General features: G+C 41.1%; 2 protein-coding genes and 1 long non-coding RNA gene across 4 annotated transcripts; 2 read left to right on the top strand and 1 right to left on the bottom strand.

Moving 5' to 3' along the window:
- Positions 1-33,104: 33,104 nt before the first annotated feature.
- On the top strand, positions 33,105-34,736 carry LOC311525735. Its single transcript, XR_014712849.1, has 2 exons — positions 33,105-33,225; positions 34,547-34,736. It is a non-coding gene; the product is annotated as an uncharacterized lncRNA (long non-coding RNA).
- Positions 34,737-49,010: 14,274 nt separating this feature from the next.
- PLPPR5 (phospholipid phosphatase related 5) lies at positions 49,011-185,839 on the bottom strand. Of its 2 annotated transcripts, XM_084635680.1 has the most exons (8): positions 185,817-185,839; positions 121,918-121,992; positions 103,356-103,544; positions 76,741-76,873; positions 73,465-73,715; positions 61,004-61,180; positions 58,176-58,295; positions 49,011-49,449 (listed from the first exon to the last, which is right to left on the bottom strand). In XM_084635680.1, the coding sequence occupies exons 2-8, from the start codon at positions 121,984-121,986 to the stop codon at positions 49,417-49,419; spliced, it is 972 nt and encodes a 323-aa protein (XP_084491806.1). In that variant the 5' UTR covers positions 121,987-121,992; positions 185,817-185,839; the 3' UTR covers positions 49,011-49,416. The 2 variants fall into 2 exon arrangements, with proteins under 2 accessions (XP_084491806.1, XP_084491807.1); XM_084635681.1 differs by lacking the exons at positions 121,918-121,992; positions 185,817-185,839 and having other exon boundaries at positions 103,356-104,833.
- Positions 185,840-213,600: 27,761 nt separating this feature from the next.
- Positions 213,601-260,788, top strand: PLPPR4 (phospholipid phosphatase related 4). Its single transcript, XM_084636301.1, has 7 exons — positions 213,601-213,774; positions 230,193-230,378; positions 239,168-239,297; positions 243,030-243,225; positions 249,857-249,914; positions 251,549-251,722; positions 256,155-260,788. Exons 1-7 carry the CDS (start codon positions 213,697-213,699, stop codon positions 257,490-257,492), a joined length of 2,160 nt encoding a protein of 719 aa, XP_084492427.1. The 5' UTR covers positions 213,601-213,696; the 3' UTR covers positions 257,493-260,788.
- Positions 260,789-269,785: the final 8,997 nt, after the last annotated feature.

Raw genomic sequence — 269,785 nt, 5'->3', positions numbered from 1 at the left:
TTTCCATTATGATCTTATGCTGGAGTAGAATTTTTATGGAAGTTTTGAGCCAAGTTGACAATACATCAAAAACTACTTGATTTAGAAATACTTTCCTTTTTTTAATATGGAGTGGTGGTGATTTCTGGTAGCCTCAAAAAACTGGTGCCTGACCTTTTTTAGAGGTGAAAGTAGTGAATTTAGTTAAGAGCAGTTTATGCATATGTTAGGGATTTTGGTGTATACAGAATTTAGTCTATACCAGCTGGATGTGAACTTCTTAAAGTATAAATTGGATCTGTCTTGACATTAAAATCTGCATAGACCTTACAGTAAGTAGAGAGGTGTGAATGGCTTGTCAAATATCATCTTTTGACACTGTAAATTAATTTGAGACCTATTGTCTGATGTCCACCAAAAATAAGATCTCAGGGCAATGAAATAGTACATGACCCAATGCAATTGCATTCCACAATGCTTTGTGTGGGACAGAGGAGCAATTCACATCAACATGTAGTGTGAAAAGTTAAACAGATGCTCTATTAAATGAATACAACATTTAAAGAATTTAGATGCAGTTGAAATTTACTAAGGAGTAAACTTGATGAGTTTATAAACCTGCATAACAATTTTACTTACTATCTGTCATTCTCAGTATTTACGTGTCTGTTAAGCACCTCTCTGTGGCCCTAGGTGATTTTACAAGATTAAAAAATATAATACAAAATGAAAAAGTCACTGCATGTGTAATGAACTAACCATATAATATTATAGCACTTGCTCACCACGTTACCCAATCCTGCAGACATAATGAACTTGGTGAGACTGCAGGATCAGGGCCCATCATGATGTATATTTATAATCCCATATTTGCCCATCCCGTAGTCCTTAACCCACTCCCTCCAAGAACACCTGAGGGGAAACATGAAAGATTAACAAATACCAGGCTCTGGTGATCAAGAGGTAGACAGTGAGCACTACAAATGAGGGCTCCTAATGGAGAATAAAATACCAGCACACTGTCTTCCTCTCCTCTTTCCTCTTGCCCCTTCCCCCCAGCCCCAACTAAGGGATTTCTAGGGCAAACAGCTCTCTGATTACCACTGTCAGGATGCCTGTTCTTAAGTCCCTTGAGTTCAGCTGAAAACTTGCAGACAAGCAGTGAGTTTCAGAAGTCTAAGGAGCACTGGTATGGGCTGTCACACTAATAAAAGGTCAGCTGCATTCTGCACTAGCTTCAGTTTCTGGACTGACTCAAGGTATGCCTCGTGGAGCAGCCCACATTAAGCTAATTATTGCTAGTCAACTGCTTAAGCTGTTGATTTAAGTGCTTTATAAAATATTATGAGGACCAACAGTGGTGGTGTTTTTAGGCATCTTTTGGGAAAGGCATGAGCATTGTCTGACCTCAAACACACACACAATAGTGGGATTCCTAAAAGATAAACTATATCAGTGCTCAATATGGCAGTCAGAGCACAGCTCAAGAAAGAGGTCTTTAACACATCTTGGCCCTATATAACACCGATGAAAGATTCAAATAAATGAACATGTAAGCAAACAATTAAATAGAATGTCAGTAATTTAAGCTCGAAAGAGAAGAGGTAAGATGTGTGATCTCTGATTGACAGAAGTGGATGAAGGTACAGAACCTTTTTGTGTTTTCAGCAATGAATTCTGCAAGTTCTGTTAGAATAACATTCAGGAAGCTTCTTTATTGGGCATTGCACAGCCACAAGCCCAGATGAAGGATGAAGATCACTACATCTGAAACTTGAAGATCTGTGGCTATTTGTGTCTCTGACCTCCATAATACAGAGAGGACACTGGCAGCTGTACATCAAGAAAGACATCAGAGACACTTAGTATGTTAACAGATTTTTGGCTTTGGTATATTTTCATAATTTACTTTTCACTTGATATTTAACAAAGCTGTGAATTGTGATAGGAAAGTCATCAGGTACATGATGCATCTTCATAGCAATATATTGCTTGTTCTAAAAGGTTTTTTTTAAGTTGAATAATTTATAGCAAAATTGGTTTTTATGATTTGTTAATAGCATTATTGTAAAGTAGAGACAAGATCTATTCATTATTAAAATATCACTACCATTGTTGTAGGATGTAACACTATTTTGAATACAATTTGAAATCCTTCTCAAGTGACTTTTCAGACAACTCATTGGGTGTTTGGCCCTATTTCTGGACACTTTTAGCTCTCTCTTATTTTTCTTAGTCTATAACATACAAAATGTTTCAACTACTCTATTAACACTCTGGCTTATTCCCTTATATTTTCAGATTTTCCTTGCTGGCTTTGCATAGAGTCCAACAATTTAGTGTGTGGTCATCTTTCTAAGGTACACAGGGTGTGCCTGAGCAAAACCCCAAACTTGTAGATGCTTAGAGCTAGCACCCTCTATTTTGGGGGATTCTGCACTCCTTGCAATAGAATTGTATTGCAGAATCTAAGTGGTCATTTTGAACAAAAATTGGTTTCTAGCCTTATCATAACCCTGAAAATCTAAACAGAGTCTAGAGAGACAAGGTGAGTGAGGTGATAGCTTTTATTGGACCAACTTCTGTTGGTAAGTCTCTGTCTCTCACCAACAGAAGTTGGTTCAGTAAAAGATATTACCTCACCTTCCTTGTCTCTGTCTAGTAGCTGTGTCAGTCTGAGGATACAACTACACTTCATGAACAGAGAACAGACAGATGAATGTTGTATAACTGAGTCTGAGAAGAACCTTAAATGATAGCTCTGAGTGGTATAAAGCTCTCATCTCTGAGAGTTCAACTCTGAAAGTTAAATGAGAATTTTATATCAATATTAACTATTTTATTGCTGATTTTTAACATAAATAACCAGCTAATGTGTTCATAGCACAATCTTCCTGGTACCAAATCTCAGCTATCCCCTACCTCGCTTCCACAATCGTGAGCTTTGCCTGACATCTGACTATAGTGCCAGTGATATTTCTGACAACTATGTTAAAAACTTCCGGTTTCATGCTTTTTTATCATTGTGTCTTCTGCCATCTACGAAAATTGATGATTTGGGTATGGATCAAGACAAATGGTTCCTATTCATTTTTGCCGGAATCATTTTGCCTTTTGTGATTTTCTTTTCTCTATGTTGGCACATAAAAGAGAGTATACTATGTAAAATGTAGGTCATCCATCCAAGATGTGCCAGCTACATTTTTAGGATTGGCTCCTATCAGCACAGGAGTTGCTTTCGTCACAGCAATGCCATTTCCTGCCAACCTAAGAATGGGGAATAAGTGATCTTTGATATGGTGTTAGCACCTGAGTGCCAGACCAGTTATTCACTAATAAATAGTGCCCATTAAGCCACTGTGAGTATACGGACAAATGCTTCAAAAACACAAGTCCATATGACAGCAAAAGCCTTCCACTTCCGAGAGGTCAGCTTGGAATTCTCTGTGTATATATAAAGCCTGCTGCAGTTTCCACGATATGCATCTGAGGAAGTGAGCTGTAGCTCACGAAAGCTTATGCTCTAATAAATTGGTTAGTCTCTAAGGTGCCACAAGTCCTCCTTTTCTTCTTGGAAATCTTAACTATCTTCAATCCTCTCAGGCAATATTCTGATTAAATAGAGGAGCTTTACAGGATGGGAGATCAACAGACAGACTTTGTTAGACCAACAGGGGAATACCAAAGCCAATGGTCTTTTGTCAACAGTGCCCTGCCTCCATTCCTTCGTGGTTTATATCTAGGACCTATAAACAAAAGCACTGTCCTGTGCTCTGAGCTGTTCTGAAAGTCCATATGGAAACCAGCTGTTTCTCAGGTAGCTAATTCTCCCACCCCCAAAACAGTCATAGCCATGGCAGATTTTAGGGAACAAGTATCCTCCTCTTCTATGCAGACGACAGAGCTCAATATCCCGGCTCTGTAATCAGAGGACAGTCTCTGAAGGGAGACTAGGATTGTAAACCACTCTCTGCAAATGTCAAGTTGAGGACTCTTCCACCACCTGAGTTATTGTCTGTAATGCTGCTCCACAGTCACAAAAAGGAGAGGAAACAAGCCCAAACGGGTGCATCAATTCTGGATGAGCAGTAGTCTGTTGAGCCTAGTCCAGTATGTACAATCACATGGACAAATGCAGGAGCAGCAATGGACACCTGAATTTTCCTAGTGTGTTAGACTCTCCCTTTCCCACTGATGCTTCCACTCTATCAAAATGTAGCTTGCAGGGAACAGATATAACATGCTCCCTGTATAGGGCAACACTAAGTATGTCAGTAGTAGCTGTAGTTACTGATTGGTCTTTAACAATAGCTTAGGGCAGAGTGTGTTGCAACAGTCCAATCTTAGAGGTGACAAAGACATGGATGCCTATGGTGAGATGCATGTCTAGAGAAAAAAATATGTTTATCGGGCTTTTGACCACTGCTGCTATCTGAGAATCCAGATGTATCTCTGCCTTAATAATCAGCACATTCATCTTGCCTTAGTTCAAAGTGGGTTGTGAATCAGCAGGATAATGGGCTAAAATGCAGCCTAGCCAGTTTAGAAATTGTGAAATATAACATCAAAGTCAGGTCCCCCACCTCCCCCCCCCCGCCTTTTTTTCCAAACTACCCATGGCATTATTGGAGAAGACAATTTATTGTAAATGTTATTACCTGATTTTAGTGGCAGAATTTCAGAAAGAATATCACTAAATAAAGATAGTACAGCATATCTAAGCATAAAAGTAACATTTATCATTGCATGTTCTGGCCAGTGGATTACTAATTTTTATCGTTAATACCCCTCACTTGTATTTTAAAAAATTATATACTACTGTGTAGTATCAGCACATTGATGATTATTGAAGGACTGATGAGAGTAAAATTCAATGTAATAACTTAAGGTCATGTTTGAGGATCCTTATCTTTAAACAAAACACAAACTTTCCTGTCAAACAGCAGAGTGCCTATAACTGGCGAGGGTGATGCTCTAATAGCTGTAATAGAGCATGTGCAGCACTGGTAGTGGGAAGCAACTAGTAAGCCAAGTGTATATAAAGCACTGCTCAGCTTTCTAGTTTTGATTATGTGAACAAGTTATGAACTGTCCATTTGACCACATTTGCCTAGACTTTAACTGTAGCATTATATCCCTGGAAGGGAGGCCTTATCAGTGCAGGAGCCACAGAGGTAGTTCAGGGAGTGCAGGAGAAAGTGACAAATCGGTATTAATGATTTATTATTGTTTCAGTCGTAGAAATTCTGGCCGAAGTTTAAACTCAGCCCTGGCAGCCTGCTAGAATGCTTTTCCAAACAGAGCGTCACACTCCCTTGGCTGAGCCTTGTTGTCCGTTGGAGGGAACAAAGGTATGGTGGCAGTGCTTTTACATCACCAAAAGATATACAACACATCACTGAACCTGAAAGAGAGATGGCCACAAACTTTCAGTGAGTCAATTTAGGAAAGTATTTCTTCACACAATGCACAGTCAACCTGTGGACCTCATTGCCCGGGGATGTTGTGAAGGCCAAATGTATACCTGGGTTCAAAAAAGAATTAGAGAAGTTCATGGAGGATAGGTCCATCAATGGCTATTAGCCAAGATGATCAGGGATGGAACCCCATGCTTCAGGTATCCCTAATCTCCAATCGTCAGGTGGTGAGACTGGACGGATGGATCACTCAAAATTGTCCTGTTCTATTTATTCTCTCTGAAGCATCTGGTCAGAGGACAGGATACTGGGCTAGATGGATCTGTCCCAGTATAGCCATTCTTACTTTATTTCTCCTTCAATTCACTAATCAGGAGGTATCAAAATCTTAGAAGACTGGAAAGTCTTGCAACTGTATTCTGTTTCAAATGCAGGGTGATAGAATATGTACAGCTAAGGAAATGCACAACTGAAAAACCACCTTTATTTAAAAACGAATGGAAATAACTTTCTCCACTTTCTCTTATTCTGTGCTCAGGCAAAAAGATATGATTCTGTTTTAAAAGTTTTGATCTCGTCCACAGTGTGTTAAACTCAGGTATTAAATCTTTGACCGGAGTAATTTTCTTTAATAATTCTATCACCTCTAGTAGATGGTTAAATATTAATGCAAACATAGTAAAGCTTAATTCTTAAACAAAGAGTGTCAAGTAAACTACCACGTGTCAAATTCCAGGTTTAGAACCTTGAATCTATTGTTTGCATTCAACAAAAACAGTTGTCATTCTGATTATGCAATATATCATGTTCACTGTTCAACCAGCAAACCATTTTTAGGCAGATATAATAGTTTCGTAGGAAATATAAGTAAGCTTATTGAATTAAAAGTTAAACATATTGAAACTGCTATGTTTTCTAAGTGTAATGTATGTTTGAGTCCTAAGGTCAATTTTAATATCAGTAAAATAATACGCATATTACTTTTGTAATTGGAAAGAAATGACTTGATTACTTATTTTTTAGTCTCTGAGAGCATGTTTGTTTAAATTGTAAATTAACATTTTTTAATAGTGAGAATAACCATCTATACCTGAGCAGGAGCTCCATATGCACTGAACTACCACAGAGCATGTTACTCTTGCAAGGAAAATTGTATATTCAATTAATGTTTTACATTATTTGGAGGCTGGGTCAGAAAGTTGAAATCCAACCACATCCTGACAAGTGCTGAGCATCTGATCTTGCACAAAAGCCCACAGAAGTTGCATGTGCCTAGCACACCTTTGGATATGACCCTTAAAAAGACAAGGGACATTAAGGGACATTTATCATGCACATCGTAGGGAGAGTGGTCACTTTGGATGAACTATTACCAGCAGGAGAGTGAGTTTGTGTGTGTATGAGGGTGGGGGGTGAGAAAACCTGGATTTGTGCTGGAAATGGCCCACCTTGATTATCATGCACATTGTAGGGAGAGTGGTCACTTTGGATAAGCTATTACCAGCAGGAGAGTGAGTTTGTGTGTGTGTGTTTTTGGAAAAGGGGGAGGGGGGTGAGAAAACCTGGATTTGTGCTGGAAATGGCCCACCTTGATTATCATACACATTGTAAGGAGAGTGATCACTTTAGATAAGCTATTACCAGCAGGAGAGTGGGGTGGGAGGAGGTATTGTTTCATGGTCTCTGTGTATATAATGTCTTCTGCAGTTTCCACAGTATGCATCTGATGAAGTGAGCTGTAGCTCACGAAAGCTTATGCTCAAATAAATTGGTTAGTCTCTAAGGTGCCACAAGTACTCCTTTTCTTTTTGCGAATACAGACTAACACGGCTGTTACTCTGAAACCTGTCATAAGGGACATTTGTTAGAGATACTCCCAGGATTTTCCATTTTGAAAGCGTATTATGCTCTTAACATTCACAGATGCAATTTTTTTCAGCTCCTTTTATTTCTTTTTTTTTTTTCTAGTGCTACGCTGTGCTTCCAACTCAATCAGCTTAAGGAGCCATTGCAGTAGAAATTATAAGTCTGCAAGCTTCAGTAAGTCTATTTTTCAAAGTGTTAAGTGAAGGAGGAAATTTGTAAATCAGGATCTAAACAGAAAATCCACTTTGTCATACTTTCTTTCTTAATAAGAAAAATTATGCACCCAGATTCTGTAGATTGGGTCTCAGCATCTCTGGAAGCAGCCTTGACATACATAATTCTATTAGAGAAACAAAGGAGAACAAATCTTAAATCAACATTAAAAAAAACTGAATGCTTTATCTGATGTAAACAAAAATCATCTCTCTTTATTTCTGGAAGTCCCTATGAAAATGACAAGGGCAGACAACTATAGGAATGCAAAGAAAAAGTAAATTGGAACCAGCTTGTTTAGAATGGTGCTCTAAATTTGGGTACCTAAAATTGGAAATTACTTTTGATTAATTTGGGCCTACATCTTCCAGTTCAGTTTCTCCATTTGCAAAATGGAACAATACAAATCTAAGGGGTGAACTGTGGGCTAATTAGTTAATCTTCGAAGATGAAAAGTTTATATAAAAACTTGCTGTGTTTTGCCACCTATCCCTCTCCAAGTTTTGTCCACAGGTCATAGAATCATAGGACTGTAAGGGACCTCGAGAGGTCATCCAGACCAGTCCCCTGCACTCATGGCAGGACTAAGTATTATCTAGATCATTCCTACCAGGCGTTTGTCTAACCTGATCTTAAAAATCTCTGATGAATGTCATACCTTTCGCATGGGTGATAGAATTCTCATTTGCATAAAAGGAAAAACATCATCAGTGTATTTGAAATAGATATTCTATTTGAGAGCGTAAGGAAATCTGTTTTTTCCTTTATTTTATTTTGAGGGGGGCTAAAGGAAGATTAAAAGGGGGTTAACTTGTAAAGCTATAGCAAACTGGGGCTGAAAGGAAATAGTTAATTGGGAATAGCTCTTAACAGACTATGGGTTAGGTTCAGTGACAGCCCACTGGGAGAAATCTCAACTTTATAAGCCAAATTAATTGTGGCAGCTTGTCCTATTAAAGTAAGCTGTTCAATATATATTGGTGACTCCCAGAACGTTAGTTTATTGCCTTGAGCTGCAGATGTTTTGTTACCATCTCATGGAGTGGAAGAATAAAAAAAAACTTCAGACAAGAAATATAACGGGGCAGTTACAGAAAGGTTCATGTTTATTAGATTAACATTGAAGTTTTGAGGTATTTTTTGGTTCATGTTCTCTTTACTATTTCATTGTAGAGTTTTCTTTGCTGCTGCTATCTGCTACCCTATCCTGATGTTTTAAATTCACAGTATCCACCTTTGTCCCCTGTTTCTGCAGAGAATGAGATCTCTATGTTGCTTGGTAGGTGTGTGTTCTTCATGATTGTCATAGAGGATCAAAAGGCTTTAACTGGCATCTCAGTCAGGGATTTTACAAGGCAACCACTTCACTACTTCCAGTGAACAGGGACCTTTTTCAAACACATATGTTGCAAATAGATATGTTTAATATCATAATACAGTACCTTTTAATAGACTACAGTGTGACTCACTAATGTTAAATTGTACAATATCCCAAGGGTTTTTTTGTAAATTCCTATACATCTTTTCTACTGCCCTAGGCATTCTGTAGCAGACTCATCTGTTAGGAAGATGCGTAGGCCTCATTTCTGCAGTCATATTTTGTGCTGGTGAGATTTGTCTTGTAAAGGTTATTTTTCATCTTCCTTTCATCTTCCTCTTTCACCTTTTTTCTCTACTCCTCCTTGCCTCATTTTCTCTTCCTAGTCTTCTCCTCCAACAATATTTGTTAGTATATTTGCTGTTTTTCTAGGCACCCAGAAAGCTCTGGTTTTTATTCCCAAAGGTCTCTGGAATTTGGGGCTTGATCCTGCACCATTGTAGTCTGAGTGTTTTGCCATTGAATTCAATGAGAACAGGATAAAATCTGTAATGGGCATGTGGGCTGATATACTGATTTCCTAGCCCCCCAATAACCAGTCAGATAACTGTCAGTCAGTTGTGGTCCCTTTTTTCCAGGGATGCCTTTATGGGAACTTATAAAGAGTCCGAACAGAACAAAAACATCAGTAGCAAAACACAGAAAGCAAACGCAGTCAGTACCATAATCATACAGACCTGGGGGCAGGGTTCCAGTTTACACCCAGCTGTTTCCCCTCTCCCTGTCTCCCAAGTAGCCCTTTATATTTCCCCTGCTCCCTCTGGTAGGTGAGGGTAATCGGCTGCTGCATTAAGCCTTCAGGGCCTGGGCTAGGGAATGTCCTTGTATCCTGTCAAAGGGCCCTTTTTTGGTTCCCAAGGTGGTCAAAGGGTCGTAACAGGTACATGGGAACACACGCATGCTCCCTGTACAACTAACCTGTAGGAGAAGATGCAGACATGGTGAACAGGAAGAGGAGGATTCCAGGCATAGGTGAGGTTACCAGAGATGAGCGTGAGAAGGGAAATGGAAACATCAATTAGCTGATAAGAGGTGATGATCAAGTGCTATGAATGAGATAGTCTAGAGATCCATAGAAGAGCTTAACTCTTAACTGTAAGAGTTTTTTCCTAATTTAGATGAATTACTTCACAAGTTTGTATCTCAGAGGTTGCATTTGGGTCATATAATGTAAGGGTTGCTATGGGAATTCCTCTTTCCATTACTCAGCCATATTTTGCAAGTTGGCAAAGATGATCAAAATGATTGCTGTATATACATTCATTCGCCCTTAGTAGCATTTATTTACTATGCTGACCTTTTTGGAAAACAAGGGCACAGAAATCAGAAGAAGTGTTTTCCTTATTTTATGTCAAGCCCTTGAAATATGTATTTGCATTTTGATTTAGTTATACTGTTTATTTAGAATGTGTACATTGCGAGATTGTGCATATTTTCTTTGGAAATCTCTCTACAGCAAAATAGACCAAAATAATATAAATAATTAGCACTGTACAGTTGTATTGTTTCATGAAAAATTAGTGTTGGATAGCAAGTAACTCCAATAGGAGAAGAAAAACAAAGATTCCCTCTAGCTAAGCTATGAAGAGCTGTGCTAGCTTTTTTGGTGGGAACTTTTAGCCAGTGTGTTTCATTTGCATTATCTCTACGTACAAACTCTACCTATATTTCAGGGAGCAGTGAGTATTTAATATTTAAATTAAGTTCTGGCTACCTCAGAAATTGACTCTCTCCCAATGTGCTACTTTAGTAGTTGAGAACACACAAAACATTTGTCCTAACCATCCCAAGGTTTAATAGGGAGAGGAGAGGTTTTCAGAGATGGGCCCTCAACTGTGAATCTTATTTTACCCTGTAGGTTTTCCAGAGCCTGAATATAGGTCATATTACAAAGCTCATCTTTTCTCTCAAGCTATTTTTGAAAATGTGAGCTGAATTGGCTGTATGTTGTTATAAGAGAGTTCTAAGAGAGGCTTGTTTGGGAGGATATTGTATTTGGATGTGGTATCATTGTGTATATTGTATCATTTACTTGGTACCCAGAGGTTCAGATGGGTGCAGTTTTAAATAAATAATATAGTTTTGAGTATACAGGTAGGTGTGGGAAAGTAAAAGAATGTGCACTCTCCTCTTGTGTTGTGTATGAATAAATATGATGTAGTATAGAATAAAGTCTTTCTAGACGCTTCTCTGAAACGGCTGCCTTAGCCATGAGTGGCAAAATCATGAATGAGTTTTGTAGGTCACCACAAATGAGTATCAATAAAGATTTTTAAATCACTCTATAATGTATTCTGTGTATAGCCCAATATAGTACATAAACAATCTCCAATCATTTTCAAAAATTGGATTTGGATCCCTCCACATATAAACCAGTATCCCATATCTATATTAACACCAACTTTGAGAACTCAAGAGGAGAGGGAAAATTATAACTAAACAAAGGAAAAAAACACTAACATTTGTAGAGGGTTAGAAACAAATGTTGTATAACCCACTGGAAAACTGGGATTATCCCCTTTTCATTGGTTCCATTTCTACCTACATGTGTCTTGAGAACAGCTAGTTCTGATGGAGTGCTGAGATCCCTGCCTAGGAATATTTTCTCATTGTTTCTTTGTATTACTTCTCCATCTGTCTGTATCCATCTGTTGTCCCTTATACTTAGATTGTAAGCTCCTTGGGACGGGACCATCCTTTTGTTCATATTTGTATAGCGCGTAGCACAATGGGTCCTGCTCCATGATTAGGCTTGAAGGTCCTACAGTAATACAAATAATAATCAATAATCAAGATAGCCAAGCCAAAGCCAATCACTGGCCTAAGAGTCAATTGTGCTGCTCTGGGCATTTTTTTCTGGGGAAATTCCACATTTTTGTTGGGGGGGGGCACGGGGGGGAGGAAACATTTGTGGCTCACATTTATCTTAGAATTGTTAAATGGTGGTCTGAAACTGCTGAGGGGTTTTAAATGTTAGAATAAGTCCTCTGGGGGTGGATTAGTGGTCAGAGTTCAGGCGAGATGGTCAAAAGTGTTTTATAAATGCAGCTCACCACATGACTCTGCTATTTATCACATGGATTTCCAACTCAGCATGTATGGCACATATATTTGTGGCATGTGTATGTGTAAAATTGGCACCTGAATATTTCATTTCTGTGTTCCCACGGACCTAACTCTTGACATTTGATACCGCTATCCATTTTGAGCTGCTCAGAGCATGAAACATTCCAGATTTGAACTTTGACCATTCTATCAGCAATCAATCACCTAAAAGTCCCAATTTCTTATGGGATATTAATTGTTGAAATTTCTTTTTAATCTAGAATTTTGATATTCATTTTCACACCCATTCATTTTGGGATGCATGGAAATCCCAAAGTTGAATTTTCAACTTTCCATCAAAGGCCATCAAAAAATTGTTATAAAATATGTATTTCTTTGAATCTGGCTCTAAAAGTCCCTTGACTTCAGTTGGATTTGCATCATATCTCTTAATAAGCAGTGTTTTAAACAGGTCATGCATTCTAATTAATACATTGTGTAGGGAAAATTATTCATTAAAGGAGTCAAGACTCCAGACAATTCAGTATTGATCAGAATATTTCTGGAGTTAATTTCTAAAAGTTTGGGAAGGTGATTTCTGTGTAGCATTTTCCATTGTATCTCAGCTGTTTTCCATCAGTAGCAACATGTGTTGAATTGGGGAAGCAATGACGTTTCAATTATAGGGCAGCTCAACAGCTACAAATGCATGTTCTGCTGCTTGATGTTCTCCAGAAGGATGTAATCAATTCACCCTCTTTTTGAATGATGTTTCAGATTGTGGTCTTGTAAACAGATCTTTAAATATCTATTTTATAAAGAAAGCTAAATTCCTATAATTAGGAGGATTTTTTTTCAAAATTAACCCTAAAAAGGAAAAGGGGGAGGGTGAAGGTACAGCAGCTTTGATTATGAATCCGTAGTGAAAGAAGAGAATGTTAATAATTTGAAAAAAAAATTTAGAAAAGAAGAATACAGTTATTAAACAGCAACAACTAAATGCAATGTGTCAGAGATGAAATGAAAATGGTGTTTCTTTAATACTGAATACCCCTGTAATTAGTTTGGATAGTGATCACTGGCACTTATTGTTTTCGAAATCAGAAAGGAAACAGGAAAACAAAACCCATGAAGTTCATATTCAACACTTGCAGAATTCACTTTGGCCAGCACACTTCTTAAAAGTGTTGAATGGCTACTCCATGGCCACGGTACTCCCGCTCAGTCCACACAATGTTATGCTTCTGTTGTTATGCTGTAGATGCTGTGGACATGGCCAGAAATGTCTGATGTTTGCCATGTCTTCAAACAAATTCATTCACTAGCTTTTGCTTTGCACTGTCCATGTCTGAACACTTGACTGCATAGCAACAAAATTGCAGACCATATAGCAAGAGGTATAGATTCCAGTCCTACCACTTGTTCCACAGCCACACGTTGCAACACGTTGCAAAACTGGGGATTCAAATTATTCTTTTTTGAGGTGTTGCTGTTTTTAACAGTTATATGGTTGTGTATTATGCTGCTATGACTGCGACTATAGTTGAGGTTGGGAACAAATTCCCCTAGTAAATCCAGTTTTAGCTGCTCCTTCACTTGCTAGTTTTCTGCTAGCTTTCCCATTGAAAGTTGTTCCAAATTCCTGCCCTTTGCCTTTAAGTGGAGAACATTCTACAACTTTTGGGAAAGTTGGAATTCTTCCAGGAATCACTCCAGTGCACAGACCTATTCCAACACCTTCATCACAGAACTACAATGTTACTGACAGGAACAGTTAATGTGAGCATAATGAAAATAAATCCCAGATGCTTAATGGGACTCTAACTCTATTGGAAAGCCAATCTCAGTCCTTTTAGTCCCAGATTCCCTTCCCAGAGTCTTTCTCTGTGGACAGTGATGGATTCTTACATGCAGTGCACTACATGATGTTCTTGCTCCCAAAAAGTACTGGATAGTTTGAGGGAAATTGGGCAAGCCAGTCTGACTTACCGGATTTTGAAATACAGACTTCTTTCTCTCTTTGTAAAATATTAACTTTTAAATGACTGGGTCTAAATTCTTAGAGTCAGATCTTTAGTTTTGATGATGCTTCCTTGCAACACTTTAGCAACACAAAGCAGCCTTAAAAGTTAGCATAACTGAGCATACCTCCAGTGTAGGGAAATATCCAGGTACTGTATAATCAGAATAACTAGCCCATGCCAGGCCCTTCCTGGTCCTGCTGGAGGACCTTGGCCAATGGGAAGGGTGCACACCAATAATTGCTGGTTGAAGAATAGCCCCTTGGAGGCCATCAAACCAAGATGTAATTTAGAGCAGACGTGGATGATGAGAAGGCACACACTCCCCGTGTTGTGTGGCTCCTACAAAATGTGCAAGAGGGAAAAGGGGCAAATTTGTTGAGCTTAATAGTCTCTTCTGGTTCTTTAGATGTAGCATGTGCTTCTGTAACATAAGGTTATAACTAATTGCTTTTCTGAGCAGACATGCAAAAGAAGAATTTGCATGCCAACACTGGGAACTGTCCAATGAAGAGGAGATGGGTGAGTCTATGACAGCTTTTGTAAATGAGACGTTTATTGAGCTAACAAACATCATAAACTTATTTAACTTTGTTTTTTATTTATCATTCTTCAGATTAGAGGAACTATTTCAAAACATTATTAAGTCACCCTTTTCATAAACATTCCATTGCACCAAATTCAGAGATGATACTTAGGGGAGTGTATGTTACACTTCCTTCTGACTGGCCATCTTATCAGTGACACTGACTTAGACTCATTCATACATAAAGCAGATTGACAAATGGGCGGAAAAAACAACAAGAAGATTTCTCTGCAATGAACTGTACTTGCAAAAAAGAAATGCAGGTTCATTGTGTTAGATGCAGACTGGTTTCACCAATGCAAGGCTGGCCCACTGAAATTTTGATCTATATATTTTTTAAAACTGCTTGCAAAACACTGTCTGATGAGACTTAGGTCTCAGTAACATTTCTCCCATACATCTGATGGTTGCTTTTAATTTAGTTGCTTATTTAGAGCTCAATCATATGGTGCTTAGTGCTCCCAATTTAGCTCTCATTGAATGTTACATGGCAAGATTGCTATTGAAACCCATGACAGAGTGGGAAAGGGGTGGGGGAGCCAGTTTTCCAAGTGAAAGTACTGGCTTGGCAGCAGCCTGCAGTGCTTGTGCTAGGGCCAACTTTTCACCTTCTCTTCATGCTACAGATGGTAAACTGGAAAGTATTTGCCTTTAGATTGAGCTTTTCCTAAATAAAAAGGAAAGTTAAATACAGTGCAGTCATATGTGAAGGCATCTGAATATTGGCAACCATACCAATCCTGGGGAAAGCAATTAATAGAATCATAGAAGAGTAGGGTTGGAAGAGACCTCAGGAGGTCATCTAGTCCAACCTCCTGCTCAAAGCTGGACCAACCCCCACTAAATCATCCCAGCCAAGGCTTTGTCAAGCCAGGCCTTAAAAACCTCAAAGGATGGAGATTCCACCACCTCCCTAGGTAACGCACTCCAGTGCTTCACCACCCTCCTAGTGAAATAGTGTTTCCTAATATCCAACCTAGACCTCCTCCAGTGCAACTTGAGACAATTGCTTCTTGTTCTGTCATCTGCTACCACTGATAACAGCCTAGCCCCATCCTCTTTTGAACCCCCCTTCAGGTAGTTGAAGGCTGCCATCAAATTCCCCCTCACTCTTTTCTTCTGCAGACTAAATAAGCCCAGTTCCCGCATCTTCTCCTCGTAAGTCATGTGCTCCAGCCCCTTTATCATTTTCATTGCCCTCCACGGACTCTCTCCAATTTGTCCACATCCTTTCTGTAGTGGGGGGCCCAAAACTGGACACCATACTGAAGATGTGGCCTCACCTGAGCCGAATAGAGAGGAATAATCACTTCCCTTGGTCTGCTGGCAATGCTCCTACTAATCAGCCCAATATGCCATAAGCCATCTTGGCAACAAGGGCACACTGTTGCCCTTGGACAACTGTTTTCAATCTGCTGGGTTAGTTCCCTCCCTAATCCTTTCTTCCAAGAAATGAGGCCTTCCCCCATGTTTAATGACATATCAAGCCAGGCCTACATTAATAAGCAATGCTGTCATCAAGCCCATTGGTGACATTAGCACATATGTGTGTAATTAATAATTACCTATTTTTTTCCTGTTTGACCCAAAGAAACAATATCAGATTTATATTAAATGCAACTATCAGAATCTGATTCTCCTTCAGTACTGATGACAATGGGAATGATCATAAGAATTCACTTAACAAATATAGATGATAAAATGAAATGTCACATTTCATTACATACTTTTGTTCCATCTGTCTGAGCAATTTTAAATGCCAGGTTTAAAACAGAAAGTGCCAGGAGGCCATGTCTTTCAGTGGTTGCTGCACACGGCTCCACTGGCTGTTAGCATTTGCTTTTCATTAAAGAGATAATTCAGTAGCACTATAAACTCCTGGAAGGGGGTGAGGGCAGTTGGGTTTGCAGTATGGCACTAATCCATTCTCCATCTGTGTCCCTTTTCCTGCTAGGGATAGTGTCAGTTGCTGCCTGTCATCCTCTGACTTGCTGGCTCAGATATGATGCTTTCTGTTGGTATATCCTCCTAATAGACCATTAAGGGAAGCTGCATCCTTGTCTCGGAGCTGCTGAAGGCCATCGTTGCTTTCCCTTGTCGTGACTGTTAGTGTGTCAGTGATGAGCACTTTGAGTTTTTTTACTGGCTGCAGTAGTTCTTTTGCTCATTATAAAACAATGGTGCTTCTGCGTGGGAGTAACTCCAGAGAATCCTTGGAGGATGTTTTTTTAGTGTTCCCACCCAATCAGACAGGTATGGGGTCGATTATGTGGTCTTCTGGGACCACTGATGACATTAGTTTGAAAAAGTTGCATTATCTTCACAGTCTCAGATGAGCAGTCTGGAATATTAGTCCTTTCTACCAGACTGCTGCTGTTACTACGACTAAATGTTCTTGGGATTGTTATACAGCACCATCTTTGTATGTTGCTTAACTGTTCTCCTCCAGTCACCCATGTACGTGTTCACCTTTCTGCTGACAGAAATCACCAGCACCTCTCTGTCTCCTTTCCTCAAACAGGAGGAAGGAGTTGTGCTTGGGGATGGTTAAACTTTTCTCACCTAGATGCTGAACGCCCCTCAAACAGAGAATCATAGAAAGGCTATAGTAGTGCTGGAAGGGACCTCAAAAAGTCATGAAGTCCAGCCCTTTGTGCTGAGGCAGGACCAGGAAAACCTAGATGATCCCTGACTGGAGTTTGTCCAACCCATTTTTAAAAACTTCCAATGATGGGGAATCCACAACCTCCCTTGGAAGCCTGTTCCAGAGCTTAACTACCTTTATTGTTAGAAAGTTTTCCTAATACCTAACCTATATCTCCCTTGCTGACATCCTCCTTGTCCTAACCTCAGTGAACAGGGAGAACAATTGATCACTATCTTCTTTATAACAGCTCTTAACACATTTGAAGACTATTATCAGGTCCCCCTCAGTCTTCTTTTCTCAAGACTACACATGGGCAATTGTTATAACCTTTCTTCATAGATCAGGTTTTATAAACCTTTTATCATTTTTGTTGCTCTCCTGTAAGAGCATAAGAACATACGAACAGCCATACTGGGTCAGACCATGGTCCAGTATCCCATCTCCAACAGTGGCCAGTATCAGAGCTTCAGGAGGAGTGAAGAGAACAGGGCAATTTTGGAGAGATTGACCTTTGTCTTCCCCTCCCAGCTTCTGGCAGTCAGTGTTAAGGGTTGCACCTCACATGGGGTTACCTCCCTAACCATCATGGCCAACAGGCATTGGTGGATTTATCCTCCATGAACTTCTCTAGTTCTTTATTGAATCCAGTTATATTTTGGTCATAACATCCATGGCAATGAGTTCCACAGGTTAACTGTGCATTTTGTGAAAAAAAGTATTTCCTCTTTTTTTGTACTTACCTGCTGCCTATTAATTTCATTGGGTAATCCCTGCTCTTGTATTGTATGAAAGAGTAAATAACACTTCTCTATTCATTTTTTCAACACATTCGTGATTTTATAGACTCATTCATATCCTCCCTTAGTTGTCTCTTTTCTAAGCTGAACATCCTAATCTTTTTCTTGTTCACCCCCTTTTCCAGCTCATTAATGAATATGTTCAACAACACAGGTCCCAGTAACAATCCTAAGGGGACCCTGCTGTTTACATCTCTCCATTGTGAAAACTGACCATTTATTCCTAATCTTTGTTTCCTATCTTTTAACCAGTTACTATCTATGAGAGGACCTTCCTTCATATGCCATGACTATTTAGTGCCCTTAAGAGACTTTGGTGAGGGTCGTTGTCAAGGCTGTCTGAAAATCCACTTACACTATATCGACTGGATCACCCTCATCCACATGCTTGTTGATACCCTCAGTGAATTCTAATAGATTGGTGAGGGATGACTTCCCATTACAAAGGCTGTGTTGGCTCTTCCCCAACAAATCATGTTCATCTATGCGTCTGATAATTCTGTTCTTTACTATAGTTTCTACCAATTTTCCCAGTACTGAAGTTAGGCTCACTGGCTTTTAATTGCCAGGACGGCATCTGTAGCCCTTTTTAAAAATCGGTGTTACATTACCACCTTCCAGTCATCTTCTACAGAGCCTGATTTAAGTGATATAGGTTACATACTATAGTTAGTAGTTACATATAGTTATATACTATAGTTACTAGTTCTGAAATATCATAGTTGAGTTCGTTCAGAACTCCATGGTGAATACCATCTGGTCCTGGTCCTTATTACTGTTTAATTTATTGATTTACTCTAAAACCTTTTCTATTGACTCTGGACTCTCCCCAGTTTGTCCGCTTCTTTCCTGAAGTGTGGCTCCTGGAACTGGACAGAGCACTCCAGCTGAGGCCTCACCAGTGCCCAGTAGGGCTGAACAATTACCTTCCGTGTCTTATGTATTACACTTCTGTTAAAACACCCCAGGATGATCTTAACCTTTTTTTTGCATGTGTATCACATTGTTGACTCATTTTCAATTTGTGACCCACCAAAGCTCCAGAACCTTTTCAACAATACTACCACTTAGCCAGCTATTCCGCTTATTCTAGTTGGGCATTTGTATTTTCCTTCCTAAGTGTAGCGCTTTGCACTTGTCTTTAGTGAATTTCATCTGGTAGATTTCAGACCAATTTTCCAATTAGTCAATGCCATTTGGAATTCTAACCCTGTCCTCCAAAGTGCTTGTAACCCCCTTCCCCAGCTTGGTGTCATCTGCATACTCTCCACACCATTATCCAAGTCATTAATGAAAATATTGAATAGTACCAGACCCAGGACGGACTCCTGTGGGCCCCGACTAGATACGCCTTCCCAGTTTCACAGTGAACTATTGATAACTATTCTTTGTGTATGGTCTTTCAACCAATTGTACACCCAATTTATAATAATTTCATCTAGACCACAGTTCTCTAGTTTGCTTATAAGAATGTCATGTGGGACTATGTCAAAAGTCTTTCTAAAATCAAGATATAGCACGTCTACTGCTCTCCTCCCATCCAGTAGGCCAGTAAGCCTGTCAAAGAGGGAAATTAGAACTGGAAATTGGAATGATTTGATCTTGACAAATTCAGGCTGACCTTATAACCCTATTTGCCTCTAGGTGCTAACAAATTGATTGTTTAATAGCATTGTGGGGTTGAAAGTTCATCTTAGACTTGAGGCTTCTTTGGCAAGTGTTCTGCTTAGAAATACTGTGGAAAAAGGAGCAGAGAAAGGGCCAGGAGGAAACTATCCAATGAGGAAAAATAGGGAGAGAGGAGAATGGAGCAAAAAGGGCAGAATGAAAAATGTAGAGGGACTGTGATTATTATATGCTTGTTTTGTATTTCATGCGCCGGGCACCCATCTATGCCAGCTAGGAGGTGTTCTTCTAATAGTAATGCATCACACAAAGTCTAGCCCTCTAGCTAAGAAACATGTTTGATTTCTTAAATAAAATTGAACTGGCTGTGGAGGGGGAAAATGGGTTTAAAATGTCAAGAAAAAAGATAGAGACAAAGTGGGTAAGGTAATATCTTTTTATTGGACCAACTTCTACAGTGAAAGAGACAAGCTTTCAAGCTTACACAGATCTTCTTACCTGAAAAAGAGCTCTGTGTAAATTCAAAAGCTTAAGAACATCAGAACGTAAGAATGGCCACACTGGGTCAGACCAATTTTTGTCTAGCCCAGTATCCTGTCTTCTGACAGTGGCTGGTGACAGATGCTTCAGAGGGAATGGACAGAACAGGACAATTATTGAGTGATCAATGCCCTGTCATCCAGTCCCAGCTTCTGGCAGTCACTGGTTTAGGGACACCCAGAGCATGGGGTTCCATCCCTGACAATCTTGGCTAATAGCCATTTATGGACCTATCCTCCATGAATGTATCTAATTTTTTTCTAACCTAGCTATACTTTTGGCCTTCACAACATTCACATGCAATGAGTTTCACAGGTTGACTGTGTGCTGCATGAAGAAATACTTATGTTTATTTTTAACCTGCTGCCTATTAATTTCATTGGGTGACCATTGGTTCTTGAGTTATGTGAAGGGGTAAATAACACTTTCACTTTCTCCTCCCCAGTCATGAGGCTATAGAACGCTGTCCTATTCCCCTTGTAGTTTTGTCTTTTGTAAACGGAACACTCCCAGTCTTTTTAATCTCTCCTCCTATGGAAGCTGCTCCACACCATTAATCACTTTTGTTGCCCTTCTCTGAACCTTTTCCATTTCCAATATATCTTTTTTGAGATGGGGTGACCAGAACTGCACACACTATTCAAGGTGTGGGTTTACCATGGATTTATATAGTGGCATTGTGAAATTTTCTGTCTTATGTTCTATGCCTTTCCTAATGGTTCCTTACATTCTGTTAGCCTTTTTGAATGCCAGTGCACCTTGACCAGCTGTTTTCAGAGAATCATCCACAATGACTCCAAGATCTCTTTCTTAAGTGATAACAGCTAATTTAGATCCCATCATTTTATAGGTTTAGTTCGGATTATGTTTTCCGAATGTGTATAACTTTGCACTTATTGATGTTGAATTTCATCTGCCATTTTGTTGCCAGTCACCCAGTTTAGTGAGATTCCTTTGTACCTGTACATAGTCATATTTTGACTTAACTCTCTTGAGTAATTTTGTATCATCTTCAAATTTTGCCACCTCACTTTTCATCCTTTTTTCCGCATCATTTATGAATATGTTGAACAGCACAGGTTCCCCTTTGGGGGACCACACTGTTTACCTCTCTCCATTGTGGAAATGGATCCTATAATAAACGGTGAAAATAAAGTTGGTAAAACTTGCCTCTTCCATCAACAGAAGTTGATCCAATAAAAGATATTATCTCACCCACCCGGTCTCTCTAATATCCTGGGGCTAACGCAGCTAAAACAACACTGCAAACAAGAAAAAAGATGTTATCTGACTCACCAGTAGTGTGTGAGATTTGTAAAATCGGCTCCAAGAAGTTTGATCACCCTATTTCTCCCCAAGAAAATGTCCTCTTATGCAGGGCTGGATCCCTGTTCGAATTTTCCACTGGTGGCTGCCATCCCATTTCTTCACCTCTAAAGAGTCAGAACTGGATCTTTAACCTTGAAGAACTGCCAAATTTCCTAAGATTTAAAAATAAATAAGCTGTTAAAGGAGTGAGAGGCAGAGAAAAGACAGCATTTAGTTGAACAATAATTGGTATCTCCCCCTTTCTCTCACACACTCATGCTATATTGACACATCTTAATGGTGTCAGAGTGTTCAGAGTAGAGATGCCCAGGACTTTCTGAAAATCAGGCCCTCTTATGGTATCTCAGGTTGGGTGGCCTACTACTCTCTTTTGAGAACCTCGGCTTTCGATTTTTATATACCTTTTCATGGAAATTCTGGTTGCATTAGAAGCTTTGAAATGGCGTTTGAATGCATATGGTATGTTTTCTCAAAGCAAGAGAAACTTTTCTTCATTTCAGTTAGTTTTCGTGTGTGAGTGGGTATAAAGCACCTAAATGTCCAACCTAAGGTAGTTCCTCCTCCCTTATCTTCAAGATTACTCACCAGATGCAGAAACTTGTATTATTTATTCATTTTTGTTCATGGTAATTTAGCAAAGACATTGGTGTATGGTGACTAACACTAACCAGATATGAAAATTTCCAAAGGTCACTAATTTAGAAGAAAGAACTGTGAGTGTAGGCACTGTTGACAATTATGGAAAAGGTATTGATTTCTGTTGACAAGGTAGAAGAAGCCCTGAAAAAGCTGAAGAATGTAAAACATCTGGCAAAGGTGAGCCAACTGTTGATATGATCAAGGCTGTTGGAGATACTGTAGTAAAGTGGCTTTACAGATTATGCTATGCTTTCTTGGACAAGCTAGGATATCAGATGACTGGAGAACTGGACTGATTGTGCCTCTCTGGAAGGGTCAAGGTGATACAAATGATCCAAACACCTATCAGGCATCACCCTCTTACGTAAGCTTCTCAAAATGCTTGAGAGAGTTCTGAAGGCAAGGTTAAAGTCCAAGATAGAGGAAAATATAACAGGAGTAGTATGGCTTTAGGAAGGGAAGGAGTAATATAGATGCAATATTTGCAATGAGAGAGAAGTTTGAAAGAATGATAAATGGAGGGAATAAGTGCTATGTACCATTTATTGATCTTGAGAAAGCATACGACTTGGTTCCATAGGAGCTGGTGTACGGGGTTTTGAGATCGGTGGGAGGAGGACTTCAAAAAGTGGAGATGATAGCTGTACCCTTCTGAAAACTAAGGTGGTAACAATACATGGAATTTTGAGTGCTGATTCCACTTCATCCTGATTATAAAGTTAATTAATAGAACCACCAAGCCTCCGGAGCCACAGAGAAACATCATGTAAGCTGATGATCTGGCCCTTTTGGCTGCTAGCAAAGAGGAATTGGTAAATATGGTATCAGAGTGGGCATCTGTGTTTGAAGACCATAGTTTTAAGGTAAATATAAAGAAAATTGAAGTTTTTCAAGTTGGGAAGGTGGAAGAGGAGTTATTGATTGAAGTTTCAGGAGAGAAGCTGAATTAGAAGAATGAATTTGTGTACTTGGGAAGTACACTTAGTGCCATCAGACAGAAATCTGGAGAACTGAAAAGAAGAACCCAACATGCATGGTCAGCAGTGAAAAAGGTGGCAGGAGTACTGTGAGACCAACAATTAAGTAACCAACTGAAAATAAAAGTGTGTGCTACCTGCTGTATGGTTTGGAAATGGTGGGTCTTATGGAGATGGAAGAAAAGAAGATCCAGATAGTAGAAAATTATATACTGAGGAGAATGGCAGGCAGGCAAAGGGTACACAGTGTGTGCATGGAAGAAAATAGGAGGAAGATTTACTTGGGCCTCAGTGACAGATCGGCTGGAGAGCACACATTTGAGGTGACAGGATATGTGATAAGAATGAGAGAAAAACAACCAGCAAAGAAAGCATGGGAGAAGGAGGGAACAAGAAAGGACATGGAAGACCAACAATATGATGGAAAGAGACAGTCAAGAGAAGTTTGAAGAGAAAAGGACTGGAAGTCCAAGACCTACAAACCCATACCATGGACCAGAAGGAGATGCATAGAACTGTGGATGCCACCCACCCCATGTAATTGGGAAAAGGAGTCAATAAGTGAAATGGAATTAAGCAAAGACAAACATTCCAATGGTTAGGAAATGCCCCTATTAAAAATGTCATGCCTTTACCACCTCTGAACTAGAAAGCAAGCAGCTGAATCTCATAGACCGAGCCAATCCTGCAGTCCTTCATGGTTGGTCCCAATATGCAGCTATTACACGCGTAGTCCTATTGAGTCCAGTGGAACTTGGCACATGAGCAAGAGCTGCAAAATCAGGCCCAAAATGCTTACTTTAACTACTACTGTAAACAGTAATTGTCATAGGACAAAACTGCAAGGTTAGGTTAGTTTCTGGCAGAATTTCAGCAGTTAAGATAATTCTAAAGGCACAACGGGAAATATGTATGCCATGGTCAAGTATGAAACGTTCAAAGGGCTTGTGAACATAGTTTGATTGTGGTATAGGAAGCTGAACATAATATATACATTCAGGGCAATGTTTTATTGTGAGCATCACTGGGTATTAAATATAGACCTTTTTATTGTTCTTGACTGGATTTATGGACTTAATTCTCAGAATACCATACTGATAATATATCCTTTTCGTGAAAGATTAGCTTGTACTTCTATCCCATTCCAGAGTCGTTGACTGTAAGATTTATTGCCATGTAGCAAACCCAACAAAAGGACTTTTGTTGTGCATTCCTGAATGCGGTCCACTATACATAGCCTTTGTTCATCACATGTGTTCAAGAATATGCCAAATCCGTGAGCCAGATTAGAATCTCACTTCCATTGACTTCAGTCAAATTACACTTGATTTACACTAGTGAAAATGAGACCAAACTCTGACGCTTTGTTCTGGAAATAAAACAGGATACAGGAGGATGTTAACTGCATTTTAGAACTGTACTAGTCGGCATTTAAAGATGAAAACTTCTACTTAGAGCCAGGGTGCAAAGCTAATCGTAGCCTAGAGTTTCCAAAATACAGATTAGACAAACAGAAGTACCCCCAACTGTGCACTTGCCTCAGGGAGGATTTAGATCAGACTGATTGTTCTGTGCTCCCAATCTGGTGAGAAGTCACACTAGTAATTTGCATCCTTATAAAAGAATTAACTGAGCTTTTGCTTTGAAGTTCAATTATCCATGTGCATGTTTAAAACAGAATGTCTTAAATGTATTGTTCTGTTTACACAGCTGCTAAGGAATTTTGATGTTTGTATGTTTGCTATGGTACATTGGACACTCAGCCAATAAGAAAGAGATTTGAACTTAAAGCAGAGATGCACCTTTATTATTTATGAGGAATACATTGTATTCTCCCCAACTTTACAGTACTTGCTCTTTGAGCCCAGAATAGATTTTCTGATAATTTACAAGTAAATGGGTTAGCTTTAAAATTTAATTTTAAAATAGATCCTTGAAGAAATGCAGCACTCAGATATTTTTGTCCTGAAAGATCATAAGAGAATAATACAGATTCTTCAAACTTTCCATTACAGTTCAAATTAATTGAAATCTCATGCACAGGCTGTGTTTCGGGAAATTAAGTTATAATTAAGCTAAAATAATTGATATGATTAACGGCTCATTTAGTCTTACTTGAATAAGTAAGTGGGGTTATGTCAGAGGTACCTCAACCAATCCTCACCCTCCCTCTACAGCTAATTTGCATGCTACAATTTTATTGGCTGTAATGAATCAGTAGTATGAAGGTTTCAGAGTAGCAGCCGTGTTAGTCTGTATCCACAAAAAGAAAAGGAGTACTTGTGGCACCTTAGAGACTAACAAATTTATTTGAGCATAAGCTTTCGTGAGCTACAGCTCACTTCATCAGATGGTATGAAGGAGACTGGACACGTCCAAAACTGAACTCAGAGAACCGTCCTGGGTCTGGTTATGTTCAATATCTTCATCAATGATTTAGATAATGTCATAGAGAGTACATTTATAAAGTTTACAGACGATACTAAACTGGGAGGGGTTGCAAATGCTTTGGAGGATAGGATTAAAATTCAAAATGATCTGGACAAATGGTCTGAAGTAAATAGGATGAGTACTTTGCATTTGTCCTTATTTAATTTCCACTTAGGAAGGAAAAATCAATTGCACACACATAAAATGGGAAATGACTGCCTAGGAAGAAGTACTGCAGAAAGGGATCTGGAGGTTATAGTGGATCACATGCTAAATATGAATCAAAAGTTTCACACTGCTGGGAAAAAAAAGCAAATATCATTTTGGGATATATTAGCATGAGTGTTGTAAGCAAGATATTAGAAGTAATTCTTCTACTCTACTCTGCACTGATAAAGACTCACCTGGAGTATTATGCTCAGTTCTGGATGCCACATTTCAGGAAAGATGTGGACAAATTGGAGAAAGTCCAGAGGAGAGCAACAAAAATTATAAAAGGTCTAGAAAACATGACCTGTGAGGAAAGATTGAAAAAATTGGATTTAGTCTGGAGAAGAGAAGACTGAGAGGGGACATAATAGTTTTCAAGTACATAAAAGGTTGTTACAAGGAGGAGGGAGGAAAATTGTTCTCTCTAACCTGTGAGGATAGAACAAGAAGCAATGGGCTTAAATTGCAGCAAGGGTAGTTTAGACTGGACAACAGAAAAAACTTCCTAACTGTCATGGTAGTTAAGCACTGGAATAAATTGCCTAGGGAGGTTGTGGAATCTCCATCATTGGAGGTTTTTAAGAGCAGGTTAGACAAATACCTGTCAGGCATGGTCTAGATAATACTTAGTCCTGCCTTGAGAGCAGGGGACTGGACTAGATGACCTCTCGAGGTCCCTTCCAGTCCTACACTATGATTCTATGTGCCAAGAGTTCTCTTGATAGCTTGCTTGTCCCCAGCTGTCACTGCTCTTTTAAGGTTTGGTGGTCGCATGCTAGTGTGGGCATTGAAAGACTCCTCACTGCCTCAGTTCCACAGTGTGCCTGTGTAACCCACACACATCCTTTGTTGTGGTGTTCTGTCCCATCTAGTGGCACTGAGACCACTTAAAGAGAGAATTAAATGAGTCTGCTCTACAGCCTTAGCTAAGAGGCAGTTGGCTTTTAGCTCATCCTGTAGAAGCTCATGCACTAAGCTCCAGAGGTCCCTAGTTTGATCCCGCCCTCTGCGTTACAAGTGGGGTCTCATTTGGGATTTAACTGGGAAGACTCTGAAACTCAGGATGCGCTTCCTCAGCTAGGGGAAGTCTGTAACCCACACTCCTTCTGGGTGTGGTGTTCTGTCCCACCTAGAGAGAGAGAGAGAGAGTTAAATGAGTCTGCTTTATAGCCTTAGCTAAAAGCCAGTTGGCTTTTAGCTCATTCACTAAGCTCCAGAGGTCCCTGGTTCGATCCCGCTTGCTGATGACCGGGGTCTGTCGGCGTTACACCAGGACAGCTGAGGAAAGAGTACAGAAGTTCTGAAAGCACAGAAACCTCAGTGTTCAGGGACCGGTCTCCCTCCCACTCATCTTTCACTAAGCACCAGTCTTCCTAACATAACCACTTTTATCACACAACCCTCATGCACATCTCTGCTTTCCCCATAAGCCTCTGCATTGCTCACTCTGCATTGCTTTCCTCCAACTACCATAAAGCAGTACATCATAGAGCAAATGGAGTGAGTGGGAGAGTGGTAATCTCTGAGGAAGGCATGGGATGAGTGGTGAGTGAGGGTGCCAGGTGGGCGGAATGGGGCTAAGGTGAGGAGCAGAAGAAAGGATGGATGTACATGGGCCTGGGGGAGAAAATGTGTTTGAGGTAGGGGGCTATGTTAGAGACGCCAACATTATGCTTTGTGGCTCTGGTGCAATGAGGCAAGCCAAGAACCCTAGTCCAAGTGTTTCTGTGCTTTGAGGGCTCCCCCTGTTGTGATGTCTTAAAGCACAGTACAGCTCAGGCAGCATGCTATCAGGCGCCTGATACCTTGGCACAGAGGAACTGGGCTCCTCAGCCACACACATACTCAGACCAACCATGTGTGACAGTGATGTCCATGTGAGCAGTTACATTTCTCTCATATACCCTCATATTAACTGTAACTGATTAGCAGGGATCCTAGAAATCCATTTCTGACAGAAAAACACAGAATTTGCATTTTTTCCAGAGAATCTTTAGTTTTTGCATTTTGTGAAAAAATTAAAACATCTATTAACTAAATTTTTACTGACAGTACCAGTATCATGTATTCAATGCATGCAACCTCCCCCCTTGTGGTCGATTTTTGAATGCACTTTAAATTTACCTGTCTAAACTTATGCCAATAAACTGCTTCCAGCATATAGAGATTACTCAACGGCATATGGGGTTCAGAAGAAATAGCAGAGATAAAGGTAAATTAAAAATTTGTCCCCTGCACAACAGGCATCTCAATAAACCCCCAACCAGAATTGCCCCAAATAACAGAGAGAAAAAGATGGGCTTTGCAGTATATCCAGAGTCAACAGAACAAGCTGGATACCAGATTTCATAGACATTCAGAATCAGGACCTCTACCATTTGCAATGGTGGCAGTAGAGCAGAGAGAGCTGGATGAATACTACATAAATGTTTGCAAGCATTAGCTAGAATTTTTAAATAAATGTCCTTTGACTTTGCTCATCCCCTTTTGTTGTTGGCTTTCCGTGACATTGACATTGTTCCAATCAGGTTTTTTTGGCATGACTATTTGAGAAAGTGAATTTCAAAGTCACATGCACAAGTATTCATGGAAACTGAATTTGAAACATTCATGCACCTGAGTGTACTCATATCCAGTCATAGAGCAGAAACAATACCATGTCACTGAGCTGCCCTGTTGCAGCTAACCAGCACAGCTCTAGTCATGAATATGGAATACATGCAGTTCACAATCAATTCCGAGAAGTAAAACATTCACACTGAAAAACGGAAATTGTCAGACTGGTCAGGCCAGTGGTCCATTTACTCCAGTATCCTCTCTCAAAGCAGTCAGTACCATATTCTTCACATGAAGTTGGATAGTAGACAATGATGGAATAATCTTCCCATAAGGGAAATCTCTTCCTCATTCTGTCAGATAGTGGGTGGATTATGCCTTGAAGTATCTTTTAAAAGCCATATCTAGTATAATTGTGGATGTTTGTATACATGTATCTAATCCTTTTTTTAATCCTACTAATCTCTTAGCCCCAATGATACCTTATGGCACTGGGTGCCCTAGGTTAATTAGAAAAGTAATCTCTTTGAAATTTACCTTCCAGAACAGTTCCCTTGTTCTTGTATCACAAATATATAGGAGTGAATTATCTACTTTTTCAAATGCAATGTATTATTTTCTCTACCTGTATCAAGTCCTCCATTTATTTGTCTCCTCTCTAAACTATACTGCTTCAATCTTTTCAGTTTTTTCTCATAAGGAAATTTCCCTAGGCCTCAATTTACAAAATAATTAATTAAATAATGGATACATTCAAGTAAATCCATAAATAAGGTTGAATTCACTGGACAAATTATTCATTTCAAATTGTACACTCAGCTTAATGATATAATGCATTTGTTATGCTAGTGAATATAAATTGCTGATACATAACTTTATTTAATCTTTTCACTATGAAATGTTTATTGGTATTATTACTAGGCAGCATTGCTGTAGGGATTTCTGTATTAGTACAGTGCCACTGTTTATTTTCCAGAGTCATTTTCCCTTTTCTTTATAAAGGTGTGTTTGATTTTCCAGAAGAAATATTCAGTTTCCCTTTACTCAAAGCAAAATGCAAACATCTTAATGAAAGTGATATTTTCATATCTTCTCATTTGGTGAGCAAGGCACATTCATTGAAAAACAAGGCAATATCACATGAAACAGACGACAGCTTTGTTAAATGTCTCCTTTTACCACTGAGGCTGACAAAGAACACTGAAAGACAAAGTGAGTGAGGTAATATCTCTTACAAGACCAATTTCTGTTGAGGAAGAAGAACTTCTCTGAGGAAGAGCTCTGTGTAAACTCAAAAACTTGTCTCTCTCACCAACAGAAGTTGGTCCAATAAAAGCTATTACTTCATCCACTTGTCTCTCTAATATTCTGGAACCAACCTGGCTAAAACACACTGCATACAAAGAATCCTGTGGGACTTGCCCACAAGCTCAGGGTCAGATGGGCAGACACCCTGGGGAGGTTTGCCTTCCTCTGCAGCATGGGGCATGGGTCACTTGCATGTTTTAACTAGTGTAAATGGTGAATTCTCTGTAACTTGAAGTCTTTAAACTATTATTTGAGAACTTCAGTAACTCAGCCAGATGTTATAGGTCTATTACTGGAATGGGTGAGGTTCTGTAGCCTGCAATGTGCAGGAGGTCAGACTAGATGATCATGATGGTCCCTTCTGACCTTAAAGTCTATGAGAACTACAAACATTACTCTATCAAAGTACTGTGCTTTCGCATTTCTGTATAGGCAAAGTTCCCTAGACACTCTGCGTAGTGCTGAGAGAGCCAGAGAACTAAAATGTCTGACACATGACTGCTCATCTCTCAGAAATCAGGAACTCAGAAGATGTGCTGTTCGTGAGGAAAAATCTGATCAAATTGGATCACACAATCTGTCCAAAGGAAATGTTCCTATTGAAAAATACACAGTAGTGCCACCAAGCCCCCTGTTGTGTGCTAAGCATCAAAATACAATTCTGGTGATAAAAGCCATAGAAAGAAAAGGCACTTGCCCTGTCATGTGCCAGAAGGCAAAGGACCTAGTTCTGAATTCAGAGATAAAAAAGAAAAGAAAAACAGACGTTGCAGTTCCATCAAGAAACTGAAGCGTACTCTTCATGACAGAATTGAGCAATGTACTTTAGATCTTCCTAACAGAAAGTCTAATGAGTCCTGTGGAAGCCACAAAGCTGCCAAGAAAATATTTAATCGAAAATCACCAATGACAAGACTCCACCAAGTTCAGAGAAATTGCCGGTTGGCTGTCATTCTCGGCACTAGCTACAACTCTTCCTTGAAGTTCCAGGAAAGCATCTAAAGGGTGAAAATTTGAGTCATAGCTCAGAATTACTTCCAAATATAGGACAGAAAATTAGCTATCAGTTGTCAAAAATGGCCATCCTGGAACATTTCTCAAAGGTGTTACAGCAGCCTTTGTCCAAAGAAAATGCACCATAGCCACAACTATAAATAGTTTGGAATGACATATTGTATCTAGTTGTTTTCTAAATAAACATTAAAATAATTACGAAGAAATCTGTTGCAAAGAATTATGAATCTCACGTGAGACGATAAGTGAGGTTAATTTCCCCCCTTTTCCCTGCCCACACATGCCTTCCCTCCACCCTGGGGGAGGGGAGAGTGAATTGCGTTTTCTAACTCCTCTAAAATGATGAATTCTTCATTTGGCAGCAGTTTGGTACAAGAGGGAATCTGACACTGAATCAATAAAAACAAAAAGTTCCACATGGTCTAATTGGCTCACCACCCACCCTGCTGTTTCAAGGAGGTAGTGTGTGGAACAAAACTATATAGTTGAATTATCTATAAACTACTAGGTAGGCCCAGAGGTGATCTGAATACCTCTAAAGGGAAAAGCATCGGCAATAAAGAGCATGATGAACATCATTCTTTGCTTATTTACTGCTTAGAAGTATTTGAAATCTGATTTTTATTTCTAAGTGATATCTTAGCTTGTAAACACACAATGCACCATTAGAAATGCTGCAGATCATAGATTATCCTATTAAGAGAACTGAACTACAAGTAGGCTTTGGAATACTGCCCCGAATTATTTATAGTGTTGGGACATTGCATTAAAATGCTGCCAGAACACACCTATTGCCTATACAATAAGAATACACTATTAGTGTCAGTATTAAACTTCTATACAGCAGGTATGTCTGATGGAAGCAGGAGTTGCATGCTGCAGAAAAAATGCTATAAACTTTTATCAAAGTTAATTTGTTACATAAAAATTATCTAGAGCCTACATAGATTCAGGGCTAATTCCTGATTTTAATGAGAGCTGGGGTTCTTAATTGCATCCAAGAAGGATGTTCTGTACCTTCCAGAATCAGGGCCTTTATAGGTCACTTTAATTAAGATAGAAAAGCTGGTGTAGTTTAAAATAAGACAAAGTGTAAAACTCAGATGTACTGAACAGTGAGGCATAATTTATGGTAAGTATGTTAAATAAGCAGACATGAATTAAGACACATCAATAGGATTTACAAATGAATGGTTGTGGAATATAAAATAATGTAGTCTTAAAAATAATTTATGTCCTGATCCTGAACACACAGGGAATATTCATGTTCTTAAAATTAAGTATATGCCTCAGTCTTTGCAGGAGTGAAGCCTTCTTCTGGGATGGTGATGGTATAATGTGTCAAAATAGCATTAAGAAAATTTACCCATGAGGAGAATGCTTATAGGCACAAAGATACAATTGCTACAGCAGAACCATTTGTGCAACTATAGTTAACTGATAGAATTTCTATTTAAAATCCAGTTTTTCATTGGTTTAAAACAGTCATGCAAACTTGCTCTGGTCTGAATTATGGTATCCAATAACTCAGAGCGAGGACATAATTTAACCAAATTTGTTTTAAATGTAATTGTTTTGAAATTATAGTAAAACAGATTATTAGTGACTGAACACTACTATCTGACAGCTGTTCCACACATGAAACATTATAAAGCTGGTCTACATCCAGTTCCTGAAGGACAGGTAGCTCTTTTTGGGCTCTTTCAAAAGAGAGACCAAGGACTGACTGGGCTTGGAAATTGTCCTTTCACTTCTAGCAATGATCGTTCCTTTTCACTGCTGAAACAAATTGGTGAAAGCTTGAATACCTGTTCTGTGTATATATAAAGAACTTAAAACTGCAGGGCTGTTGGTTTTTTCACGTTTACCACTGAACGGCCATCAGATGGCACTAACTTTAACTTCCTGCTGACCTATCTGCTCCATTCCCATTTCTAACCCTATCACTGAAAAACTTTTTTTTTTGTGGAGAAAATTGTTCACAAAGCTCTCTGACTAAAGTAATTAATAATAATACTTTGCATTTCTATAATAACTTCCATCTCATGAACTCAAAGTACATCACAGGCATTAACAAAATAAAAATCACAGCACCTCTGTATGAGCTAAGTATTAAACTCATTTTATAGACAGAGAAACAGACGGAGAAATTAAGTGACTTGCTCAATGTCTCGCATGAAGTCTGCAGCAGAGAGGGGAATAGAACCCAGGTCTCCTAGCTTTATAGTGGAATGTTGCATGGGCTACTGCTTTCATAAGAGAGAAATATATCTCTGTTGTTTATTGGTAGAAGAAAGTTTTTGGTTTGGGGAGCTCCTGACCCCAAAGTAAACAATTTAAGGGGGCATCCTAGAATCCTAGACAGCTATTATATATAAGGGGACATGAGAGTTTTAAGTTAATAATATAGGCTGGGCTTTTCAAAGGAGCCCAAGGGAGTTAGCTGGCCCACTCCTATAGAAATGCAATGGGATTTGGGCACTTAATTCCCTTAGTCTCTGACAAATCCGAACCATGGTATATAATTTTGTTTATTATATTGTCGTTTGTTTGCCTAGGGAAAATATCTCTGGCAGAACTGTATTTAAGAGTCCCAGAAGATTGAGGAACATGCATGCTCAATAAAGCCACAGAACTTCTCTTGAAGGTTAGTGTTAGCAAGCTGCAGTTACTGTCCTTCTAAAGCCCCTTTACCTTGCACCTGAAAATACTTCCCCCTGTTTCTCTAAAAGTAACTTATCAATTATGATACTTTCTAGTATAAACCCTACAATACTATGAATAAAACTGGGATCTAATTATCCTATTTGTTTTATCCAGAAGATCCTCAACAACTATAATTAGAGAACTTAAATTCCATCAAAGGAGAACAAAAAAATATTGAAGTCAGTAATATTTTGCTATTGCCAAGGTAGTAAATCAAGCTGCCTGGTTGTAATAATAGAATCATAGAACTGGAAGGGACCTCGAGCGATTATCTCGTCCATTCCCCTGCACTAAGGCAGGACTAAGTATTATCTAGTAATCTGTATCTACTGTAGTGTGTTTGTTTACTAAGGGTTTCCTTCACTTGTTGTTCATCTCCCTGCACCTCCTACCCCCAAATTCTTTCTTTTAAATAAAACCAGGACTTCCTGATTTTAGTCCGTATCAAATGAAAATTCCATTTGATTGTGCTTTGCATTCATTAAGGGTTCAGTCCAGGAAAGAGCTGCTGAGAAAACAAATCCATGTTTTGTAAATATATTCTGACAATTTATTCTTTTGTTCAGTTTACATAAATTGGAAATTTTTCACTAGAGAAAAGCTGAGTCACAGAAAAATGAGAGAAATCCATTTGCCCTTCTGGAAACTAACATGGTGTCTTTAATAAAAAGATTCAAAAAGTTATAAAGAATTTGGTTGGAATAAATATGAATTTGTGGTGTTGTTAGTTGGTACAGTTTCTGGTTAATAGCTTTAATAAGCAACTGTTCTTAAAAAGAAATTCATAGCAGTGGTTTAGTATTTTCCTAACTTTTATCTTGGTTTTTTCTTATTTCTTCCCCCACTCAGACTAAGTTCCTTCCAAAGCCATAAACAATATTGTTGATTAGCTTTTAAAAGATGCTTATACATCCAATCTTATTGCTTTCATATTTATAGACTGTGTGCTGCAGCTCAAGGAATGCTAGCATCAGCTCCTGAATTGTGGCCAAATATATTGCACAGGGGTGGGATACCAAAATTGGCTTAGCTAGATAAAGGTACATTATTATATTATTAGGGTATCCAAAGGTCTCAAATAGGATGAGAGCTTCTCTGTGCTAGACATTGTACAAACATAGTTATAGACAGTTCCTGCCCCACAGATCTTACAATTTAAAAGATAAAAACAGAAGAAGAGTTGCAGACAGGGGATATAGCATGCAAGCAAATAAATATGGTTATGAATTGGTGCCGTTTTGTTATTTATATTTTTTCATTAGGATGGAAGGAGGGTGAGAGAATGGCATAGCAGGAGTTGGGGAATTACTAAGAAGAAGGAAATAGGAACAGGCAAGGGAAAGAAGGAGAAGAAAGACTGTCACATCTTGTCACCTGTCCATGATCAGCAAGCTGGATTTTACCTGTTTTAAGGAAGAATTTGAAGGAAAATAAAGGTGATGGCTATATGGATTTTGCTGTGTAACAAAGTGCAAAAGTGTTGGAAAGTTGAGGTATTTTGAGTATTACCTAACTTTCCCTATCTGGAATACATAGAAATGTGCTGAGAAAGTTAGGTAGTTGTTTATGATATAGAATCATAGACTCATAGAATATTAGGGTTGGAAGAGACCTCAGGAGGTCATCTAGTCCAACCCCCTGCTCAAAGCAGGACCAACACCAACTAAATCATCCCAGCCAAGGCTTTGTCAAGCCAGGCCTTAAAAACCATAAAGGATGGAGATTCCACCACCTCCCTAGGTAACCCATTCCAGTGCTTCACCACCCTCCTAGTGAAATAGTGTTTCCTAATATCCAACCTAGACCTCCCCCACTGCAACTTGAGACAAGTGCTTCTTGTTCTGTCATCTGCTACCACTGAGAACAGCCTAGCCCCATCCTCTTTTGAACCCCCTTTCAGCTAGTTGAAGGCTGCTATCAAATCCCCCCTCACTCTTCTCTTCTGCAGACCAAATAACCCCAGTTCACTCAGCCTCTCCTTGTAAGTCATGTGCCACAGCCCCTAATCATTTTAGTTGCCCTCTGCTGGACTCTCTCCAATTTGTCCACATCCCTTCTGTAGTCAGGGGACCAACACTAGACGCAATACTCCAGGTGTGGCCTCACCAGTGCCGAATAGAGGGGAATAATCACTTTCCTCGATCTGCTGGCAATGCTCCTACTAATACAGCCCAATATGCCATTGGCCTTCTTGGCAATGAGGGCACACTGCTGACTCATATCCAGCTTCTCGTCCACTGCAATCCCCAGGTCCTTTTGTGCAGAACTGCTGCTTAACCAGCCAGTCCCCAGCTTGTAGAGGTGCATGGGATTCTTCCTTCCTAAGTGCAGAACTCTGCACTTGTCCTTGTTGAACCTCATCAGATTTCTTTTGGCCCGATCCTCCAATTTGTCTAGGTCACTCTGGACCGTATCCCTACCCTCCAATGTATCTACCTCTCCTCCCAGCTTAGTGTCATCTGCAAACTTGCTGAGGGTGCAATTAATCCCATCATCTGGATCATTGATAAAGATGTTGAACAAAACTGGCCCCAGGACTGACCCTTGGGGCACTCCCCTTGATACCAGCTGCCAACTAGACATCGAACCTTTGATCACTACCCATTGAGCCCGACAATCTAGCCAGCTTTCTATCCACTTTATAATCCATTCATCCAATCCCTACTTTTTTAACTTGCTGGCAAGAATACTAAGGGAGGCCGTATGAAAAGCTTTGCTAAAGTCAAGATATATCACATCCACCGCTTCCCCCATATCCACAGAACCAGTTATCTCATCATAGAAGGCAATCAGTTTGGTGAGGCATGACTTGCCCTGGTGAATCCATGTTGACTGTTCCTGATCACTTTCCTCTCCTCCAAGTGCTTCAAAATGGATTCCTTGAGGACCTGCTCCATGATTTTGCCGGGGACTGAAGTGAGGCTGACTGGTCTGTAGTTCCCTGGGTTCTCTTTTTTTCCTTTTTAAAATATGGGCACTATATTGGACTTTTTCCAGTCGCCCGGGACCTCCCCCAATCATCACGAATTTTCAAAGATAACGGCCAATGGCTCTGCAATCACATCAGCCAACTCCCTCAGCACCCTCCAATGCATTAGATCTGGACCCATGGACTGGTGCATGTCCAGCTTTTCTAAATAGTCCTTAACCTGTTCTTTCACCACTGGGGGCTGCTCACCACCTCCTCCCCATGCTGTGTTGCCCAGTGCCGCAGTCTGAAAGCTGCCCTTGTCTATGAAGACTGAGGCAAAAAAAGCATTGAGTACTTCAGCTTTTTCCACATCATCTGTCACTAGGTTGCCTCCCCCATTCAGTAAGTGTCCCACACTTTCCCTGACCTTCTTGTTGCTAACATACCTGTAGAAACCCTTCTTGTTACTCTTAACATCCCTTGCTAGCTGCAACTCCAATTGTGCCTTGGCCTTCCTGATTACACCCCTGCATGCTCTAGCAATATTTTTATACTCCTCCCTTGTCATCTGTCCAAATTTCCACTTCTTGTAATATATTCTAAAACAAATGACAAGTTGTTAAGGAAAATGGTAGAGGGCAATACATGTAAGTAATGCTAACTGAAGTAGAATGTAAAGTGTAAACTGAGTGGAATGAAGCAATGGAGAGGAATGACACCGAGAGGAAATGGAAATTTTTTAAAGCTAGATTAACGTGTGCTGCAAGGCTCTTTGTGCCATCTGGCAATAAGAGCAATAAAAGGCCAATATGGAAAAATGAGTAAGTTTGAAAAGTAATCAAGAATAAGGACTAGACATATGAAAGAAAAAAGCATCTGTTATGGAGAGTGAATGGAAATTGCATCCATCTACTACTCCAAGATTTAGAAATGACAGGCACAAAAGCATGCTCTCACTGATAATGTGCTGTACTGTAAATGGACTAGGCCAGGATGTCTTGAAGTTTCTAGAAAGCATAATTTCTGTGTTTGCATGATGATTATACTTGCTAAGTGAAAGAACATTCCTATGCTGTAGCAGTAACCACTGATTGCACTGACATATTGTATCAGCTCTAGCTTCTTGTCACAATAAGGTCTATCAGAAGAGACAATACTATCATAGCAAAATGAATATGCAAATCCTCTCTGAGGCTTAGGACCATAAACAATGGTCTGCAACACCCTATTTAAAACGTCTGGCATAGTTTTATTTAACTAAAAGGGAAAGATGTGGGACAGTTGTCACATCATCCAGCACTGAATCATAGGCTGTCTGTCTGATGGCAGTGTATACTTCAACTGTCTCATGACTTCCCAAATGGGCTACAGCTAATGCACCTGAGAAGCAATACTAATAGCCACTGCAAATGCAGGTGTGTGCTTGTATAAAACAGATTCTGTTTAGGGCTCAGATATAGCTAAGGAATCGTATTTTTATTTGGTGGTCCATGTTTGAGGCTTAGCTAAAATCCCCAGGTTTGGTCAATGTGGAGGTGGCACACGGTAGCAAAAAGTGGATTTCTCAAAGCAGAGCGTGCAAATTGTGTTAAGTTTAATTCTACTCTGTTTCTGACAGTCTAGTAAATCTTTAATTACACTCTCAAGTGGGAATCCTGCTTATGCAATGGCTGTTTGATATGGTCTTCTTCTTTCTTGGCACTTCTCTATTCTGGGTCAGTGACTTTTATAGCCATTGTATGCATAGCTGTCATGCAAACAGGGCTCTCTAAGGTCTGCTGATATCTGGTCCAAATACCGAGTCTTAGTTGTTCCACCCATGATCATTGCAAAACCACCCTACAAATATAGCTCTTGGCTTTTTGATATGGTATGAGCTGCAAATATCACAAGTAGGTAAAGAGGTCTGTAACATAGAACAGACCTGAAACACTAAAGAAATCTCCCATGTAAACTTGGAATGAATCCATTGAAGTAAATGGAGTTACACCAGTGTAAAACCTGGGTGAAATAAAAATCAAGCCATAAAATCCACTCTGAACTATTGTCTTGACCAGTTTCCTTTTTTGCCATACTCCATAAAGGTTAAAGCCCACAGCCTTGCGCAACTCTGTCTTCCTCTTCTTTGTAGCTGTCTTTTACACAAACCCAGTCCATATTTGTGCCTGTCGCACAAATGTCATATCCAAAAATCTAGGATCTGCTTAAGGTACTTTGATGATATTTATTTATGTATTTTTCTGTTGACAAAGATATGAGCCCCAGGTACATTTGCTGGTCCTTACATAATGTGACACAGCAATATGTAATATCTGATGAGAAAGGCATGCAGCTATCAGAAGCAAAGGGTGGGGGAGGGGAACCATGAATACAAAGTACAGTTCAAAGGTGTTGATATATTAAAAGGGGAGAGAGGAAGATGAAAGTTCTGTAAGTGTTTCCTTTTTTATTGGTATGTATATTCCTCTAAAATGTTGTTTATACTGAAACTACAGACTTGGTAGGGTGAACATATTAGGTGAAAATCACCCCAGTTCAGATGGCCAGCATAGAGCCTTAAGGACCACTGAAACCTTGTCTTACGTAACCTCGTACAAACATAAGAACGGCCATACTGAGTCAGCCCAATGGTTCATCTAGCCCAGTATCCTGTCTTCCAACACTGGTCAGTGGCAGATGCTTCAAAGGGAATGAAGACAACAGGGCAATTTATCAAGTGATCCACCTCCTGTTGTCTAGTCCCAGCATCTGGCAATCACTGGTTAAGAGAAAACCAGAGCATGAAGTTGCGTCCCTGACCATCTTGTCCAAGAGCCATTGATGGACCTATCCTCCATGAATGTAGCTAAGTCTTCTCTGAACCCAGTTATGCTTTTGGCCTTCACAACATCCCCAGGCAATGAGTTCCACAGGTTGACTATGCATTGTGTGAAGAAGTAGTTCTTTGTTTGTTTTAAACCTGCTGCCTATTAATTTCATTGGGTGACCTGTGGTTCTTGTGTTCTGTGAAGGGGTAAATAACACTTCCCATGCTTTGTTTCCTTGTAGTAGCTTGTCCAGAGAGGTTTGAGTCTCTAAGTTCATGGAGATGGCCCTTTTAGCTTAAGCTGTTGAGGCTCATGATTTTTTATCCTGAGATCCTTGCAAACAATCTGGCCAGCTGCATTATTACAAGTACATAGCAGTTCACATCCCCACATAGAGCACCCCTTGTAATGAAGTCCATGGTTGGAATTGAACTTTGGCTCTAAAAGCATGAGCATCTGCTGCTTGGAGACCGTAGCAGTTTCTTCAGCTTCTATCCATGGCTTGGTCACTGGAAGGCAACAAAGGACCACACTGGGTTAGAATGGGTACACTTTACATTAAAGTTTAAGTGTAGCTTTTGGGACTTGTTCAGGTCCTGTGCACTGGGCTCAATTTCACCCATTGACCATAACAAGTAAGTGAGTTCAGCTTGAGTTCCCCTGGTGATCATACTGCTTTCCTTTCTCGTGAGTCACGCAGAGAGAGTATTGTAATAGGACTTCAGCTGTGCTTGACTATAGCAGCAGATATGGAGTCTGCATCCGGCCAAGGCCCAAACGTGAGACACAATGAGTGACACAGACCTAAAATGAGGGAAATACCAAAAAATCCCCGTTGAGTAGACTTAAAATGCTGTTGGATTCCTCCTGCTAGTGTAAATAACTCTAACCGTATCTTCTTTATTTAAATAGTGTACAGTGAAAGAAAGAGGTCCCCAAATTTTGTGGGAATGTAGGTAACTCGGACTAAAATGAGTGACATCCCTCAAAATGAGCTTTACTTAAGAGAATGTTTTTCATCTCTTCATATGAAAAGCCCTTGGTCTTCATGAACAGACTGAAGTAATAATTAATAGTAAAATTATGCAGATTTTAGCTTTCAGCATTGCTTAAGAAGTTATACAATTAAAATGTTGGGTGTTTACCTGTTATTACAATGTGCGCAGCTAACAGCAATCTTATTAATGCCAGATTCCTGGATAGGAAGGTTACCTCCAATTTTGGAGTACATAAATAAATAATGCTAGCAGACTACAGTGTCCAATCCCAATGGCATATATATCTGACAAGCTGACAAGGAATTATAGATCAAACATATTGTTTGTCTTTTTTCCCCCCAAGTAAAATGTGAAATGCCTGAAATGTATTTATTGTAAGTAAAACAACCTGTCATCCCCAGGTTTGCTGTGGGAGTGTTGTCAGAAAGACAGTTACAGAACCTTCTAATACAAAGTACTTGTACTGATTCCCAAAACAAGACCTACAATCCTTGCCCTTCTCCCTAAAACAGTGCAAAATGAGAAAGCTCTTACATAGTTCTCTCCACTGGCAGAGTACGAGTAGTCTAGGGTCTTAAAATTCTCTCTCTCCTGTGAGAATAAAACTGTATATCTATTTTAAAAGGACACACTATTACTGCAAGAAGAGAAGAACAGCATATCTCCAAGCCTGTATACTTCTGTTTTTGCTAATTGCCCCCCCAAAAAATTGGCTAGTCACCAACACGATCTGTAAAGATCCATCACATCCTACTTACAGCAGTACAGCAGACTGACAAATTGTGAAGTCTTGTTTTATACGTAGTGTTTCCCAGCAGGATTATAGTCAAGCCTTCTGTCTCAAATAGGAGCAAAAGGCATTTGTGGTTTTGTTTTGCTAAAATGAGCATGTTGCTCTCATCACACCAGGCCTATTTTTAGAAGGTTTGAGTCTGAAATCTTTAAGTTGTCAGCTGGCAGTGTGCAGATACAGTGCTAAGAAAGCAACTGTCACTGCTTCTTTAAGCAACAGTAGCGGCATAGGATGTAACAGCAGACAATTTAGCAGCAGAACAGCTTGCTAATAGAAGCAATTCTCTTCTTCTGATGCAATTTCAAGACTAAAGAAATGTTTTCTGCCAAACTATTGGCTTTCTATGCTGTATTAGATAAAGTACATCAAAGTCTCTCTGAAGTTACAGAGTAACAGCCGTGTTAGTCTGTATTCGCAAAAAGAAAAGGAGTACTTGTGGCACCTTACAGACTAACCAATTTATTTGAGCATAAGCTTTCGTGAGCTACAGCTCACTTCATCGGATGCATACCGTGGAAACTGCCGAACAGTTTCCACGGTATGCATCCGATGAAGTGAGCTGTAGCTCACGAAAGCTTATGCTCAAATAAATTGGTTAGTCTCTAAGGTGCCACAAGAACTCCTTTTCTTTTCTCTGAAGTTAGTGCATTTAGTTCTCGCAGTTCCTATGGTCTTGTGAATGTTGTGAATTTCTCCTCATCTCTCACTCTCATTTTGATAATGTCTCTTCATGGCTTCAGTTTTCCTTTTATAATAAAATCACAGAAATGCCTGCTTTCATTTTCAGGATATCTGTTTCCCTGCGTCACTTCTAAGGTGCCTGGCATCTGGGTATCTCAATGGAAACACAGTTATGTTAAAAGTAACCAACAATACACTAGGTGTTGTTCTTCCCTCTCCCTCTCTGTCTCTCCATAATTGTTATTTGGGGAGGCTTTATCAAAGAACAAGGTTATATATTTAGAGCTGAACATTGTCAGGTTAGGGATCAGTCTGAATCTCCTCTTACAAAGAGTCCCACCATCAGGATGATGCCTCTGAGAACTCTCTGACCCTGGACTCAAAAGTTTTAATTTGGTCCTCCTCTACTTCCTCATCTATCTCAATGGATCATAGATGGTGAAGGCCGTTGGAGGCAACCAGCTCCCTGCCAGTGGTGTAGATTGAGACAAATTCTTTGAATTCAGACCAGTTGGAGTCATTAGAGTTTGTTAGAACTTGAGTGTGATTATTTTGTTGACTTGGTTGCTTAGGAGGCAGGCTGCTAGGTGCTGCCAGAAAGAAGTGACTCTGTGCAACAAACATTTTGCAGTTGTCCAACTCCATTCAGGAGGTGATGAAAGCATGGATCGATTAATAGTTTCTCATTTGGGACTACCCATGGGCAACCCTAAATCGTATCTGCACAAACCATGGCAGATGCGGATACTTGCTGCACAAATGGAAAATTAAAGACCCTCCATTATGAGACTGTGGTCACTGAGAACAGACCATGGAACTAGGGCTGTTGATTAATCGCAGTTAACTCACGCAATTAACTTTAAAAAATTAATCACGATTAAAAAACTTAATATCGATTAATCACACTGTTAAACAATCGAATATCATTTGAAATTTATTAAATATTTTTGGATGTTTTTCTACATTTTCAAGTAATTGATTTCAGTTACAACACAGAATAAAAAGTGTACAGTGCTCACTTTATATTTTTATTACAAATATTTGCACTGTAAAAATGTTAAAAGAAATAGTATTTTTCAATTCACCTCATATACGTACTGTAGTGCAATCTCTTTATCGGTAAAGCGTAACTTACAAATGTAGATTTTTTTGTCTCATAACTACACTCAAAAACAAAACAATGTAAAACTTTGGAGGCTATAAGTCCACACAGTCCTACTTCTTGTTCAGCCAAACACTAAGAGAAAAAGTTTATTTACATTTATGGGAGATAATGCTGCCTGCTTCTTATTTACAATGTCACCTGAAAGTGTAAACAAGTGTTCGCATGGCACTTTTGTAGCTGGTGTTGCAAGGTATTTACATGCCAGATATGGTAAACATTTGTATGCCTTCATGCTTTGGCTACCATTCCAGAGGACATGCTTCCATGCTCGTTAAAAAAACAATGCATTAATTAGATTTGTGACTGAACTCCTTGTGGCAGAATTGTATGTCTCCTGTTCTGTTTTACCCACATTCTGCCATATAGTTCATGTTATAGCAGTCTCGGATGATGACCCAGCACATTTGTTTTAAGAACACTTTCACTGCAGATTTTACAAAACGCAAAAGAAGGTACCAATGTGAGATTTCTAAAAATAGCTACAGCACTTGACCCAAGGTTTAAGAATCTGAAGTGCCTTCCAAAATCTGAGACAGACAAGGTGTGGAACATGCTTTCAGAAGTCTTAAAAGAGCAAAACTCTGATGCGGAAACTACAGAACCTGAACCACCAAAAAACCACTTCTGCTGGTGGCATCCGAATTGGAAGATGAAAGTGAACATGTCAGTACACACTGCTTTTGATAGTTATCGAGCAGAACCCATCATCAACATGGACACCTGTCCATGGCATGGTGGTTGAAGATGAAGGGACATATAAATCTTTAGCGCATCTTGCACGTAAATATGTTGTGACACCGGTTACAACAGTGCCATACGAATGCCTGTTCTCACTTTCAGGTGACATTGTAAAGAAGACATGGGCAGCATTATCTCCTGCAAATTATAACCAAACTTGTTTGTCTGAGCAATTGGCTGAAGTAGGACTGAGTGGACTTATAGGCTCTAAAGTTTTACATTGTTTTATTCTTGAATGCAGTTTTTTTGTACATCATTCTACATTTGTAAGTTCAACTTTTATGATGAAGAGATAGCACTACAATACTTGTATGAGGTGAATTGAAAACTACTATTTCTTTTGTTTTTTACAGTGCAAATATTTGTAATCAAAAATAAATATAAAGTTAGCACTGTACACTTTGTATTCTGTGTTGTAACTGAAATCAATATATTTGAAAATGTAGAAAACATCCAAAAATTTTAAGTAAATGGTATTCTATTATTGTTTAACAGTGCGATTAATCGTGATTCATTTTTTTGATCGCTTGACAGCCCTACATATAACAACTCAATGCCCGATTCACAAATAAAAAGGAGGCATCACAGAAATACAGTCTGCTATTCCAGAAGCAATTATCTGGCTTAACCATTCAAATGTAAAATTATAGTTGTTGCACTACAGTTACATCGGCCATATGAAAAAGAAAATGATTTGGGAGTAGAGGGCTTTGCTTCTGGCCAACCAAAGATGAAAAGCAGCATTCCTTATTACTGATGTAGTGTGTGTCTGTGAGTAATGGGACATGATGCCACACTGAGGCTTTGCTCTGCTTTCACTATCCACGGTCCAACACCTTCAGTCAATGGAGGTGATAGATTATTGGCAATGTCTTTAAAATATTTGTTCTCTTCCCAAAAGCATCACTTCTGCTTTTTCTGGAGCATGTTTCAGCTGGCTGCTGTTCTGCATCTACTTAGCTATTCCAGGCTGTGGAACATTTTAGTGATAGTAAAGGTTTCACGGGACGAGTAAGACTTACACTTGAGCATCAGCCACATACTGATGGCAATGGAATCTCTAGCTGCTCACCGTTTGTCCCAGGAGGTCGGTGAAAGACTATTGAAGTGGAGGATTGACAGTAATAACCTCAGGAGACGCCACATGTGTGGGGCCTGGGTAAGGATGTTCAGGTGCCATCATGAACCTCTGGTGACCTGTATGGCAGAAAGAGTGGCTGTCTGTGGTGTCATCGGCGCCACATAGCCGACAGTATCAAAGGCCGCTGAGTGATCTAGCAGTATGGCCCTAGAGGTTGTCTCTGTGCCATGTCTTGGTCTGAAAACTGAATGGCAGAGATCCAAGTAATGGAATGTGATATCTAAACTCCAATAACAACCATCATATCACCACTGTCTCAGGGACCTGGCTGAGAAAAAAAGAAGTTGGAAACTGGGCACTAGTTGACAACTTTGTTAGCACCTAGTGTGGTCTCCTTCAAATCTGTCTGGACTATTGCATTCTTTGAAAGCATTGATGATTTCAGCTGCTGTTGGGGCCAAGTACTCGGGATTAGTTGACCCCAGCTAAGACACTGATTTCAAAAGTGGTATGCTGGAGTGTTCTAGGGCAGGGGTCCCGACCCCCAGTTTGAGAACCTCTCAGGGGGTCGCGAGGTGTCAGCCTCCACCCCAAGCCCGCCTTCGATTCCATCATTTATAATGGTGTTAAATATATTAAAAAAGCATCTTTAATTTATAGGGGGGGGTTGCACTCAGAGGCTTGCTATGAGAAAGGGGTACACAAGTTTGAGAACCACTGATCTAGGGCTTCCAGGCAGGTGCTTGGCCCAAGCTCTGATAAGGCAATAGTGAGGTATGCATTGAATCCTGTGTACTGGAACCTGGATATTACTATATATGAAAGCTTGATGATGTGGGGATCATAAGGAGTTTGGTGTCAAAGGCAAAAGAAAAGGAGGCACTGGCCTGAAAAAAAAATTATGAGAATCATGATAAATTATTTTATTTCCTAAAAAATACAGTACACAGCAGTGTGTCTCTTTTCATTATTGTTTTTCCACTGAAGAGAGCCAGGGAATGAAGCAGACTGCAGCTGTAATAGTGGGCCAACTTGGGCTCCTCCCACCAGGCTCGGGTGCTGGTATAAGTGTTTATCATATGCCTAAATAAATCCATCTGTACCTTTAAGTAGTAAGTCTGATTTTCCTTTCCTCCATCTTCACTGGTGCCTCCCACAGCATCTAGGTCAACAGTTTCTCATTCCTCTTGATTATACTGATGGAGGTGGGCATTATCTGTCCATAAAATGTATTGCCCCTGCTTTCCGCTGACAGGCCACAGGAATACCAAAATCAAATACTTTCTAGATTGCAGAAAGCTCCCTGCTAGCAGAACATGACAATAGACTGCCAAATGCATTGCGGCCCTTGCAAGGATCCAAGAAAGCAGTAGAATTAGGAAGAAGTAACAAATAGCAAAGCAAATTGCAGCTGAAAAATAGTAACATTATTCCCTTTTAATATATATTGTTAAAAATGAACATTTTTACAAGCTGAATAGATGAGAGTCCAGATGCTGTCTCCGTATGTCTTATGCATTTCATGATTACAAACAAAGTGCAGAATCCATATCAAGCCATCTAAAATGGTCTGGATATGAGCCCAGATGGTGTCCCCATATGCCTTATGAATTGCACTGTGTAGGGACACAGCAGAGCATATATAAGCTTGGCGGAATTTGATTTTTTTAAATATAATTTTGAAAGATGTTTATTTTTAAGCATTTTTTACATTTTGATTTATTTAAGTTTCCATATTTGGGGAAAATTGAGGGGTGGGGATGTTACCAGACAATTATTTAATGATAGATGTTGAGATTCAAAAAGTTTAGGTTTATAACTACTCAAGCACAAAATTATCACATATGAGAACATACAAATAATGTTCCTTAAATTAAACGCTAAGTTCTCCAGCGGTGTCTTTCTTCCTTTGCATAGCTGTAAATTTTGATTATGGATTGAGACATTTTTCCATTGGTTTGTATGTGTTTGGTGAAATCAATGTTTGCTGACATTTTCTGATAAAAATCTAATTAAGTATAGTATCAGAGCTGGTTTCTGCATCGTAGGCGTCTTCTTTAAAGCATACAAGTTGGGTTGTTGCACTGAAGTTTTCTGCACCATGATCAAAACAGGCCCATCAAGAGTTCATGAAAATAGTTGCATTTGAAAATAATTGACATTTTACAGTCATCCAGTATATTTTAGTAGGAACAACACTGCCCTAGCTAATAGATTTTCCAGGAGGGTCATGACGGCTACTCAGAATGGAATCGTCAATCCTGCATGGTACCATGTACGTCTAAAAACAGCCCTCAGGGTAAACAAACAGATAAATGACAGGGTAAAAGTGGTTAGTGGGCAAGTTTACCGACTGCTACCTGAAGTGCAATAAGACCAGCCCCTCTGCTGTACACAGTAGATGAAGACTAGTTAAATACTGTAGAGGTACATCATGGAATTCTAGTGCATCCTATAATAATGAAGACAGTCAGTCAGCATCAACTTTTAAATTACTCAGTCTACAAGTAAATAAGATAAACAATCAACTGACTACTGGCCCTGATCACTTGTCTAAAAAAATACTGTACCTATAAATGAAAAAAAAGTTATTTAAAAATACAGTACACAGGAAAGTGTCGCTTTTTGTTTATCCACTGTCAGTTCACAACAAAAACATCTGATCAATTTAACCCAAATGCTTGACTGGCCTAGATCCCTGAGAGGGGGAGAGAGAGACCAGTTACAAGCTGAATGTACACAGTATGCTGAAAAAAATCTCAACATAAAAGAGCCTCTTGATAATAATATATAAAATCTGCAGGATCACCGCCATGCAAAAAAAAAAAAGTGAAGATTTCACTTTAAGCTGCACATAGAGCAATTTGTAGTGGGTTGGTTCCTAAACAGCTAGAGGAAGAAGGGTAAATGTATTTAGCAGGGTGGCACACACATTTGAAAAATACTACAATTTTTTAAACAATTGATATTTTAATGAACATTGTTGTCAATTGTTTAAGTAGCATTGTGGTGGTGAAGGGCTCTATTCTTGCTTTTTTCACATACATGCATCTTTATTCTGGATTTTCAGTTTAGTTGGATAAGTGTATGATCCGTTCTCTGTTCTACTCAAACAATGTTCACACTGGTGATCCTGCTCTGTCCTCTAGGCAGTGTTTAGGTTATTAGAGATTAAATGGGCATTCCCTTTATTGACCAAATGAAGGGAAAGTATAGAGTTAAACATTTCATATACACTTGACATCACAGGGTCTTGTTTTTTTATATTGGTTGGGCAGCCTCCACCACTGGTTAGTGCATGGAAAACGTGAGGCTTGGCATGCTCTGCTTGTCTCAACAGATCTACCACCACTGCTGTTCTTGATGTGTGACGAGCTGTAGCATTAGATCTGCAGTTGCCAAAGCTAAGTCTCCAGAGATAGGTCAGACATTCACTCTATCAAACAGTTGCAAACTCTTTTGGGCTCTCCACTTCTATAAAATTACTCTATATGGGCCAACTTCAGCATTAATGGAGAGCTGGATTGCCTTTCCAATGGGTAGGTTTGATCGTGAACAATGAGTGAAAAAGAAGATATGAATGCATGAAGTTAAAGACAAGTCAGGTTCTCGCTTACACGCTACAAAAATGGTTGGAAAATGCATTAATTTGAAATATGTCCCCCATTATGCTCCCAAGGTCAGTAAGACCCCCTTGTGCTTGATTATATAAGTTCTGGTCATGTTAGCCAAAGAGACCGGATGTTTACAAGGTATTTAGGTGCTACACTCAGCATTGTAACACCTAACTAATTTAGGAGCCTAAATCTCATTTTCAAAAGGGATTTAGGCACATAGGAGCCAAAAGGTTACTGACCACCCTGAACTCAGCAGTGCCTAAATATCTTTAGCAATTTGGGCCAAGATATCTGTGATACCTCTTACATTTACACAGCCACGTTTCCCACAAATTCCCTGAAACAAAAACATAGGGTATAGAAATATGTAAATTGCTTGTTAGGCTAGTTCCCTCCTCTAACCCCCATTCACCTTGACACACGCACTTCCAGCATGTCAGTTGGGTGCCCTGAGATGCATAAAACATATTCAGAAGGAGAATATAGACTCCATGTAGTTTCAGTGATCTGCAATAGCTGTACTTCTGATGTTAGTTACAGAAAGAAGATATCCTGGGACTAAGAATGGAGCCCTTAACTCAGAGTGAGAAATCATTACTAAAAAAGGATATATACCAATGGCCAGAATTTCTATATTTTATCATGTCCTTTATCCTAGCTACAATGTACATCATCCAAGACATTCAGGAACTACATATCAACCACTTGACTACACTTAAGTCAGGAAAATATCCAAATAAACTTTTAATTATGATACAATACTTATTACAGTAAAAATTGGCATTTTTTCTCTTCAAAAGCAGAAGCACCAGTCTTACATGTAACATATGGTATGAATGATATCTTAAGTGAAATACAGCATAATATAATGAGCAAATAGAATTTTAGTACAGAACATAATTTTTAAAAAAAATTTCATACACTGAAATCTGCTCAAATGGAAACAATGTCATGCTGAATTAAAAACTCAGATTTTAAAAATCCAAATCAATCAGAAAATGATGTACTGCTGAATAGATATATGAATAATTAAAATGATAAATAGCCAAAAAAAGGCTAGAGAGGGCATTGTCATACAAACATGACTAGTTCAGATTCCCTCCCACCCCCACCCCCATAAATAAATACATAAATAATGGTGCAATGCTTTTGTTGGAAAGTAAAGTGACCTTTTAATATTTAAGAAGTATTTTTCAAATGTTGATGTAGTTTTAATGTTGTAAAAATCAAGTTATAAATCAGACAATTTTTACTGTCTTATTTTCAACACACTTCCGTTAGTATGAGTGGACTGTGAAAAGAGATGATGTCCAGTGTAGTGAATATACATCAGCTTCATCATCATGTGATTTCTGCAAAGGCCGTGATGTGGTTCTAGAAATTAAAAAAAAAAAAAAAAAAAAAAGAAAAGCACACAGTTAGCTATGTATAATCATCATAACAAAGTTTATTCCTATTTTTGGCTTTTGAAACATTCTTATGCTTGGAGAGTTTTGTAGTATAATGTAAATAAAAATGTTCCTAATTGCAGTGCTATCCATCCCCTGCCATAGCAAATCTTTTTTTAAATATTGCAAAAATTGCATACATAAGTACAGTGACCAAAGTAACTCAGTGATATAGTTCTACAACATTTTAGCTTGTAATGTATTTTTCATTTAATAATTTGAATACTTAAATTAGTAGTTTTATCGCTGTCTTATTTATAACTAAAAGCTAAATTTCTGGAAATGCAAACTGCTACCTGACAGCTGATAGTATTCTGTTTTAGTGTTAATTACAATTTTAATGTTTTGTTTCTTTTTAAGTTTAATTGCTCCCTGTGAGCCAGATGGCATGGAATGAAGTAGTGAAATGCTAGAATTCACTAGTTGATAGAACATATTAAAAATTGCATCATTTGCAATGTTCTTCTGTTGCTTCCTTCAACAAGTGTATTCTTTAAGCGTGTGTGTATGTATATGTAACAAGTTTTACTTCACTTTTTACTTAAAACACAACACAGTAAAAAACTGTAGTGTCTAGCATAATTATGTGGTCCATTGTCATGCTCCAGTCTGAAACTACTTATGCAGGTGGGTAACTTGACTACACTTTCCACAGCATACATCCGATGAAGTGAGCTGTAGCTCACGAAAGCTTATGATCAGATAAATTGGTTAGTCTCTAAGGTGCCACAAGTACTCCTTTTCTTTTTAACTCACATGAGTCTCATTCACATACCTGCTGAAGTGTTTGCATTGGTCCCTAGTGGTGGGATTCTGCAAGGCACTGACAGCCTATTCTGTGGTACCACCTGTTCTCAACTCCTATTGTCTTCAACATACAATCTCTTTTCTAAGGAATTGTTTAAGCCACCACCATGAAACATGTTTTAAACAGACAAAATGAAACACAGTCCTATTGATATAGGTCCCTATGCATCTCCTCCCATGTGAAAATGCATGGAGGAAAATTTAATCTGGAAGTACTGCAGATTTTGGTGTACTGCTGTAGGATCACATCTTTTCTCTTGCCACCTTCTCATATTCCACAGCAGTAGGACCCCAAGTAACGTGGAGACAGTGCAAGGCAAGAAAAATGGGTAAAGGATATGAAAGAAACTCTGTACATGCCTTATCCTACTGTCACTTAGTTTGACTCTCCTAGGTGCTCCTTCCATCATCATCTCTCTTTGCCAGTAACACTCCTAACTGTGTTCTCAATTTCTCTCAGGCTGTGGGCTGGTTTTGTGACTCATGTGATGGGTTTCAGAGCTCACATATGGGTCATTCATATTGCACCATCCTTACTTTTTAGGAGGAATTTAATCTGTGCAGGAGAGGAAAGGTGCTGTTTAAAGTGCAAATTTCTTAGCTCTTCCTTTAGACCAGTCTCCTATGGGGATAGGGGCATTTTATGGAAGGGAATGTAGTAGTTACCCATCGGAGGTGGAGAGATGGAACATCCTACCATTACACCCTAGGTCCCTCTACCTCTAACCCCAGTCATGCTGGTGACTTTGTTCCTGGCCTCGCAGCAAAGGGACATAACTATGTTTTATTTAGTGAGGTAGAGGGAGGGGAAATAACCCATGTTTTCTATTATGGATTTTTAAAAAAATACTGGAATAAAAAAGAAAAGCTTTTGGATTTCTGTAAAGTCTCTGTTTTAATGTTACTCAAAAAGATAACAAAAATGCTTTAAACAAATGACAGTTGATTAAATGGCTAGCAAATTACTTTCTCTAATGATCATTTTGGATTATGACAGAACTTGATGTGAAGAAGTTTTCAGAGTTTAACAGTGTTAATACTTGGCAGAGGTTTCTGGACTGTCGTCAATAAAACAGAAATAAAATTAGATTTCTGAAATGGAAAACAACATATTCAGATGAAGCTCAGGGAACTATTTACGTACTGGGCCAAATTCTGCTCTCAGTTATGCTTGTGCCACCCCACTGAACCCAAAGCAGTTGTAGGGAATTATGACATTTGGCCCAATGTATTTATATTTGACACCTATTTAGACCTGAAAAATGATACTGTCAACTTAATCTGATTATTATAACAATAGATAAACTATGTTTAGACAGCAAACGCCTCATTGAAAGAGATTAGAGAAAAAAATTTTACTCTTTTTTCTTTAGGTAACATTTTCAGAAAATGGGACTTAGGTAATTTTGAACATTTTACCCTTTGCGTACTTGATGATACTTTACATTAATATTCAGTTTCTCCTGTTGTTTTATGTGGATTTTTCACATCGCAACAGAGAAAAGGAAACATATGCTGGCAGGTAACCCTGGTGTAGAAGGTGTAGAACTGAAACTGCTTAGTTCATTGTTTTGAAATGGGCTAGATTTTCACTCTAGAGATACAGTGCTCTTCCACAGAAGTATCCAATGGAGGGGTTAGTGGAACCCAGACTGGTGGACAACACTGAGTTTCATGGACATCTTTTCCCTTGGGGGTGTGAAGGAAGCAGGAGTTATGGCCTTCCAAAACCACAGATCCTTGGGATCCCCATGAAAGGGAACACAGTCCTGCAGATAACTGAGCCACCTGCACTTCTCTGGTAGCACACCTACTGTGCATAATCCCCCTGAGGGAGTGAGAGAGAGGGAGAGAGAATGCACAGAATCCAAGTTTAATGCTGTTTCAGTTGACATTACTTTAGGAGTGGATACCTACTGCTTAAGGAAAAGAATGCCAATGACAGTAGCTTCATCCTCCTACCTCTAAAAACGAGCTGGTCACCAAACCCCTAGCTCACACACACAGGTGCCTCTGTGTAGGCTCAGGGCAAAGAGTATCCTACTGAAGAGGAATTCCTGCACAAGATCCTCAGCAAGATCTGCTAACTTAGGATCCCTTCCAGTTATGGAGAGGTTGATCGTGTGAACATCCTTAAAACTTGCCCAGTTATCTTTAATGGATTTTGCAAGATGCCATTTTAAATAGATCAAAAGTAATGACTTTCTTGTGCCAAGACTGATTAGTACTGATGCATGCAAGTGTGGCACTGTTCGTGCTTTCAGATATAGCCCTCTCAGACATAGATTCTGAGGAAGGATGATATTTAGAGAAAAAATAGACTCCCTCTAGAATAAGTGACTCTTCAGTTGCTTGACCATGCCCTTTTACTTCAGTTTAGCTTTATTATGACAGAGAATTCAGTGTATGAAATTTGCAACAATACCAGCAGTTAAGGCGCACACAGATGCAACAGACAAACAAAAACACATGCATGAGAGCTCAAATCCTCAAACTCCATGGGAAACAGTTATACCACTCAGTGCTCAAAAGAATTAGGATACAGTTGGGTTCTGTTAAATTTTAGCAGTTTTACACATTGGTACACTGTTTTGTGTTATTTTAAACTGACAGTGTGAAGTTTGTGGAAGCAGAAAGAGAAGATTTTAAACACTTCATGCTTTGTAATTATTCCTTCAAACCAATAAAAACTAGAAAAGTGAAATGCTAAAAGTTAAACCTTGAGTGCAGGTTTCTGGGGAAAAATCCCACGTTTTATGTATTTAATTTTGATTTATAACCTGCTACAGACTGTAAAGTGCATGTTGTACATGAAAAATTCCACATCCTCTTACTTATGTTTTGTATTTTCCTTTACACAGATTTCACATTTTTAGAGTAGGACATACTCTTTTCTGTTCTATAAAAACAGTCTTTACTATAGCTGGGAATTTTAAAAATAGCCATTTATGCAACAAAATTTCTTTTTGCAAGACACTTTAAAAAAAAGTTCCCACGCTGCCTAGAATGGTGGAGTTTAATTTAAAGTTAATAGAAAAATTAAAAAGAAGCAATTCAGAAAAATTCTGTAGTCGCAGAAAATTAGCTCTCTCATATTTAAGTCCCAACACACAAGAATATCTCCTGGTTCTACAGGAAAGAGATGCATTTTTAGAGAACACAGCAAGTAATCCTTCAGTGAAATGTCACTTCTTGCGAAGTTCTCAACCTGCACAGAAGGCTAACATACGTTATATCTGCCTTTGCTTTAAAGCCACACTTCAACACACTAGTGCGCTTCTGCGCACATACGTTTATTGCCTTATGTGAAGATGTTTGAAACGGTTCATTCGTGTTATCCAGGAGAAGAACCTAATGAGGTGTGCTTTGAAGGAGTTTTGTTGTAAAGGATCTTCTTGTTTGTTATCAATATCTGGATTCTGTAATACCTACAATATGTATTTTTATAGAAATCACATTAAACATATTTTCAAATTTCTTTTGTTCAACTGCTATTTCACTGTACTACTTACTGAAACTCAGATGCTGTGATCACGTAATTTGCATTTGAAATAAAACTTTCACATAAACATCTACTTCGAGGCAACTGTAGTGTAACAATGGGAAAGGGATGATGAGAACATACATTCAGATGCTTGATTTCAGTAAAATTTGGAGCTAAACTGCTTTCTATCCTTTTTTGAATGTGCTCTCTCCTGTGTTTACTATACATATTGTTGACATACTGAGTGATCAAGATATAGCCATATGGCCACAAAAGGTCAGCAAAATTTCTCATAAGAAATTTAAACCCATGGATACTGGTTAGATGGCATGCAAGTGAGAGCAGATCAACCCACAGATTCAAATATGCATGTATGGCTACCTCAATACTTACCTGGACCTCATCTCCATAGCAATTGAGCACCTCCGAATTAAATAATAATAAAAACACTCCATCTTAGCATTCTAAGGATAAATGTACTCAGCCCTAAAACAGCAGTTTTGCATTGCTGAGCCAGTACTGGCAATGATCCTTCGTGGGGAGACACAGCACCCACAGCTCACACTCACAAAGACCGGATATCTTTCTTTCAGCACTACTTAATCACCTCCATGCATCCCAATTAAACAGACTTTCTCGCTAATTAATAACCACTCCTTGCCATTAAGTGGCATTAGGCTCAATTCAGCTTGCTAAGAAAAATTCCAGTTAAGTGTATAATGTCTCCAATAGGTGCACACACAAGGAAGCTTGCTCGTTGTTAAGTCATATAAGGGAGCAATACAAGTTCCCCTGTGCAGCTGGCCATCTCTGCCAGCTGGCATGGAGCTGTGGGGAGTGGCAGAGATATGGTTCTCCTTTCTCTCATTCCCCTTTCTGTGCCCCTGGTGATGGCAATCGGGAGCATTCACTGTGGTCACGAGAGCGCATGGGCTGGAAGCGTACTGGTCCTAGCACAAGTGGTTGCAGTGGAGAAGGCTCTGTGCACTCACCTCCATTGGCCACCCAGGAATGTGCTGGGTGCCATCTAGCCTTATGTGAAGAGTATTGCACCACAGATATAGGTATTGGGCCTGGTAGCAGAACATCGGGGAGTTTCCAGGCATAGGAAGTGACAGTATATTGTCTTCATTTATGGGAAGAGATTAATATACAATTCTAGGATGGATGAGCAAACACCCCTTCCACTGGGGCAACAAGTGAAGTCAGTTTTAAGCAAGAGAGTGGCTCCATTTTAGGGTTTTGTTTTGTTTTTTTTATTGACGAGAAACAGAATAATTGAAATGTTTCTCCCCAGCACTGCCTTGGTCCATGGCAACATGATCCTGTCAGAGTTCTAGTCATGCACAGTAGTGATTTGCTGTCATTAAGTTATCCTGACTACTGCTACAGCAGCATGTAAACTGATAATAAGGAAAAGAGATACTGCAATATTCCAATACACGCAAAGTCAGGATTTCGATTTAGGATAGTCACATTTGGTATATGCTTATCAACAGGTGAGGGAAGGAAAAAGCGTCGTGCATGCCAGCTTTCAAGCTTGCCTTTGTCTCCAGAGAAGACCATATTATAAGAGGTTAGCTAGAAAACAAAAAAATGAGTCGATAATAAAAGCATCTAGCAAGAGATTGGAGTTTGAACTAATTTAGCCATAAATTAGATTAATTTTACACATCTCTCTACTATTTATTATTAATTTTACTATTTGACTGTTTCTCTGGATCCTATCCAGAACTGTAGGGTGCTCCAAAAATTTAAATCACACCACTGAAAATTTAAAAAATTTCAATACAAGACTTTAGTTCATCAATTATTTTCCAATGATAAATCTTCCAGTTAACTTATTTTCTGAAAAAAAGAAAGATGATTTTCCCACTGCTTAAATCATCCTTCAGTCTTCAGCCTCTCTACCTCGGGACCCCTAACGTGCCTAAGAATCTGAAAGACAAGGTGGACTTTGCAGCAAACCCTGGGCTTGGGCTGAGCCGGGAGGAAATGAATTACAGTGCTGAGGACTCTCATGGAAAACACCTGCTGCTATCCCCCAAACTGAGAATGCACCACAGATCTCAGCTGAGGGAATATGAGTTGGAGAGACAGGCACTCTCCAAACCACTCACAAATGGTGGACACATTCTCTCAGGCAGAATGAAGGTATTACGCTCGCAAACTCATCCAGTGGCTTCACCCAATCCACCATTACATAAATCTTGCCTGAATTAAGCCTCAGACAGATATTATTGGATGAGATGGAAGAGGGACAGCAAGGAAGAAAACAGTAGCTTCTATGAAATCTTCACCCCAGAACAGCCAGGAGAGAAAGGTTTTAGTGGCCTGACTGGATTTCTGATTAATAGGTCAGCTCTGTGCAGAGTTAAAATGTGTGACCTATGATGGGTCCTGCCCTGCCTCACTGGCTTTTAGCCTAGGATAACACAGCACAAAAATAAGGGATGTTTTCTTTTACTAATACAGTCTGTTTTAGGCCAGCTAACATCTTGTTTTGTTTTGACACCTTATAGAGAATTTACTGAATGGAGTATTTTGAAGGTATATATTCATCAACTAAATGCAAATGAGACTGTGACCTCCTTATAACAAAAACTCAACACAACTGACCTAGACGTATGTGGTTATAAAAGGCATGTTACATAATTCTGAAAAGATATCTGCTTTCTCTTCCAAGGAAATGAACCAGAAACTAGGGTCTCATTCAGCAATCCTTACTGGGGGGGAAAAAATCTCATTTTCAAGTGATGGGCATGTGATGTGAATTGGTTTAAAAAAATGCACTTTTTTTCTTATGCTTAATACAAAGAAGTACATTAATACTAATTTGTACTAAAGTGAACTCCAATGTTTGTAAATGTAAAACTTTGTTTAAGTGTCCTGCAGGATATGAATTTGTTTACCATCTTCAAATGAGAAGAGAAAATATTTTAACAAGTAATGACAGAAAAGCTCATTATAAAAATTAGATTTACTTTAAAATTTGCATTAGTAGTTCAAACTTTCCTTTAGGTAAATATGTCTGGAGTATTGTCGTTCCTTAGTTATGTTATCTGTTTCAATGCCTGCTCGCTAACAGAATTGTTCTGGCATAGCCATACCTAACATTTATATAACAGAACAGCATCTTTGCAAAAGCAAAATTTTTAGTACAGCAAGATAACATTAATTTTAAATACAATGCAATAGTTAATCATGCCAAGCATTCTGATTTACGCAAGGATCCTGTCACTAGTACGTGCTAATCTAAAATCTGATTTGTTTTGGCAAGAGACCACAGCTTTTCTCCAGTTACTGTGCCACTGGTGTATAATGCATTTTATCCTACATCATCATCACTCTCATTCAGGAGGTATACCTAATCCTGCAGTCCTTCCTGAAGCAAAGATATCATTGAACCTGGTCTGCAAAGTTAACATACCCAGAACTTTCACTTACTTGAATGGGAGTTCTGTACATGGGGTGAAAGTTGTCCAAGTATACAAGACCAGTGCTACACCCCCTTGCACCTTTTCAGCCCTACACAGGGATCCATTGGCTGCGCACTCCTATATGTCACAGAAAAGGTCACTGCACTGACCCCACTTAGACTTGTGCTTTTATGTATATAAGTAGCCCCCGTACAGTATGCAGCTGGCTTGGAGCAACTGCATAGCAACCCTACATGTAACCTGGGGCTTGGGTCACAGATTTCATGACTCCAGCTGCTCCATGTTCCACACAATCTCAGCCTGAATACTCAGTGCCGGTGTCTATTAAAAGATCAATTAGCATAGTTAAGGAAGTCACTGAAATCTTCACCCTCAAATCTCCTTACCTGAAAGTCTTTCGCTGTCAGCATCCTAACACCAGCACTCAGCCCTAAATCTGTGGGATGTTAATTCAACACCCAGTTGACCTGAACTGATGAGATGGAACATGAGAAGTGGATTGGTTTCCGATGTAACCAAACCATAAAGGGCATGAATGGAAAATGCAAGTAGCACGTGCTCCCGCCTTTACCCATTTACTCAGGGGTGTTTCACAGTCACATTGTACATGACCTGATGTGTCTGCAGCATTACTAGGCATGGCTGTGAGAAGGGCACATTGCCGTAATCGTGTCTAGGGGCTGGCAGACTTCGCATCATTCCCAAAACACAATTGCTAGAAGGGTCTCACAGGGGAAGCCTCATGTTCTTTTCCCTGCTTCTAAAACAAACACTCCTTAATGGTAGCATTTCCTGCTACCACTCTACTGAGGCAGTTTGGGATACAGGATACAAGTATCAATGTTCAGTCAATCCAGAAAAGTTAGCAAAATCACCACCACATTTTGGTATTTAAAATGAAACCGTCTGGATAGACGTTACCTTTTCTAAAGGACTTTCTACTCGTGGGATGCTGATCATTGGCATCTGGGCCAGATTATCCATATGAGAATTTTCATGTTCTGGTTGTCTTCCTCTAAAATTATTTACCACACATACAACCTAAAAAGGTCAGAAGGTAGTTAGAATAATGAACAAGCGTTTTACTTATTTGAGCCTGATCCTGAACTCCTTACTCAGGAAAAACTCCTACTGACTTCAGTAAGAGATTACTGTAGGAAAACAGAAATATCAATGAAATAAAATAAAGATACCCACTTTGTCCTCCTGTACCTAACCCTCTAAATACCAATTATTTTTAAACTATCCTGAGTTCAATGAACATTTTACCACAGTGGAAAAGTCAGGAGTGGACCCACTCTCATCAGAAGCAACGGCACAGTAATTCTCGTGAAGGTAACATCGTAAATGTGACTAAATGAACGAGATTGACTGAAAGAATCATGTGAGCGTGTTAGTCAGATTCATGTTGACAAAAAGTCTTTAATATTTCAAGAGGATATTATTTTAAACAATATATTGTCCCATGCATTATCATAGTACAAGCGACCTTCCTCAAAGAAGATCTGTTGCTGATGTGGAAAAATAATAGTAATTTAAATCTCAAACTAAGTATATGTTTAAATCAAGTTTTATCAAATAAATGCACAGAAAGCACAGCAACAACACTGAACTCCTATAAAGATTAATAAATATTGAAGTCCATGATAGTGTTTCTCACACAGTATAATTTAAATGCTTATCATTTGGCACTATCCTGACACCAAGATGAGCATTCACAAACACTTCCTCTAGAAATGGGTATAAAAATCAGTTGTTTTATTTTATTAATTGTTTGTATAGTATGTTCTCAACTTGTTCACTCACTAGGCTTTTCAAAATGGATGGCTGGACTTCTGCAGAGTGGAAATTGATTTTAGTGACAATGGACTAGTTTGAAAGACATTTTTCAAAATGTTAAACAATTTGTCCTGCAGTTATTGGAGTATAAATTAAATGTCTTGATCAAAATTTATTTATATTCCCTTTCCAAAAGCTAATTAATAAAAATGCACTGCACTTTTTTCACGTTTATTGTAGAGTGTCATTTATTTCTTTAAATAAATACTTAATCAAATGGAGGGATTTCTACCATGAATGTCTGAATAGAAGGATGATATTCACACAAGTTTGTATGGCTTGTTTTCCCTTCCCCGAAACAGCTAATGAATAGTCAAACATTTAAACATCACAATTTTTTATTGTTCCTTCTAAGATGTCATTGTAGGCTGGGGGTTTTACCACTGAACCTCCTCCAAAATCTAATTAAATCTAATGTCCCTACCAGTTTTATAAGGACTCATGCTGTATGGCAATAGCAATGAAATATGTAAAACAAGTACATGTTCCTTGTGGTGCTCCAGTGGTGCTAGCTGGATAGAGAGCTAGCTTAAACAGCAGGCAAGGAATTCTCTTAGAGTAGAGGATTTCCCATGTGATAGCTCAAAGCCACCTGTTCCTGACTCTCTTGGGTAGGAGGTATATGTGGCCAAGTGTCTTACACTCCCTCCCTTGATCCTGAGCCAACAGGACCACCTCTGAAATGGTTGGAAGTGAGGGGGAACAACATTTTAGAGATGCCCTAAGGCTGCTCTCAAATGTATCTCCAGGATCAGGAAGGTTGAAGGTGGGGTGATGGCTTTACACTCTTTGGGTTCTGAGCCCAGCGTAGCTTGGTCATACCCAAGGATTACATCCAGAGTGTTTCTTAGGGGAAAATATATATAAACTTTTGGGAGGATGAATTTAGTATGAGTGAAAGGTGTCAGAGAGACAGACCTATAGGGAATTTGAGTGTAGATCAGCATCTGTGCTCTTTCACAAACTTCAATTCTCTATTGCGATTGTCAATAAAAGTGTTCAAGAGTGGTGGTGGTGTTGTGATATGGACATTTGTCCACATTAACTGAGACCGGAGATCTGGGTACCATAATAAAGTTGCATCCAATTCCAAAAATCTCTCCAAAAGATAAAGGGCACCTTTTTATATGCAATATACAAACCAGATACCAATTGCAGCATCACTAATGGCTACACTTGCAACAACAGAAAACCATACATTAAATCACTCTGTCGGCTTCTATAGGATTTAAAGCTAAATTAAGTCTTTTATTCTGGTAAACCACATAATTTTCAATTAAATATAAATGAATACAAAGTAAATTTACCAGATTGTTGTTTTGTTTCATTTAGCCACGAAGAGCAGCATTATCAATCAGTTAATACAGCACTTTAATGTTGTATAATGAAAATCAAGATTGGATGTCATTCTAAAAGAAATGCCCTAGCTCAACAAGTCACGGGCTTGATGTATGAACTATGGCATGAAATTGTATGCCCTCTGTTCTAAAATCTATGCATCTATGAAAACTGGCATTTTAGTTAGAAAACTGAGACCCGCCTCGAAGTCTGGCATTTTAGTTTTCTGTAAAAGACTCTAAGGCATCAATACTCCCATTAACAGCATAAAATTACACATGGAATTCTTTAATGTGATGTAGACATTTGTTCATGTGAACTGAGGCCATGGATCTGGGTCTCAGAATATAGGGGCATCCAGTCCCACAAGAAAAATGGCATCTTTTTATATGCAATATACAAACCAGACACCTGAACTGCAACATCACTAAGGTAAGAAATCAGGGACCCAATGAAGTAGAGGAGAGTTTTGCCATTGACTTCAATGGGGCTAAGATTTTACCTTTTGTCTCTCTCTCACCCACATCCAAACACACACACACACACACACATATATATATATGTGCACTTACCAAAAACACTGCTATTGATATTCCAATTATAAATCCTGCTATCACATCTGACCAGTGATTTCGATACTCGGCTACTCTGTTGATACCAGTAAGAAATGCCAAACACATTAAGCCTAAGCACAGAACAGGTTTTGCAAGCCTTGTTCCTCTGGCTTTTATTGTGTTGGTAATATACATCTGAAAATTAGAAAAAATGAAGCATAAGACTATAACCTCTAAGGGAAATCTTTGTAGTTTGGTTGGAAAAGACAACTATGCATACTTTGATTTTTGTATAGAAAAAAAAGTAGGGCTCATTATGCAGTACATACCAGTTTCATTCTCTTTGTACCCAGAGATTAGATGGGTGCATTCTTTACATAGGATTCCGCATTACAGACATTAAAAATAAGAGTGGCACATGATATGGCTATTAAAAATCGTACATAGCTGTCAAATGTACATTTTCCTTATTGGTTTCCCTATGTAGTTTACATTCTCATTGCTTTACATTCTCTCTCTCTCTTTTTATTTTATTTTGATAACTCTTAAAATACAGTTAAATGGAAATGTACCAATCTCCAGTTATTTTAAAAACAAAAACTGGTCTTGCAGTGTTATAGCAAAATCTTCAGATTTCATATTGTGAAATAGGGTGGCAGCATTTTAACAATATGCAAGTCCCCTCCCATACCGTGCCGCATATTAAATATACAATATATAGCAAAACCTCAGGGATTATGATTCAAGGCCCAGTACAAGTGCAAAATCCTACCCACAAGACACCTGATGTTCAGAGTTTAGCCTTGCCCAGCAAAGAAATCCCCTTCCAGCTACTGGCATGAACTAGCTCTAAACTCTGTGCATAGCAATAGTGAGGAGGAAGAGAGGGTCTCCTGAGAGTCTGGCCTGGGTGTTAAGAAGACTGGGAATGAGGCTCTGGCTGCAGGGTTGTTAAAGCTAAAGCTGAGCAGGTGAGAGCTCAGGGATTTTGCAGGTCACTCACATCTCCAGAGCTCCAATGCTATATGAGGAGGACCCGGCTTTCCCACCCCAAGAGACAGCCCTAGCTCTACTTTAGTGAAGCTTCAAAAGCATGCAAAAGAGAACCATTCTCTTGTGCATCTTAGGAGTCAGCGTAGCCAAGTCATGTGATTTTATTGCAAGTCTTGTGATACATGGTGTTCATGGGGTCCTAGGATTATGCTAGACTCTCAACCTCCATTAAAAATAATGGCAAGTATTTAGCTCTCATGACTGTGGAAACAATCTTGAAAACATGACTCTTTAAAGGCTGAAAACCCAGAAGGCAAATAAAAAAAAAAGAACCCCAAATGTATCATTTTTAAATCTCATGATTTTATGCCAGTCTCATGCTTTTTCTTGGGCAGCTGACTCATGATTTTTGAACGCTTGGTGTTGCCAGTACTGGAGACAATGCTTGTCCTGCAAAGCTCCTGACCTCTCAAGGCAATTGCCTGTCCCTCACACACCTGCATGTGAGCAGCTTTAAAGAGGGAGACTTGTCCATTTGCCTGTTGCATAATCTGACGGTACATGGGGATTTACCAATATCGAGAATTATACCACCACCACGACTACATTTTGAAAAAAGAAAGTGTGGCAATTTCTGAAATCCTGGCTGGACAGTATACCTGCACTCCTCAGATGTACACTGAAGGCAATTAGTGACAATAAATCTCATTGGGTGAATAGACCTAGAAGCTGAAGCTTTTGTATTTAACAGCAACTTTGCATGGCAAATTCTCCTAAACTATTTCCACCTCCGATCACCTAATTATCTCTATATAACATTATCAGTGCAGTCACCATTGCAGTGATTTCTGAGGGTGCAGCATGTCTGCACTAGTGGTTTGCAATGATGCAGCTACATCTGTGTAGCTACACTGCTTACAATCCTGATATATACAAGGTTTCAGGCTCCAATAGACCCACAGAAGTAAATTCCAGAGCTGTAAGCTCTCCGCTGAGAAGGCCATGTTTTCAGTCCTCCCCCAGCTGTTTAATGTAGGTTCTATGACTGATTGAAAGCTTTTCATCCATGCTATTCATTGGAAAATTGGGGTTTTGACAAAACAATTTTTTTCAATAAAAGTATTTGCTTTCTGAAGAAAATGTTGATTTTTTGTCTAAAATCTGAAAAACTCCAAACCACAAAACTTTTTCATTTTTGACAAAAAGGTTTTTTTTTCCTGTGTAGAATTAAAAATAAAATAAACATTTCTAGAGATCTAAGCCATATAAAGCTTCATGGATGAAAGCCAAAACCTTGAATTACACAAGGAAACAGGTAGGCAGAACTGGAGAACTGATGCTTTATATTTCCTATGAATGACAAATGGCTAGCCCCATTCTGTACTACCTGACGCTTCCAACTGATTTTCAGGCGTAGCCTATCACACAGCACTGCAAGAGTCTAGTCAGAAGATAAGACAAGTATTTTATGAGTCTATCATTATGGGAGCAATGGTGAGCCATGACTTCTAAGCATAGGAGATAATAGTCAGACTGTGCCAAAGGCACATCCCCACTCCCATTATCTTGAATCCCAGCCCCAAACCAAGAGCTAGAATGTGCTCACTAAAGACAGAAATCACCAGACACAAAGGACATGTGAGTTTGCCACTATAGATCCATAGAACATGATAAATGCCAAGTACTTTGCTTAGAACATGAGAGGGAGAAACATAATATAGAGAAAAAAACCCACCAAATTAGGAAACTTAAAATCATGGCAGTACACACACAACATACTTTACATGCTGCTTAAACTTGCTCATCACTGACCTGTAGCACAAACTGTATGATGTACAGCAAGAAATCATCATACATATAGTTATTGCAGGCATAGAACTGACCATGAGAATAAGCATTTTAGGCTGTATTCCCAACCCCCATTCCTCCTCCCTCTCTCCCTCACTCATTTTAGGAAACTTGTTTTTCCCTTTACTTAATCTTGTTTTATCTTCACTTCTCATATTTCTGTGTGCTACGGTACTGAAGTCAAATATCGATGAGACAATAATGATTTAAACTTCCAGCAGTCTTTTGTCAGCTATTTTTTTCAGGTACTGAATATCCAAACCCACTTCAAGTACAATGTAGTCTGGGTTACCCAGTGACCCTCTATTTTAGTTCCCCAGACTAACAGGGCATTTTAGTATTTTACAGTCACTGCGAGGCACACCATGTAACACAGGACTCCATTCACCCTGGGATCAGGGAAAATATAGCAATATCTTAAGTGCACAGCAGGACCACAAGAATTCAAACATAGTTTAGATAGTTTTGACAAGAGAGCTGGCAGCAGGTTACCCTGGTTCAACTCTGCACCATGGGGTATTAAGTCAAAATTACTACTTCTAAGCAAATATCAACTAAATAAAAGACTTTTCCAAAGGCAAGTGACGGTGATGCAGATCAATTGTCGATGCTCTATTCTCATCGCTCCAGAAAACAATCTTAACTTTAACTCAGGTGTCAAGAACATTACAATCTAAGGGGCCAATTCTGTTGTGGGCCAAGGCCCCTTAAATCCTTTCTGGATTCAACACTTTGCAGGAGGTGTTCAGCAGCACTTTGCACTCCTGAACTCCTTAGTTAGGCAAAACACTCACTTGAACAAAACGAGAGTGTTGCCTGAGTCAGAAAGTGCTGCAGGATCAGGCCCTATAGGCATCCTTGTCCTCCTTGGATAACTAATGATAAGTTCCACCTTCCGGGTCCACTGATAATTACAGTCAAAATGGTAATGCCCCTGGCATTCTTCAAAATGGTAACCTGAGAATTTTGCCAATACGGTCACCATTTTTACCTTATCTTTATATCACAGGCACAACTGATTTTACAGAGGATGAATCGGGGGAAATAGGAACCTGTCTTTAGACACTCCCTTCTGCCATTGGGCATTTCACATTTGCAATGTTCTCTGTAGACATTACAAACTAGGAATCACAGCCATCCGTTTCTAACATTGATTTCCTACAATTTTGGAGGAATATAGTCTGATATTTAACTTAGTCAAAAATTAGCTTTGCAATATATTTATATATAATTAAATATGTTTTCTATTCCTTGTCCTGAAGCAAAGTAGCATTAAACAGAGTAAACAAATCGTTTACACGATAAACATGCTGCGTTATTTTGCTATGGTGAATAAAAATGTTAATTTTCATAAATATTAAATTCATCTCAACAAAGGGAAAACAGCTCAGTGAATTAAACCCATGCTCTCATTAGTGAGGCTGAATGATGTCGGATGAATAAAGCTACTTACTGAAAATGTTTTTCAGTTTATTTCAAGGACCAAAAGTGTGGGAAAATTAAAAACAACAAAACCAAACTTTGTAAAGTAATCAGCTTAGCAAAAGGGCCAATAAACAAATTAGTTTATACTTGTAATATCAAGGATAAGTGTCCTGAGATGACCCACGAAAGAACTATCACAGACCGCACTCTTCTCTCTCTCTTTCTGTATCAGTTCCTTGTTAAATCCTGATCAGCAGTACTGCTATTGGTAATCTTGCTTTTTCCTGAACATGGGTCTAGCTGTGTCAGGATAAGACGTTACTTTGCACACGGGGACATGGAGTCTGTAAGAAAGTGACTAGTCATGTGGTGATTTTGTAGACAACCGTTTACTAGACATTCAGTAAAACACTCATGTTGCTTTCGGTCCTCAAGGTATTGGAATTCAGGTTGCCAAAGCCGCTTCATAAACTGAAAGAACTATCTAGAGCCAAGTGTTTCCAAAAATAAATATTTGCTAGTTCATTTTCTTTTGAGTACATTGAAACAAAATGCTGGCATCATAAGCTGTATGGGAGATTGTACTTTTGATACCTATATTCTCAAAACCTGCCAATAGTGTACTATATTGGTAACCTCTCTCCAGAAAAAAAAAAAACTCCACTTACTTTCAATGAACCAGATTTTTAAAGGTATGTAGGCACCGAAAGATATGGGCCTTAGGTATCTAGGAACTTCTGAAAATCCCAATCCCAAAAATGAAAATGTAGGCGCCTTGTTTTTAATCAAGATTCTACCAAGAAAGCTATTTTGCCTTGCATGCTTATATTTTCCAATGGTTATGTCAAAACCTATCAAGTGTTTTGTGACAACCTAAGTATAGCATATTCGTTACTTTTCCCTTGGTCTCATGGGACTGTAATGGTTTTGAGACACACTGGCAAGTTATAGAATGAAGACCTGCCTCTTATAAATCCATAATGCCTTTCTGTAGTCTAATTGTGATTAATATGCATATTTCTTTTAAGAAGAACTTTGTATAATATTCTTTTCCCCCCAAACATAATATATTACACATTTGTTATTTTCAAAAATTAAGAATTGGTTGTAACCATCAGTACTGGTTGGTTATTGAAAATTGGTTGTAACCAGCAATTCATGCTACTGCCACTAGAGGTCAGAATGATCATCATCATTATACCCAATAAAAAGAAAATTGTTAAATGTAATCCTCTGTTAGGGCTGTGTCTTTAAAGATCTAACCAGGAGAAGAATGACCATATATATTGTACATGTTAAGATTTTAACAGGAAAGTTTCCAGCCAACCCTGCCCAATATGTAACAAAATGCTGGTTTTATATATCCTGTACACACACATTATGGGGTAAATGAAACAATCCAGAAACATACAAATGAAGAATAAAAGATAAACCATGTGTCAAACACAGGACAGATGACCTGCAGGGTTACAGTAAGAGCTCTCTCTACGCTTTTTCTTTCAATGACACTACATCCTATTCTCCTTTACCCTCCACACACACACACACACACTGGATCAAGGTATCCCATGGTTTGGAGTTTCCTCACAGTTGAGATGGTCCTAGACTGTAAGTCAAGCCCTGTGAGGGTGCACAGCCTAAGGGAGAGAAGTACTTTTACATTCTCTTACATTCCTGAGCGACTTCCCCAGATCCTACAGCCAGGTGTGCCGCGGGAAGGATGCGCTGTCTGCCGGCTTATTCCCTCCCACTCCCTCCAGTGCTGAAGCAGATGGTGCCAAGCAACGGTGTGCAGGGAAGGATAGTCATTGGTATGGACCAGTGGGAAATTACTGTCCCCATGAAGCAAGGGTGAAAAGGAAGGGAATCAATGTGCTGTCACTTACTCTGGGCAGTAATTTCTGCACAGTCTAAAAAAAAAAAAGCACAGTTTAGCCCATGACTGTTTAACATACTGTGTAGAAACAGGCAACTCCTGGACTGTACAGATAAAAGAGATCATATCTGCACCATCTGTGGGACATGCAACCACCATATAGGTTGAATTTGCAAGGAGTAGGATACTCAGATGAAAGAAAACAATAAAAAGGAATGCAAAAGTTTTGTAGGTAAGTAAATGGACTAATGAGCACCATACTGCAGGTTCAGAGAACCCTATTCCTGTTCTGATATTCTTTTGGAAGCTGTCTCCAACTTCTTGGTCTACACAATAATCACTGGGCCAAATTCAGTCCTGGAGTAACTCCATGGCCATGTCCTTAGGGCAAATAGAAAAGATGTCTGTTTTCCAATATTCTGAGTCTTGCTGCAAACAAAAGAGTTGCAAGACCTACAGAAAATTCCTCAGGTCTTCTGTTATGATATTCAAACCTGCACTTCTTCCATAGCATTGAAAATATAAGGTGTTATTAGAAATCTTATTTGTCCACTTTAGAGATGCTCAGAGTGTAAGTTCTGGGAACTTTTCTGAGGAAGGCATTAAGTAAAATAATGTAAAATTTCCTAGAACTTGTGCTAATCAATTATTCAGAACCACAGGATTTAGGGTTCAGGATTTTCTGACACACATAGCACTCAAATTACTAATTCTCAGTTTAGTCTCCAGTGTTTTAATTACTGAGTCATGAGATTTATAAAATGTGCTTTTCAGACTTCTAAGACTACAAGCAATACTGAAATACATTAGTGAAATAAACAAACATTAACATGGACTCTAACATCACAGTTCCAAAGAACCACCTCAGCTTCCTCCAGTCCTCCCTTCAGGCAAAAACTTGTGCAGGTAGGTGTGCCTTCCAATATGCCTTGAACACCCACAAAGTCAGGCTCTTGTGTCAAAGGGGAGAGCGAGTTCCAGAGTTGTGGGCCCTTCAGAGAAAATGCTCTGCTACAAGCCTTCAGGCAAGTAAATCTGCGGGCTGGTGTACCTCATCTGATCTCAACAGGTGGGGAATAATACAAGGAGAGAGGTGGCCTGTTATGTAGCCAGGACCACAGCCTTTATAGATCTGAACTAACATCTTGAAGTCCACGCAAAATCAACTGAAAGCTAATTCAGACAATGGAGCACAGGTGTCACGTGTTCAGTGTGAGACACACCAGTAATAAGTTGGCAGCCACATTGGACATTAGAAGAAGAATCCAAGTGGTCTTCAGGTGTAGTCCCAACCCCAGATAAACTACCATTGAAGTCATTCAGCCTGAAGGTGATAGAGGCATCTAATATCTGAGGCAAGATCAGTATCAGAGAGGAAAGGTTTTAATCTTCATGCCCATTGTTGGAAACAAATCCCATTTGTGGATACTGCTGCAACTTGATTTCCAAGAGCAGCCAAAGATTCAAAAGGACTCTTGTGTTGTACACCTTACTAACAAAAGATGGACAGCCCTATCTCTCTCTCTCTCAGTCCTGTGAATACTAATGCCACCATCGTATCTAGATGTTTCCCATAGCTATCACCATTCTTCCATCTTGTCTGGATTGAGCTTCAGACAGCTACCTATTATCCAGACCCCATTAATCAGACAGGGAAAGCTGAGAGACTGCACCATCTGGATCTGATAAGAGATGCACTGAGGTGACTGTTACCATCATATTGATGGCAATGGAACCCAAACTCCCTCACTGTCTCCTCCCACAGCCTTATACATGCATTAAACAGGAAGGATGATGACACTCTCTCAGGACAGAACATCAAGTGCCCAACATTAGGATTTCAGAGAAAAAATGGAGCCACTTTACACCAAATTCAATCCCTGCCTAGAGCACAGCCATGTCAACACTTCACAATCAATGATATCAAATGTAAGCAATGGATCAAAAAGTTTTTCCAGCGTCAAGAAGTCAAATAAAATGTCCTGAGATGATTCCTTACCATATCCAGTCTAGATCCAATTAGAAAGGGATCTAGGAGATCTTAACACTCTAGATATTACTGTAATCTTAAAAACTGAATTTGCCTAATGGCCTTCACCAATGCAATAAAAAAAATACAGAACAAAAACCGAACATGGACTGAATATTTTTCAGATGTGTAAGTCCAAAACATTTTAATCTCCCAAATGGAACTAAAATCTCTCCCAAGTTGCAACTTGCAAAGATCAGCCCCTACATTTTCAAAGCAGAGCGACAGTTGTTAGCCACATGACTCTTTAAAGTCTAGGAGAGATCCCAATACACTGTTTTGAAATTTTACCCAAAAGACTCATGACTTCTCATTCATGTGTTCGGTTATGCATATATTTATGTTTTTTCATAACTGATGCATTTTAATATGCCCCCAACTTAATGAGACCAGACAAAATTTCAGCTTATTCTACTAGGTTTTGCTATTTGTTTGCATGTCAAAATTCTGGTGATATTATTTTGTTCTGTTTAACAGACTGGCAGTGGTTACCTGACACATCCCACAGTGTTAGCAGGGTTGATCCTGTTGGGAAAGGGTTCTGATGATTTACAGTAGAACCTCAGAGTTACGAACACCTCGGAAACAAAATGTTATGGTTGTTCTTTCAAAGATACAGCTGGATACTAACTTACTGCAGCTTTGGAACTTCACTATGCAGAAGAAAAATGCTGCTCTCTTTTTTTTAGTAGTTTATGTTTAATACAGTTCAGTGCTGTATTAGCTTTTGAGAGGGGGTGGGCAGGCGGGGCATGTCTCTGCTGCTGCCTGATTGTGTACTTCCGGTTCCAAATGAGCTGTGTGGTTGATCAGTCAGTTCATAACTCTGGTGTTCTTAACTCTGAGGTTCTACTGTACTGAGGCAGGTGACTCATTACCACAACTGGATATTAGGGATGGGGAGTGACTCTCTGGAAAAAGAAGGATCTAGTCTCTGGGCTGAGCAATCTTTAAAGAGGAGCCCCAGGAGTAGCCAAGCCTGGATGGAAGGTTTGGATTGGATTTTGTGTTGTTTCATTTTGAGTTTTGTTTTGGGTTTTGTTGTGGGGGGAAAACTCTAGGAAAAAGGGTAAGTTTTGAATCACTGCAATCATCTATGTTTGGAGAAGGCAGGGAAGCCATCAGGCCACATTGCTATAGTCCAACATTTCAGTTGCTAAGGCCATCTGGAGAAGTCCCTAGTAAAGGAAAGTTCAAATATTAGAAATAAAATTGTTTGAGAAGGCTGCGCTTTCAGCAGGAGGGAATTCAGAGTTGCCATAGCAGCCGCCCACGTGCAAAAACAAAACAAAAAACAAAAAAACACACCGCAAAGGAGTTAGCCAAAAAAAAAAGCTATTGTTAACAAGCCACTCTTCTCAGATACTAGGTGACAGGGGCCATAGATGTTTGTCAATAGACCAAGATAGAAGACAGCACAAGTAGGGTTCCTGAGTTTAGGTTTAAACACATACACACTGATTCGTAAAAATCACACCGAACCTGCTTTGTTTACTCCACCTGCTCTTAGGGTGAAATCACTGAAATAGTTCCTTGCCTGTTTATATCCTAAAGTGTATTTAGTGCATAGCTGGCTGGAATGCAAAGGGAGCGAAACTGGGATGCTGCAACAATTCCCAAACGATACTTCTGGTAACAAACAGAAAGCAGAGGGAAGAGTTCAGCTCAGTACTCCAGTAATGCTAACGGCTCATGTCAGCCTGGCCATTACGTACATACCTGATGCACATAGCTGATTCTGTGCATCCTCTGACTACCCCTGCTAGCAAGGCTCTCATGGAGCCCCAGACACAAATTAACACTTCCTCCCTGATGAGTAACTCTATGGGAGGTCAGCTGACAAGAAGTGCGTACATACAAATATCAGGAACAGCCATCCCAAATCCCAGGACATTGCACTTCTTACCTTTACATGTACTAAACTGGACTTTCTAGCTTTAACAATGCGCACCACAAAGCTTTTATAAAATGAATGATGAAAGCAGGAAATATGAATTAAAAATTTAAAAGGACAAGTTTCTCCCTATGTTGTACCTTGTACTTATATTTGTGTCATGACTTAGGGGGTGAATTGCATCATGATCATTCAATGGATACATATGATCCACCACAAGATAATTCAGAGTTCAATTCATGTCACTGTTTTATAGCACTGTTGTATAATTAACTATACTGATATATATACAATGCAAAGACATATGTAGTCATGATACCCATGGGCTCCATTCATTTCTGAAACCAGAGAGAAAAGTGGAAAACATGAAATAAACCCCATTTATTTGGTTCTCTGACCTTGTCACCTGCATACTTGCACACTAACTGCACCAGAAATACTTCAAGCACTCCAACCTTGTTAATCAGTTTTCCCGCACAGCCACCAGTATCTTCTTAATAAACCCTACAATAAAAATGTTTTCTTCTTTCTCATATCAAATAAGAGTAGGAACTGAAAATGACACAGGTCTGAGGACCAGGACTTGTATTACTCAGGTCTGGACCACTGGGAGTTTGCAAACTGTCAGGGCTACAACAAAATGATCTATACAATTAGAAAGTTGAAAACATTAGTGATATGTGAAAATAAAGCATTTATACTTTGCTCTGATGATTCACTAGATATTGGACCTTAAAATCCTGACAATTTTTTTTTAAGGAAACTTAGTCTATAATTGTTTGGCTTTTATATTAGTACTATTTCTTTTTCTTTTGCTCTGCAGTGGCTGTAGCAGCTGGTTTTCTTTAGTTACCATGACTCATGGTTACAGTTTTACAGATGGATAAGACAAATATAGAAGTAAGTTTAAATGAGTGAAATGATGCCTCAGGTATGTCCCCAAAGCAAGAGAGATTGCTGAACATGAGTGTTGCTCTTTCCTATAGTTGAGATGGATGTTTTACTGTTTGCGTCCCTAATTATTTGCAGATAACACTCTCGTTGTAAGGTTGATCAATGCTCCTAGAGTACTCAAGGAATTTTTTGTAAATGCTACATTTAGTGCTGGAAACACTAATTTATTGGCCCTAACACAGTTTCTAGAAGCGCAAGGAGGTAGTCTAGGAACGATGTCTTAACGTGCGCTGGGGGTCAGTGGACATAAAGGAATGCCTGCCTGTAGGAATTCAGTTGACAAATATAAATTGTCAGCTCACTAAAGGTTTTCTAAATATAAATAAGTTTAAAAAATAAACATATCCAAAGTCTACCCCATTTGAAGGCAATAGTTTATCTAACGATGAAATTATCTATTCAGCCCTGTGAGGACCACAGACCTATACATTGCCTTGGTGCTCAGATGTTATGAGCTTAGATTAGACCAAGAGGCTCTAAATTGAGGCCCTGTAGGTGACTATATTCAGAAGAAAAATGTGGAGTTGGCTATGAATTGAAAATGTGCTCTGTGAGCTACACCCTATGCTTTTTAAACTGTAATGTTTGAATCAGCTCCATTGCTACTTTCTCCTCCACTACCTCCCACCACTTCTTCTATGGCCTCTGCAGCAGCTCTGGTGTGATCCAGGTCTACCCAGAGCAGCTCCTGTCCCTGCCCTGCAACAGATGCTCAGCAGTTCCCCTGCTGGCCACCAGCTGTGTCACAGGAGAGGGAGGAAACAGTAGTTCTGGCTATTTCATTCCCTGCTTCCCTGGCCAAGAGAGCAGGGTAAGGGCTCACCTGGCTTCTCCTGAACCCCAGCAGGGGATTTACAGATGCCTTCCCTTTGGCACAAAAAGAGCAGAACAGGACAGGAAATCTGCTCCAAAATATTGACTATGGCAGCTTTGTCTTTCTGAAAGATGTCTGGTCCTCAGGCTGGACACCACTAGATTAGATGCACACACAAAACTCCATAGTAACTCCACTGAATTCAATGGCGTTACTCATGATTTACACTAACGTGAGTGCAGAATTTCACCCAGAGAGGTTCTCTCTTTGATCACTGTTCTATTCCATTACTTAAGGATGAACAGAACTGCCTTTTAAAAACAAACAAACTTGAAACATATTTTCCTTTTCATAAAACCAATTCCTCCTCAAAATTTTCCTTATTAATCTCCCTACTTCTAGAGCCTATGAGAGTTGTATCCATGTAACCGACAGCAGAATTTGGCCTAAAGATTCAAATTTTCGAAGGAGCCTCATTACTTTCACACAATATTTCACATCTAAGTTTTAGTGGATGGAAAATCTCAGATATGTGACCTAATATTGATAATGATCTTAAATTCAAAAAGTAATAAAAATATCTCTGATTGCTAATATACAGTCTATGCTCAAAATACAATGAAATTATACGGTATGATATACTTACAGTCAGATACGTAGCTGTATATACACTGAGAGCTGCTTCTTTGGATGGAAATGTTTTTCTGGCTCTCATAATAAGGTCTGGGTTTCCAGTGCAGGCATGTGCACCACTGATGAACTGTGTGAACTGTTGACATCCAAGTGCTGTATAGTTGGGTTTACAAAGTGCAAGAAAATGTGGTGCAAGATTCCCTGTTACTACTTGTCCAGCATTTACAAAGATATCTGTAGCAAACAGTCCAAATGCATAGATTCCTAAAGAGGAAAACAAAGTTAATTTCCTACTCCAGTACATTATATTGTAGCTCTATTATTTATTATTATATTAATAATACATAAGAACGGCCATATTGGGTCAGACCAATGGTCCATCTAGACCAGTATCCTGTCAGATGTTTCAAAGGGAATGAACAGAACAGGGTAATTATCAAGTGATTCATCCCATCATCCAGAAGTCATAGATTTAGGGACACTCAGAGCATGGGGTTGCATCCCTGACCATCACATGTGCTTTGTGAAGGGGAAAATAACACTTCCTTATTCACTTTTGCCACACCATTCATGATTTTATAGACCTCTAGCATATTCCACCCCCACACACACACACAGTCACCTCTTTTCCAAGCTGAACGTTTCCAGTCTTTTTTAATCTCTCCTCACATGGAAGCTGTTCCATACCTTTAATAGGCCCTACCATTCAAGGCAGCTCAAAGCACCTCACACATACTAAGGGTCAGAGGGTGGCATTAAGCTCCAGGCTTGTGCTGGAGATGGTCCATACCCACACAGCTTCGCAGGGGCACTGGAAGGCACCCGAAACTCCCAGCACCTTGGAGAAGTTCCAAGCACCTTGGTGCAGTATGCTCTTTCCTTTTGAAGGCTGCCTGCTTCACTAGCTCTTACGGTTGAGAAGAGGATCCTAGCTCTACCTCCTTCTAACCTTTTGGGCTAACTAGTGGTACTGGCACCTAGAGCATGGGGACTGCAACTTGCCTGGCCCATGGGCAGCAGTGCAAGGGACAGTGGGCAGGCTCTTTCAGCTTTCCATCCAACACACCAGCTCAAGAACCAGGAAAGTCTGACATACTAGGCACCACACATTTTCCGACAAGCATCTCTTTTCCCCTCAACTGTATAAACAGGCTGAAGTGATGAATTGTTTAATATAGCTGTACACAAGCCATCTTCAACTGTCTACCGCTGGGTACCTTTCTGTACATGGCATGTTTATCAAAACATCAGCATAGCATGGTAAAGATCTATATAGGAGAAATTTATGCCAAAGGATTTATTATGAAACACATATCAGTGAAGTATTAGCCTTTTGTGTGCATTGTTTTATTAGTGTGAAAATATATGTATCTGATTATTCAAAGGAAAGGCAGATTTGCTACTATTTGATGTGCATGTCATGTTTCTTACCATTCCTGCTGGGACCAGTAGCTAGCCCTGGAGGGAAGGACAATCTAGTGATTAGAACACTAGCCTAAGACTTGGCAGAATCTGGCCCAGACAGAGATTTCCTAGGCAAGTCATCTAAGCCTCTCTGTGTCCCAGTTCCCCATGCACAAATGGGGACAATATTACTTCCTTATCTGGCAGAGTGTTGTGACAATAAATATATTAACAAGTGTGAGCCACCTGGATACTACGGAGGAGAGAGCGGCAGAAGTACCTATGCTGCTAATGACCACTTTTCTTTTAGGTTTCAGAATAGCACTCTTCTTTTAGACATCTCAGAAAAGCTTAGAAGAACCAGAATTATTTTTGAGGTGGCTTCATACCTCTTAACTTCAGAGACAGTAAGTGGCGATGGTTACTGTTCCATACCAATGATCATTCATTTTGGATGGCTAGAAATCATTAAAAGGTGGATTGTGCCTCTGTGGGTTTGCATGGAAGGACTCCCTCAGTCCCCCAGGGGCACGCTGCCCCCCGATAGGTGGGAAGGTGACGAGAATGCATGGCTTTGGCCCCACCCCCTCACTGGCCTTAAAGAACAGTAAAATTTACTCCTTCCTACTCTCCCTGATTGCTCTTTGCTTCTGTGCACTCGAGGGCTCCTTGAATGAGCAGGAGTGCAGGCACAGATTATACCTGTCCCTACATAAAGAAACCAAGTAGGGGTAGCTTCCTTTGCACCATCCCTTCCCATCCCCATAGATCCATGCAAAGCCCCGGCACAGTCTGGTCCTTAATGATTTCTACAAGCCCAATATTATTGCGAGTACAAACCCGCTAACCAGCTGGAATGACCGGCTCTGATGTAAGATAGCGATGCCGCAGAAACTTTCAGGCTGTAAAGAATGGCACAGCTGTGCCCTCCCTTTACACATTAGGGCAATAAGGGAGGGATTATGCAACCCTGAGGCTTCACCTCCTGCTCAGGGCTGAGTCTTACAGACCCAACTGAGCCCTGCTATGGCATCTCCATATTTATTCAAAGGTTCCAAAAAGTGACATTTGGAAACTATTTTATGGATATTTTAAGTGGTATTTTTTTCCCCAATGAAAGATTACACTGCACTGAACAGCAGCAGTGAGATCCTGACCCTACTGAAGTCAATGGGAGTTTTGTTATTGACTTCAGTGAAGCCAGAGTTTCACCCTAGGGCTATAAAACTGTAATTCAGACTTTGACTCAGTGAAGTAACTAAGCATGTGCTTAGCTTTAAGCACATGATTAAGTCCCACTGACTTCAAGTTGAGCATGTGCACATGCTTTGCTGCCAGCCAAGGCGAAGGTCCTAGGAGCTGAGATACCTCTGTACTCCCTGTCTGCAGTGGGCCTGGTCAGGCAATCTTCCCTGCTGCAAGTCCGCTGACCATGTCTCTACCCCTCACTTGGCCTGCACCCAGTGCTGAATTTGTAATGAAAGAGGCCTGGGGCTCAAGCATTTAGGTTCCGGGGCTCAAGTAATTTTTTTACATTCATAACTGATGCAGCAAGCCCAGAAGTGCTGGGGCTATGAACTGTCAAGCCGAGAGGTGCCAGGGCTCAGCCCAGGCAAGCCCTGGCATAAATTAAGCACTGCCTGCACCCAATTCTTGCTATCTGTGCTGCTAATAATAACAACTGCTCACCCAAAACTCCCACTGGCTGCCCAAAAGAGCATTGCTAAGTCTACAGAGGAGTGCATACATGGGGAAGAAACCCATTACATGTGTTGTTAGGATTATATGTGAAGCATTTGATGTTACATAAAATTTTTCCTCATTTGAAATCTTATGATGACTATTTGCGTTCATTAAACCATAAAAACATTAACTTAACCCATACCAAGGAATCGGATGGTTCTGCGCACCAGTGGATTTATATAACAACAGTCTCCAGTTAATATGGTTTTTTCTTGGTTTTCAAAATCCCTTGTAGCTAGCTGTAGACAAAACACTGCAGTTTCTCCAATGATTATCTAAGGAGGGAAACAAAAGGGGAAGACATGGTACATCAGAGTTCAGCAAGCATAAATACGAATGATGTAGAGATTATTGTTTGTTTGGTTTGGGGGAGGGTTACAATAGGACAATACAAAAACAGAAACCCACATAAGTGACTCAAGTCCTGCACAGTTAATCTACTTGTGAAGGAAATATGCCATATAGCTTGTTTTAATTTATTTGCATAAAAATAGAGGTTAACTTTTCATAACAGAGACTTGGCACTTATACCCAGAACCCAGTTTTCAGGAAAAAAAAATGGTTAGTCAAGAGCCATGAACTACATAATATCTGAAATATGCGTAAAAACATCAGGAGTGAAGGGCTGATGCCATGAGGTGCTGAACACTCAAATCCTATTGATTTCAATGGGCACTCAGCACCCCACAAGACTGGGCCCTAAATCATTTGATCACAGAGGAAACACTCACTCTAAAGCTTCTGTTCACATCAAGAATTGTTTGGCCACAGTAGTTATTTAAGTCTTACTGCCTATTTTGCTAAGCGAGTTTGTCAAGTTCGATATTAATTCAACAAAATGTAATTGCTGATATCTGAACACTCACTGGGTCCTGTTTCACACTTTACAGTCTGTACACGAAAGTGAATTTATATTTGAAATGCTTTTAGATCACACACTTTTCAGCTCTGTCAGTAAAAACTGAAACATTCAGAAACACTAACAAATGCCAAGTTGAAATTTAAAATAACCTTCATAAAGTGTACATCATTTTACTGTATGGATATACACTGCTCTTGATTTGCATGTGTATATACAACTGAAGTTTTGTATACAGAGAACTGAAGTTTTATATCATGTACAGTATTGTGGGGGTAAGGATGGTCTAGTGAATGAAGCATAGGGTTGAGATACTGTAGACCAGTCTGCCAGGGCTCAGTTCACTATGTGATCTTAGGCAAACCATTTGACCTGTTTGCCCTCAGTTAACCCAGCTACATTAAGGGGATATCAATACTTATACCCATTTACACAGCACTTTGAGAACTTCGGATGAAAAGCAGTATACTGAGTGCCTTGCTATTACATTCTGGAAACACAGCAACCCTTATTCAAAAACAATTCTGTATTATGGCCCAAATTTTTAGAAATCTTCACATAGGAAATAATCTTTTTTAAAATTATTCACAAAAGCATCACACCAGGGTATAAAGAAAACTGCAGGCAAATGCAATGACAGAGTTGAAGCCACAAACTAAATGCCACATTATCTGACTCAGTTATTATTTAGATTCCCTCAGAAAACTTTTGGCTAGAATAGATTGTGACATGGACCACTTACCCACACAAGGTAAGAAATGGCCTGTTTGTAATACTGTAGTCTAAATAACAAACAAACAAACAAACAACTCAGGAAGGCTACATGATTGGAATGGAGTGCAAAATTTGGTCAAATACACTGAACTTTGATTCTCTCTGATTGTAGAATCATAAGCCAGTCCAACTGCATACCTTTTAGATTAAACACAACAAATCCAGTACACAAGCTACCAAACTTCCTTCCTCTCCATTTTGATCTGATCCAAATTTTCTGCATCTGGGAAGTAAATTCCTTTCTATACTCCTTTTATCAAGTTCTGATTCAGAAACAGTGAAGCCCACGTGTGAAGTTTAACTCAACCTTGAAATCTAAGTTCATCAAAACAATGGCAATGATAAGAACTCAGCTTAACTCCTACAGCTTTCATGAAAAAAAGCTTTAAATAAGTGGATGTGATGGCTGAAACCTCTTAAGATCTGTTATGTGCTTCACAGGTTTCACCCCACCCCCATGGAGAATAGAATAATCTAGGATTTAATATTAGACAGTTTGAACATATTGTACCAGGTTCTTCCCTCCGTTGTACCTGTGCCAATCCAAAGAGCCTCAGTGGAATTACTCCAAATTTCCACATTGTAACTAAGAGCAGTATCTGGCCCTTAGTATGAATTCCTGACATGTGCATGCCATGAGAAAGAATGCAGAACCTTCCGCTACTGCTTACAATGTCAAAGTTGCTTAGCATCTCTGAATCTGCTAATCCATGGGAGGCATAAATATGGGTTCCCCTTCTTGGTTTACAGGAAAACTGGGGCTTCTCAATGGGACAAACAGGCTTTCCAAGTATCTCATGTTTCTATGTGGGACAGGCGCCCTTGTCCATCACTTGCCAGCTTGCCTCTATTGGTTGTATCTGAGCCCCGACAAGCAGCAGTGATGGTTCTCCTGTTGCACCTCCTATCTCTGTTGGTAGGCCAGACAAAGACAAGTACTACCCATGGCATATTATGCAACAGTGAAATAAGTTATTCTGGTACTTGATGTGCCGTTTCGGGGATCAGAATGTTTAAGCACTCTGCTGTAAGTAGAGCTGTTGTTGTGCAAGGCCCTGCTCTGTGCCCTCAGATATAACGTACAATGAGTGGAATAAGTCATTGTGCACAACAGGCAACCATGTGTGTTCCTCCAAGGCCTGATGCTGATGGATTTCTCCCAGAGTTTGGTGACAGAGCTCTGCTGGCAGCTCAGATAAGCTGTTCTTCCCTCCCTGCAGCCTTCTACATGGGCACGATTCTGCCCAGAATTCAGCCTCTAGTTGCTGCTAGAAGGTAATTCTCCTCTCAGATTCTCACAGCAGATCCTGGGCCAGATTCTGTTTCCCACTGCATCTTAGTACTGCACACATCCCTCGCCCCTACCATCTCCATGTGGGTAGCATCTCTACAGGGAAGGGGGCAAAGGGCCCATGACCTCACCACCTTCCTGCCTCTTTGGTGTGATTTGAATGCCCAGTACAGACTAAGAAGGAGCAATCACTGCAATCCCCGTAGTACAGAGGCTGCTACAGTGTCTAGCTTTGCATGGAAAAGATGTGTAATGGGAGGATACGACAGAAGATTATCCCAAGTATATTGAATTAAATGTGATTATCTGTGTACTTTTCCCCCCCAATAACTCCCCAAACAAAATTATTTTCCCTGATATTGTCCAAAGCCCAAAATGAAAAATTATGTTAAATAAATTAGTAATCCTGCTGTCCATGGGCCATGGTAGCATTGATACACTTATAGGGATACAAACATACTGAGAGTGATGAAAAAAATGACAGAGAAGATAGTAGCAGTATTCATTAGGTTGTTTTGTCTGAGACATGCTTGTTAGCTGGGACCACTAAAGGGAAGAGCACATTCAAGAATTCAGAGGTCAAGGATGGATTCTATAATTATTATAGTTATTGAAGAATGAATCCCAGATTTAGAAGAGACTGTTGAGATAGAATTATAATGTATAAGGTATCAGAAAAACAAGATGTGAATTTTCCAAACATAAGAAATTGTACACTAAATAAAATATTCACCATATATACATCTTTAAAAACCTTTAAGTGAAAATGCGGTTTACCTGGCTGTCTTAGTAGGGTTAGCAGGAGAAGGATGGTGCAAGTGATTAAGGGAACTAGCCTAGAATTTAGGAGACCTATGTTTAAGTCTCTTCTCTGCCGCAGCCTTCCTGTATGATCTTGGGCAAGTCACCCAGACTCTGTGCCTCAGTTTCCTATCTGTAAAACTACTTCTTCAACGCTTAGCCAGACAGTCGGCCATAGTGATTGTTCACCCTTTGGTCCATTACTGAGCAACTGCAAAGGCTTGACAGCCTGAGAATCCAACATTAGAACAGACCTGATGAACCCATGTAATAGTGGATCTGCCTCTGGACTCCCTTCACCCCTCAGTTGGTGGAATTTTATCCCAGATGTTACAAGCCACCCAGAGAACGGCATTTGCTGGAATGTCTTGTGGCATCCTTGTGACATGTCCAAAAACGTAAGGCGCCGCCTGTGGACAACAGCCCCAGTAGTCTGTAGACCAGAACGACCATAAGCTTCTGCATTACAGATGAAGTCATTCTACTTTATGCCCAGTATATGACACTGACATTTTGTATGGAAAGCCTCCAGCTTTGTCCAGTCTGTGTGGCGTACTGTTCATGTTTCGCAGCCGTATAACAGTATGGGAAGGATACAGCTCGAATAAATCCTGAACTTGGTTGTCATACTAAGATGATGTTGATTCCATATCGGTTGTAAATGGCTCATGGAAGATGCTGTGATGCAAATCCGCGGGGGGAACCTCTATGTGAAAACTGGAGGAGTTGGTAAGTATAGAACCCAGATAGCAAATGCTGGAAACTGATTCAACGGTTTCGTTGTTTAAAGAGATTGGAATCACAGGTGGACCTAGTCCTAGATTTTGCAGAATTTTCTTTGACCATGAAACATGGAGACCAATCTTATCTGATTCCTCCTCCATATGCTGGAGTGCCTCACAAAACCTGTTGGGGCTCTGTACTAAGAGAACAATGTCATCAGCGTAGTCAAGGTCTGTGAGCGAGAGATCACCAATCTCAATGCCGATGGACATGAAGGAATGCTGCATTATGAAATCTATTGCCTGACAAAAGAGTGCAGGGGCCAAGATGCAGCCCTGCCTGACACCAGGTACTGATTTAAAAGGTGCTGACATCTGGTTCCTCAGACGAACACAGGCAGTGGTTCCATTATGCAGCTCTCTAATCAAGTCCAGCACAGTGGTAGGGACACCTACACCCTTTAAGGTCTTCCATAACGCGACACGGTCTGCTGAATCAAATGCAGCCTTAAGATCAAGATACATCGCGAGTTCAGGAAGCCCCTGCAGGTAGTGTATCTCCAACAACAAGCAAAAGGCCAAAATGGCATCTAATATGGACCTGTTCCTTGTCAAGCCTGACTGTTGGGGATGATGTTTCTGATGTTGCAAAGGCTCCAGGCATGCCAGCAGAACATGTACAAACACCTTCCCTGGAACTGAGAGCAAGGTGATCGGTCCGTAGCTCTTATATTCACTCTGTGGTCCTTTGTCTTTATAGAGTGAGATTACAATACTGTCCTTCCAGGCGATTGGCAGGGTTCCAGTTCTCCACATCAGACAAAAGATGGCCAGAAGTGATTCTGCTATCTGTAAAACTGGGATAGTGAGAGGGTGACCAGATAGCAAGTATAAAAAATAGGGACAGGGGGTGGGGGGTAATAGGTGTCTGTATAAGAAAAAGCCCCCAAAATCAGGACTGTCCCTATAAAATCGGGACATCTGGTCACTCTAGATAGTGATAATTTCCTACCTCAGCAAAATGTTGTAATTAAAGGATTGTGAGGTACTCAGATACTAACATAATGAGAGTGATATAAAGCTGTAAGATAGATTGCAGCGGATATGTACATTACATGTTATGTTGCAAGCTTCATTATGAATACTAAGATCTCCACAAAGAGAGAGAGGCAGAGATATACATACTCAGGAAAAGAAGAATCAGCCAGAGAACGGGCACCAGATGCTAACCCACAGGAACTTTGGAACAACCCACAAAGTTTCCTGCGGTGTGACCCATACTACGTCCAGTTCTTTAAATTGAGAGGAGGGAAGTCTAACAATATTACTTTCATTTAATATAACTTAATACCTTGTTTGTTTTCATGGCTGTTATGCACTGGTCCCACAGATTCAATAGTGTTCTACAATGTAAGTCCCTTTTCTGTTCACTTTTCAGGATGATTGTAGCATTTAGCACATATTTCCTAGACTGGCTTCCACTGCCAAAATTATTTCCATTTTTTCTGCAGTAGTCATCTTCTGATACTATCTCCTAAACAATCCAAATCTTCTCAAGTCAGGTTGCACTGGTGCTCATCTGCCTTTCAGTTTTAGCATCATGTGTACATTTAGATATCTATTTTCTGTATCACCTTACCATTCATATGGTATATTCTGAACAGAGGTCCAAAATTCTGAACCCTTTTCTAACTTGGAAATATCACAATACACCTAGCTCACTCCAATTATTAGATCTAGACTAGCTGTGACCTCGCTGGTTCTTCAATGTATTGAATAAAGAAGTAACCTTCTGCTAACTCCATAAACACTCACCCTTCTTTAGCATCCTCTACTGTTTACAACCTTGTAGATGAATTACTCTAGCACTGGGCTCCTGACATACTGACAGACAGATTTTTCATGGACCACCTCCCCTCTCATTCACAGTTATTTGGTTCAATCTCCTCTCTCATTCACGATTGCATAACACCCCTGGTTATACTTAGCAGGATTAAAAAAAGATTGAACATGTATGCAGATAAGAATATCTAATTATAATATTAGGAGATTAGAAGGAAATGGTTCTAGGAACAGAGTCTCCTGTCACTGCGTACTTTAGGATTTACTGAACCTCCCAATAAAGCATCAGACAGTACCCAGTGTATGTGACAGGACACTAGACTACACAGACCAATGTTTTGATCCACCATGTCAATTCTTATGTTTATGTTCCAATTACAGCAATTGCTCACATGAAAAAATAATTCTGGGAAAATATTTATGTATGTGACACGTTCTTTAATGTGCTAAATGTTTTGTCCTTCTTGAAAATATGCTGTCTACTTCTGCTCCTCATTTCATTCCTCTCTCCTACCAGTTCTGTTTGTCTCAGCTGGAAACAATGGGCCTGATTCAAAACCCAGTGAAGTCACTAGGAGCCTTTTCATTGACTTCAACAGGAGTGTACCTAATGACAGACAGCACCACATGGTCCACTAAGAGCTGCTTGCCCACCTGAAAGAGTTCCCCAAATCAACCTGGTCCAGAGACCAGCGCACAAGAACCTCATGCCTGAATTCACAAGTCCTGCTTTTCTTCCAGAAAGCATTAATTAGTGAGAGGAAAAAGCCCAAGATAAAAAGTTTAAGTGAAGATGGATGAGAGGAATGTTTCTCTCTAGTATGTTTTTTGTGGGAGAAATAACTTCAGCAAAATGTGAGTCTTATTGAAACCAATGTGAGGGCCTGCAAGATAAGAGTTTTTCACAGAAAGGGCTGCAGGACTGAGGGGTTTGTCTTGTTGTTGCTAATCTGCCTTCAGATTTGTTTCCTTAAAATAAAACAAGATGGTGTTGCATTTCTGGCCAGCATTCACCTCCAAGTGACATCAACATCCTATAGAGCATGCAAAATCTAGCAGCATAAGTTGTGGTGCTTAGTGATTTTGTAGACTAGCTCTACAATCTCCTTTAAACTAAAATTGGCTTATGAGGTGATAGCCCTGGCAGGAAAACAGTAGCAATATCAAGTTCATTATGCAGAGCTTTCCCTTGAGGCCATTTTCTTTGTGGTTTCCTCATTCTCATTCCTTCTTGCTTGTTTAAGCTGACTGAGAAAGTCACCGCTAGTTTCCTCCTAAACACATTTTCTATTGTAAATATGACCAAAAGGTATGAGAAAAAAATCCTTCTGAAGGAAATGTATCTGTTGTTAATTACACAGAGAATAATCCACCTGGCATTCAGCATGTAGAAATACAATCACATTGAGTAACCACTCAGCATGTTTTGTAAGAGGACAAAACAGAATGCAACAATTTATCAGTAAATGAGCAGCAAGGAAAACTTGGAAAATATCCTTAATTTTCAGTGTGGTTCCCTATCCATAATTAGGAAGGGGGTCAGTTCAATGCATTTAAAGTTACCACTGACAAAACAGTAGTATATAAAATTAGATTTGTAAATATTAGCAGCTTTTGCACAATTTTTATAATGTAGAAAAATGTAGGGTGCATGTCCGTCAGTAAATTAGCTATTTCTAACAGTATTAAATGCTCTTTATCTCACTTTATGATAAATGGTATGGTTAGTCATTATGTAAAAACAGTGAAAGCTGTTCACTTCATACAAATTTTACTCCTGCTTATATGTGAAAAATGCATATTAATCAGACATTTTATAACCAGACGTCTTCAAGGGAATGCTATGAGAAAGCACTTTATAAAAAGTAACCAGCTTTGTCACTCAGCCCTCAGCCTTTGAATTACAATAATTTGTTAGACTTTTGTATTTCAGCAGCACGAAACAGAATAATTTGAAGGACATTGTGGCTAAAAGCTTTCTTATTCTGATCTTTTGTACTTATCTGTGAGTACCCTCCCGTTCCCTATGGAATGTTTATATGGCCCCAGAGGTGAGTTCTCTGCATAGTAGATTATGCTTCCAACACGGGAAATGCATCACCTGGGGCCAGAGTTCAGACACATAAAAGACCGGTTTTAGATATGGTTATGGGGATTTAGATTTAGGCTATTTCTAATGCCGTTATGAGAATCTCCTTTACATGACCATCACATAAGGGAAGAGTGTAAGTCTTGATCTGAAATGTACACAACATGGGCTAGGTGTTGAGATGCTAATGCCTGATCATGCAGAGGTGGAGAGGTGAACAATACGCCCCTGTGTGCAAGGAGCAGCCTTGGAGAGATTCTGCCTGTCTGAGGAATAATCTGTCTGCTACTCCTCTTCCAACAGTGTAGCTCTGCACTACCTCCCCTACTCAAGGCTCTGAATTAAAAGGCACAGTCTAGCCCTCTGTAGTGTTGTGTCACAAAAAAGGCAGCATCCAGTGGTCTGTTTTGCATGGAAACTCCTTGGATGAACAGGAAATGGATAAAACACTATGGAATCACTATGGAGATGCTCCTAGTATTGCTATTTGGGGCTGCTCTCTTAAAATTGTCACTGGTACAGCTGCATGTTGCTGGGACAAGGAGCATATTCGGCAATGTCACACTACAAGCGGCAGAATAGATCATCATGCCACTGCTCACCTTCCTCACCAGTTCTATTTGTAGAGGGACTTGGGGTTGATTATCAGTTGTCATTACCACTTAATCAATGTAAATGGGACTCAGAGAAAGGCATGAATGCTGCAATTCATTGCTACACCAAGTTAACATTGGGGGATATTGGGAAACGGGGTGATTGAATGCAAAATTGGTGGGACGCAAAGATTTGTTTGTGCCCAATAAAGTGCATTGGTGACATTGTTCTAGACACGCTTAACTATGCAAACCTATCAGCCATGTAATATTAACAAGCTGCAGGCTAAAACAGTGTTCAGCAATTGGAAAACTGAAGGGCTAATCTCCTCCAGGCTCACAGATGTCTTATAAAGTTGTCCATGTTCAATCAAGTATGAACACCTCATCCTAAATGTAAAATATCAGTAAAGACATTAGATTAGTAGTGTTGGCTTTTCAAAGGGTTTCTGATATTTGTAAAGTGATGTCAGTCTGGTTAGGCCCCACAATGTATCTTTCTTATGAGAAGGTAAATGCCATGCAGTATAGCTGGAGCATGCCTTTGGGTCTGATTCTCAGTCCACTGAAGTCAATGGCAAAGCTCCCATTAAGAGGGCTGATGCAAGATCTCCCCCTTTACCTGTTGGGCCAGATCCTTGCCTCCAAGACAGCCCCTTTGTGCTGATTTGACTGTGCAAAGAAGTCATAAGCTTTTTTATCATATGGGGCAGTTGTTTGTCTCCTTATGTCTCTTGCACATGGTGTAAAAGACATTCATCATTAAGCATAATTCCTACATTTAGGATATTTACACCCCCCCCGCCGTAGCAATTTCCAACAGCTATGTTCCTTTATATTTCCTTAAACCTTACTTGATCTACACATCTGTAATCCCTTATTTATGCTTAAATTTAAATGGCAAAATTCATGCTATACTATCTTCCACAGTGCCTGAGCTGTCTTAACAGGTACTGGGCATACAAACAGTATGTCTTTGAAAATCGTGGTGACAAATTAACTGGGGGATTTGTAACTTACATGCTGCTGCCCTGTTCTGTGTGCTCTCAAGGTTTGGTGGGAGATAGAAATTCTGAATCTCCTGCCTCTCATCCTGTCCTCAATTCGCACCAGCTTCTCCCCAGTCCAACCAAAACTGAACAGAAATCATGGGGTGACAACTTTCTCTCCCCTCCCCATGAGTCCTATCTCTTGTCCAATGCTTTGATAATGGTGGTACTTCCTGCTTCAACAGTGCCATTGACTTGCAGCTTGCCAAAAACTAATTTCAGTAATTCTGCAGGATTTTGGACATTGCCTATCCTCCACCTGTTCTAATGCTCCAATTTTCTCAAGAAGAGGAAAAACAAAGCACTTCTGGGATTCCTGAATATCACTGCCTAGTGTGTTTAAGAGGGTAGAGCTGGTGCCTCTAGTGATTTACCTGGGAACTAGTGAGTCTCTGGTGTGACTTTTCCTGGATGGAACTGCTGCCTGAACTTATATATTTTGCAGATTTTGGGCTAGATCATCTAGTCCTTACTCAAGCCATTGAGATTGAAGAATCAGACCCTGTATCATTATTAACACATTATGCTCTAATATTGGAATTAAACAAATGATGCTGCCCATCTGACTGATGTTTGTCACTAGTGTTGCTTTGGCTTTTCATGCCAGACAAATGCATCTGCAAAGCCTATATTTATACTTCCTCTTGGCTCCTATTTGTCACTGTAAATTATTATTTGAGCCACGATTGCAAAGAAGCTGTCAAGGTTCCTCCCCCACTCTGAACTCTAGGGTACAGATGTGGGGACCTGCATGAAAAACCTCCTAAGCTTATCTTTACCAGCTTAGGTCAAAACTTCCCCAAGGTACAAAATATTACCCCCGTTATCCTTGGAATGGCCGCTACCACCACCAAACTAATACTGGTTACTGGAGAAGAGCTGTTTGGACGCGTCCTTCCCCCCAAAATACTTCCCAAAACCTTGCACCCCACTTCCTGGACAAGGTTTGGTAAAAAGCCTCACCAATTTGCTTAGGCGACTACAGATCCAGACCCTTGGATCTTAAGAACAATGAACAATCCTCCCAACACTTGCACCCCCCCTTTCCTGGGAAATGTTGGATAAAAAGCCTCACCAATTTGCATAGGTGACCACAGACCCAAACCCTTGGATCTGAGAACAATGAAAAAGCATTCAGTGTTTTACAAGAAGACTTTTAATAAAAAATAGAAGTAAATAGAAATAAAAAAATCCCCCCTGTAAAATCAGGATGGTAGATATCTTACAGGGTAATTAGATTCAAAAACATAGAGAACCCCTCTAGGCAAAACCTTAAGTTACAAAAAAGATACACAGTCAGAAATAGTTATTCTATTCAGCACAATTCTTTTCTCAGCCATTTAAAGAAATCATAATCTAACACATACCTAGCTAGATTACTTACTAAAAGTTCTAAGACTCCATTCCTGTTCTGTCCCTGGCCAAGACGACTACAGACAGACACACAAACCCTTTGTTTCTCTCCCTCCTCCCAGCTTTTGAAAGTATCTTGTCTCCTCATTGGTCATTTTGGTCAGGTGCCAGCGAGGTTACCTTTAGCTTCTTAACCCTTTACAGGTGAGAGGAGCTTTCCCCTGGCCAGGAGGGATTTCAAAGGGGTTTACCCTTCCCTTTATATTTATGACAGAAGCTTAAATAAAACTAAATAAAAAAAAAGTCACCATTTTGCAAAATGTCGTCTCTATCTTCTGAACAATGGAACTGCTTCCTTTGAAGCTACACATCTAGCACTGCTCTAATTATAAGTGCCTCTGTATAAAAGTCTCTCCTTTCACACATATCTTAAGGCTACTATCTAATTACCAACCCAATATATCTATCTTTCTCCAGTGAAGTCAACGATAAACCTCCCAATGAGTTCAATGGGAAGAGGATTGGCCCCTAAATCGTTTTGCAATTAGGGTTGAGATAGGCACTTCAAATAAAATGTGGGGTTGAACCATGAATTCTAGAAATGAATGCTGTCCCAAAAACGAGCTGAAGTAATGCCAGCAAAGCATACTGATAAAGGGCTACGTATAAACATATGGGAAAGGACTCTAATGGTTCATATAAATCAAACAGAAGAGATTCGACAAAAATGTGAGGTTTGCCCATGATCATTTGTAATTATCTTAAAATATTTCCTCAAAATTCTAAGCAATTACTGCATAAGGACAAAATACAACTAGAAATGAATTAAAGACACACTAACATCCCTAATGGAGAAATACTTGATGGCATGGAATTATTAGTCTAATCTCAACTGTAATGTAATTTATCTTCTGTACTTTGAGCATATGCTCAAAGATACTATATCTTGAGCACAAAAGCAGCAGTAAAATTATGAATACCCCAACACTGAAATACAAATTACATGATGTATGCAGAAGACAGAAGAAAGAACCCTGAAGAGGGACTGGGATTGCAATCTTTATTGGATGTTTGATACACATAGAAGGAGCCCAGGTGAAATCCTGGCCTCACAGAAGTCAAGAGCAGATCTCCCATTGACTTAAAGTGCACCAGGATTTTACCCCAGAAATCATCAATAGCCAAATCTGAGGCCCAGAAGAGATGCTACAAGTGTGTACCAATCAGCAGGGAGAGGACTAGAAAACAATAATCTAGCAGCCCAAAAATAACAGGTTCAGTGGTAGTGATTAATAAATATAAATACAACAGTGTAAGACCATCTTCTTGCAGTCCTTTTTTCCCTCCACACTTGAAGAGCTATAATTTTACTGTGTCCAATTATTTCTCCTTGAGAAAGTTGTTATAATAAATGAGTATATGGAAGTGATGTTTATTAGAGATAAAAATTTAATGAAGGCTCAGAAATGGGAGCAAAGAGTTATTTATAACATGAGTATTAGAGATTTTAATGGTTACTTTAACTATGTAACGGTAGTTAGCTAATCCATACAATAAGTCTTTTCATAGTACAGTACATACCAGTAGCATAAACACATTTGGTATTTACTTTAATTTAGGAGTATATGATAGAATAGCATGGCTCAAGATCATTTTTTTCCATAGGACAAAGAAACCTAAATGGTGTATCTACACTAGGCTTTTTTGCCAAAAAAAATCCACACTATTGCTACCACCGCTTTAGCTGTACTGGGTGGTAGATTAGATAGCGCTCCAGATGGCTACTGGTATTGTAAGCAACATGTTATCTGACCCAGTTTAGGAGGTCTACATAATACAATGCTTAAAATGCTAGAGGTCCCAAGTACCTTCATTATGCCACTGGGTGGAGCAGAACCAGTAGTAGCAACAGTGGGCAATTTTAGCAAACATTTCTAGCATAAAAAAGGCCTTGCAAAAAGAAAATCATGCACTTTACTGCCAAGACAGTGGAGTATAAAACAGCTTTTTCTAGGTATGTGAACTTACAGTAAAAATATTGTAAAGGCTATATACTAAGGTGAGCTGAGTAAGTCTTGTTACTTCTCTTCAGTGTTTGTGTATATCTCTATCTACTTCATAAAACAATGCAAGTGGTATTTACCTTTCAAAGAAAATACATTCTGTATTTAGCTGTAAAATAACAGTAATTAGATGTGGTTGAGTATATCAAATGTCTTGAGGAAAAACTCAACAGTTGTATAGAGACTAGTATTTTAATGAAGACCTGAATATATATGTATTAGAATACTAGGGCTTGAAAAGTTGTAAAATGGATGGGCTTCAATGCAGACGTTATTGTGGCTTGTTATTCCTCTCTGTGAAGATAATAAACAGATATTTCGTTAAAATATGTAATTGCTATGTGTGTGTACACAGCATTTAGCCCAATCTCTCATATTTTGGACAGCCAGAGCTCTCATTGGAAAGAGGAGTTCCAGGTGTGCTGGGAATGCAGAGTTGTGCTGCTGGGTGTATATACATGTTCAGTGATATTATGATTTTTTTTCAGGTGTTTAGGTTTCAGGAGTAGTGTTACCATATGCCTGCCACTTTGAATGGTATCAATCACAGAAGATTTATTTCTTTGTTGGCATTCTAGCCTTGTCACTCCTTTTCCATCTGGGTGACTATATGGCTCTTTCATTGTCCTTGGCTTTCACTAATTCCAGAGGACAGATTCCATCAGGCCCAAAATCTGTTTCTCAAGCTTTTTGCTATATTTCCTGATGTGCATTCTGCATCTCCTCCTCCTCCTCAGTCGTCTTGTGCATCACATTCTAATATTACAAACTCATGACTTTCATGCAAAAGATGAGACAACTGCCCTCGCCCCCTTGAAGAATTACAAACACATGTAGCTAGAATTATAAACAGTTTTAGCAAATTGTGACCTAAGTATGCTGCTGCACAGGGAATTGAGGAACAGGGGGTGTGGAAGGGAAAGCCGCCACAGGCCCACTTCTTTCCCTTCTGCGTATGTGAGTGAGATGTAGCAGGGCAGGAAAGTGGACAGAGCCTTGGCTCCCCCCTTCCTTCCCACACAATGCTCTAATTAACACAGCTGAGCCAATGCACCAGAGGAAGTAACCTGTGCCAATGCTGAGCCAATGCACCAGAGGAAGTAACCTGTGCCAAATGGTGCAGAGTACTTCCCCCATCCCAGGGAACCAGCAATCAAATTGTGACACTCAATCTGGTTCCCGGTTAGCTCCTAAAAGCTACAACAAGGATAGCTACTAGCTGCCCCTCATATGGAGCTCAAGGAAAAGCCACAATTTCTCTTTTTTTTTCTAGGTTAGAGCTCACTCTGATGGACAAACAAAACCACATTAAACCTTTTAGGGCTGTTTGTGAAAAATTATTCCAGTTACAAAACTGTCCAGATTCCTCCCTGCTCCATCTCTTCTGACTTCAGTGAAGCTACAACAAGGATAAATGAGAAAAATGTTTCCATGATATAGCCATACAAGTATGCTGTTTTCTGTCAGGGAAAATGACACTTTACCTACATATTTATATTCAAAAATGTTGTTTTGAAAATGTTAGAATATATACTCATTTTTCCTACTAAGGCTTATCCTTTGAATTTTGCAAGCCAGCAATTATTGGACCAACTTCTGTTGGTGGAGACAAGTTTTTGAGTTTACACAGAGCTCTTCTTCAGGTCTTTGAGCTCTGTATAAGCTTGAAAGCTTGTCTCTCTCTCACCAACAGAAGTTGGTCCAGTAAAAGTTATTGCCTCACCCACCTTGTCTCTCTAATAGCCTGGGACCAACACAGCTACAAGACTGCATACAATCAATGGCATTTTATTCCATTCCATTTAATTGTAATAGTTTCACTTTCACATAAATACATTGTTATTTTTCTCAGCTCCCAGAAGATGATTTGAGGAGTTGGTTTCACCTGAGAACACTGTCTTATTTAGAATGTTCAAGACTTCAATATCATCTAAACCAGGGATCGTCAACCTTTGCCACGTGGCCCATCAGGGAAATCCGCTTGTGGGCCTGGACGGTTTGACCTCAGGTTCGGCCGATCGCAGTTCCCACTGGCCACGGTTCGCCGTTCCAGGCCAATGGGGGCTGTGGGAAGTGGCGTGGGCCAAGGGATGTGCTGACCACCACTTCCCACAGCCCCCATTGGCCTGGAACGACCAACCGCGGCCAGTGGGAGCTTTGATCGGCCAAACCTGAGGACGCTGCGGGTAAACAAACTGTCCCAGCCTGCCCGCGGATTTCCCCGATGGGCTGCATGCCAAAGATTGATGATCCCTGCTCTAAACGATTGCACTAAAGATAAAAAAAAAATTTAATTTAATTTTAATTATGCATACAAACAAAAGAAACAGCTCTCTAATTGCACATAATTAAGTAATAAGGACAGAGTAATAAGCAAATACTCAAGTGTGTTTTCCTGAACTAGGACCTTAGTTGCTATAGCTGTGTAACAGAAATCCTTATTACAAACCAAGACAACTATATATGGAAACAAAGTTCCACTTACTGATTCCAACATCACTCTTGAATAAAAAGAGAGACAGGCTACTAGTTGATTAAAGAAAATGTTCAGAAAATTATTCAGAGTTTGAGTGACAATGAAATCATGAGTCAGATTCCTTTAGTGACTGCATGCCACCCACATGCCTAGCACCACCAAAATGGTGTTTGAGAATGTTATGTAGAGAAGGAAGAATAATCAGCAAACCACATTAATGGGCTGATATAAATTCTTGAAAGGTTGTGTATTATGATTTCTATCAAAACTCCCAATTACCTTGTGAGAGAAGGTTTGCATTCATTCTCCCTAACCCCATAAACAAAAAGAAAAAAGTTTACCTGAGTAAGGACCACAGGATTAGGCTCAATATGATCACAGTACAGGTATTGGAGGTTTATGTTGCATATGACCCTGAAATCATATGAAACAGCATGTACATGTGGGATCAGGACTTTATTTTTAAATGTACTCATTCAATTTATCAGACAAGTAGACTAAATGAAATTGAAATAACCAAATCTCAGATATTTTACATAGTGATTTTCAATTGTAGATCTCAAAGTACTTTTCAAAGGAAAACAAGTATCCCCATGTTACAGATGTGGAAATTGAGCCACAGAAAGATGAAATTACTTTCTTAAAGATACACAGCAGGTTAGTGATAGCCAAGAATAGAACTCTGATCTCCTGACTCCTACTCTGATGCCTTACCCACTAGACCATGCCGCATCTACATAACTGAATAGTAAAGGCTGGGTTACAAAAAATGTTCACAGATATTATTCATTTTAAAAATAGGACATCACACAGAACTGTTGGGTTTTGGAGAAGTGACCTATTGGCCTCAGCTAGGCTTTTATATGCATCCCCAAAATATATTATTCATTATTTGTATTAGTATTGTTTATGGTGGAAGCATATGTGAAAACTGATGGTGTTCACTGAGAATGTACCCTGTGGGGTTAGTGTGTAAATTCCAAAATTTCAAACATATCACACCTTTTCAATGCAGAACAAGAATAGTAAAAAGCTACGTATAATTCGATTTTGGCTGTCATTTATTACACATCATACGGCCATATAAATCCTCAATCCTGAATTATGTACAATGAATAAAACAGTTACTTAGCATGGTAAGTAGTTTTCACTTTCCATTTTAGATTATAAACAATGTGCCGTGTGATTTGGGAATTTATACACAGGATTAGTTGAACTAACAACATTCTCCCTTAACCATAAGTGCATCATTTAAGGACAAACAGGCATTCAGCTGTTGAAAACAGACTCCTGACCCATCCCATAGAATGAAACACATGGCCCAGAGTTGGCTGGCATTCCTAAGCACTGCATGTAGTGAACACAGTGGGCGTTATGAATTCTGTTTTTGGTATACATACATATCTTTTGTGGCATTATGGTGGTTTGGATTCCCAGAAAATGTCAACAGGAGGAGAAAACACACACAACTGAATGACCCCCAATGAAGAAAGGTTAAGGTCCTGATTTACATCCTGTATTTACAGGTTACAACTTCACTGGCCTCTTTGTTTTACCCAGGGGTAAATGAGAGCAGAATGAGATTCTAAAACAGTGTATTTGCCCTGACATCTGTGACAACAATCCAAAAGGTATAACCCTGTCTGATCAATAAATTAGTACTGAATAACTTCAGGTCTGGTGGGATGAACCTTAAGATATCTTGAGAGCAGTAAACTAAAAAAATAGACGTTTGCGATGCAACTACTCTTTCACACAGAAACTGATGCAGTATAGATTTCCGCTTTGCTTTACCATCAGGCACCAACAAGAAAAATGGAGACTTTCTAGAACTCATTTTTCTCACAGGTAAAAACTGACAGCATGTTATACATACAATTTGTGGAAATTAGTTTCTTGTGAAGCATGAGGATGAAGGAAAAAATCTCACACAGAAAAGCTGAGGTGGCTGGTTCAAATGGAATCCTGAAAGCATTTTGGGGAAAACCTCTGTGTGAAAATGGAAACATGTTTTGCCCTTACAGAAGACTATAAAGGTGGAAGTACTGTAGAGACATAAGGGCTTGGAGCTGAATAACTAGTCTGGATGAGACAATTGTTAATAGAAAAAACAATTTCAGAAAATGAAATGTAGCAGTCATTCACTGATTTGTTTAAATATTAAATTCAGCATATGGAAGTTAAATTCATATCCCATGGTTGCATTTTGGATTTAAACAGGATATAAAGATGCAGGGTCCCTTCAGGAATGATTTGATTAGCTGGTGAGAAGAGAGCTTTATTGGCTAGCTTTTCATGTCAAGTGTTAATAGCTGTCAAAAGTACCATCAAAGGAGTCACTTGTAAATCAGCTTTAGCTAATCAAAGATGTTTCAGAACTACTAGATAGGTCACATATCAGGAAGGAAGATTTTTCTCATTATACACGTGAAAAAAACATTTCCATTTGATGTGCAAGTGTAGATGCAGGGTTTATTTAGGAGCTGGGTATCCAACTATAATGTGAGGAAAAACATTTATTTGTGGAATAGCACGCAGAGGAGTTCAGATATTACAGCGATGGGTGCCAAGTATAAAATCCATCCCGAGAGAACATTCGGACTAATCCAAGCTTTCTTGGACGGTACCTTTAAATGACTTACTGTCTGAAGGACTCTCAGTAATTAATATTTTGCCACACAAAAGATGATCTTACCAGGACATCAGAAATTAGAGACTTATTGCCCTGCTAGAAGGAGCTGTGGGTGTGTATGCCTTCCTGCCCCAATTATCCAATTTCCTTGATTTCTTGTCAGGAGGGATCAAATGAAAGGAGTCTTTCTAGTCTCCTTAGGACTGTACAGAAATCACTAAGTGTATGTCTACTCAGCAACTAGACACCTGTGCCAGCTGACTCGGGCTTGCGGGGATGTTTCATTGCTGTGTAGACTTCCGGGCTTGGGCTAACACCCAAGCTCTAGGACCCTGTGAGGTGGGAGGGTCCCAGAGCTTAAGCTCCAGCGAAAGCTCAGAAGACTACATTGCAATGGATGAGCTCTGCAGCCCAGCTCAGCGAGTACAGGCCAGCAGTGGGTGTCTAGTTGCTGCGTAGACATACCCTTAGACATCTACTTTGGAATCACCATAAAGCAGGTCTGAAGAATATTTCACCAGTGTTTATAAAAAGATCTATGGAGGAGGACATAGCTATAGTTATATAGGTCACATGGCCAAGTGTAATCCTGGAAAGGGTCCAAGGAAGCAGCTCTAACTGAAGCACATAGCACTTACATAGCAGAAAGACTCAAAGGAGGCAATAACATGGTGAATGGTGAATATGAATCCTAACAGAAGGTCCCTGGTGTCTGCATCAAGACAGAACATCAAAGGTGACTTCTGTATTTTTCAAGGAATGAAAAAGATCAGCCTGTCTCAGTTCTGACCAACTTATTGAATATTAAGGTGGCTATCAGGATAAGCCTTGGGAAAAGCTATGAGTTCAGTGTACATGTGCCATGAAACCCAACGCTGTGGACACACTTAAATGTACACTTAAATGTTAAGGGCTTTAGCGCCACGCTCAAAGGCATTAAAGTATCTTAAAAGATCTGTCATCAAGCATTCCTTTTCTTTTGCTTTGATCTTTCCCATGGTACCAAAGCACACAGAGAAACAAAACCAAATCCACTTGGTACCATGGATGAGCATGGAATGATTGACCATGCCAAAGTGGATGGAGGACTCAGTGTGAAGGTGCTCTGCTTTCTGATTGGGTTGAGAAGTGAGTAATTGATGGAGAAATTTTTTCCTGTGCATGGCACAGTGAATTCACTGAGAGACATCTCCAGGAAATATTTTGTGGCAGAACTTGAATCCTTTAAGAAGCACCAAGTAGAATAAAACCAAAAGAAAACAAAAATTCTGACACCTCCCCCCCCCCGCCCAAATGTAACAATCCAGAAACTCTTCTTTTTAAAATGCACTACACTAAATTACACAGGACTAAACCTATAATGAAGTGACTAGTGAACTAAAAACTACACTTTTGCAAGAATATTTTGAACACTCTTAAGCGGGTGACACAAGAGCAGTCCCTGGAGCAATAGCACAAGGAATCAATCATAGGTATAAGAAGGAGAATGTATGAGACCTGCAGCAGTTTTGAAAGAGGCATCAACAGGATGAAAACAATTTTGATAGGATGCCATACGACTCCTGTATCTCCCCCCCACACACAAAAACACAGTAGTTGTGGCTCTGCACAGAAAATAGGAACTGAGGTGCACATATGCACAGGCCCACAACTTTCAACCAGTCTTAACTAAATGTAGTAGTCCCAGGTCTGATGGACTCAGACAGTGGCAACCTGTAGGGGCAAATGTGCTGAGGAAAGAGCAGAGATCTATGAAAGCTGTGGTGATACTTTCTCCTTGTTCTCAATGTGGTCTCAGTTCCAGTCTTTGTAAACCGTAAGTGTGTATTAACTTACCCACATGGGCAAGCATACATATGTAATTTGACATAAAGAAAAGTGAAGTTTTACAGTGTTTTTTCCAGATCATAAGAACATAAGAATGGCCATACTGGGTCAGACCAATGGTCTGTATAAGCTGGATAGTCTGTCTTCTGACTGTGGCCAGTGCCAGATGCTTCAGACAGAATGAACAGAACAGGCAATCATCAACTGATCCAACCCCCATCATCCACTCCAAGCTTCTGGCAGTCAGAGGCTAGCGACATCAAGAGCATGGAGTTGTATCCCTGACCATCTTGACTAACAGCCATTGATGGACCTATCCTCCATGGACTGATCTAGTTCTTTTTTTAACCTTATTGTAGTTTGACTTCACAACATCCCCTGGCAAGGAATTCCACAGTTGACTGTGCATTTTGTGTACTTGTTTTTCTTTGTTTTAAATCTGCTGCCTATTAATGTCATTGGGTGACCCTCAGGTTCTTGTATTATTTGAAGGAGTAAATAACACTTTCTTATTTACTTTCTCCACACCATTCATGATTTTATAGACCGCTATCATATCCCCTCCTCTGTCATCTCTTTTCCAATCTGAACAGTGCCAGTCTTTTTAATCTCTCTTCATATAGAAGCTGTTCTAGACCCTCAATCACTTTTGTTGCCCTTCTCTGTACCGTTTCCAATTCTAATATATCTTTTTTTATATGGGATGACCAGAGCTGCATGCAGTACACAAAAGTGTGGAATATCATGGATTTATATAGGGCATTATGATATTTTCTGTCTTATTATCTTATACTGTCTTATAGCAGGGGTGGCCAACCTAAGCCTGAAAAGGAGCCAGAATTTACCAATGTACATTGCCAAAGAGCCACAGTAATACGTCATCAGCCTCTCATCAGTTTCCCCTGCCCCACTCCCAGCACCTCCCACCTACCGGCAGCCCTGCCCATCAGCACCTCCCCCTCCCACCCAATCAGCTGTTTTGTGGCATGCAGGAGGCTCTGGGAGGAAGGGGGAGGAGCGAGGACACAGCCGGCTGAGGGAAGGGGTAGGAAGGGCTGGAGTGGGGGCAGGGCCTGTGGCAGAGCCAGGGGTTGAGCAGTGAGCACCCCCGGCACATTGGAAAGTTGATGCCTGTAGCTCCAGCCCTGGAGTCGGTGCCTAGGCAAGGAGCCGCATATGGCTCCGGAGCCACAGGTTGGCCACCCCTGGTCTTATAGGTTCCGAACATTCTATTAGCTTTTTTGATTGCAGCTGTATATTAAGGGGATATTTTCAGAGAACTATCCACAATGACTCCAATATCTCTTTCTTGAGAGGTAACAGCTAATTTAGAGTGCATCATTTTGTATGTATACTTGGAATTATGTTTTTCAATATGCATTACATATGATGCAGAAGTCCTTGCTCCAAAAGAGCAGTGAGAAGGGAGTTTCTGCATCTAGGTTAGCCCAAACAGTATCTGACTTTGACATTGGTTACTTCTTTAGGTTGCAACAATGCAAAAGTTCATGCAGGCTACCGAAAAAACCAACACAGTGCTCTACATGAAACTCATTTTTTCAATGATATTAAGAGGATTATGCTAAAATACAAATTACTAATTGATTTAGAGGGAAAATATGAATATGCTAGGAATCTGCCTAAACAAATAGAACTGTGAATGTTTTATGCTTATTACTTGGATATAAAAGCAAACAACATTAGCATGAGGTAATTCTTAGTGTTTACACAATGTATTAATGAAAATGTGTCATCTCCTCCTGGTTTATATAAAGCAGTCAGTATACATTATAGTTCCTATCATCCATTGTTTTACACTGATTATTTGCTTAAATAATTTTGTCAAATTCAATCATATGCAATAGTATGTGGATCCACTAAAGTCATTCTTTTGTTCAATTAATCATTTTGACCTTTACAAAACACTACTAAGGTCTACCAGAAAGGAATGGAGCAGACCGGATCATTTTGTAGCTTTTGAAAACATGAGCAACTAGATGAGAATTCTACAAATCATTTCCACTGGAAGCTAAAAGATTAGACTGACGTATATTTCTCAAACTACATCTGTCATAACAAATCTAAAAAAGCAACCAGCCTGCTGAGCAAAATCTGGCACGTTGGGAAAAGGTTTAAATAGCACCGAACAGAAAACTTACAATTTCTATGCTTCTTTTTTCATATTTTTAAATAGAATGAATCAAGACCATATTTCTTTTCACCTTTACATTTGACTTCAAGTTATAAAGAAGGTTTTTATAATTTCTCAGGATACAAGTGTCATTCTGGACATTTTTTTCTTCAACCGGGAAAATTAAGGAGTCTCAGCTAAAGCTGCTACTTCATCCTCAACTCACATTAAAAGTCAGGAGGAAAAGCCAAGTCTATGGATTCTACTGACAATCTATTGGATCTTCAGATCCATTGATCTTGACCTCATATCACTGGAGCCATTTAAATTCTTCTACTGAGATCTCATAATTTCAACTTCTTCCACATTTTGCACTGCACTGTATTCTTAGTGTGTTCTAAAAAGATATGACTTAATATCTCCCAGTGTAAACAGTATGCCTGTGTGCAGCTACGTCTTCTTGTATATGTCATGATTTTATATCTAAAGGCATAACTAAAAGTGGGAAACATTTACAAATAATATTGCAATGTACATTGAATAGCATGGAGCCTGATCTCAAAATGACACCTCACACACTTTGCTTTCTTATAGTATGTCCTAATAATATGAAATTCATATCTCCCAGCAAGAAGATCACATAAAACAGGTATAACATTGGAGTCTGAATTTTCCCTAACCCGCAAGCAGGCTGTTAGACTTTACCCCAGGCCTTCCACAGCTGCTGCTCCATTCAATGGGAAGCAATAGCAGCTGCAGCCCCTCCCTCTACATAGGGATTTCTAGTCACTAGATGTGTAAAAGCATGGATGATGAGTTGCTTATTATTGAATTGAATAGGTCTTTCATGGAACTTCTCATTAGCAGCAACATGTTCTGTATAATATTAAAATATTATGTAAATCACAGTATATACTATGATAGTTTATGTTGCAACTCATCCAATTCAAAACAAACATACACGTTACATGCTCCTCCATGAACTGACTCTCCCCACTTATGCAGTCTCCAGGAATTAGGGAAGAGAAAAGTCACTGGGAAGCTCACTCATTCCCCCACTTAGCACAGTTGCCCCCAAGTTTGATACACAGAGGCCTTCACTCACACCTATTAAGAGAAGCTCCACCAGCGTAAGACATTATGGCCTAAGGCCCCTCCCTCAAAAAAGCAGCTGTCCTGCCCAACAAATCTGAATCACAGTGGCTCCTTCCCAACACTCCTTAAAGGGCACTTCTCCCATTTCAGTCAGAAATGTTCTTCCATAAAAAGAAAGAACAACCTTCTCCGCAGAAATACCTTAAGCTTCCCTCTGTTGGCTCCCCCCGTGTTCTCCAGCTCATCTGGTACCAAAGTGGGTCAGAGAGCTTTTCCTGATGCCCTCCCATTCTTGGTCAGCTTAAGTGGAAAATAATGTGAATTTAAGGATGAAAACATGTGCTGATCAGAGCTGTTTGGAAAACGGGAGAGAAAACGTTGCAAGAATTTGTGATCCCCTCCCCCCCGTTTTCATCAAAATATTGTTTTTGTCAAAAGTTTCCAACCAGCTCTAGTATTTAGCATTAATAAGAGTATTGTTTGGATTTTGTTTCCTGTTTATAACTTTTCAGGTGGGGGGAGATTTTTTTTTCCTACACACTTCAAAACATGATATTTATTAAACAGTTTTTCCATATCAAACATTTTAAAAGGTTAATATCTCTATTTGTGGAAACATAACTTCCTGTTCAGCCTACATTTTAAGCTATGCATGCAGAGATTTAGCCATGTGACGTGTTTTAGATCTTCCCTGCATTTCATTTTTAAAGACTGACTAGTTCTCTTGCACACCAGTATGTGGAAGAACTACAAAGGTAGAAAGGAGTGCTTAGTACAGTAGCAAAGACCCAAATTCATCTCTAGGAAAATTCAAACAGTGGAGTTCAACCATGATTTACTCTGGTCAACAGCTTATAAATAGTTCTGGATTTGGAAAGAACAAACAGCTTTACTTCTTCCACAGAAAAGAAACAAGCCAAATCAACAAAGTAAAATAAAAGAGCCCATCCATATTATGCATGATGGGCCTGGAAGTGTGCACTAAAATACATCCCCTGAAAATCCATTGAGTTCAACAGGATTACCCAGGGTGAATCATAGTAGAATTTAGCCTGTGGCCTGCCCAACATATTTTCTTTATTAATTTCATTTAGTGTTTGTTACAGATGCCAGCTTGACATCCCCAAAGGCTGAAGTCTTCTGTTTATCCAAGGGAGAGGTACAGGATAGGCAACTTCCGTGCAAGCTTCCATGCCCTGACCTGCCAATGTGTCTCAAACCCTTTTCTAGAGGGGCCTCTGCTAGGGGAAGAGAGCAATGGTGTAGTGGTAAACAAAGAAATGGGCAAACTAACCTAAATTAAACTCCATATTCCCCAAACGAGAAGTGGGTAAACTCAATTTATCTGTGTTTAACTTCCACAGCACTACCAATTCAATCAGTAGTTTATTGTGTTGAGACTGCCTTTGACAAGGGTGCCAACGAATACCAATTGAGATGGTGTTTGTGATGTAGATATATAACTATTAGAAAATGGATGGAAACCACCCATTTATTTTACCTAAAACACCAAGTGGCTGTCAGACATTAATAATTTTTGGTCACTACCATCTTGGCTATAGCAAATCCTACTATAACCCCAGGAGACATCAAATTGTTGCAAAAGTTAAAGTTTAAAACAAAACACAACAAAACAGACATCTGGGCATTGAAAACAGCAAAAGAATAGTCCAGACATACAAAACGTTTTTTCCTACAACCTAAAAAATGACAGAATTGGTTGTTTTAGTAACACTTGTTAAAATCAAAATGAATCCTGGACTAAAAACCTCCACAACACATACTACCAGAGGGTGCAATTTCAACCCTAGAAAACAAGGACCAAATCCATCATAATTACACCCATCCAACCCCAATGACTTCAATATGAGGACAGAATTTGGCCCTAAGGTTTTGTGTTGGAGGATCTGACACAATCAGAAACATCATGGTGATACAGGGGCATGATGAAATTAGATTTAAGAGATTACTGACAGAATCTAGTTGATGAGAAAGCAATTGTGTTTTAAAGGTAACTTGCTGAAGGGGAATATATGTGTAAAATAAATAATTTTCAATCTGGAGAGCTCTTTTTCTTGCCTGTCAAGCTCCTTCTGGTCTTTAGTGTTGTGGAAACAACAGCAGCGTGCCTGTGTGCCCCCCCCCCCCCATCCCAAATGGTTAAATACTCCCCTGGCTGATCCTCTGACTCTTTCCTCCACAGCATGATCAGGGATTATTATATGATGCCAATGTCCCTGTCATCTCACATTACAACTTGTACATTCATCAACTTAAAGGCAGATGTTTTATTATGGTTCCATTTGCATGCTTCTAAACAAAGAAAACCACTGAAATTAACCTTACATAAACCTTATTTACAGAAGCTCACACCAAAGTAACAAGTGCACAGGTTTATTTCCCACCTACCCAGTGCACTAAAGAGAGCACTGTCTAGTCCAGTTTGCATATCAACTTACTTTCAGAAAATGAATGCACAGAAATATAGCTTTTGATGACTAGTAGCTGAAATATTGGCTTGTGGACGTTAGCAGCATAGGCTCCCCGAATATAGCCCACTGATCGGTGACTAACCCACATGCTTTGAAAAAAATAAATAAAATCACACACTTTTTTTTCTTGAAAGGAATCGATTTGTGGTTTCAAACGGAAAGGGGCAGGTTAAGACATCCGTGATAAAAATGAACTTCGGAGCAGTCCCCTGCAGACATTAGGAAATGGCCCCGGGCGTTGGGGATGGGGGGAGGTTGGGGGGCTTTGTTGCCCCTGGTTTCCATTGCCACTGATGGGGTATCTTGCAGCCCAAACACACGGGTATCTGGGAAAGCAGCAGGCCCCTTCCTAGAAGGGACTGAAAGGGAAAGACCCCCCCCCGGCATTTGTCCCCCCAAGAAATCGGCTCTCTCCTGCTCTCAGCCACGGCAAATGGTGGCTGCTGATTCATACTAACCAAGGAAATACCCCGTTATTCTGATCCTCCGCCAAGCCCTCGCCCTGCACCAAAGCCCGCAGCTGCCTCTCAGCAGGGTCCCCGGGCTCGGAGGGTGCCTTGCCAACCAGTTCACTCACGCGCGGGCGCTGGCTGGGCAGCGCAGCCCAGGGGCCGGAGCGCCGCCTGACTGGAGAAGGGGAGGGGAGGAGAGAAGCGGCTCTTGCTTACCACCAGCACCGGGACCCCTGCGGCCAGCGCGTAGAGGAGCGCCGGGGGCACGGCGCTGCTGTCCTCCGGGCCCGGGTAGGGCTTGCGATAGGAGCCCTCGTAGCAGAAGAAGCCCTGCACGTTGACCGTGAAGGTGTCCGTGTACTCGAAGTAATAAGCCAGCATCACGGTCCCTGCCATGATCACCATCTGGAAGTAAAGCATGCTGGTGAGCGCAGAGGGCACTGGCAGGCACTCCGGCTCCGGCGGCCGCGGCAGCCCCCCTCCCCGGCTGCGCGCTCCGCTCGCTCCCCGGCGGCATCCACCGGGGGAGGAGGCGGCTAGTCCGAGCCAGCAGCGGCGGCGGCGCCCGGGCGCAGGCTGGAGCACATGGGCAGCGCAGGAGGCTGGTTAGTCGCGGGCAGCGGCTCGGCCCATGGGCTAACGCCGGGCAGCTGCACCAGCACGGCCCGGGCACAAGCCCGTGCCCATGGGCTGCTCCTCTCAGGCGGCTGCGCCCGGGCACAGGCTCGTGCACTGGGGGAACAGGCGGCGGCTAGACCCGGGCAGCCGCGCCAGCTCCGTCCGGGCACGTGCAGGGGGAGGCGGGTCCCCTCCCTGGCCGCCGGAGCGGGGAGCCCGGCTGAGAAGCGGATCCGAGGGTTCCCCTCCAGTGGCGCTGGGGCCGCAGCGTTCGAGCCAAGCCCGCCCCCGGGCAGGTGCCTGACGCCTCTGCCCAGCGCCAGCCTCCCGCGGGAGGGAGGGAATCCCACAGTCACTCCGAGTCCGCCAGCTCAGTCCGCACGAGCCCGGCTCCGGGCAGGCAACGCAGCCGCCGCTCCTGGGCTGCCAAATCCGCCACCCTTAGGATTTTGTGTCTTTGTCCAAACAGCTGGAGCAATAATTGCCGGTGCTGAGCAGCCTTGCGCACAGCCCCTGCCGCCGCCTCCTCCACGCTAGCTGCTTGCTAGACTCGGCGGTGCAGAGCTCTCCTCCACAGCAGCCCGTGAGAAACGCACGCTGTCAGACTCCTCTTGCTCATCATCTGCTTTAACCTCGCTTTCCAAAACGCTGCACGGGGATTCCAGGGAGTTTAGCCTTCCCTGCCCCCCAAACCCTGCCCCAAACTCTGCCCTGTTGCAGTTTGTTTGCAAGACAAGCACATTGATGCTGCCTCTTTAGTGCCAAGGCTAGGTGCAGCTCGCGATCAGCGGGCAGCTCCCTAGAGGACCCTTGAGAGAGTCCCACCTGGAGCACTCCAGTGGGCAATGAGAGGGTGGGACAGCAGCAGAATGGACTGAGAGCTCCCCAGAGCCTGTTTCACCGCCAGGCTTATCGAACTTTAATTTAGTTAACCAGGTTGGACTATAAGAGGCTGATCCCAAACCCACTGAAGTCGGCAGCCGTCTTTCCGTTGTCTTTAGTGAGGCTCTGATCAGACCCTAAGCACACACTTTCTGTGCTCTGCTTCTTATGTGAAAACAACTTAATTCCTCAAACAAATATTTAGGCAGATGGGCATTAAGAATGTTTAAATTTCTAATAAATTCTCAGAAACCACAATATACTTCTCAATAGTACTATAACAATGCTATCTTACAGCAGTATAATGGTTAAATGCTTTTACTGTGTTATTGTTAATCTCTAAGGTGCCTCCTCCTTCTTTTTGTGTTATTTTTAAATGCTTCATATGTATATTTCCTTTATATAAGCTGCTACAGCACATGAATTGGATCTGACCTGAAAGAGGACAATGTATATTTAACTTTGGTAAAATAAAACAAATAAATACTCCATCCTTTGGGGAAATCACACTTACAGTATAAATGGGAAAAGGAGTCTTCTCATTTAAAAATGGAAGCTTTTTAAAGATTAAACAAAAAATGGTAAATTCTTTTACAGATATACTAATATATTCTTCAAAAAGTTATGCTCTGAGATCAGAACTCAGAAACAAATACAGATAAGTAACTTTAAGGTTGTGCCCCAAAAGGACAAAAGCCAGAGACTGTAATCAAAAAGCTCAAACGGTCTTTTACAAGGCCACACTGCTAACCTTAAATTCATTTAGAACTTTACTTGGCTTTGTTACTGCAATCAGGAAGTCTGATCTCAGTTGTGAACCAGATTTGCTTTCTCTGTTCATGCAGTATATGAGTGTTTTCCTGGCCATACTTGAGACTTGAAAAATTGGTTTACTTCCCAGCTTCAGGAGCATTAACTTGGTATTATCATGGTCTTGTAAGATGATGTTCATCTACATGCACTCATTTCTAACTACTGCATGAAAGAATATGTTCTTTATAGCTGTGGAGCAAACCAAGTCTAGTTTTGTTCATTTTGAACTTATTCTCCAAAAGAGGCCTTAAAAGAATTTGTTTGTATTTATCAGATTTCATTAGTTTGTTAGATAAACTGTTAATATACAGTGAGACATCTAGTGGTGAACTCTGCTCTGCCCAAAAATAGTTTTTATTTTCCTTAGTGCAGCTGCCAGGAGTCACTGAAAATGACCTATCTGTGTCAAAATCGCTCAATGTTAAGTGCATTGTTAGTTAGCTAAAAATATGCATAAGTATTGTTACAGGGCCTGATCCAATGCCATTTGAACTCAGTGGAAAGACTCCCGCTGATAGGCATCAGTTCAGGCCCATAGCTTCCTCTGTACTTCACTGGGAGTGCTACAGGAAAAGTGGCGACATTTGATGTTTAATATATGAGCATATGGTGTAGTGCTGTGTAACAAGGATTTTGGTCTTTTACTAATGTAAAATTGTTCCTTGTTGGGGGTACTAATTTTAAAGTAATTGAATATTTATTTCAGCAAATGGTGTATTGGAGCAGGACAAAATCACCAAGAGAATGTTATCTTTTTAATTTCTAGTTAATGCAACATATGTGAACATCCTACATTCTGGAATACCTGCTGTGTGGCAAATTCTCCTCCTGGATATGCAAACAGAACTGCCATTGCACACACTCATTAAAGGGCAGGAAATGGTCTTTCTTGTGCTGATAAAATGAGCCTGTTTGAAGCTTGTACAGAGGGTCATCAGTAGCAAAAAAGTGATGCATGTTTGGGAAAGAACAAGTAAGCTAAGGCTGCTGGGTCTTCATTGTTAATATGATTAATGTATTATCTGCTGTTTTTAAGTTCAACATAGGGCCTTTAAAGAAATTATTAAAAGCTTACAATTAAGAGACTTTACTCTTGTTTTTCTTTTGCTCTATAATGCTGTCAAATATTAGCTGGGCACTCTAAAGTATGTGGCTTCCAGAAACATTTAAATATATTGTACAGCAGACTGGAATAGATGTGATTCAGCATATTAATTCCTATACATTTTTCATTTGAGTTCCCAGTACATCACAAAATCTAGTCCCCACTAAATCTCAGAAAACACCATTACACAATTAGCACCCTGTTGGTTATCTCGGTAGAAAAAACAATGTCCGAATGGAAAATGAAAAATGAGCCATCCACTCCAACCAAGAAAACCTGGATTTTAATGGAAATATTATCAAGTGGATAAGTAATTTACTAATAGGTTTACCGAGTTAGAGTCTGATCCCGTGCCCCTAAAGTCAAATTGGCGTTTACAATCATTGTCACTATGATAGCTCTTCCATGGGGGGTTATGATTCCAAAAAGTGGAGAAATTATATAGAAAAATCTACACATTTTGTTTTTCATTGAGAATAATTGTGCATGATCTGAGCAAATTTTATTAGTGGAATACCAGTGGAAAATTGTACATGTTTAAATGGAATATTCACAGCCACAATTGCTTGTGGTTCTTAGTATCAGAATCCTGATGCAGGATCTGACCCAATATAGAATAATATTTTGAAAAAAGTGTAACAAGACTTGTGCAGCTGCTGCCCTTGCTATAGCTATTCTGAGAATCCTTAGAGGATTTGGTTCTGTAGGACTATCAGTCCTGCATCTTTGACAAGCCAAAATCAATTTTAAAATGGATGCATATTTTAAATTACAAGAGGATAAGCAAGCCTCTAGAACCAAGGGATAATGTCCCCCACCCCTTTTTATTCATAATTTAAAAGCCACCCTTTAAAACATTTTTATGCAAAAAAGTATAAAAACATAAAATAACTTTTAAACAGATTTTGAAAGCAAAGTTTCAGACTTGAATGAATATTTATGGCTGTTTTAGATAATGTTTTAAGAATTTTATAATATAAATGGTGACAAACAACCTGAACTATGGCAGTAAACACATAATCAAAAACCCCACGGCAAGACTACAGAATTATAGATATTCATGCCTGTTAAGTGTGTTCTGTTAAATCAGAAGCATCTTAAAAATGAAAGAAATACATTTCCTGATTAAAATCACTCAGATTACTTATTTTATGCTTGCTTCTTGCCAGTCAACAAGCTGGAAAAGTATAAGACTCCAGCAGCAGCAGCTACCACTGAGTTCTGGAGGAGTACTAGAGTCCACTATTAATATACAGGGACATTCTTGTGGCTTAAGAAGTATTCAACTCCCATTGAAATCATCCTGGAGTTGAGGACCGATGTTTACCATCCTAGGAGCACAGGGTATCTCAGAATTGGCCCCCCACAATTCCATTGTTTCAAAACAAATCAACATGCCACTTAAAAAAAAAGTAACTTGTAAAATGTATTTGCATACTGTGAAATAGTTGCTTGAACAGTCCAGAATATTTGGTATATTGTGAAACAAGGAGCAAAGTCCAAATATCTTTGAGTGTTTGACTAACAAAATCCAGTGTTGTACTTAACAGACACAAATATATTGTAACTCATTTTTTAAAAATGTAATTGAAGAAAAAAGTGTTCTAGAATCCTAGCACAATAAGATCTTCCATTAATCTGTTTCTTCCTCTCATTAGGCCCTCTAGAAGTTGCTATAAACCAAGGTGCAGGGCCACCTTAGTCCACATAGAAGAAGTTGTAATGTTGACAATGAGATTATCTGCATGAGCAAGGATTACTCACATGAGTAAAAGTGGCAGGTTAAGGCCCAGTGATTTAATCTAGTATCTGAAATTTAACCAAAAGTTCTAGAAGAGTGTTTGCTATGGTTTATCTCTAGAACTATGAATGTTTCAATGTAGTAGGAAACTATGTGATATGGCAAAGTTTACAAAAATGCTTGGGGATTCCTTTTGGAATACAGCATCAGACTCTGCAAGAATCCAAAATGTCAAATGTTTGGGTTTTCATATTCATAAACACTCCCCATTTGTGCATACAAACAAACATCTTGTACAGAATTAGCTTTATTCTGTGAATACACTGTTGGCTGATCAAGTGAAACCACAGCTACACATTATATTATGGGATGTAATATTTATTGGCTAAGCAGTTAAATATGCAAATGTTTGATTTAATAAACAAATACATGACCAAGGACACAAACCCCAATGATTAATGCAATCTACTAAGTATATTCTCTACTTACAGCATTCCTTTGATTTATACTAATAACATGCAGTGGCAGTTTGGCAGAGAAAGGCCAAGGGCCAACAGTTTCACCAGGTGCTGCAAATAGCATAAAAAAGTGAATTGGTCAAATTGCCCATCTAATCACAGATAAAAAGTAGGTGGCAAAACCTATATCAAAGAGTATCTTATTCAGGAATAGTCTCATTAATTTCAGTGAAATATTTCCAGTGAAGGGCCTTATGGATTCTTGTTTGTTTCCATAAATAGAGCTGAAGCTTCACTCTCTTGTAATATTTTGAAATAGTGACCTTCAGACTGAGGACACTGTTCCATTCAAAGACTTAAATCCATTTACCTTCAGGTGCCTCACATAGTTTGACAATATTTCCCAATGCAAAAACATATTATCCCTACAAAAAGGTGGGAAAGAAACAAAGCCAATAACTTACTGAAATGAAATCTGGTGAGTCAGAAAGGATGAACAAGCTACTGTAAGTACATCCAACTCAGTATCCTTCACAGGACGTTAGGTAGGGTCCTTACTCACATATTTACTGCTATGTTATTAAATCTATTAGTCCAAATTCTTTCCCTCAGCTACACTGGTGTATATTTGAACTCACTGCATTGACATTGGTGCCACAAACATTCAGGGAAGGGTGTAGGAACCTGCTCAGGATGGGGAGGATAGTGTATCTTGCTGTAGGAGACCTTCTGTCTCCCATCCCATTCCTGTTAAAAACCAAGAAATATCAGGGCCCAATTCTACCCATGGTTATACTCACACAAGGTGATTTTCACCCTTGTACAGAGGACTTATATAAAGTCTACACACCACTGAAGCCTTGAGTTGCATAGGCCCATGGGACCCATGCAGAGGGGTAATATTCCTCACAGTTCCCCTCAACTGCAATTAGAGCTATGTATGGGTGTTTGGAAGAATAATTTCCCCCCATTTTCTAAATATATTCTCCTGTTTAGCACTTTCTTTACCAAAGTGACAGAATCTGCCAACCCTATTGCTGTTCCAGTGCCACATTTCCATGCTACGCTAAGCCAGTCCTTCTGTAGGAGTATTTCTTGTTAGTATGGCACAAGAAAAAAGGTAAAGCACACACACACAATCTGTGGAGGTTCCTTTGCTCTGGCAGGAGAAGGAAAAAATAACTAGTAAGAGCCCCTAATTTATCAGAGGGGATCAAGACAGGAATTCCTGCAAATAGCAGGATGAATGTTTATTTTTAGGCAAATCTTCCTGGGGCTTGGAACACAAAGTGATTCTGATGGGGATTACATTAGAAATTAAAGAGGAGTGGTACTGACAGTCCTCTGAAAATGAAGGCCATATCCTGTATGAATTGTGATATCTGATTACTTTAGCTGTAGTGGAATATGAAGAAAATACTGATTGTGGGTTGTGTTGTTTTCTTTTAAACATGTTGTGGGTGAATCTGATGTAAATGAAGCTGAGGAAGTAATAGCTTTGACAACAGCCAGGCATAGTGCAGGTAGACATTGTGCATGCTTCCTCCACACAGCTCTGTTAATGCACCAATACAAAACCTGCACCCCCCTTGTAATTCCAATCTTGTCTCTTTACTCAACACAAACAGTGTGACTTTCTTGGTATGTGACTTCCTAATTGTTTTTCACTTGTAACAAAAAGCCAGCTGCAATTTACACTCTTCAGAAGTAAAACATACAGTTCTCTCTCCCATGTTCAATAACCGAGACACCTTTAAGAGTTAACCAACAGCGTATTTTGAATTCTTCAGTGGGGGAAGTTGGCAGATCCGATCTAGGTCTGATTTAAGGCTTCATCCAGTAAATACTTATGCAGATGAAAAACTATACTCACATGAGTAGTTCCATTGACCTACAGCCCAAACCAACTCCCACTTCTGTCCAGGGCTTAACTTCTCATAGAATACTTCCAGGATCCCACCAAGCCCCTCCACCCCTTCTCCACCTGTGGTGTCATGGCTCAGGGCTTCAGCCCCACGGAGGGATACACCAGGGCTCTGGGCTTCAGTTGCAGGGCCCCACTGACTCCCTGAAACTGGCTCATGGCTCCCCAAGGGCAACAGACACCCTCCGCCCCATCCCGTTGAGAACCACAACAGCGTCAGGCTGAAGTAAAGGTCTGAAAATATTTACCAGAGTTCTGCTCCCGACAGCTCTGGCTGAATTTAAACCCTGCTTATGTCCATGAAAAAACTACTGCTGTTTTCACTGGGAATTGGATTGGGCTCTTATTTACAAAACACCTGTACCTGAGGAATCACATCCTTAATTAGGAAGATATAAGGAAGAATATGTTCTAGGAGTGGAGCATATGACAGAGGATCAACAGTTTGTGGTTCTGTTCCCAGCTCAATGTGTGGTCTTAGACAAGTTACTAAATTTCCCAACTCTCCATCAGTTCATCTGTGAAATAGGAATAACAGAATTTATGAATCACTTAGTGATGACGAGACAAATAATTAGTATTATTGGTATTGTAGTAGCTCTTAAAGGTCCCATTATGCTAGACACAACACATGTGAAACAACAAAACACACTCTTCCCCAAAAAGCTTACAGGGTTTTACAATCTAAGCATATGAAGAGATACTGCAGCTGGAAGTAAAACAAATGGGAAGGAGGACAGGGTAACAGAGAAGTGATTGGAGTTTGAAATAATGAGTAGCAGTCACTGCACATCAAGTATTTAGCCATGATGCACATGGCAAAAGTGATTAATTTTTGTAAAGCGATTTGCTATCCTCAGATGAAAGTGGAGGTGAAAATCATTGTTGTGTGCAAGTTCTCAGCAGGGTAGAACAATACATTTGGAAAAGCAGAACGGGCATTATATATTGGGCCTGTACATCTGCCAAAAAATTTACAGCCTGTAGTTGCATACCCACTGTTAAACTCTTACTATAAAAAAAGAACAGGATTTTTAGTCAATGTATAAGTCAGTCTTTTATGTCTAGTAGTTTAAACTATTTCCCAGAAATCAGAATACTCATGTAACTCGAATATTTGACTGTCATAATGGTAATGTTATCTGATGTAAAAACTATAAATTAAATTAGAAAATTATTGCCACTGCTATAAAGTTATTGTCATCGCTGGTAGATGGCATTCCATTACTATCACATAATACGTAACTGAGTTTAAGATTGTAAATTACTCTGCATTTGGCAAACTTTAGCTCACTTTTTGGCACTACTGGTTAGATAAAAATTGCACGTGCAACCTCAGCAATTAAGAACAAGCTTCCAAGTCTCATCAGCTTAGAATATATAGTCATTGAGTAGCATTTCCTTAGGGAAAGAAATAATGGCCAGGGAACATTAGCATGGAATGCTGTGGGCTGAAACAATAGCTAATATAAGCAGAGTTCTGCCTTAATAGTGCAGCATGCAACTGAAAAATTACTCTGACCTGCACTATTTACACATTACATGATACATATCTAAATGCCTAGGTTTTATACACATTCCAAAATTAGTTCACATATTTGCACAATGCATAAAGGTCTTATGTTCAAATTCATGAAACTCCCTTTATATGTTATGTAAGTCATTTCACCAATTTGGATCTGGTAATGTTGCTATTGATCTAACTGTTCTTCTCCTAAAAAGAGTTGTATTTGCAGTTCATTCACAATAAATAAACGAGACTAATTAATACAATAATTATTTAAACATATTATATAGCTCTTATAAAGATGATCATAAATGCACTGTATCCGTCATCACATCAAGGTAACAAGCTTAGCCTTTTATCCACTTGAAAATCTATGCTGATGTTAACTGAGAAAGTTCTCAGCCCATCTAGGCACCTCTGTGTGGCGATTATGTTCTTACTCAGTGGTTAGTCATTCATAGAAACTCCTTGCCAGGGGATGTTGTAAAGTTCAAAATTATAACTAGGTTTAAAAAAAGAACTCGATAAGTTCATACAAGATAGGTCCATCAATGGCTATTAGCTGGGATGGGCAGGGATGCAACATCATACTCTGAGTGTCCTTAGCCTCTGTTTGCCAGAAGCTAGGAATAGATGACAGGGGATGGCTCGGTTGATGACTGCCTGTTCTGTTCATGCCCTCTGAAGCATCTGGCATTGGCCACTGGCAGAAGACAGGATACTAGGCTAGATGGACCATTGATCTGTCCCAGTATGGCCGTTCTTATGTTTTTTTTTTCTTATGTTCTTAGCTGAATAGGGAATGGTTATTGTTCCTTCCTAAATACCAATATATAATGGAGAAATTGCAATTTGACGATAAAAGGAATTATGGTTATTTATTTTTGATGGTCACAGCTAAAACTTCTTCACACTCCAGTGTGTCCATAAGAAGCTAGCAGAGCTTGCTTGTATGGTTTTCTATTCATTTTGGAAGGATCAGTAGCATCATGCAATTTTTGCCTACATAAACCCAACAAAGATGATCATTTTTAACCCACTATCATAGAACCATTTATTTCAAAATAAAAGCTGTGTGGCAGACTTGTACATTTAAAATACAACCCTCTCACAGGTAGAAGCATTTTAAAATGATATTTTTATTTATTAGTCTTTGTCTCATAAGAACTCTGTTCTTTTAGCTATTTACACATTAAAATAAGTGTGAGACCTGAATATCTTACATAAAGACTGCAGAACCATGTCCTCCTTGTTAAGCCTTCATGAAATAACCTTTGGAAAATGCAATGGGCAGTTTGCTAAAAAGATATAAATGTCTAGGGAGGCCATATATTTTCATGGTCTTAGCCTTGTTCCATAAAGTCATTGTTGGTTTCCAGCATGCTGAGGACTGTCTTTATAGTAACTAGGAGAGGAACCAAATTGGATTTAACCAAATTATTTAGCTTGTTAGACATCCTAATGTCCAGTTATTTAATTTCATTAGGAACACATTTGTTGGGAGTGAAGGCACATTCAGGCCTGACAGAGCATGCTCTGATCTAATGGCTTTACAGTTTAGCATATGCAGAATTGTGCATATGTAAGAAAATGCAGAATAATCCCGTTTCCAAGAAAACAGAACATAAACCAATCAGAAGGCTAGAAAAGACTGGTTTGAATTTGCAGAAAACCTGTACTGACAGGAAAGGAGAGTTAATAACGAAATTAAAGGCTAATACATATGTATAAGAAAAGATAACAAAAAAAGTTATATATAGCCAGTGTAACAAAAAAACTTAGGGAAGCCATGAACTGATTGGGACGACACCACAAGACTCTCCTACAATAAGCTTCCCACTTGCGAGTAACTGATCACTGTTTATGGGTGTTTTGCCTTACTAATCTGATCTGCTGAGTGGTGAATTTCTATCCAGCAACATTTAAAATTCCAGTTAGCAAAGAGTGACAGCCAGAAGGAATGAACATGATCTCAGATTTGTCCCAACTGACCTTGCATATATATATATATACAGTGATGCCAAACTCAGTAATAAGCTTAAGAAAATCAGTTATAGTGTATTAGCTGTGGATCTGTAAAGATGCATATATCTGTACATAAGGTCTCATTGTGTTCATGCACCCTATACTTAATAATTTTGCTCTCTTGACTTTGTAGCTAGCAGCTCCAGAGACAACAGTAATGATAATGGGGACACTGGGGAATTCTTGCCAGATACCCTTCTCTTAAAGGTAGAGAGGCTTAGAATGAGAAATGTTCATCATTGTTTCTATACAGCAATTTAAATCCACTGACAGTAGTTTCTACTTAATGCCAAATTTATATAATGTCTTGAATAGGTGCTTTCAGCTAAACCGGTCACTCTGTTTCTGTGCGTCCAGGAGAAATATTCACAACCTGGGTGTTTTAAAGAAATACAAAGTAATCAGATTTATAAGCCACAAGTACTGTTAGAAGGACAAAACCTTCCATCATTACTTTACTAGAAATATCAAAAAGTTACATCAGGAGTGCATGGCTTACAGAGAAAAGGAAGTTAGAGTTCTTTTTCATATCAGTGTGGTAAGGAGCTCAGTTTCCATCTCCCTGGGAGATCAAGTGAAGTAACTACTACTGAGGTACACCTCATCATGAAGTTTCCTCACTAAGCTCCTCTCAATGCATAATGGTTGAAGAGTCATAGTGGGACGAGGGGCTAGGGAGGGTCAAAACCTGGAAGACTAGAATCCAGGGGTGTTAGGAGGTATTGACCCCTGGAATTCTGCTTCCCCTGGCAGTATAGCTCCTGAGGGAGTCATGCTGTCATTGGTGCCTCCTTTTGTTGTGCCCAATTCCCTTGGAAAAAGGCATTGGGAGGGGAGAGACTCAATGCTGGTTCCATTGGTATTAATTACTTCAATTGTTTTCCTCTTGAAAATCCACCAGTAGTTCAGGAGAAACACTGAATGGCAGTTAGCTCACTGCTGACTATATTTGAGAGAGGATTACCCCTTTCGCGAGTCTCACATGCATCAGTTATTCACAGCTTATTCTCTACTGTTCAGCAAATCTTTAAATTTTTTAAACATTATTGCTTACTCGGGTTAAACTAGCTTACAAAAGCCAAGCTGGAAAATTGCTTCAGACAATTGCTCTACAAATAAAGAGCATTCGTTGAATGATTTTGCTTTGTTGGTCTTTTCCATTTTCGAACAAATGACAGTCTTCCAGTGCTTTTCTTGTCAGGAGAGGACATTAAAAAAAGTGATTAGCACAATTACCATTTTTCATCATCATCAGTTCTTTTCCTGTTATAGTTGCATTGCTCTCAGTGAATGATTAGTGCTGAAATCTTCTTCTTTGATATTTATCTCCATATTAGATGTGCTTGGAAGCTTAATTTTTCAGTTCATTGCCAAAAATAATTTGTTGCTACTTCTAAAATTGAAATCTCAAACACCGTTAGATATGGCTTTGTTTTCTAATAATGTATTGTTCCTATCTAGCAATTACTAACAGAAGACTGATTGCCTTACATAACTTTTTAAATAAAACTCTACCAAAATAAATTGAAATTAGTAGTGAATCATTCTCCTTTTTAACAAACAAGTTTATCCAGCAATAAGTTTAAATAATGCAGTCCACAAAGCAATCTAAGTGATTACTACAGCATCAGAATATGGCAGTGTTGTACAAAAGGCTTGGGTTAAAATAAAACAGGTTATGGCTATTGCTTTCATCTCAAGAAAGGAGGAATGATTGCCATGTGGGAGCAATATTCAATTCCTAAGAATGTATTTGTCTCTGAGTGCTACTTATTAAATGTTCCACATATCAGATCCAAATAAGATTTTCAAGGCCCAGCAATAAAACTCCTTTGGTGCACAGATTTGCAATTAAATCAGTCATGTGATCCACCTGAGCTGTTCATCATTTCTTCATATGTCACAAGATCGTCCTCTGCATCTTTCTTCTGCCTTCTGGGCTGTGATCCCATCAGAACTCATAAGCCAAATATGGTTGGGTCAAGTTAGTATTTGGTTGAAAGATGCTTACAAAAAACTCATATGCTACAGGAAGCGCTGTTGGAGATTCAATAGGCAGTATGCTTCCCCTAAGTCAGAACTGAACCAATGATCCAGCAAGGTGATAAGGGGCACTGGAGGTGTCACCGTTCATGTGAAATAAAGGCTCTACCCAGCTAAACTGTGTGTGTGTGTGTGTGAGAGAGAAAGAGAAAGAGAAAGAGAAAGAGAGAAAAAAATAAGTAGGATTTTCCCTAAATTCTTATATTTCCTTGTATTTTCAATTGGATAAAATAATCATTTTTTTTTATCCAGTCCTGTTAAGCTGTTTAAAGGCAACCAATGCATGGCAGTGATAGGTATTTATAACAGAGCTTCATACTAATAGGTTTTTCTGTTCACTTCCTTGTTTATTTACCAATGTCACTGATAAATCAGCTGCTGCTCACTTGCTTTGTTGGGACGCATTACTGTATCTTACGTGAAATTCCCCACTGGTCAGATTTATGAAACAATTAATAGGTACTGGTAGCAGTTATGTAGGTACTGGTAGCAGGGGAAAAAGGGAAAAGAAACTGGTAGGATGTGATAATTTTTTGAGCAGTAAATTTTAAAACATCTTTCCTAGACAGAAAATAAATACTGAAAAGCCCAAAGGGTAAAGTAAAGAATAAGACTGACTTCATACTGTTGAGTCAGCTGTAAATTATTCAAGTCATTTTGGTGCTCATCTATGAGAAAACTTAAGATTCAATGGGAAACGATTGCATAACATGCTCTGCAGAGTGCAGAACCAAAGCACAGATATAGATCATGTCAGGATGTCTTGAGGAACAAACTCAAACCACTACTCTACGGCTACCCAAAAAATATCCACAAAATCAAAACTGAAAAAAAGAGTAATCTCATCAGCATGATGAAATAGCGCGTGGGGCTCTGTTCTGAAAAACCTATGTCCCAAGTGCACAGAAGTAAGATTTTCATGAAATTTAGATAGAATGTAGCAGAAGGTAGATCTACCATCTGACTTACAAATAATAATTTTAAAAAAAATCAGTATTTGGACACATATATTACAGTTTTTCCAAGCAGTGACTGTCAAAGTTAAGGCCAAATTCAAGCCTATATTATATGAATTAGAGAAAAATAAGTTTAGCAGCTTTTAAAGGTATATGAGTGTGGGGGTGAAAAAATAGTTTTACTATAGATTCCAGTCAGATATTTTGCATGGATATTTCTCAAAAACAGATGAAAGCTAGAAACTTCACATTTGGCTTGTTCAGCAGTACCAGTTCAGTATTTTTAATGGCCTGAACATGTAAACCCCAAGCCCGTGACAGTGAGTATTGGGGCTTTAAATCAAGTAATTTTATGCAAGTGCTTTGGAATAGTTAGAATGTTTCCAGAAGGCCCTTTGGACAGCTGTGCTACAAGCACCTATTTAAGGACACCTCAATTAAGGAGGGATATTTAAGGATCACTCAGATATGGACAGTTAAGGATATGTGTTGTAAGGATGTGTACTTCATTAAATGGCAACTGAGTTAAAGCAGACTCCATTGACAATGACAGATAAGCAGGCTTCAGTTACAGGTGGCTCAATTAAAGATGCATTTGTTCTCTCCCAAAAGTCAAATAGGGTAAGAGCTCCATAAACTCTTCAGGCCTGATTATGTAGAGCATTAAGCCATCAAAAATACTGCAGCTACAGGGCCATGTAAGGAACTTTTGAGGTCTATTTGTAAAGCTGGTGGAGCGTGTATATTCTACAAGCCCAACAGTGCTGGTTCAAAGTATTTTGAACTTTATCAGCAAAGCCTGAAGAGCCTGTAAGCTCCAGAAGACATGCCGTTTGGGATTTTTTTCATTTTTCCCTAAGAAAAAAACCACCCAAAAGGCCACAGGAAAATTATACTGCATAACTTAACATCAGTATAACCTTAACATTGAGAAATCAAGCACCTTAAAGTCAGAGACCTGATTCTTCTCTGACATACACTGGTTTGTTAGCTATGTACACCCACACTAACTTCCTGATTTGTACCGGTTTGACTGGAGGATAATCAGACACAGTCCAGATAGTCCTGAAGTTACATTTTGTCACAACTTCAGCAGAGCCTTAATGCACATATTTAGAATTTCCTTTTCATGTTTTTCTTGTGAAATGTGAACTTTAATATATTATTGCCTAGATTATTAAGACATCAATGCCCCTATGATGTATAAAATGATTGAGTCAGCAGTACAGAAGAAACCTTAACTTCTGGAATTGCAGGACTGAGTGAGTTTTCAACTTTGCACTTGCATTAACATCTTTTGTTCTAGAAGCATAGAGTAGAACCCAACTTGTCTTCCAGATCAGAAGGAGTTTACAAGCTAGCATTTAAAAAAAAAAAAAAACACACAGAAAACCTCATTGTTTACAAATAAAAAAATTCAACAAAGTTTGGACAAGACATGATTGGGGCTCTGACAACATGGAACCCCACAGTGTTTTAGAGTCCCTTTTCAGAGTACTTTAAGGCTACTTTTGATTCTTCCCTCCCTCCCAGTTTATAAATAACCAGGTATATGAAAATACTAGCAAGACAGAGAGGAGTATGACACTAGCAGAAAGTTTGGCCTGGGAGCCAACTTTCAGAAAGAGCGAGCTCTTATTCCAGTTTGTAGCACCCCCAGCAACTCTCTTCAGTATGCCCTAAATTTAAACCAGTATAAGCACCTGCCTTTCCTTTCCTCTCCTCCTGATTCTAGCTACTATCTATGAAAATATCATGGGTTAGTGAAATGGTGACAAGAGTGTTATCTCCCTTCCTTCCGTGCAGCTTTACCTGGAGTAAACTTAAAAATAGAATCTAACTAGAGTAGTGATTATTCATCTCCAGAGCGCCCTGATCTAACTTCTGACCAATCCCACATCTTTTCTTCTCTGACTTTAGGAAGTAGATCCTTATATAAGCTCAGCTTGATTTAAACAGCCTCAGCTGCATCTACTTGAAAACCAGCTGGGAGTGACTACCTGAGCTGCCCGTGTACTCTGGCTGGGAATTAACCCTGCAAACCCCAGCCGCTAACTGAGTCAGTAGGATTTTCTCCTTGGAAATTCCTGGGGTGGAGTGTGGCAGGGCATGAGGTTCCCCCCAGTCCCCAAGGGGCACTAAAAGACATGTAACCCATCACATAAAGTGATGTGTATTTGTCTCCAGATGTATTCTAGCAGATAAGAAATTACTGGTTCATCACCTTTCAGGGAAGGAAATTTTCTGATAGATTTACGCACTGATTGGGTTAGTTGTAGAATAAACTGTTGAAATAAAACTGGATGAAGCTGCAGGCAAGTCATTTAGTTATTAGTGTGCACTCTTGGGAACAAAACTTCCCCCTAATACACCGCCCAGCCAAATGAGCTTTGCACAGGGGTTAGGACTTCAAAGACTGAGGGAACAAGGGGCTATTTCATGGCCACAACAGAAGCCTCAGTGCTGCAGCAGCCCCCAGGATGCCTGTGCCCTCCCGCTGCACATAGGGGGTTTGACTGGTTGATCTGCATCCACTAGCCCTTTCCTAAACCCCTCCACAATCTAAGTAAATATATGATTTATACCCTATCATGTCTTCCGTGGCTGTGATTGAATAAATTTCCTCTCCTGGAAAAATGAGACAAGCGAAACAGGGTTTTCAGAACAAATGTTGAAGGCAAACCTTTTCATCAGCCCATTCCACTCTACACTAGGAGCTCAAAGATTACATATTTCTCCTATCTGTTGCTTAAAAGAAAGTTACAGCTGTTTAACACATGCACTGGCCTTTGATGATGAATAGTATTAATAACAACATAGTATTTATAAGTAGAGTATAGATATTCTATAGTAGTGTTTTTTACCCATGCATCTCAAAGCCTTTAGCAAAAATAGGTCATTCGTATTAGCCACATTTTACATATGAGGTGACAGAGGCATGAAAAGGTTAGGTGATTTTCTCCCAAATTCCCACACAGAGATTCTAGAATAAGATCTAGGCCTCCTGACTCTTTGTCTACAGCCCTACCTGCTGGACTATGCTGATTCTATGTAGTAGATTCTATGTTGCAAACTGTACAGATAGCATCAGGACATTAACGAGTTTTTGGATCTCCGAACACTTTGAGATTTGACAGTCTGGAAGCCTTGCAGCTTGATGTTGTCTCAGTGCCACATAACACAACTAAGGAAAGCCAATGGATCTGCAGTGTATGTATGTCACTGCAGAGCATAAACATTACCTGAAAGGAGTGAACATAAATTGCCAAGTTACAAACCTCATTGAAATTATGTGACAGAAATAATACAAGACAATGAAGGCATTTACCATCCAAACAGAAGTAACTTTTAAAATGTGCTGATAAAGGAGAAAAGTAACATAGCCAGGAGAAGAAAAGAGGAGATTAGAAACTTGTACAGAGAAGGTTGTTCAAGTTACAACCTTCACATCAGAAAGACTTCTTTGTTTGGTGTGTTGTTATGGTCTCCCTCCAACAGATTGGTGTGTTGTTATGGTCTCCCTCCAACAGATTATGTTACCCTATATCTCTCTATGGGCCTATCACTACAATATCAGAGCACCTTGCAATTATCAATGCATTTTTCCTCACAACACCACTGTGAGGTAGGGAGGTACTATTATCCCCATTTTGCAGATGGGAAACAGGCACTGAGAAACTAGGTGACTTGTCCAAGATCACATGGGCAGTCTGTGATGGAACAGGAACTGAATCCAAGCTGGCCAAATCCCAAGCAAGCACTCTAGCTACTGGACCTCTCTTGGCTGTAACTATGTATATATGGATATAACAATATATATAACTATAGATAGATAGATAACTATAACTAATTAACTAACTGTATATATATTCGCAAAAAGAAAAGGAGTACTTGTGGCACCTTAGAGACTAACCAATTTATTTGAGCATAAGCTTTCGTGAGCTACAGCTCACTTCATCGAATGCATAAAGTGGAAAATACAGTGAGGAGATTTATATACACACAGACCATGAAAAAATGGGTGTTTATCATACACATTGTAAAGAGAGTGATCACTTAAGATGAGCTATTACCAGCAGGAGAGTGGGGTGAGGGGAGAGAAAACCTTTTGAAGTGATAATCAAGGTGGGCCATTTCCAGCACATTTCCAGGAGATGTCAAATTACCCATTATGAATTTATTCTGTGATGGCCCTAATTCCCATCTCTGCTACCTGACCCACTGTATTACTTTGAACAAGTCACTTAACCTCCCATCACCTCAGTTTCCCCATCTTTAAAATGGGGAGGATGATATTTACCATCCTTTGTAAAGTGCTCTGAGATCAATGGGTGAAAAGAACTAGAGGAGTATAGTACTGAGAATTAGTACATTAGCAAGCCAATGAGGGAAAGCTTCCACCACCAATGTCTGTGCTGGTCTTTTTGAGAGGTACTTTAGTCTCCAGGATGTGATCCACTTAAAATGGAAAGTGCCAATATGCAGGACCCTGTTGTTTCCCTTTCATGCTCAAAATGAAACAAAAAATTGCAGTGATGGGACCTAAATGTTATTCATACAGGGAAATGTGATTGCCAGCTAATAGATGACATTCAATAATGTGTACCAAAATGTCAGAGTACTTTGATAAGTATGTTCATGTGGTGAGAGCTCTTTCTTTGAAAAATCTCTGGTAACTTTTCAGTGTATCTCAAGTGTTTTCTTACCTCAACTAATATGAAGCATGGTAAAACTGTGTAGCTTCTCCGAGTCTGATGCCTGCTGTTTGAAATCATGTTCCCCTGTGAAGGAAATAAAGCACATTGTGTACATCCATAAAGAATTATAGAATCATACAATCATAGAAATGTAGAGCTGGACAGGACCTCAAGAAGTCATCAGGTCCAGCCCTCTGTGCTGTGGCATGACCAAGTAAACTAGACCATCCCTGACAACTGTTTGTCCAACTTGTTTTTAAAAGCTTCCAAAAGTGGGAACTCCATGACTTCCCCGGAAGTCTATTCCAGAGCTTAGCTATCCTTAGAGTTAGAAAGATTTTCCTAATATCTAACCGAAATCTCCCTGAGTGCAGATTAATCCCATTACTTCTTGTCCTACCTTCAGTGGACATGGAGAACAACGGATCATGGTCCTCTTTATAATAGCTCTTAACATATTGGAAGACTGTTATCAGGTCCCTCACTCACATCAATCTTCTTTTCTCAAGACTACACAAGCCCATTTTTTTTAACCTTTCCTTAGAGGTCAGGTTTTCTAAACCTTTTATCATTTTTGTTGCTCTCCCCTGGACTTCTTCCGATTTGTCCACATATTTTCTAAACTGTGGTGAAAATATGGTGCCCAGAACTTGACACAGCACTCTAGCTGGGGCCTCACCAGTGCCGAGTATGGAGGGACAATTACCTCCTGTGTCTTATATACAATACTGTTAATATACCACAGAATCATATTAGTCTTTTTTTTGTAGCTGCATCACATTGATGACTCATATTCAATTTATGGTCTACTATAACCTCCAGATCCTTTTCAGCAGTATGACCACCTAGACAGTTATTCCCCATTTTGTAAAAGTAGTGCATTTGATTTTTCCTTCCTGTCAGAAGTACTTTGCACTGGTTTTGATTGAATTTCATCTTGCTCAACTCAGACCAAATCTCCTCCCATTTGTCAAGGTCATTTTAAATTTTAAACCTGTCCTCCAAAGAGCTTGTAACACTTCCCAGTTTGGTGTCACCTTCAGATTTTATCAGCATACTCTCTACTCCATTATCCACTTCATTAATGAAAATATTGAATAGTACTGGACCCAGGATGCCCCCTGTGGAGCCCCAGTAGATACACCCTCCCAGTGTGACAGCATACCATTGATTACTCTTTGAGGACATTCTTTCAACCAGTTGTGCACCCATCTTATAGTAATTTCATCTAGACCACATTTCCCTAGTTTGCTTAGGAGAATGGTATACTGCACTGTGTCAAAAGCCTCAGTAAAATCAAGGTACATCACATCTACTTCCCTCACATCCAATAGGTCAATAACCTTATCAAAGAAGGAAATTAAGTTGGTTTAGCATGATTTGTTCTTGACAAATCCATGCTGGCTATTTCTTATAACCCTATTAGCTTCCAGGTGCTTAGAAATTGATTGTTTAATAATTTGCTCCAGTATCTTTCCAGTATTGAAGTTACACTGACTGGTCTTGCATTCCCTGGGACCTCCTTGTTCCTCTTTTTAAGATAAAAAGAAAAGGAGTACTTGTGGCACCTTTGGTTAGTCTCTAAGGTGCCACAAGTACTCCTTTTCTTTTTGCGAATACAGACTAACACGGCTGTTACTCTGAAACCTTTTTAAGATAGGTACTATATTTGCCCTTCTCCAGTCTTATGGGACCTCTCCAGTCCTCAAGGTAATTCCTAACCTCCCTGAGATTGCTTCAGCTAGTTCCTTAAGTACACTAGGATGAACCTCATGAAGACCTGCCAACTTGAATATCTCTAGCTTACCTAAATAGTTTTTAACCTGTCCTTTCCTTATTTTGGCTTGCCTTCCTTGTCACTTCCTTCCTCTTTCTCTCACTCCAAGTGTATTTAAAGAGCCTCTTATTGCCTTTTATGTCCCTTGAAAGTTGTAACTCATTTTGCACTTTAGCCTTTCTGATTTTGTCCTTACATATTTGTGGTATTCTTTTGTACTCCTCCTTATCAATCTGACCATATTTCCACTTTTTGTAGGATCCCCTTTTGATTTTCAGGTCATTAAAGAGCTCCTGTTTGAGCTCTATTGGCTTCTTACTACTCTTCCTATTTTTCCTTTTCATTGGAATAGGCTGCAGTTGTGTCTTTAATGTTGTTTCCTTGAGGAACTGCAGGCTCTCCTGAACTTCTTTTTCCTTTAGATTTTCTTCCCATGGGAACTTACCTGCATCTCTGTTAGTGTTCTTTTTTTTGAAATCCATTATCCTTATTCTTCTGCTCTCACACCTTCCTTTCCTGAGTCATGAAATCTATCATTTCATGATCACTGTCAACCAAATTGTCTTTCACCTTTGGATTCACTAATAATTCCTCCTAGTTGGTCAGAATCAAGTCAAAAATGGCTATCCCCCTGTTTACTTCTCCACTTTCTGGAACAAAAAGTTGCTCCAGATACATTCCAAGAATTTACTGGAAATTTTGACATTGTCAAGAACTGTTTGCTCATAGCAGACCAAATAAGAACTGGTTTACACACAAACTTGCACCAAAATAAGTGTTAATTACAACTGATTTAGTTTTTTCAGTGCCAGTCTGTTTGTAGACATTAATTCTGGAATAAAAGTGATTCAAGTTTACTTTGGTAAGGTTGGCTTGTTACTGGCCTGTGCTAAATTGAATGTGTGATGGGTTAGACCCCGCCCCCGCCATCCAGGATGCCACTTGCTGTGCTGGGGTCTCACTCAGCTTTCTGGCCCCGCCAGCCTGGATTTCCCTTGTCCTGGGTTGCTGTGCAGGCTCTCAAGCCCCTTTCCAGCACACACCCTGGCAAGACCACATCCAGCTGCAGACACAGACTGCAGTCAGATCTGTTTCAGAGTAGCAGCTGTGTTAGTCTGTATTCACAAAAAGGAAAGGAGTACTTGTGGCACCTTAGAGACTAACCAATTTATTTGAGCATAAGCTTTCGTGAGCTACAGCTCACTAAAGTGCCACAAGTACTCCTTTTCTTTTAGTCAGATCTGTGTGAGAAGATTCAGCCAGCACTCACGTGCACAACCACTGTGAAGAGGTAAACCTCAGATAATATTATCTTGGACTGTATAGAAGATCTTCACAGCGCAAGCTCATAAAAATTCGTCCTCTCCCTCAATGTGAAGAGAGACATGCACAGCTTCTTGCCTCCCCCATATGGATTACACAAACTGGGTTATGTTATAAACAAGAAATAAGTTTATTACCTACAAAAGATAGATTTTAAGTGATTATAAGGGATAGCAAACAGAACAAAGCAGATTACTAAGCAAATAAAACAAAACACGCAAACTAACCTTGATTCACTAAAGAAACAGGTTACAAAATGTAAATTTTCACCCTAAATGTTGAACTAGGCAGGATGCAGAGTTTCTGTAGCTCAGAGTTCCAGTTATTTCTCTTTAAAGACTAGACTCCTCTGTCTCAGTCTGGACTCAGCCCTTGCCTTTCCCACCACTCAGTTCCTTTGTCTCTTCAGGTACTTTCAGCAGTCTTTCTTCTTGGGCAGGAAGGCAAACAGAGAAGAGTCCTGTTTGCCTTACTCCCCAGCCTTAAATAAGATTTATATAAGGCAGGAATCTTTTTGTTTCCCAGTATTGACCTCACTCTCCTTTTAGTGGAAAATTACTAGAAGTCCATGATAGTGTTTAGTACCAGGTGACAGGACCACCTGACCTAGTAGTATCACAGTTATGTCCCAGGACTTCTCTCAGGAAGGAGAGAGATTAGTATCTTTAAAGTCTTGTTGTTTCTTCCTAATGGCCCATCAAAGCTGATGGTCTGTTGTCTGGTGGGTGTCTCCCAGATACACACACAGTTGTAATTGCTATGTAGTCAATATTCCTAACTTTAGATACAGAAATGATACATGCATACAAATTGGATAATCACATTCAGTAAATAATAACCTTTCCAATGATACCTTACAAGACTCATCTTGCATAAAATATATCTCAGTTATGCCATATACATATCATAAGCATATTTCCATAAAGAGTACAGGATGTAATGTCACAGAATGTAGCCATGTTTATTCCAAAATAAGAGTATCCACACAGAGATTTACACCTAAAATCAAATTAGTTAAATCTTTGCAAGTCTGTGTTCTGAGCAACCCTAATAATCCATCTCTGTTCAGCAAATACAATGCAAAAAAATTTAAAGTCATATTAATGGGGACTATAGGGACATAAATCAAAATTGAAGAAGAAAAACTGGAGAAGACGGACAATTTTATGTATCTTGGAAGTACCATCAGCCAAGATGGTACTAGTTCTGAGGAAATATGAAGAAAAATTGGAAAGGCAAATGCTGCATTTGGAAGACTCAAAAACATCTGGCAACTCAAAACATCTCCCTCAAGACAAAACTGAATGTGTACAAAGCAATTGTTACCAACATCACAACATATAGCAGTGAGACATGGCAAGTTACCAAGAAAGATACTCAAAAGCTGGATGCATTTCATCACAAATGTCTGAGAAGAATATTGGGAATAACATATAGAGATAGGAAGATGAATGAAGAAGTCAGAAAATTACTGGACAAGGTACCCCCTCATAAATAACCTACAAAGGAAGGCATCAGTGGCTGGGATGTGCTGAGAATGGAAAAAGAATGTTTACCAATACCGCCCTTGAATGGAAGCCAGAAAACACAGGAAGAAAGAGAGGAAGACTGTGAATAACATGGAAACTAACAGTTCTGAATGACATCGAGCACCTCAACATGAAATGGGAAGATTTGGAGAGAAGGTCAGTTGACAGGCAAGGATGGCAAATGTGGGTAGCCCAATGTGCAGCAAAGCATGGGATGGACTAAGGTCTAAGATTCAGCAAATTACTTAACCCTGTGTTTTGGTCCTATTGATAGCAATGGGACTTAAGCAGGAGCTTAAATTAAGTACATACTTAAGTGCTTTTCTGAATAGGGATGGACTTAAAGAGCCTGTAAGGTGCTGAGTGTCTCCCATTTACTTCCTTGGGAGTTGAGGTTGCTCAGCATCTTGAGGGGTCAAGCCCAAGTTTTGCTGCCTATGAACAGTGACCATCTTCCAACTTTTCTGAGCATCGCCTGGCATGGTGAACAGGAGCTGCCTGGAGTGGGGAAGGTTAGATGAAAAGCAGAAGTGCCAGAAAAAAATGCAATCCTTCTTCTTTATTTAAGTGAACTCAAAAGATCTGACCAAATAATGGTCAGGCTTTGAGCCAGGAAGGATAGGAATTAGAACTCTCTCAAATGCAGCATTGGCTTGCATTAAAAGGGATTCAGGGAATCTGCCTGGAAAATATATCTTCATTCCCATTTCTCTCTTATTTTCCCCTTCCCCGGCCCTTACACTGGTCTCACAGACCTTTTCCTCTCCCCGTTTCCCCATTGTCTCCCCACCCCTATGTTTTCCAATATTCTTTTTTTACTTCCTTTTGTCCCCTTCTCTGCTTCTCCCTGTGCCCCTTGCTCTTCCTCTTCTCTCTCTCATTGTCTCATTCCGCATTCCTGCCTTGTTCTATTCCTTTCTCTCCTCCCTGGCTTTCCTCTGCTGTTTCTCCCCCTTGCTTCTTTGTCTTGCTTCCCCCCATTACCCTATAAATTGTCTTTTGTTCTTGCCATGTCCTCTCTTTTCTTTTCTCTGCTGCCCCATGTAGCTCTCCTGCCACACTTCATCTCTCCTATCTCGTTCTTACATGCTTCCCAAATCTCTCTTTGTATCCTCTCCTTTATTTAGAGCATTAATAAGGAAGGCAGTGTCAGCTGGTTCTTCTCCTTAATGATCTGCCTCCCAGTTCCCTCCATCCTGTGCTTTACTTCTGCATACTTCTTGCTGAGTTAGGGACTGGAGGATGCAGAAGACAGTGCACTGAAGAGATGAGTCAAACAAGCCACTACCAAGCAACATCAGAAAAACAAATTCCAGTGTGTGGGTGACGCCTTTGTGAACTGGTTCCCAGAGACCCACAGTATCTATTGGACCCGGTGTGAGTGGGGTTAGGGAGAATCTGGTGATGTGCATACGAGTGGTAGCCCTGTTCAGTGCCATATTGCTTGGGCTGGGAGTGGGTAGCTTTCACATTGAGACCCTGTCATTCTGATCATTTTTAGGACAGCATTTAATTATATCAAATGCAGCAAATACTGTTTGCATTCAGCTCATGTTTACACAAAGCAATGAAGAAGAAAATGCTTCATAAAACAAGGGGCATGGCACGTGTTACCTGAAATCTGCCTCTGATTGTTAAAGACTGAGCATATTTACCAACAAGCAGAAAATGACGGCTCCTTTATATATCAATTTACTTTTATTCATCCAAGGTCAAATCCTGAAGTTTGTAGTTCTTCACTCCTTACTTAGCCAAAACACCCATTGACCCACTCCTCCCAACCTACATTGTTATATAATGTAAGCTATTAACCTGGCCTATGGAAATATGCATATATGGCTGCAGCATGTTAGGGCTAGGGGTCAGTTCATTAAAAAGAGAGGCCAGCATGGCTATTATTTATTATTTATTATTTACTGAGTGTGGAGAGTATGCTGAAGAGAAGAAAACAAAAGAAAGTAAAATCCCACTGCCAAGGCGCTTACAGGGCCAGCTCCTGGTTGTGGAGGTTCACTGAGGATGGGGATGGGAACACACAGAGAGCCCTTTCCCACAGCATGCTGCAGAGGACACAGCCTCAGGATTGTTGCTTGTGCTCCCTAGATACAAAGGATGATTGTCTAGCAATGTTGACAGCTCTCAGTGCCCCAAAAGGGGCATCATGGAGTCGTTTGAGTGGTGTCCAAGGGTGACTACCTCTCGGAGCACACAGGATTGTGAGTCACCATATTATCATCTGCCTCCAGCATCAGGGGGTATTGTCTGGGCTGGCTGGGTGCTAGCTCCCTAACACAACCAGCCTGACAGCCACTCAGCCCTGCCTTTGACTTGCAGGTTGACAACAGATGTACTGCAGCACATTCAAAGAGACCCTTGTGGTATCCAGGCCCTGATTACCAGATACACATAGAAATACCAGATCCTCTGTTCTCAAAAGAACAGCATGCTTCAGTTTACCAGTCTTACCTCCAGTATTACTCACAGCACTTGAGATTGGTTATAAAATAAAAAGAAACTTATTTTAAAAAGAATAGAGATTCAAATAAAAATCCATATGAAAGGCAGAAACAAATGGTTACATATAAAACCAAATCATATCCCATTTTCTAGAGACTAAACTTAACTAACAAGTTATCCTCCTAGCTAAAGAAGCTGAAACTCACCCAAAGTTCTCTCCAGCATCTTCAACCAAGACTGGTTGAAATCCCTTTTTCATGAACCAAATTCACTGTACGTTTACTTCCTAGGTGAAGGATGCTTGGGTGTCTCTTTGCACATTTAAATATACCAGAGCAGACCTTTGATGTTTACTTCACGATAGGGTTCCCCTCTCCCCTGCTGTTTACATCTTCTTGCTAGTTTCCTTCTGAAATCTCTGCCAGCTCTTTCTTAGCATTTGACTTGGAATGCAGATAGACTTCCATTGTAAGACATGCAACACACAATGATTCCACCCAGAGAAATGTGCCTCCCACCCACTGTCTGGAGAAGCTTGTCTCAAGACATGCTAGTTTGAATGTTTTTAACTACAGACCCAGAGAACATAATATTTAGTATATATACATAACTCCTCACATATTCACCGCACATATATCTCGCAATGATTATGATGACAATTGTCAAAGTCAGATTCAGGACTCACATAATTTGTTAGACCACTCTCTTTATTAGCAAAGCGTTTTGCTAATGCACCCAGATGTAAGCCCTGAATCTGACTTTGACAATTTGGAGGTCCCACCAAGATGGCAACCGTCTTCACTGGGGCTGTGTGACTCCTGACTATTCTTAGGACAGCCATGGCAAGCCAGCACCTGGGCATTTGGCACGAGCGGTCCTCCACCAGAACGGAAGGGTGCATGACCACAGTGAAGTCTACGCCATCGAACCTGTTGGTTCCCACTCTGTTCTGGTAGGGATCCCGGGATCTGACATCAGGAATCTGGTCAGGTAATTATTTCTGTGTTTTGTCCGGACTGAGGACTGTCTTGTCTCTGTGTCTATCCGTCCTCCCTGTGGTATGTTTGAGTCTGGGCGCCATCTCCATCCAGGGAGCGGCTGACCAAAGGGTTCCTGTCCCCACAGTCTGAGTGAGTGAAATCTGCACAATTGCAGCCACACCGCGCCTTGGGTAAAACCCTTGGTGTGAAAGCAAGGGCGATTGAGGCAGTAGCCTGTGGGCTCCTTTTGTGTGTTGCACCGGCATCGCTCTGACGAACCCGACTTTCCTTCTTGTGTGATTGGTGTGTAAAGTCCTCCTGTATGGGTAACCAGACGTCTAAGTTGGGACAGTTCCCTAAAGGAACGCTGTCTCAGTTTATGTATTTTAGGAAGAGTCTGGACTCCTGTAAATTTCTGGAAAAATGGTCTAGGCTAAGGGGGTCAGGTAGAGTGGCTACTACCACCACTACACTTCTGTCCCCAGAAGCCTTTACAGCTATTCTGAGGGAAAATGGGCCCTTTTCCCACAGAAATGGTCTATAAGAGACTGCTGCAGGCAGCAGGCAGAGAGAGAATCTGATCAAAATTATTTGACTATTGGGTAATGTAATCAAAATCACTAAAGGATGTAAGGGGTTTCTATTGGAACTTAACTTGGCTGCTCCTGGTTGTGTCTAGTTGTACAAGATGGAAGTGTAATTGGGGTACAGTTGTGTAAAAGAGTAATCACAGTGAAGGGATGTTAGGCAAAAGAGAATTTTGTGTGTGTGTGTATAGTGCTAAAATCTGAAGCTGTGTCTCAGCTATTACCTGAGAATAAACTTAAAGCTTGGTACAGCAGAGAAACTATTGTAAACACGGCCTGTTGCACAAGAGGGGAAACTGAGGTACACCACCTCATGAATTTCATAAATGACCAGTGAGTGGGGTAATTCACTAGCCTGACTATAGAACAGCCTGACTATAGAACAAAATAAGTACAGCCTGGAGGTAATTTTTCTGTTTTTCCTGCAATTAGCAAGGAAATTTGTAAAAGAAAGTGGTATTATTATTAAGCAATAATCTGTCCCCACCAGGGGGGTGGAAATTGTTTCTTTTGTTTTTTAGACTCTACAAGCAAGCTGGCGCCAGTGGAAGAATAACTCAGAATACCATGGATCTATGTTTTGTGTTGTTTGTCTGTGGCGTTTGTCTTGTTGCTAGCATTGTTGTGTTTTACTGAACAGAAAACCTCATGACATGGGTGGGGGATGGCTTCAAAAGGCTGACCTTGGGGTGGGGGGGGAAGATGTGTATGGGAATGCAAAAGGCTAACTCAGGAGAATCCCAAAATTCAGTGGCCACTGTTAGGATCTTGGGACAAAGACCAAGACCGAGAGGACGTCTTAAAAGACAAACTCGGCCAACCTAAAACTAAATTGGCAAAAGGAGAGGTTGATTATTTCATGCAGTGGTGGGAAGAGGCAAATCATAGGTGGACAGAATCAAAACTTGCCTCTCTCAAAGATTCTGGCTTCTATCCCACCAGATGCAACTCCTTTTACTGTTGTTGATTTATGCTCTGTTTTCTTTTCTGTCCCGGTTCACCCTGACTCCCAGTTCCTGTTTGCCTTCTCTTACAAGGGGCAACACTACACATGGACCACACTGCCCCAGGGGTATACTGAAAGCCCGTCATATTTTTCCCAAGCATTAGCCAGAGACCTTGCTGACCTTGTTTTCCCGTCCAGGTCTGTTGCGGTCCAAATACAAGACAGCACAAAGCTTTAAGCAAGCAAGCAGGCTGGTCTGCCAACGGGCAGCTCATGTCAGCTTTCCACCCTCTCCTTTATTCTTTCTCTCCCCCCGCGCATTACATTCTCCAACAGATAAAAGGAATACACTGGCTTTGTTTAACATTCTTATTTACCAATTTCTATCTACTGCATTCCTTGCTCTCGGGCCTTGAGCCCAGTCCTGGGAGGCTTCCCACGGTTCATGTCATCTGGGCGAGATTCCAAGGTTCATGCCCTTGAGAGGAGCCGTGTGTGCACTGCTCCTACACAACACTCCGCGTGTGCCCTGAATGTTGCCAAGTGCATGAACCCCGTATGAATCCTACACAGGTCCACACTAGTCCAATATGTAGATGATCTACTCCTCTTTTCCCCTTCACTGTCTGCCTCTGAAACTGACTCTTTAGTGCTCCTTACTGCCCTAACAAATAAGGGTCACAAAGCTTCTCGCTCTAAACTACAACTCTGTCAAGCTTCTGTCACATACCTTGGCTTTCTCCTCTCCCAGGGTTCCCGTGCACTTTCTCCCACCCGTGTCCAAGCTATCCTTAGCTTTCCCCGACCCCACTCCCCACGCCAGGTCTGGAAGTTTTTCGGCATGGCTGGATTTTGCAGACAATGGATTCCCCAATATGCCTCCCTTGCAAAACCTCTCCAGGAACTCACTCGATTCTCTGTGCCTGACCTCATGCCATGGCCTCCTGAGGCCAATTCTGCCTTTGTTTCCCTCAAACAGGGTTTGGCTTCTGCCCATGCCTTAGGGCTGCCTGACTATTCTAAGCCTTTTACCCTTTTCTGCCATGAACAATCTGGGTGTGCGCTTGGAGTTCTCACTCAGATGCATGGAGAAAAGAACCGCCCAGTGGCTTATTTCTCTGCCACTTTAGACCCTGTTGCCCAAGGCTTACCCCCCTGCCTGTGTGCTGTGGCTGCTGCAGCGTACCTAGTCGAAATGTCTGATTCCCTTGTTCTCCGCTCTCCTCTTACCCTCCTGGTCCCTCACTGACCTCACCCTGCTCCAGGACTCTGCCCCAGAAACCGAGAAAGAATCCTGGGTTGCCCAAGGTTACTCTCTACATCCCGATTCTTTTTGGCACTCGCCTACTGGCACCTTTGTAGCCCCCTTTTCACTCTACGTCTCTGGCCACCCTGCTACATGGTGTTTCGCATGTTGGAAAGCAGGGGATGGTCTCTGCTGTAACTAAGACAGGATGGTGGGCCCCCCCATTTTAGCTCTTTTGCAGCCCGCCACTGTGCAGCCTGTACCATTTGCCAAAGCCATAATATTGGTAAACCTGTAAAAGTGGCCCGGGGTTCCGGGGCCTGCCTCAAGCACCGTTCTTGCACAAATGCCTAAGTGTCAACAATATGAATTTATATTGGTTATGGTATGTTTATTCTCTGGTTGGATTGAAGCCTTTCCTTGTCGCAAGGCTGACTTACTGTCTGTTGCCAAATGTTTGTTAAATCATATTATGTCTGCCAAGGGAATTCCTGCTACTCTGTCCAGTGATCGGGGTACACATTTTACTGGACAACTTGTTCAACACCTGGACCATATATTGCATATCAAACGCCTATTGCACTGTCCCTACCACCCACAGAGCGCAGGTGCAGTTGAAAGACGAAATGGTGTACTTAAGAATAAGCTTGCTAAAATTTGTGACTCTACAGGATTAAGCTGGCCAGTAGCCTTACCATTAGCCCTTATGGACATGAGATCCACTCCATCCCAAAGGCATAAATTAAGTCCCTTTGAAATTGTTATGGGACGCCCTATGCTAGCTATGACTACCATTACTCCCGTTCCAGATTTGAACTTGACTCACAGTGCACTCCTTCAGTATTGCAAGGGACTAATGCAAGCTGTAAGTCACTTCCATTCACCGGTTCGAGTCGCCTGGCCCATGGAACCCACCTCCGATGCTTGCCACAACCTCGAGCCAGGTGATTGGGTCTACGTACGGTGCCATCATCAAAAGCATGTCTTGGAGCCCCGGTGGAAGGGTCCTCATCAGGTACTGCTTACTATACAGACGGCTGTTAAACTATCTGGCATCACAGCGTGGATACATGCTTCACAGTGTAAGAAGCCACCATCCCCAGAGAACCAATCATCATCTCAGGACAACGCAGAGTCAATTTTGACTCCAGAAGAAGACATAGAGGAACAGTCTGCAATACCTTACAATCTATGCTCTCGTAAGGGTTGCCAGAAGCAGACAACGGAAAAAAAAAAAGCAGTAGCGAGCCTAGCGCCTACTGCCTGGTGGGCATAAAACCGTGACTGCGGTTCCCTCAGCTGAGGTTGTCAGAACCAGAAGAGCCTTGCCTCCAACATGCGCCTCTGCCTGTTCCTCGGCTGCTGGTATCTTACGGTCTGGGGAGACCACGATGACAATTCTTTTATCCAGCAGCAGGTGTGGATAGCTCAGACCCTTAATATTTCTAATTGCTGGGTTGCAGCCACATCACAGCCCACTCTCAAACTGGTGTTCCTGTCCTGGCTATCCCACTCAAGTCCCCAGATCTCACTGGAGGGCCTCATCCATTTAACAAAATATGGAACAGCAATGACACTTGGGAAGCGGTGGGAATAAATGCATCTAAATGGATAAGTGTGGTGGAGAGAAAAGGTCATTGGTGTTGGGTGTGTAATGGGACAGGGCTGAATCTGGGGAAAAGCCGTTGCCTTCAGCATATTGTGGCCAATGGTGTATGGGATTATTCAAACAAAACTAAAAAGTGGGTATGGAGATATGAATTTTTTCTCAACCTGGGATCAAACAGAGAAATCAATCTCATGTTCCCCCTACAGTAACCTTAGTGAAAACAATACAATCTTTCAATGTCATGCAAATAACACCATTCCTCGTAAGGAGAATTACCCTGTACCCTTTGGGGGATACTACTCCTCCTTTGCAAACACCGATATGACAAATGGGTGCAACCGACCCTTCCTGGCCTTAATAGGCCATCACTGGGTGTGTGGGACCAGAGCTTATATCGCACTAGCAGATAATTGGTCAGGAATCTGTTATCCCGCCCGACTCTTCCCACAATTCCGAGTGCTAGGAACCTTCCCTCGAGAACGCCTCCGCAATTTCAGACAAAAAAGAAGGGACTTAACAGATGCCCAATGGTATGTAAATAACATAAGCCCCTTAACCTGGGAAGAGGCCATTGGCGGTTCCTTAATACTATTAGGGGGAGTAATACACCATGTAAAAAGGCTCCTAAGGTTACAAGCAGTAGTTGAAATAACGGCAAATGAAACTGGAGAAAGTTTAAGAGCCCTGGCCAAAGAAAAAGGAGCAATCCGACAGATGGCCCTCCAAAACTGTCAGGCATTGGACATAGTGCTGGCGGCAAAAGGGGGGACTTGTGCTCTCATTGGAAAAGACTGCTGTGTGTATATACCAGACAATACCAATGAGGTAATAGATTGTGCTAGCCACTTAGAACAAATCGCATATCTTCCCCACGAAGAGCCAAGTTCTTTATGGAAGTGGCTAAGTAACCTTTTCAATTTCTCTGGCATAGGAAACTGGTTGTTTCCGGGAGCCCTAACTCTCCTGTTTGGAATCCTAATAACTTTTGTATGTTTTCAGCTACTTTCCTGTTGTATCCAAAATTGTGTCAGGCATGCTACACCGATAGCTGCCCCAAACCAGAGTGCTAATTTGATGATTTTAAGTATCACTGATGAACAAAGAGATAAAGAATGATTGATATGTGGAACCCAGTCATTGCTGGTCATTGCGTAGCTTGACCAAAAGGAGGGATTGTGAAAGTAGAATGAATTATATTGAAATTATAATTCATTAAAGAAATGCTACTTGAAGGGTTTGTTGAAATATAGTTGTCAGGAAGAGAAACATTAAGGAGTGTGAGACAATGGGTCCTCAAACTAATTAACTTAGAGCTCCTACTGAGCTAGGAGGTTGGTAAACGTTAGTATGCAAATAAGATATGTATGTATATTTGTCAGTTTCTGCTTTCTTTTGTCTCTTATGTTAAATTGGCTTTGGCTTAGCTGTATAAATAAGTTATCTTGAGCCTCAGAGAGGGGCTCACATCTGGGTGCATTAGCAAAGCACTTTGCTAATAAACAGAGTGGTCTAACAAATTATGTGAGTCCTAACTCTGACTTTGACACCAGTATGACATGGGCCTTCAGTAGAGATCTTACATGACATTCTTTTGGTGAACTAGAATGTAAATACCAGGCTGAGGGGATTCCTGTAACCTTTATGCACCCTTTATGCCCTCTTATAGTTGGTGCTCACCTACTTACCCTCCCAGCATTTTCTTTAAAAAACAAAACAAAAACAAAAATGGAAGCACTGGCAATGCAGGCCGCTTCGGCTTGGTTCTCCATTATGATCTCGGTTCTCCTTGTATTGTCCATTATCCCAATGCAAAGTGGGTGTAAAATCATACCAAATCATCAAAAATAAGGCTTGCCTTCTGCCATCGTTTTCCCTAAATCTGTGATTCAGTAGAGAGATACAATTAGCATATTCCATTCCACACATTCCCTATAACAAGTCTCTTAATTTCTGGGTGAGTTTCACTCAGGCCAGAGGCAAATTAGATGTGAATAATTCACAGGATGTAAAGATTAATGTTCTGAAATAATCAAATGTACTTAAATATAAACAAAATTCATTAGGGTTATGTGTAGCTTTTATATGCCCTAGAATGATGAGAATGTAATTCTTTGCCTGAAGGTAGACATAAAATGTAACTGGGGAATAGTAAATGTACCAGGAAAATAGGAGAACAAGGTCACTGTGCTATGATGGAAAAAAAATCCTTATAACAGGAAAATATCTTTAAGTGCCAAACCTGGCAAGACATATCAGAGGCACTGGGGGATAGGGAAGCACATGGGCTTTTAATGAAGAAAAACAGGAAAAGGACGAGGATATGTTTCCCCAAGATACAAAACCCACATATTCATAAAGGGGGAAATCCACAGCACAATCTTAATGCATGAGTGATCAGGCTGTATGGACCTGACCCAAAGACTCCACTGATGTCAGATACAGTGCAGAGTGGCTGGGGAGCAGAAACACCCTCTACCAACCCAGGGCGAGTGAGCCCACACCTATTGCACAGGGTGTGTCGGGACAACAGGATCTGAGGAAACCTGACTCCTTCCTGGTTTGCCCTGGACTCCCCCATTTTGGCCTTCTGCACCAGCCTGGCTGGCATAAAGACTTTTTCTGCAAAGTGCAGGGGTTATACAACCGTCCCTGTGTGGCAGCTGTCTTTCTGCATAGTCCCTTTGCATCATTTAAATGGTGCTGGCCCTCTGTACCACAGGTGAATTTCACCCTGAAAGGTCTTTCATGTCTTACTTCACACCAGTGCTTCAGGCAGAAGTAAGAGATTCCCTCTATACAGGGAGACAGAGATCTAAATTAAACAAAATTACACGGTGTGAAAAGCTGCAGATGAACAGGAGAGTACAAGGGACACCTCTAGAGACAGAGAGCTGAACTCTAAGCAGCTGTGAAGCCACATGTCATATCTGACAGACCAGATTATACAAAGGCAAATCCACTCCCACTTTCATCCTCCTGCGAATTCAATTCACAGAGCTTTAGGCTTTAGGTTTGCTTTAGTATTGGGCCAAACAAAATGTACTAAAGCTTTTTCCTAATTTTCTGCAATCTGCATAATCAGAGGGATCTCCTAGTATGATATAAATAAACTGGTGTTCAACCTCCATTGTCAATAACTTTTCCCGAAAACAGGGAGATTATTCTATATGCCTTTAACGTAGGCCCAGATCCTCGGCTGGTGTAAACCTGTATAACATCATTGATTTACACTAGCTGAGGCCTATTGTGTAATGTCCAACTCAAACAAAATGAAGTTAAGATGATTACAGAGAAAATAGAGTTTCACAAGTTAAAATTATTTGTTGTTATTATGGATTTTTTTTATTTGTTATTGTTTTGCATATCACTATTAGGGTTGCCAACTTTCTAACTACAGAAAACTGAACACTTGCCCCTCCCCCTGCTTGAGGCTCCGTCCATTCTTCAAGGCCCCGTCCCAATTTATTCCATCCCCCCTCCCTCCATCGCTCTCCCCCTCCTTGCTCATTCACTCATTTTCACTGGGCTGGGGTTGGGGTTGGGGGTTTGGGCTGGGGGGTGTGGGTGTGGGAGGAGGTGAAGGTGGGGTGTGGGCTCTGGAGTGGGGCTGGGAATGAGGTGTTTGGGGTGCAGGAGGGAGCTGTGGGAGGGGACATGGGGTGCAGGCTCTGGGAGGGAGTTCGGGTGCAGGAGGGGGTTCTGAGCTGGGGTAGGGGGTTGCAGTGCGGGCTCCGGGTGGCTCTGGCTGGTGCAGTTCGCAGGGGCACTGGGAGACTCTGATGTCAGGTGGCCCCTTAAATAGCAGCTACACCAGCGCTGCCCTGGCATTTCCTGGGCCGCAAAGACTGCTCTATCTGCCATGAATCCTGGACACATGGCTTATCCAGCACACCAAGGACAAATTTTTTCCTGTTCTCCGGAATGGGGGGGGGGCGAGAGTTCCCCACAACTACTGTGGTACATGGCTCGCTGCGCCCCCAGTGTAACCCAAATCACAGCAGCTCCAGGGAGAGAGCTGCTGCAGGGCTCCTCCTCATCCCCCCACCAGTTGCAGTGACCGCCAGCCCCTCTCCTTCACCCCGCCACCAGCCCGGCCACCAGCTGGAGCCTCCTTGCCCAGCTGCTGCCCAGCTCTGCTCGGACCCATTCCTGGGGACAGGAGCCCAACTTTAGTGCCATGCTTCTGCGTAGCCCATTCATCCCCAGGAGGAGACTGACAAGCCCACAGCCTGTTACCTGCTGGCCACATGGCCCCGAGACGAGCTCAGCACAGCAGCCCCTGGGGAGCAGGCTACAGGACAGGTGGCAGCGGCTCGCCCTGGCCCTCCCACCGGCTGCATGCAGCTCGTGGAGAGCCAGGCTGGCTCCTCTTTCTGCTGCTGCTGGGCCAGGCAGGGAGCGGGATGCAGGCACTTCCTAAAGGCCACAACGCCCGCTTCGGGAGGCCCTGGCAACTGCTGGCCCCAGTCTTCAGCCAAATGTCTTTCCCAGTCCCACCCCCCCGGTATCCACTCCCTGCCCGCAGCGGCTCTCACCTCCCGTAAGCTCCACAAAGAGAGCTGCTGCAGGCCCTCTCCTCATCCTCCCCCCACAACCGAACTTTTAACAGCCTGGTCAGCAGTGCTGACCGGAGCTGCCAGGGTCCCTTTTTGACCAGATGTTCCATTCGAAAACCAGACACTTGGCCACCCTAATCACTAAGTACAATGGAACAAGCAGATCAGGAAAAATACACGTTCAGTAATTGTAAAATCTAATGGACAGCAACTTCTTCCAATATCTTATGTTGTTCATATAATGCCATCTCTATCACATATCCTTCTCTATCTTTTAAGGGCTTGTCTTCACCTCAGTGTTAGCTTGAGGTACAACTCCAACGTAGCCCTTAACCTGACTCCACTCACAAAAATCCAGTTGAGTGCTGCTTTAAACTCAAGCTAGCTGGCCTGTCAAGACATGTCTACTGGCCTGGATAGATAGACTAGCATTAGCTCTCCTTGAGCTAGTGCACTAAAATAGCACTGCTGGATGTTGCAGCATAGGTGGTGGCTCAGGTTAGCTGCCGAGTCCATGTCCAGCCAACCCCATGTCCAAGCTTGATTGGCTAGTCCGAGCTGCTGCCCATGCCACAACGTCCACACTGGTATTTTTAGCATGCTACCTCAAGCAGAATTAGTGTGAATCTGTCTATCTGGGCTAAGAGGTACACTCCCAGCTGCAGGGTAAACATAACCTCAGGGGGATATGGGTTAAAACTGTGCTAAACGGTGTTACTAACAGTCAAGCTACTAATGTAGTGCGGACTCAGCTGCTAATCCAAACACTCACTGTGTAGCTCAAGTGTTGTTTTACAGTGTGAGCACTCTCACGAGAGGCGTTAACTCAAGGGTAAATAATTCAAGCTAACACTGCAGTGAAGACAACTTTAGCATGCGATTATTCCCATTGACTTCAATGGGACTGCTCCCATGCTTGCAGTTACGCAGGAGCTTAAGTGTTTTCCTGGACTGGGGTCAGAGGTTACTGCTTGCAGTTCCTTATTGATTCCCCCCCCTACCATTTCTTTTATTTGTCAAGGTTTATTTTTATTTTCATGATTTTGAAACTGGTTGTTTCATGAAGCCAATTCCTCAATGTTCAATGTTCAGCTGTGCCAGAATAAGGCAAGTAAATGGTGTTCTTCCAAATGATGGGTAGTTAGCTGGGGACCAGTTCTGAAATCTTTACACTCAGAGTTCTGAGTGAGGAAAGGCATCAGCTTCCTGTTCCATCATACCTATCCCAGCACTCTTGATGCAATACCATTTAAAACCAAAGACAACAGTGTTGGATTACTCCTGGAAACACCATCTGAAAAGAAAATGCTGCAAGATATCAGTTTTTCTTTGATTTTGTGTTATTTTATCCATTTCTCAGTTTAATAAATTGCTCTTGTCAGTATAAATCTGTTGTCTTCAGTTTCCTTTGATAAAAGGCAGTTTGTATACATTCTGTAAATGCTTTATGAGTCAAAATCTCGTCACATTTTGACATACAGTAAAATAAGGACATAAACGTGCTAAAGGACACTTCATCCTGATGTTGCTGTAGCTTGCAGGGCTTTTATCCAAGTAACCAATTGTAGTGGGGTGGCCGCCCCACTCCTATACTAGAGGGGGCTCCAGCAGGCCAGAGGGGCTGTGCTGGTGGGTGGCCAATCAGAGAAGGCCTGCTAGAGAGCCAATCAGAGGCTGAGTAAGAGAGAGCCAATCAGGACCAGGCTCAGCCCTATATAAAGGCGGCCCAGGAAGGGAGCAGGCAGTCTCTCCCAGGCCTTCAGAGGGTGAAGGTTTGTCTCCTGTGTGAGGGGGACTAGCACCAGGGACAGCACAGTGTGGGGCAGGCGAGGGGAACAGAAGGAACTCCAGCTTGGTATCTGCCAGGCTGCAGGCCCCGAGGGAAGGGCTGGACTGGGCTGGTGCAAAGGGGACGAAGGGGAAGCGACCTAGGGAGAGAGGTGGACAAGGGGAGAGAAGGAGGGCAGGAAGGCTGCCGCCAAAGGGTCCCTGGGTTGGGACCCAAAGTAGAGGGTGGGCCTGGGTCCGTCCCCCCGCCTTGTACATCACACAGCCGTTGGATGTGGTGATAGTGGACTGCACCAGACCCCTGGCAAAAAGGGTTAGACTTTAGGGTGTGGTTGGCTGCTGTGGCTGGATGAAGTGAAAGACTGCTGATAACTGCCTCCCTCTGTAAAGGGGTGAATGAGGACTAGGGGGCACTTCTGGAGGGCAGTGTCTTGAAGAGGATGCCACAAGTAGGGAGCCACACGGGTTCAGGTGCCGAGAGATGGATGGGACACCACCAGTGGAGGGCATGCCACACTGGACTGAGCTAATTCCCTGACGAGTCAGCAGGAGGCGCTGCGGTGGTGAGTCCCAACCCCCTCACACCAATATTCTGGTAGATTCTAAAACAATTCATCTTAATATATCATGTATTTAATTATTATGGAAAACTCCCTACTTTCAAAGGGGAATTTTGTTTACAAATCAGCAGCAGAATTTGTACAATACTTCTAATCAGAAATTAGTTAAAATTATAATCTCTTATTCACATCAAGCACATCTTAATCCATGAAGCACTGTCCACTCAGGCTGGGAGGTATGAGTAAGAATGCCAGAATCTGACTGTTAATCTTTGGAAAACATACTGTTCCTTTACAATGGTGACTTTGGAAACTATTTCATTGTAATGTTTTAGCATGTATGTAGCTCTCCCTATCTGGTTTATCTGAAGTGATTCAACAGTGCTATTCTTTTGTGTGTCTGCGCACAAGCACTACAGAAACTCAATGACTGTACTACCAAACACAGTTCAGAGCTTTCCAAAACTATACCATGTCATGAAAGACATAAAACTCTAATGGATATACCAACAGCCAGCCAAAACAGGTTTCTTCATTTAAACTTTTCTATTGAAGTTATCGCTAGCTATTTGCCTCTCTTCCCATCCAGTGAAAGTTACGTAGTGCACACATGGTTGGTAGCCACAAAATCATTTCAGCAAAATGCAGGCGGCCTGCAATGTCTCCTGGCTTTGCTGCCTGACACAATCATTGCAATAGGTTTCAGAGTGGTAGCCATGTTAGTCTGTACAGTGGAGTCGCATCTTACATGGGGGTTAGGTTCTAAAATCAGCGAAAAAATAAGGCGAAAATCTCATTCTCAAAAAGAGAGAGACGGAAGAATGAGAATATAAAAGGGAGAAAGATGACTTCAACGTTGTTATGCGCAAACCAGAGTGCCTCGGAATGGCCAGGAGCATTGTCTACGATCAGCAACACTTTAAAGTCAAGTCCTTTCTCTTCGAGGTACTGCTTGGCCTCCAGAATGAAACACTTGTGGAACCAATCCAGAAATAATGCTGCTGTCACCCAAGCCTTTTTATTTGATTGCCAGAACACAGGCAGAGGATTTTTGTTCTTGCCTTTTAGGGCACAGGGATTTGCAGCCCTGTAGAGCCAGCCCAGCTTTATTAAATGCCCGGCCGCATTGCCACAAAACACAATCACATGGTCTTTAGCTGCTTTGAAGCCAGGGCTTGTCTTTCTGATTTCAAAGAGTAAGTGCGGTTGGGCACTTTTTTTCCAGAACAGCCCAGTCTAGTCAGCATTAAAAACTTGTTCTGGAAGATAGCCCTTTTCTTCTATGATTTTCTTTAACTGCTCTGGGTAGGCTTTTGCTGCCTCTTCATTGGCAGATGCAGCTTCACCAGTAGTCTGCACGTTTTTGCGGTTGACACGGTTCCTAAAACTGTTAAGCCAACCTTGGCTGTCTTTGAATTCCTTCTCATCAGAAGGCTGTCCCTCTTTGAACAGCGCGTAGAGCTGTAGAGCTTTCCTCAAAATGTGTTGCCATCGATAAGCACACGTTTATGGTTCATGTCGTCCAGCCATAAGTTTAATGCCTTTTCAGTCTTCACTAAAGTCTTATCACGCACCTGGCCCGTCACCTTAGCAGTTATTGGAGCACTTGATGCTATGGCTTGACTAATTTCTCTCTCTCGAATCTTGATGGCACGGATGCTACATTTGTTGCAGCCATATTTACGCACCATGTTGGACACCGACATACCGTCTCTCAATAAGTCCAACACAGCCAGTTTTTCGTCTAGCATTAGAACAGATCGCTATTTCTTCAGTTGAGCACCAGATGAAGTAGTTGGCTTGCATTTGGGGGCCATGTTGTACAAAAAATACGTATATCTTTAAACACTAGAATCACACTCAGCGTGGCAAGATGTTCACCGGATTGGCAGGCAGCAATCGATCAAGCGGGGGTTGATTTATCGTGTCTAGTCTAGACATGATAAATCGACACCCCCCCCCCGAGCGCTCTCTTGTTGACGCCTGTACAGTACTCCACCACCGCAAGTTTTTTTTTTGCCAAGCTCATATAGTTGAATTCACATAAGTTAAATGTGCGTATAATGAGACTCCTCTGTATCGACAAAAAGAACAAGTACTTATGGCACCTTAGACTAAAATTTATTTGGGCATAAGCTTTTGTGGGCTAAAACCCACTTCATCGGATGCATGCAATGGAAAATACAGTAGGAAGATATATATAATATATACAGAGAACATGAAAAAATGGGTGCCATACCAACTATAATGAGACTAATCAATTAAGGTGGGCTATTATCAGCAGGAGGGGAAAAAAACTTTTGTAGTGATAATCAGGTTGGCCCATTTCCACCAGTTGACAAGGTGTGAGTGACAGTAGGGGGAAAACTAGCATGATATACTTTGTGTAATGACCCATCCACTCCCAGTCTTTATTCAAGCCTAATTTAATGGTGTCCAGTTTTGCAATGTTTACAGTGTAAACTAGCTTTAATGCAACATTTCCTGACAGTGAAATCTTTTAGATGGTGGCATTTATTTTGTCAGTGAAATGGTGGAAACTCCATGTGAATGACAGGGGGGCTGATCTCTAATAATGAATGTATACTGGGCTAGGGGAAGGTTTACTATATGCCCATGTTTGCTCAGTTGAATAGCAGGGCTATTAGGAGACTAGCAAGAAGGTAATATGGCAGGGGTAATTAAGTTCCTGAGCTATTAGCTGGGAAGATGCTACCTACAGGTACCAGCAAATTATAAGACTTGTTTTGCTAAGGCTGGGAGCCGAAAGATCAAAAGGGCACTAGACAATTAAAAAGTCACCCTCCAGGGAGACGGGGAGGCAGTTGTCAGGGGCTGTTCAGGAGAACAGGTGGATACAAAGCAAACCCTGCCTGCATATACACTGTTTTAAAAATCCTTTTCTCTTATGATTTGCCTTCATCCTACTATTAATATTAAACAATATTTTGGTTTGAGAAAACAGCCTGGTCACCTTTATTATCCACTGGTCAGAAGCTCCTGAAAGGTAGATTTTTTTTTTTTTTTCCAGTGCCATACCCAGCCCATACCCGGTGAGGTCTGCTGAGTAAGTGACTCCTCCAGAAAGGAAGGCTTAGAAATACAGGATCCTAAATTACAAGATTTGTCCTGATCTTTTATATAATGTAAGACTGATCAAAGCCAAGATGGTATTGTGAGTTAGAATAAAGGTCTAGTCAGCTAAAGGAGTAAGGGACCCTGTCTAAGAGTAGGAGAATCACAGAATTCCACTTGAAAGAGGTGAATGTATAGGGCCTAGCACCTAAGGGAATGCACTCAGAGACCAAAAAGGGTTCAAAGGTTCACTAGCCTGGTAACCATGACACTCCATTACTTGATGTATCTAAAATTAAACAGGACAAAAAAATAAATTGGAAAGAACAATCTTGTCCAGGTAAGTGGATGGAGCAGATTACTTTATAGGTCTTTTCCATCTCTAATTTCTATGGTTACAGTTAGGCTGAATACAGAGTCACATGGTAAATGCTGATTTTGTTCTGATTTCCACAGGCAACTGATGTGCTGCTGAAGGGGATAGTAAATTGGTCCACTCCAATCTTTCTCAGCTGCTCCTCATAGGCAGTGATATCACAGATGCTAGAAAAGGGATACACTTATACAATCATGATGCCTAACAGGAGCTAACAAACAAGGTTTTGTTTTTTTTTAAACTGATTTTTGTTTAAGTTGACACTCTCCTTGTGGGGAAAAAAGGCTGAAAATGAAGACTTCACTTTTTCTTTCCATCCCCCTTCCTTTCAAGAAAAACTCTAAAACTAGCTCATCTTTGTCTCTCTCTCTCACACACACAACCCATAATTTGTTTTTTCAAACAGCAATCGGCCCTTCACATATAAAGAGAAGCAAATATTTACTCTTAGCTGACTAGAATCGCTTATGCTGTGAATATTGAAGAATGCATTTGACTGATCAGCAACAGAACTCTACACATCAAGAATGAATCTCCCTTTAGACTTCCCACTATTCTGAGCTAGGTCTTTTTCCCTCTTTTTCCTAAAAAGTTTCCATCACATCTTAAATTTTGCTGGTACAGCCATTAAATCGCTCTTTTCTCTGATGTTGATGCCAGCACTGATCTGTGGAGGGAGAAAGCTAATGCCATCCGTCAGATGGCAGTATCACATCCACAGCCCACAGAGCACTTTAAAATAGCTAAGGGAATGGAGATGAAGTCTGTTCCCTAACACAGATCTTCCATATCATAACAGCATGTGTTGCAAAGCTGATATCAGATAAAACTTTAGAGTATCAAAGATCAGAAGTTCACATATTTTTTCACATTAGACGAGGAAAAAGAGAAGTTTATAGGTTAAAATTTTTCACTGGTGAAATGGTTGGATTCTTTGCACCGGAGCAAATGTGTGACATATCCCCAAATCTCTACTTGTGCTATAAAATGTTGCAAAGCAAAAATGGGAAAGATTGTCTTTTCACTATGCCTGGAAGAACTCAGTAATACTAAGTTCAGGATTTGCCAGAACAACAGAATTGAATGTCCACCAGTAAGAATATTCTGCATCCAATCCCCTATAAACTCCCGGTATATACAGTGATGGTTAGCAGAAGTGACTCAGCTCATATAGGTAGTCAAGATTGTACGGAGGGAGAGAAGTGATCTCTTAGGATAGCCAGAGCCCAAAACTGTATAAGACTTTCATTTATAAAGTCCATACCTTGAACTCCATCGAGAAGCAAACTGGGAAGCCAGTGAAGTCTACATAGTATGTTAACAGGTGGGATACACTACACATGACTTGCACCATCAAGTATGGTGAACAACTTTGTTCTGTACCACCTGGAGCTTCTGGACAACCTTCAAGTGTAACTTCATGTGAAGTACATGCGAAGTATTGTGATCACAATGGAAGTCACAAAGGCATGAATAAGGTCCACATTAGAGGTGAAAGTGGCAACTTCTTTGCCGAATGCAGACAGAATAAAGCAATAGAGATAAAAAGTGTAACCTGAGAAACCACTAACTGTAAATCTCATTGACAAACTCCAGATACTCCTCCCCTTCAATACTCAGGGTAGCTGGTCTTCCTGCACTTTCTCTAGATACTTGTATCTTTCCACCAGACTCGCCTCTTGTCAGGACTGAGCCTTAGCCAACTAAATCTTAGCAGAGCCCTAGTCTCAGCCATGCAGTGAGAAAGACAAGAGCCTGCATCATCTGGGCCAAAAGAAATTGGAAAGTAGAGCTGCATGTTACCAGCACATTGGTGACAGTGCAGTGGTTTGGGCTGCAGTGTCACCAATCTCCCTCCCCAGTGGCATCCCATACACTCTTAACAAAAGGGGTCACAGAACAAAAACCTGTCTCCCCATCCTGTGCTAGAATTTTGACGATTGTGCATTTTTAATGATGTGAAGTTGTATTTTCCCTCCTTGGATTTAAATAAAATGAGTTTTTAAAAGACTGTAAAACAGACAGAGTGAATCGGTATTGAAAGACAATCTTATTACCATGAAAGAAAACTCCACTATCAACTAACAACTCCAGCCCTTTTTCTCATATCTTTCATTAACTAGAGATTCGTATTGGGAGGATCTGAAAGCCTGTCAAACACCAAATCAACATCTCTCACAAGAGTTAATGTTACAAAATAAAAAGTGCCATCATCAAGAAGGGGATTCACTGGATTACGTTTGTAGCACACAGGATTAGGCTCTGCCCAATAAGATGCATTATTGAGACTAACAAGGACATTTTTATGTTAAGAAAATGAGGGTGAATGCTCTTGATTTGCAAGCAGACAAATTAATATGGGATTAACCTGTAAAAGAATTTCATAGGAGAACTTCATTTGTGAATTCAAGGCAAATCTTAATCCTATAGTTTTGTACTTAAAATCTATTCCACTGGAGCTGAGGAATGAAATCCTGGTATTACAGCAAAATCACATCAGACGCAGAAGGACGCGACACAGACCTTCTACAATGATAAGTGGCAGCACTTGCCACTTAGGAGGTATTTTAAAAAAGAACATCAAAAAAGTCAATAAGGTAATGGACTAAGCCTAGGTCTTGTCTACATGGGGAAATTGACTGGAATAGCTATTCCAGAATAAGAGTGCCCACATGGGGAGCTATTCCACAATAGCTCTTCAGGTCAATTTCTCCATATAGACAAAACCTTGGTTTTAACAAGCAGCTCAACACACCTAAACAAATAATTCACAACTAATAATTCATTCTGGGCATTGAGCTTGTTTTTCTGATTGTAGAAGAATTGAGACGAGATCAGAATATCCTCAAATGTATTCATTATTCATGATTAATAGTGAATATTCAAAATTTCAGCTGTGTTGCTTAATTGTGACTGGAGAGAAAAATCATGCTTTATTGTTTGTTACATGATTTGATGAGCCTTGAGCACTTCCATCATGAATGAATTTAAAAACTTGGTTTCTGTATATACTTCCAAATGAGATTTGAAATTTGCTACCTGTGGATATTTTGCCAGAAAGACTCAATTGTTCTAACATTCACAAAAAGAGGAATGAAAGTAATAATTCAAATGAATATCCATACCAACAGTTTAGTATTGTTAGCCCAGCTCTATAGTTGTACCGTCAGTCAATAATAAATGCATCAGCTACACCTGAGTTTATTAATAATTATGAATATAAAGTTTTAAGAGTTCTCAAGTTGTCTTGGACTGTTGATCTGCAGAACGCTTCATTGTGATTTATGAGGAGTTGGGTGATAACATGATAGTGGTTCCTCTGCCTAGCTTTCAGCTGCTACATGTCTGTAATCTGTGGCTAAAACAAATTAAGTACTTTCCCAATATGACCATGTAAGCAATTGTTGTAGTTGCTACAGGGATGTGACAATTACACATAGGAGCTGAGATGATTCATACAATTGTGAATCACAGAAAAGGTGATAGTCAATGAAAGTGGGAGTGGTCTGTGTGCAATTTCGAATGGGAGATGGTGTTCACAAGGCAATCTTTCTAGCAATGTGTTCTATACTATGAAAAAGTTTCAGAATCCCTGCCATATCCTTGGATTCTATCCCCTTACGATATGGTAATATGCTGTACTTTCTGCAGGCCAGATACACTACATACTCAATTGAATTCATATAATCCATTGTAATTATATAATCTTGTCATATTAAAGAGAGTATGTAATAATGCATGTAAATAAACACAATTAAACACCAAAGACAGTATAAGCATGTCAAATGACTCTTCAAATAAGATCCCTTTGTTCTGTTGCTGTATAGGGTTTCTTTTCCTTCCTTGAGAAAATTCCCTGTCAAATATTTCCAAAACAATTTTAAAAAAGAGAAATAAGATCTTTCCTCACACCAAGTCTAAGGCTGAGCCAGGGAGAGAAAGTACCTCGGCAGACTCTCAGTCCTGTGTCTTAACCGTAAAAACCTTATTTGATTACCAAAGACTACAGATTTTTGTGATCTCCTGGGCACCTTTACTAATCCTCCGTAGACTCCACAAGCGCAAATGAAAGCAAAATATGAGTTCTGTGTTGCGTTTTCATTTTCTAACAGCCTAGGGATAAATTCTGCATTCCTTACTCAGGCAATGCTACCTGCAATACCTCACTAAGGACTGAGTATGTAGTGCCGGACTTGCTGGTCAATAACAGTACGCGCACATAATTAAACGGCCACCTTACAAAGTGAAATCTAAATAAGCAGGAAATATTACCACAGCATGCATATGTGAGCATCATCTGAAACATTATTGTACGGTGGATCCACTCACCAAAGATTCATTTTCTAAACATGTCATCTCAGCCTGTGATTCAGACGTAGAACACTTCCATCTGTTGCCAGATGGGCAAGATCGATGTTGTTTGCTGGAGTGTCTTCTGCTAAAAGAGAATTATTCTTCTCCATGATGTAGGTATCAGATAAGCAACTCCATTCTACTGCTGCTAAGCTAGTAAGGTATACCAGCACCCATCCCACAAGATCAATCATACACTGTACATTTGCCTGCTTATCATTTAAGCAGCCCTGCAAATACCATAGCATGTTCTGCAGCCTCCCATATTTTGCTAGTTAAATAACATGTGCTACCTATCTAATATCTGTGCTGTTTATCTAACATTCTAATTAGTGCCCTTACAGTATTTTATTATAGGAATTATAGGAAGTAACTAGCTCCATAATAGTTGTGTGCTAGCAGATCTCACTTCTCTGACAAGAAATAGGATGGAGTTTAGGGACTGATCATAGTTCCTCAGCTAGGATGGAATTTAGGGACTACTGCTTACTCACCGAGTAGCTGGAGCATAGGTAAGGGGTTGAAGGAACACGCCTTCAGATTGTAAGCCTTTCAGGGCAATGACCTATTACAATACTTCATAAGTGTTTCTAAATAATAACTCCACTCATGCATGAGCAGCAGGATTACTGGTAACTGGCTGGTCTAATACTTCACCCCAGCCAGGCATGCCACTTTCCTAGCTTCCCCTCCTCCACAGGTTCTGGGAATAATATCCTGCCCATTTGTGTATCACTCTCCAGGTTCTCAGGAGGACACCTACACCTCTAACAGACTATGGTGGACACTCCTCATCCCATTTTTCCTCCAGTTCTGAGGGGAAACATACCTTCAATTTGCTCCTAGGAAGAAACCTCAGCTCTGTTTCCACTTCCAGTCTCCATACAAACTTTAAAAGGCACTCTAATGCCCAGGATATAGTGTTGGCTGGGAGTTGCATCATCACAGATCCTTCATAGAAAGGCAGGAAGTTGGGCCTGGGGTGAGCCAGGAGCGTGAGTCAGCTTTGCGCCTTTCACAGGCCATTACTTGAACACTATATGTATGTTGTTCCATGAGAGAATTACCCTTCAGAGAGATACTTTAGTAGCTGTACTAGGCTTTTGCAGTATTCTGTATTCCTTAATTTTTGTTTTACAATAAAAACCAGTGAATTACAGATCGAAAACCAGTGCTGGGCAAATGGTAAAAATTTATCTATATACAAATTCACAAACATTTCAAAAACCTCCACATGGAATTTAGCTTCAGCAATGTTCACACGCATTTTTATTGATTTTTATGAACATATGAGAAAGCAAAATTTTGTTAATATGGAATAGTCACAAAAAGTAAACTTCAGGATCATGCCCATCAGGGACTCACAGCTGAATTCAGACCCAGCTCATTACCCTCAACTGAGTCAGCTAATGAACCTGGTCTCCCCACTGGCTGATTACTCCGCAGGCACATTCTTAAACCCAGCAGCAGTAGTGAGTGCTTTGCTCAATAATATTCTATGCCTACAGCTGTGTTTCTGGTCCCACTTCCTGTTTCCTGCTCTCAGCTGACTTGTGGTCCTGGTTCCTGCTCCTAGATCTTGGTTTCTGTCACTGCTCTGGCTAAGACTTTGGTCCTGACCCTTGGCTCCTTCTTCCTGGGATTTAGTTCTAGCTCACCGCCTGGACTTGGTATTTGGCTTCTGCTCCTGGTTCCTGACTCCAGCCTGCTCCCTGCACTTGACAACTTGGCTCCTGATTTGGGCTCTGGACATTAGGCTAGGTTCTTGTCCTAACCATTAAGCAAGACTGCTTGAGGCCCAGTCCTTAACAATATCCAAGATTGGCTGAAACATGAATAGTGTTCAGTATGGGTGGAAGTCCTTTATAAAGAAGAGATAAGATGGACAAAGAACAAACTGGATGTCATGTGAGTTGAGTGACCAGTCACACAGTTGGAAGATCAGTCATGAATATGGTATACCACAGATTCATGGATCATGGAAAATCCACAGGCTGAAATCTGTTCACATAATCCTTGGTGAATGAATGAGTGAATGGTAGAAACTGCAAACTGTTTGCAGATAACTGACCAAAAAAAAAGGGCTAAATTTACTAGCTCTAAGGAAAATAGAATATCAGTTCTAGTATGGTACTCTGAGTCATCAGAATGAAAGCTTAAGCTTTCATTGTTCCATTTAATTTAGTAAACAGGAAAAATAATGCAGAAGTCAGTGCTTGTTTTGGTCACAGTGTCTGAAGTGACTGTTGCCATGGTACACAGAAACATGTTAGAGGTGGAAATCTAGTCCATCTCCTTTCAAGTAAGGTATAGTCTTGAGTATTTTGTCAAACAAGTTTGAATCCTGACAGACCTGAAAAGAAACCACAGTACTGCTAATGTATCCCTGCTATTTACTGAGTACCTTGCAGTTCAGTCCTGAAGCTTCAAACTACCCTCAGGCCTGCAGGTGACTTTGAGTTCAGTGGGGTGAATTCCACTGAATAAACACTGAGCTCCTGTAGAAGAGAGATTCCCTGCCTGCAGGCATTGTAGGGTGCTGGGACTGTAAGTGTAACTGACACCACTGACCAGCTTGTCTCACTGACCTTCTGCTCCATTCATTGTCTCTTGGCCTATACTTAGATTGTAAACTCTTTGGAGCAGAGAACCTATTTTTGCTCTGTCTGAGTAATGTATGTATGTAATAGTATGTAGCATAATGGGCTTATGGTCCAAGACCAGAGCTTCTACTTGCCACTGCAATACTATAAATAATTCTAAAATGTGTGCTTGGCCCTGCACAAATATAGAAGATGACATACGGCATCTCACTGTCACTAACACTGTTGTAAATTCAGAGTAACTTCCGTGACAGTCATGGGCACAGGAACTGTTCCCTACTAGCATCACTTGAGGCACTAAGCAATGCAAAAAGGGGCATGGAGAGGAAGAGACCGGGCAACTTCCCCACCTATGCACTAGTTAGCTGAGCTGCCTGATAAAGAATGGGGTGCACACAGTCAGCTCCTAAGAGATAGCTGTGCTTTTCAGGACCAGCAGGAGGCATTGTGTGTCTTTGCAACCTTCCTGTATAGGGGCGATCCCGATAGGCAGAGTCAGGTCCTTGTATTTTGATTCATATCTAATCAATTTATTAGTAGATTGAGACTTGGACTGTGAAACAGATTAAAGGGGAATAAGAACTCCCACCGCATCCCTGTACAAGCTAATTGACTATTTATTCCCCTACCGGACCCTGGAGCATATGGGTAGGTGTTTAATGTGGAATGAGCTTTGGCTTCCCCCCCATTCACTGGCAAACACAGCTATACATGCCCTTACAAGAAGCAAAAAGCAAGAGTGTGTGTTCCCCAAAGGTCTGTCTGAGCTATGGTGCCTCCTGTGCCTAGTTCTAGGGCGATGGAGTTGTGCCTAAATTGTGTGTCCTAACCTGATTTCTAAGAACATCTAAGTAGTGTTTAAAAAAAAGTTCAAACACCGCTTGGAAAAGTGAAATGCTTTAAACTACCATTTAGAGCGGAGTGTGTTCATTCTCAGTGAATTCTTCCATAACCAGTATCCTGCCAAAGGCCTATTTTTTTATTTTGTACATATAACTTATCAAAAGCCTGTGGCTCTGACAGCATTTTTTATGAGAATTACTGCACACTTTGAAATCATGGTACTATTTACCACCTGATATGTTGTTCTCTTATTAAAAACTAGGCAGTCTCTACATACTGTAGATGTAAAATTGCATAAGCTCTGAGGCCTGGTCTACAGTATGCGGTTATTTCAGAATTAGCCGAGTTACTTCGAAATAAAACGGATTCCATCCACACGACCAAACCAGTTTTTTCAATTTAAAGGGCTCTTTAATCCAATTTCTGTATTCCACCTCAGCAAGTGGAGTAGCGCTAAAATCGAGATTCCAGTTCCGGGTCACAGGTACTGTGGATGCAATTTGACGTTATTGGCCTCCAGGAACTATTCCAAAATGCTCCCTTGTAACCGCTCTGGACAACACTCTGAACTCCAATGCACTAGCCAGGTAGGCAGTAAGAGCCCCGGGAACTTTTGAATTTCCTGTTTGGTCACCATCAGCACAGGTGACCATCAGCACAGTCCACCATCACAGGTGACCATGCAGAATCCACCATCACAGGCGACCACACAGTCCCGGATTCGCAGATGAGTTCCAGCATGGTCTGAATGGGAGGTAACTGGATCTCATCACATGTTGGGGAGATGAATCTGTTATGGCAGAACTACGTTCCAAAAAAAGAAATGCAAATATGTATGCTAAAGTCTCCAGGGCTATGATGGAAAGAGGCTACTGCAGGGACACAGAGCAGTGTCGTACAAAAATCAAGGAGCTCAGGCAAACGTACCAAAAAGCCAGGGAGGCAAATGGGCGCTCTGGGTCATAGCCCCTTACGTGCTGCTTCTACTGTGAGCTGCATGCAATTATGGGGGGTGACGCCACCACTACCCCACCACTGTCTGTGGACACCTGCAAGGGGGGAGTAGCACGGAGCAAGGAGGATGAGTTTTTGGAGGACAAGGAGGAGAGTGCACAGGCGGCAAGTGGGGAATCTGTTTTCTCCCCTAGCCAGGAACTATTCTTAACGCTGGAGCCAATAGGCTCCCCCCACTCCCAAGGCAAGCTCCCAGACCATGACCCTGGAGAAGGCACTTCTGGTGAGTGAGAGCTTGATCGGAGTCATGCAGTGGAGGGAAACCCAGCTGCGCTGGGCTGTTCTCATTTAGTTTAAAGAGCTCATCCCTGCTCAGAGCCTCATCGGAGCCACGCGGTGGGTGTGGGGGGCAGGGAGGAGGGTGTTGTATGAAGCGATTATCCCAGAGAGCCCACAGGCCCTCCTTTTATATGGCAAACCCACCAGGCATTGCTTGCTATGGGAAAGGGGGCCCAGCAGTTTGAAAGCATTTTAAATGAATCCGGAAGAAGCAGAATCCTGTGTGCCCCTAGGGCTTACCATGGCTGCCTGCAAGCTGAATTCTGTTGCCCGGCCGCATGTGATGGCTTACTCACACCAAAATGGCAGGCACTTCAGTGACGAGGCAAAATGAGACCTGGTACAGAAAGAACATGTGCTGTGTACTATGAATTGCCTGTCACTGAGAAAGCATCCCCTTTGTTCTCTAAAATGTATCTTTTAAAATACTACCCTCCCTTTTTCTCCTCCCACAGGCACAAATGTTTCAATGCAGTCCTTACCTACTCCGTCCCAGAGGCTGGTCCAGATTTAGAAGGCGGAAAAAATGAACTCGGGACGATATGTTCGCTGAGCTCATGCAGTCCTCCTGCACTGATAAGGCCCAGCTGAATGCGTGGAGGCAAACAATTGCAGAGTTGCATAAAGCGTTACATGAATACGAAGAGAGGAGGGACGTGCGCAATGAGAGCAGGCAGGATGCTATGGTCAACCTCATGGGGGAGCAAACTGACATGCTCCACTGTATGGTGGATCTAATGCAGGAAAGGCAGCAAGACCAGAGACTGCCACTGCAGCCCCTGTATAACCACCTTTTCTCCTCCCCAAGTTCCATAGCCTCCTCACCCAGATGCCCAAGAACACGCTGGGGGACGGGAGGCTACGGGGACCCACACAGTCAACCCCAGGGGATTGTACAAACAGCAGAAAGCTGGTATATCTGAAATTTTGATTTGGTTTCTGGACTTGTCCTTCCCTCCTCCTCCTCCTCCACCCCCCAGCCCAATACCCCTCCTCCCTACCCATCTAACTGATTTCTCTCAATGTTTTGTGCAACAAATAATAAACGTTTTTTAAACAATTGTGACTATTCCTTTCATATATATATAATGGGTGGGTGACTTTAAGAGAAACAAACACAACTGTCGCACCATACCCTCGCCAGTCATAAAACTAGCTTTCCAAGCTTCTCTGATGTGCAGCGCACCATGCTGCACTCTTCTAATCGCCCTGTTGTCTGGCTGTGTGAAACTGGCTGCCAGGCAAGTTGCCTCAACCTCCCACCCCACCATAAACATCTCCCCCTTACTCTCACAGATATTGTGGAGCACACAACAAGCAGCAATTACAATTGGAATATTGCTTGTGCTGAGCTCTAACCGAGTCAGTAAACTGCGCCAGCGCACTTTCAAATGTCCAAAAGCACATTCTGCACTTGCTCAGCCTATAGCTGAACTGCTCCTTACTACTGTCCAGGATACCTGTGTACAGCTTCATGAGCAATGGCATTAAGGGGTAGGCTGGGTCCCTGAGGATAACTATAGGCATTTCAACATTCCCAACAGTAATTTTCTGGTCTGGTAAGTCCCTTCCTGCAGCTGTTCAAACAGACCAGAGTTCCTGAAGAGGCGAGCGTCCATGCACCTTTCCCAGCCATCCCATGTTGATGTCGGTGAAACGTCCCTTGTGAACCACCAGTGCTTTCAGCACCATGGAAAAATACCCCTTGTGGTTTATGTACTGGCCACCCTGGTGTTCCGGGGCCAAGATAGGGATATGCGTTCCGTCTATCGCCCCGCCGGAGTTAGGGAAGCCCAGCACATTAAAGCCATCCACAATGGTCTGCACATTTCCCAAAGTCATTACCCTTGATAGCAGCTGGTCAATGATTGCGTTGGCTACTTGCAGGCAGCACTGCAGCCCCCCACAGTAGATTTGCCCACTCCAAACTGATTCCCGACTGACCAGTACCTGTCGGGCATTGCAAGCTTCCACAGGGCTATGGCCACTCGCTTCTCAACTGTGAGGGTTATTCTCATTTTGGTGTCTTTGCGCTTCAGGGTGGGGGCCAGCAAGTCACAAAGTTCCATGAAAGTGGCCCTACGTATAAGAAAGTTTCTCATCCCATACCCGCAACACTATGCGGTCCCACCAGTCTGTGCTTGTTTCCCAGGCCCAGAATCAGTGTTCCACAGCATGAACCTGGCCCAACACCACCATGATCTCCCAATCGTCACGTGATGTGCTTCTAGGAATGTCTGTGTCCATGTCCTCATCAGTATTGTAATTGCGCTGTCATTGCTTCCTCGCCCGGTTTTGCAGGTACTGCACATACTGCTGGATAATGTGTGAGGTATTTACAAGGGTCAAAACTGCAGTGGAGCGCTGAGCGGGCTCCACGGCTATGGCGCCTGCACAGGTAATCCTGGAAAAAGGGCGTGAAATGTAGGAGAGCAGAAAGGCAGCAGAAGAGGTGCTGTTCGGTTCATGATAGCCAAAAAAAGGCGGGAAATGGTTGTCTTCTGTAGCTTTTATGGAGACGGGAGCCCAGGACAGATAACATGGAGAAGCTCAGTAGCACGGCATGAGCAGAGTTGGCCGCTGAAGCTGTCCTGCTCGGTTCATGATGGCAGAGTTGGCAGCGACAGTGTTCAATGAGAAAGAGTAGATACTAGAGATTACATAAGAAGATGAGAGGAAATGCGAGGTGGATTCATAGTAGCAGAAGAGCAGTGGTACACCGTCTGATGAAAGCAGTATGGCGTCTGCAAGCCAAAAAGGCGTGAAACGATTGTCTGCCGTAGCTTTCATGAAGGGAGGAGTGACTGACGACACACAACCAGAAACACCCGCGAGAATGTTTTTGCCCCATCATGCACTGGGAGTTTAACCCAGAATTCCAGTGGGGACTGCGGGAACTGTGGGATAGCTACCCACAATGCACCGCTCCGACATTCAATGCTAGCCTCGGTACTGTGGACGCACTCTGCCGAATTCACGTGCTTTAGTTGGGACACAGAAGACCGAATGTATAAAATCGCTTCCAAAAATTCAAATAGAATAATTTTGAAATAATTTTGTACTGTAGATGTACCCCAACTCTCAAAGTTAGGCATTTGCACCCACCACTACTGTCAAAATTTAAGATCAAAAGCAAATAAATACTTCTATTGGAACATCTTAAGTTATTAAAAAACACCTCTTGGTTAGTCTCTTTCTTTCTTTCTCTTTGAAAAAGTGTGGTTAACCTTCCCTTCCCCTCAATTACAGATTTCGGGCATTTGGATCAAATGAATTTTTCATCTGACTGAACTCTGTTGAAAAGACGTCTTGCAAATGCCTCTAATATTTTCTTATGGCATTTGTGGGTTTATCTGTGAAAAAGAATGCTGTGCCCTGAGGCTCAGCTGCACTTGGCAACAAGGATTATTTAACAGTGGTGTTCATTAATATTACAATAATGCCCAAAATGTGCTAGGCACTCTTCAGGGCAAGGTCTATGTCTGCCTATTTGTCCACAGAAGCTGCAGTCTAACTTAAATAAAAAGGAATGAGAATGCAAAGAACTAGAATCTTAATGTTGTGTTGGCCATGTTAACCAAGGCATACCTTTAGCACTGTGCATTCCAAATGTCTTTTAGCTTAGCTGTCAACAAACATTGAAATGATGCTGGTGGTGCTTGAAAATGTGCAATGACCTACATCCACCAAACTAAACCATAGAAAACTTCAGCATTCACACTAAGGAAAGGGTGGATGGGGGAATGAGGCTTTTGAGAAAGAACTAGCTCAACTCTGCTCATAATGTTGCTAGTCTTGTGACAGTTTTGCTAGTCTAGAAATGGTCACAGCATCTGTAAGTTCATCAGAAATACAAGAAGATACAAAAAGGACACTTCAAACACTCTGATCCTCCTCTCATGCTGGTGTAAATCAGGTACAACTCCAATGAAGTCAGCACTATCATATTGGCATCAAATTAGTGAAAAGGAAGAGAAAAATTAGGCCCTTTGCATGCTAACATTATGATAATTAGCTGTGATGTCTCTTAGGACCCAGTTCTCCCCTTATATTGATACATGATCCTCAGATGCTGTAGCATCACTGAAATTACTACACCAATGCATATCAACTTAAGATCAGATGTAGTAAATCTACAATGGGGTTTATGCACATTTATCCAGGAACTGACTTAGACCCTGTGTAACTATTGGTGCACAATGTTAAGTAAATGCTAGTTAGTGTTCTTTGGCATGTACCACATTTTTTGCCATGAATTAATTTCAGATTATATGTATATTTCAAAAATGTTCTGCTGGAGGAACCCTAGGCCCCATTTCTATTAATAATCCTTAGTCCTCTGTGCACCTAGATATGATTCAAAATCTCCAGTTAATCCAGCTCTTGCTTCTATAGTATCTTTTCTCCCCCCTCCCACCAATTAAGGGTAACAATGCTTACCACTGAGGGACAGATTCCGTTACCCATGTTCACAGTGAACCAGAATCTGGCCTTCAGTAAAGCCGCTTTGCTCTGGCTTAATTGGCTACATGGGGATTCCCCTGTTGAAGTGGAGTCCTTGGATGGTATTAACATCTTCCCTGTGAGGTAAGTAAGGTCAAGGGTGGGCCCAGTGGGAATAGGATGTGGCTGGAGTTCTAATTACTCCCAGGAGCCTGTTCCTGCAAGTTGTAATTTGCAGATTTGCAGCAATCTAAGGGTGCTCAAGGTTGGGTGCTGAGCATGGTGTTGTCCTTTGTTTCCCCCCCCCCTTTTTTTTTGAAGACTTAAGATAACTGAAGGGTAGTGAGATTATGGGCCAAATTCTTCAAAGTGTCTCTGGCAGGCTGCTGAGTGCCTTCTTTCTACTCTTGATGTAAGTAAAGTAAGTAAAAAACAGGAGTAAAAGGTATTTAGTCCATTGCAGGATTGGGCCCTATGTGATTTGTGATGTTCACATAGTGAATCAATGTGGGAGCGGACATTAACACCCAGGTATTAATAGGTGACGGTGCCTCGCTCAGTCCACCACACAGCTCCTGCTGCTTCAAACCACTTCAATCATTGGAAAAGGTTAACTATTCTCCTCAGGCCTTTCCCTCTGGGCACAGTTGTGGTGACCACTTCCCCCACATTTAAAGTAAGCTAACATTGGTTGGTTATGCTTTCCCCAGCCAATGTGTACAACTGTGTTCTGCTAGTAAAAGAGGTGCACGGGAGTTTCATTGGAGTCTCCACAGAACTATTTAGCTCAAGCTGCACTTGCAATTCTTATTAACTTCCATGGTAGGCATGTGCAAGGATGGAAAGTAGCATATAGTTTATATGGAACAAGCAGAAATACATAGTTGATACTGAGGAAAAGTCAGTTTAATGTTTTATAGAATGGAAAAATTGTTCACCCAACCATCATTATTATACACTACAGATTTATGCCCAGCTATGTTTTTTGCATAATTTGGAACACTGCTCATAATTCATCACATAGTAATATTTAATATAATGTTCTATTTTCAAGGCATTTAAAACACAGATCAGAGTCATGATCTGCCTTGAATTTAGCCACTGATTTATCTATCTAGCTTCCCATGAGAGAATTTCAGAGACTGGAAGCAAAATTCAGTACAAAACAATGTAAATGAATACTCCTGTTTCAGATAATCAACTTTGCTTTCTAGATTTTTTATACATTTTTATTAAAACAGTGGCTTTTATGGAGGGCCAGATACTACTGTGAATACATTAGAGAGATTGATGGAAAGAAGTTGATTTTTTCCTGTAATTATTAAAAAGGACTAACTGTAAATAGCTTTTTTCCCCCCAAGGTCTGTGACAATAATAGACTGAGATTGGAATCTGACCATTGAAATTTGAGGAATGCTGCCAGGTATGATAGCTAAAGTACTTTAGGAGAGATCTCTCTAGTGCTTGAGAAGGACTTCATTTTTGAGCACTGGACCGATGAGACCGCTGGCCAAGGTAAACAAGAAAATTTAGTAATAGTAGTAGCAGTAATAGTAATAAGGGTTCACTCCTGCTCCCATTGAAGATAACTGGAGTTTTACCATTAAGACCTGTTCCGTCTCCTGTTGAGGTAAGTCCCTACAAATCGTGTTTGTCAAATATGGAGACAATCATTCAATTTGAGTGCTATTTCCTGAACAGTTTTGTAGCATTTTCTTGAGTAAAGTGTTATTTTGGCACACTTAATCCTAAATAATTTGGTAAATCCTTGAATGTGCTTTCCAGAAATTTGCAGCATAGGTCCTTGGGATGTGATTTATATACTTGAATTACAGATGTCCTTAAGGTTGTTAATGTCAATGCCTTATAGAGTTTCTGGTCATGAAAGCACCAGTTGACTAAATTAAGAGTGTCATGGATACCTCAAGTCTTTTTAAAAAACAGTGAATTTAAAGTCCAGTTGCACAGTGACAAAGACAGGAATTGCAACAATTTCCCCCCTCATTGCTTCAGATTCTGATCCCAATTATATGATCTTCTGCTGTCAATAGATAGAGGGCAGATATCCATTCTCATCCTCCTGTATCTCTCTGCATCACTGAATACTGTTGACCATGAGATACTGCTGTCCCACCTGTGAAAAGGAGAAGTATCTAGGGAAATGCATTAAAATGGTCTAAGTCTCTGTTAGAGGGACATATGCAAGGAGTAGTGATGGGAAACTACACAGGTGGAGTCCCACAAGGATTAATTCTCTCTGTCTTATTTAACATCTGCATGTAGCCAGGATATTGACTCAAGCACCACCAATATACAGATGACACCACAGCTTTACTTACTTTATCACAGCTGATTGAAGTTGAACCCAAGCAAGACATAGGGTGATGCTAGTGGGCAGAAGAAAGCACTTTGAAGAATTTTCAGCCATGGAGCAGTAAACTTTGGTTGACACATCCACAATTGGTCAATTGAGTCTGTACTTTAGGAGTGCTTCTGGATTTCTTGCTAAGTTTTCACATAGCATCATCCACAAGTAACACTTTCTAGCATCTCCTGTTGATCAGGAAACTGTGTCACATTCTGAAGGACAATGACCTGGTTTTCAGTTATACACTCTTTGCCACCTCCTGTCTGGATGATAGAAATGCAATATATTGGGGTATTGAGCCATCAGCCCTTAGAAAACTCCAGATAGAACACTGCTTTGCATCTCCTCAGCAACATGGGCTACCATGAGCACATCAAAGCTATTCTCTGCTCTCTGAAATAGTTTTCCATAGAACAGTGTCAAGTTCAAACTCTTGGTTCTTATCTTCAGGATGCTCAATGATCTCGGTCCAGTATACCTAAAAGATCACTTAAAACTCCTTGGTGAAGGCCATGGTTGACAATTCTACTCCTCAAGCACATGGAACTTTCTGCCATAAGGGTAAAAAGCTTGTTTGTGTGGGAGACACAACTTTCTCTGAGGCCTGTCTCAGTATGTGGAAAACTCCCACAGGAACTAAGGACCATCACAAATTTCATCACCTTCCATTCCAAGGCACCCTTCCTCGACCTTGCTTTTCCCCCCCAATATAAACACATACCAGTATGTAGATACTTAAAAAATCCTACTAAAATAAACTACGCTGCACACACAATTCTTCCTTGGAAGAAAGAATGGGAGAGAATGAACCATGTGCACATATGTTGGTCACATTGCCTAACACACTATTGAAAGCTACTGAGATAGTACAGAGAGGGTGATATAATCACCCATATAAAACAGAACAGAATTATACTGATATAAAACATGATTAGCTCTACAGGACTTCATTAAAGATATTCTTCATTTACAGTTGCATGATTGGGATAAGAATCTCATCATCTCTTTGAAAGGTCCTCAGGAAAATGTTTAAAAAATTGACATAATCACCCTGTTTTCCTTGAGCAATTAAAAAAAATTTAAGGACACCTGAAAGTAATCTGCTGTTGATCTCAATCCATAATGTTACCCAATGACTCATGAATAAAAGAGAGACAGGTGGGTGAGGTAATATCTTTTATTGGACCAACATCTGAGACAAATTTTTGAGCTCCACAAAGCTCTTCTTCAGGTCTGGGAAAGGAAAGAGCTTGAAGCCTTGTCTCTTTCAGCAACAGAAGCTGGTCCAATAAAACATATTACCTTACCCTCTCCTATCTTTGGACCAACACGGCTACAACATTTCAAGCAACTGTGAATTGATCGAAGTAAAATCTAATACATAGGTTGAATGGGTACTTTGGAATCCAATGAAACTGAAAGGAATTTTATGTTCAGCATAAATATAAGCTGAAGGAAAGCTGTAAAATCAAAATACATAGGGTGAAATGGTAGAGTAGGTTAACGCTCTTGCCTTTAGCTCTGGATGCAAATCCTGGTATTGTCTACAAGTGGGAAATGAATTTGGTGCTCTCATTAAACTACTCCCTAGCAAACACTGGTCCATATTCCAAAACCACTGCATGGATCAGCAAGACTGGTAGTCTGTGCTGGGAGTGACCCAGAACTCAGGGTGCTGAAGAAGTGCATTGACAGAGCTGGGTTTGGAAGCTTGGATGGTACTAGCATGCATTATGCTGGATTCCAGCACTCAAGCTCAAAAGCACCAAATTCATGTAAAATGCTTTTAAAAATCCATACGTGGCCAGAGTCTTTAAATCCAAATCAGTTTTAAAATCCAATTTTGCTTGAGATGAAAAAAGAAACTGTAGATTGACAAGCTGATGCTATATTCTTGTTGTACAACTGATTAGTGCTTGAATCTGATGAATTCCGTGCAAAGATATGCAGAGAAACACACAGATTAATTAGATTTGATTGCACATACTATAGCAAATACCACTACCAGAAAATAAACCATATTGGTAAGTGTTTCTTTCCCAACATTGAGCTAGAACAGGATAGAAGTTTTCTATGGCTAAATTAGCCCATCTTGTAGCAATATTGCTCTGAGAGAGTCCTGGAGGAAAAATTCTGAGATTTTACTCCCATGCCTTATTTCAAGGGGCAGTATTCATTTTAGTCCCAGAATTACTTAGTTCCACACAATTTGGTGTCACTTAACTCCTAATATTGTAAATTCTTTTCATCAGAGAAAGAATCATGGATGAGAGATTCTAGTAAGAGTTATTTACACTAAAGTGATGAATCCCACCACATTGTAAGTTTCCTGCATGGACAGTTTTTTTATGTACCTCATTTGGGTGGTCTTTGTCCCACATTTGGGTCTTGGAAGGTAGAGAAGTTTGCTGATACCCTTACAACCTCTTTGAATTCAACTGACTTGCACAGGCTGTCAATTATTTAGTGCTTAATCTGGTGGATACAGTTAAGGAATCTTGTCACATGCCTTAGCAATGTAATTCTAAGTATGCAGAAGCCAACATAGATATTTGCTATTAGCAAATGCTAACTATCTTAGGTTTTATACTGACATCCATTACCGTAGTATCTTCGGCCAAGATCCTCAAAGATATTTAGATACCTAATTCCCATTGATTTCAATGGGAGTTAAGTGCCTAAATATCTTTGAGGATCTGGGGCTTATTGAGTTCCCTGTAATCAATTCCAATAGCCAAGTCCCTAGTGGACTATTTCTCCCTTTTCAAGGTAAAATATCTTATTGTTTGTTTGTTTGCGGGGGGGGGGGGGCTGTTAGGGGAAGTGAAATATGCCTACATTTTCTTTTACTATAAGAATGAACTTTATATTTATTATTTCCATATAATTTTTTTATTTACTAAGTCCTGTTAAACTTACTCATGTAAGTGGTCAAACTGACTTCCGTGGAACTTCTTGCATAAGTAAGCCAGACAGGATGGGGACCAACATTTGTAGTTCTGTTTGTTCCTTAATTTTGAGGTCCCCCCCCCCCCCATATAGCAATTTAGAAACATAAGAATCACTATACTGGAACGGATCAGAGCTCCATCTACTCTGATATCCTGTCTGAACAATCGCTGCTGCTTCAGAAAGCATTAAATCCTAATAATGCACTAATTGACAGAAGGAAGGATTTCTTCCCAACCCCAGCTGGTGATCAGCTTATGCCCTGAAGCTTACACATTCTTGACATCATTCTGTATGCAAAGCATACTGAGGATTTTTCTGCAAATGTATATAACGTTCTATATGAAAAAGAGTCCTATCCCTCCCTCCCGAATTTAATGTAACATTTCTACTGCAGAAAATATCTACTGTCAACATTCACAAATCATTTGCAAGCACAGAGTTTTGTTATATGTGAAGAGAAAAACCTGGAAGTAAAAAATAAGAAACTTGCAAGTTTACTGAGTATTTTTTTTAATTAAAACACCCACACACAAATTGCCTTGCAGTGGTCTTTCTCCTACTCCATTAAGCCCTTAACATCAGCACACTCTATACCATTTGAATACCGCAAGCTTTGCACTGACTCAGCCCATTAAATGAACTGTTAGAAATCAGATTCCATTTTTCCAAAGGAGCGGCGTCTATTTTTGCTACAGCTGTGTAGTGCTTATCTCCTTATTTACATAACATGATTCATCACTCATTTAATTCAAAAAGTGTTTTCTGAATGCCAATTCAAACAGATTTGTGCCAGATTTTAAAAAGACAGAGCCTTGTCTATGTCCTTTACACTAAGATTTCTTAAGGCACAGCAAATGTTCATAGTAAACTGTGCTCAGTAAAGCAGTCTCTCTCCTTAATTAGTCTTCTCAAATATGAATCTAATTTAAACTGTACAATCTAGCTGAGTTTTTCTAATATGATCAGCACCTCAGTGCATTAAATAACCTATTGGAGCATATTTATTTGGCCTTGGAAATTAACTTAATTTCTTCATTAAATAGGGAAGAGGATCATATGTGATACAGTGGGTTGTATTCCATTAATTTGAGGAACTTCCATTATTATATCAATTACATCTATAAGCATTATTCTGTTAATTCAAGATTAACAGAATTAGATTCACAACAACTCTTAAGGAAGCTTCTTTTATGTGTGTGTGTGTGTGTTCAGTTTATTAAGCTATGATGAAATGGGATTTGCAATTTTTTTAATGAATCCTATGTATGCCTCGGTTTCCCCTATGTGCTGCAGGATTACCAAACAGGTAGAAAGGTTGTTTGCTCTCTGCAGAGGCTCAGAGACATAGGTGTGAAGGGTCTTAGCTGTCTGGTCCTTAGATCCCACAACAGTGGAGCATCTGAGAAGACAATGACAAATCCAGTCACCACAACTTCAAGACCTAGCAACCAATGACCACAGATGGCAGGAAGCCAACTAGTGTTTGCCCATCTGGGGACCAAAGGACTAGAAGATGCCAGTGGGATTGTAAGGGTTGACTGCTGGAGGAGTTGGGGCGCAGGACTTTAGGCTCTGTGCTAAACGGGATGGATAGTGCTGTAACTTTTTTCTTTTGCTAACCAAGGACTTCTTATGCTGTGTTCCAATCAACTAATAAACTCTTCTGTTTTACAGTGCTGGCTGAGTGTCTCTGCAAATGCTGACAGAGGAGGTGTATTGCTTCCTAAGATAGTACAAGTCTCCCTTGGGGTCTGTCTCAATTGGACTGGCTGAACAGAGCTCATGGTGTGAAGCAGAGGTGCTGAAGGACCAGAGGTCCAGCCTAAAGAAGCAGGGAAACCACATGGCTCATCCTGGAGGAGTGAGATTTCTAGGGGGTCTGGCACACTGAAGGAATCCTCCCAGACACTGTTCCAAAGCTGGGGGCATAGCACTAATCCTGTGGATCTGTAACAAACTGTCTTGAATTATTACATTGAAAGAAAATGCTTTTGCTTAATTAAAATGTGGTGCCGAAAATGGAAGACAAATGTTGGTGAACTGTGTTCCTTTTGTTCTGTTAGGAGCTAGCTATGTTAACCATCTGAACTTTCAAGTTCAAGATGCACTGATATTTCTTATCAGTGCATCTTGTCAGTCATCAGGTTATGTTTTAAAAAATGGCTTCCTTTCTGAATTAAAGCAAGAGAGGCTGTTTATTATAGTGCTACTTCAAGTAAAGACTACTACAGCTAGTATGTAGCCACATTAACTTGTAATTCTGAAAGCCCTTAGGTGGAAGTGCACAGCTGACCACAAGGGGGCTCTTGAAATATAAAAATATTATTCATTGTTAAGGCTGTGGGTTTGTCATGGAGGTCACAGAAGTCATGTGACTTCTGCAGCGGCCAGTGCACCTGGCTCAGGGGCAGCTTAGGCAGCCCCTGTGCCAGGCGCACTGGCGGCTGCTGGGGCAGTCTCGGGCCACCACACCCCACCCCAACAGCAGAGTTTGGGTGTGGGAGGGGGTTGGGGCACAGGATGGGCCAAAGCGGGCTCTGGGGGTGGCGCTTACAGAAGCGGTGGCATCCCCCTCACTCAGCTGCTAGGCGGAGGCATGGCCAGGGCCTCCGCCTAGATCGCTGGCTTTGTAGCTCCCATTGGCCGGGAACCGCAGCCAGTGGGAGCTGTGGGGGTGGTGCCTGCAGGCCTCCACCTAGCCGCTGAGCAAGGGGGATGTCGTCGCTTCCAGGGAGCCCCCCAGAACCGGTAAGCACCACCCAGAGCCTGCCTCACCCTGTCCCATGCCCCAACCCCCTGCCCCCTTGCACACCCAAACTCCGCTGCTGCTAGGGGGAAAGGGGGAAGAGTGCGGAGCCAGGCCCCACCACCCAGCCCCAGAGGGGGTTCCAGGCCACGGGCCCCCGGGCAGTTGACCCCCTCAAGTTTTATTCACTGGTATTTTTAGTAAAAGTCATGGACAGGTCACTGGCTGTGAGTTTTTGTTAACTGTCCGTGACCTGTCCATGACTTTTACTAAAAATACCCACGACTAAAACATAGCCTTATTTGTTGTCCATCTGCTTACATCTGTTGGTAAGAATGGAGAAAAGAGAAGTCATGAGATTTAAATAAACAGCCCTTAATCAGAGGTGCTGGAACAGTTTGTGTAGACGGGATGCTGAGAGCCATTGAACCAAACTGTAAACCCTGTATATGATGGAAACCACTTCAAATTAGGGGATGCTGTCACACCCCCTACACCCTTAGTTCTAGCACCTATGCCCTTAATAGCATGTTAACCTTTCTGCAAGATGTGGATTTACTGTAGAAAACAACACCTTTTGACTCAATGGGTTTGGTATATAGGTTCTTCCGATTTCTAAATACATTTTGCTATAGCCATGGAAAATTCAGACAACTATCATTCTTAACTGACATATTTTATAACCACACACACACCCCTCTGAGAAACCTTTAGTAATTAAATAAGCAAAATATTGATAATTTAAAAATCCAATAATTTATCAATAAAATTTCAATTTTATATTATAGATTGTTTACAGATGTGTGTGATGATTACACCATTGAAAACAGATTTGAAGCCTTCATATCACTGCTTAGGTCCTATGTATGGCCTTAATCCATGCAAAGAATCTAAACATTGGGGTCACCATGATTTTAAACAAAGAGAAAGCAATGCATTAAAGCCATCTTGCTAATATTTATCTACAGCTACCGCCAGGGGGCAAACGTTTCTAAACGATCACCAAGCTCTGCAGTATCTCCCAGGGGTTTGTGCCTGCAGCTCAGTCTGCCATTGCTGTGCAGTGAAGCAAACACTGCATAGTAGATTGAGGCCTTTAGAAAAGCATTCAGCAATACTGCTTCTGTCTCTCTCACACACACACACACACACACGCATGTGCGCACATTCTAGAGAAGAAAAGGGTTAACCAAGAAATAAACGGAAAGGAAAATTAATCACATTCATTCTACAGGCATGAGATGAAATCCTATAGCCTTAATACAATACAGTCCTCCACTCTCAGGCCCAGAACAAGGCCAGAAAAGTGGAGCAGCACTATCACAGATCCTCATCTCCATGACAACATCTCCAGTAGCACAGAGGCAGAATTAAAGGAGCCATGTATTTTTGCAGAAATAAAATCTACTGGTCTGGGTAGGGCCCATATTTTTAGAATCCAAAACATAACTCCATTACAATTTTTAATAGTTTGCCAGGAGTCGATTCAAAAATAAAAAATCTTCCTTGCACAGTATGGGATGACCACCCTTCCTAAAATGTAGCTTATCTAAATATATTTTATAGAGAATGATGCTTTTATACCATCTAGTCACCTGTGACAGACATTACTCCATTGAGTCTTTTGACAGGCCTCATACTAAAAACCTCCTCTATTTTCCTAGTGATGGATTTCTTACATGTTTCCTATGGAGACGGTATGGTCTAAGAGTTAGGGCAGAAGACTGGGAGTAAGGACCTCTGAGTTCTGTTCCTGATTCTATATTCATTCATTATATGGCATCAGGTAAGTCACTTTTGGACTGATTTTCAGAGGGGCTGATCCCCAGCAACTCCCATCAATTTCAGTCATTAACCATCTGTGCCTCAATTTTACATAATACATATGTACAGTAGTGAGGCTGAAATAATAGGTATAAAGTTATTTGATCTTGTCACAGTGCAGATTACTGTGCATTTATGTTAGTTCTATATATATTACTATTAGAGAGGAATGTCGGTAAAACCACTACAAGCACAGTTCTAATATCAGTAAAAAGAAGAACAGAAGTGAGGAAAAGCATTAAAGGCTGCAAAAATATGCAAGCATTGATATACACAGAAGAACAAAGCTCTCCATTAAACAGATGGCAAAGTTTGCAGCTGATACAAAATTACTCAATATAGTTAAGTCCAAAACAGTCTGCAAAGAGTTACAAAGCAGTCTCACAAAACTGGGTGACTGAGCAATAAATTGACTGAGAAATTCAATGTTGATAAATGTAAAGTCATACATATTGGAAAACATAATCCCAACTATAGACACAAAATGATGATTCCATAAAATTAGCGGTTACCACTCAAGAAAGATCTTGGAGTCATCATAGATAGTTCTCTGAAAACCATCTGCTCAGTGTCAGCAGCAGTCCAAAAAGCCAACGAATAATAGGAATCATTAGGAAAGAGATAAATACTAAGACAAAAAATGTCATAATGCCATTATGTTAATCTATGGTACACCCACACCTTGAATACTCTGTGCAGTTCCAGTCACCTCATCCCAAAAAAGGTATATTAGAATAATCAAATGGTATGGAGAAAGCGAATAAGGAAGAGTTATTTACCCCTTCACATAACACAAGCATCAGGGGTCATGCAATGAAATTAATAGGCAGCAGGTTTTAAACAAACAAAAGGAAATACTTCTTCACACAACACAGTCAACCTGTGGAACTCCTTGCCAGTGGATGTTGTGTAAGGTCCAATTGCTCCCAGAGCTCGCCAATGTGTAGGTTGAACGAGCCCACTTCTATTCCCCCTTAAGAAAGTACAGCATGATGTGCCCGTGTTCCAACCTGGTCCACAGGTCTGTGCAAAGAATAGGAGAGCTATGGTCTAACAACCTCCTCTACCCCCCATGGAGCCACTGTGAAAGAGAACAGTCCCTGCAGTCAGAGGAGCAAAGGGATTGCAACTGTGTCCAGCAAATGCATGTGAGTCTTAAGAGAAGCAAAGTTTCTTGTGCCATCCATCACCTTTATATGGGGGTGGATGCAATATGGTGCACTGTTTGCATTTTCATCTAGTCTAGACCTGTAGGCAAAAGTGCTGCATATTTTTCTTTGAAAAGGAGAGCAGGGATACTGGAAGGCAAAAGGAGATTTTATGGGTAATCATTGCCTTTTACTGAAGTGAATAACATGGCACAGAAACACCACAGTTTTTGCTTTCTCCTAATCCAGTAAAAACAAGGATTTTTCCGTGTTCCCCCTGACGATGCCCATTTATTCAAACTGCTCTAATTAAATGACGAGAGAGTAAGTTTTGGCATAAACATGCATGCTATTCTCAAAGCTTACTTGCCTGCCACTCTGTGACCGATTTTTATTCAGAAAAAGTGAGACGTTGAACAGGCCATAAAAAGTGTATAAATTAAGGTATGCATGCGCAAATGACTGAGTGAATATAGTCATAATGGCTTTTTACCGGGTAGTACATCCAGAACCTGAGACCATCAAACCTAAGTGCTATTGCACCCTATAAATGAAGTGAATGTAATCCCATGTAAAAAAAAATAATTACACCACAGGCAATTTGAAGCACAAAATGTACTTTTGATAGTTCTCTACAGCTGAGGACTAGATGTACCGTGCACACCCAGTTTCATAGCATGAAGATTTTCTTTTAAGTATCCTCCCACCCTCCTACAACAGGATTCCTTTCTTTTGTTTGTTTTAATAAGAAAGGATGTTTACTAAGAAACATCTTTTAGGACTGAAATGCTCATTTCCTAAGGGTCCATCCTATACTAAGAAAGGAATATGATAATCTATTGGGCACCTCAGAAAATGTGTGTAATTGACAGTAAGATACTAGTGCCCTGAAATCCTAATCTTAGACACAAATACAAATCGCTAGTTCTGACTGAATAAGGACTGGAGGATTTAACCCTTCGTGATTTAACACAGTGGTATTAATTCCATTGAAGTCAATATAGACCAAAATTCAGTCTAGATTCTCCGAGCAAGATTCTCCCCTCTGTTATGCTATTTTGGCAGTGAAAAGTAGCCATGCCTCTGGCTAAAAAGGCTATCTGGGGATTCCTTTTCTATAAGGGGATACTCAGGGCCCTGCTCCCAGCCTTTTACAAGGCTACTGTGTGGTTTTGGTGCTATGAGGGATTTGAATAGTTTTGGGGTTTGGTGTGTGGGTGCTGGATGGTGCTGCTGGCCTGTGATATATGGAAGGTAACACTGCACAATCTGGTGTGCCTTCTGGCCTTGCACTCTGACTCTGCTTGGGAATGAAATTCACCCCACTGCCTCTTAGTGCTCCCTCTTGGGTACAGTGGCTTTTCACTGCTCCACCACTATGGGCCCCAATTGTTAATTAAACATTCTGTCCCTAAATGTGTCCTCTACTAACAATCTGCTGCAGTAAAGATCCCTAACCAAACAGAGATACATATTGATTTACTGCAAAGCACTTCCTAAAGCAAGTCTTTATCTTCCATACAACAATATCATAGGACCAGAAGGGACCTCAGGAGGTGATATAGTCCAGGCCCTTTCACTCATGGCAGCAGTAAGTATTACCTAGACCATCCCTGATAATAAAATATAAATACATTAAACAGTATAATTATTTTCCAATGTCCTTTGATGCATGGCCACAATAGGGTGGCAATGGATCTAAATGGCTTCGGCCTAGTCTTATCACCCTGGGTGTAGTGCTTTATTTTCCTAAAGCTGTTTCCTCTCTTTCCTTATCACAGCCTTTCCCTGAACTTCTGTGCAAGGGGAGGCATAGAGCTTCCATGGAGGTAGCTTTGACAGGCAGCAGATCCCTGCTAAGAACTTGAGTGATCTTTGGCTTCTGGAGGCCAAAACCCCTGCTTGGTGATTCTTGGGGAAAAGCCCTGCTGGAAAAAGTACAAAACCCTGTGAGGTAAAGTCCTTGATATTTCTAAAATACCATTTCTTGATATTTGGTATTGTACCGCCACGTCTCAGGGTTTGGGTAGACTGGTGGAGCATTTTGGGGAGCTTTTACAGATACCTGTACAGTACCTCATCTATGGATAAAAATAGATGAGTCTCTAGGCCTGTCATTCTGGAGCTCTTCATTAGCACTAAATCCACTTAAAAATGGTGTGTTGGGCAGGTGGTCTGGTCTTTTGCTGTTTCTAATTCAATTTTTCAGATTCAGATGGTTTGGGTGACTCAGATAATCATGGTTACATCACACAGAACTGAACTTGTGGAGGTTATTTCATCACTAGAAATAATGCCAGGTTTTAAAAAAAAGTGTTAGCCTGTACATAAGTGGCTAAATCTCAGTTTCCTAGGGGGAAAAAAGGCTAAAAATTATCTTCTCTACTATGATCAACTAACTGGCTCTGAAAAAGTGAGGGTAGCTGACAAAGTCAGAGTAAGAGGATTCAAAGAGCAATAATGTAGGATTTAAAAAACAAACAAACTATGGATAGAGTATGACCACAGTTTTAATTGGCCTTGGATTTGCCATGAATTTCTAAATATACCATGGCTTGACACAAACTATATGCTTTATTGATACCTATCATAAACGCATATATGTATTAAAACACATGGTATGGAGGGGACATATCTGTACACATATAAAGAAAGATATACCTGTAGGACAGAGACACACTTTGCCAGATCCTTAAAAGGTTTAAAATAGTATACTACTACTAAGGTCAATGGAGCTGTATCAATAGACACCAGCTGAAGATCTGCTCTCTTCTTTCTTTGTTATATTAATGCTGAAAGATGCAATAACTTTGTGTAAGGGGACTGTTGCCCCTTACTAACATTTGGTGGGGGTGTTTTAGTTGCTAGCTCCCAGTACTAAAAGGGGAAAGGGTCGATGGAGAATGAGGACCCTGAGACTGACAGTCCCCAGGAACAATGGGGAGAGGCCAATGCTCCAGGTCAGCCTGAATGACAGGGTGGGCAGGCTAATCAGGGAGTCAGGAGGCCAGGGAGGTCCCGTCCTCCGTGTGAGCTGGATTTGCCTGGGTCAGACAGACAGAGTGGGGGCCGAGCTAAGGAAAAAGCCGGAGCCCAAGTTAAGCTGGGGAGCAGAGCTGTGCCAGATCCAGAGGGACCAGAAAAGCAGCTCAGAGAGAGCAGACCCTGTCCTGGGAGCAGAGTTGCAGCCCCAAAGCCAGAGGCACAGCCCAGAGAGAGCAGACTTGCCCTGGGAGCAGAGCTGCAGCAACCAGAGCCAGAGGGGCCAGAGAAAAAGCCCAGGGAGCTGGAGGCAGAGCAACAGCCATGCTGAGGCAGAGTGGAGCTGGGGCTGGAGCAGTCTGGAGCCGGTGTCGTGAGCAGCTGGGGAGAGCGAAGGGGGGCCGTGGGCCCAGCACAGGGAGATGCCTTGGCCAGGAGGCTCTGCAGGCCAGGCTTGGAGGGGGATTGGTAACCCCGATGGGGGGCGGGGGGCAACACTGGGAAGAAGGGCCCTGCCACCTAGAGCCTGAGAGCATGTGGCCACCACCAGAGCGAGTGTCCAAACCACAGCATCCCTGCAACACGGCCAGGGCCTGAGAAGAAGGCCTGGGATTTACAAGGAACAGACTGAACTGCCCTGACATTCCAGAGACACTGTTTGTGATGTTCCGTGCCACAGAGCGGGCTGATGTGTTTCCTTTAACCTTTCCCATTTTCCCTTATTCTTTTTAAAATTAATCATTGATTAAATAATTTGCATTTGCTTTAAATTGTATGTAATGATCAGTGGGTCAGAGACGTGCCCAGTGCAGAGAGAGTACCCCGGAGTGGGGACACCCTGGCCCCTGTCCTAGGTGACCACAGCAGGGTTGGGGGTCGAGCCCCCCAGCCTTGTTGGGGTTACGAGGACTCTGCCAGACAGGAGAGTGGAAGGGGAGTCCTCAAGGGCAGGGAGGCCACTGGGTAAAGGAAGTGGGAGTGAGGACTCAGATCCTTTCGCTAGCCCACTTCCCTGGGGTAGTGCAGAAGCCAGAAAAGTTCCCCACAATAGCAGGACTATTCCCCTGCTTACATATGGGTTAACATTTTGTATTCAAAAGTACATAGGGTGGAAGGGAAATCAAAGGGAGATTACCAGTAAACAACTGGAAACAGAATCTGGTTGTAGAGGTTTGTGTTCTTGAGGATAAATGGACTCTGATTTTGATTAACTTACATCATGAGGAAATTTTGAAATATTTACTAGATCAGTTGACTTGATTCTTCTGTGACGGTCAATGGTTTAAACTAAGCTAACAGATACAGGCTGTATACATTGTTAATGTGAGTGCATCACACAGCTGTTCTCACTTATAACATAAAACTCATGCATTTAATAACATTCAGAACTTTCTATATCTACATATTTTAGAAATTTTCAATTGTCCAATTTTCTCTTTTTCAGTTTCCCCATCATAATCAATTTTGATTCAGAAAAACAGTGGGAGGAAAAAAAAATATACATTATGCATGTGCGACGTCTGATCCTTTATGACAGTTCTCTTCACTTGAGCGGAGACACACAATATTCACTCAGGGCTACACTAGTCTTGAGTTCTTCCTTCTTCCTGCCATTCATGAAGATACAGTGTAAAAGAGATTGTACACTATGTGGTGCGTAATTAATCCATTTTAAAAAAAAAAAGTCTCATTTAGATGTCAAAATCTAAGGCTCCCAAAGATGAATTATTTTAGAAGATTAACATAAAAATATGCAAAAACATTCATCAGTTAACTAGACAGAAATGGGTTGTATTTGTATCTGGAGAATACAAAGCCTAATGGAATTTCAATTTGCCTTCATACTTTCATGTGTTTTATTTTATTTAATGTTCATTTTTGAGGCAAAGTGGCACCAGAAAACTCCTGGCCCAATTGACATCAATGGGAGCCTTGCGATGAACTTCAATGGGACTGGGATTTCATCCTCACAGCATACTACTGTGCTATATAAAAATGGCAGCTTCTTACTCAAAAATCAGCCCTTGAGGTATTGAGGATAATTGCTGATGACAGTAACTTCTTTTTTAACTCCTATGAAGACCTCCAGGAGCCAAAACAGCCAAGAGAGTGAATTGGCTTCTCTTCCTATTTATAATGCAACATCAATAAACAGTTCACTAAGCAGCAGCTTTTCCAGGTGGGTGTGGCTGCTTTGCACTGTACCACTGGAGTAATTAGGTCCCAAAGCCAGCATAATCAGTTTATGGAAGAACACTCTAGGGTAAGGGTCATCCTCAGATGGTGCAGAGCCATAGTAGAAGCTTATGTGCCATTTCCCCCTCGGCTACCAGCTCAATTAAGGAAAGAGAACATAGCTGGTGGAAGGAGACATGATCATGATGCCATATTGATCATCTGTTTTGTATTCAGCTCCTTAGAGCCACTGCACCCCTGTGTAAATTAAAGTAGCTGCCAAGATGCTCTAACAGCACAGGACAATTAGCCCTGCACAGAAATGCCCCAAGGATCGGGGGAGTGTAAAGCTGACCTGTAAGCAACCTTTCCACATAACCCCCCCACTGTCACTCTATGCAGAGTGAGCATGGGGCCCTAATTCCAATCAATTATTCTTGTACAAACTGACAGAAGGAAAAACAGGGCTCTACAGGTGTCCACATAATTTAAAGATACTGATTTTGCACAGGTGTAAATGAGGAATTTAGTGTGCACAAGCTTAATTGCTGGTGATGGTTCAGGAGAGGAAGAAAAACTCTGCTTGACTCTCCCAACCTTTGCTGAGTTTGCAGGGCTGGCAGCTGTAAAAATATTATTTTCCTATGTAAACTGAACATTTTATACATGGAAGTCATTGAGACACAATAAAGATAGTGTCCCTCGATACTACTTTTACAGACTCAATTTTCAGACTACATCACTGAAAGAAAAGGAGTACTTGTGGCACCTTAGAGACTAACCAATTTATTTGAGCATAAGCTTTCGTGAGCTACAGCTCACTTCATCGGATGCATAAAGTGGAAAATGCAGTGAGGATGTTTTATACGCACAGACCATGAAAAAAATGGGTGTTTATCACATCAAAAGGTTTTCTCTCCCCCCACCCCACTCTCCTGCTGGTAATAGCTTATCTAAAGTGATCACTCTCCTTACAATGTGTACGATAATCAAGGTGGGCCATTTCTAGCACAAATCAGGCACTCTTACAACTACAATACCCACCTGCTGAAGTGAAGAAACAGATTGACAGAGCCAGAAGAGTACCCAGAAGTCACCTACTACAGGACAGGCCTAACAAAGAAAATAACACAACACCACTAGCTGTCACCTTCAGCCTCCAACTAAAACCTCTCCAACACATCATCAAGGCTCTACAACCTATCCTGAAGGATGACCCATCACTCTCACAAATCTTGGGAAACAGGCCAGTCCTTGCCTACAGACAACCCCCCAACCTGAAGCAAATATTCACCAGCAACTACATACCACACAACAGAACCACTAACCCAGGAACCTATCCTTGCAACAAAGCCCGTTGCCAACTGTGCCCACGTATCTAACATCATCAGCCACACTATCAGAGGCTCATTCACCTGTACATCTACCAGTGTGATATACGCCATCATGTGCAAACAATGCCCCTCTGCCATGTACATTGGTCAAACTGGACAGTCTCTACATAAAAGAATAAATGGACACAAATCAAATGTCAAGAATTATAACATTCATAAACCAGTCGGAGAACACTTCAATCTCTCTGGTCACACGATTACAGACATGAAAGTTGCAATATTACAACAGAAAAACTTCAAAACCAGACTCTAGCGAGAGACTGCTGAATTGGAATTCATTTGCAAATTGGATACAATTAACTTAGGCTTGAATAGAGACTGGGAGTGGTTAAGTCATTATGCAAGGTAACCTACCCCCCCCCCACTGTTCCTCAGACGTTCTTGTTAAACCATGGATTTGTGCTGGAAATGGCCCACCTTGATTATCATACACATTGTAAGGAGAGTGATCACTTTAGATAAGCTATTACCAGCAGGAGAGTGGGGTGGGGGGAGAGAAAACCTTTTGAAGTGATAAACACCCATTTTTTCCATGGTCTGTGTGTATAAAACATCCTCACTGCATTTTCCACTTTATGCATCCGATGAAGTGAGCTGTAGCTCACGAAAGCTTATGCTCAAATAAATTGGTTAGTCTCTAAGGTGCCACAAGTACTCCTTTTCTTTTTGCGAATAGACTAACATGACTGCTACTCTGAAACCTATCAACACTGAGTAATTTTGATGTAATCAATAGAATTGTTTCACACAGGTAGTAGAGTGCATTATGGGGTTTTCTTTTGTTTACTTGTTTGTCTTTTCCCTTATCCTAAAGGATCAGAACCAGATACTGCTAAAGGAAGAATACTGGATTTGATGCATTGGTAGTTCAATCAAGTATAGCAAAAATCTCCTTGTCATTCTTCCCTCTAGAGACAGGAGAATAATTGGCAACAAATAATTTACTCAAATTTCACTGCTTTTCAATTTACAAATTCATTCAAGTGCCCCGATACTGTGGTGATGTGAGAACCTAGATAATTACTCCCAACACCTATAGTGCCAGATGCCACTTAAAGTCTGTTATTTATATTTGTATGTCTTGTTACTATAACTATTCCTTATTGGTTTGAGACATCTGTCCAAGGGGTACTTTTTATATCAAGTGATCATCTCTGCCACCATATCCCACTGAAACTCCCTTGACTAGAATAGGCTTTGGAGGAAGCCCTACAAGAGGTACACTGGCTCAGATAATATACGAGGGTAGACAAACCAAGGCAGAAGGTTAGATTAAGGTTTTAGACTTTACAGTCCCTTACTCAACAGTTTCCAATACAGAAAAGTGGAAGAGAAAGAGTAGATAAAAGACTATCAGATGTATTGTTTGCAGACCTACAAGATGTGGAGGAGGTAATTTTCACTTTGACCATGACAATATGGATGAATTTGGACTGATGTTTACAGAAGCAGTATCACCAAAAATCACAAGTTAGTCAAAAGTAGAGATGTCAGCACAGATGAACCAGAACCGGTAGGAGCAGATGACTCAAGCGTCTGCTGCACAGATGTTAATACCACCTGTCATTGTCACTTGAAAATGCATACCAGGAGTATACAGCAAAAGTTGCCATTAGAATACTTGCTCTTTACAGGCATTTATAACAACTGCTACTGAAGCTTTGTTTAACATTCAGGTTCAGTTCAGTCAGGTTCCTGTAAGCAGAGATGGCTTAGATGTCATACCATCACTAACAGCTTTCATTGTATTGGCAGCAAGAGAAAATGAAAGAAAGTCATTTTTAGGGAAGGTCTATATACCCAGATACCATGGAGACAGGTACAGTTGAGAAACCTACATAGCTAGGATGCTGGCTTTGTGTTTTGCTTTATAGGAGAGCTCTCCGATTGCCTTGTAGCCTTTCTTCTAGCACCGATTCCCAAGTATGGAGTCTGTTTATTAGTATGACCTGGTCTGCACTAGAAAACAAAATAGCATTTCTACCTGTGTTAGTAACAGTAAAACCTGTATTGTAAATAGGGCATAGATTCTTTTACCACCATGTTCCCTATCTATCCTCTAAGGCAGTAGTTCCCAAACTTGTTCTGCCGTTTATGCAGGGAAAGCCCTGGGAGCTGCTGGAAGCGGTGGCCAGAATGTCCCTTGGCCCGCACCGCTTCCAGCGGCTCCGATTGGCCTGGAGCAGTGAACCGCAGTCACCAGGAGCCGTGATCAGCTGAAACTGTGGATGCGACAGGTAAACAAAGCAGGGCGGCCTGCCAGGGGCTTTCCCTGCACAAGCGGCAGAACAAGTTTGGGAGCTACTGCTCTAAGGTAAGGATAGGGGGTATACTATAGCCTACATCTTTTCTATGTTTAATGGAGCACGTGGTTGCCAACCCTCCAGGATTGCCCTGGAGTCTCCAGGAATTACACATTAATCTTTAATTGGAGATTATGTCCATGTGATGAAACCTCCAGGAATACCACCAACCAAAATTGTAAACCATCACCTCCTCCTGTACCCCAACCCCCTGCCCCAGCCCTGAGCCCCCTCCCACACTCAGAATCCCTCATCCCCCAGCCCCATCCCAGAGCCTGCACCCTTAGCCTGAGACCTCACCCCCTCCCGCACCCCAACCCACTGCCCCAGCCCAGTGAAAGTCAGTGAGGGTGAGAAAGAGCGAGCAATGGAGGAGGGGGGGGGATGGAGTGAGCAGGGGTGGGGCCTCAGGGAAGGGGCAGGGCAAGGGTGTTTGGTTTTGTGCGATTAGAAAGTTTGCAACACTATTGGAGCGACACCAGTGGAGAAGTACCAGTCCTAAATTTTCTTGAGTAGATACAGCATCAGGGTGAAAAGAAGTAGGGATTTTGCTGCATTTTCTAATATTTCTAATCTAAATAGGGCAATTTTCCAGTTGGGGGAAATCATTTGGTGTCTGAGTCCTATGCTTCTGACAACAGCATCAGTAATGTGTTCTATTGTGCTCATACTGTCCATGTCTAAATATCAGTAGGGCTGTTGAGAGAGACGTTATTTGCATTAAAAAAAATGTTTCTCGTTTGGTAAAGATCAAAAGGTTTTGTCTAATGAACATTGTATGTGTCTGGAGGTTCAGACTAGGCCATGCAGGCCCTGTACTAAACCAAAACAGGATCCTCATTTTCCAAAACATACACAATGTTCTTTGCATTAAAAATCTTTCTTGAATTACCTGAATATCACCACCACTTGGGTCAGCCATGTTTCCCATACCATGCTTTGATTTTTTTTTTTTTAAATCACAGTAAGACATACCTGTAAGTACCAGAAAACGACATGAGTTTGAATATATTGCGTTTTCTAAGAGGATCTGTCCTATGGAATGGGCAAAAGGGTTCAGGGGGTAGTACAGGGACACCAGACCTTGTAAATCCTCTGTGGCTGCCTTGACGCAGACTTTTTCCCAGGATTTGGCACTTGCTTCTTGGGTGCAGTGGTCGTGAATAAATATGAGAAGTTATACTACATATCACATTATACTATAACTAATTCATTCCACTTATGCATTTATTTCTCATTATGTAAGCTTAACTGCTTGATTCCATATAGTATTGCTCCATGCATCATAAACTTAATTTAGTCAGCCTGGTCTCTATACAAAATATTCCATGGTCCAGTTGCAACCTGCCTTCTTGGGGTGAATACTTTTTAAATGGCTGACTAACCATGTACTAGTAGCACATAAAGCTATACCTGATGTTAACTGGTGCAGTACATACTTCCCTGCACAGGTCTGCCAGTGGAACTCAGTTCTCAGATACAACATACAGGCTGTTTTTCCACTGAATGCATCCGATGAAGTGAGCTGTAGCTCACGAAAGCTCATGCTCAAATAAATTTGTTAGTCTCTAAGGTGCCACAAGTACTCCTTTTCTTTTTGGGCTGTGTCACGGTTCCTCCCCCACTCTGAACTCTAGGGTACAGATGTGGGGACCTGCATGAAAAACCTCCTAAGCTTATCTTTACCAGCTTAGGTCAAAACTTCCCCAAGGTACAAAATATTACACCTTGGACTGGCCGCTACCACCACCAAACTAATACTGGTTACTGGGGAAGAGCTGTTTGGACGTGTCCTTCCCCCCAAAATACTTCCCAAAACCTTGCACCCCACTTCCTGGACAAGGTTTGGTAAAAAGCCTCACCAATTTGCCTAGGTGACTACAGACCCAGACCCTTGGGAGGATTGTTCATTGTTCTTAAGATCCAACACTTGCACCCCCCCTTTCCTGGGAAATGTTGGATAAAAAGCCTCACCAATTTGCATAGGTGACCACAGACCCAAACCCTTGGATCTGAGAACAATGAAAAAGCATTCAGTTACTTACAAGAAGACTTTTAATAAAAAATAGAAGTAAATAGAAATAAAGAAATCCCCCCTGTAAAATCAGGATGGTAGATATCTTACAGGGTAATTAGATTCAAAAACATAGAGAACCCCTCTAGGCAAAACCTTAAGTTACAAAAAAGATACACAGACAGAAATAGTTATTCTATTCAGCACAATTCTTTTCTCAGCCATTTAAAGAAATCATAATCTAACACATACCTAGCTAGATTACTTACTAAAAGTTCTAAGACTCCATTCCTGTTCTGTCCCTGGCCAAGACGACTACAGACAGACCCAGACCCTTTGTTTCTCTCCCTCCTCCCAGCTTTTGAAAGTATCTTGTCTCCTCATTGGTCATTTTGGTCAGGTGCTAGCGAGGTTACCTTTAGCTTCTTAAGGCTTTACAGGTGAGAGGAGCTTTCCCCTGGCCAGGAGGGATTTCAAAGGGGTTTACCCTTCCCTTTATATTTATGACAGGCTGTTTTAAGTGTGCGCCTTGCTAGGCCTCTTTAAGCAGAGATTGCTAACTATGCCAAATTGTGTAGGGGTTTTGTGATAGCAGCCCCATGTTAGCAGCATGTGTTAGCTCATGTTAGAAGCCCCAAGGAGATCAAGCTTAATTTTCATTCATCACTTGAGCCAGAATTTCAGAGTTTCAGGCCAGAAGGAATGATTAGGTCATCTAGTCTGAACTCCTGCATCTCACGGGCCACTAAAATTCACCCTGTTGTCCCTATATTGAGCCAAATAACTTGGGTTAAACTTAAGCATTTCACACTTTAGGAGCCTGAACTGTTGTGTGTCACAGGCACAGAACAAGATGGAGCAAGGTGTCACCAAATGCCCAAATACCCTGCAATGGCAGGGAGTTGATTTAGTGAGATGTACCATATGTACATAAAAGTTAGCCATGCTCCATGCTGCAGTGGAAGGAGAACTCCCCCCTCCCTCCCACCACCAAAAAAAGAGTTCCTGCCAATCAGACATGGGGCAAGATTCCTTCCCATCCTCTCTCAGTTTGACCCGGAGCATAGGAGCAAGAATTTTAATTCCAGCTTCTGGAAAAGAAATGTTAGCAAGCAGCTAGACAATGCAGCCAACCTTTCAAGAGTAGATAGGGATAGACTAGGCCTTCCTACCCCCTCCCTCCCAGGCCGTGCTAGTATTTGAGAGAGAGAGAGAGCGCGCAAGATATGGGGAGGAGGGTTACACCTCATTGTGCAGCACAAAGCCACACTGTACAGCAGCTGAACAGCATTCCACAGCATCACTGAGTAGCAGCCACAGTGGGGTGGGCGGAAGCCTTGTAGGGGTGGGCCAGAAGGAGTGGGATCTGGGAAAATGCTGCTGCATGAATCCTTTTATCACAGTGGAAGAATGGGTTACATTAAGGTATGGAAGAGCTATTCCTGCCAATGGACTGAAAACCTTCATGGAGTAGCTCCACCACCTCTCTGCAGCCTAAGAGGGGAATATACCCTCCTTCTGTACCACTTATTTACCTATTGGCACAGCCAATCTACTCAGGTCAGGTGCTGGACTCAGGATTTGAGCCTTAATGCAAGAAAGGTCACTCACTAAGTCCAATATGTGACACTACATGTAAATCCCTCCTTGTTCACTGGACCTTTGTGATGTACAGTGATATTCCACAATGCAGCGTCCCTGCATTCCAGGGAAGATATAAAATGATATTTAGTTGAGTAGCAAAAAAACCCAAACACCACAAACCACCACACACTCTGCACTGTACACCCATGTCCAGGCCTATGACTTCTGTCTTGTTGCATGCACAGATTTGTGTTCTGGTGCCCGTCATGAAAGAGGATTTCTTTCCAAAAGAGCACATCTTATTCAAACCTGGCATTTCTTCGACATCTGCTCATTACTTTGCTAAGGTCAGTCGTTTTTCCACATTCCCATGACAGGAACAAATTGAAGGCAGGAAAACAGAGCTGCCACATTTGAAAATACCAGTGATGCATTATAGACACTTATCTCCTCTATCATCTGTTTTAGATTTAGAAAAAAAAAAACCCTAAGAAAACAGGAAAAAAAAGAGTAAGAAAGGCACTACATTTAAATGGCCACATAATTCATGGAATTGTTAGGGGTAAGAGCCCATATTTGCAACTTTTCATGAAATATCTATATGACAAGCATTCCCCTTGCACAATTAAAATGACTCCAGTTTATTTAAATAGCCACTGGCTGTAGAAAAATATCTATTATAGGGCCCAATCCTGCAGTACCCATGCAAAACTGCATTCTTGACTCCCATCTGAGGTCATACAGAGCTGACTATGTTGCTTATGAATCTGCTGCGGAACCCTTCTATGCAAAGGATATTTTTCTGGAGAGGTCAGAATGAATTTGTGACCACTTTGCAGCCAGCTTGCACCAGCATAATCACCACAAAGCAAATGCAGCACAAAAGTGAATTTGTCCTATCAGTCCTGTGCCAGCAAAGCTCCCATTGGCTTCAGTGGGAGTAGGATTGTGGCTGTAATCAAATTCTTTAGAGAGAGGAGAAATTTAGACTATTCTATTTATGGGCCTAACCTTGGTGAGACCATCCTACAAGCACTGCAGAGCACCCTTCACTCCTATTGACTTCAAGAGGAGCTGCAGGTGTTCAACACCTTTAAGGATTTGGGTCACTAACAGGCTGACATAAGCACGTCCCCTCTAAGGATCTCAAAGCGTGTCACTAAGTATAATTAGCTAAGTGTCTCAACACCTTCGAGGTAGGAAAGTATTTTTATCCCCCATTTTATAAATGGGTAATCCGCAGTACAGGGAGATTATGTAATGCCCCAAAACAGAGCAAGTCAGGGGCAGAAAGAGGAAAAGTCAAGAATCTACCTCCCAGCTCCATGCTCTTCATTTTGAGAAGTCTTACAAGCCAAGCTTCTCAGATAGATGCTCAAATAATAATAAACATAGAACTGTTCAGATTGGCTTTGTATGTGTCATGTCATATTCTCTTCCCCCGACTTGTGTCACTTCCTTTTTGACAGACAAGATGCCTGTGTTTTTACTTTCAATACAAAATTTTTATACTTTCTGCTGGGTACATTCTTGAGATCCAGAAGCAGCAACATGCATTTATACCTCCTGTTCTAAGTATATAGTTAGTGTTTGGCTGGTTGTTAGAATCAGGGATTTTCATACTGGTACAGCCCTTATTTTGGAGACACCATTAATTTGAAGTATAATCAACTTCACAAATACTTTAAGGTACAAACACCTGCCTCTGAGTACCTTGTCATTTTTGTGGTTTTACCATCACATTTTCTTATTTTTAGAAATATTCTCTCCACGGTTACCCACAGAAACAGCAGAAAAAACTGACTCACTGGAGAACGATTAAGCTGACTACACACAAAGCATGAACTGAATATTTTTCTCCTAATATCTTTGTCATACTTGTAAGACTAGAATCTAAGTATTCCAGGCAGAAGTAGGATTATAAGGTTGATGAGGTCCCTTAAAAAACAGAAAGTCAGCTGGAGAAAAACGAAACAAGTAATTTTGATCTTTTATGCTTGACAATGTCTTTCATTTTGTACTCCATGACATACAGCAGGGGTCGGCAACCTTTCAGAAGTGGTGTGCCGAGTCTTCATTTATTCACTTTAATTTAAGGTTTCGCATGCCAGTAATGCATTTAAACGTTTTTAGAAGGTCTCTCTTCATAAGTCTATATACTATATAACTAAACTATTGTAAAGTAAACAAGGTTTTCAAAATGTTTAAGAAGCTTCATTTAAAATTAAATTAAAATGCTGATCTTACGCTGCCGGCCTGCTCAACCCACTGCCAGCCTGGGGTTCCATTCACCTAGGCTGGCAGCAGGCTGAGCAGGGCCTGCAGCCAGGACCCCAGCTGGCAAGGGGCTGGCAGCCAGAACCCCAGACTGGCAGCGGGCTGAGCGTGGCCGGAGGCCGGGACCCCAGACCAGCAGTGGGCTGAGTGGCTCAGCCCGCTGCCAGTCTGGGGTTCTGTCCGCTGGCTCCTGCCAGCCAGGGTCCCGGCTGCCGGCCCCGCTCAGCCCGCTGTTGGTCTGGGGTCCCGGCCCTGCCCACATAGAGTGGGTACCTACCTTCTCCCTGGTTCTAGCCCATTCTCTTCCTCTCTCTCTGCACTGAGCTGAAGGTGGGAGTGAACTGAGCACTGGGCTGGGGGAAAGAGCAGGCTGGGCATTGGGGTGCAGGGTCTGGTCAGGAGCTAGAATGAGGGAGGGGGCTCAGGGTTGGGGCAGGAGGTTTGGGTGTGGAGTGCTTACCTGGGCATCTCCCATTTGGTGCGAGGGGTGCAGGTGGGAATGTGGAAAGGGGGGTGCAGGAGCTCCCGTTTGGTGCTCAGGGAGGGGGTGGAATGTGGGGGGTGCCAGAGTCAGGGCATGGAGTGTGGGGGGGCTGGGGTGTGTGAGGAGGGTGCAGGAGTCAGGGCTGGGGTCGTGGGGGGGGTGCAGGAGTCAGGGCAGAGGGCTGGGGGTATAGGCTAGGGTCGTGAGGGTGCTCCCAGCCCCCTGTCCAGAGCGGCTCACGGCAGGGGGCTGGAGGGGATATGCCCTGATTCCACCCCCCTTCCCCAAGACCCCATCCCCACCTCTTCTCTGCCTCCTCCCCAGAGCAGCGAGCTCACTGCGGCTCCACTTCTCCCCCTCCTCACAAGGGCCATCAGTGGATCGGCGGCAGGGAGGGAGAGGAGAAGGGGCAGGAACCCTAGCATGCTGGGGAACAGCAACAGCCACAGACCAAGCTTCTTTACCCTGCCCCTGCGGGGAGGTCGAGTGGGGGGTGGAGAAGAGCGGGCCGGGGCGGGAAGGATTTTTCGTGGCATGCTGCTACCTGCTGGGGTCCCGGCCTGGGTTCGGCAGCGGGCTGAGCAGGGCTGGCAGCTGGAACCCAGCAGGCAGCAGCGTGCCATTAAAAAAATTCGCTCACGTGCTGTCTTTGGCACACGTGCCGTAGGTTGCCGACTCCTGATATATAGCATAATCCCATGTATATTTTTTGTAATGAATGGCTGGGTCAGTAAAATGGTAAATACTTACATATCAGTTATTAAATAACACTAGTAATGCCCTGAAATTGCTGTTAAGGTATTTTTTCCAAACACTTGGAAATATTAAAATTGGATTAAATAGAGTGTATGCAGACACAAACCCATTTAAATTTTCTTATCTAATAACTCTCTAGGTAGGCAAGATAGCTAAAGGAGCAGGATATTTGGCGATCCACCTGTAATTCTGTCCCCTTTTAGAAACTGCATATTCCTCGTTGCAAACTCTAACTTGGGGAACAGAAATACTGCTGTCTACAGAGAGCTCCTGTGCCCTGCTCCTTATCTTGTTGCACTAAAAAGGTGGCTGACCTACCTATCTAAGGCTGCCCTAGTGCCTCCAGTGCCCTTGGTTTGTTATTGATTCTACCAGCTGGTTACAACTCAGCTTCTGTCCCCCTCCAGCCTCCAATGGGGTTACTAGGCCAAAAAAGCTAGCAGGGGGCATGCTGTATGTAAGGCTGGTTTCCTAGAGAACTCACACTGTAGATTCTGTAGAGAAAAAGAGAGGGAAAGAGAATGAGAAGACAGGATTGTACAACAAAAAATCCCTACCGTGGACAGCTCCTCCAGCTCCACTTCTCTTTGCACAGTGCAAAACAATATTACATTAGCAGATGAAAACCATGACATGGTTAATATTTAAAGGAGTAAGACAAGCACAGTACTTGGTGTCAGGCGGGGGTGGAGTTGTTATATTATTCCTCACCTTTCAGAACTGGGTCACCTGGTTTCTCTTTACTGTCTCAATTAACTAATTGCTCTAAGCAGGGCTGTCTGTCTGTAGCCAGGAGTGACCAAGACAGGATCTAGTTCCAGTATGGAGCAAAGAGGATAGGAGAGAACAGGAGTTTGGAAACATGGGATAAGGGAATAATAGAGAAGTGGAGGATTGGGTGAGGGGAATGTGGAATAGAGTAGGGAGAACAAACAAAAGGGTTGGGGGAAAAAAATCAGGGAAAGGGAGGAAGGTAAGGAGGAGTAAGAATGAGTGAGGGGGAGGGAGAAAGGAAAGTGAGAAGGAGGAGAGAGGTGGGAGAACAAATAAGGGAATGGGGAAGAAAGTGCAGGGGAAGACGAGACAGAGGAAAAGGTGGTAGAATTGAGACAGGACAAGGGAGTGGAGAGGAGGGGAATAGGAAATAAGGTGGAAAAGAGGATGAAGGAAAGTGAGAAACAAAGAGTGGGGACATTTGGTGAAAAGGCTAATGGAGGACAAAAGACAAGTTCTGAACAAAGGATAAGGTGATGGAAGCTGTGAGATTTAAGGAGGAGGTTCTACAGAGGTTGGACAATGACCAAACCAACCACACTACCAATTAGTGGGGGGATACCAAATATCCAGACATACATACTACAGAAAGAGCACCTGGTGCCTGTGGCCAAATGAAAGGGGGGGAAATTTTATGGCAAGGAGATGTGGTGGTTGGCCAGTGATGTGCAGGAGGCAGGAAGGAAGGAAAGGCTTAAAGCAAGGGCAGAAAGTAACAGCAGTGGCAATTTATGAGGAACACAAGATGGCAAAAAATAAGTGATAGCTAAAGCTAAGGATCAGGCATTTAAAGTCTTATCACAGGACTACTAATGGAAGAGGAAAAATGAATATATAGATTACTTCATCATGGCTAAAGAAGCACAGAGAACTGGGCAGCTATAAGGTGTGTCAAAGATGAAAAACACAAGAGTACTGGTGGAAGGTGATGAAATCTTTAGGAGGTGGCAGCATTTTGTTTGTTTTTTTCCCCACGAGAAACTGCTCAGAGTAGAGAATCCAAAGCAATTGTTGAGGGAAATATGTGCAAACAACAGTCTCAAGACTTATCACCATGGTGGAGACTCAGACAGTGCTACCAGAGAGTGTACCAACTGAGGCATGAGAAAGTAGTGATAATGACAAACTTTTTCAGCTTAATTTGCCATACTGGAAAAATGCCCAACAAATGGAGGAAGAGCATGCTAGTCCCTATCTTCAAGCATAAAGGAGATGTGCAAGAATGTAGTAATTACTGACTCATCAAGTTATATAACAAGGTGCCTAGAAAGAGTTATTGAGAAAAGATACTTTGGGATGAGCTGGAGCACCAACAAAATGACAACTGATTCAGGTTTATGCCAACAAAGTCGCCAATGGATGCAGTGTTTTCAGCCTGAACACTGCAGGAGCAGAAGTTCTGGAAGAACTGCAAGGAACTGCACTTGATGTTCATGGATTTAGAACAGGCTTATGCTAAAGTTCCTAGAGAATCGCTATGTGGCCCCTGTGGTTGTGCAATCTGCTGGAGGCATATGTTCAGTCTATCATGGACATGTATGGAGGATAACAATAGTGAGAAGTAGCAGCAGCTACAGTGAGTCATTCACTGTAAGGATAGGTCTACATCAAGGTTCAGCCTTACACCCGTTCCTATTTGTGATTTTAAATGGATACCTTGACACAGGAGATTAAGGAAGAGGCTCCATGGAGCATGCTTATCACAGATGGTATTATGTTGTGCTGTAAAGATAAATATGAACTGGAAAGGGACCTAAAACTATGGTGAGCTGCATTAGAAGAACATGGCTTAAGAATCAGCAAAAAGCAGAATACTTGTGATGCTTCATTAAGAGGGACAATGAGAAGCCAGTAAAACTAGATTGTATAGAGTTAAAGTCTACATAACAATTTATGTACCTTGGTTCAAGTGTTGTATTATGATTCTTTGTGATAAGAACACGACAAATAAACTAAAGAGCAAAGCATATAAGATCATGATTAGGCCAGTCATGATGTATGGGTTGGAATTCTGGCTAATAAGGGAGAGAGAAATACAACTACTTCACACTGCTGAAATGAGAATGCTCAGGTGGATGCTAAGTAAGATGAGAACTGATAAACTATGTAATGAAACAGTATGAACCATGATGCAAAGTATTTCCCATCACAGAAAAACTTGAGATGACAGATGGCTGGTCAAGTGCGATGATGATATGTGGGATAAGTTGGCCACAGAGTATAAGAGCTAGTAGTCATGGGACAAAGATCATGAGGAAGACCTAGAAAAGGGAGATTTGAAACCCTGAAGACAGGCATGAAGAAGGTTGGTATCTATGTGGAAGACTCACTTGACAAGAATGTTTGGAGATGAAGAACAAGAGCCATCAACACCATTTGAGGCAGTGGGAGAAGGAGAATGATGTAGAGGCTTGAGGAGAGTAGGAAGGGAGGGAAAGGAGAAGGAATGGAACCAAATAGTAAGAGGAGTGTATTTTCTTGTTAGGTTATACAGATACATTTGAACTCTTTACACATACTCCTGGGACACTCAAGTTGCCTTCTTTTAAGTAGGGACAATGATACTAACCCCCTTTGTATGGCACTGAGATCTACTGAAAAGCACTATATAGGAGCTAGATGGTTTTTTCACTATTATTACTAAGCTGTGTTCCCCACTCTAGGGATGTTCCAGGAATAATGGCCTTCCTATCAATTAGTAACTTTGACTTTCATCAGTTTTAGAGCATTTTCACATTGCGATCTGTGGGAAAACAATGTTTCCTTCCATCCTCCTGATGGGATAGCCCTACTTGAGGATTATCTTTTATTATTCCCTCTAATTTGGTTATTATGCTGAGACTTTTTTTTTAAAGTGCTAGCAGGTTTTGTGCCATCAATAAACTGGTTGATAATAGGCAATAGTCAAAGAGTTTCCATCTGGGCCCCAGGAGAATACGTTCATCTGCATACATATTCATCATACATCATCTGCATACATATTCATCATACATCATCTGCATACATATTCATCAAGCGTCCTAGAAGTAAACAAAGCGTTCACCTATTAGTTCACGATGTGCCCTGCTTGTCCCCTAAGCAGGAAACTGTATCCTGCACCCTCCAAAAGCCAGTCTGTTTAAATCTGATCCCAATGAAAGTGAACAGATAGGACTTCGGATCGGGCCCTATTAGAGTTGTACTAATAAGTATGTACCTTAATTTTTTTAAAAGGGTGGGGGAGGTTCTCTTTGCAACCAAAAAGGCGCATTGGAAACAAAGTTATTAGATAAAACCCAACACTATCTAGAGAGTTAAATGAACACAGATAAATGAACACAAATGAACATACAGCAAAGTATCTGACTTCTATCTAAAGCAGTGTCAAACGTATCCTGTCTATTGAAATATGTTTTCTGTTTTCATTTTAGATCATTTCATTTGTCATGGTTCACAATTTCCTGTTCATTTATCATTAGGATTTGTAGCTTGAAAGCACTCAATATAGCAAGGCAAATAAAAAGGAAATTTCTTGAGAATTACATTATGCTAAATAAATGCTGATATTGATGTTTTGTTATCAATGCCCTCTAAATCCCAACAAATAAATCCCTCAGTGAACAAGAATTGACTTCTGGAAAAAAAAGTCACCTAGGAAAGCCAAATTGCTGTATATTTTGGACTGAACAGGTTTGGAATTAAGTTTGTTTTTTACTTTTCAAAATGTGACATTCTTTGCTCTTAAATTTGAGTCCCGAGTGAAAACATCAAAGTGAGGAGAAAAAAAAACACTACAAGAAAATGCCTTTTCAGTGAAATGCAAGGATCTCTCTGAAAATTAGGGAAGGCTGAAATCTATTTGCCCACAGAACAGGACATAGATTTTAGACAACATTATCTAGGATCAAATAGCCTGCACATGGATTTGGGATTTAGAATATGTAAAGCACTGAGTTTTGCTAAAAAATGGTCTTTCATATAAAGAACCAGTTGACTGCTGTGGATTTTAATAGCATTTAATTAGTTGTTTTTGGGGAAAAAAATAATCCTATCTGAAATCTGTTTAATATTTAGCTCAGTGCCAGTTTTCACAAAGCAAGTCAATAAGGGCTCTATTCATCTGTAATGATCCATAGCCTTGAGCAATGCAGGGGGTCATGGCTCCTTGCTCTGTAGAAAGTCAACAGCTGACTTATTCAGTAAAAAGATCTGTCTGTGGAAGCCATTTTCTTCTTTTACCTTTATCCAGGCATAGCAATAAGACCTCCTCCCTTTGTGGATCTTAGGTCCTAATTCATAAAGCCCCACCTAAGAGTGGAGGAACTCCATGTGGTTGCCAAATGTTATTGGGCTACACAGCTTGGCTTCCAAATCAACTCAAGTGTTTCTTTGTTAATGCCTGACTTTCTCCTTTGCTGGTGCTGTATGCATGTGATAAAGATGTGAAACGGGAGGGGAGTATATCTCACTTCCCTATGAACAAAGAACCCATAACCTCCCACCACCTTTTATATATTTTGTCGGATCTCTTTTATAAGACCCCGAGTTGATTATTACCCTTAAATTCCATTGAGATAAAAGAGCTCAGTACCTCACAGGATCGAATCAGCTTCTTTGCAGCTGATCTTGGTGCTCATCAGGTTGCCAAGGTGAGCTGACTTCTGAATAGGTAAAAGGTATTCAGTGGTACCCTCTGTCATCAGTAAATGAAATAAGTGAGCATATCAGGCCTGACCCCAGTCCCAGTGAAAACAGAAAACTCCTATTAACTTAAAGGGACACCAGCAATTTGAAAAAAAAAGAAAAAAAAAAAAACACACACAGTCCTTCTTGTGACTGTTGTACCTATAAAGAGGACTAGTAAGATTCCTGTAACTTCCACAGTATTTTGCAAAACAATATTTCTCTTATTTCGAGTTTGTGGCAATTCAACAAAAAAAACTTCAAAAACAGACTTCAACAAGAAACTGCAGAACTGGAATTAATTTGTAAACTGGACACCATCAAATTAGGCCCGAATAAAGACTGGGAGTGTATGGGTCACTACAAAAAGTAATTTTCCCTCTTCTGATACTCACATCTTCTTGTCAACTGTTGAGAATAGGCCACTTCCACCTTATTTGAATTGGCCTCATTAGCCCTGACCCCCCCCCCCCAACTTGGTAAGGCAACTCCCATCTTTTTATGTGCTGTGTATATATGAAACACATACAATATATATAAAATACACACACACACACACACACACACACACACAGAGAGCTTACTGTATTTTTCACTCCATGCATCTGATGAAGTGGGTTTTAGCCCACAAAAGATTATGCCCAAATAAATGTGTTAGTCTCTAAGATGCCACAAGGACTCCTCATTTTTGCTGATACAGACTTACATGGCTACCACTCTAGAACTTTGTGCATTTGGCAGCACTTTGTATACGGTCAGTTTCATTGAGGGGCCATGGAATGCTACTTGATGCATTAGTTGGTCCCTCTGCCCAGCATACAATTGAACATCTTTAGTGTTCAATCTAACGCCCACTGAAATCAGAGAAGTTTTTACTCTCTAGTGGAAACTGGATCAGGCCCTAGATTCTTATCCTGCCTTGTCTGGATCTATCACATATAGGGGGTGGCAGAAAGGGCTCCATGACCCATCCTTCCTGCACACAAGTCAGATGAATTTTGCTCTGAGATGTCAAAATAATTTTGACCCTCACTAATAGGTTGAGAAATGGTGAGTCAGCTTAAATTAATGTGGCTCCCCATTTTTTTTAAATCCTAAGACCACAGTGACTTTGGGAAAAGCGATTTACTCTGAGTTCCTGAGACATTAAAATACCTAAGCTGCTAAACTTTAGCTATGGAACAAATTATGCATAGATTTCAAGCCAGTCTGAACTAGTAAATCATTGAAGAATTTGTGGATAAAACACTAATCAAAAGCACTATAATCCATTCAGACAGCTATTTTGACCTTGAAAAAAAGGGAGTACATCAAGTCAGTTTATATTACTAAATTATTAAAACATTTCTGAATTTACAGAATTATTAAAATTATTAAATCTGAATTACTTGAGTACTGTTAAGAGGCTTGAATTTGCCTGGAAGAACTGTCTAATTTTGTAGAGCTGGTCTTCTGTCCCATTTGGGCTTTCAGAGAGATTTTCCTCAGCACAAAATAGGCAAATCCTACATATTTGTATTACAGGCAGAAATAAAAATACAGCATGTTATCCTAAATAGCTTTCATCAACAGCAAATCAATGTCTGTGCACATATACACTGATTTGCAGTTATTTTATATTGCATATATAATACACATACACTGTAGACTTCTGATACTGCAATCATTTCAACACCACCATATTTTGCAATCTTACATCTGTCATTACAAGGAATAGATATTTAGCCCTGTGGGGGGTATTTCTATTATGCTAATACACAATTTAATTATTCTCATGGCAATGAGTGTAGAATTAAGTTTCTGAAATTAAATTGTTAATGGTCTAATTTTTTCTGGAAAAAATTAGACAGGGTACAGGTCTTCAGTCCTTGTACTCAGACAAAAAACAAACCAACCAACAACAACAAAAAAAACACACAAACTTACCACTCAGCTCAATGTGCACTGCATTGTGGAATTTTGAATGTCAAAGCACAAGATGAAGTGGTGAGCAGGACAGTGAGTTTCTGGAGTAAAGCTTAAGGCCCCTATTCTGTTGTCGCTTGCAGCCCCTGTATACTAGCTCTGTGGGTGTAAAGGGGCCATAATGCTGATAGATCATCCCACTGAGGAAAGCTGCTAGTGTAGGAAGATTACATGGTCAGCAGAACAGTCTCTCTCCAGTCCCTCACATTCCCACTGTGTAGATGAATAGGGGGAGCTCCAGCTATTCTGGATTGCTGGATGGCTCCACGGGGTATTGATGCAGACAACATAATTTGAGTTACACCTGGGGTTACTCCAGTGTATGCTGGGAAACACTGATCTCTCCAGCTGCCCCGAGAATCCAGGAGGCACAGAAGTGGCATTGAGCAACCTTTGCCTTGTCCCTACTTGGTCTGTACCAAGTTCAGGACAGCAGCAACCCAAATGGGGGTTAAGAGGAGAACACAGAATCATAGAAATTGTAGGACTGGAAGGGACCCTCAAGAGATCTTTAGTTCAGTCCCCTGCACTCAAGGCAGGACTAAGTAGTATCTAGACCAGCAATTGGAGGTTTTTTAGGAGTTAGACAATGACAGATTTCATAACCTCCCTAGGTAATCTGTTCCAGTGCTAAAGCCTCCTCCCTTGCTGCAATTTAAATCCATTGCTTCTTGTCCTATCCTCAGAGGTTAAGAACTATAATTCTTCTCCCTTCTCCTTGTGACAACTTCTTATGTAATTGAAAACTTATGTCCTCCTTCAGTCTTCTCTTCTCCAGAGTACACAAACCCATCCCCCCCGCCCCACTCTGTCCTCATAGGTCATGTTTTCTAGACCTTTAATCATTTTTGTTGCTCTCCTCTAGACTTTCTCCAGTTTGTTCACATCTTTCCTGAAATGTGGTGCTCAGAACTGGACACAATATTCCAATTGAGGCTATATCAGTGCTGAGTAGGGTGGAAGAATTACTTCTTGTATCTTGGTTACAACACTCCTGCTAATACATCCCAAAATGATGTTCATTTTTTTGCAACAGTATTACACAGTGGAGCACAAGCTAAATATGAGTCAGTGACCCCCAGATCTCTTTCCGCAGTCCTCTTTCCTAGTCATTTACTCTTTTGTAAATGTGCAATTGGTTGTTCCTTCCTGAGTAGAGTACTTTGCATTTGTCATAATTGAATTTCATCCTATTTACTTCAGACCATTTCTCCAGTTTGTCTAGATCATTTTGAATTTTAATTCAATCCTCCAAAGCATATGCAACTCCTCCCAGCTTGGTATTGTCCACAAACTTTATAAATGTACTCTCTGTGCCATTATCTAAATCATTGATGAAGATATTGAATAGAACTGGACCCAGGACCAATCTCTGTGGAACTCCACTTGGTATGTAATTAAGAGCCTTCATTGTATCCTCAGACATGGCTATTTTCCACCTACATCCTGCCACTTTTTTTCCCCCTATATACTGATGAGCACTGGAGCATGCCTGCAACATTCTTGGACTTCCTCTGCACTGAGGGGAAGTATCACAGCTTGCTCTTAACACACACAGCCTTCACTCCGTCTTCTGCAGGCACACGCCACTGCCTTGCACTTTTCTGTGCACTGTGTAAGTGTAACAAACTGTAGCAGAGTAGTCAGCATTGGGGACTGAACCTGGCACCTCTAGCACCAAAACAACATGAATCCAAACACTTAATCTAAAGAATCAGCTCCAGTATGAGCTTTGCCTAAAAGTAAGAGAAGCAGGCTTAAGTTGAGGTGGTTTAGAGTCCGGATCTTGAAAATTGCATATGCTCTTAATGTTCAACATTATTCCCAATGTCTTGCAGAAATATATGAAATAAGATATCTTATTTACATAATAGAGCTTTTATTTGTCAGTAATTTCAGTTTTAAAAAGCAATTGACAATGAGTGTTTACAGATGGAGTGAATTTAGCCGAAGGTCATATCAGAGTTATACAGATTTGACAGAGCAGAAGATGGTCCATGTTATTTAAGTTACAAATGTACACTTCCACTTCCTAAACTAGCTAATCCTCAGTACTTAGACTCTATAAAACTCAAATAGTAACAAAGGCAGGAATGTGTTGAAGATGTCCCTACTAAGGAGAAAAGAAGAAGTGCATCAAGATGAATCACTCCTTCTTACTTGATGGATATCTTCTCATTATTGCCATCATCATCTTTCTGTTTGATATTAAGCTATTTAATTCTACTTGCATTTTAATTATTCTATATCCAAGTGTTTGGTGCAGTAAAGAGAAGGATGGTCCAGTGGTTAGGCTGGTAGCCTGGGACCAGGTTTGATTCCCAGCTCCAGAGATTGTGATTTTGTGTAACTCACTAATTTATGCTCTACATTTGTCAATATAGTTATGTTGGGGTGTGTGAAATTCTTTAGTGACATAACTATGCCGACAAAAGCTCCTACCACTAAGGCTTTTGCTGGCTTAGCTACATTAGAAAATAACACACAACTTTAACTGACATAGTTGTGCTAGCAAAACTTTGTAGTGTAGGTCAGACCTTAGTCTTTCTGTACTTCAGTTCCCTATCTGTAAAATGGAGATTCTAAGGATGTTCTGATAAATACATTTGAGATTACTTGAGTACCTTATACTTTGACAAGTTATACAAGTATCTTAGCCACAAAAATCTCACTTTGTATAGGATTCAGAGTAGCAGCTGTGTTAGTCTGTATTCGCAAAAAGAAAAGGAGTACTCAAATAAATTTGTTAGTCTCTAAGGTGCCACAAGTACTCCTTTTCTTTTCACTTTGTATAGTTTCTATATTGAGCATACAGCACATACTTCTCATTTATTTAATCAGAATCAAGCTTTTAGTACCAGGTGCTAAGCAGCCTCAACTCCCATTGACTTCAATAGGGACTGACTGTAACCACCAAATTGCACAAAATCCTCAGCCTCTAGGCCTTATCAGTATATATAAGCAGTAGAAGCAGTGATCAGAAGGGGATCAATTTCCCATGGAGGCAAATTGATACACTAGGCTATGGCCAAAAAAAAAAAAAAAAAAACCTTGTTTGAACGTCAAACATGGGGAACTTTTAGATAAACAAAAAGCCATTGTGGATCCCAATAAATAGATCAGAAAGTCAAATACATGGGACCAAAATTAAGTCATCTGTAACCTTTCAGTCTTACTGAACAAAATGCTCTCACAGAGAGGCTGTTCTGGGGAAAAAACTAATCACTATGAGTTACATTGTGAAAGGATTCATTACAGGCAACCACTATGTGCAGTTGTGCATGCAAACAGCAACAGTTTCATAAAGGAAATTTAAGAACCCAGAAAGTGATTTTGAATGCATAGCTGAGCACTCCGTCATATGGCAGCTATACACTCAAAATATCAGGTTTTGCAAAAAATTAAAGGAAACATGTTTGTATTTCTAATTGTACACTGTGATTCCCCTTTGCTTAAATACACACAGCTCCCTCCTTATTTCAGCCCTCACTTGCATTATGAAAACGGATTTCTTCCCATAGTTCAAGCAAACAATAGCTTTTGCAACTCAATAACAAATAGATAAAAAGTCTAATTTTATTGTTGCTGAGACTAAAATATTTGTTATGTTTACATTCATTAAGGTAATTCTCCAGCTCCTTTTTTCAGTCCCTCAGACATTAATGATATTGAAGGTGTCCGGTCTGCAAATTAAAAATACTACTTCCAAGTTTCATCCCAGAGTATGATTTTTTTGTTGGGAAGTTATAAGTGCTTGAAAATAGGGACAACTATTGTATCACTGTAATATGTCTGACCAGAATTTAGATTCTGAACTTCAGCAATATACTCCAGACAAGCAAGAGTCACAAACGACATATCCCAGAAGTTTGGATATAGGACATTAAGACAGTAAATTTGACACATAGAAGTAAGTTCTTCAGAGTAGACAAAGAAGTACAGTTTAGGCTGGCAGTTTAGGGATTTACCCATGTGTAGCGTATAAGATTTAAAGAGAAACCATCTAATTCTTATTTCACAACTATATTTGTCTCTTTATGCTACTATCCATAAACTGATTTTGAACTGCATCTTAGATGGTATTCAAAAACCCCACATAAAGAAAAAAGTTACTGGAATGAGTAACGGATCATGTAAACAAGGTATAGAACTTGAATCTAGAGCAAACATTATAATCCAAGAGATAACATGAAAATAGGTATTATCTGTGTATGCTGCTCTCCTCAGGACACTCAGAACCATAAGCCACTGTGTTACCCCTCTGCCTCAGCATGGCAGAGCTTTGTTGGGGCTTAAACTGTCTGCTCCCTGCCACCCCAGTCTGTCCACCGGACCAGCACACTCTGAGACTCTGCCAGTCTTAACTTTGCCTTGCAGGTAACAATTAGTGAACCCTAGTTTCTCAGAGACATCTCTTTGCAGTGTCTAGTCCCTCTCACCGGACACTTAGAAAAATCATCATTATCTTGCTACCTCCAAAGAGACAGCATACACACCAGCCTGTTAGGTTAACTGAGGTTCCCTCTTCACTTCAATATAAATGGCCCTGTGATGGTTTATAGTAAAACTAAAAAGAAGTTAAAATCTATTCTTTATTAATAAAGTGCAACTAAGCAAGAGAAAGAGAGACAGATATGGTTACAAATAAACAAAAAACGCTGCCTAAAACTTAATTCAGGCAAGCTATGTCATTGCCTAAACAGCTCTGTCACTTACAGCATCTCCAGCCTTTCTTGTTAAGAGATTCAGAGGGTGCTGCCCCTTTCATCCCCTAAGTGATGAATAACTAGAGTGTCTTTTTGCTCTCCTTATGTTGCCTACAGTCCATTGTCTTTGCCTCAAGAGCCAGGATGACTTCCCGAGGATGGAGACACTATCCCAGGATGAGCTCACTAAGCTGCTGCTTGTTAGCTTAAATTGCTTTGTTTACTTTATATGTAAATATACTTTCCTTCTCCTCTTCCTGTAATCAAGCTAGTCAGACAGGTAAATCCACATTTCTTTGTGGAATGCAGGCTTGATCTAGTCACTGCCTCCAAAACACATTTTAAGAACATATTTCCAGATTCTTGCCGAGGTGATTATCACCACCCGCCTTTAGCTATTTTAGTTTCTACAGCTGGGGAGAAGAAATGCCCAATCTTATCTGATCTGTGCGTTCTTAGACAAAAGGGTCTCACTTGATGAACCTTTTTTTTATTGTCTTCATAGGTGGGTCCTATTTTGGGATAAAGAGAGGTGGGATATCATTTTTGAGAACCAGAAGGAATCATTAGCTATTAATCATTCAAGACACACGAGTCCCATATATCCCTTACAACATCACTCAGTGATATTCCTGACCATCACGTCACCATTTACACATTGATAGCTTATAAGATACTTTTTGGAGACTTATCACAACAACTGTGCATTAGGGATAGTGAGTGTCAGGCTTGGTATGAGTTACAGCCTAGTAGGCCTTCTGCTGGCAGGCACTGAGGTGCTCTTAGGATCACACTGTGTGCTTCTATGACTTTCAAAACCAGTGATCTATATATAGCAACTATGAAGAAATGACAGCTTTGTGACAGGAGATTGTTAGATATTGTAGAAAAGAAACAATTACTTTATGTAATTGCAACTTTAAGACAGAATTTACCTATCCAGTCTGCACTGCAGACGTCTATTGCCTATACTGAACTTGTTCCATTGTGGAACAACCACTGGTGTCACATGCCAGCTATTCAAGAGAGGTTTCAGAGTATTCAAGAGAGTTTCACACTGCTAACAGTGTGAATCAAAGAGGAGAATTTTGTCCTATATGAGAAACTAAAGGGGGGAACTTACAATCACTGAAAGCTATTGTAAATGTTAATTATTAAGTGATTGCTTGGCCTTCATGTCATTCAAAAATAGTTTTCACTTATCCTGCAAGTATTTTTCCCTGCTGATATTAACCAGATTTTTTTTGCCTGGTAACATGCAGCAAAATTTTGGCAAGATGTCTGCAGAGAGGATTGCTCTGGGAGCCACCATTTCACCCCCATAGAAAGTAATGTATCAAAACAGTTGCACCACAGAGGGGACAACCTTTTGAAGGAGTATCTTAAATATTTCTAGGTCCATGTCTTATGAACTCAAATCTCTCATACGTGAGAGAGACTGGGAAATAAGAAAATCGCCATACCACCCATAGCGGACAGAGTCACTTCTGTGGGAGTAATATGTGAATTCTACACACAGAGCAAATTCCACACACCAAATTACTTTATGAAGGACTGAGAAAAAAAGTTGTACCATAATTCTGACATAAGCAAAACAGAGCAAAAAAAAAAAAAAAAAAAAACACAAAAACAGAACAGCTGTCAATTCTACACAGGGAACCCCGTCTCCCATATGTTGGTCTCCCTTCATGTGCCCTTCAAGCTTCATGTGAGGATTATTGTTTTAATCAGGTCATCTATTCTATGCTTAGTACAAAAAGAAAAAAACCCACACCAAACAAAACCACATATTGACGCTAAAGGGCTAATCATGGACCCTGCATGCAGCCCAAGCAAGTGGCTTTTGAGCAGGGGAGTTCTGGGGTGGCCAGAGGGCTGCCAGTGGGAAGAATCCTTCCCCAGGCTATGAAGCAGCAGCCACCACTCTATAGCTGGTACTAAACCCTCAGGGTTGAGCCACTGGCTGCTACAATCCACCCCTCTTGAAGGATTTGACTAGTGGATATGCACAGTCATGATGGATCCTCTGGAACTGGGCCGTCATGACACTACCCAAAATCTCTGAGCATGCCATGCAGAGCACAGCTTCATAGTGCACAGGGGTTGCCAACCTTCCCCTCACCCCCTTAAGTGTCACACATTTTGCTCCCTCTAAAGTAATACAACTGGCTACATTCAGGGAGAGAGGGCAATGTTTTGTCTCAGGAGGAATTGTGCACCTAGATAAAGAGGTAATAAAAGGACCCACCTTTGCTAGTGGATCATATGGTACAGCCTCGCAGGTACCGATGAACTAAAATGGAAACTCATTTCAAACCATGTTTGCCATAGCCATGCAGGGGCTGCGTCAGTGCTCTCAATTTGCCTTAAGACTGGGAGGGAAAGTAGTTTCCCTCCAGCATCTGCATAGGCCCCTTTCACAAAGCTAGTTTACTTTGACTAAATAGCCTGGGGCCAGGATTTGGCCCTGGATGACATTTAAAGACTCAGCATGAGAGTTTTAAAAACACAACAGCCCTAGCCTTACTTTTTCTATTGAAGTCAATGGGAGTCACCCTTCTTTATTACTTGCTACAGACTAGTCAGAGAGATGCCACATCCTCCAGATCAAGGACTTTTGTTTTCTGTTCCCTAATTTATTTCATGGCATTTTTAGTTTTTTCATCAACATAATTAAGTTCTTTTGTTAGAGTTGAGCATATTTCCCTGATACTTTGTAATCACAAGCTGTTTGAAACATGGCAGAAAAGCAGTTCTCATTAATGCAGATCTTCTACAAGCAGCTATACCGTGTGTATGCATATACAAAAACAATGGGGAGTCCGGTGGCACCTTAAAGCCTAAAGATTTATTTGGGCATAAGCTTTCATGGGTAAAAAACCCTGCATGGACTCCATGCATCTGAAGAAGTGGGTTTTTTACCCACGAAAGCTTATGCCCAAATAAATCTTAGGCTTTAAGGTGCCACCAGACTCCCCATTGTTTTTGTGGATACAGACTAACACAGCTACCCCTCTGATGTATGTATATAAGCATTTATAAGGAACATACAGAAGGAAACACATGCATGATCATAGAATCATAGAATATCAGGGTTGGAAGGGACCCCAGAAGGTCATCTAGTCCAACCCCCTGCTCAAAGCAGGACCAATTCCCAGTTAAATCATCCCAGCCAGGGCTTTGTCAAGCCTGACCTTAAAAACCTCTAAGGAAGGAGATTCTACCACCTCCCTAGGTAACGCATTCCAGTGTTTCACCACCCTCTTAGTGAAAAAGTTTTTCCTAATATCCAATCTAAACCTCCCCCACTGCAACTTGAGACCATTACTCCTCGTTCTGTCATCTGCTACCATTGAGAACAGTCTAGAGCCATCCTCTTTGGAACCCCCTTTCAGGTAGTTGAAAGCAGCTATCAAATTCCCCCTCATTCTTCTCTTCTGCAGGCTAAACAATCCCAGCTCCCTCAGCCTCTCCTCATAACTCATGTGTTCCAGTCCCCTAATCATTTTTGTTGCCCTTCGCTGGACTCTCTCCAATTTATCCACATCCTTCTTGAAGTGTGGGGCCCAAAACTGGACACAGTACTCCAGATGAGGCCTCACCAATGTCGAATAGAGGGGAACGATCACGTCCCTCGATCTGCTCGCTATGCCCCTACTTATACATCCCAAAATGCCATTGGCCTTCTTGGCAACAAGGGCACACTGCTGACTCATATCCAGCTTCTCGTCCACTGTCACCCCTAGGTCCTTTTCCGCAGAACTGCTGCCTAGCCATTCGGTCCCTAGTCTGTAGCTGTGCATTGGGTTCTTCCGTCCTAAGTGCAGGACCCTGCACTTATCCTTATTGAACCTCATCAGATTCCTTTTGGCCCAATCTTCCAATTGGTCTAGGTCCTTCTGTATCCTATCCCTCCCCTCCAGCGTATCTACCACTCCTCCCAGTTTAGTATCATCCGCAAATTTGCTGAGAGTGCAATCCACACCATCCTCCAGATCATTTATGAAGATATTGAATAAAACCGGACCCAGGACCGACCCTTGGGGCACTCCACTTGATACCGGCTGCCAACTAGACATGGAGCCATTGATCACTACCCGTTGAGCCCGACAATTTAGCCAGCTTTCTACCCACCTTATAGTGCATTCATCCAGCCCATACTTCCTTAACTTGCTGACAAGAATACTATGGGAGACTGTGTCAAAAGCTTTGCTAAAGTCAAGAAACAATACATCCACTGCTTTCCCTTCATCCACAGAACCAGTAATCATAAAAGGCGATTAGATTAGTCAGGCATGACCTTCCCTTGGTGAATCCATGCTGGCTGTTCCTGATCACTTTCCTCTCATGCAAGTGCTTCAGGATTGATTCTTTGAGGACCTGCTCCATGATTTTTCCAGGGACTGAGGTGAGGCTGACTGGCCTGTAGTTCCCAGGATCTTCCTTCTTCCCTTTTTTAAAGATTGGCACCACATTAGCCTTTTTCCAGTCATCCGGGACTTCCCCGGTTCGCCACGAGTTTTCAAAGATAATGGCCAGTGGCTCTGCAATCACAGCTGCCAATTCCTTCAGCACTCTCGGATGCAACTCGTCCGGCCCCATGGACTTGTGCACGTCCAGCTTTTCTAAATAGTCCCTAACCGCCTCTATCTCCACAGAGGGCTGGCCATCTCTTCCGCATTTTGTGATGCCCAGCGCAGCAGTCTGATGTTTGCTGATGATAGTCTGTGCCAGTGGTGGGCAACCTGTGGCCTGTCAGGATAATCTGCTGGCAGGCCGCCAGACAGTTTGTTTACATTTGTGGGATCGTGATCTACTGGTTGACTGTTTACAGCAGTGGTCACCAAACAGCAAGATGGAAAAAGAGACAAAGAAAATCTTCATATCCACACACACAGGTGAAAGAAAACAGCATGATTCATCTTTCCTACCAGATTCTTTCTGCTCAGCTGAATAGAACTTTATGAGTGGGAGCTTAACTATAAAAGCGAGGGGCAAACGCCCCAAGGTCTCTCACTCCCTGTCCATTTCTCTCTTTACACCAAAGATGACCAAAAAAAACAGCCATTGGCCTTTGCGGGAGGCCTGAACATTTTGGTCAGTAATTATGTTGAAGAATGTGGTAAGGACTTTACCTTGATTCAAGTATAGTTTAAGTTAGGAAGTGTTATTTTTCTTGTAACCATTTCTGACTTTTATGCTTCATTATTTGTATGTACTTAAAATCCCATCTTCTTTTATTAATGAAATTGTTTGATCCAATCCAGTGTTATAAATTATTGTCTGGGTAACTCCATTTAAGGTGGCAACTTCTTGTTTATTATTCCCTCAAAGGGACAATGGCTCTAATATCTTTGGACTGTCCAGAAGAGGGCTGGACAGTACAGAACTTGTTTGTGGGGGGAAATCTGAGACTGGGATTGTGTTGGGATCACCCTGCAGAAGTAACCAAGGGTGGTAAAAGCCAGAGTGCAATCCATGTGTTGGGGGCAGGCTGCAATTACACACACACACACTCACACTCAGAGATGTGACTTGAAGGCTGGCAGACTATTTGTGAGCGGCCCAGGTTGAGCTACTGCAGCAAGGTATTGTAAGTTTGCAGGGCAGGAGTGACACAGCCCCTCACTTGTCTTGATTGCACCCTGAAGATTACAGTGGCTTCCCCCTCCCCCCATCAGATCCTGTAAAGCTTTTCTCTAGGGTGGCTCCTGCTCTGTCTGGGTTGCAGCTTTTTAATCACAGCTGTTGTTAACCAGCCATTCAGCCCCATCTGTGGGTGGGGTGGAGTAACTGCTCTCTTCATTACCCATTTAGTGTCTGCTGCCAGGTAGGGTCTATACATCCCCTCACAGGACTGAATTTTACTGCTGCCTTCCACTGGTGTTCTAGAATAGTGACATGGAGCTCTGAGTGCATCCGCGTAGGAGGCAATTATAATTTGGCAAGGTCAGACAGTGCTCCCTGCAGCATTCTGTATGTGACATCATGAGGTCTTGACAATGGTGTCCTGGCTGTCAAGAGCCAGGAGAATTATTTTTGGAGATTGGTCACTATGCTTTTGTCAGCTCATAGGATTTTATCATTTGACTCCATATTTGACATACTTGTTAAAGCTGCAACTCCTGGAATCACTCAGCTATGTGAGACATTCAGTTTATAAAAAAAAAACAAAAACAAAAAAAACCAACAACATTTCCAACCCTCACCGTTGGTGAGAAAAGCTTGGAAACCTGGCCTGCATGAGCCCTAATGGGCCAGAAACCAAGAATGAAGCCCACATTTGTTACTTTTTAAGAGGTCTTGTGATTTTTAATCCCATTTCATGTTTTTGGAGCCTTACTCATGATTTTTCCACACCTGGGGTTGGCAGTACTGATAGGGAAGTCCACTCTCAGTAAACGCTGCTCTATCAGGGATTTTCTCCATTAACTACTAACTGGTTCATGATCTCAACCTTTAGCTAGAGTTTCTCAAACATATGTGGATTTAAGTAAAATGCCTGACTGCTTGTGAGTCAGTGTCTCTCCACAAACAGTACTCATGCTTGTACAGGCCACACTCCACTCCCTTTCCCAGGGTTTAGCTTAATAAAGAACAAAGATCAGCTCACAGCTTCTCCAAGCAGCTTTACTGCTTCCAGAGTTCCCCCTCAAGAACTGCCCAGCCCTCATCCCAGAGGGCCACTCCTGCCTCCCAGTTGAGATCAAGAGTCACCTGCTTCAGTGTCCCAGCAGGATCAGCATCTGCTAACTAGGTGGGATGTTTCATGGAAACATTGCCAGCCTGTAACAACTCTGAAAAGTTTCATTTAGAGTCAGATTGTAGACTGGTACTCCATGGTTGCCCAGCAGCATAAAGGGAAAGCAATACACTTTACCATGTAGCCTCTCTGCACATCCACTTCATGTGTGCTGGGGAATGCCACATATGCACACCCTCTGTTCCCCATCCATGCAGGTGAGAAGAGAGTGGTCAGAAAGAGAAAGGGCTGGATTGAGCCTTACCTCCACATCCCATAATGCACTGCTAGTGTAGCCAAACTCATATGAAGAGGCAGTAAACTGCTACTAGTTAGGAGCCAGGGCCAGGAGCAGATTCTTCCCTGCTCCTCCCTTATTTCTGGGGGAAATAAACTATGACTACCTGAGTCACACTTCCTTTCCACTCTGGGATGGTGCAGCTATATGCCACCCTATCACGGGGCCCCAATCACCACTATGGGCTCCTCCTCCTGGCCACTCTGAGGATTAGCTCCTTCCAGATCTGAGGCTCTCTAATGCTGCTTGCTTCCTCTTCATGACTTAGCCCCCTGGCCAGGTCACTATCTGTGTTTCCCCTTTCCAGGCTACCAAAATGTATCTTGACTGCTCAGGCAGTCTTCCCATTCACTGCCCAGCCAATAGGGGAACCCAGGCCTACCCCTGTTCCAGCTCAGGGGCCCTATAACCAGCAGCCAAGTTTTGCACTACCTTATTCCTTACCGCTTTTCCCCTGAGCGATGCCTACCTTTCTGGTTCCTTCCGCCACACAGAATCTCATTTTACCAGACCAAACTCCTCACATCCCAGGGAATGACTGGGCCTACCCTTTATAGTCCTAAACACCCACACCCAGGGAATGACAGAAAACTACTTCCCTGCACCCCTCCTGCTCTGTTCTTGGGCTCTATACAGGCCCCTCCTGTTCCTGTACAGCTGAGCCTCATCTCCTCAATCCTTGCTCCCTGGCTCCTTCTCCAGGTGCAGCCTGAGGAGTTAATTGGCCTATCTAGCCACCTTAACCTTTTCAGATCTTGTGTGGGGTGTCCCTTCCATCACCTACTCCTTTCACAGAGCTAGGTTCACAGGCACAATATAGCAGGCACAGGCATTTTAATGGCATTACAAAATAAGAACTTGTGCTATGCTACGTATTTTCTGCAGTCCTTACTCAGGTAAGGCTCTCATTAATATCAATGGGAGTTAGCTTGAGAAAGGCTGCCAGGTTTGACCAATAAACATTGTCCCAGAATAACACGCTTCGCCATGGAAACAATTGCTCATGGTAACTCAGCTCTTTTCGAGATATTGGCAGAAATTGCACAAGATCCTTCAGCGAGTGTGCGTCATTGTTGCATAGAGAGTTTAAGGGCTCAATTATGCACTCAGTTACGGTGGTGTAACTCCACTTGGTTGTAACTGAAGGCAGGATTGAGCCCTTAATGGCAAGTCAAACTGAAAAAGAGTGGGTTCTCAGGAATAGATTACGTGACTAACATACCCAGTTCCAGGATACTGTTATGCTTTATAGAAAGATTCCCCCGAACACAAGGGATGTGTGTCTCTTCTCTCCATGGTCTCTCACCAGGCCTTCAGGCGTAGCTTTCAGATTTCTCAGTGCATGCAGTACACATTTGCTGTCTAGAGTCCAAAGTTTTGCTGCTAAATATTGAGATTGATTTCTGTCTTTTTATTTCACAAACTTTCATTCTAGCTCTGTATAGTAAAAACTGCTGCTCTCACTAGCTAGGGTGACCTCATGTACAGCACGTTGCCACTCTTGAAATATTTTGCTGTGTGTAACCATCCCAAATTGGTCAAAATAAGTATGGCCATGCCAGAGGTCATCTTCTCTTCTAAGTGATGGGTATCTCACTAAGGATGCTTTGTGAGCTAGCTTCTTTTGATGTTTAAAAGTGATTCCTCCTAGCACATCCATCTCGTAACCACTGCCTGAGTGCTTCTGGTTCTCCCCAAGTCCTACAGAGTGTATCCACCAAGCTAGCCAGTTGTCATCTCTAAAAGACCTCGCTGACACGTGGGATGCTTTAAGACATTTGGCCCACTACTGCTAGCATCTCCACCTCCAAAAATAGCCTAAATTCCTACTCTCTTGTCCTGGTGCACTAGATCAATTGAGGATCTCTTCACATTTTCAAGGTGGGAAACAGACACACGCTATGGTGTGCAATGCCCTTTCCTCCATCCAGCAGGGACAGTCAGACTCAACAGTGCCCATTTTCCATCCAAAAAGGCGGGATCACTCAGGCAGCCAAGCAAATATCATATCATATGCTTCCATATTAGTATCCATCTCAGCACTTATATCCCCTTCCCCTCAATCAGCATAGAATTGGAAGATTCTAACCTATCAGAGATTAAACCTCATTAAACACATATAGGGTACAGACAGTAGTTTATTAAATACATCAATTATGGTTCATTTGGTCACTCCAATCTGCTAAGAGAGTAGGTTGTAGGCAGTCAGGACCAGTGGCCAGACCAGGACATCAGAACCAGAGTCAGAGTCTGAATGCCAAAGCCAAGGGTTAGGACAGAGTCATCACCAGAAACCAGGGCTCAGCATCAGAACTGCAATCAGAGTCCAAATTCCAGAGCCAAGGGTTGAGACAAAGTCAGAGCCGGGAATCAGAGCTGAGGGTCAGAACTGGATTACCTGGAGTCAGAGAAGGCAGGAGCAGGGCTGGTTTCAGAGGCAGGAGCAAGTCTGGAACAAGATTGGAATGAGGCCAGTTACAGAGCAGGGTCAAGGCAGGCGCAGAGCAGAAGCAGGGCTTGGAGTGAGGCAAGCACAGGAAGACAGAGCCAAATCCACAGCCAAATCCATTGAGCAGCCAGTGAGCTACTGCTGCTGCTCCTGGGCTTAAGAACCGGCCAGCTAGCTTCCTCAGCCAATCAGCCAGGACTCAGTAGGCCACCAGGAGACTGAACAGAGTTGCAGGGCCTCCCTCCAGACATGGCTTGGATAAATATGGCCATTTTATAGGTAATATATTCCAATAAGCATTGGCTTTGGGAAGGCATGCACCTATCACAGAACCAATGGTGATGAGTAATTCAAATATCTGCCCTCTCAAATTTTAATGACACTTTCTGTGCCTACAAGAGGTAACATGGAATTGCTGTTCTGCTCTAGAAAGGAAGCCCTAAAGAGGTAGCCTAAGAAATAGGCAAGAAAGCGAACAGGCATGCAAATTACTAGGGCTGTCAATTAATTGCATTTAATTTACATGATTAACTCAAAAAATTAATCCCAATTAAAAAAATTAATCCCGATTAATCGCAGTTTTAATCGCACTGTTAAACAATAGAATACTAATTGAAATTTATTAAATATTTTTGGATTTTTTTCTACATTTTCAAATATATTGATTTCAATTACAACACAGATTACAAAGTGTACACTGCTCACTTTATATTATTATTTTTGATTACAAATATTTGCACTGTAAAAATGATAAACCAAAGAAATAGTATTTTTCAGTTCACCTCAGACAAGTACTGTAGTGCAATCTATCATGAAAATGCAACTTAGAAATGTAGATTTTTCTATTACTGCACTCAAAAACAAAACAATGTAAAACTTTAGAGTCTACAAGTCCTACTTCTTGTTCAGCCAATTGCTAAGACAAACAAGTTTGTTTACATTTATGGGAGATAATGCTGCCCACTTCTTATTTACAATATCAACAGAAAGTGAGAACAGGCATTCGCATGGCACTTTTGTAGCCAGCATTGCAAGGTGTTTACATGCCAGATATGCTAAACATTCGTTTGTCCCTTCATGCTTCAGCCATCATTCCAGAGGACATGCTTCCATGCTGATGACTCTCGTTAAAAAAAATAATGTGTCAATTAAATTTGGGACTGAACTCCTTTGGAGAGAATAGTATGTCTCCTGTTCTGTTTTACCCACATTCTGCCATATATTTCATGTTATAGTAGTCTCAGATGATGACTCAGCACATCTTGTTCATTTAAGAACACTTTCGCTGCAGATTTGACAAAACACAAAGAAGGTACCAATGTGAGATTTCTAAAGATAGGTACAGCACTTGACCCAAGGTTTAAGAATCTGAAGTGCCTTCCAAAATCTGAGAGGGACGAGATGTGGAGCATGTTTTCAGAAATCTTAAAAGAGCAACACTCCGATGCAGAAACTACAGAACCCAAACCACCAAAAAAGAAAATCAACCTTCTGTTGATGGCATCTGACTCAGATTATGAAAACGAACATGTGTCAGTCCACATTGCTCTGGATTGTTATCAAAAGAACCTATTATCAGTCTGGACGCATGTCCTCTGGAATGGTGGTTGAAGCATGAAGAGACATATGCATCCGTAGCGAAGCTGGCATGTAAATATCTTGTGACGCTGGCTACAACAGTGCCATGTGAATGCCGGTTCTTACTTTCAGGTGACATTATGAACAAGAAGTAAGCAGCATTATTTCCTTCAAATGTAAACAAAGTTGTTTGACTGAGCAATTGGTTGAACAAGAAATAGGACTCAATGGACTTGTAGGCGCTAAAGTTTGATATTGTTTTATTTTTGAATGCAGTTATTTTTTATACATAATTCTACATTTGTAAGTTCAACTTTCATGATAAAGAGATTGCACTACAGTACTTGTATTATGTGAATTGAAAAATACTCTTTCTGTTGTTTTTTATATTGCAAATATTTGTAATAAAAATAACTATAAAGTGAGCACTGTACATTTTGCATTCCATGTTGTAATTGCAATCAATGTATTTGAAAATGTACAAAAATCCGAAAAATATTTAAATAAATGGTATTCTATTATTGTTTAACAGTGCGATTAATCACTCAATTAATCATGATTAATTTTTTTAATTGTGCAATTAATTGTGATTAATTTGTTAGTCGTTTGACAGCTCTTTACATTACCCACTCACTGAACTAGGGACAAGGTCATCTTCAATCCTTAAATAAAGATTTATTGGAGAGCAAGTCTGGTGCCAGCAGCCACAATGATTCACATGTTCCAACAGTACATATTAAAGCTGCTGCAGTTGAAAAACTCTTTAAAAGGGGTTTTAAAAAGTGAGATTTGGTGATTGAATTGGCAAACTACTGCAAACCATCACACTGGTACCATGAAACCATCAAATTGGTACGAGGCCCTGCCTTTCAGAACTCCCTTGATGACTTTAATCAGTGGTCCTTGTGGCTTTTACTTTGAAATATTCTATTCCTGATTCTTCTCCTTCTTACTGGGGTAAATCAGGAGTAACTCCAATGAGGTCAATGGCCCCAATTTCCTTGTGTATGGAGTCTGCTTTGTGCTGATATAGCTGGCACGAAGTGAACTTAGAACCATAGAACCATAGGGTTAGAATGGACCACAAATGGCTCGCAGGCCATATCCGGCCTGCGGACCGTAGTTTGCCCACCCCTGGCTTAGACACAACAAATCCTGCATCTTGGCAGGGGTTAGGTCAAGGTTAGACCAGATGACCCAGTCATCCACATGGTTCGGCTCCGCTCCGGTGCTCTGGCTGGGGCGGTGGGTCAGGGACCGCACCAGTGATTCAGCCCCACTCCAGCGCTCTGGCCGGGGCGCTGGGTCGGGGGCTGCATCAGCGGATGGCCCCACTCTGGCCAGGGCACTGGGTCGGGGCCACACCTCGCAGCTAGGCCCTGCTCCGGCGCTCCAGCCAGGACGCTGGGTCGGGGGCTGCACCAGCAGCTCGGACCCCTCCAGCCAGGGTGCAGGGTTGGGGCCTCACCACGCGGCTCCCAGAAGCCACGGCATGGCCCCGTTCCAGCTCCTACGTGCCCCAGTGGGAGCTGCAAGGGCAGTGCCTGCGGACGGGGCAGCGCGCAGAGCCACCTGGCCTGGCCTTCCCATAGGAGCTGGAGAAGGGACATGCCACTGCCTTCGGGAGCTGCTTGAGGTAAGCGCCCCCTGAGCCGCTCCTCATGCCCCAACCCCCAACCCCTGCTGTACCATGGGTACTGTGCTATATAATTGGTTATGTTTTGGCTATATACAGTGTATGTTTTATAGGAGGAATTAAGGTACTAGAATAAATGAATAGGATAGTGGATACTAGTATTAGCCATTTTCTTTTTATTCATGCCTTGCAAGTGACAGGCAGGATTTCGTCTGTGTCTGTGTTAATTAGAGTAGAGGACTTTCGAAGGCCTAGGCCCCAGCGTAGGAAAAGACAGTTGCAAGATTTAGGCTCTGGCGACACTGGCATTTTACAGCGCTGCAACTTTCTCGCTCAAGGGATTGAAAAAACACCCCCCTGAGCGCCGCAAGTTACAGCGCTGTAAAGCGTCAGTGCAAACAGTGCCCCAGCGCCGGGAGCTCTGCTCCCAGCACTCTATGGTAATCCCCTCGTGGAGGTGGAGTACCAGGAGCGCTGGGAGAGCTCTCTCCCAGTGCCGGTGCGTGACCACACTCACGCTTCAAAGCGCTGCCGCAGGAAGTTTCGAGGGTAGCCATGCCCTTAGTAAGGCCTAATTTACGATGCCTTTCTTGTTCAATATAAAACACGGCTATTTCTTACCTTTTGGAGGTCTCTGTAAAGAACTGTTTGTGTAAATGAGGAATGCATGCTTCAGGAAAAGATAAGGTGTGAAGGCCATTGTTAAAGCCAGATGACCAACGGAGGAGGCGTGAAGAGACTGAAGAGACTTAAAGATGCCAGACAACCATCAAGCTGCATCCATGGTTGAGGAGGGGCAGACTGACGACCTGAGGTGAAGGCTGGCACCCTTAAAACACAAGATAATTGATTAAATTGAAACCAGACAGGATGATGCTCCTGGAGGTGTTTTGGGCCATCAAAAGATAACACCCACTGAGGAGTAACCAGTCATAAACTGACACAGCAAAATCCATAGACTTCAACGGAGAAAAAGGACTATAAGAACAGGGTGCTTTGCCATGGGGCTTTGGGTTCATTTTGCCAGCAACTCCAGGAGCATCGGATTGCAACCGACAGAGCCCGGCTCCTCTCTGCATCCAATCTGGCTGGCCACTAGATTGATCCAGACTCTGGACTGGTAACGATAAACATTGACTGGCAGGACTGTGTGCATGGTGTGTGTGTGTGACTGAAAAGCATATGCTAATTGCTGTATTCTCAATAAATGCGGCGTGTTGTCTTTTCCCCTATAAAAAGATCTCGTGTGTTTTGTTTAAGCATAACACCCCAGCCCTGATCCCACTCCCGCTCTCCAAACCCCTCAATCCCAGCCCGGAGCACCCTCCTGCACCCCAAAGCTCTCATTCCCAGCCCCACCCCAGAGCCTGCACCTCCTTCTGCCCCCCAACCCCAATTTTGTGAGTATTCATGGCCCGCCATACACTTTTTATTCCCCGATGTGGCCCTTGGGCCAAAAAGTTTGCCCACCCCTGGTCGAAGCCATCCAAGACAGATGGCCATCCAGCCTCTTTTTGAAAACCTCCTGTGAAGGAGATTCCACAACCTCCTGAGGCAGTTTGTTCCATTGTCCCACTGTTCTTTCACTTAGGAAGTTTTTCCTGAGATTTAATCTAAGGCTGCTATGCTGTAGTTTGAACCCATTGCCTCTTGGCCTGCCCTCTGTGGCAAGAGAGAACAATTTTTCTGCACCTTTTTTTTGGCAGGCTTTCAAGTATTTGAAGACTGCTATCATGTCCCGCCCTTAACCTCATCTTTTCCAAACTAAACATACCCAGTTCCTTCAGTCTTTGCCCATATGGCTTGCATCCCATCCCTTTGATCATCTTCATCGCCCACCTGTAGATCCTTTTCAGGTTCTATACATCCTTTTTATACATTGGTGACCAAAATTGGACACCGAACTACAGCTGATGCCTAATCAGTGCCGAGTAGAGCGGTACTATCACCTCCCGTGACTTGCATTCTATGCTTCTGTTAAATTGCATTTGCTTTTTTTGTAACAGCATCGCACTGTTGACTCATGTTGAGGTTGTGATCCACCACAACTCCCAGATCCTTCTCAGCAGTGCTGCTGCCAAGCCAGTTTCCCCCGTTCTGTATTTGTGTATTTGGTTTTTCTTTCCTAAGTGTAGCACCTTATATTTGTCTTTGTTTAATTTCATTTTGTTGTCTATCGCCCAGTTCTCCAATTTATCAAGATCCATTTGAATTTTAGTTCTATCCTCCAAAGTGTTTGCAACCCCCCCGCCCCCGCTTTGTGTCATCTGCAAATTTGATCAGTATGCCCTCTATTCCTACATCCAGGTAATTAATAAAGATATTAAACAACCGCAAACAAAGAGTAACTATTAATGAATGAAGTCAGCCTGGAAGAAGGTCTCGAGTGGGGTTCCACAAGGGTTCTGGGTCCAGCGTTATTTAATCAAGTATACATCCATTTAATGGTAGTCTACTGAGCCTGCATTTCTTCAGTTTAGTTACAGAATGTGCGACTGTGTCAAAAAATTTGCTAAAGTCCAGGTATATTATGTCCATCGCATTCCTCCTATCCACCAAACTAGTTACCTTGTCAAAGTGACCCCAGCCACTTGAAAATTCCCCCACTGTAATGCTTCTGGAGCGCTGCAACTTTGGATCTTACTCTTGAAAAGCCAACTAGCTCTGCAGGTCCTTCTCAGCTCTCTCCTTCACCCCTGGGCAGATCCCGCCTGCCCAACCAGCACACAGACCCCCCAGCCAATGATGTACATATCTGCCACCTGCTGGTTACCCACCACTCCAGCCTCCTGTTTCCCCTATGCTGAGGGGGCAGCGGGAGGAAGAACCACTGGACTCACCTTCACATCACTCCTGCCTTCCCCACCAGGCCACCACACCCTGTATGTGAGGAGGGGCCTGCTGCAGCTACTTTTGTCCCTGCCATGGAGGAAGTGGGGAATCATTGCTACCCCTGATGTCCCACTTGTGGGACGGTGGAGCCACGGTCACCTACTGCACTTGGCCATTCCCTCTTCAGAGCTTCCTACATAGCTTCCCCTTGTGCTCCGCAGGAATCTCAGGGCCTACTTGCCCCTCAACTGCTGCAACTATCTCCTACCACTTTACAGCCTTCCTGCCCATCTTCCCCATGATCCCGTCTCCAAGCTCTGCTGCCCACCGGATTTCCCCGCCCTTCCTGAATACTCAAAACCAATCCATCCAGGAGGGAAAGGGTTAAGGTGGCTGGAGCACGCTCCCCTCCTCCTGTAGGCTAATGGGGCCCCTTCGTTTTCCCTGGAGTAGGTTTCTTGACGTCAAGCCCATGAATATTGTACGAAGCTTCAGGATTGTAAGTGCAGCGAATCCTCCTCGGGCAGAGAAAGCCAGGGCTCTGCGCTGGGGGTGGAAGCCATTGCGGCGGCTTTGGGGGAGGAAGGAGATCTCTCGCAGAGAACAGGCTTTGGGCTGCCTGCGTGTGGCACAAGGGATTGCTGCGAAGGGGGAAGCGTCACGCTGAGCTCTCCAGAGGGGCCTCTGGGGCATGTGACATCCACACAAGGCACCGGAGCGGGAGGAGAGGAAGCCTGCTTCGAAGCACTCATCCCCATCCCTACAAGAGGAGCCCAGCTCAGCCCCTTAGCCAGCATGTCTGCGAAGGAGAGGCAAAAAGGCAAAGTGACCAAGGACAGCGTCACTCTATTGCCCTGCTTTTATTTTGTGGAGGTGAGTGAAGCACCTGAGCGCGTGTCCCTTCAGCTTTAGCATAATGCAGCTCGTTAGAGGCATTTTAGGAACAACTTTGGTCCCTGACAGCATGCGTCTTTCACTGGGGTCTGCTCTGGTTAGTGCCTTCCTCACTGCCTAGGTGAAGATGTAGAGAATAGCACTGGGGAGAGCTGTACAAGCTGAGCGAGAGAATGTTCCATCGGCGTATTATGCGTGTGTGAGAGTATGGCAGTGTGTCTCATTCCTCTGTCAGTGTGTGTTATGTCAGCATGTGTCTGGGTTCTGGGTCTGACTCGTACCTGGCTGTGGATTTCAGTTAGGGTAACATTAAGCTTTGCTTGTAATATATTTGCATGGAGTTCACGTCTGGTTCTGAAACTGGGTCTAAATCTGAGCTGTAATCCACGGTGGGGTGGGGGGAGGGATGTTCTTTACATCTCGAAAAAGAGAGAGTTCATGTCGATAATGTTTCAGAACCGTTTCATGTAAAATATGTAGGTGATGCTTTGCATAATAAAATCAGTACCAGACAGCCATCAGTATTCTGAAGAGCTGGTTTGAGATTAAAATCTTCCTTGCAGGATACAGGCTGCTTTTATGGGAATTATTTCCGAGAGAGTCATTTTGCAAATGGACTGGCAGCGAAATGAAACCATGTCACAGACATAGGATCATCTCAACAGGAAGACATGTTTCAGAGAGGGGTTTATATGCAAACAGATATTGCATGTATTATCTCCATGAAAGGAAAGTCATGTTGTAGAAGGAATGTTAAAAAAATGAATATGGTTTAAAGTTGTTAGATAATCAGCATTGTGTTTTTAATCAGTCCGTAGTAACCTGCCTGGATTGTCAGAGATAGCTAGGTAACGATGCACGTTTTGTATCTTGAAAAAGTGAAAGAGTTTCTCAGTAGATTTTGTTCTGAAAGATTGAAACATGTCATGGCTGCTCTGTTGGTGCCAGGTGAAGTTACACTTCCACAGGTTTCAGAGTAGAAGCCGTGTTTGTCTGTATTCGCAAAAAGAAAAGGAGTATTTGTGGCACCTTAGAGGCTCAAATACATTTGTTAGTCTCTAAGGTGCCACAAGTACTCCTTTTCTTTTTACACTTCCACAGGCTCTCACTGCTTCAGAACTGGTGTATTGCTTAGAGGATTTTAGCCTCTTTTGACAGTAAGTAAAAGAGCAAACAAGAACGGCAATATTAAAAATCTTGCTTAAATATACTGGGAGATAGGAGGCCACAGTATGAGAGGGGCTTGTAAGTGGTGGGAAGCTGTCTCTCTTCCCCATAAATTCCCTACTAGTTGCCTGGAACAAGGGAGATGAATCATATTAAAAATAATATTGGATGGGATACTTTTCAGAGAATGTTAGATTTTAAAGTAACAGACGTGTCTTATTATTGTGGATTAGGCCCACTTGGTGAAATGTACCCACTGATGGAAGGCTCCTTCTGGGCCACATAATTCCTGTAGTATTCTTGTCAGAGGAAAGAGGTCATGGGTAGAGAAGCCAGCTAGGTGGGGGCCTCTGTATCCTCCTCATACTGGAGCAGAGGGCTCTATACTATCGGAGGCCATCCCATCACTGAGAAGGGCTTAGGGGGCAGACAAGGGAAGGGACCACTTCTATACTGATGCAGATCTAGTAACCAAGGGCCCCCTCACACATGCACACAAGGGGAGCAGCAGCCACTTGGGGATTTGAGGGGTTGCACTACAACTCTATGGTCTGATCCCACACTGTGGTGGGATGATTTTTTCGAACAGTAGCACATAGCCCAAGAACAGTGGTCACACTTAAAATCAGTTTTGCCTGGGATAACATTACCTCAGAATTTAGTATAGACTCAAGGAGCTCAGTCAATTTAGCTTAACAAAGAGAAGGCTAAAGAGGTGACTTGATCACAGTCTATAAATACCAACATGGGGAATACGCATTTGACAACGGGCTCTTCAAACTAGCAGATGAAGGTATAACACAATCCAATGGCTGGAAGTTGAAGCTAGACACAAATTTATAGTGAAAATAAGGTGTACATTTTTAATGGTGAAAGTAATTAACGATTAGAACAATTTACCAATTATTCATCACTGGCAATTTTTAAATCAGGATTGGATGTTTTTCTAAAAGATCTGCTCTAGGAATTATTTTGTGGAAGTTCATTGGCCTGTGTTATTATACAAGAGGTCAGAGTAGATATTCACAATGGTCTCTTCTGGTCTTGTGGCACCTTAGAGACTAACCAATTTATTTGAGCATAAGCTTTCGTGAGCTACAGCTCGCTTCATCAGATGCGAAGCGAGCTGTAGCTCACGAAAGCTTATGCTCAAATAAATTGGTTAGTCTCTAAGGCGCCACAAGTACCCCTGTTCTTTTTGCGAATACAAACTAACAGGGCTGTTACTCTGAAACCTGTCTTCTGGCCTTGGAATCTATTTGCAGTATTCCTTAGAAACTCCCTGTACTTTGTATAGTGAGTACTGCAAACCACACTAAAGCGACTGCAGCTCTTATGACTAAGTCACTGGACTGGAACTCAGGAGATAAGGGGCCAGTTCTCAGCTCTACTGCACACTCTTTGTAAGACCTTGGGTAAGTCACTTAATCTCCTTGAATCTCAGCTCCTCAGCTGTGAAGAGGAGCCTTTGTCTCTCTTTTCTATTTAGGCTGCAATTCTCTGGGCAAGGCATGTTTTTCATTTTGTGTATGTACAGCACCTAGCACAATGGGGCTCTGATCTCAGTTGGAGCCTCTAGTATAGGCACTACTATAATACAAATAATAGTCTGTCCACTGACCTAGAGAAAACTGCTACTGCTGATGGTTATCTAAGACAACAGACAAGTTTTTAAGTATGACCATTGTGCTTGGGCTTTATGTAGGATTAGAAAATTTCACCCACTGTGCACAGACACTTTGGGAAATGCTGTCAGGTGACAAACTGCATTACTGCAAAATGTCACATGTCCTTAATAATTAGGATTTCTTTGTTGTAGTTGTTTTTAAACTCTTCATTATTAAATTCCATTTTCTATTGATTCACCTCCATTGGGCCTAAGCAGGACTCTGCCCCCTTCTTATGCACATTCCATTAGTGTCAGTGGGAGTTACATATGTTTATAGAGAAGAGAGGAGACCCCACACTGCTTGTTTGTAAAGGATAAAGCAAATAGATTTTGTATGTATTTCTGTGCACCAGCCTCATCAGTGGTGGGCTGCAGGAATATGCCCAGCTTGGGGAATGAGTTTAATAGAAACTAGAAAAGCAAGGGAATCTCCCATGCTATATTATTGCTGTTGCAGAGGCAGAGTGGAGAGGTTTTTAGCATATCCATGTTGTTATGCAGAAATTGGCTTTCTGTATACCAGATGAAGTGGGCTTCAGTCCTCATCTGTTGTAAGGAAAGTTGTCAGGATACAGACCCTTACAAGTAGAGAGGGGAACTAAAACTGAAAACCTTAGGATTCCAGGACAAGCTGTGAGGACCCTTCCACCTTGCCCATGTCTAGCACCTGGCAGCACTGAGGATGTTCACATCTAGATTTGAATGTTATGGTTGGCCCCGGTCTGTGTATTGTTCAAAACCAAAGCTCCAGATCTGAACAGATACAACATTTACGGAAATTTGGATCCAAATCCAGAGACTCAAACTTTGCAACTGGGGCCCAACTCCAGTTCCCCTAAAGGTTTAGGGTTGAGGCTATTGTCCTACTCTTCTATTTCTCTACTTTTCACCTGCAGGTATATTTGTTGAGACAGAAGGCCAAATTCTGCTTTCAGTTACACTTGTGTAAATCGAGAGTAAATTCAGTAGACTTAATTGATACCTGCGAAAAAGTGGACTGAGTCCAGAGTATCCAGTATTCAAATTAGAAAATTGTTGTGGTTGCCTCCCCCCCAACTCTTCTTCTGTTCAGTTTCTAGTGGTAAGACATATATTTATGATTTACCCACATATATCCAACTCTAATCTGATCCCTGAGAATGTGCTCCTGGAACTTTATAGGTTTCAGAGTAGCAGCCGTGTTAGTCTGTATTCGCAAGAAGAAAAGGAGTACTTGTGGCACCTTAGAGAGTAACAAATTTATTCGAGCGTAAGCTTTCGTGAGCTACAGCATCAGATGAAGTGAGCTGTAGCTCACGAAAGCTTATGCTCAGATAAATTTGTTAGTCTCTAAGGTGCCACAAGTACTCCTTTTCTTTTTGGAACTTTATAGTACACGATAATACTGAGATTAATGAAACAGCCACCTGATAGCCCCTGCGGTGGCATTAGCAGAAGGAGGAAAATGACTTAAACATTTTTGAATTGTGATTAGTTAAAGAAGAATGTGAAACTGGCTCACCTCTCATATATATGTGTTTAAATCAGGAATAGCTCTATTGAAGTCAATAGAGCTACTAATGTAAGGGACAAGACAGGCAGGCCCTGTGAGGTTAACTGGCATTAGTACACAATGTGGATGCTTTTTGCATACCATAGGCAACATCATCATCCAAATAAGTGTAAACATGAATATAGGAGACAAGATTTAAGTAAACCAGCCACCTCTTAAATGTACACAATTTGGGATTTTCAAAATTTATTTAATAACAAAAATGTTTTAAAGGGTTTAATTCAGTAGGTGAATAATGAAAAATGATGAAAAATGCAATTTCTCCCCTCTGTACATCTCACCTTTCTGTATATTTCCTTCCCATTCCATTCTGCCCTACTCTCAGGTCAGGCTTGCCCTCCCCTGGCCCGTTCTTAGTTGCAAATCCCAATCCATTGCTCCTTGTGGCTAAGCAACAATTAGTTTCATTTTGTATTTTGAGAAAGACATGAGGAGCTTCTTTCTCACCGGTGCAATTAAATAATGAAATGCCAATCAGAAAATGCTGGAGGATCAGGGCCACAGGAAGAAGGCAGATCTATCACTAATAATGTCAGCAAAATAATGGGAAACTGTAGACAGGCATTATTTCCCCGAACACCAGAGGAAAGGGAAGGGCCCAGAAAATTATCCAGGGAAAAGGAGAAAATGGAAAACCAAAATCACACAATATAGAAGGGTAGATTAATACATAAGCATAATGTAATACATAATACATAAACAGGGAAGGAAAAGATGCCTTATGGTCACTGATGTAACCTAAACATGCATGGAACTTTATAGAGCAAAATTAAAACAAACAGATTTTCTGCCTTCAAAGGGCTTGAGCCTGCAAACTCGCACTATGGGGAGCAGTACTTACTATCCTGAAGTCAAGTACTACTCAGAGGAATAAGCACAATTATGTCCAGTAATATCTGTTTGCAGAATTGAGCCCTAAAATGAGACAAAAAACAGTCAGAGACTACAATTAAGGGAGAGGATGAGGAAGTGATAGAGAGAAGAGGAGGACAATAATTCCAATCCTGCAGATGCTTACTACTAGGCACAGTGTTTATTACCATGATGCCAACAAGACTACTCATGTTAGTAACCAATACTTATGATTATAAGGATTTATAACACTGGATCAAATATGATTATATAGTAACTTAGCAAGCGAGGCTGCATTTCTATTGATAGTTTCAATCTAAAAAAAAATTGTGGGCCTGATTCTGATCTGATATATAGCAGTGTCAATCAATAGTAACTGAACAAAACTCAACCAAGTTACATTCTATATAAAAATGATGTAAGATCAGATCAGGCCCTATCTAACTTAATTTATTAGAGCTACAGGGCCACATTCTCCTCTCACTTACACCAATTTTACATTAGTGGCTTCAGTGGAGTTATTCCTAATGTACAGAGATTAGATAAACGGAGAAGCAGGCCCATGGGTTAGAAGCTGTAGAAGTGAGAAGGAAATCTACAGACATACAGAAAAGAATTAGAGCAGCAGATACAGTGGATGTGGTCTAGGCTGAAAAAATAGGGAAGCAGAAAACCTACAAAAAAATTAATGAAACTTTATTAAACACAGCATAAAACATTTCATGACTTTTTGCAGTTTTCACTATTCGTGAATTAGTATGTATCTCATAAAAATGTTTAAAGTGTATTTAAACATTAGTTTTAAATGACCCTATTATAATGACAGTAAGAGTCTTACACTTTGCAGAAGCACATATCACGTGATCTGGCTGGATTTAGTTTTACCTGTGCATTGCTACCTACCTGAAGTGTAAATTAATCAGCACTTCCACACAAACTGATCTGTGTTATTTTTTAATTATGTTTGTACGTTTCACAGTTGTATAGAATATGTGGATAATCTGGGCGTCGTCTTTAAAAACTAAGGGAGAGGACTACTCATGGAAGCTCAGTTTGCATCTGTTTAAATAGAAGGATATTTTCATAATGAAAGATCTATCACCATCAGGAAAATATTAGGAATTGAAACATTGGGCTAGTCTACACTGGCAACACTAAGCGCTGCCGCAGCAGTGGTTTAATGTGGCTTGTGTAGTCACGGCAGAGGGCTGGGAGAGACCTCTCCCAGCGCTCTGAAAAAAACACCTCCACGAGGGGCGCTGGTACACGGTCTATACTGGCGGTCTACACTGGCGCTTTACAGCGCTGAAACTTGATGCGCTCAGGAGGGTGTTTTTTCCTCACACGAGCAAGAAAGTTTCAGCGCTGTAAAGTGCCAGTGTAGACAAGCCCATTGTCTGTGACCATTCCTGGAAAGAGATCTGCCCTTTGCTTTGTTGATCTTCCCTCGTTAGCATATTCAGAGTACATCCTCAGTACATTCAAGGACAATAGCCAGAAGCTTAGTGCCTCACATTTTAAGTATGAATCTGGAAAACTTCCAGGGATATATACCTCCTGTTCCCCAGAGGATGAAGATGTCTGCAGATGTGGCATGGACAAATACATTTATTCATAGTGACAGGAATATGCTCTGTTTCAAGGAAAAATCTGTGTGTGATTTTTCTTCACTCATTAACCAAACATCAAAAAATATCTGGGGTGAAATCCTGGAGCCTGGGAGTTTTACCACGGACTTATATGGAGACAGGATTTTACCCCTTGCCTTTTGTCTTCAGATTTGCATGTACAAACACAGAAGGCCTAATTTTCTCTCACTTACACATGTATAAATATAGAGTAACCCCACTGAAGTCAATGAAGTTACACCAATGTATAATGGGTATAAGGAATCGGAGAATCAGGCTCAGTAGATGAAATCCTGGCCCCGCTGAATTCAATGGGGTCAAGATTTCACCCATTTTCAGTACGCTGAAATACAGAATGCCAGATCCTGAACTCCTGTAAGTCAGCAAAGCTCCGTAGATTTAAATGCTAGCTGAATAATTGGCCTATAAACTTTGTGTTACTGTGGATTTATTGGCAGAATATCCCTACACCAGTTACTTGTCTCTGGGTTTGCTGAGACGTGAATGCAGCTCAGAGAGACTATCCACAGAGTTAAGTTTTGTTCCTTACCTTTTCATGTGATATGTAAGGTGGTAATGGGGTTTCTTTTGGCAGTATTTCCTCAAGCAGACAGTATGTGACCCAACCAATCACTGTTATAATGTGGATCCCTTCTCTGAGAATTGATAATCCATCCACTTTTGTTGGCTACCAGACAGGCTAGAAAGCCAGGGGTAGGCAGTACCTTAGAAAACACAAAAGAGATCTATTATATTATTGTAGCAGTCAGTTCTGTAAACTGGTGGGTTTCCTCGGCTCCAGTTGAAATAAGTGGGTGTTGAGGATGTTCAGTGTATCTCAGGACCAGAAACTTAGTTCCCATTCATTTTTAACTTATACTGACAAGGTGAGATTCAAAATGTCAGATGTCGATGCACATCACTAAGTATCTCAAAAATTCCACTTCTCAGTCATTTCTGGATTTTTTAGGTGTGTAGCTACGCATGACACACATCTGCATTAAAATTATTTGCTTAGGACTCTGCAAGGTTTTTGTAGGCTTGACTTCCAGGATATGCATTGCCTATGGGAATTTAGTGATTAGAATGGGAGTTTTACCTCTATAAGGAATTATAGGATCAGCTCCTCAATTTCGGGGAAAGGGCAATTGCTGTATGCTAATTAAAGGGTTCAGAAAGAGTCAGGAACTACACCAATGTCTCTTGGAGGCACAATGGAGGACTTTCCTCCCTAAATTTAAATCCAATGAAAAAGCATGTTTAATCTTAAAAAATAAAATAAAAATAAAAATGTAACCGGTAACACTGATGAGCTGCACACAATCATTTTGATGATTTGGTCCCATGAAGGGGAGTTTCCACTTTCATCACAATAAAGATCATATGTCTAGCCCTTTACCTTGTGAAGATAGCAGCATCAGTTTATTATTCCTAAGCTAATCATGTAGGCAACTATGAGGGGTGAAATGGACAAGCACCTGGGTCATGCAGTAGCAGGAGGCTGGGGAGGGGCATCCTAATGACCCACTCTCCTCACATACATACCTTTTTATGTGAAAGGTGTCAGTTCAGTCTGGTATGTACCTGAAAGAAGCTCTAAGCTCCACTGAAATCTTTTGGCTGGCCCTGAAGTGTGGTCAAGGTGCACAGGAGTCAGTTTTGTTTGGGGGAATTATGTTCAAGACCTGGCCAAAGTATGCTAAGGAGAGCTCTGCTTGTTCTTACTTCTAACACATTCTGAGGCTAGGACAGAGGTGTCTGCTGCTCAGTCAGGCAGCTTCCACCAAAGGTTGAGCCTGCTCTGGCAACTGCTACCATTTATAACTCCTTATGCATTGCCCCCTGCACCACTAGAAGTGCATGGTGGATGCACTTGTAGACCTGCATTTCACACCACCATCCTGCCAGCCTCTCCAGCAGCTCATGAGAAGGAGAGGAGGTGGGAATATTGTGCCCTGAGGACATTTGGCAGTGTTGCTCTTGGGACCCACCCCAATGACCCTCCTAAGCTGTGGAGCAGACAACAAAAAATATATAATTGTGTGCAAGTCTCTTTAAAGAGAGTTCCCCCTCAGAAACTCATGCTTTAAAATATTACTCACTTCCAAAAAAAGGGGACCATGGTCTTTTAACTCTAGCCCAGATTTCCACATTGAAACCCCGAGGCTAAGCAGCAGTGTGGTAGATCCCATGACCTACTAGCCCATTGTTGTGGCCTCTCGGTGATACTGCAATATATGGTATTAAATAAATTTATCAACAACATTGTCCTTTGGCCTAACCAGTAAGTCAGTATTCAGGGCCTTGCTGGATTGTTTCTGTTAGAACAAGAAATTGATTTTACTAGTCAGATATTTCTTTGGTGCAATCTTGTTTCTTTATGTAGAATGCACCCACAGTCCTGTTTCCGTGATCACAGTAGGAAAGAAAAGCAGAAGGCAGAGGAGGCAGTTTCTCTGCTCACAGTTTCAAAGCCTGTCTTTCCAGCCTGTACTCTGCACAAAAGAAAGCTCTCTGTTGGCTTCCTCCTAGGGCAATGCTCACATGGTTTCTCTGGTTTTCTGCTCACTTTCCCGTTCTTTTCACACACTCAGGGCAGGTTTACACTTAAAACTCTGCAGCAGTGCAGCTGTAGCACTTCAGTGAAGCTGTTAATATGCTACAGCAGAGCTTCTCCCGTCAGTGTAGTTAATCCACTTCCATGACAGTTAATCCACTTCCATTATTTATACCAATGTAAGTTTATAGTGTAGGCCTGGCCTCAGACAGCTGCAATCAAATCAATGCCCCAGCCCCTGCGTTGCAGTCAGTCTCCAGGCAAACCCCTCTGGCCACATGGATCAGCTTTTACTCAGGCATGGCCTTTGATGGTTTCTTCTGTTGTTTCAGTTATCATGAAATGAAGAGGCTAACTGCTCCCTCATTTACCCTTGATAGAAGGCAGCTAACACATCCATCAGCTTCATAGCCTATAGATCTAAGACACGCCTGCTGGCAGCCACATACACGCTCCGGCACAACAACAATAATGTAAATAAGATAATACATATACTTTACGATCATGAAGAGAGTCATAGGTAACAAATAACAGGTGTAGAGTACAGCATGTTATGAAGAAGCACAAAGATTGCATAGATGTGTCATACAATGTATTTTTGATACATAGAGGATCTATGAGGACAATTTCATGCAGGTGAAGATCCATGTGAAGTCTTCACTAGGTGAGTTGTTGTAAAGATGCTAACCAGAGTTGACCATCAAGGTGTTTAGTTTTTTAGTCAGGGAATTTATTATTTTTGTGTTCCCTGAGCATCAGCAAAATACTGTCATACTGGGGGGACCAGATTGCATTTTCTTTGGCAGAATAATAGGCTTTTCCAACTGGGAATGTGTTTTTTATTTGTCTCTTTTCTTTTGTTTAAGAAAACATATATTTTGGACCTAAAGTTCTTGACAATGTCATTTCATGAAACGGTCAATATTTGCTTGCTAGTGACTCAGAGCAAACATCACTTGCAGAGAAAATGAAGCTTTGGTTTGGAAAATTCTCCAAGGAGGAGGAAAACCTTTTTTTTTTTTTCTGATGGCTGGACAGCATGGTTATGAATGCAAATGTCGGGATTCTGAAAAGAACCTGTGAAAGGGTAAAGCCCTCGGCCCAAGATTTTAACTGTGTTCAGTGCTCCAAGCTAGCAGGAGGGGTTTGTGGCTAGAAGCATCGAGTCATAGATTCTGTGCTAACCCAGCATTGATCTTACCCTTCTGCAGGCTTCTGCTCTTTAGTAAAAGGGGTTTGTCACCATCACTCAGCACCAGTCACACTACAGCAATACGAATGGTAGTGGTAATGATAACATCTGAGGCGGCAGAATGTAACTGATTATTGCTTCTGGGAGCATTCAGTCCTGTGTGCCTTTTCACTTGGAAATATTTTGGTTTAAGAATCATAGAAATGTAGGGCTGGAAGGGACCTCAAAATCCAGCCCCCTGCACTGAGGAAGGACCAAGTAAACCTAGACCATCCCTAACAGGTGTTTATCCACCTTGTTCTTAAAGGCCTCCAGTAATGGGGATTCCACAACGTCCCTTGGAAGCCTATTCCAGAATTTAACCATACTTCATAGTTAGAAAGTTTATTCTTAATATCTAATCTAAATCTCCCTCACTGCAGATTAAGTCTCTTACTATTTTTCCTACCTTCAGTGAACATAGAGAACAATTGACTAAACATAACTAATTTTTTTAACCTGTTTCATAGATCAGGTTTTCTAAACCTTTTATCATTTTTGTTGTTCTCCTCTGGAATATTTACAATTTGTCCATCTCTCTCCTAAAGTGTGGCACCCAGAAATGGACAGATTACTCCAATTGAAGCATTACTGGTGCCAAGTAGAGCAGGACAATTAACTTCCATGTCTTACATATAACACTGCTGTTAATACACCCCAGAATGATATTAGACTTTTTGGCAACTGCATCACAGTGTTAACTCATATTCAGTTTGTGATCCACTATAACCCCCAAGATGCTTTTCAGCAATATTACAAACTAGCCAGTTATTCCCCATTTTGTAGTTTTGCATCTGATTTTTCCTTCCTAAGTGAAGTACTTTGCATGTCTTTATTTAATTTAATTTCATTGATTTCAGACCAATTCTCCAATTTGTCAAAGTCATTTTGAATTCTAATCCTGTCCTCCAGTGTTTGCAACCCCTCCCCTCCAAATGTTAGAAGTATACTCTCTAAGTAATTAATGAAAATATTGATTAGTACCAGACCCAGGACTGATCCCTGTGGAACTCCCACTTGACTAGACATCCCCCGCTCCCTCAGTTTCACAGCAAACCATTGATAACTACTCTTTGAATATGGCCACAAAGGCATACGTAGTGCAGAGTGGCTGGTGCCTGGCTTCCCCCCCCCCCCCCCCATGCACTAGAAACTATGAGTATATGAGTTTACAAAAATCTCTTGGAGGGGGTTCCACCAGATCTGGGACCCCCTCTATAAGGTTTGGGTCTTGCTGACTAATTAGAGCTCCTTTGCTTTGCACTACATCATGAAACACAAAGGAGCATTTGGCCTTTATTCTTCTCCTGAAAGTATTTGTGAATATGTTTATCTCTTGTTACGTTTTTTGGGGAATGGCATGATAGGGCTAGGTCCCCTGCAATATAAATAATAATCATCACAGTAATGAATAATACAACTCTATGTCTTAAGAAAGCCTCTTAACTAGAATGGGGGTGGGGGTGGTGTCATGAAAATTTGAGCAAAAATGGGCAACATTTGAAGTTTTGTAACCAGCTCTTCTCCTAACTTTGCTGATTATGATCCTAATACAAAGTCCTTTGAAACCAATGGGAATCTTTCCATTGATTTCACTGGGCTTGTATCAGATCTTCTATTTCCAGGGATAAATTATAATCCAGAGCAGAGATTAAAAGTCAGAAATTTCTCAATCGACCGATCATGTCAGAACACGAAGACTCATTAGCCCAGGTCATTGGGTTTATTTTTTGTATTCCAATTAGAAATAAGAAAAAGATTTTCTATTTTGTAATTAAAACAATGCATATTATTACCTTCTAATTATGTCTCACATGTTCAGGGTGTCAGAAGCTAATGCCTGTAATTAAAATGCTTATGCTGCCCTAAGCAGAATACTCAATCAGTATTCGTATTTTTAAACAGCAACTTAGAATTATTTAGGATATTGAACAAACACTTCTATTTTCTTTGCCTTTTTGAAGATGCATTTTATATTTAGGTTGATAAAAAAGATACGAGAACAAGATGTCTTATGAGACCTGACATACAATATATTGCAAATTGTCTATAAAAGTATTTGTTTGTATTGCTGAGGAATTATTGTAGGGGTTATTAGGCCTTTAGAGTTATTCTTTTCTTTTGGGGAGAGGGTGGTTATGTTCTGAAAGAATATGGTAAACCTAGAAGTGAAAAGCACAATGGAGTCCTGTCCTTTGTGGGGGTTTCTAAGCAAATGTGGATGTTTCCTGGATTTTGTAATTAACAATAATAAAACTGCAGTTAGCATATGCAGAATGCAGATCCCTTCGAAAATGATCTGTAGGCCCATTAACTCATTATACTACATCACTATATAAAATATTACATATTTAATAATAGCTGAATCTCACTAGATAAATGCAATTATATAGCTGGGAAACAATCAGATTGGAAATATGGACTTGTTGGTAACATACTGTCCTAAAACTCAAGAAATCTGGGTCCACACCAGTGTGACCTGGAGCAAATCACATAATCTCTTTGTGCCTCAGCTCCCCCTCTGTAAGAAGTAGGATAATTATTCCTTTGCCTGTTTTGCCAATTTAGCTCTTGGAGGCCAGGACTGTTTCTAATTATGTGATTTGTACACCTAGCACAATGCTGCCCTGATCTCAGTTGACGCCCCTAGGTACTACTGTATTGCAAATAATAATAATAATAATGATTTTGATGTCAGATTTTACAATTGCCTAAACCATGATGTGTGGTGTCGGTGAAATCACACTGTGTGTGCGCCTACGTGTTGCCTAGCCACGATAGAATGGTGCAGAGCTGCACTGGCCCAGGTGGAGCTAAGGTAGGACTGTGCCACTATCCCTCTCTGAGTTTTCCAGTGGTGGGGATAACACGTACACGTACACTGTGAATGGACATCTCCCAACCTCCCGCGAGCTGAGACACAAAGAGATTATGTGATTTGCTCCAGGTCACACAGGAGTGGAACCCACCTGAACAGCTCTGGGTGAGTGCATCAGGGGAAGATAAGGGGATACACCACTATAAGCCTCCATCCTCCCACCCCATTTGGAGATATTTGTGCACCCAGAAGCAGTCTCAATAATCCCCTGAGCACAGGGACTGTGACTGTCCCTTCCAACTGCTGGGGGAGAAAACCAGGGGAAAGCTCCTTGTTCCTTACTTATCCATGCAATCATACTGAGTTACTACACATGCAGGACTGTCACTGAAATCAAAGGGAGTTCTCTGGAGTGCCCAATGTGAGATGAGAATTAAACAATTCATCTAACTAAAAAACGTTATTTCCAATGACAGCAGAAATCACAAAATTCAAATGGGATGAATTTACTATTTATTTAAGTAAATCTAATGGATTTCTTGTGTTATTTTCAAGACACACTTGGGAATGCCACTCTTTGCTTTATTCAGGATGTCAATTCACATTCCTTTCCTATGCAATCACAATCAGCCTCAAAAATGTAATTACAACACAATCAACCTGACCACTGAGAACAAGGAATGCAAAGTTATTCCTTAGACTACCTTCAGTGCACTTTTCATAGCAATACTTTTGAAGACAAACTAAACTCTGCAGCTCTTTGTGCTGTGTAGCGCTTCAAAGCAAAGCTGTTATTTTCAAAAACCAAGACCCATTATAAAGCCTGTTTCAGTGGAGTCCAGTTAACAACCTCTTTCACCCCCCCCCCCATTACATTTTCTTTTTTAAAAAAACCTGTACTAAAAAAAGCAAACATTTTAAAGTTTGGAAATGGCTAATTAATGGATCCAGACAGTTTCCCATTGCCCTTTACAAACATTATCATTCATTATCTTGTCACCCGACATACCTTACACACCCAGTCTTCACTCTGTTTTACTCCAGAATGGATATAAGCAGAATGTATCACCTGCTTTTATCCCTTTTTATGAAATGTGCAATAAAGATTTAAAATGCAGCATAATCCAGTGATACATTAAATTCTGAAGGAAAACTACATTTTCTCAGTGTGATGTGTTGGCATAGAAGAATATTTTCTGCAAGGGAAATAGAATAATTCATGTTTGGTGCTATGAAATATCTCCACTGTCTGGTGCTGTAGGTATATGCAAATCTATGTGGACCTTGCAAGTTTGTACTTTTAGCTATATTAAGAAGTGGAAGAAAAGCAAACATAACAGCCACCTTCAAAATAAGAAGGAAAAGTAATGCTAGCAATTACCGTTCCATTAGTCATGTTTACCTTCACTGCTGCAGGGAACTGCAAATCTTACCTCCCTGTGTCAGCCAGGTTCATTGCATCCCAAGGGGTTTCAGCCTAAGGGAGGGCAGGCAGGGTGCTTCTACTGTGGCCCTCCTCCATGGGTGATGCTGGGTAAATGCAGATTTCAGTTCTACTGAGCACTCAGTGAGGACCTCCTCAATGGAAACTGAGAAGCATGGGGATGCAGTGAATCATCATATGCTGCTGCCCCCCGCCAAGCTGCCTCCCCCACCCAACCCTGGTCACTTTGTGGACTGTACTGGCCCTTACATGCACCCTCGTAGAAGGGTGCTTTTGCCTGCTTGCCATTGCCACAGCTTCTCTGGTACACTGTTTGCCAAAGAGGGCCCTCTGATAGAATCGGTGCTTTCAGAAGTTCAGGGAGAGCCTGGGTGAAGTTTCCTCCTTAAGTCTAACTTTTCTCCCTAATGAATTAATGGAACTAATCTCTAAAGGATAAAATCACTAAACATCTAGATAAAGGAACCATGACCCATAAACATCAGCATTTTCTACAGGAGTAAATCCTGCCAGGCAAAGTTGTTTGGGTTTTTTTAATAGAAAAAAAGCCTTCACCCATAATGAATAGGTGAAGGCAATTCACTCTATATATATAAAAGAAAAGCATTGGATACAATTTCTCATAAAATCTTCCGTAGAAATTGAACTCAAATTGGCAGGGGTATATACACTGTCATGTGGATTGAAAACTGATTGAAGGACCCTAAACAAAAGGCCACGATAAACAGCAAAACACTGAGTAGGATAAAAGGTGGCTGTTGGTGTACTTCTGGGGCAAGTGTTAAGATTGAACAGCTCATAAAACGTATCTGAAAGAACAAGGGTGTTTGACACTTTTGATGAGTAAGTCATTCAAGCAGAAAACAGAAACAATACCATGTGATTTACCTGAACAGTCATTCACTATATATAGCAAATAGTCAGACTTCATTAACAACCCATATGTTGGCATATATTTGTGTAACCTTTTTGTCAAATAATTATAAATAGGAAATGAGGCCCCAATCCTGTAACAAGTTGACCACTGCACCGGTATGTAGTAATCCTTGGGGCACCAGACATGTCATCCTGAATTCACTATGTTGCAGGATTGGAGCATACTTTTGAAAAAATCAAAGTCTGTTCATGATTGTCTCACCGATGAAAAGGCTAAATTGTTTGGGAAATAAGATTGCAACAAATAGTTTGACCAGCTCAATTGACTAAGGCAGTGGTGGGCAACCTGCGGCCCACGGGCCACATGCGGCCCGTCAAGGTAATCCACTGGTGGGCCGCAAGACCGTTTTTTTACATTGACCGTCCACAAGCACGGCCACCTGCAGCTCCCGCAGTTCACTGTTCCTAGCCAATGGGAGCTGCGGGAAGCGGCGCGGGCCACAGTTTGCTGCTTTTGCATAAATATTATAGGGTTGTTTGGGTTTTTAGGTTTATTATTACAAAGAAATAACAATGAATTGTTTTTCCTTCCTTCCTTCCCAGTTGCCCATACTGGCATCTTCTGTTATTAGTCTCTATTTTCTTGAGCTTACTGATGTCTTCAAGCCAGTTCACTCTGGATTCAGCTGCTATGACAGGAGTCTGAGTATGCCATACATTGAACCTACACAAGAGGCTGTTCCCTTCCTGATGTTGCTTAGTTTGACTTTTGCTGGACCTGCAATCACAGTAAGTTATGGGAATGTTCACCTGCCTCCCCTAAAAAAAGATTTAGGAGCAGATCTTCAGTTGGTTTAAATCAATATGACTCCATTGAGTTCAATGAATTACATGAGCTGATGATCCGATTGTTAGGTTTTAACATGCAATTTTTATCCTTCTAACACAAAATGTTAATAGGGCCCCAAACTTTACAACAGAAAAGTGTGGATTTTTAAAAATCTCTTATTGACTTTTAATAGGCTTTAGGGTTCCCAAGTCACTTGGGCAATTTTGAGAATTTTACCCATTAATCCTAAGTGGTACAGTTATGAATTAAGAATAAAATATTCATCATATTGAAATTAACAATGGAATTTCTCTCTCTCTCTCTCACACACACCCACACACCCACAAAATGTTAAAGTATGTTAAAAGGATGAGAGTAAATAAGAAAGTTTCCTTCTTAACTGTTTATATTGAGATGCTAATCGGAAATGCATAATCAGACAAAGGCTATCATGGAAGACACTCTTAAATGCAAATTAATTTTGTTCTCTCCTTTTCACTCAGACTTTAAATACCTTTTCACGTGTGCTGACGTTTTTGTCAAGTAAATCTTCCTGTGGTTACAGAGCCAGAGCCAAATTCTGCTCTGAGGGCACGTCTTCACCAGCAACGTTAAAGCGCTGCTGCCCCCAAGAGGGGAATAGCTACCAGCGCTGGGAGTGCGGCTGGTGCACTGTCTACACTGGCGCTTTATAGCGCTGAAACTTGCTGTGCTCAGGGGTGTGTTTTTTCACACCCTTGAGCGAGAAAGTTGCAGCACTGTAAAGTGTCAGTGTAGACAATCTATCAAGCAATCTGCAATTCCAATGAACACTCACTGTAGTTGCCTGAGTGTAAAGACAACAAAATGGAGCCAGTACATGTGGGTGTAGGCTGGGAACAGCAGAAAGTTTCTACACAATGTGAAAAAGTCCCTTAACTCTGTCTTAAAAGGACTCCTAGTAGCACACTAGTAAATTATGGTTGCGATTCACCCCTCCCTGAGCAACTGGGCTTTGTGCAGAGAACAAAGGCGGGTGTGAGGGATAGAATTCACCTTTTACAGCCTGGGATGAAAAGCAGGCTGTGTATGGCTGTTCATTCAGTGCATTTCCCAGCCTCCTCCACAGTGTTTTTTGACTATTCATTTCCATAAATTGAGATCCCACTGACTACCCATTGGCCAATCAAACAAGTCCTTAACACTGGCCTAATTAAAACTAGCATAAAGATATTTCCATCTGTAGTCCACAGGAGAGACTGTGGAGTTCCACCCATGCCCTCTTTGCTATGGGCATGAACATTAGAGGGCGTGCATGGATCTTCTGTCCCTTTGTGAAGATCACCCTATATAAATCACTGTTCTGTATATTATGCTGAATGAAATAGTGTTTGTACAGGACCTTTCATAGTTTTGTTAATGACCGTGATCACTAGTGCAGGATTTTTTTGGCAAATGGAGATGCCAGGTTACACTCAGCAGTGGCTTACATGCAGTTTTAGATATAAGAGCCAGGTTTCTTCAGTGAGTGAATATTGACACTGTGGTTATTTATTATTCTTTCCAAAAGTGCCCTGGAGTATCTAACTTGTAAGCTATAGGATAGGCAGGAAGGAAATTAATTCAATGGCTCATCCAAAGGGAGAACAAATTTTTAACAGAACCTTCCCAGTACAGCACTTAAATATCAGTGTATGAGCAATTCAACTACTTTTATATAGTAAATGAAATAAAATGATCTTTACTAGTATAATAACACTGCTGGAATGACAATGTGAAGGTAAAATGAAATGTAAAAACGTTATTTTTATGTACACTTAGAGTGCTGTCTACACTGCTTTACTGGGGCACTCATTTGCTCATTTAACTGTGCACTTAGATACTACAATGCTATAGCTACCTCTAGTACACAAGAACAGGCAGGGCAACAAATTCATCCCTGTTCCTAACTCCTTTGAGTTTAACCAGGGATTAATTCATTCCTTTGTGCTAGATCGGATAATATGAAATTGTGAAAACTCTAAAATGCGACTCTGCATATACAGAAATGAAGAGAAGGGGTGAAATCCTGCCCCCATTGAAGCCAATGCCCAAACTCCCATGGAGTTCAGTGGAGCCAGGATTTCACCCTATGAGTTTTTAAATAGAGGTATGGCACGCTGGTAAACATCTGTGTCACTACTTCTGTTCGGGTATCCCACCTTTTTGAATGTGCAACGCAATGAATGACAAAATTCGTTGAAAGTGACCTATGGGCCCTGTATATACACTGGGAGAACTTTGCTAAGAACAACCATGTTCATAAACTGGTAGGAAGCTCACCTACATTCTTTATCATTCTTGAACAGCTGCTCCTCTCTTGCCCACAGTCCCTTCCATCTCACCGAGGAATTCCGCCTCAGGGTCATTCATGTTGGTGTGCATCTAATTTCAGTATTCCCAGCCGAAGCATTTCAAAATCATGAGTGGAATTCAAAAAGTCATGTGATTGACTTAAAGAATCATGAGGGGTTTTTTTTTTATTGGTTTCTTTTTATAGGTCTCATGTAAATAATATGGTTTCAGCAGCAGGGGCTTTAAAAAAAATATGAACTATCATGACACTTGTGATAAAAACAAGAGATTGGCAATGTTGCTGTGTATGTGGCCACCTTGGGCTTATTCACTGCTGACTAAACTAGATCCAAAAGGCTTGCCCTTGGAGAGCAGGTTGGCTGGGTAACTATGGGTTTTTTTAATTCTGTCAGAATGGATTTTCACACTGGCATCTACAGGGAACAGCTGCAGGAGTCATACTGAAGTCATACAGGCTCAAGGACTATGAGCCAGATGCAGTCTTGGCATAAGTGCACTGAACTTTATTGATGTCAGTGTATTTACACCAAAGCTGACTATTAACAGACACTTTCAATGGAGGTAATCTCTGTTCTGGGAGCACTTCTAGCCTGAATGGAAGAACCATGGTATGTTATGAGTTTTTCATGTCTTTTTTGACACTGGATTCATAGGACTTATTTGGTCATGCCTCTGGGCCAGGAACTGCCCACATTTCTCTGATTCTATGTACGAGTCAACTGGAATGCTCTAAGATTGCAAAATAGTTCCTATTTTAACCCCTTGTTTTTATACGCTCATAATTTACTCAGCCACCCATTGGATGGAAATTTTCAATGCTTTGTATATGCCTGAAGATTATGTTTTCTAAGGGCTCATTTATACAAACACTTAGATCACAACAACCTGGGGTGTAATCTACCCTGCACTTGCCTGCCATTCACTAAGTGTTCGTGTGGACCCAGCTGTCAAATGCTAAAAAGTTCTCTAATGCACTTTGGTCTATCCTACTTGGAAGCAGGAGCAGATCAAAGGGAACTAGGAAATTTTTGCTGCATAGCAAAAAAAAAAAAAGGGGGGGGGGGCACATGGACACTTAGTGCATGGCAGGCCAGTTCAGGGTAGATTTATACCCGAGCTTGCTGCGAACTATGTGTTTGTGTGGACAAAACCTAAGTCTGAGCAAAATCCCTTGAACTAGGCTTCAGTTCAGTGAGAATGCCAAAAAAAAAAAAAAAAAAAAAAAGTACTTTCCCATTGTGAACAATTCTAATCACAATATTGCTTTAGACAGGGCTAAATGCAAAAAAGGCTGAAAATTAAAACCTACTTTGAAAATAATCCTCACCAATGACTAGTGCATTTTCTTGCTTTTAAAAAAGATGGTTTTGATTTGCCAGTTATGATTATTTTAAAATTGCATGAGACTGTGCAGTAGAAAATGTTGTGTTCAACAAGTGCGTACTTAAGCCCTTATCTTGCAAAGATTTACATGTGAGATTATTTTATGTACATGAGTAGTCAGAGTGAGTCAGTGATACTACTCATATGCGTCAAGTTAAATAGGTGTGTAAATCAAGCAGGATTACGGAATAAAAGATGCATCACAGTTAGTTCATTGTGCCTTTTTCAAAACTATCTTGCTGATTTTAAACGTTCATAATGTCGAAACTCCTGAAGCCATTTTCTCCGAACTTGGCTTGTCTATAATTGTCTGAGTATTTTTTAAAATATTTTTGAGACTTAAATACTGAGCCAAATTTGAAGAAAATAAGTCCAGAAGCGTCAAAGTTATAACCATTAATGATTAGCCAGCTCTAGGAATGCCTTAATTCACGCATACTAATAAGGACATACACCAGTACATTTCCTTGTAACAAAATGCATACTTAGCTTGTATTAATAATAGAAACTAATGACAGTGGTACACACCAGTTGTCTGTTACTCACTGGTACCTGTGAATTATGGAACTAGAGACTTACCTTTCTTCATTTTTTTCCTTCTTTCCTTTAAATAAAAATCCTAGGAAGTTAATGCACAAAGAATATACTTATGCAAAATTTGAGTTGCACAGTTAAGTATTTTGTATTTAAATTTTCATTAATTTTCCAAGGAATCATAATTCATGCAAAAGATGCAATATATAAAATGAAGCACTGAGAACCATACCAGGAACTCCAATACTCTAACATAAAATTTCCAGAAGCCTAAGAGATCCGTACATAACTTACTACATTATGGGAGCAACAGGAACTGAATATCATTGTCCAGGTTCCTTCCCCACTCTGAACTCTAGGGTACAGATGTGGTGACCTGCATGAAAAACCTTCTAAGCTTATTTTTACCAGCTTAGGTTAAAACTTCCCCAAGGTACAAACTATTTTACCTTTTGTCCCTGGACTTTTTGCTGCCACCACCAAGCGTCTAAAAAATATAACAGAGAAAGAGCCCACTTGGAAACATCTTTCCCCCCAAAATCCCCCAAGTCCTACACCCCCTTTCCTGGGGAAGGCTTGATAAAAATCCTCACCAATTTGCAAAGGTGAACACAGACCCAAACCCTTGGATCTTAAGAACAATGAAAAAGCAATCAGGTTCTTAAAAGAAGAATTTTAATTAAAGAAAAAGTAAAAGAATCACCTCTGTAAAATCAGGATGGTAAATACCTTACAGGGTAATCAGATTCAAAACACAGAGAATCCCTCTAGGCCAAACCTTAAGTTACAAAAAGACACAAAAACAGGAATATACATTCCATTCAGCACAACTTATTTTATCAGCCATTTAAGCAAAACAGAATCTAACGCATATCTAACTAAATTACTTACTGACTTTTTACAGGAGTTCTGACCAGCATTCCTGCTCTGGTCCCGGCAGAAACAACACACAGACAGAGAGACCCTTTGTTTCCACTCCTCCAGCTTTGAAAGTATCTTGTCTCCTCATTGGTCATTTTGGTCAGGTGCCAGCGAGGTTGTCTTAGCTTCTTAACCTTTACAGGTGAAAGGGTTTTTCCTCTGGCCAGGAGGAATTTAAAGGTGTTTACCCTTTCCTTTATATTTATGACAATCATGTTAAAAAAAAACCTCATATACAAATTGATGTAATATTTAATGATCATGGCTAACAAAAAGGAAAGGGGAGAAGAAAAACAAATCCCTTCTGAACCCCCAACCTCAATCTCTACCCAGAGGCCTAGAAAGGTAAAAACAGTTAGAGCAGGAATCAGTTTGCCTATGTTATCTGGTGAGATATTCACTTACGTTATCCCATGTTTAGAGTATGTTTTAGGTCTATTTCCTTTAGAGTAAATAGTCTTTACTACAATATCATCCAGTAACTTATTTTCCCAAGCTATTACTTTAGGAGTATCTGTGTCTTTCCATCAAACCGAATTAGTTTTTGCTCACTATCAGTTCCATTAAACAGTAGCAGTTTTTAACTAGACTTATTTGCAGCCCTGAGGTTCCTCCTAAAATGCCTGTACTTGGTGTAGGCATACGTTGTGTGTGTGTGTGTGTGTGTATGCCTAAATATACACACACACACACACACACATTTACACACAGAGGATTTTTTTCCAGTAACTCCCAATGACAAGATGACTCTGACACATATGTATTAAACTCTCAAAATGGGTATTGCATCTCCAGCATTTGCCTGACCCCTATTCACTTCAGTGGGCTTTGAATCAGGCCTCTAATATTTTTTCCTCTTACAAGGAAAATATAAAGCATACAAAATTCATATGGTGTGGTTGTTTTAGCCATGTCAGTGTATGTTAGATGGCTAAAGACTGTTTGCTCCCTTTGTGCAACCTATCTGCTTTGTCACAGAGTAACTGAATGTTAGATCATATAGTTTATCAGATAGTTTGCAAGTTTGATTGACAGTACCAAAGCAGAAAGAATAGAGGCTTTGCACCGCTGCAGCAGCTTTATGTTATCCCCTTCTCAGTCAACACAACTACCCAGTTGAGTAAAATAAAATAAAAACTCCCAGAAATATTTAGTAAAGTAGCACAACTTTTGGCTTTACCATGGTCCAAGCTTTTGTCCTGTAAATTACCTAAGAAGGAGAGCAAATTCGCAATCTGCTGAATCTGCCAGCCTTAATCTCTAACATGATTAATCCAGTTCTCTGGAAAGACACCAACATGATCAGCTGAATATACTACCCCATGTTGTCCACTTTGTTTCCCTGATTTCCCTTCTATAACACATGATGGTCTATCTTTCCAGGTTTTTTCTCCTTGCCAAATATCCCCTGATGCTTGCCAAAAGCTATTTAAGATTCTGTAAAATTTTAATTTAAAATCCCACTGCTTGCTCCTGGACAAAGTCTTAGCATTATAATGGTGATACTGAGATGGATAATAATGTTATAGACTCTTTGTGAAATTAACTCTTAGCTAATAAAACTCTCTACATCTCCTCTACCATTGACTTTCCCATATACTGACGCAACCTTCACTGCATTTATTTTGCTCCAGGGGAAGAAAGGAAACTCAATTAAGAACAAATGAGTGGTCAGCAGGGGGTTGATTGTCCAGAAACTGCTGTCCCATTTAATTTCCTCCCCCCTGTACAGGAGGTTTCACTGAGATAGTACAATGCATCAGCACTTGTCTGATGGTTCCATCAGGTCCTACATAGTTTGTCTTCATTTTTTTTTAAAGTTTTTAGCATTCAGCTACATTGCAAATCTTTTGAATCACACCTTACACAGTGCCATTTTACTGAATCTGCAGACAAACAATCTGAATCTGTTCTGAGGTCTGAACTGCCCATTCACATCAGTGCAGTGTTAACTCTGAAGTCTAAAAACAATATACTTGCCAACATTCGAGCTGGACAAAATTTTTCAGCCAAAAATTTTTGGTGAAAAATGCAGATTCGTTGACACTAAAACATTTTTGCAGATATGTGTCTGTTCCGCCAAATTGCTTATGTAAAAAAACATAGAGAAAGAGTCTAAATATTTTGTTTAAACATTTTCTAAAGGAAATATTTCAGTTTTCAATTTGAAATTATTTTTGTTTTGAAATGTTTTCAATTTCATTTAAAATATATAAAAATGTTAAAAATACCTTGAAAGTGAAACAGAACATTTAGTTTCAGGTTGAACAAAACGTTTCGTTTGACACTGCCCTGCCCCCATTTTTTTTTTTTATGATTTTTCAAAATTGCCAACAAATATAAGAAAACAATTATTCACACAGCTCTGGTCAGCATTGCTGACATAACTATATCACTGCTGAGAATTTTAGCAGAAACATCAAATAAATCTGAGTGTGTGGAATTTAGGACCATGTCATGGCTTCCATAGAGCAATATCACACTTTCCTCCTTATATCCGGGTGACTTGCTCTGGGCAAGCCAACCCTGATTACAGAATGAGCCCCACTTGAGGGGAATCAGGGACTTTCCTTTAAGGAGCCATAGTAAGAAAAGCTCAAAAAGCCCTAGTGAGATTGCAATCAGTGAGAGAGGCTCCTGCAGGGAAGACCCTGAGACTAGGGGAACTGGTACAGCTAGGAAGGGCTGGGAGTAGCCTACCAATACAGGAAGGACTCTGCCCAGACCAGGGGAGTTTGGCTGTACCTGGCTGGAGGGAAGACTTTTGTATTTAGTTTTGAACTTTAATTAATAAATCAGCCAGTAAGGAAGGCTGTTGTGATTGGACTGGAAACCCTGTGTGGACTTTATTTGGGGATCCAAGAAGGGAAACTGAGATAAGGGATTGCATACAGGCAGGGTTGCCCTGAGGCCACCAGGATGGCATGAGGCAGCCACTCATCTGCACTTCTACTTTCTCCTTCCTAGCTCCACTGTAACCCCTCAGTAGCTTGCTATCTCTCTCACTCTGTTAATTTATATGGCTATAAGGACAGAACCCCAGTCTCTGCAGTGGATCTGGTTAAAAACCAAACCCATTATACAATTAGGGAAGAACAAGCTGTCATGGAATTTTAGGCTGCCAGGGATTGCTAGGCAGGCAGGCAGCCAAAGGTTGAGTGTTAAATCCACCCCAGAAATGCGATGGGAGTGCTATGGCTTTTCACATTTATGATGCAGCATTTTCTAATTATTACATTTTTATATTATTGTATCACCTAGAGGCCCCAGGCAGGGCCAGCGTTCCATGCACTAGGCACTATACACACACACATACACACAAAATGCAAAGATGGTCCCTGACCCAAAGAGCTTATGTCATTTATATTTAATGTCAGTGCCATCTTCTCACCTGCCCTCACTCAGGGGAAATGGCATTTGTGAATGTTTACATATTGATGTAAATCCTTTAAAGGCAAGTACACATCTGTGAATGATGAGATTTGTTCTATTATAATATATTTCAGCCCTTACAATCCAGTCACTAACTGCTGCATAACTGCTACCTATGCCATGAATACCTCCTTTGTCATTGCAGATAATGGTAGGAGAAGGAATTCTCTACTGTTGCCTGTCTAAAAGAAGAAATGGGATTGGAGCCGAGGCCAATATTAATGCGGGAGGCTGCAACTTCAACTCTTTCCTTAGAAGAGCTGTCAGATTCGTTGGTGGGTTTTGGGTATTAGTTACCAAAAATGCCTTTTGTGACGTATTTTTTATTTTAATTACACGGGTTTTTTTGTTCTTTAAAATAGCCTTTTAGGACAGTAAACGGCAGTTATTGGCATAGCTCTCATCCTGCCAAAAAAAAGTGCAAGAGAAGCTGTTGAATGGTATTGCAAAGTAAAAACACACATTCAATGACGTAACACTTCTGTTGTCCATTTTTCACTTTCATCTATTGCATTATCATCAGTATTGCTAAATCAATAATTTGGCTTATCATTATCCCACCAACCCCCCCATCTCCTTTCAAAGTCCATTTAAGTGTTAAGATGTATGGGTTTTGTTTTGTTTTGAATGTTTTTTGCCCTGTAAAAAGAATCACTATTCATGAGCAACACAATAGAAACCGCTTGAGCTGATAGCCCTATCAAAAAATATCAGTGGATTTGATATTCCATGTGTGGATGGTGGGTCTCTGAGGCTGGCTTCACAAAAGGACATAGGTGTTATAGAAGACCTCCCTTTACCCCAATGGTTAGAGTACTCACGTAGGATGTGGGGGGATCAGCTGTTCAAGTCTTTCCTCTGCCTGATGAGAAGAAGGGAACTCAACAGGAATCTGCTGCCTCTCAGGTGAGGGGCCTAACCAGTAGGCCATAGTATCATTCTAACTCTCTCTGGCCCAAATAATATTCAGTTATTTAATTAAATGGGACAACTTCAATAGGAGAGAAGAGAGACCTCCCCCACTGTCCCAGCACAATATCCAGTAGCCCAATGGTTAAAGCACTCTCCTGAGAGGTGGCAGGGTGCCTGTTCAAATCCCATCTCCTCATCAGGAAGAGGGAAGACTTGAACCAGTGGTCTTCCACAGCCCAGGTGAGTGCTCCAACCACTGGACTAAAGGTTATAACGGAGAGTCTCCTCCTTGGCTGCTCTGCCTGGAGGTAGGTGGCCTTGTGTATGCTTGCCAGATTGGGTCTCTACACAAGTTAGGTGGAAGAGCACCTATCTTCCACTGGTTTGTGAATCACTCTGTGGTGGAGATAGGAGATAGGCGTCTGGACACAGAGTGAGACAGAGGTGTACAGAAACATAGGTGCCTAGGGAATTTTTACTGCAAAACCTTAGGTACTGAGTTTGGGCACCTACAGGGGTAGGTGGCAGCTGAGCAGGAGTTTTGTGAATTGCAATGGTGCTTAAAAATGGAAATTTGTTGCCTATATCTGCGGGTTAAGTGCCTAAATACCTCTGTGAATCTACCCCTTATCTCCTGGAAAATGGATGAAGGCTGACATATTCATTTCATATAAGCCATTGATAAGAAGGCAATTAGGTGTTTTGTTTTGTTTTTAATTATTGGTGACCATCACTGGATTTGAATTGACCAGTTATTCTTTGCTCTTCGTGTAGAATGAAGTGTACCTGTTGGTGAGAGATTCAAAGCACAGTCCTCTACGCTGCAGAAACCTGCATGGGCAGAGCAGGTGCACAGGAGGGCAATGTTTTTGAGCAGCGGAGGGCTTCACCACAGCTCCAGTTATGCTGGAATGGAGGAAAGTGCTAGAGTGGGAAAAGGAGGAGGTTACTGGACCCATACACAGCACAGATTCAGTGGCCAGAAACCCTCACATAAGAGCAGCAGTGGTGGGGACTCTGAGAAGGCTAGAATAGCTATGAAGGAGGGCTGCAAAATTGCTCCATATCCTGCTCTATCCCACCTAAGGGGGTCCCTCTCCAACTCCATATAAACCAAGCTTTGGAGGTGTGTGGATTTCACCCTTAATTTATTCCCTGAATCTGATCTTTCATTTATATGTCTTATTTAATCATCTCATGATAAAGCAATAACTTCAGCCTTCTTCAAGTTCTCCAGTGGAAAAAACTACTTTAAACAGTTCAAGTTGATCAGGGAAACAAATCTGAAAACCATCCAAAGCAGGAAAAAAATGCACCGTAAAGCAACCACATTTACTTGAACTATATATATTCTGTCTCAGGAATTTGGCATTCAAGATACTAGTGTTATTAGTCAGTAACAAAAAGAGAACATTTGGAGGAAGACTGCATTTTTCAATAGATAAACTCTTAACAGGAAGTGCAGTTTAACTAAACAATTTAGTTTGTTTTTTGTAATATAATGAAAAAGAGTGACACTGTGATTCAAGGGTTAAACCACTGCATGGACACAAACAAGGTCTGCAATGTCCAAAAGTCATTACAATCTGACTGGTGTTTGGTGGTCTGTGGGAGATGAGCTGGTGCTCTCAGATCCCTTATTAATAGACAGATGTCCATACTGAAAACAAAAGAACACCACACATCCCAGTTGGCATTATTTGGCACTACAGGTGGCCATCTCACGAGAACGAACAAGTGTTGAATGAACATGCATATTCTCATGCCTAGAGAGTTGTCCATCCTTGGGGCAGTGTGGGAAAGCTTGCACTGTCATCACTTCCATTTCCTCTACTGCCAGTTCGGTGTATGAACAGATTAATGAATTATTGAAAATATTAAATAAGATTGGTCCAGAGACAGATCCTTGAGGAATTCCACTAATATCCTTCCTCTAGCCCAACAGTTCTTCTTTTAGAACAACCAATTGTTGTGTCTCCTTTAGCCAGTTCCTTACACACCTCATAATTCTTGTAATAATCCCCATTTTATCCAGGTAAGCTAATAATTTCCCAAATAGAACTAAAAGAAAAGGAGTACTTGTGGCACCTTAGAGACTAACCAATTTATTTGAGCATGAGCTTTCGTGAGCTACAGCTCACTTCAGGTCCGATGAAGTGAGCTGTAGCTCACGAAAGCTCATGCTCAAATAAATGGGTTAGTCTCTAAGGTGCCACAAGTACTCCTTTTCTTTTTGCGAATACAGACTAACACGGCTGTTACTCTGAAACCAAATAGAACTGTATCAAATGCTTTACTGAAATCCAGGTAGATTAGATCTACCACATTTCCCTTATCTAAAAGATCAGTTAGCTTAAGGAAAGATCAGGTCTGTGTGACACAACCTACTTTTGGTAAACCTATGTTGCATTTTATCCCATTTTCATTTTACGTCAATGTCTTTAATTATTCTTTACTTTAATATTTGTTCTAAAATCTTGCATACTATTGAGGTCAGACTAATGGGGCTGTAGTTACCTAGATCACTTTTTCCCCTTTCTTATTATATAGGTACTAGGTTTGATAGTTTCCAGTTATACGGTACCTCAGTTTGATAGATTTATTAAAAATCCTTGCTAACAAGATGTTTGGTTATTAAAGTTAAAGCCAAAAAAATTGGGAGAGAAAAAAGGAAATCAGTGTAGAGTCAATTTTCCAAAGTACAGAATCTCCATTTCTTATATTCATAACATCATATACATTTTCCAATATGATACTGGAACACTATACAGTTTACTACAGTTTATAAGCCAAATTTACCCCTGCACAGAGGGCCCACAAAAGGCTTATTATTAATTATTATTATTATCAGATGCCTAACAACCCCAGTAATGGCGGGGATATTATTAGGTGCAGTACAAACACAGAACAAAAAGACAGGCCCTCCCCCAAAAAGCTTACAGACTAAATAATATTCCACTTAAATCGTACCTAAACTCTGGCATAAGCAAGTTTAATACCACTGAATGCAGTGGAGCTGTGGTTACTCATGTTGCAGTGAATTTGATCCAATGATCTTAACTAAGTTTAACCAGCTGGTTTGTTTTACTTTCTAGGTGTTCATGTCTTTGGCCTTTGTTCTACTGCTCTCATTACTGACATCATACAGCTGTCAACAGGGTATCAGACACCATATTTCCTGACTGTATGCAAACCTAACTACACATCCCTAAATGTATCCTGCTCAGAAAATTCTTACATTGTGGAAGACATTTGTTCAGGATCTGATCCCATAATCATCAATGGTGGAAGGTTAGTTCCATATTTCATTGTGTAATAATCTTTCCTTACATGGTTGCTTTTAAAGGATGTAGGTATTCACTCTTATTTTTAATTATCTGTCCCACTTACCAGGCTTAATCAGTAACTATCATCAATTCTGAGTGAGTTTTGACAGTTTTTATAACAAAATTCAGTGAATAAGTTGATCTTTAGATATGTTTACTGTAAACTTAACTAAGGCCTAAGGGAGACTTTGGAGAGTATTCAGACAGTCTTGAGTGCCTAACGGTGTGGTGGTACCCACTATTAACTAACAATTTTCTTCCCTTTCGAGTAGGCACAGTATCTAATTCATTTTTCAACCTGGGTTGCTTCTACTTTTACTTTTGATAGGGTCTTCATAAGTTCTACATGATGTGTAGGGAAAGATCATAGCTAAATACCCATGTTACCTGAGGTCTCCTTATACCTTAGTTCATGAAGTCCACTACACTTTGCTCTTTACTACTTTTTTGTGCATTTTCTGCTTGGCTGAAGTCAGGACATTGACAGACATTGAGACTGAAGTCCCTTATTTAAGAAAAGATCGCAGCATTGCAAACTACTCTACACTCCCCAACCAATATGAGCTTCAGTCCTTACCTGTCTAGGGACAAGAGGATAGTTCATTCTCTCTGGTCACTCAGGGAGATCACTCCCATGGAGATGGCCAACAAGCATGGAAGTTAACGCTATTTGTGGCGGTAGTTTATGTATGCTGGACATCAGTTCTCTGGGAACTCAGAGACCACAAATGCGTTTTAGACAGGCCAGCAGTCATCAGATGGTAAAACAGTCACTCCTAGAGATGAAGGACTCTATATCCTATTGCTCTGATGCACCTGGTCCTCACCATGAGTCTTAATATTTGACAGTTAGTTCAAGAAACTTACCCTAATTATACTTTTAGGCTCTTGAAAAATGCAGTCACATCTCCTCTTAAAACTCTTTATTCCATTGAACACACCACCAGTTTTTCCTAGCTCTCCCACAATAGGTTAACTCTCCTTTCTAATTTATCATTCATGTTGAAATCCCTTGAATGTTCGATACTGTGGTTTTCTAATTTGCACATAGGTATCTAAAAGAGATTCAGCAAAATTATAGAATGGCCGGAGCATGTGAGCTGCTTGGACACACTAGCGTGACCAGGGACAACTGCCAGTGAGCCTGGTGCCAACCATAGTGGACAGGGCTGGGGGCAGTACAGCCATGCCAGAGGAGCTGCCTGGGCTGGGCACTGGCTCCTGCAAGCGGCGGCCTGACATGCTGCTGCTTTCACTGTGTGGTTCCTGGCCCCGGTGCTGACCATGGTCCTGCTGGTCTCGCTTGCTGTCACTAGAGCCCTTCAGCTCCGCAGATATCTACTTTATGCCCACCAATATAAATTGTGTGTCCACGCGGGGCTCTAACTATAATGATAATTAAGTATTGGAACAGATATCCAAGGGAGGTTACAGAATCTCCATCACTGAAGGATTTTAAGAGCATGTTAGACAAACACTTGTCAGAGTGGGTCTAGTTATGCTTGGCCCTGCCTCAGCACAGGTGGCTGGACTAGATGACGTCTCAAAGTCCCTACCAGCCCTACATTTCTATCATTCTATAGTGGCTAATTCTTCACTCTGTTCTTTCCTACCCCATAAGCCTTTACTCTCACCTAGGCTCTGATTCTGCAAGGTGACTGGTGCAGGCAGTACCTTGCATCTGCATGGAATCCCACTGAGTTCAGTGGGGTTCCATAGGTCCACCCTTGCTCCAAGTAATTTCTTTATCCTTTCACGTAGGGCATCTACTGTTCTGTGTTTGCTGCACTTATTAGTCCACTCTGTCAAATGCCTTTTAGAAATTTCAGAATAGTACTTCACCCCTCACTTCGCATATCATCACCTCTAAAACATCAATCAGATTTGTCACATCAGATGAATATTTTATGAAGCCAGTGGCCAATTTTAATCAGCTCATATTTCTTCAGAAATGTTATGATCTCATCTCATATTAATATCTCTATGTTATTCCTGACACTGAGATTGCATTTGAAGATCTATAATTTTCTGGCTCCTCCTTAATTATTATTTTTGTTTCCTTCAAGTCCTTCTCCACTCATGCTGGAGTGGTCAGATATCTCTTATTGGTCCAACAGACTCTTCAGTCACCCCTGTTGGGGTTTTATGGTATAATCTCTCCAACCTTGGAGAGTAATCTGACTGTCGTGATTTTAACTTGTACAAGTCTTGTTTTTGTGAGATTGCTAATGGCCTTCATTTTTAATTTATAATACACCAGAAACTTTGTTTCCATATGTCGTAACTAGCCTCCAGACTCCCCTGTGAATAGTAAAGAGAAGAATTTGTGTAATTATTCAGCTGATAGAGAAAATTAATTTTCTCTGTTATCCCTTAGTGGTCCAGTGGCATTCCTCATCAGTCTCTTCCCCGGTTTATAGTCAAAGTGCCTTTCCATAATTTTATTCATATCATAGGTGAGTTCTGTCTCCTTTTGTTAGTTCTAGTTTTCTTAATCAGTTTTATACTCTGTTTTCTTTCATAATCCTCTTTATCCCCTTTGCATTGTGTGTTCTTACACTCTGCATGTTATATGAACTATTTTTCCTCTCATAGCTTCCTTAGTTTTATCCCCCATGTTTATATTTCATGACTCTGAGTGGTAGCTTATTTCTTGTGCTCAGAGTAGGTTTTCTTTCAGAACTCTGAATTTATCTACCACATTAATACTAGATGTTATGCTTTCCATTCACAAAGAAGAGTCATACATTTTCAGCCAAAATTATTTTCATTTTAAAATTAAAAGATAACAAAACAAGAAAGAATAAAATTAATATCTCCCTGAGAGAGCCCTGTATGTACCTCTCCTCTGTAACAGCCTGCATTTGCACTGAATGCAAAAAAACAAAAAGGTTCAGTAAACAGAAAATAAACCAAAACACAATGACACAGCTACACATCAAAGTCATGAAATTAAGACCCAGACCTGAACTTTGTCAAAGTTCAGACAGCTGGATCCAGTGCTGTGCTCAGGCCTCTCTCTCTATTCATTGGCACAACTGACTCTTTGACAAAGATGTGCAGACCAGAAATACATGGTTTCATTCACACAAATTGGGGGAGAAACAGAGTGGCTTCTACCACAGCCTATAGAGCAGGAGTGGGCAAACTTTTTGGCCCAAGGGCCACATCAGGATTCCAAAACTGTATGGAGGGCCAGGTAGAGAAGGCTGTGCCTCCCCAAACAGCCTGGCCCCTGCCCTCTATCTGACCCCTCCCACTTTCCACCCCCAGCTGGGACCCCCAGCCCCTAACTGCCCTCAGAACCCCACCCCCTATCCAACCCCCGCTGCTCCCTGCCTGCCCTGACCCCTAGCCACACCCCTGCCCCCTGACAGGCTCCCTGGGACTCTCACGCTTACCCAATCCCTCCCCATCCAACCTCCACCCCATCCAACCACCCCCTGCTCCCTGTCCCTTGACTGCCCCCCGGAACCCCCTGCCCCTTATCTAACCCCCCCCCCACACACACACACACTCTCTGCCCCCTTATTATGCCACTCAGAGCAGCATGTCTGGCAGCTGTGACCCCCGGCCGGAGGCAGACATGCTGCCACGCTGCCCTGCAGGAGCGCACAGCCCTGCTGCTCAGAGCGCTGGCGGCGTGGCAACATGACTGCAGAGGAGGGGGGACAGCAGGGGAGGGGCGGGGAACTCAAGAGCCAGGCAGGATGGTCCCGCAGGCGGGATGTGGCCCGTGGGCCATAGTTTGCCCACGTCTGCTATAGAGGCTCCATGTCCTAGGGAGGGAAGATTTTTGTTTTTCTTCCCTATGCCACTCTTAATACTTATGGATATTCCTTGTGAAAGGCTCTCAGAATTTACAAAGGAGTCAAAGATCTAAATCTCTGACCTTACTAATGAGAAATTAACACATTTCTATTTAGCCATAGTCAAAACTGAGGAATTGCTAGGGCATGTCTTCACTACCCGCCGAATCGGCGGGCAGCAATCGATCCAGCGGGGATCGATTTATTGTGTCTAGTCTAGACACGATAAATCAATCCCCGAGTGCTCTCCTGTCGACTCCTGTACTCCAGTGCCGTGAGAGGAGCAGGCAGAGTCGACGGGGGAGTGGCAGCCGTCGACTCACCGCAGTGAAGACACCACGGTAAGTCTATCTAAGTACGTCAACTTCAGCTACATTATTCACGTAGCTGAAGTTGCATAACTTAGATCCAATCCACCCCTCCCCCCACTATACACCAGGGCCTGGACACAAAGTTCAGATCAGTGGAGTTGCATTCACACTAGTTCTGAATTTGGGCCACAGAGTTCATTTACACAGAATTATTTAGAGAAGACAAAGCAAAACGCAGAATATAAAAAAATATGATGCAGCCTCTCAAAGAAAAAACAATTCTTTAATTCACCAGGACATACTGTAGACGACAACATCTTCTTAGCATTGCTGTAACGTTCTAAGAGGGGCATATTTATGACAACAAATTGACATATATTTTCTATTTATAGTGCCCTTTTTTAAAGGTCAGAGTCGTTCCGTTCATCTTCCACAGACCTTTAACTAGGATTCTGGTCAAGAACCCTGGCTGTACAACAGAGGTTGTTTTTTTTTTTATAAACTGAATCTAGCCCTTTATTTTTTTTTCCTCTCATGCCCTTGTGACTTTTTTGTTCTTCTTTTCAGAGAAAAGAAGGTGTTGAAATGCAATCATAAAGGGGCAAATGTCAAGATCCAGAATATCTGATGTGACAGTTTTATTTAGCTACTGCTGTTATGGTTCTGGCTGCAAATGTTCTAAAATAATAGACGCTAAGCTACACATTGTAACTTTCACCCTCGTTATAACTCCTTATCTGGGACTCAATCCTGGAATGTGCTGAGAGTACTCAACTCTGTCATCACTTGGAGCTGAGGCCTCCCCCCACCCCCAGCATGTTGCAGAATCCGGCCAAAAATCAGGAGTCCCCCACAATCTTGACATCTTCAAGGAATCTTCTAATTTTTTTGTCTTGCTGGTCTGCTCCTTTAGCTGTTGGGTGAAGGGGCTGGATTACTTTATCCTGAAATGCTTTCTCCAGTTCCTTTGCCGTACGTGAGCCTGTCACGTCAGGAACTACTGGGAGCTGAATCTGAGGAACCAGGAGACAGAGAAAATGAAGGTTCACTATGCCCGCCTCCTTAAGACAAGAAAGCTCCATTGTTATTCCCCCCTTTTCACAACAGTAATATGGGGAGGAAGGAGGAGAGAGAAAGCACAGAGAGGATGCAGGGTCTCTGCGCAGTCAGAGGAAGACATTTAGGGGGATGTCAGAGTGCTGAAGAAATTAAGCCTTCACACTGCTCCTCCAGACCACCTACAACATTTCAGGACGCTTTCTGTTTTCCATATTATCAGTCTTACTTGTGGGTCCCCATTTCTCATATTTGGCGAAGCAACTTTCTGCTATTCTGGTGGTGCAAAGCTGCCCTTCAGCCAGTGGATCTTGGCACCAGAGGAGCTCTTCTGCTTAGGGTGATCCTTGGTTGGTGTAGAGACACTGTAGCAACAACTATTCTAATCACCATCCTGACTGACTCTTCAGGGGGCATAGCTAGGGAAAACCGGGTGTGACCACAACTCCCTCATGCTCCAGCAACACCCAGTTACTATAACAGTACATTGGTAGCAGTCACAAATTAGAGCAGTCCCCAGGAGTGGCATTCAGATGGCCCAACATTTGCAGAAGCAGACTGCTTCCTGACCTGTGCTGCGCACTCTTAGGCCACAGCTAATCATCTGAGCCATGAACTTCATTGATTAAGATTATGGAGATATATATAATGTAATCAATTATTTGCACATATTATTTGACTAGCAGTAGAATAATATTGTTGATGAATAAATTATTCACAAATAATAAAACTCCATTATTTGACTAGCTCTATAGATGGCTAAACAATGTGCCTCAAATAAATTATTCACGTTTTTCCCCTCAATCAGAACTACCTATATTGATAGAAAAGAATAAGGTAGATAATGTGTAGCAGTCTTCCTGTAATACTCATTCCAGTCACTAACCGCCTAAAGAAAGAATTAATGAAATCTCAATCTATTTACTATGTAAGAATTTTTTTTAATGAGATTTTTGAGCTTATCTCTTTGGACCCAATCATCCAAACATCTACTATTAGTTGTTAGTCAAAAAGGAAGTCCCTCTGAAGTCAACGGAATAATTATATAACTCATATGAACAGACTTTTGTAGGATATGGCCCATCATGAAAAAATATCCAGAAATGTAATTATATATATATTTGCCCCTTTAAAGAAATCAACTATCTCAGAGTTTGGTGCATCTAGTTTGTTTTTTAATATCAGAAAATGATTTGGTGTTGAATATTTAAAACAAAATGTGATTATTTTATTAATTCAGTTCTTAGCTGATCCTTTCCCCAGAATACGGAATGGGGACTTAGGAAAAAATATAAAAGATAATTTATTTGCTTGTGATTCGTAAGTTAAAAAAGACTGTACCATCCCATGTGTTTTTAAATGAGCAGTCGCAGAGTGTATTTGAACTGAGAAGCATAATTTGAGTATCCTTCCTTGGCAGAAAGTCATTCCCTTCTCAACATGCGACTCTGGCAGCCTTTGCAGCTGTATATATTTCGGTAAGTAATCAACTCTGTTCATTATTCATTTGTACTAGAGAAAAGTCAGAATGTCATTTACTCTCTGGTGTAAAGTGACTTGACTTAGATTGTTGCCTAACGTAGTAAGGAAATAAATAAGCTCTTATCCTCTGAGCCTGACAGCAAAATGAAATTACAAATAGCTAAAATAAACTCAATATTGTATTACTATAAAAGAAACAGTAGGGACACAGTAGTTCCACACAGTTTGTTATCTAGCAACATTATCCTTTGTAGTGGAGTGTAACATTAAAGCATATTTAATGCTTCATATTATTCACATACAAAATATGATACTTGTCTTATAAAGTGATATTTTAGTTTGCGTTCAAATAATGCTTAACATATCCTGCCTCTTTTCTTCCTCCCATCTAACTTCAAACATTGCATCCAAACTCTAGACTTTAAGGGACAAATTCTTACTTGATATCGCTGCATTGACTTCAGTGGAATTACATCAGGAATTTGTTTGTTTGATGTGAATAGCTCCACTGATATTTACCAATAGGATTGGCTGGCTAATTTATGGTTAGTTGTGCCTTTGTTGAATGTTTAATTTTTAAAATCTAGGAGGAGCACAGGTCAGAGGCTAGGAACTCAGCAAGATTCAAAGAGCAAGTGGCTGTTTATGTAAACAACAAAAATATCTAGAGTTAATGCTAACGGAGGATTGGAAGCAGTGTGAAACCTTATGTTTCCGGGCTTAAATCAGTTACTGCAGACAGTCTTTTTGTTCTGTGTTTGCACAGTGACTTGCATAATGGAGTGCTGATTCGTGAGGGACTTCTAAGCACTTCTGCAATGCAAATAAATAATAAATAACAACCACTGATTAAATTGAAACCTTCTGGGGGGGGGAAGGATTGATTACCCCACATCTGCCCACTGTGGGATCTCTTGTACCTTCCTCAAAGCAGTGTTTCTCAACCTTTTTAGGTTAGTGATTCCTTATTCAAAGTCAAAACATTACACCATCCCCTTACACTTACTATCAAAATAAGAGTAAAAAATATATTAAGGATAACCATGATAGGTCTATATAATTTAATTGTGTGTGTGGTTATATACTCAACAGACAATACTTGACCATGAAGGTTAAGGGAAGTGGAGGAGCAAGATTTTCTTTGCTTTAGATTATAATAAAATTTTCAGCACATTGTGATTGCTTTTTGTGACATACACCCAGGGGTCATGACCCACTGGCTGAGAAACACTGCTCTAAAGTATCTCGTACTAACTGCTCTCAGAAACACTGTATTAGATGGACGATGGGTCTCATCTGGTTGGACAATTCCTATGTTCCAAAAGCACTATCTCCTTAGCTAGTAATATTTGCAACACACCAAATCCTTACTCAGGTCTGAGTTGCATTGTCTTCGGTGAGAGTTTGGCTTGGATAAGGCCTTTGGACGTGGTCCCATTTGATTAAAGATTTTTCTATAGCAGTTGAATGGATTTTACCAAGAATGAAAAATAAAATCAACAAAATTGATGCAATAAGAATATACCAGGCATTCCTTTGTATTCAGTTGAAGAAACCATACATGAAATAAAGTCATGTCCTCTTAGATCAATCTGAAATTTCATAAATCACTTTTTCTTTTCTTTTCAAGATGTACTTCAATTCCACTTTAACCGACTCCTCCAAACTTCTGAAACCTCTTCTCGTCTTCGCATTTATCATCTGTGGAATTATATGTGGCCTGACTCGTATCACCCAGTACAAGAGCCATCCAGTTGATGTCTATTGTGGTTTTCTAATAGGAGGAGGAATTGCTCTCTATTTGGTAAATACAGTATGAATGTGTTCTAAGTTTTAGAAAACACAAGTCATTCATATTTCAATGGGCTAGTGAATTCTACACAAGTATCGTTTCTGGAGATAAACTGATAAAGGGGGAACAGGATGGCTTTAAAATGGATTGCCTGTCATAGGGATGACACCCCACCTGGGATGCCCTCATGCAGCAGGCTGCAGCATTATAGGTGTGTTAGCATCAGTTTCCTTTTTCTCCATCCATGAAAGGAACATAATTTCCTCAGTGTCCAACACAAAGCCCCATCTCTAGGTATAATTTATTCACAAGCAGCAGTTTCCCCAAAACCTTTGTAGTAAAACCATTCTCCACAGACCCACAGTAAACATATAAAGGTACAACACTTTCTCCATTCTCCTCCTCAGGGACAAAACCGCTGTGTCACCCACCCAAAAGTCAATATCAGCACCGTGTTCCCTGTTCTTTTTTGCCTTGTTCCAGGGCCTCCCTTTCCAGGCCATCCACCTGGGAATAAGCAGTCTCATGACTCTTCTACCCCAGATACAGGATTAGTCCTTTTCAACCTCCCAGCACTGGCTCCCCAGCTCAGCAGGCTAGCCCCGCCGCTGGTCTCCTAGCCTGGCCTCCCTCCCTGTTTCACGGAGGCCTGCAGGGCTTTCCATTCTCTGCAGCTTCCCTGTCTCCCCCAAGAAGCTCTCACCTGACCCTTTCTTTGCTCCTCCAGCCTGTGCTCTCAGGCACAGCTCACCCTGCCCTTTCCTGAACCTCCCGTCTTGGGCCCAGAGCCATCTCATAACCCCTGTTGGAGGAAAGCCAGTCAGTCGCAGTGCATTGGACCCTGCTTCATCTTAAAGGAGCCAGTCACCCAGTGAAAATAACATAATGTACAACGTTGCTATTAAAAGGAAATGTAATTTAAGATTGAACATGGAAACAGCTCTAAGACTGTGTGCTATCTGAAAGTATCTTGTGACTTTTCTATCCAAACACTAGCTAAAATAATGGATTAGATCAGAATTTGCTGCCATGTGTAGTTTATATTACAAATATCAGTTTTGTTTTCACAATTAAATATGAACTTTAAAACGGCCAAAATTAACATAAACAGGTACAATAAATTGCCAAGTTGGTAATAAACTAAGGGCAACGTAATGCCCTTGTACATCATTGGAACATGTTGGGAGGTTGTGCAGAACTCTGCGGCCTGAGCAGGGATCCTCTGAGGCACTCCAGGTGTATAGGGTAGAAGGATTCAAGAAGGGCTTAGCTCTCCTTACATCTGTTGGTGAAAAGCATAGCAAGTATTCCTCCAGTGCTTGGTGTTGTGTGTGCTAGGAAGTGGGGCTCTGGACACATCCCCAGTCTGACTGATCTACATCATCTTAAGTCTTCAGAACACTGTTAGGCTAGCTACCTCCTAGCCTCCCCAGTGCTCAAGGAATTCTAGTGACAGCATTTTTCCTGGGTCCTGTGTGGGTGAGGAAAAGATGTTTCCCTGCATCCAGCTATGAACCAAAATGAGTCAGAAATGCTCTTCAATATAGTATTAAAACAGATGATGTTCAGTCACATCATGGTAATCACTTGACAGTACAGGCTATATGCCAAGGGTTCTCAAACTGGGGGTTGTGACCCCTCAGGGGTCGCAAGGTCATTACATGGGGGGTCGCAAGCTGTCAGCCTCCACCCCAAACCCTGCTTCACCTCCAGCATTTATAATACCATTAAATATTTTAAAGTGTTTTTAATTTATAAGGAGGGTCACATTCAGAGGCTTGCTGTGTGAAAGGGGTCACCAGCAGTGATGACCTGCCAAAATTTTAACAACCGGTTCCCTATTAAAAGTTGTGATTTAAGGTATGTGCCCCAGTATGTATTTTTGTACCAGCAGGGTTACCATATGTCTGTATTTTCCCGGGAGGAACCTCCCTAATGGCGATTTAAGAACCAAAAAGCCTGACCTGTCCGGGAAAATACGGTGTATGTTAACCCTGCCTAAAGTTCTTTTTTAAAAAGATGGGCCTGAACTAGAAATCAGCGAAGTTTCACATGTGTGGGTCCCTGCCACTCCCTGGGGGTGTGCTAGGGTGACCAGATGTCCTTATTATATAGGGACAGTCCCAATTTTGGGGTCTTTTTCTTATATAGGCTCCTATTATCCCCCACCCCCTGTCCTGATTTTTCACACTTGCTGTCTGGTCACCCTAGGGCGTGCACATGTGTGGGTCCCAGCTGCTCCCTGCCCCCCTCACTGAAGCAGGTGTGCAGGGTTACTGCCCTGGGAACTGCAGGGCATCAGTGGATGGGGGCCAGCTGCAGACAAGGGCGTGGGGCAGGGCTAGCTGGAGGCAGCGGATGCGGGGGCTGGCTGGAGAAAGGAGGGTGCGGGGTTGGCTGGAGGCAAGGGAGTGCAGGGCTGGCTGTGGGCAGGGCAGGGGGTGTGGAGCTGGCTGGAGACAGGAGGGTCCGGGGCTGGCTGGAGGCAGGGCAGGGGCTGACTGGAGGTAGGGGCTGGCTGCAGGCAGGACAGGGGGGTGCAGGGCTGGCTGCAGACAGGGGCTGGCTGCGGGCAAGGCAGGGGGTGTGGCAGGGGCTGGTGCGGGCAGGGCAGGGGGTGGCTGGAGACAGGGGCTGGTGCAGGCAGGGCAGGGGGTGGCTGGAGACAGGGGCTGGCTGCGGGCAAGGCAGGGGGTGTGGCAGGGGCTGGTGCGGGCAGGGCAGGGGGTGGCTGGAGACAGGGGCTGGTGCAGGCAGGGCAGGGGGTGGCTGGAGACAGGGGCTGGCTGCGGGCAAGGCAGGGGGTGTGGCAGGGGCTGGTGCGGGCAGGGCAGGGGGTGCGGCAGGGGCTGGTGCAGGCAGCGCAAGGGGTGGCCGGAGGCAGGGACTGGCTGCGGGCAGGGGGTGCGGGGGTCGCCGGAGGCAGGGGCTGGTGCAGGCAGGGGGTGCGGGGGTGGCTGCGGGCAGGGTGGTGGGTACTCACAGGGAGAGCAGCAGGACGCAGCCCAGGCCCAGCAGAGCAGCCGGGGACCCACCAGGCAGCATCGGGAGCCCCAGGGCCAGGGGAGCAGCAGCAGCAACAGGGCTTATGCTCAGGGCCAGGCGGCAGCCCACATGGCTCCCCCAGCGCAGCGCCCCCGCCGGCCAGAGGAGGAATTACATCACTTCTCGGCCGGAGCCCATCAAAGCCTCAGCGCCCCCTGCAGGGAAGCGGGTTAACAACCGGTTCTAAAACTGCTTCAAAATTTAACAACCGGTTCGCGCGAAGCAGTGCGAACCGGCTCCAGCTCATCACTGGTCACCAGTACAAAAGTTTGAGAACCTTTGCTATGCAATGCCCTCACCAGAGGATGATATTAGAGGCAATAGCTTTTAGAGTGGTAGAAGTAACACCAATATGAGTAGACTATTGAAATCACACTGTATATGAAAATGGTCAGTTCCTGTGTATTGTAACCTGATCTGGAATTGATTTTTTTACTCTGGATGCCACATAAAATGACAAGTGCATGTAAAGACATACAAAATTCACAGCAAAATTGAGTTGTGCCTATGTTTGAAACACACACTCAAGCATGTTCTTGACTAAGCTTGCTCATAGGCTGTTGCATGATGGCTTACTTCAGAGACTCTTCATTCTAAATACTCTGCAGCCAGCAAATCAGCTCTGAAAAGTAAAAAAAAAAAAAATCAATGGGGAGGTTGAGAAGGAGAAATTAATACTGTGTAATTACAAACAGATCTGGAAGTAGTGCAAAGAATTAACCTGAGTGATTAGCTCAAGCATTTGGACTGTTTATTAAATATTCTCTCTCACTAGAATTTCTTTAAAATGATATTGTTTTACAACTGGCCCACTGAATGGAGTAAATGTCACGAAGCTAAACCTTGTTGAAGTTCTGCATACGTTGGAAGCCAATTGATTCAAATTGTTCTATCATGTAGATATTGTATTACATGGTCATTACACAGTAGAAAGGGCAGAACCACTGAGCAGAGAACTAATCTAGCTGGAACAAGTTTCAGTAAATCAGAGCAGACAGTTGTGTAGCTGTAAACATTACTTAAGTGAAGGCCAGGAATTGTGAAAACATTATTTTAAAAACAAAACATTCTCCCTTGTACTGTACCTGCTGCTTTGTAGGAGGGGGAAATAATCCTCTGCTTTTCCCAGTTATTCTCTTAGACTACATGGGTGTAATAAAGGATCACAATGGTACCACTTTATACATACCTGCATGTACAGAACTGAGGGAAAAATTTGGAACAATAAATAAGATTTGTATTGGTGAGGATAAGTAGTAATGGAAAGAAAACAAACTGAACCATTTAGCTGTATTAATATTATGCGTTTTCTATTTATTTAAACCCATGAAAGTATAATTAAAGTGTCTGAAAATATTTGTTTTTCCATAATTATCTAATGCTTCTATCCAAATATCAGGGTCTTTATGCTGTGGGGAACTTCTTGCCAAGTGAAGAGAATGTAATTCACCAGAATCTGCAAAGAGAACCATTAAGATCTTTGACAGACCTGAGTCAAGATGCCAACAGAATTTTACCGGGTAAAAATGGTGGCAATAGTGACGGCTGTTCCTCTCACCATTCTGAGAGTATTCTGAATCGAAACCATAGAGATTCTGGATCCCTGACTAACATCAAGAGAGCAAATGCTGATGTAGAGATTATAACTCCACGAAGCCCAATGGGAAAGGAAAATATGGTTACTTTCAGCAACACTTTGCCAAGAGTCAACACGCCATCACTGGAAGATCCAGCAAGGCGAAACGCAACAATTCATGCATCAATGGACTCTGCCCGTTCCAAGCAACTTCTTTCTCAATGGAAGAACAAGAACGAAAGTCGAAAATTGTCTTTGCAAGTAATAGAGACTGAATCCGGCCATTCACCACCAAGGGCTATTGAAATGCGATCAAGCTCTGAGCCATCCAGAGTGGGTGTTAATGGTGATCATCATGGCCCCAGCAATCAGTACCTCAAAATTCAGCCTGGCAGTGTTCCGGGTTGTAATAACGCGGGTCTTTCTGGAGGGCCAAGAGTCTCTATTCAGTCACGTCCTGGTTCTTCACAGCTAGTCCATATTCCTGAAGAGACCCAGGAAAATATAAACACATCTCCCAAAAGTAGTTCAGCTAGGGCCAAATGGCTGAAAGCTGCAGAGAAAAGCGTTGCATGTAGAAGTAACAGTCAGCCAAGAATCATGCAAGTAATAGCCATGTCAAAGCAGCAAGGAGTGCTTCAGAGCAGTCCTAAGAATTCAGAGAGCAGCACAGTCACCTGCACTGGAGCCATCCGATATAAAACCTTGACAGATCATGAACCCAGTGGTATTGTAAGAGTTGAGGCCCATCCAGAAAATAACAGACCCATAATTCAGGTGCCATCAGAAGGTGAAGGGAGTGGATCTTGGAAATGGAAAGCTCCCGAGAAAGGTAGCCTTCGTCAAATTTATGAGCTAAATGATCTCAATAGAGACTCTGAGAGCTGTGACTCCTTGAAAGACAGTTATGGGTCTGGTGACAGGAAAAGAAGTAACATAGATAACAGTGAGCATCACCATCATGGGGTTACGACTATAAGAGTCACACCAGTGGAGGGAAGTGAGATTGGCTCAGAAACTCTGTCCATCTCTTCAAGCCGTGACTCCACACTTCGAAGAAAAGGTAACATTATTTTAATCCCTGAAAGAGGGAGCAGCCCAGAGAACACCAGAAACATCTTCTATAAAGGAACATCCCCCACAAGAGCTTACAAAGAATGAAAAGAGACATGTCAGCTGATCCATATGACCAAGAATTAACACATTTTGATAAAGCTTGTGCTCTCTTTCTTTTGAGCAGATTCAGAAATATTCTTGATGTGCCAAATTTACTGAGCATCGGCCTGACTATTGTTGGATGTTGCTGATGTATGGTGTGCATGAGCTTGTGGATTTCATGTGGTTGGGGGGGAGGGGGAAAGCACAATGCAAGAACCTAATACAAAGAGTTTTCTTACAACTTGTTTCGTCAGACTAAAAACATTTCTCAGAGGGTGACGATATCAATCAAAGTGATGGTCTTGAACACAGACACTTTATTTCCTGAATGTGCCAACTTTTTGATTTTATTTATATTTATGTCTGAGGACAAATAATTTTTTCACAGCAAAGCCTGTATCAGTGTTGTATATTCACCTTTGCAGATTTTGCACCAAAACTTTAATACAGGGTGGTGCTGACTATAACTTTACATATTTTGAAAATTTACATATGCGTTAAACTCGACACATGACATATTGATGTGCAGTTACTTTAAAAGTAATACTGCTAATACTAGGACGATGCTGGCTGCATTCATGTAGAGTAGGAAATATTTACAGCTTTGTTATAGTGGATTTGTCACATTAAAAGATTGCAAAGATTTTGTGTAGTTCTTTGAAATAATGTTTACTGCAACAAAAAAAATATGTGGGTGACATTCCATTGGAGTGGAATAACTATCTAGTTTGAATAGTTTAGCTGCTGCTGCTCAACTTTTGTTTAAGTACAGGTGCTACTAATGAAGAGGCTTCTTAGTGGGCTAACTTGTAGAACAGTTTTAAATATTGTTTTTAAAGGGATCTTTTAAAGCACATAAAATAATACAGATTTTGCATTTTTACAAGCTCTCATTTTGTCTCTCTGCAGACCTTATATTTTTCTGTTAATTTTTAACTAGATAATGCTTGACACTGATAACTGCAAAGAAATTTGCTGTGAAAGAAGGTGAGCCATGAAAACTGAAATTGCTACTGCCTGATCAGTCACTAACTATTGATTAACTGGCATTCTAGCTCACACTTGGATGTACACACTTCACTTGCTTAGCTTAGCACAAAATGACCATAAGCTTCACTCTTGTCATAGTGGATCCTTATTTTAATGCTTTGCTTTAAATTTGGAATGTCTTAGTATGCAGAATCAATACACGAGTATTGCATTGTGCCTCGGGTGCTACTGGGGGCCCTGGGACAGACTCATAAGACCCTCCTTAAACATGGCTTTTTTTCAGTTAGGAATCAAGAGGGCTGTGTCCTGGCACTGGAGAGAATATGGATGAACTCCTAATGGTGTGATTCTTCCTGTAATACTTTTATAATATGAGGAAGTAACTTGCCTTCTTAGAATCTGTGTTGCCAGGAATTACTAAACTGGACTCTAAAAGGAACTAAAATGGCTTTGTCCTGGACATGCAGGAGGACAGACAAGATGCAAGGGATTTGGTGTAATTAGGCTGCAACTTTAGCTCATCTGGAAACTACCAGGCAATGTCTTGTACAGTTCAGGTCCTGATTCCTTCCTTAATTGTTTCCACCTAGTGGATCAGTCCCCCAGCTCTCCACAGATGGTCTCTAGCCTGTTGCTGGGACCCCACTGGGAGCCCTCATAGGAGGGATAAGGGGCTGATGATGGGGGGCTGTCTTCTTGCTGAATCAGACGTTAGGAGCCCTAACCCCTTTCCTCTCCAGGCACCTCCTAAGTCAACTTCTTTAGGGGAAGGCACCCCTAAATCAACTTCCAGTTCTGGTTCATGAGGGAGCTGGGCCCCTATAGAATGAGTACCTGTACTGAACATCTTCCACTTACTAAATTGCAGCAGCTTGAACTTAATCTCCTAACCTACTCCACCAGGTCACTGAGCTGCTGTGGAGAAGGCAAAAAAACCCCAATCTGGCAGTAAGGTGAAAAAATCCTTCCTAGTCCGAAATAAGGTGCCTAGTGCAATGCCCACAGCTGACCTAACAATCCCAGGACCTACTTTAATCCCAGGGACTGGAGGCATGGAGGGGGATTCCAGCCGGAGGAACAGGCTTTATATACCCTCTCCCCAATCCAGTGTACAGGGACAAATGATTGACCTGAGCCCTGCTGGCCAGCCCACCACTTCAGGTGATGCTTTCCCCTTCCCCAAACCCCTGAAGGAAGGGGGCAGGGAGACCCTTAATGGAGCCAGTATCTGTTTTCCCCACCAATCCGAACAGACGCCCCCACCTCCTCACCTCTGAGATTCCAAGTTTGAATTCTGCAGATTATGTTTAAGGAACGATCCTGTGGGGGTGGTGTAGTCTGCTACTAATGGTGAGTGTTACTACTGGGCACTATAGTGGTGAACGTAACCATAGAAACCAGGGAACGGTGAGAAAAGAAAAGTAATTTTTTAGAATATGCAGTTTCAGATTACAATAGTTACAAGGTTTGTTTTGTTTTTGTTTATATAAATAAAACTGAGTCTTCAGTCCTTGGTATTTAATATCAAACCTTTTTTACACATTTCCTAGGGATTGCAAACACGTGGATTGTCTTGGATAAAATATGTAGGCTTTAGCTTAGTTTGGGTGTACAATTGAGCAGGTAGGATTAGCTTTAATGGAATGGATATGACACAGTCATTGCTGGCCTATAAATTCAAGAGGAGGGGACATAAGTAGATAAACCTGAAAAAAGAAATGGAAAACTGCAACTGGAAATACTGGCAATAAACCAAGGATTATACACTACTCTCTCCAGCAGTATAACTGTTTTGGAGATGACTGGGTTTCTGGTGGGAGTGGTTGCTCTTTATTCCTTGGTTTTAGTTGAGCCATTTATGGGTATCTAGCATATGTTGCTTTTACTACTATGAAATTTGCTGCATTATTTCAAGTGCAGTGTGATATTTTTCCTATCAAGCTTTCCTATTTCTTAACAAAAGATTTTAAAGCACTTGTGTAATCATTGAAATTGTGTTCTTTACATAATATTGATATATTCTTTTTTTACTCAAAGTGCCAAAGGCTACTCTTTTTAATAATGGCTTATCAAATTATATTACATTAGAAAACAAATGTAATAAGAAATACATTGGAACTCAGATTTCTGCATGTATCTCTGATAAGGAGCCTTTTGTAAAATTAACCTGTGTTTACATTCCACTAATACCTTAATTTAAAATGGATGAAATAAATTGACAGGTGGCATCTTCTTAGTGTTCTAATTTTTCTTACTTGTGAAAGGGGGAACCAATTTCTTTGTTAGGCTGTGCTCTACTGAGAAAAAAATACTGGAAATATAAAATTAAATATGTTTTTCAATGAAAATTCTATATATAAAATATTGTGTTTAATAAACTGTTATGCAATGTTTTCAAATGGAAAAATTTGTAAATTGCTAGAATGTATTTTGTTAAATAAGTACAGATCAATGCTACTGTGTGAGTTTATTGTGCTATCATAAAAATAAAGATTAAATTCCTCATTGAAGTTCAGTCATTTCATCTGTAGCGCAGTAGAAGTCAAGTTCCCATTTCCCCTCTCCTTCCCCACTCCTGGCCCCCTTCTTTTTTGTATCATTAATGTGTAGCTTAAGAAACGTAAAATCTGGCAGCACTGGCAGCTAATCTGAGCCATTAGCCGTGCCATCTAAAATATACAGGAAGTCATAAGGGACTGTTTAAGGACAGAAAGTCTTAGATCTATGGGAAAAAATGCACATGAAAATGTGAAGCCAGTGAATCTGGACATGAAGGGCCTGATCCTAAGCCCGGTAAAGTCCATGGAAAGATAGCCTTTGATATCAGTGTGCTTTCAATTGGGCATTGCCATTTCCACAAAAGGAGACAGTGCAGTTTTTCATTTGTTCTCACCAGTAAAAGGCAGAGGGGTTTACTCCGCTTCTTGTCATGCAATTTTAGAGGCTGAATTTTACTCACATAATCAGAATGCTCAGAATGCAAAAAAGGGCGAGGAGAGGGGGTCAAGAGTCATAGAAGGAAACTGAGAAAAAGCCATAAAGTAATTGTTGTGGGACATAAGAAAACTAACTTCTTGTGGAGGGAGAATCAGAAAGACAGGACTTAACATGTACGTACAATGGAAGGAAAAGAAAAAGGAGGAGGGTAGAAGAAAAGCAACAGATGAGAATTCCTCTTCTACCCACACCAGCAAAGTTAAGCATCTTCCTAGACAAACAGGTAACAAAGGCAGGGGAAAGACAAAATCAGCAGTTAGAAAGTGTGTGGATGATTGAGAAAGACAGAGACAGATTCGTCAGGTAAATTAGAAAAGAGAAGTGTGGTTTAGAAAGAGATTATTGGGATGGGAAAGAAGAAGGCAAAGACAGGAAATACAATGAGAGAGAAAGAAAAACAGTCATGGAAGGAGACGATAGCCCATGTCCTATTCTAGGTAAGAAAAAGTGTAGTGAAACCAGGAAGGGAAAGAAAGGAAAATTAATGCATGAGATGGAGTAATTTTTATATTTCTCCCTATATATTTACACTAAACAGAAAGATGAGGGACAATGTTACCTCATTAAATAAAGGGCATAGCATAGACCATACAAGTGTGTTAGTGTTTTAAACTGCATGAACATGCCTTTAGGTATTGTGGTCTTGGAAGGAATGGTGACCCAGGACTCTTACGCTGTGGTTATTGGGCATCAGATAAAGGTTTTAAGCCCTGTCCCTAAGTGAATTCAGTTGAGTTTACATTATCATTCACCGTGCCTATCTCATGTATGTTACCACCAGGCCAAGCTGGGACATTACAGCTCTATGCGTGTGAGCGTGTGTGGATGGCAAAAGCCGGGGAATTGAACAAAAGCAAAAGACTGTGCAGGTAGTATTTGCAGGTGCTGCATCTTAAGGTGACTAGACCTCTGAGTACTAAGGGCCTGTTAATATGTAGCCAATTACAGTGAACCAGATTCTCCATTGCCCTCCATCTTTTGTAGTCCTTAACACCAGCGCAAAGGGGGTGTAATTCATAACTATTCTGATTCACCAGTGTTTTATGCCCACTTTGGACTCATGTAAATAACTACATGAGGTGCAGGGCCATGGAGAATTGGGTCCACTATGTCCTTTTCTACATTTCCAGTTTTACTGAGTCTACATGCTTGGCTCAGAAGTCAGTCTTTCATAAATTGTTCCTGTGTCTGTTTTTTAATACAGAAACCATTGATTGCCTCAAATTAAATATGCCAAGAGGACTGTTCAAAGCATTTGCAGGCATAAGTGAATAAAGTGAATCTATTAAACATATTTTGTTCTGGATTTAAAGCAAGCCGCAGAGGTGCTGGAAATGAGAAGTCAAATGAGGCCAGATTGTACTGTAATCACTTAACTATAAATCTAAAGACCTTTTATGTGACATAACTGCACATCTGATTTGTCAGGAATATTTTAAAGGCCTTTACAACCAAGGATTCATAAATAGCTTGAGGTTCTGAGTAAATTCAAGGTTGACAAAAATGTAGATAAGATATCTAACAAATCCTATTGCTCAGTATGAATCAGGCAGCAAAACTCAAGCATTAACAAATGGCTTAAAACTATACATAGAAAAGGAAAGTCTGACAGCTTTCCACCCCAACCCATATGTGCATACACACGGGTACATTACCCACTATTGCCTTCAGCTCATGCTTTAAAGAGTGGAATCAAAATAACTAGTTTACATTTAGGGAAGCATTGTGTCTAAACTTCAGCTCTTCTATATAAACTTCCTTAGTCCAGTAGACCTTCACCTGTCCTATGGTAAATTCTTCAAGCGCTTTAGATGCTCAGTAACACATTCAGTTATGCCTCTCATAAAAGAAATCCATTCCTACATTTGTGAGCCATTTTGTGAAAGCATGGGAGAATAGGAATCTTGCATACTTTGTGGCTTTAATAGTGCTTTGATCTCTGGTTTGTTATAGGAAAAAGAAAGCCCTCCGATACCAGGAATTGGGGAGAAAGAAGTAATTTAGAACTCAACCAGATCAGCTGGGCTTATGAATCTACAACAGTAAGATAAAAGTAGCCACTCTGGAAAAACTCAGATTGGATCTGGGGTGGGGATGTCAGGAGGTTGTAGCACTGAATGTATGGACTTAGTGGGAGGTGGAAGATTGAGGACCTGATTCATAGCCCATCAAAGTCAATGGAGACGTGCCCACTGACTTCTCTGAGCCTGAATGTGGTGGAATCTGCAATAGGAATGATACCCAGGTATTTGAGCAGAGGGTAGGTGAGATTCTACAGTGGGAGATAAAGAGGAAACGGGACAGAAAGAACAAATGGAAATAATGGGGGAGGGAATACTTCTACACATGAATCCAAACCTTGAAAATTATTCAGTCATTCTTACTTTGCCCCAGTTGGTTTGCTTGTACCCACTTACTAGAGCTTGACAAATAAAACAGAACAGTTTTTTCTGCAATTATTTCCTTGAATTGAATAATTAACTCACTTCGGCCATGTGTTCATTTTCTGAGGGCATATGAGACCCTAAAGGAATTAAGCTTGTGGCACTTGAGTACTGCAGAGAATGAACCTTAAACTCATGCATAAGTATTTACACTGGATGTTTTATATGGGATGACACATTGATTGACACAGCAGAGGGACAAAATATCCGGGACTCATACCTGATCCCTGGAAATTACCCAACAATAAATAAACTTTGGAATCAGGACTGTGCACATAAATGCAATTACTTTGTAGCTGACAAGAAAAAATTACATTTAAAAATTTCATACAGCCAATTAATCTTACAGTATCCTAACTTGTATAGGAATAATGCTTCTAGTTAGGCCTGTGATATTCAGAAAGGAAAAAGTTTAACATTTCTGTAAGTGGGAGGGGGTGGGCACAAAAAGCGGCTTAGGGCCAACTCAGGATTGAGGTAATAGTTTTCTGTATTTCTGATTTCCAAGAAAAACCAAGGATTATCAACTGTCAGCTGTCACCCAGCTGTTTCCAAATTGCATTACTGCTTCATGTGGTGGGCATGAACATTAGGAAGAATCTGAAACCTGTCAAATATCTGCCCCTTCTAAATACAACATAATTGAAAGCACCATTCTCATCGCACCAAAGCATTCAGAGCTGAAATTAGCATGTGTGTATCGTATCCAATAGGTGTTAGGTTTTTTTCCTGTTCTTGTAACTACCAAAGAGCATTTAGCTTGGTAATTATAATATCTGTTTTGCTTCACCGGTCTTCAGGTGTTTAGAAATCTAGATCTATGATCATTGCAAAGAGGATAATGTTATACATTTGATTGCAATAGCTTAATTTACTGTTTCTCTAGAGAGAAAATGACAGCACAATGAGTACTGAAAATAAATCATTTTCTTTTTTCCTGTAGGATTTTTTTGTATTTTTTTTCTCTTCTCCGCCTCCCCCTCCATTTTCCCCTCCCCCCTAGCTTTCTGCTTAGCTGTAGAAGACAGCAGCAGTCTTTTGGACCTTAAAGATAATAATTTTACTGCAATAAATAACAGCTCAACAATAGCTCATACCACACATTCATGTTAAACACTTGCTTCTCTAGCACCACAAGTATATACAGAGCACAGCTGAAAAGACTTCTTGACAACATCCACTCTTAAAATGTGCTTTATCTGCCAATAATTGGTTGGTGCTTTCATATGTAAAATAGTGGACCACATACCAGTATGGTTAGATGATGTTTTTGTAAAGATGTGAAGTATCCTAGAGTGGCAATAAGTCCAGGTACATATGAGTTTACAATACATTAGAGTTGTCAAGATTGCAGTGGTATGTATAAAATTGAAAATTCCTCCACTTAAAATGGCAGGGTTTTATAAGTTGTTTGAAAACCTGGCACAATCTCTTCTAATACAACACAGACAGCCTATTTCCTACACTGCTATGTCACCCTCTAGCACTTATATATTTGCAAAGCACTGTGACAACATTAATTAATTAATCGTTAAAAGTCACTATGCCCTGTGAGGTAGGAAAAAATATTATCTGCATTTTGCACATGGGAATGCTGACACGCAAAGAAAACAAATATTTTATTAAGTAAGTAGAGCCATTTTTCCATCTAATAATGTAGTGAGGTAACATTTTGGGGATATCCAACCAGCTCTATTGCTGGTGAATATTACTAGCCTTTTTCAGTGAATACCAGCTATATTTGTCAAATAAATTATTCAACATATATATTTTTCTGGAGTTTCTGCATTTCAAGGCTGGACCATGCTATCACTCCCAGCTGTGGTTTGCTCTGCAACGTGCCAGCTGTACTTTAAATATGCACAGATGTTATCAGTAGCTGAAAGTTCTATTCCCTAGCACATCAATAAGAGTACCTGGGACCTACTGAAGGCATCAGTGGCTATCCTTGCTTGTATTTTTACCCACCAATGTTATCTAATAGATCATCCTCTTTGTCCCAACAGAGAGGAGAGTTTTCAAATAATTAGATCATTCCAACATGGAGGTCTCCATCTACTGCTACAAACATTCCTGGGTTTTCTCCCCATTTGCACAGCTGCTGGCTGCGTTTCTGGTAGTAAGTAGTATCTGAATGCTCATGTTGTTGAAAGCCAATAATGGGACTGTTACATGCATTGATCATTCAATAGGCTCAATTCCTGAGCGCTGCCATAGTTAAGATGCCAGGTTTAACTGCCCTGCTTTATCAGCAGTGATTATTGGATCTATGGCCTGTAGTACTTCAAGGATCAGATTTGTAGAATTCAGAAAGAAAATAAAAGAGAAGATCACATTTGGCAACAAGGTGCTCCAGTGATCAGTGAGACTGTTGCACAGCTAAATGCCTCTCATGGCTTGAGGATGCCCTACAGCATGTTGCCTCTGCTTTCTAAGAACTCATTTTCCACAGGTCGTTCAAAAATATATCCCATCTTGGGGGCCACTTTATTCAGTCCTCTGTTACACTTCAGCCCTTTTGGCCTCAAGTCCAGTTCAGTGTTTCTCTTCTGATTAACCCAAAAAAACATAATGCGCATACTCACACATTTTTCAGCCCAGTTGGCCTTTATAGTTTCGTCCCTGCCTGGCAGAGATCTCTCCCAGGCCTCCCTAGCTGGACAGCTTTCTCCTACTCTTTGCTTCAGCTTTACCCCTATTGATTGAAGGCCCTGCAGCAGCCTTCTTACTCCTGGTAGTGTCTCCAAGGACAACTCAATCGCCTCGGCTTCCTCCCTCCACTACAGCTTCCTGCCTTTATATATAATATAGCATAACAAGAGGTTATGATTTCCCTAAAGTGAGGCTCATTTCATAATCAGGGTTGGCTTAGCACCACACTTTCTAGTCCCTGGGCAAGCCACCCTCTTACGGGACTAAGAGGTAAAAACACCACAATCTGTTTGGTGAACCTAATATGGCAGCTAACACACTGAGTAAAATACAGCACTAGGCTGAAAGGGATATGTGCAGATACTAAGGGGATAGGTACTTTTAAAATGCCCCTCATTTCTCCTATAACATTATCACTGTGTATGGGAAATTGTCATTCCCTTTGTTTCTATTGGTCTTTTTGACCCTCAGGTTGTAAAAGATTTAATAAACAGACAGTTCATGACATAAATAGGGGGGGAAAACATGTAAAGCTAGGATTTTCAAAGGAACCTAAGAGAAAAGTTAAGCGCTTTGCTAGAGAAAAGATTGAGCACCTGTAGCAAAAAAGAAAATGATACTTTTTAGTAAATGTATACCCTCGTGGGCAGATAATTAATATGTTCAGATTTTTCTTAATTCCTCTGACAATGATCATAACATTGATTGAAGAATGTGCAAAGGAAAAAAAGGACTCACATGAACCCAAAACTAAAATAAACAATATGCCTTGTTTACATAAACTCCAGAGCTTTGACAGTGGAAGGCTTGGACACAGATGATGAGAAATTGCTTTTAATCTAGTAAGTGAAATAAAAACAAGAACAAATAAGTCAGTAGAAGATTTAAAACATGTACATGCCAATTATGAAAGAGTGTTAATTAATTTGACTTGAGATTAACAGGAGATTAACAAAATGAGATGGATGCCTACAGTGAAAAGCTATTGGAGTTTTTACATGTACATTTGCATTGTACTTCCCTATAATTCAGGATAACTGTTAAATTTGCCTTTAAACAACAGTGAAACAAATATTGCATTTAATCAATGCAGACATCCCAGCTTGGACTGTGAGCTCTTCGCACTTAATAAAATAAGCAAAATCAAGCCAGTTTACAATTTGGATGGGGCATCACAAAGTGCAGTGGGAAATGGTCTGGGTGATTCAATATGTGGTGCTTTTCCCATAAGGCCTGATTTTAGTCCCACTTGAGGGAGGTTTGCCACTGGCTTCAACAGGTGTAGGATTGGGCCATAGTCAGTACTGAATCAGTGCTCCCCTGAAAAGAACAAAATATGGTGGAACTGCCTTTCAGATGAGGTATAGAAAAAGAAGGTGCTGATAAATGGTGGTAAATAGAAAATTCATGACCATTTTCATAAGGGTACTAAACTGGATGTGTGTTAAACATGTACATTCTTTTACACATTAGAATCCAATGCCTTGTTTTGAAATCCATTGCAGAAATGTCTACGCCAAGCTGATTTGTCAAACAAAGCCCTGCACCATATAAATAACCTGAAAGATTGCACGGCATTGATATTAATAGAAAATGTAAAAAATCCTTATATAAGAGAATGCAGCAGAGCAATCTGTACTCACTGAGGATACAGAAGGGATGCACAAGTAAAATAATATTTTAAACCCTCTATTAAAGGGCTATTTTATATGTTGGTTCTTTGAAATCATTATTTTTAAAACAATTATTTAAAAAAATTTTTAAATCACCCTCTAATTATAGTATTATAACACTTCAGACCATGTGTTGGTGCTGATAAATGCATTTCTGGTTCTTGGAAAGCCCTTGTCTTCTATTTGCATCTTGCCCACACGCTGAGGTGTGCTTTACTCAGAATTACTGTATGGCTTGTTCTGTCTCACTGTTTAAATACAAACAAATTTTCTTTGATAACAGTCAGGTAATGATTGATGCCCTGATCTTACAAAGAGATCCATTAAGATAGATCCTTTCAGAATCCCATTGTCCATGTGAGCAAGATCCCATTGAATGATCAGGTGTTAAAAAGTGGATTTGTTAGCAAGGATGGTGAGTGGCTGATGTTAGACAGTAATAGCAGAAGATCACTAAGCAAGTTATGAATACCTCAATGGTTTGCTGGTACCAACAGTAACCTGTTGCTAGAGTGATGGGGAAGAGATCTGTTGCCATGGAAACAAATGGAGCATAATGGAGAAACCTGATAGATGTACAGCACCATTGCTTCATTTTAGACAAACACAGCTCAGCAGCCTATTATACCTAGCACCCCTTGTTCAATGAGAATTTTGATTTTAAAATCTTAAACTGACATGTAACAGTTACTTATAATTTAAGGAAGCTGTACAAACTTCATGTTAGGGATAACAAAACTTAATCTATTGAAAACGCAATATGAAATGAAATAACTAAGCTTTAAATAAACATTGAAGACAATTAAATCTTGCATGTAAATACTTTAAGTTTCCAATGAAATAAAAATATGACTACAGGGCTTAATCCTGCAGTTTTTACACAGGCAAAACTCATACTGAAGGTAATGGAATTTTGCTTATGTAGGCACTGTGTGAAACACAGAATAAGGTCCTAATTCCATATTCCTAATGCAAGAAAGTCTTCCATTGAGGTCAACAATATTTTTTCTTATGTAAAAAGCAAGCAGCTGAAGCCTCTATAGTCATGATTCATCTCTGCACCAATGCTGAGCGCTGTGCAGGGCCCTAGAAGACAACATGCCTCCTCAACCTCAGGGCTGTTAGGGCCCTGGTTTGACCCCTCTCACAGATCAGAGAATGGCAAACAGTCTGGCGCCCAAACACTGTATACTCCATTTTTTCATCCTGAGTTGAGGAGTTTGCCTTGATTCAAGATAACTGAACAAATTCAGTCATTGGTTTAATAATGTCAAACTTTAAGAAAACCATAACAGTGTGAAGTCAATGGGTGAGCTCGTTCTATTCTCATTAATATCTAATTGTACAAGTTTTCTGTTTTTCGTTTCTCTATTTAAAAAGCTTTATTGGATTTTACAAAATGCAAAGATACAAAAACATAGCCAAAGTCACATCGGGAACCAAGAACTCTTGTTCCTTTGCAGCATTACAAATGGATTGGCAAATACATGGTGTCACTTTCTTATCAGAGGAGGAAAGGATTAAAAATGGCAGGATTCTT

This window comes from Lepidochelys olivacea (genome assembly GCF_965140295.1).
Source record: "Lepidochelys olivacea isolate rLepOli2 genome assembly, chromosome: 8".
Lineage (NCBI taxonomy): Eukaryota > Metazoa > Chordata > Testudines > Cheloniidae > Lepidochelys > Lepidochelys olivacea.
The sequence above is the reverse complement of the archived record's forward strand: the minus strand, read 5'-3'. Positions and strand labels throughout refer to the sequence as shown.

What these genes read in the sequence shown, in the direction of transcription:
- PLPPR5 (XM_084635680.1), bottom strand. Translation starts at nt 121,986, where the DNA reads ATGATTTCAAACAGCAGGCATCAGACTCGGAGAAGCTACACAGTTTTA. An exon ending in CAGAACCATCCGATTCCTTG is followed by an intron (nt 73,716 to 76,740) that starts GTATGGGTTAAG and finishes TTTCCTCTTTAG; the next exon opens with GAATCTATGCATTTGGACTG. An exon ending in TAGAAAGTCCTTTAGAAAAG is followed by an intron (nt 49,450 to 58,175) that starts GTAACGTCTATC and finishes TTTAATTTCTAG; the next exon opens with AACCACATCACGGCCTTTGC.
- PLPPR4 (XM_084636301.1), top strand. Translation starts at nt 213,697, where the DNA reads ATGTCTGCGAAGGAGAGGCAAAAAGGCAAAGTGACCAAGGACAGCGTC. An exon ending in CCTGCTTTTATTTTGTGGAG is followed by an intron (nt 213,775 to 230,192) that starts GTGAGTGAAGCA and finishes CTTCCTTCCCAG; the next exon opens with TTGCCCATACTGGCATCTTC. An exon ending in TTGCTGGACCTGCAATCACA is followed by an intron (nt 230,379 to 239,167) that starts GTAAGTTATGGG and finishes TTGTCATTGCAG; the next exon opens with ATAATGGTAGGAGAAGGAAT.